Source organism: Hyalella azteca, unplaced genomic scaffold (genome assembly GCF_000764305.2).
Source record: "Hyalella azteca isolate HAZT.00-mixed unplaced genomic scaffold, Hazt_2.0.2 contig8429, whole genome shotgun sequence".
Classification (NCBI taxonomy): domain Eukaryota; kingdom Metazoa; phylum Arthropoda; class Malacostraca; order Amphipoda; family Hyalellidae; genus Hyalella; species Hyalella azteca.
This window is the reverse complement of record NW_025938523.1, coordinates 34159-282442: the sequence shown is the minus strand read 5'-3', so window position 1 is coordinate 282442 and position 248284 is coordinate 34159. Positions and strand designations below refer to the sequence as shown.

Below are 248284 nucleotides of genomic sequence, written 5' to 3'. Positions count from 1 at the left end.
GCTTTCAAACCTTAAATTTAGACAAGAATTAGCGCTTCCACAAATATTTATTCATTCTCGTTGTCGTGGCCCTTCCTGTTATAAGAGGGGATAAATTGCAACTCGCGGTGCGCTGAGACTCACACGATAACAGCGGTATCACCACCAAGCAATCACATACCGACGTCAGCATAAGCTACTGGGAATGATGCTCGACGCCCCACGTCTCAAGTGGGTCCTCCACCTCACTTATCTGCGTGTTGACGTGATGCAACGTATGGATTTGCTCAAACATATGGCTTCCCAAAACTGGGGTACAAGTTCACGTTTCTTGCATCTATTTTACTGTGCATTCATAAGGGCCAATATAGATTATGGTAGTATACTCTATGGAACAGCTTCTTCTGCCCAATTAAAGCGGCTAGAAATCCTGCAGAATGCCTGTCTACGACTTATACTTGGAGCTTGACGGACCACACCCATAATGTCTCTCCAAGTGGAGGCTCATATTCCCTCTTTGAGTTTGAGACGCCGATATCTGTCTGACAGTATGTACATTCGCCTTAAATATCGTCCAAATGGGGATAAGACTTCTGCAGTTGTGTTTGGTGCCACACCTTCAGCTCTTCAATATGGCCCAGAGGTATTGCATGATTTTGGTCTCCCACCTTGTCAAGGTCATTCCACTCCTGTGCTTGATCCAGTTCCACCTTGGTGCAGTCTGTCTGCTCTCATTTGTCTTGATTTCCAATCCAGTACTGAGGTCGCCACACCTTGTCTTTTTGCTGCTCATCTGGATGAGAAATATCGGAATTACAGGGCAATTTACTGTGATGGCTCAAAACTTGTTGATGGTACATCTACTTCATGTGGTCTCTACGTTCCATCTGTGAAACAAGCTGTTACTTAGAGGTTGAATCCCCATCACAGCGTGTTGTCTTCTGAACTGATTGCAATACTACAGGCCTTGAGGCTCATTGAAGCTGACTCTGTCCCTCAATGGGTCATCTGTTCTGACTCTCAAGTAGCTTTACAGCTTTTGATATCACCTACTAGCACTTGCTGTAATCTTATCTATGACATACGCAAGCAGCTCTTACGATTGAATGAATCAAAGTCAGTGCGTCTGCAATGGGTCAAGGCCCACAGTGGCATTGTAGGTAATGAACGTGCTGATGCTGTTGCCAAACTGGGACATCACTTACATCACTCTGCCTGGTTTCCTCTACCTTGTACAGACGCCCTAGCTGTGCTTCGGTCATGCTTCCTTAGTTTTTGGGAATTGGATTGGATTTCTACAGTGGCTACTGATGGAAGGGGCCATCATCTTTCTTCCATTCGATCAAGGTTGTCTCCAGTCCCATGGGTAGCATGTCATTCTTGCCGTATTACAGTGGTCTTAAATCGCCTTCGTCTAGGACATGTTGGGGTTCGATCTTACCTCCATCGATTTGGGATGACTGACACTCCAATGTGCCTGCATTGTGGGCTAGAAGAAACAATTGAACACTTCCTCCTGACATGTGCTCTATACAACCGTGAGAGATGGGTGATGGTATCAAGCATGAATGCCCTGGGAGTTCCTCAAATGTCCCTGCGCGTGCTTCTTGGTGGAGGCAATTTCCCTAGAAGAGTTCAGCACTCCATTTTGCGAGCAACTGCTACTTATCTTACCCAAACTGGCCGCCTAGCTACCTTATAGCTACTGAAGAGCACTGGATCTATCACCGATTTGCCTCACATCACTACACACCACGAGAGACTGCTGACAACGTGGAGAGTAAGCATCAGCAGAGAGAAGAGTGCAACTGAAAGTGAGAAGATGAAGTCTTTAATTTAATAATCATTGCTGAGTCCAGGTGTTACAAGTGGTCTGCGCTGGACTTCTTCGTCACCTACAACCTGTCATCATCATCATCATCGAACTTTCCTCAAGTGAGAAAAGAATTGATGACACAATACATGCATCTTTAGCTGGGTTTTCAATAAAATTGGGTAAATTTATACATGAAGTCTTCAAGATTAACCTGTTAAATGAAGGGTTCAAGGGGCAAAGGAGAGATCATTGCTCCTAATCAGCTTAGCTACTCAGAAATGCCTTTGGTTTGGATAGGAGGTTAGTGAGGTTCTGCAAAAGGAATGGCTTCCAGCCAGCCAGGTGGCTTCTGATCAAGAACTGCCCTTGCAAGGGATCTCTTCTAAAACTTCTGAATTGGGTGCACCACAGCTCAAAAAATCTGCTGGCTCTGAACTTTTGATAAGACTGGAAGTTCCTGTTGGGTCATCATCTGGGTGGTCAAACCAGGGCACGAGGTAAGGGGAAGAGTACGAGGAAACAATCCCAATGAGTTAAGTATTCAATAAAAGCACAGAAATTGTTCTGGCACCCCAGGAGAGAGTTAGGACTAGAAATAATTCAACTAAATTGTCATGGTCTGTTTGGAAAGCTCACAGAGTTTAAGCTGTACCTTTACAGAGAAAAACCAGATGTGGTGTGCCTTTGCGAGACTTGGGTCAGATCTCATGAGCCTTCCTTTGTTGGGTATTCTGTTTTCTGGTCTCATAGAAGGAATGCATTAAGGGGTGGCATGGCAATTTTGATTTGCAGAGACATCTAGAAACAGCCATTTGATGTATTCCACATTTTCCTGGGGCTGCAAATTTAGAATTTCTAGCAACTAAAATCAATACTGCACTTGGATGGATTGCAATAGCCAATTTTTATAACCCAGGCAGGAATGTGGGACATGATGAGGTGACTCATAGTCTCATTATATGACTCAGCTTGGAGACAGATTTGTGGCAGTTGGGGACTTTAATGCTCATTCTCCCTTGTGGGACAGCCATGGCAGATCTAATATGACTGGTTGCTCTTTGGAGGCAGCAATTGAGACCCTTCCCATTTGCATGTTGAATGATGCCTTGTACAGCAAGTGTCAACTGAAAATGTGATAATGCAGGCTGACCACTCTAATGTGACTGCAACTACGTAATCGTAAACTTGATGTTTACATTTTTTGGTGGGAACTCATCGGCCATCGCAACTGATTTCCAGACAAGCTTCACTGCATACTGATCAATCCAACATAGGTACCGGAAACCTTACTTTTTTTAAATAGTTGGCTGAAGACTGACAAATATATTAAATGAAAGAATTTCAATCTAAATGTGTTGGCAAGATCTTCTGAAGGCATAAATTTTGCTACTGAAGCATCGCCAAAGATCTTGCAATATTCATCCACTCTCTGCACAGTGGCCATCACTAAGTGCCGTGGGGCACGGTTTGGCCGTGTTTCACAGCTACGCCATGTCTTGTTCTCTTCAACGGATTGGCTCACTTTGCTGTCCATGCTTGATGCTATTCTTCACCATGTCTTCCATAATGTCATTAATGTGGAACCATTATTTCATCAACGCTGTAGTATTCACAACATATCTCATCTTTGACTAAAAATTTAAAAGCAAAGAAAAGTCCACAAAAATTCATATCTTTATACAAACGTTTCGGAGTCCAGCCAGCTCCATCGTCAGTTCGTAGAATCTAGAACATACATAGAAAGTCACAAGTTAATACAATTGAAAGCACAGAACACAATTAGAACCTAAATTTACAAGTAATAGGGCATAAAAACCTATCTATTCACAATTTCAAGGGGGATAGGAGTCCACANATGGATTATTGTAGCATAGGTTCTGTCTCTTATACACATCTAGATGTGTATAAGAGACCCCCCCCCTAGTGTAAAAAGAAACACGCCTAATAATGCATTGACAGTGTAGAACCTTCAACCTTGGTTAGCCTAATTCCCAGTTAACAAAAAATAAATAAATTAACAATAAATAATTTTGATTACATTTACTTTGCTTAGCAAAAAATTTTGGTTAACAAAAAATTAATGCACCATCAGAATATCAGACAATGCCACATTGGTCATCACAAAATTGTGCATAGAATGTCATCAATAAAAAAGTTAATGCATCATCAGATTATCAGGCAATGCCACATTGGTCATCACAAAATTGTGCATAGATTTCAGAGAATGTCATCAATAGAATATTGCACTGGGCAACATAGAATGAGAAGTAATTAACCTAAACTATGACTTATTTCTCCAAGAAATATGTTGGTTGGCACTGAAATATTCCTTTCTGTTACAACTTACAGGTATGATTTTTACAATCTTTTTTACTATAGTGAATTCACTTCACCCAATTGAAATGCTGCAAAATTACAAGCCGTCCTGTAAGCTTACAGATATAGAAAAAATGTTGTACAGCTGCTGATAAGAAGTTTGCAGTGGACAAGGTCATTGTCAATACTCAATGGCATGTCCATGGATACAGTAATATCACATCAGTAATGCAGTAATGTATAGATAAGGTAATTTAGCATATCAATAGAGGAGAAACAAGTAAAAATCACAGAAAATGTCATTTATTCTACATCTACATCATCTCAAAGGAAAAGGACGACTTCAGAGGTAGTAATGGATGAGTACACTGCATGAGTACAAAGTTTTAAAATTAAGTTTTATTTCATGTGTCCCATATTGCTCGGTTCCAAGCAGGGTTGGCGATTTTTTTGATTTTTTAAAAAAAATCAAAAAAATCAAAAATCAATGATTTTTTTGATTTTTTCATGGTTTTTTTTATTTATTTGATTTTTTCAGCTTTTTTGTCTTTTTTGAGGTGTTATTTTTTATGTTGCAATTAGCCTACTAACAATAACAGTATATGGATAATAATGGATGGCTTAAAAGGGCACTTATTGCTTTCAATAATGGCCAACAGGCCAAGGTGGTGTTTACCATTTTGGGATTTTTGGGTAAACAATTATTGATAAGTCTATTCATTAGCTTTGTAAAGTTTGTATGGAGCATGGTAATGAGCTAAATATTGACCATTTAACAGGCTTCAATATACAAAAACACTTCTGGAATGCAGATCTCATAAACATTGAAGAGTCACATAACAGATAGGTAGATGATTGCACAGTGCACAGCACTATCAATAGATCTACTAGTTTTATGTCCTATAAATATACCAGACTCTACCCTCTATACACACTGACTAGTAGTGACTGAGTGACTGACTGCACTGTTCCCATTTAATTCAGACCAATAAACCAATACTAAACAATTAAACATAAACTGAACGATAACCAAACAAACCTCATACGACTTGAAACTAGACTTTAGTTATGAGAAAAGCTAACACTGTTTGAAATAAACATGTGCACAATTCAAATATTTTATATCCATTCACTGCATTTAATTATTTTATATATAGTCTTATAATTGTAATTGTTTTGTTTCTAGTTTCAAATTCACATATTTAAAGATTGAAATTAAATATTTTAATTAGAATACTCATATTAGGGTGAAAAATCTTTCTAATTGCCTAAAAGGTCAATACAATCTCAACCTCTCAATATACAGGGTGGAGCAGAACCGATTGAGCAGTTTTGAGGTGTAACCATGACAGTGAATTCCGATTGCTATGCTGCAATGTTGCAAAATTTCTTGCAGCCCATGATGGAAAACATTGTTGAAATGAAGCATTGAGAGACGTGTGGTTCCAGCAAGATGGGGCTACAGCTCGAATGTCACTCAATGTTTTGAAACGCATGTTTCCTGTAGGTCTGGTGTCTCTGAGGGGTGATTTACAATGGCCTGCAAGGTCACCTGATTTGAGCATTTGCGATTTCTTTCTTTGGGGACATCTAAAAGAAAGGGGTTCAGAAGTTGCCCTCACACCCTACCACAGCTAAGGGAATGGATTATTGTAGCATAGGTTATGGCCATACCTCGCCATATGTGTGAACGTGCTGTAGGAAACTTCCGAGAACAACTCCAACAGTGTGATGCAGCTAACAAACGCCATCTTCCTGATATTGTTTTCAAAACATAAGTATTTTAAATGTTATGTTATGCTAATCATAAGAAAAATAGACTTTCTTCTTTATGTACCTCCATTACTCTTTTATTTTGCCTCAAAACTGTACAATCAGTTCTGCCTCACCCTGTATAAGCTAGCTAACACATTTAAATTGTATATTGTAATCAATATATAACAAATAGTCAAATAGTTAGACTACTTATAGCCTTATAAGAATTAGCTAAGCTGCTAGCTACATACAATGTATTGCACTCTTGATGCCTCTGTACCAAAAACATTCAATTTATTGGAACCTAATACACACTAAAGGGAACAAGTTTATATACCAATTTGTTATTCATAGTACATTTATACTAAACCATGAATAACAATACCTCAATATAAATTAAAGACTGCCACTCAATATTTTTAAATCTATGAAAAAATCAAAAAAATCATGATTTTTTATAAAAAAATCAAGTGAAATAATCACATGATTTAATCATTTTGATTTAATCATTGCCAACCCTGGTTCCAAGGGGTAATTTGGTAGGCTTTTATTTTGCATCCGGCACCTTATGAATAGCATATGGAATTATTTAAGAGATGCCATAAAATAGCCCTCACAAAGACCTTTAAAATGAGCCCAAACTCCTTTATGAAGTGTTTCATGGTGAGAAGTTGTTAACAAAAAACACTCAAAACTGTCCCTTATTGCCCCATTTGACAGTTATTGTTGCTTCTAAAGAAATGGAATCACAGCTTGCAAATCCCAAGGTGCAGAGTTTGCAAGCAGCATTGCCAAGATATGGATTTCAAGCCCAAAATATGGCCAGCCATATTCAAGATGTGTTGCCAGGTAATTTTTAATAAAAAAATGCTGCTCACAACTTTTATAATATGCACCTTACTGTCCAAGCACTGCAACACTTACACTCATTGCAACTGATATCCAGACAAACTTCAATGCACCCTGATCCATCCAACATGCCGGAAACCTTACTGTGTGCTCTTGCGGCCTTTTAGATTTTCAACTGTTTTCTAAATATGTTGTATACAATCAAATAATTATTTGAAAATTCTCAACATAATACTTCTTAATGAGTAATATTTACAAGCTACTGTTATTCATACCTCATAATTGAAATAATCAATTATTTTTATTGCTTTATTGTGATTATTATACCATAAATCAGTACTTCATCATTCTAATTACTGAGAGACAAATATTCAAATATTTTGATATTCTTACAAATTCTTATGAAAAAATATACTTTTAACAACAAAGCCATGACATTGTGCTGATGTATCTGTATAATGTGTCAGCAAGATCTTCTGAAGGCATTAATTTTGCTGCTTCCAATATTTACCCACTTTCTGCACTCTGATGCAAATCCATGAAATCATGGCTCAAAAATCCAGTCATGGTTCAGATAGTATAGGTTTTCTTCACTAGTTTACCATGTATTATATATGCCTTTTCTTCATACTTGAGTATTAAGGTATTATGGCTCTTCTGCTTTGTCAAGGTGTTATGGCTGTTCTGCCTACTCAGGATATTATGCCTGTCCTTCACTTTCAAGGGATTATGGTTGTTATTAACACTTATGGTATTATGGCTGTTCTTAACACTTATGGTATTATGGCTGCTCTGCACACTCAGGTTATTATGGCTGTTCTTCACTCTTAAGGTATTATGGCTGTTCATCACATTCAACATATTATATAGGGTTGTTCAGCATGCTCCAAGTATATTGGCTGTTTGGCCTGTTCTGAACACTCTAGCAATACCTTTGTCCAAATAGCCAAATATATCAAAATAATATAGGTACTTTGTTTCTATGGTTTATTCCCTGTATAAAACTTTATTTTTCTCAGGTCAAATTAGGGTGTTTTTTAACTAACTTGAAATGTTTACAATCATCAAAAAGTTACAGCAGTTGAATTTGTCTTGTTTCTGTTCCATTGCTACTCAGTATGGCTCTATCTCAAATAATAGTTCTTTACTAATAGCCAGTAACAAATTCTGGAACCATGTATGTAATTTACATGGAAATTCACAACAAAATATTGGTCTTAACTCACAGTTTCATGATAGACATTTTACTGTGTCTGAAAGTTTTGCAAGGAAGATGTCAACTGATGCAAAGCATGTGCTTTTTGAAGAGGTCAACAGCAAAGGCATTGTCGTCCTTAACAGACCTGAAGCACTCAATGCACTTACTAAGAATATGATTGAAATTATGTATCCTGTCTTGAAAAAGTGGGAAAATGAAAAGACTTTGGTGATTGTTAAAGGTAAGTAATAGCACTCATTTTTTATTCTATTGCTTTTTATTACACTTATATTATTTTTAAAAGTGTTATTGTTTCTAGTTATTATTATTATTTAATGTTGAAAATGTTCAACTTTGCAAATATTCTATTCATTTAATGTTCATAGGAATGGAATCATAGTGATAATGAGAACCCTTATCCACATTAATATTATCATTATTGCTCCTGAAGAATTACTGAATCACTCTGAAAACCTACAACTTTGCTGTTGGAAAATATTTATCAAAGAAAACTTAAAAATATGTAAACCAATTTCATGATAGTTAACTAGTGAGGTTTAAAAAATCAGGCTTTTGTACTCCTTAAATAGACTATGCACTGGACTGGTGGCAAACACCCTTAATGTTGTTAATTTTCCAGGGCAAGGAAGCAAATCCTTCTGTGCTGGTGGTGATGTGCTCTCCTTGACTGACCCAGAGAAGAGAGGAGACCCCACCATAACTAATTTCTTCAGGAGTGAATATATGCAGAACCACTTAATTGGATCCTATCAAATTCCATATGTTGCATTTATTACAGGTAACTTAGCAGTTCTAATTAGCTGCAAGTGTGAATAGATACATGGGGAGTTCCTGTTTAATCCCTGTATGGTACAGTATTACAAATTTATATGATACCTATGTTGGATATTCTGAGCAGAATGTTATAAAACAATTACTTTGCACTATACCCAATAACGATGTAGGTTCAAATTGATAAGGATTGCTCTGAATTGTAGATCTAAATTCTCCCAGAAGCCACAAGAGTTAGAAATCCTCATCAAAATGCCAGGGCTTTCAATATGTTAAAATATTTAATCAACAAGATTAGTTTGTGGATCAGGATACGGTATTCTTATTCATGACTTTCTTTGTACGTTATGGATTGGTCTGAGTTTCATGATTTTGTGCATAATATTGTTCATTAATTATTCACAATTTAGTTGGTCTAAGGACCAACCATCTTCAGTTCCAACAATGAAATAGGTAGTTTACAAAAAATCCCATTTTAATTTTACACTTTTATTGTTTTCATCTACCCAAATCAAATTGGCTACATATGGTAGTATGTTGTCATTATAAATGTTATGATTCTAAGTATTCTCATTTTGCAGGAATAGTTATGGGTGGAGGGGCAGGTATATCAGTGAATGGTCAATTCAGAGTTGCCAGTGACAAGTCTATGTTCGCCATGCCTGAGACAGCAATCGGACTTTTTCCCGACGTTGGAGGTTCTCATTTTCTGCCAAGACTCGGAGGAGGTCTTGGCATGTTCCTAGGACTAACAGGTTTGTTCTTTGTAACTTGATTAATTAAGCATAGGTAGCTTTTGGCTGTAACATATATGAGTATTTCAGTATAAGAGGTTTATTCATAGTAACTCAATTGAGTATGGTATATACAGCTTTCTGTTGGAATATGTATTGCAGACTCATGTAGTAGGTGTGCCAGTTACTCATAAATGATTTTTGCTGCATAATTGTAATGATGCTGTTATTTATTATTTGAAAATTCTAAAGAAAACTGACACATTAGACTTTGAACCTAATTTGGAGCATCCATGAAATCTTTTTTGGTTGACAACCACTTTTTATTTGTGTCACATCTTACATTTTCCTGTGCTGAAGTATTTGGTAAGATATTTTCTTTCTGGCAAAATTTTCACTTCTGATTATTGGTACAGTTCTAAATTTTCATGCCCTAGTAACTAACATTCTCCATGTATGTATTTCATTCAATTTCAAGTGATCACATGGTCTGCAATCTTGCGTTCTGTGAAGAAATTTGCACCCCAAACGAAAAATAGCAAATTGTGTTTCAAAAAGACGAGAGTTAGAGAAATAAACTGCTCCGCCATTATCTCGGTTCTTAAATATAACACCTTTATTTATATCAGGTCACAGGCTTCGTGGTCATGAATTGGTGAGCGCTGGATTGGCCACGCATTTCTGCCCTGCAAGCAAACTAGATGAGCTTCACAGCGCTCTGCTTGCACTGCCCAGCCACACAAAGGTTCCTTGAAATCAAGCATTCTAACTTCGATGAACTGATGTGATGAATGTCAGTATGGTATTGTCTTGAGTGAGAAGATAAGTGATATATTTTTATTGTATTGATAAATGCTTCAAGGATAAGTCATGTCAGATCGCATGAATCACCATATTATTATTTTCTGAGTATTCGGCCTACTCCAATAGCTCACACATACTCACTTCCTGCATTCATTTCATCGTAGAAAGCAACTCAAAATGAAAGCAAGCAAATCCTATAATGCCCGCCTTATAGGATCAAGCCCGCATTTAGTCTAAATCAAGCATACATATTTTCCCTTTGGTTAAATAATTAAAATTGTAATAAAAATGCGCTTAAAACAAAATCACGTCATTTTGCAGCCTGAGCACGTACGGGAGCTGCTAGACACGTTCCACGAGAGCCCGTCGGACTTCTCTCTCACACCACACCTGAAGACCATCAAAGAATGCTTCACTGCTCCCACTGTCCACCAGATCTTGCAGAGACTGGCTGAGGTAACTAGTAACCAAGGTAACAATCCCAGGCTTCTTTAGGATCTTCGTGTCTTCAACATTGGATTTTTAAAGAATTACCTCGCATATAATTTCTGATCGTTTTACTTTTTGAGCGAAGTTAATGGTCTGGAATTGTTACAAATTACCCATAGTTCCCTTGGGTGCGAACTTCATTTTGAATAACCGTTGTAAAAAGTTAACGACTTGTCAGTAAAAATATTTGTTCACGGCGCAGGTCATTAGACTGTGTAACTGGATATCACAGCTGCGACAACATTAGGTGGCTATACGTGATTTCGACTAATAATCTATCACGTTGATCCGTTTATCTGTAGACAAAAATTCAAATGATGTATTGATGTTTCTTCTTGGTTTACAGAGCGGAGACGAGCTGTGTCGCCAGCAGCTACCAGTGATCAGGAGCGCCTGCCCCACGAGCGTGGCTCTCACCCACGAGCTCCTCGTTAGAGGCGCAAAACTCGACCTCGCCCAGTGCCTGCAGATGGAGTTCCGGGTTGCGTGCAGGGTGCTGGAACACACTGACTTCCAAGAAGGTATGGTAGCTTGTTCGTGCAGCATGGAAATCGTGCTTGGAGACACGTGTTAGCATGGAAATTGTGACTCTTCACTTAGAACCAATCAACTTCTAGGAAGCCGTGGGAGCTTTACTTGCTAACGATACCTTGACTTAAAGGAAATGCGTGTTATCATTTTTCATTGTGTGAAACACGGTCTTCTAGGCAGACTTTTTACTTTTTGTCAGCTCTGTAGGGTCATGAATCAGCTGATGGTCACTTAACCTCCATATCTTACTGTCGTTGTCTGCATATTCTCTTGTCAAGTGGTTGACATGTTTGGAAACCGAGTCACTCGCTCCTGCGATTTAATTTCTTATTTAAATTACAGTGAAAGTTGAGTACTCTTTAACATGGTAATTTTTTTTGTGAAATAAGAGTCGGTTGTGCTACACAAACACCACTTGTATAGAGTATTGAATTTTAAATAGAAATGAACAGCTACTTCAATTATTTATGAGAAATTGTTATATCAAGTAACCATATTAATTTTCAATGGATTGTTATAAATAGTTAATCGATAACCATGTTTGTTGAAAACTAAATTGATTTCCTAACATAATTTGTGAACAAATTTCAAAGGGTATGTATATGTTCATGTTCAGTCGTGATGGGAAATATTTGCCAAAATACCTTTCAAAAGTGATTCGTTCCTGTGATTTAATCCAGAGGATCTATTGATAACAATGCATCTTGCTCCAGGCGTGCGAGCTCGGCTTCGAGACAAGGACAACAAGCCCCAATGGAAACCTGCTACTTTGGAAGAACTCGACATACCCAAGACGGTCGAAAAATACTTCGCTCCTCTCCCTCCTGAGTTGGAGCTGAAACTTTGAGCACTTGAGGGACTAATTCATTACATCTCACGTGTAACACTGTAAGCTAACGTACAAGCGACGCATGTTTGTGCCGACCTATTGTGTAATCAGTGCTTATAGTTGTGTGAAATATTTTCGTGCTTCTCGAAGAAACCAGTCTCGGCAAGCCTTTGAGCTCCAACAACTATTAACAACTGAGAACTGTTCATTTATGCTTTGCTTCACTTGAAGGCTTGTAACAAGCAAGTTCTACTACTAAAATAACATCAAATGAAGCAGAAATCTCAATCTGCAAAAAAAGAAATGATTTATTCGAATTTTATGTTGTGGTTTAGTATTCAAAGTATTATAGATAGACTGCCAAATGTTATGCTAATGCTCTACATACTTTTCCTGCGACTTCAGTTTCTACGACCCAAGCCTTTAATTAAATTAACTCTCAGTGCAGGTAGTTTTTACTCTCGTCCTAATTATAACTACGTCTTGCATCTCTTAAGTAAATTTTGTCTTTACTTTTTGAATTAATAAATAATTCAATAGTTTGTCTTCATCGCATTTTCTTTAACTGTGAAATAACTTGAGTGTAAATTTGAATATTGAGTAAATGTCAGGTCCGTCGTTCAGGACTCCTGTACGTATTCAGGAGTCGATTATTTGTAAAAAGTACTAGTCAATTTGGTGAATTTCTAAGTGCAATTGTTTCAGAGTGTCAATGAAGTTTTTTCCTTTTGAGGGGCAATAAAGTTGTCATAAATGTGTTTATCAAAGAGCATTAGTGATCTACTATTGGTTGAAAGGAAAGTGGTTAGCAGGTTTATAAATCATAAGTTTATTTACTAGTAGTACGTCATATCAACATCAAGAGGCAAAATATCCTTCTACTTCATGTATAACTTAGCTTTAAATTATATGAGACAAGGATACCTCAGCGTCCAATGTACGGTGCTCTCTCAGTGTCATCACGCCTTAAATCCAACTTGGAATGATATTCTCACTTGAAAGTTATTATTGAAACTTGTACAAGGGAAACTTGTTTTCTTAGCTCATCGACGCGGCTATATTTTTCTGCGTTCGTAACCATAATTCGTACATACTTCAATCAAGAGCACACATTAACTGCTAAGAATTATGGTACAAAACAAATGTATCTATTGCCTAGCTATGAAAAAACTAATTCTAACATTAAGACATGAATTATTGCCAAGTCGTATATACAAACGTGAACTGCCTGTTCTTCGTTGTTGCTTAGCGTGTGTTCACGACCCGTGATGCAACGAATATAAGACTCGTCGCAAAACGAGTTCCTCATCATCGCTTAGCAGTAAAAATTACTCCATAAAAAGCATCAGGAAAATGAAAGATTAAAATTAAGGTGACCCAGCGAACTTGCAAGTGAGATGTAATAAAAATATACATTAACGTAAGGGAGTATTGTGCTGACGAGAGACGCCTAACGATACGAAAGGGTATCGCCTCGGTCACGCGTGCTTCTTTAATAAGCCTAATTTCTATGCAGATCTTTTCAGTCGCAAAATTTGACAGTGGTATATTTGATCCTGATTGCGACACAAGTGTCAGTCCTGAGTCGTAAATAGTTACCTACTTTTTGTTATGTAATGTAAATTATTTTTGCCAAGTTGGTTAGTTTCCAAAATACATCTCTTTATGCTATTTTAATAACCACAATTTGCTTCAAATTAGAGCCGCCTGAGTTGAAAATAAGGATTAAAATTTAGCCTTCGGGCGTGGCAGTGAAAATTTTCAACCACTTGATAATTGTAGAAAAGAATAAGATTGATGAGGTGATGCAGCTGCCATCACTCCCAGGGTCTGCCGTACATGTGCTGGGGTCGAGGTGGGGGAGGGGGGAGGTAGCCTCTCTTGGGGGGAGGAAGGCGGCCGTAGAGGGGGGCGTAGACAGACTCGCCGTAATCTGAAGAATCTAACAAAATAATGCATTAAATTCCACTTCATGCTTTCCTGAAAAATCTCATGAATTTAAATAATTAATCAGAATATATTAGACTACTGATCTTTCTTGAAAAAATTAGATTCCTTCGTGATTGCTGCTGATACTTGATAAGATATTCCAAATTTTTCACCAGTGAAATTAATGGAGCTAACGCACATAATTCGAGGAGAATTTGTCTGGATATTAATGTCTGTTTTTCATTCTTTACTAATAGACAAACAAATATGATTTCAAACGAATTCGAACATATGGTCAACAGGAGATGAGCTATTGGCTAACGTCAGCCAGAATTTCGTTTAACATTTAATTTTGCCTCAAAAGATCGCACGATGTACCTGTTGGTATTATTCAGAATTCAATATTCCCATTGCAGTCCAATGCCGGCAGCTAAATGTCGAGCTTCTCAAATTAGCATTTCATCAAAACTTCGCACGATGCAAGTGAATAGCGACAATATATTTGAATAATAAAAGCAACATGCAAAATAAGTTAACATTTAAGGTTTGTAACACAATGTTCTATTACGTGGGTTTTTCATGCGTGGAAATCATGCTTGCAATAAATAAGGTTTTGGTAAGGTTAGAATTAGCGAGTCAATTAAGGGGAAGAAAATTCAATTAGTGGACGGGGAGAAGCCACAAGCAACATCGTTCAACTAATGTTACTATGTTAATATAATGATGAGTGCGAATTATTTACACAGAATAAACGAGTATATGGACGCATCAAACTTAAATAGAAAAACCCTAATCGTATTCTAGAAACATGTCTAAAGTTATCGGACAGGGTCTCCTAAGAATAATCGAAGCATAAAGCCAGGTGTCAAAGTAGCTGTTTAATGCTCTATCCCTGTTGCGTCTAGAGGAATTAATACGCTAACAGAATAACCAGCATGTGTTAATAAATTGAAACTCAATCAGAAAAACCAGCGCGTGTTAGGGGACGGACATTGGAGCAGAGCTAATGCAACGCAATGTCAGATGATTAGCATGCATCAATGATCAAAGCGGAATGGCTTCACGCGGTCTCTTCATTAGAATTTGCTCTAAACAAGCGTTAGCACCAGTCGTGGGCGGTTACGATTAAACTCAACCTTACATGGGCTCTACAGTCGTCTATGTTTCGTCACTAAATATGAAAGGACAGATCGCGTATCGAAGGACCAGCAAGAGTTCAACGCTGCGCCAATAAAATAAATCTGCATCCTGCTTACCAAAAACGTCGAGCTGCTCGCAAGCTTGCTGGGTCACCATGAGTTCTAAGCTTTGTTCTTTGCACTCAAGTGCCCCAGTAGTTTTCCCATTCAGTTTCTATGAGGGAACGGAACAAAAGCAGTCCATCAATAAAGCTGAATCTCCTACAACTCATTTGAATATAACTTTTTATAAGAGAAGCACCCTATGAAGGGTTCATTGTGAATAGTCAATAGGTGAACCCTTATGAAGGGTTCATTAGGAATAGCGCTGTCATTATGACAGCACTTCGTTTGCGTGGATAAAAATTCAACTAATATTTTGAATGCGACATTACTTTGAATGATAAGGTTTAGTTTTTATAGAACGAACACACGCTAAGTTAAGCGTTATTTTGCGCAATTGAATCTGGATCATCTCAATCCTTTGTGACATTTCGAAATTTTCAAAATGAATGACAAAGCTTCAGTTTGAAGTTCATTGATCAGGACATCGCAGGTGAGCGAATGAATGACGCATCTCATAACTGAACACTAATTTAACTAATAACCCAGCGATTTTCCCAACCACATTTATAGTGATGCTGTTAATAATTCAAAGAGTGCAGGCAAGGAAAGAAACCGAACTGACACGTCGATAAGCTGCTCTGCTCCACGATGCAAGATCAAGACAAACAAAATGAGCCCTAAGGAACGAAAGTCTTATAACGGAATTTCCTGAAGTATCGACGCTGGAAAACGAATCAGCGACAACTCCGAAATTTATCCGGATAATCATGTCATGTCGGCAAATTCAAGTTAAGATCGTGATTAATTCATAAACCGAATAGATAATATTTAACGTGCTGTAAAATCTAGATTTGGTAGACACTACGTGTGCAACTATCCAAGATCTAGAACTATGCAGCCAGTGATTGGTGGATGCTTCACACAAACTCTTCTTCACATAGGAAGGAAAAATCAATCAAAGCCGCTCTTACCGTAGTTTTGCTGATGGCTCGGAACCCAAGACATTGGGTTACGGTCTAATTTGTTCATCTTCGGCATGGGCTTCAGGGGCATGAAAGCTAGAAGAGAATAGTTGAAGACCATAAGAAACAAAATCGTCTGCTAACATCGAATGCTTAAACATCTTTCCGCAGTTAAACAATCCTTTAGTTTCATTTGCTAAGACGTCATCTTGTGCTATTGTCGGAGAAGAAAACCCAGTCTTTCATTTTCGTCGAAAAATGGAGCCTGGGATGGTCGATCGTTTTCCGTATGAAATAGTTGAGCGCCAGCTTTGTCGTCTTGGATGGTCGAGTGCTACGTCGTCTGGGATGGTAGAGTGCTACGTCGTCTGGGATGGTAGAGTGCTACGTCGTCCGGGATGGTAGAGTGATACATCGTCTGAGATGATGGTAGAGTGCTACGTCGTCTGGGATGGTAGAGTGCTACGTCGTCTTGGATGGTAGAGTGCTACGTCGTCTTGGATGGTAGAGTGCTACGTCGTCTGGGATGGTAGAGTGCTACGTCGTCTTGGATGGTAGAGTGATACGTCGTCTTGGATGGTAGAGTGCTATAAGTTGCCTGGGATGGTAGAGTGCTACGTCGCCTGGTGATTTTATTACGTAAACTTTTATTTATCTTTGTAGACAAATTTGAGCTTAATTTTGAACAGAGAACTACTAATTGGAAGCATTACTTTCTCCCGCACAAGTAGTTGTTTTTAAATATGTATCTTTTCAGTTATGAATTATTTGGCACACAAGTGCGTGATGCGTAGGCTATGAGGTCTCATTGAACGGATGTCACCGCCCAACAGAACGGTGGCTGATACTGCTAAACTAAGCCAAATATGAGCATTTGACAGTAAATGAGTCACAGAATAGAAATCAATCTGTTCATGCTTTCAGAAGCACGTCCCAACTGAAAGGTTCTGTGTGTTTCGTAAACCAAAAAGAGTATACCGTCACATCCCTAGTCCCTTTGTACCGTTAGAGCGTCTTGTACAAAATCATGCCGCACTTGATACTGATAACATCAATACTGTACATTTAAAACAAATCACATACCAGTTGATAGAAATGAAAACTCATCCCAAACCGCGTACCCCGTCACGAATGCTTGTCTATTTTGCGTCAGTCCCTACCGGCGCATTATCATGTCTTGAGAATTAGATGTGTAAATTAACATTATCATTAAAATTAGATGAGTAACACAACATTATTATTAGTATTCACAACAAATAAACATTCAGTATTTACACTTATCAATCTAGAAATAAAGCGAATAAATCGTTACTCGTAATAAATACATCATGTTTATCCAATCAAAACACGACCTACTATCAATGTGAATTTGAAATCAAGTTTATTTTCTGTAGATCCCTTCCATTATATAGAGGTGACTTTCATGGAGCTCATTAAGAGATTTCATTAATTGGCTATTTGATAATTTTTTAGTTCTATTTTATGTCAAATATTTTGGTGGTATAATTATTTATTTGTCAGCTCCACATTTTTGAGTGCAACGCGTTCGTAGCTAGTAGTTCGTAGCTAGGTTACCGCCAGTAGCTCTTCTTTCGAATCGAAATAGATTTTCACGATGGCAAAATTTAACATTAAAAGCGATGGTAATTAATTCCATGGTCAACTTTGGGGAGCTTGAATTGAGTGAAATAAAGGAAATAATCATTGTAAATCAGTTTTGTATCCTTGACGACCGACTAATTATTACGTTGAGATCCTTAGGAGTCAGATCAAGCGGAAGAGTTTAACTTGTTGCGAACACACCGGGATTGCGACCTGAGGTCGGGTAGATCCTGCATAGCAACATAAGATAACCTATTCTAGGAATGACGGTTCGCTAATAAAAATTTTGGCCTTAAGAACTCACGTTTTCCCATTGCGGACTCGTAGCTGCGCGCGTGGTACAGGCCTGGATGAGGATGTGCAGGCAGGATGGGTGCTTGCTGCTGTTGCTGCTGATGCTGTTGTTGGTAAGCCATATACTGGCCTCGCACCATGTCGGCTCGATCTTTGTCGCTACCTTTGAAGTTTGTGGTGCGAGCGCGCAGACCGCAGTAGTAAGGGTCGTCTGGTTTTAGAGAATAATTCGTTAACAAACCTATCAATAAACACTGGGGTATGAAATATTCAAGTACTACTATTGATTGATAATGTACATTAAAGAATACAAGAGAAGCTTATCACAAGTGCTTTAAAGTTTGGGAAACGAGTTCGAACTGAAAGTAAAAGATAGAATAGCGTATTTAACAAATTTGCAACCAGTATATACTTGGACGATAGTTTTCCAGCGCAAACCTGGAACATGACCGAAATATTTGAGTTAAAATTATGAAATCAAGGCTCAATTGTCGATTTAGTCAAGCCAAAGAAAAGATCTTATGATCCGAAAAGTCTTCCATCGATCCTATAAGCTCTAAGTTAGGACTTTTCAAACGATTCTATAGAGAAAAAAGCAGCTGTTAACACGGAGCAGCTAAATAGAATTAATGCAATCGCAAGCTCTGAACTATATTACCATTTTTAGGAGCAGCATCTTTGCTCCCGTTTTTCCTGGAAGATCGGAAGGGACGAAGAATGCTGTCTTCGATATAAACGTATTCGCCCTGAAGAAAAGGAAAATTTTATTGTTTCTCAAACACTTTCACCTCGATTAATCTCACTAATCTTAGATCACCGAGCAGGTATGAAGAACATGACGCAATGCACGAAACAGTTAACCATGACGTAGCCTGCTCAACAGTCCTTGAACAATAGGCAACTGCCATCTTAGATCTAATAAACCAGGCAGAATTATCAGAAAAGCAGCCACTGGATATTCCAGCTTGCAGTAATTAAAATTCCAAGAATATGTACCTATTACGCACCTTGGAGTTTGATTTACCGCCTTCCCTCGGTGGGAGTTTGGGAGGCTTGCCAGGCTTGCTGCCGTTGCTGCTGCTGGAGCCGGTCACGCTGTAGGGATCCTCTTCAGGCACCGGCAGTCGGGGGCGGTTGCGAATATTGGGCGGTGGGGCGCGAGCTGCAGACACGTTATATGCGTTCACAGAACAAATTGGAGATTATAAGAGAAGTTTGAATTAAAGATAAAGATATACGAAGATTAGGATTTTCAGCATTATATAGCATCACGGATGAGATGTAATGTTAAAATCAGTGACAAAATATACTTAATAACTTGAAACAGTTAACCTCTCAATAATTTACAATAGCACACACGTTGAAAGGGCACAATAAGAGATTAAAAATGTCAACTGAATTGCAACGAAAACGCGTAAGCTAAGTAAAAGAGATACTTGTTCAAAATTGCATTATTTTATCGCAACTATGATGACTTGTTCTGAATGTGTATACGATGCAATGAAAAGTACGTGGCCCAAGTGCTTGTTTAATTAATGTCTTGTCCTACCCAGATGGACGAATTTAGTTATAAAACTCATATCATGAAATTCGACATGTTCTTGAGAATGAGAGAATGTGGCAGCAATTGTAGTTTGTAGCAAGAAAATAGTAATGATTCATTTGTAAGAGATAATCAAATGAAAAAAAAAACACACCATTAGGCAGCTTGCTCTTGAGCATGTCGAGCGCGACGACATTGATGATCATGACCCAGGAGGGACACTGCAGAAGCTGAGGAGCGTTCTTTGAGAAGGCGATAGGAAGGATGCACTGCGCCTCCAGTTTAGAGCGGTTGGGGTAAATCTTGCGCATCTCCTTGTCTATGTTCGCTTCAAACTTGCGGATGTCGAAAGCCTGCGTACAAAATCAACGGTCAAGATTCGGTAAAGTTAACTTTATTACTCAGATTTATTGGCAGACAGAAGGTATTCTATGGTTTTTCTATATGTATAATCCAAAAAGAGAATAGCCACGTAATGTATTACATGAATTTTTCAGACAACTGTACTAATAATTTCGCTTCTACGGATTTTGATGCCAAAACGTATGTTCCACGAAACATATTTTGGATGGCAATGTACACTGACGACAAGTAGGTTTATATTACTAAACAGCAGATCATGCAGACAAAATTTAAATTTAATAATAAGAACTCATTTTTGGAAGGCCATGTAAACATATAAACCTGATAAAAGTAGTATGTACAATTAAAAATAACTTATATTTTTAAGAAATTACACTTATACCGGGAGTAGGAACAGGCATCGGCTTCTACATCATTTGAAAACTATGCACTCGGTACACAATCTTAGCTTGGCCCAATAAACTATTATTCAATTTGACCTGGTACACTCTATGTAATGACAACATGTGGATGGCAAGAGGCATATCACACGTCATCATCAAGATATCACAGATCATAACCAAGCTCGCCTATTGACTTTCTTGATAATAAAATAAGCAACAACTGAAGTTCTCACCTTGATCGGTTTACTGAGCTCCAGCGCCTGGTTAGGAAGGCGCAACACGTCGTTGCTGATGCTGTTCTCGTCGTCGACGGCCTTGACGTACACGTTCGAGTTCGAGATCCGCTTGACGAGAATGTTGCCATCCTCGTCCATGCGAAGCTTGCAGCCCTGAAGCACGAACGACAGTTTGTCGCATCAACGTCGTAAGTGTACAATGGTAGAAAGCGATGCTTGTTTTTTATCTATGCATTTTAAGTTACAGTAAATTTAAAATTATTAGCTTGAATTTGGTTGTTTTTCGGTATGTTCGTCATGATTTCATTTAAATTAAACTGAATTAATATCAAATTCATTTAAATACCATTTTAATTTCGATTTCGGTATAATTTTTAATTATTTTGAGTTCTATTTTTGTGTAATGACGTTTTCATGGTGGAAAATACACTGTTGGGCACTCCGAATTTTCTTATGTATACCTTCATTAGAATCTTGTGAATTGATATTTTAAACGATGACGTTTTGACTCAAGTACGCATGATTTCTGGCTGAGAATCAATACAGCAGCAGTGAACTAAACCTCTGCTTTTTTTAGATTTAAATGCTCAGGAGATATTCACAACTCTAAGGCCCGGTATTCGCAACAGATTTAAAATCAGCAGGGTATCCATTTTCTCTAGCACAGCCCTAAATTTCCAGGCCCAAATAATAATACGACTAATGCAAATTAAAGTAATTTCAAATTAACTCCCAATAGAAAATTGGGTTGGATTAATAGTAATTCATTCTACATAAATCAATATCGTAAATTTTGCATCCTCCTTGGACTTAATAACCACTTCACGTTCATACAACTTCACTTAATCAAAAAAATTGCAAGCCTCGCTCACCAGCCCAATTTGCCGAGAGATGACTTCTTCCGTCTTCGGTTCCCTCATGGGATTCTCGAAGCCAGCCAGTCCCAACCTGACGGGTTTTAAGCCTTCAATATTCATATTATATACATACAGAACCTGGTGTAAAAGCTGTTGAATTCAATAACAGGTCGGCTTTAGTTTGACAATAACATTTTGAACGTGACAAGTAAAAAAAGAAAAAACATGTGTCGGTAAACCCACTTATGATGTACCTTTTCTGTGCATATCAACATAAAAAATGCCAAACCTTACCCATCTCAACCTTCAAAAATTCCAACAAAAGCATTTCCAGCATAGCCAATGTTGCAGTACCCTAAACATCTCTGACTACTAGTTATACAGAAACTCAGTTTACTTGAAACGTTGCACAATTTTTCTACAGGTTCAAACTAAATTTATAATTCCAATCCTCCATCATATCGGTCACGTTAAATCTGAACCTGAAGCTTGAAACCCAATTTATTCTTCACAACCTCCGTTGAACCGTATTAGTCAAGTTAAAAGCTGAACTGAAACCTGAAAGCAAAATTACTCTCCACAACCTCCGTTTTAAATCATCGGTCAAGTTAAAAACGCACCTATTGCTTTAAACAAAATTTATGCTTCAAAAACTCCGATGTAACGTACATCAGTCAAGTTAAAAACGGGTCTGAAGCCTGAAACCAAATATATATACTTCCCAAACTCCTCTGCAAAGTATCCACCTTTTTGGTATCTAACCTGAAGCCATCAAATCCAATGTTGGTGCCGTTGACGGTAAGTACAGGTGATCTGAGGTAGGCCTTGGCCACGCGCCTGTTCTTCTCGAACACGATCACCTTGGACCAGATCTCATCGTCGATCTGCGACCACTTCAGGAACACTTCATGAATGTGCTCCTGTCAGACAAAGTCTAATTACTAACAATATTTTGTATATCACAATCCAAAATCGTTCACAATCATGCTTAAAATGACGAATCTGTCAACCGATAAATATTATGTCAACTTGTAAATATGAAACTGAAATTTAATAGCTGTTCATGAAATAAAATATGATCGACAACAAAATTTTTTTTCGAACAATTCGAGGTTTTAATGTGACTACGGAATGCAGGTTTACGGAGTCGATAGTCATTGAGCCTCGCAAAAAAAAATTCATATGGAGGCCGCGTTCTTTTAAAGGTTGCCAGTCTCTGACAATGCAAGTAGCAGCAGAAGCTAAAAAGTTGCAATTTCGTCGTTCATAGGCAAATCAGAAGAATAAACTGAAGGGCATTACATTATACCACGTTAAAAACTACTCGATATTTGAACGCCAAGGATGAGACAGTAGTTTTGATTGATGTGTTGGTTCTTATTTTTGATCTAACGAAGATATCACACGACAGTTTCCAAGTGCACAAAAGGTAAATATTGAAAGTCTTTTGTTAAAGCTGTTGCTCATTAATTTCGTGCGCGCGAGTCGTTTACTGAGAGTGAATTTTTTTTTGCAGTAAGTCACTGCATATATTATACAGCAGTAAGTATTATATTTGCAGTAAGTAAGGCACTGCAGTATATTATGCACTGCAGTTTTTTGCAGTGCATAATATACTTTACAACATTTATGGCGGTAATTTCAACATGCATTGTTCGACCGACCCTACGTAGGCAGATAATCTAAGGGTGTAGGACGAGCGCACGCAAATCATTCCAATAAATAAGTGAACAATAAGTAAATTGGTAATACTCATAGTATAATGGGAAAAATTGTTATTGAAGCAAGTAATTTGATGGTAGAAATGTGCAACATTTAACTATACAATAATGGCACTTATAGAGTAGTGCGATTTGAACGAAATATAACATCCGTGTAGTGAATTTAAAGTGGAATACAATAATGGACTTGTATATCTGTTGTATGCTGACCTCGAAGCAAGTCTCTGTGGTGTACCAGACGTTCTCCTCGTCCTCGACCTGAGGCTGCTCCAGGTTCAGATCGTCGCGGGATCGGGACAAAATTTTTCTGCGGGAGACCATCTTAGTTTGACCTCTTCTTCCACGTCCAGGCACTCATACAAACAATTGAGTAACTACCGCAGTTGATCAATGGTTTAATTACAGAGAAAAGTGACGGGTTTTGTTTGATTTGAACAAACTTAAACGCCGAGTTCAACCTCGAGGCGGTGTGGCTGGGTGCAAGTTAGGGTGCAACGGGACTGATGGACTTGGAGAACTCTGTAAGAAGGAACAATAATATTATGTTCTTATAGAAGAATAATAACATTTTCTATGCAGAATGTACATGAATATGATTATAGAATTTCACAGCATAAAAAGTTAAAAAATCAGTGCAGAACTAAATAGAAATCGTATTTATTTTAACAGAGGCATACAGTTTCTATTTGATAGTCAATCAGAGATAAAAAAAGTTGAATTAACTTATTGTTAAACAAAACTAGATAATTGTGGATGATATGAAAAAGCAGGCAAGAGTAATATATAAATTCGGTAGGTGTATACATTTTTATTTGGATAAATATTAGGTAGTGAAAACTTCGAATTAATAATGATGGAACACTTATGGCTTGAACGATTGAGAAAATGAATATATTTATTTGCACAGTACAAATTTACGGGACTGTAGAATACATCTATCGGCCAATTCTAAGAATCACCAATCAGCTATTCAATACAATCAAAAATTTATAACAAGAATTAAGCAGGTCTTGCGGCATCAGCTTTAGTGTCTCGGTAGACTTTGAATTCTTCTAATTTTAATTCTTCACTGCTAAGTTCCATTCAACCTTGAATCTTTATATGAAGAATTGGCAGCGCTTCTGTTTCGTTAACTGTCTCTTTACTATAATTTGAGGACAATGAAAGTAAATCGTTCGGGATAATTGATAGAAAGAAAGTCTAGTTTAGCCTAATGTAGGGAACAAATATTTAAAGGTAACCGGATACATATATTCTTTATTCTTTATTCACACAGGAGCATACAAAAAAAATTCATAACAAGAAAATGGCATAGACGATCAGGTCAAGGGTCTTTGCCTGCAAGAACATCATTCTAACAAAAGTTACACGCGTATATAACGTGGTTCTTTCTTCTAACTGGTTGCAACGATTATCATATTCATAGGAAACAAAATTGCTTATCCCTTCGTTAGCTGACGGTAATTCTGGATACCAGGACTCAAGATATGCATGGCTAGCATTGACGAAGGTTAATACATCAATATGTATATCAAGGGTAAATCTTCAGTTTGCAGAAGAAAACTCTAGGTTCCCTGGAATTCAGGTACGAACAATGACGATGCGAGATGCATCACTAGGCAAACTATTGGTATTGGATTAACTCGATCGCACAAAGAATCGTAATTAAGACACTAGAGTCGTGCAGGTTTCATTTGGTGTTTCAACACGCTTTTTGAGCCACCTCCAGCTGAGACACGTTGCCAACACCCAACCCCACCATCGATCTTTGGTTTAAGACTCATTACGCACATCTCGAGTTACATTAGACGAAGTAAAAATGCGGGTTGATTAGAGCGAGTAACAGCAGAAAAAAAAGTTCGTCATCATTGCATCTGTTATGGCTGTCGATGCTTCAAATACTTTTATCAGCACTTGACACATATCCACTATTTTTCAACAGGATCCCGAGCACCAGAGCAGTTTAGGAAAACGAGTACCTAATTGCATTTTGAGTATGCAGTTTAGTCTTGAAGCATCACCAGATTGCCGTGGTCCACCGCTGAGCGACGCTAAATTCTTATGAATTTTTCGCTAACAACCAGCGAAAAAACGTTGAAAGCAACACAACGTTCACGCAAGAGACGCTTGTGCGAGTTGTGACTTCACGCGTATTAGAAGCAAGTGACGTGCGTGAGTATACGAGATAGTAGCCGTTACGCTCGTAACGAGCGTGACATTACATGCATCGACGTGACATGCGCCACCCGGTGAGGCGATAGTGACAGCTTCCAACTGATCGAAGAATTACGTTTCTCCTACCATCAAAAGTGAATGTAAACCAACTCAGCACCGAGGCTGAATCTTGATAAGCTGCGTAAATTATAAATTTGCGGTAACAATTAGTCGATGTGTATTCAGCACTTCAAATATTTCCAACTTTAACATTGGTGTAGAAAACTTCACCCACAAAAAAATTTGATCATTAGATGGTGTTACATTGAACAATATATCGCTCCGTTTTTGTAATCAAAGTATTTAATTGGCGCGACGTATAAATTCATGCTTTACGTTACGACAAACATGGTTATTCGGTAACTAGCAGCTTGACCCGGCGTTACTAGGTGACAGAAAATTTTCAAGGTTTCAGCATCTCCATAAACTCGTTGCCTTAATAACGTTGCTAATTTTCAAACTAAAGCAGTGTTAATTTAAGAAAAAAAACATACAAACTAGTTTTGGAAGTGAGGAAACTTAAATTTCCAATTATAAATAGAATTTAGTCACAGAATGAATGAATATGAATGAAGCTATAAGTTTCAATTAACTTTCCGGCTTTAGTTTTAAATCACACCCAATTTCAATCACCCATCAAACACAATGACATGACTGGTGTTGTGGACACGCGCCCAAAAAGCCCCAATATTTACATGCAACGACAGGCTTCAAACAAATGCATGAACGTTCATAAATAAATCATAGATAATAGATACTGCTGTGAATAACCAGAGCTCTGTGTCCAATTTGCAGGCTTCCATGAAATTTAAATAATCGATCTGATGAGCAATAAGAAGAAGATGAATTATTTGAAAATTTAAACAGAAGATTAAAATCCGAGATTAAATTGGCTTGCCGTCGTTAACTTGAAGAAAACCATCAGCAGGTGGGGCAGTCGAAACACTACAAAAGATTCATCAGCAGCGACAATAGCAGCAGTTAGCTGTGGCAAACGAAAGTGAAAAGAGTTAAGCGCACTTTCTCTGGCGAGAGTTATAGGCTCTACTCCCACAGACGGCTGGATATTCGTGCTGTCCAGCTCTGCACGCTAGTGCCATCCAGCTCTGCACGCTAGTGCCATCCAGCTCTGCACGCTAGTGCCGTCCAGCTCTGCACGCTAGTGCCGTCCAGCTCTGCACGCTAGTGCCGTCCAGCTCTGCACGCTAGTGCCATTCAGCTCTGCACGCTAGTGCTGTACAGCTCTGCACGCTAGTGCTGTACAGCTCTGCACGCTAGTGCTGTACAGCTCTGCACGCTAGTGCTGTACAGCTCTGCACGCTAGCCGGCTAGCGTTATCCAGCTCTGCACGCTAGTGTCGTACAGCTCTGCACGCTAGTGTCGTACAGCTCTGCACGCTAGTGTCGTACAGCTCTGCACGCTAGTGTCGTACAGCTCTGCACGCTAGAGTCGTCCAGCTTTGCACATCTACTGTAGATGGCACTTCGATAGCGCAGTCCAACTCTACGCGCTAATGCCACCCCGCTATACATTCATTACATTTTATTAAACGTTTAAACATCCAGCAAATATAGTTTGGAAGGAAACATAATATCGATGGTATCATTCCTCTTTGAGATAATGCAGCATAAAATGCAAATGCACAGAATGCAAGATAAGATACCTAGGTGGTATCCATTAATAAATTGCGGGATCCGGAAGCAGAAGTGGCAGCGGAAACAGATCATCGTTTCGAGCAGCGGTGGGCGCAGGGCGCAAGAACTGCAATTGAGGCTGCCGAGCGCTGGCCGGAAGACTAGTGATCCAGGATGGAAAAAACGTGCGCTCAATGCCACCCCGCGCCGCGCCGCACTCAATTGCAGCTCCCTGCAAGCGAACGGCGGGAAAAATATTGTTTCGTGCATTTCGAGTTAGAGTGTTATGATACTAGCAAAAATTCTGTCGAGGCATTTGGCCGGGGAAGGAATGGAATGAATAATAAAAACGAATTGTAGTTAAAATTTTTGGGAATTCATCACTAAATTTGAATAATTCATCTGATGAAAGAAAATATAGGTAGGAGAATTTTTTTTTAACATTTCGACTACGTTGTTCTGGCTTCAACTTCGGCCACAATATAATTCTCAAGATGCCTGTTTATGAGTTAAAAAATGGAGCAGGGCCCTATCATGAATCAATGGTGGAAAATGTGAAAACAATTTCACGACAGGGCGGAGGGAAAAGTTTTGGCGGGTGTTAGGAATGCACAAGGCGAGACCCGGTGACCGTAGCAGTGAGCGTGACACTTAATTAGCGTCATCTGCCGAAGTTTTATTTTATACCCGAAGTCGCTATAAATTTTAAACACTGTTTAATTGAATATATAGGTCACGATTTTTCACTCCACTCTGCTTTTGTCACAGACTTCGGGAAAATGCGCAAACACTCATGTACACTACATGAGTGTACTTCGGGAAAATGCGCAAACACCTTTTCTAACCATGATTTCAAAATTTAATTGGATTTAATTGTACGACATAGCCCGACAAAACATTTAATTTAAAACGCCAGCAATTCATCTAACAAGGGTCAAGATGCAGTGATCTAACAGTGCGCACTGCGCCGAGTTTATTTATTGTTCGTGCGTTATTCAATTCTCAAAAGATTCTCTCTTTTCACATCATTCTCCCAACGACAACTTAATAGTAAAAAAAGTTCCACATGCTCTTCAATCACAAATTTCTTTGCTAGACAAGCTCAGCCTAGTCGATAAAGTCGTTAAAACCTCTTGGCTAGGCTCTGAAGTCTGAACGGTTGGAATCAACTCGATCAAGGCAGTTGAGCTCGATCGACAACCACGGCAAGCAAGTTATACCAGACCAAAGCAAGTTACTTGGTACGCAATGCGTACCTAGGATCGCGGATTACAACGAATTCACGTAAACGTCAAATGCGATTATTCAGGACAATAACTCCAATACATGCAGTTGAAAACACTTATAATTGTCGCAAACTTCAACAGGCAGGCAAACGTTGGGTATCATAATAATTCAAAAATAATTTGTAGTAATTCATATTTTCATTTGAAATTATTTCATTAAATTTTGAAAACTCGGCCTAAGAATCTTTTATATATTTAGAACGAACTGAAGTAGCAAGATATTTGGTCTTAATCTTTTTATATTAAAAATAACCTGGATAACGGTTCGAGGATGCCACAATCTTTCTAAGGTGCTCTTCGTGAATGAAAGTAATATTCAGACCGTGGAGAGTTAGTTAAGTTGTTCACCTCATCTTCGTTCGGTGAAACTGTAGTGGATCTCATTCACAATTCATGCCCCAGTTAACAATGGACCACAGCTTGCTTGTCATTACACTTAGTCATGTTCACAGGAAGCCTTAAAAAATCAATTTATTCAAGTCTTAGAAGAACCGAACAGAAAGAATTACGCCACATTGAAATTAACCAGCAGGAGATTTTAACTCGCCAAAACGTGAATGGATTCTTCAAAACGGTTTTGCACAACTGAAATTTCCCGAGCACCAGTTACTCGCTCTTGCATTCCATTTATTCAATACATGAAATGTATCTTATGACGCACAGATCCCAAACTTACTCGTCCACGAAGTATAAAGAAGCAAGCTGCAAAATACTCTTCAATTATTTCATTTGGTTTCAATTTACAAACAAACTGATTTGCAAAAAAATCTAACAAATTGAATCACCATTCACACAATATCCGTTGAAGGTTGGGTGGCAAAGAATTAACTCTGTTTAACACTCATTAAATCTATATTATACTCATGATTTGTTTTAGTTATATACTAATTGTTTGTCTTTCCTGATGGCGACTTTCTGCCATAAAGGCCTCTGCAGATCTGCACACGCCAAACCGTACTCCATTGCTTCTTCACTGCAGTCAAGTTTTAGTCGAATTACTCGTACCTACATCTAGAAGCTGTCGAACGTGGCCGGTGATTATCAGGCTCTGATCTTCAACATTGAAGCAGTACAAATACTTTACCACTAAGACCAACTTGAAACTTCAAATCAACTAAACTGGCAGGTTGTGAAAACTGCCTAAACTGATAATGATAGTAATTTAGAGCTACACCCTACACGTCTGACAAACCATTAGAACAAGTTGGACTTATTGGTAAATATAGAAATCAATGTTTGAGAGAACGCAGTTTTCTTATATTCAGCAGTAGACAACGTCCGAGACAGCCAGTTCCCCGGTATACATGTCATTCCTGATGCAAGATACCCACAAAGAAACCTCTGTGAAGAAGTACGTCAATTCTATATATAACGGTAGTTTTACAGCTAATTACTTCTGATATTCTTGCCACCAAAGATTTGCCTAAAATTTCTAAAGTCTATAATAGATTCGATTCGGCCTTGACACGATGTACGCTGGGAGTATTTATACGCATAAATTCCGCTCGTTTGGAAGTACATCATTTATTGGTAAAGGCAGCTAGTAAACATGAGAACGGAACAGGTATGCCATGACTTTTATGACGGTACTCTTGCTTCTTCCTGGGGAAGCAGCAGGCCGGATACCCGGAAGAAAGAACATGGCTGGTATAGGTATATATACATCTACGAAGGGCTTTGTCACAAAAAAATGGGGCTGAAAATCAGCGTATTCTGCGAATGTTAATCGCATTTATCATTTCAAATGACATGTAAAGGAATTTCTTTCAGGCGTGTTACAACGGTTTCAGGCGTGGTTACGAGTTCTGTAAGTTTGAACTCTAAAGGCTGTATGGGACTAAATAAGAAGTGTATACGCAGCCAAGACTGTCCACAATCAATGATACCGACATTTTATTTGTCACATAAGATTTCAGACGGAACTTTTTTAGATGAAAACCTCCATATTAAATAAAAGCACTTATTGCAATCACGCGCCACGAAATCGATTCTTTAAATAATCGAGAAAACCAATTGAAATTATTCTATCGACACTTTCTGCCACCTGTCGACTTAGAAGTTTACTCTTTCTGAGTCAACCGGCAATTTTTACACGTTTCGAAACATGCTGGCGTGTCAAAACTACCTTTAAACATGCTACAAATCACGGGCTTTAACTTACGATAAAGTGAGCACCATGATCAGGCGATTCTATATAGAGTCTCACGTTCCAGCCCTCGACGCTCACTCGCACTTCACCCACCACTGCCGCCTCAACAAAACTGACTGGGTCGGAGTCAGTCTCCGTGGGACAACCGCCGCTCAGCGACGCGCGTGCACAGTACTTCACCACCAACACCACCACCTGGCATCTATAGTTGTACACGGCTGCACACAACCACCACCACTCCAGCTATGGGAACGGCCGTACACAACCACCACTACACCAGGCATGGGAACGGCCGTACACAACCACCACTACACCAGGCATGAGAACGGCTGGACACAACCACCACTACACCAGGCATGGTAACGGCCGTACAATACTACCGCTACACCAGGCATGGAAACGGCCGTACACAACCACCACTACACCAGGCATGGGAACGGCTGGGCACAACCACCACTACACCAGGCATGGGAACGGCCGGACACAACCAACGCTACACCAGGCATGGGAACGGCTGGACACAACCACCACTACACCAGGCATGGGAACGGCTGGGCATCACCAGTCATGGGTCTGGCCGAGCGCCATCACATATTCGGACGGTGAAGGTAAAGGTTAATTTGGCAAACAAAAAGTCCACCTCCACATGCCAGGATCCAGACGCAAGGTGAAAGGAATGCGTTTTAATAACAGCGCCAGAATCCGAGCTCCTTCAAACCACATCACAATACAAATATAATCAAAAAATTGCTTCAGAGCGGTACTGTTGTCGCATGGTTCGCATTTCCAGTTGCAGACAATACTAACCATTAAATGGGTTTCCAACATTTCCATAAAATTCCAACTTGCTCAGAAGTATGATAACCATAATTCAACTGATAAGCAAAGATTTGAACGAAGCTATCTGTTTACATGAATTGCTGAAACGAGTGAGTGTTTAAAAAAAATTCTAAATTTTCGTGTGCCGATAAATTCTAAGCCTAGGTATGTCTGTTTCACGCGAAATGCTGTTCGATGCATGCCTGTATTCATGGCTGCGCGCATAGGTACGTGCCGGCGCTGGTGTGGGTGAAAGTAAACCAAAGTATAAATTCACGAAAGCGAAAGATCAGCCGCAAAATGGTTCCAGCTGTAATGCTAACTGACGAGCATCACTTCAACAATCGATTTTAGACTTAATGTTCAGAACAATGCATGTAAATGTTATAGATTTGCATGCTTCAACCGATAAAAAAAAACAAGTTACAGTCAGACATCAATTTCAGTCACAATAATGAATATAAGCCATTTTAAACAGTCCCTCCAACAACACAGTGATCACGATGCAGTCGCAAGCTCGAAGCAATCAATTTCTACGTTTATTTTAGAAGACACAGGGTCTATCGTGTCACTAAATTCAGCGGTTACCACGAGCTAAATCGTTCGTTCGCGTGATGTGTGCTGAAGAGCTAATGTCGACATGGACCACGTTGCATGCATATGCTCAGGTCTCCAGATCAACACCGTCACATAACCCTAATTGAAAAATATTGAGGGCAAAATGTCGGCCATTCAGCGGCCACCAAGACGACGACGATTTAATTAATAAAATTGAGAGAGTAGTGGTGCAAGACGAGATGTAGCAAGGTCGAGCAGGATGATCATACAATCATTGCCTGCACTGTCATCAGAGAATAATGACCCTGACCGGTTAAAAGTTACATCAAACATCCAGGTCTTTGCGACCGCGATTCTTTTTCCTTTACTGCAAAAAAATTACCTATTGAATCGCACAAGAACACAGAAAGAAATGAAGCAAAAACAAAAAGAGAGAGACAATTTACCACCTAAACTTCAGGGCCTAAATATAATTCATTTTAAACATACAAATAATTCATTTGAATTATTTTAAATTCTAGAATAAAATATGAGAATCTTGAAATTGTGATAACAATTGGACATACAAACAATGTCTGAATTCCAGTGAATCCAGGTCGCTTTTACCTTTTAGTGGATTTACGAAGCAACGCCTGAAATGCCAGCTAATACTAAAAGCAACTGAACACAGGACGAAGTGTTAACGCACGGTGAGGTCGTATCAACTAGCAACTCTATGTATCACAGTATTTTATTAAAATATACCATAACGTATACCAGGTACTGTTGCATATATTCACACTGAGAATACTCTTATTTATTTGTACTGCGCGTCTCATGCCTCACGTCGCACACGCGTCTGCGCTAGACGCGCTTGAGGTCACGCATGGTCTGCCCATCATGGCACCAGGATCATAGCTTCAATAATTAGTCAAGTTTTTTTCTGCGTCAGAATTAAGTTCGGTCAAGGTGTACCGGACCAGCGCGCGCCCAGGACCCCAGGTCCAGCAGGGCCAATGCTGGGCCTTGATTGCGGCAATGCTGGGCCATGATGGCGGCCAATGCTGGGCCTTGATTGCGGCAATGCTGGGCCATGATGGCGGCCAATGCTGGGCCTTGATTGCGGCCAATGCTGGGCCTTGATGGCGGCAATGCTGGGCCTTGATTGCGGCCAATGCTAGGCCTTGCTGGCGGCTAATGCTAGGCCTTGCTGGCGGCCAATGCTTGGCTCTGATGGCGGCAATGCTGGGCGCTGATGGCGGCCAATGCTGGGCTTTGATTACTGGACTGCTGAAAGATGATATTTAGCATTACTGGACTGCAAGAAAATGATACTGAGTACAAATTGATTGCTCAAAGATAATATTGAGTAGTAAAAGACAGTCACGCACAACTGGCCTGCCGCCGTGAAACGATTATAGCAACTTAAAGTTGTTTGGAACTGAGCGAAAAAAAAACTCAAGAACACGTGTGAACAATTAAATAAAAGGAAGAGGAAATGAACTCAGGCGCGTGGAGATGAGTTAGGGTCGCCGCAGTCGAGTCTGGCGAGGTCAGCTGAGGGAATTTGGTAACGAGTTCCCATGAGATGAGCAGAAAAGGAATGATGGCTAAAGATAGAGGAGCCAGGAGAGCGTCGACGGCGTGAGAAGGTTCATGCGACTGAAATTAAATTATTTATGGATTGTAATAATCAATTCAAATTTTTGGGATTGAGCGCTGTAGATAAGAAACCGTAGTGAACAGAGAAGAATAGAAATGAATCCGAATATAAAGGAAAATTTATGACATAAATTAGAATGACGTCATGTAGTAAATTGTGGATATATATCTGCAAGTAAGATAAACGCATTCAAATTTTATTAATAAGCGTGCGAAGCTACATAATTAAGTGAGAGGGTAATTAACTCGCTCGCGCAAGGCCGCAAAAAGCAAAAAGAAAATAATAAGCAGAAGAAGGAAGGAAATCTCCTTCAGTTAAATAAAGCAGGTCAAATTATTTACAGCTGGCATGCAAGGCTCTTCCGGAGGCCTCGGAAAATGTGCTGTAACAAGCCCAGCGGCGAACTAGTCGAGTGATCGCTGAAGTGACTCATGATTTTACGATCCTTGGTACGGTCGCAAAAGTATTTCAAAATCATGCAATAGGAAGAAATATTTGAGTATTTAACGTGCCCATTCCACGAGAAGGTGGATGGATGATGGTGCTTAAATTTTTTCAGAAAATTCGGCAAAACCATTGCAATTGTGCTTGAAGACTTGCAAACAAACTGTTGTAATGAAACATCGCCGTAACTTAATTTATTCTTTTTTAAATCAATCGCTTCCACCGATAAAAGATACCTCGAGAAAAATATTCATGGAATATGCGCGTTTTTTCCAAAAATTATATATTAGATTACAAGATTAGATAAATTAGATATTTCGAATTTTCATGCGAGAAAAATTGTATGAAACAAATGCCTACTCAGAATGAATCGATATTTAGCTAATGCACCTTGGTGAAAGGCGATTCCCTCGAGAATGTTCAATATTTCTAAGAATTCATGACACGCCACCGTTAACCTTCTTCCCGTTGCAGCCGACGCTAAAGAAATTCTTCAAGAAGGACGCCTGTCGACGACCAAGCCGGCCCAGCAGCAACAGGTAGCGTCGGTTGAAGGAGAACAACTCGGCAGCCTTGTGATCAAGGTGGTTACAATGCACCGAACGAAAAGAAACCAAATTCTGGACAGGAAATTAAGGACAAAGGAGTCAAGAAGAAAGGTGTCGGTGAAGCTATCGTGACTGTGGAGATTTTTTCTCGTTGGAAGCAGCAAGCGTGAAGCTGGCGAAAGAGAACCTTCAAGGCTCCGCAACTGCCACCAGTCACGCTTTTCGATCTCCGAGGTGCGCGAGCTTCTCAGTTCAGTTCCGTTCTCCTGATATTTACAATGAGGAAATAAGCTATATTGTTATTTACACTAATAAATATATTTTTGTGTTTATAACGAGGAAATATGTTCTATTGCCGTCACAATTCCATTGATGCTGTTTACAGTGAAAAAAATTTCCTGCTTATAGAAGATTAATGATAGCGGTGAACAGATTAAAACAATGTGGCCAACTTTGTCAAGAATCTGTTTTTCAGAATTTTTTGAAGCTTTGAATTTTTTTAAGCTCTGACGACTATTTTTTTGAATAGTCGTCATTTTTTCAACCAAGATTATCTCTTGCTCATCCACAATTGCTTTCATTGTTATTGAATTCAAATTACCTCTATAATTTCAAACTTGAACAATCCCTGTTAAATTACGCGCGTGTTATGAATAATTATCTGACACTTGCAGCTCTCTATTTTTCAGAAAACAATGCGCAGCGGTCGTAAGAATCGAAAACTGAACCGTGCAACTAACATAAGTCGATTGTTTGCCTGGCAGCTTTGAATACGATGGCACTAGTTACAATAATAAAAATTAGTTCATATATACCTATAAATTCTAGTGCTTATTTGTCCATGAAGTGACTTCCATCATAATCTGCAGAGAAGAAAAAGCCTCATCAGCAGCCCAACATGTGGAAAGTTCGGAATACCAAACCTATTTTATTCAATATAATCTGCAGGACGCTTGATCGGACTTACAGATGGCAGCGGGCGCCGAGATCTAATTGTTCACAAAAGAATTTTATCGTGCAAGAACGCAATTTTCACGATGAACGGTTCGCAAGCTTGGCGTGTTTGAGGTACCTCAATCATAACATAATGTTTAAAATTCTGATTGCGATTGCGTGTTCAAATTTAATGTCCATTTTTAAACTCAGCTTATTATCGCACGCACCACATAACATGCCGCTGATTTACGGTATTACCGACATTAGCCACGACTGGCTACGAGATAACCGATGCTTTGGCCACACGGCGCAGATAATCCGCCTAGATTACGTAAAGTAGCTGTTCAACAAAAACTATGCGCATGGGGGTCAGAGATGGCAAGGAAACAACGTAAAGTTTCCTAAATTAATCTATTCTTTATTATTCTAGTTTAATGCAAATTCAATAATGTATACGTGGGTGAAGCGCAATTGGGCTTCGAGAACGGACGGGTATTGGCCCGAGAAGCCCCCAACGATGCCAGTTCTGCGGCAGCCAATGAACCCCAGCAGTTTCGTTCAGTGCTGCCAAACAAATACACAAAATATAAATTAAAACCAATAATATCCACAATAGTAACAAGATATTACATTTAGATCTATTATCTTCACAAATTAGCATTACCTGTTTAATTTCTCAAGATATAATGAATATGTTTATCAATTATTAATTAAGGACCAAGCATAAAGTAGGTTCCGGTAATTATCACTTATTAGTAATATGGATGGCACAGCCCACCTATTAACTGAACATATATAGCATGCCATCTTGTAATAAATTATTGAAATTTATTATCCATTAAAAATTAATTTAAATTTATTATCTATTAAAAATAAATAGATATAGAGTATAAATAGATATAGAGTATAAGTTTCAACTTCATAACGTTTTTAGTTTTTTATTTATTAACAAATTAAAAGGGTTACTTAATTCTGAAACACCCTGTATATAAATTGAGTAGGGCAAAACCTTTATTCTAATTTGAGGTCTGAGGGCAGAGTATAGCTATGTCAGTCTCTGAAACTGTCAGTAACACACCCGCAAGCCTCAGTTGTACCGAGGACTTATGTTTCATAAAAGACTGAAGCTGGTGCAGTCTGCTGAAGAAGGTGTGAGGTTAGACTAGAGCTCCCGAGATCATGCGGACGTTAAGATCTTAGCACCTCAAGATTCCCATTTATGTGCGACGATGAAGCAGTACCCGAACTCCGGTCATAGCGTCTTAGGATACATTGACAACAAATCGACAGTCGCAGGAGAGCTGGTCACAGCTAGGGTGAGGTGTTGGAGAAGACTGAAAATTGTTAGCCGAGTGACTTGAAGTTCGGATCCTTTAAAGGAAATCCCGAAACCGCATTTCCCAAAATCGATAGAATGGGGCATCTCAATTTATGTAGTTAAAATGTAAAGAAGTACTGAAATTAACGATGGCACGAAAATAATCGTGTTAAGGCTATTTTTAGTTCAGACTATCAATATACTAAACGAAATCTTGGATTTAAATTTTAACGAAAACCTTAAAACTGTACTATTTTCGACAGTGTTAGTGATGAAAGTTGTGCCATAAAATTACTACCTACGAGATACTCGGGAAAAAACGGGTTCTGATAACTGAAGAACGGCAAATACACTTCAACATTCAACAGAGGAGTATAGTTACTCTGACCATCACACAGCACGCTACTCACTACACTCGCCGCCATACTGCATGCTACTCATTACACTCACCACCACACTGCACGCTACTCACTTCACACACAACCGTACACAACACTCATCATTACTATCCAGCTGATCAATTGTGAGCCGAACTAAGATATTTGCTCAGCAACGGGTGATGAATAATTGTGATATAACGCGAACATTTTGTGGCATGATGCGAGCATTACGTGGCATGACGATATAGGGCCGCAGCGGAACTGGCGCCGCGCTATGGCATGCAACCGGTAACCTTTGCCAGGCATGACTCATGACGGTCCCGACGTCTAGGAATGTGCCTTTCCTATTCCAAGCCCCGTTCCTGGCTGCATGTCTGAGCATCACAGCATCCACAGGAATAGCCTTCGTGCCTCGATTGTTTGAATGGTCTTGAGTCATCATAGCATGCATGGGTATAGGATATAGCAAACTTGCGGTTATTGGGTATTGCATACATTAAATAAAGGAAAACTTTACTATCGTCGAAATTAATGGTCGTAAAAAAATGTTAATCCATCGCAAATACAGCAGTCGCTATATTTTCTACCGCCGGCTAAGGTGGTAAGATTATCGTAAATATCACATCAATCACAATTAAATGAGTTGTCTCTGCCGACTGCTTTCGTAATCAAAGGTATACGCATGAAATTATGATCTAAACATTTAACGTTCACTGAACTCGAACTACTGAAATAACGGAAGAGTTTTACAGCCAGTCGGAAGCTCAGCAAGAGAAAGAAGGGTGAGCGAGGTCAGTTTTTGTTGGAATGCAAGAAGCTTGAGGATGATAAGTGAAATATTACCCTACAATGACGCGCTACATGAGCAAGATATCTCAAAGTCAAGAAACGTGCCGTATTTCTGCCATGACAACGATATTATGACAACCTGTTTCCGAAGCAAAATTGTATTGCAAGTTGTCTTTCCAGTGATAGATCAATCGTCCAGCAAATACTACTCAGGTCACAATCGTTATCGAACACCGAAAATTTTTTGCTAGAAATGATGCTACATCAAAATTTATCCTCAAAAAACGATTCCAGAGCAATTCATACTCGAGGATTGATGTACAATAATGATCAACGTTAGAATGGTGAGTTCATTCAAAATAAATGATACCATAACCAGAGTAATTTACCAGAATTGATAATGTTACGGCTAAGTTTGTGTATTGGAAATTATGGCATTGCCAGGTTATTCACAAGACGTTACGCCAATGATTGAAATTCTTGTATCAACCAAAAACTGAAGAGCTGGTTTGCAATATGGTATTTAAATAAAGCCTTTAAATATCACATTTAAAGGCTAATGCGCCGGCTGGCCTTTAGTGATTCATCCTCCTCAGTGTGATTGAAACTCCGATACAATTTGAGATGGGATTCAAAGACATCTGGGTTGATATGATTGATCATATGCGGTCGGTTGTATAGTTTTATACCGAGATGAGTGCATGGAAATAAAACGGAGTAATATCTAATGCGAGTTTACAATTGAAACATTACAGCAATTTTATGCAGACTGAGAATGAAAGGAAAGACGAAATGAAACGTAGCTAAGCTGAGGTGACCTCATGGATGACATTACATCCTATTAAGCAATGAGATCGGCACGAGCATGCGCAGTGGACCGCATCCAGAGTGCGTGAGCGAGCCAGCGTGCAACCGCCTTCACTAAACGGCCTTGTTCCACTTGGCCAATCGCCATTGCAGTCTACGCTTGTGAACCTGGAATGCGGTGATTCTCATTCTTCGGAATCGTGGTCAACAAGCATCAAAGATATTATTTATGAAACATAATTATAATAATGGTTAATAAGATGTTTTTTATTCAATAGTTGGCGATTGATTTCGTAATGACGCATGGGTACAATCAATAACCATCGCGTCTCCGATTATGTGATTGTAGAAACGTAAAAATACCATCGAAAATATAAAATTATGGCCACTGCCAGATACTTCTCTAGAACTCTGTTTTTCTTTAATTATCTCGCATGCTTCCAAAATGACAGGCTGCACCGATTGACAGCATACTGTACAGTAGTTAGACTAATTATCTTTAAAGCGAACTTTCAGGTTCGAGACTGAGGTTTGAACCATATATGAAAGAAAACGAGATATTAAAATTTAGATTTGGTAACTTCTATTTATCCTGTGTTTATTCCTTTTAACACTTCTGTTAATTTAACATCATACACTAATCCTTTTGCTCATATTTTTTAACATATTAGATATGTAACTTAGGTACTTGGTTATTTCAGATATACCTATGCTTTAGTAAATCTTGGCGGCAATGTCATGAATCCGATTAATCATTGGAACCATATATATAAACCCCTGCACGGACTGGACTGATCGTGAACGAAGCAATATTTTCCTCATATGTGACTTCGACGATCTACTCATTATTTTTTAAGTTAAATAACAACTTATTACTATAAGCCATATGAAACAATATCTATTATTGTTGTTATGAACATGATAAATATCTTATATAGATATAGATTATACCAATTATTACATTTATTAGCAATGTCACATTATATTTATTGGTTCACCCATTAAAGAATGAAACACTTTCCGCAATTCTCATTGTAAATAAAATGAGTCGTAGAGGTGGAACACTTGCAAAATAACAGCTTTCGATTTCATAGATTTACAAACGAACGAGAAAGTATAATATATAAATGTCTCAGTTTAGTTGATTTGAATTTCAAGGCGGCGATCTTCAAGTGAACCCAATGGGATTAACTGAGGAACAGTCTAGTAATTGATCGCGAGTGCTAAACGGAGCAGCCTTGCGACATTGCCTTGCCGACATAAAAATACAAGAAAAAACGTGGCCAGATTCACAATATATATGATTGCTTAACAGGCAGGTATTTTGCTGAGGAATATTCCAAATATTATGGCTGAACAGGCAGGATTTTAACCGTGAAACGACAGCATCATATACTCTTTACAAATTACACGACAAATTTTCAGCGCATGTTAGTGCTGAACACTGTCAAGAACATTTTGAATATATACTATAAATTAATACCGCAGTTATATAAAGTTTCGTTTTATATAAAGTTTTTCGATTTTAGCAATAGTAATTAATATCGGTTAAATATTTCTACCGATTGTGTTTTAACATTAATAGAATTACCGCAGTTTTTTTAGTAAACCTCCGCATTCTAACCGATTCATCATATTTCTTATTGTATTATTTTATACTTTCTGATTGATGACGATGAATTATTGAACGATTACAATACACAGATTTTAAGCAAAAGTATAAATTTTTCAATGAGGAAATCAGTTTCGTTTCCTTCTTTTGCATTACAATGAACGGAAACTTAGACCAACCTTGAGGCTGCTAAGCCAGCCTGGCCTTCTCAAATATGTATATCTGATGGCAAAGAAAATAAGATCAAATGCGCGTTCAAGTACAACTGACGTACAAAATCTTTTCTTTTATAATTAAGCAATCTTTAGACATGCCACACCTTATCACTGCTACACGTCACTCAATTACACACGCCAGGCAAAGGGTTAAACCCCACGTACGCTAGGCAAAGGGTTAAGCCACTCGGACTTCCCAGAGCTGCTCGAGCCATTCTGCCGAGATCGAGGTAGCAGATACCACAAAAGCTTATCCTCAAAATGCCTGAATAATGTATATTTTCCATTAACTAAATCTTACATAATTTCCATCATCTGAATTTCGGATAATTTCCACCATCTAAATCATGTTTAATATTCGTCATCTGAATTTCGTTTAATTTCCACCATCTAAGTTGCGTTTAATATTCACCATACGAATTTCGGCTAATTCCCATCATCTGAATCTTGTATAATATTCATCATATGAATCATGTATGATTCGTGCGCGATTTGAATAGCACAAGACCGGCTGTTCATCCTGCCCTGCACTTGGGAACAACAGTGTAATAAATTCGCCAAGAGCTGCTTCTTCCCGGCACATCTCAGCCTTACGCCATGTACGATGAATTAACAATTACAATATTCGTTGAATTGTGACATGAGATTCATTGTTACTTTTTAGCTGTCAAGAGGCAAGAATTCAATACATATAAATAGTTATGGCAGGCAGGAGGTTGACAGGCACAGCGTGCCAAGCGGGAAAACCATTCTTATATGGGAGCAAATTTTTATTTGTAGTCGAATTTTAAGCGTTCAAGACTAAATTTAGATAATTTTTATCTAGATAACATGAAGTATATCGACGATTTTCGCAGCCTCTGTTTGCGAAGATCACTGTGACCCATTCATTCGTGATGTTACATTTTAAGATCAAATCGTTATTAAGTTTGTTCAGTTATGTTGCCTCACATTTAACATATTAGAAGAGGAGGTATCATATACAACAGTTTATAACTGGCCCCGCATCTGGCGATTCATAAATTCGTATTTGATTTAGCACAGGAAAGAAGCAAGTCCTTATTCCGAATTATCACAAATCTCTTAGAATATCACGCAACTCCATGCAGGTCGTAATCACTGAAGCGGATAGAAATGTATTGTGAATCCCTGCTTGGTGATCCCGTCTGATCTCGATATCCTGGAAAGTTTTTGCAATAAAAATTATGATAGAAAATTAAACATTTAAAAGGCCAACAAATAACCCCATCCAAAAAGTGGAATAAATCTCAGAGAAACAGTATTAATGTTAATTAACTAGCCCGGATATGGACTTGACCGGATATTTGACTTGATCTGCCCTCAGACTCGATAAAATATCATATATGAGTCAATACAAAAAAAAAACACGAACGGTTTAGAAGCTTAATTGAGCCTTTCTGTGCGATTACAGAGTGCCAAGACCCAGAACACACTAACACGATACAATGATGGAAGCTTCACGCGAACACACCTCCACTCATCACTTGCTTTCAAGTTGAATGGAGATCTTCATTCCTGCTACGAAATACATGGTAGTCTTAAACGATTATGGATTAAAATTTCTTAATTCAAGTCCCATTCGGCAATGTGTCTTTGTAGCTATAGGATGTCATCCCACGATAAATACACCGATGTTATCATTGATAGGGCCTACCCAGAGAGTTACCTCAAACAAAACACAAATATGTATAAATGGATGTTGAAAACCAGGAAATCTCGAACGAATGTACTTCTAAAAGGTAAGAAGTATAAACGACGGTCAGAAAATTGGTTCGTTATACAAGCAAAAATCTCACCACAGGATTCATTATTTTGATTGCAACGCGTGAAATAGCATCAAGTTTCAATAAGTAGTCAGGCTAGTGTCATTGCAAGTGGCAGAGTTCAAATCGTATCATCAGCGTCATTTGAAGCTTTAATTTAATAGTCTAAATTTTTTTCTGATTCAAGCATACAATGTCATGTTTGATGAATTTTCAGTTTGGGTTTCCATGAAAACATCAATAAATATCAACGCAATATTTGTCGAATTTACAGTAAAAAATCTGGTAAGTCCGATATTTGGTCTATGTTCTTATACATGTTATATAATTTACGCAGGTTATAATCAAAAGATAGAAGGTGCCGTTCTGTTTGCAGTCATAATCAACTGAAACGGTTAAAACGATAGATTATTACATCGACAAGCACGATAATGTTTGACAACAACTATTAATACCATGATGTCAATGTACACAATAGATTATCAAGGAGGAGGATAAGATGACATATATAGAATGACGACTGCAAAGTTGACTCGATGATTATCGTCGACGTCGATAGAAAAACGTAACCCGTGGCAGCATGAGCCGTAAGTTATTATACGGCGGCAAGCGCATTCATGCATCGGCTACGTGGCTTCCGTTAAGGTGAGGATATGGCCGGACTGAAGCATTATTAAGAACCGTTAAGGTGAACAGCGAACCACGGGGTTAGTGACATCAACTCTAACTGACGAGCTGGACCTCAATTTGAACAGTGAAATGCTGGGATTTTCTGAATTCGTTTTGTCTTTTTCATGGAACTCAGAAGGTTTCCAGGAAAATATTTACATCAATAGTATGCTTATATCAGAGATGAACAAGGAATTTATCAACATTGAAAAATCAATTTTTCATCAGAAACTTTTCGGAGACCAGCACTTCCATCCGTTCAAATTTTCAGAAATTTTTAAATACGATCAATTCAAAGACCAAATTAAATCTCTTTTTAAGATGCTAGTCCCTCAGCGTAAATTTGTTTGTTCTACTGCTTATAATTAATAATTGAATTAAATTCTGCCCATTATTGGCTAGAAACAATAAAGTAAAAATGCAGCAATGGAAACTTGTGAAAAGTCTAAACAAATAATTGGAAATTTACAAAAGAAATTATAATCATTTCGAGGGAAAAATCTCACAGCACTACTGCGAATGCTTGACAATGTGTTGATCTATCATTATTCTATCTGGAGGTCAGTCGCATTGCCGACGCAGTTTGATATTTGCACCAGCAAAGAAATTGCCTTGTTCCGCTTCAGCGCACGGAAATTCATTCATTACTCTGCGGTTGGTAAAGCTTAGGAATTTATTTCATAACCCAATTTATCTGTACACAGTCGTACATTACTGAGAAAACTCATTTTGGTAAACAAGGGGTTGTTTTCTTTGGGGACTTTATTCCCTACGATGGTCTAAAAATGAAGCGCAGTTGCGAGTTCAAATAATTTGTCATAAACTGAGTTTTATCTAACTGGAGATATTAACAGAGGTATAGCGAAGAGACTTTCAACACAAAACAGCTATGGAGCATAAAAATCAATGTGATAGCGAGTCATACGTATGAATGTTCGATGTCGATGGTTGTACGAATAGATGAAGATTGACATCGTGATGCATGTTTGACTGTCTTACATTCTGAAGAGTTTATAATGTGACTGAGCTACTTTCTGTCAGTAACCCCACACACAGTTATACAAACAATGCAATATCTCTTCGAAGCTTTGAAAAGAAACCAAATTCAAAGTAACAATTGATGTAACTCGGCAACAAAATGATGAAATCGTCGCTGGTGACATGTTGTCGTAAGGTAACAGCCGCGTCGGAGATCAGAAGAAGGCAGATACCGCAGACGTCTATCATTATCCCAAAAGCTCTGATGACATAAAATCCCTAAAAAGACGCAGCCGCTCCTACGTTGGGTCTCGGTCCAAAGAAGGCTCCGAGCAGGCAGGGAAGCCGCTGTGACGGAATTTCCTGAGACTCAGCGTAGGTGCCTGTACAACGTCGATTAATCCGCTACAAGAGGATGAATATATGAATATACAGCGCGTCGAAATCCTGTGCGTTAGCGTCTGTACTGCTCAGATTAATCCACTAGATAAGGATGAATAGGAATACACAGGGAGTGGAAATCCTTTGCCTCATAGCCTTACTACTGCGCTGATTAATCCGTTAGGTGCTAATAGAGAATGGCTATAAATTTACCGGGAGGAGCGAAGACTAAATGATGCGTAAATGTGACAATCATTGTTTGTCTCTCTGAGTATTGGCTTTTGACTTGAATAGAAGAATTGGCAACAAATGCATGAAAATATTCGGGATGATGACCAAATAATGAGAGAAAATTTTACAAATTCCTTCCTCTGCTAATTCGAGAGAGAGAACAAGCGAACAAATATGAGGAATAATAACTTGAATGAACAACAAGACGAAAATGAACGGGACTGTCTAGTCTGATCTGCTAGCCATAAGAGAGCAACATGAATTAGGCAATTCAGAACAAAATAAAAAAAAGAAACGAGACAGAAAGCTATATAGGCAGAGGTGGGCAGTAGCGCGCTACATGTAGCGGTAGCGGCAGCGCCCGCTACATTTAGAGCATGTAGCGGTAGCGGCAGCGCTACATTTCAAAGTAGCGCTGCCCAGCTCTGCCTATAGGTTCTAATTACTTAAAGTTATCTAGCAAAATAGGTCTCGTAGAAATATCATGAGCACGCCAAAATCTATTAGTAATGGCGACAGCTACGCAGCTTAGAAAGTTATCTTACACCGACGACCCTTAATTTCTTTCATTTGTTAGCGTAATAAACCTCGTTAAAATTATATAAAACGAGAAATAATGAACAAACATATGGTTAAAGGCGTCATTGGAGCGGAATTTTTATTGCTTTTTCTTTGGTAGTCAGCTGATTCTTTTATTGTATTAAGAAGATTATTGTTTCATGTAAAAATAATCAAACAAATATTCCAATCCACGCTTGAATAACTTTAAAGAAGAGATTTAACATTCGACGACTCGGACGCTCTAACACTTTTCTTCGTTAAACATATTCGTCCTAGAAATTCATCAGAGATATCACGCATAGTCAGGACGGTTCGAATTTCTTCATTCTATATTAAATAACCACCGGAATCAAATCCGGTGGTTAAATCAAATCATTTCATGATAGAAATCATCAATGCACTCGTGTCAAGCTATTAAAGTTAATGTTCTGTGTCTGAGGTCATTGAGGTGCAATATTAAGTTGGTGTCAATATTTTGTGAACTGCTTTCTTCTTCAATCGTGCAGGACAATCACATGCCATTTTAATAAGAAATACATTTTAAACAATTACGGGGCAGTCAGTCATATCGACAACAAACAACAGTAAGTATGGTCTCCTGTTCGAATATAATAAGAAACGTTACGCTGAACAAATTTTCATGACCACAGAAACAATAAAAATGGAGAACAGTCTTGAACGCTGCGGTTTTTAGCGCACAAGAAAAGTCGCATGCACACGCACATCAGAAGTGTGTGTATGCGTGCGTGTGTATGTGTGCGTGTGAGTGTGTGTGTGTATGTGCGTGTATGAGTGTGTGTGTGCGTGTGTGTATACATGTGTAGGTCGGTGTGTGCAGGCACCTTGAGCATTGACCTCTCCTTTGAGCGTCCCTGAATGCTGTTGCTGTCACTGTTGTCGCTGTTGTATTCCAAGTGCTTCAGGGAAGTCGATCTTCTTTATTTTGCGCCTAAATTCTAGGTCCTAATCTTCGATTAATTTAACTGAAAAATTTTATTTCTGCGTTGATTTTTAATGGATGCTAACACAAATGCTTGTCGATGACGTTCATGGAATTGCCGACGAAATCGGCCAAAATATCGAATGCGAAGAGGTTATTAGCAGCAAGTGGCTTGCAGGCGTTTAATTGTTGTTAATAATTGAAAATTTGTTTAAAATTTCCTTAACCCGCCTCATGGAAAGATTTTTTTCATCGAATGATTGTTCGTTGAAAAATAACTTGAATCTTATCGTGGTGTCTGAAATGACAGACGAAACTGGAATTCCTGTGTTCACTTGCACTTCACTTGCTGCCATGACCGAGCAACGCAATTGTTGGCTGTTGTCTGCACTACCTTTTTATTGTGGTTAACTCTTCGATTGAAAATAGTGAAATGCTAACTACACATAAGAGCTGAATATTCGAATTCTCAGCTACATGTTGGAAAATACTGCGCTACTCAGGAATTATTTTCATTTTTTTTTTACTTTTAACAAGCGCCAATTTAAGCATCGCAAGAATCTCAATCCATCAATTCAGAAAAATTAAACTTCCCTCTCTTTTATATTTTTCAACGCTGTTTATTTATAATAGTGCTATTACTGCATCCATTTTAAACACATGCAATTATATTGGAATCTGCTCTATTCTGTTCTCCTCTATTTTTCACGGTACCTGAGCGGGATTCTGATATCTAGTTATTGTATGAGAGGTAATTAAATGCCTTTACCTTCTGGTAGTAAAGAAAACAAGAGTTGAAAATAAATGAAATATTTTGTTTTAGCTAACCCTATATAATATACAATGTAGTGGTTTCTATTAGTTGTTATTGTGAAACGGAAAAAGTGTGACGAGAATATAAGTGTATTTCACGAACCCCATTAGCTTTATATATTGTTGTAACGTTATGAAAAATAACATTTGTAACATCGTTTGTATCGTTCAAATGGTTGTGAGGAAATGTGACTGTCATGTGCAACTTATGTGCCACTTATGTGCAACTTATGTGCAACTTATGTGCAACTTATGTGCAACTTATGTGCAACTTATGTGCAACTTATGTGCAACTTATGTGCAACTTATGTGTGACTGTCAATGACAATTTGAGCTTCGGGATACTAGAGACGCTCTAGAACTTTCACAGCTGTGGGATGTTGCGAGGAAAGTCGGCCGCGGGACTGGCGATGGCTGTTAGCGTACAGGCGCGTAGACTCTTTCATGGACACGCTGGCGTATGTGTTGGCCTCTAACTCCGGTTATTATTACCTAGATGCATTCAGTAGCCTATAAATGGCTGACCACTGATAATATTTTGGTAATTTCCGACTGATGGGACAAGATAGAAGAGTTCAATTTAAAAAATTTTCGGTGGCAGAAGCGCCAGAGATTTTCAGTATTTAGACCTACTTGAATTCCAGGCAGTTGCTAAACATAGATCATCGAACCTATAGTGACTGAAAAACTTTTTCAACGAGCATCGAATTGAACATTCTGCAAAGTGTATGTAATACCTCTCACAAATGTTTCCGTAATTTCTTTGTTAAATAAATCAATTTAAAACACTCGTCAAATCATATTAATCGCAAATTACAAGATGTATACAAGAACTGTTTTTAGTGTGAAATTTGCACCCATATAGGAGCCACTAGTCTCAAATGTTGAAAATCTTTAGCCGGCAGAGGTTGGTGGCTAAAAATATTATATAAGTATATTACATAAGTTTATTCAATTTATCAGTTACTAAGGTTTGAATTTACGTAAATCAATAAGAAAGAATTCTTATACTGGGTTCAGCCATGGTATAGGATATTCACTCCTATCCTACACACGCACGAAATTAACACAAATTTAACCGACGTTATTATGAGTCTTTTGGTGTATCAATGAAAATTGTAGAAAATAATTTCATCGCAAAAACAAGTGGCAGCACTTTTTAAGCTAAAAAACTTCACACTAGCACAAGCAAGTTCCTCCTTTATATAGCAAATGTCCTCACATGGATGCTTATTAAACGAGTTCTATGTAACAATCCAAGACGGACGTAACCTCAGGAAAAGCATGCATAGTGCATGGTATTAATGCCCGCGAGTGATCATTGAGACTCGCATGAACAGTTTCAGGCTGCAGTCCCAACGGGTTTTAGTGAATTGATGAGTAGCTTTATTGCCTGTAATTACCGTTTGAAACATTTTTTAAACTTCATGAAGTAATTTATCGATGGACTGATGTCCAATCATTTAAGATTCATTTCCGAGCAGGAGCTCAAAAAATTGTTCCGAAACACTACTGGATGATCGAACTAGCTATAATGTGCATTAATTGAAGGCCTAAAAAGACCTTCAAGTCGAACTCGAATATTTACCTTGCAGCATAAAGCTTATATTCATTTTGAAGCCTTTTTTTCTTTACAAAAAATAGTCTCGGTGTTATTAGACGTTTATTAACGTTCTAAAATGCAATATACTTACCAGTGAATATCAACATCTCACTAACTCTATTGCCCGTTTCTGGAAAAAACATATGAATATCAGATAAAGAATTTAGGACAAAATTTAATATCACATCATCACAGACTACACAAAGCAATAGACAAATTATCAGCAAGAAAATGTGAATGAGAGATAAGAAGAAGTCATCGTATATAGCACGGATGTAATGCAGGAACAAGTGCACCTCCAGATAAGCAGAGCGACCGTCGGATGTTGTTCCACCGAAACATGATCGCTGAATGCCGTACGAAACGATGACCTTTTTTCATGAATCTCATTACTGAAAACGCGCTAACTTTCCCGAAAACAGTGGTTCCTAAATTTTTTCATTCTCTACTGCTACTCTTTTCACAAATATGTGGGACTCGGTAAGAAATCATATTCTTGAATTCTTTAACAGTGAGAGATTCCAATTGGGTAAAAAAATAGTATGATGGATATTATTAATGATCGTACCACATCCCGGTCAAAGCCGGGACATATCAGGTTGTATGCTTATATGTATATGCCTTTCACCCGAAAGCCGGACGTTTAATAGGTAAATTAAACAATTGGGAAAAATGATTAAATGCCAAGTAATTTCAGCGTCAGAATGTTTACCAACATTATGGGTTTAGCTCATAGGCCACGTAATGATGGTCTTCCAAAGGTAAATGCAGACATAATCAAAGAAATTTAACAGATGTATCAAGTTGATTGTTAAAAGATTACACAAAATGGTCGAGACGACGTCCACAACGCACATATTCTGTTCGATATCTCCCCATCGATGGCATTGATCATTTGTTACAAATTCTGCAAGGGCAATTCTGTGTAAAGATCGAATTTAAAAGGCAGCTTAAACTCTCTTAATCAATCAGTAAATCAGTGAGGTGCGTTAAATCATATACAAATTATTTTAAAATATAACGGCACATATTTTACGATTGTCCCTGAAAGCCGGAAAACAATTTTACCAGGCATGGTACTCCGAGGTTGTGGATCATATTGGGAAATTGTGAAAGATATAGAATAAATAAAGCCGAAGTAAAGCCCATTTTGACCCACTGTTAACAAATTGATAACTGCATGGCACGATACAAGATGAATTCAAGAATCAAATGGAAATGATTGCGAGCTCATTCTCTGTACACCGAAGTAAATTTGTCCCTGCAAAACAAGCAAAACTCGCATATCTGTTACGGCAAAGCTTGCGAGCGCAAGGTTCACTTAACTGTAATCAGACTATCAGAGTCGGCGTGGAGACACGTTGTGTTTTGCCTCAAATTATTGAATAGGCCTAAAAATGAGGCCATTATGTTCTTGTAGGTGACTCAACCTTGGGAATAACGCCTGCGTGCATCATACAAGTGAACCATTTGTAACAAGGTAAAAAGTAATGCTGCACCAGAAAGTGTTTGCATGTCTGGTTGTGGTTTTGTCGCTCACAGCAAAAGCTCCGCAAACAAAAGAGGAAAAGCACTAAGGTCAAATGCTGCCTTCACAACCTGCGCGGAAATCGCAGAAAATAATGCGACATGAAATTCATATCGCGTGCAAGATAGCGGTTTACTCGTTCGTTCATAATTATTGATAGGATTGCCGACACTGGTTCCATTCTGTAAATTTGTGATGAGGATAAACTGCGGCGCAACAGCATGATGAACTTTAATTGCCCTGAATTATCGTTTTATAATCATAAAATTTCATCTGCATGAGACATCTCAACAAAAAATTTTAGTGTATTATCATTTTAATTAATCGAGAATTGTAATTTACTATCACAAAATCAACGATGAACGTTGAGGAGTCTTATAATTGAGTGTTTTTTAATGAACATGAGATAGTTGTATCAAGAATTTTTATATTTTATTGAAGCTCCCAATATAATAACGATATCTTATTCCAATTTATTTACACATTGTGAAGAGGTAAGCTTCGCTTATCAAAGATCGGACCTCTGCCTAAAAGAGGTCATTTGTGGTGCTTTGCTAAGTAGTCTGCACCTTTTAAACAAGTGTCTCCTCTCTATACTGACAATTTGCGCAATGGTCGACGACAAAAATCGCTCCCGTAAGTGTATAGTAAAACAAAACTTTCTCACCTGTGAGTCGCTTTAGGTAAAGATTTGGGAACTAGGACAGAAATAATTTTTCAGAATGTTTTTTTTTAATCTGAGTTTTCAAAAATCCAGTCTGATCCCCTTCGCAATTGAAAGGCTTAAAGCTGTGTTCTTGATTTTAGAATTAATAACACTGCTATAGGAGCCTTTGTTGCGTTCTTCAGACCTCCATCCCGTGGCAAAATTGGAGAATTAAGCATTAATGCTTTGAATTCAAAGAACTGATAAGTTAAAGGGGAATAGTGCTGTATCATTATGATATCCTTCTGATTATCACAGTGCAACCGGCATTACAAGCACGAGTCCCTTTACATCACTAGAATGTCAAGTGGTGCGAGTACATTGGACACCCTGAGCACGATCGCAGACTTGCGCTATTAGGTGAAGCGGTCACGCGTCTCATGAACAAAGAATGTTTCCTAAAAGAATAAACAGCAAGACGATCCAGCCAAAGGTTATAGAGTTAAGAGGAACAAGTCCCGAATTGGGAAAACCCTATCCTTACAGTCCTTGTATAGTTTACGGACCCCCACAGCATGACAATAAATTTTTCATCAATTCTCAATGTTTTTACGGTTTTTGTAAGTTCTTACTTAACCGTTACCGCATGCTACAATACTGTAATTATACGATTTCGTTTCTGAAATGCACGGTTGTTGCTAAATATGTCGATAGGATTCTATCATTATTCATGAACGCAAATGGTATTGTAATTGCTTAGACTTAATGTTTATTTCTGAATGGGCAACGTACGTTGAAATTTCCGGAGGAAAATGACAATGAAAAACATACTTAGCGTTAAGGGTCCTAAATGATGGGGCGCTCGTGCATGAGTTCGGTTCGCGGCTCCTGTCGTTGACCGCAACGTCGACGCTGGACTGGTGGACGTACAATATTAACTAAATAAATTAAAAGGTTGACTGCATGTTACATGCATAGATAGAATTTCGATTCTCACTGGTACAGTCAATCACAGCGATTTAAAACTCTATAAATCAAGTTTTTCTTCAAACAGACACTAAGATCTCGCTCGTATAGGCAGACGACATAGCGCATGGCAGACGCCATCGCAAGATAAGTATTATTAGCAAGAACGATAGCAACATAATTTTAATTCTACTAAACACGATAGTGATAAAACTTTTGTCGAAAGATGAAATTTTTTATAATGGTGAGATATTCTAATCAATGTTTTGTTGCATGCACTCGTGAATGAATTTTCGTGGATTTAAAATGGATATTCAAGCCAAAATGACATGCGTTCTTTCTTGACTAGGTTTCTTCTTGCAAGCATCCGGCCAGAATCGCATTTCTTGCAGTAGATTTGGCACAGTGCGATCTAACTCTCAACCGTGTGTGGTCTATCTATCCAACCGCTCCATGAACGCCATTTAGCACCATCCAGCGCTAAGTGTTACAGCCATTCTCGACCCAAATCTCGTCCGAGCAAACATTTACCCCCACGCAGTGCTACAGAAAGGTGGCAATGATCCGTGGTCGCTTGAGGTCGGGGGGTTGCCGCCGCTCACGAGTATTTAACGGAACACAACTCGTGGGATGTGTGCGGTTGACCCAGTAAAAGCGGTGAGCTAGAACTAACCCTGTGCCCCCGACAAATTTACATAGGAACAGATTAATGACAATAAACTTATTTGTCGCCTCAAGTGATGAAATGTAATCTACATCTAAGTCTAATCCAACCATTTATACGGCTCAAACTGGAAGTTATTTTTCTTCAAGCTTCTTATGTCAGATGCAGAAATTGCATAGGTACGGAAAATAAAGTGCAATTTATATAGGAGGTGGTTGGCATGGTTTTTTATCGACGATGTGAACATCTCAGACCAACTGTGGCGTGACACAACCAACTCGATGCATGCCCGGCTAACCTTTATTGCCCTCCGTTATATCTCTAACGCACGTTATATCTTCAACACACGCTCGCTACACGAACATTTACGCATTTACGTCCGATAACATACGAACAATTGTGCACACCCCCAAACCGGCAATGGAAGTCAATAAGATACATCACTGCAATTAAATTTAAACGGAACTTCTTATGAACTTCTATAGTTTAATGACCTTACCAACGTCTGAAAAAGTCTATTTTAGTAATTGCTTCAATTCCTTTCCAAGCGACAGAGCAAATGATTGAAAAGATCAAAAGAATGAACCTTAAAAAAGCTTGTAATTAATTTTGGAGGTAAGATTTGTAACTAAAGTGCACGAACTATTTAACTGTTTAAATATACAATATAAACTTGACGAACAAGTAGTAAATGGCTCGTCAAATCACTCCATGCTTATTGGCGAGAAGTGCCACTGAATATTGATTTAACGTAAGAATCGCACTCAGATATCACATCATGTTGACGCAATAACTCATCGCTGTACGGGCAAGTAACAATATTGCTATTCTGCGCTAGCTAACCCACTCATAAAGTTCTAATAAATATGATGACTTGTCAATTAAATGTACAATTCAGCCCTTAGTTAAGACAAACGGTGAATAATCTGTGTATTATTATAAAGCACAACACTGGACGATTTGAAGGGTTCTGTAAGTTGAATCTGACTACTTGAGCTCACTAGAGGCTGTGCAGCAACTTTTTCCAAACGGACGGATGAAAAATGCATGATCGCGCTGTAAAAATTACTCGGGATGAGGTAGCGCGCTAGACCGAGATGTGGGAACAGTAAAAATTACACGGGATGAGGTAGCGCGGTAAACCGAGATGTGGGAACAGTAAAAATTACACGGGATGAGGTAGCGCGCTAAACCGAGATGTGGGAACTGTAAAAATTACACGGGATGAGGTAGCTCGCTAAACCGAGATGTGGGAAACGCCGACGAAGTGGCGCCAGCGCCCTGCACCATCTCAATGTGATGAACAGTTAGTGATCACCCACACCCTCCTCCCCGCTTTGGTAACCTGCCCCAGCGTGTTCTTAGCCTCACATGCAACCTTAAGCCCCTCCTGACCCCCTCTTCCATGTCGAGTTCTCAAACACACGATGAGCGTGCGGTTTGTCGAGTATTTTGTGAGGAGTAGCGATTGTGAGGCTGCGAGTAGCGCTCCAACTGCAGTTGTTTATTTGTAGTTGTTTTTAAAGGACAAAGTCGTTGTAGCATTTGCAGATGTCATTTTCCTGTGACATTCTTCAACCTTAAATGTTTGTTGCATATGCCAACATATTTATCAATCTTTTTGATAATTATGTTCTAATTTAAAAATGTCGGGAGGATTCGGGCAGAAATGAGAATATTACTACCTTAAAAACAAATCGACCCAAACATTATTTTTTATTAATTTTTAGATAGTTTACAATTAATAACACAAAAAATATCCAAATAGCCTACTGGCTGCTCTCTTTTCAGTAGAGACTTGAATGCCTATCAAGCAGTTATCTATATTAGAAATAACGGGAACAAGAGTCTACAAAAATTATACAAAATTGAAAGTTTCCATTTCACCTAATTCTTACTTCAGTGAAAATGTATGAAATCTTTAAACATTTTAAAAAGAAAAAGCTACAGCTCATTAATGATACTTCAATCTATAAAGGACACGGTTTCGTAAACTACATAATCAACTAAGTTCGATAATTCCTCAATATTTTAGTAAGTGCTTTATAAATCTATTTATGATCTCATTAATTCATTGTTTCGAAGTCTGGACAGTAAATTTACTTTTTCACACACTCATTCATTTAGCATCCATTCTTCAACAATTATAATGTACAATTAGATGTGAACGGATAGATTTATTAGATCAAATTCTAATTTGAAGATATATTTAACGTCATTTTGTTTATAGAGTTCATCGACTCCTCGCGGCCACTTCCCAATTGGGGCATTTTCCACGAAATGAATCGAACGGTACGAGAATAACAGTTCTCAGCCAGCATAAAATAGGAAGATATGAAATTGGTACAACATTTCCTGGAATTAAAATCAACAAGAGCGAGAAAAAGCGTTTTAGCTGCTTTATTCCATCTTCTGGTCTTGTACAATGCAAATTTCATCAGTTAGCCTTTCTACGAATCAGGCTCAACAGGTTATGAACTATAAACCTTATTTGCATCCTTTAAAAAAGAACTTAATGAACCCCGTGTTTTAAATTATAGGTGTAAAGTTAACAAGGGCCATCCATAACGGCTCTCAGCTGCAGGCATTTTAGAACACAAGGAAAAGAGAACGGATGCATGCAGTGTCATAAAAATTCGGCTGAAAAAAAAAACAATATATGCAGTGCACATACATGAGCGGCCAGAGCAAGATTCAAAATTACCATGAAAATTTATCAAAATTAGGGCAGTTTAAGTTATTAATTGGGTTCTGAGTTGAAATATCAACGCAGAAATAGTTCGATCGAGTGTTGCGTCTCGTAAGAATGCAGCCGATTGAGCGCTTCTCAGCGTGAGTTTTGTGGTTCTCCACCAAAAATAAAATTGAGCAGCTCCCAGGTCGACTAAATTAGATATCTGAAAGGAGATTTTGTCTCCTATCCGTTTTATTGCCATGATATATACTAGTAATCAAGCAGGATGTCTCTATCAAGGTCTTATAATTGAATAAACTTTAATATCTAGCGAATAATATCAAAATAAATATGAATTTCGTATAATTTCTTCAATAAAATGAAGTTAAACCACATCCAACATGATTTCTAGATGACTTTCTATTGCTCATAAGCATGCAAGTAGACAAAATAAACCTGCCTCGTATTCATGAGCACGGAAACCTATACTGCCGAAGTCAGTCAGTCAGGCGAAGGCTACCGAAAGTAAGCGAAGAGGTCGTGGGAAGAAGACGCGCTGTAGAAGAGCCTCTAAATTGTCTATAGGTTCAAGGGCAATGTGGCAAATGAGCGTTTCATGCTGTCGCTAAGACCGCTAACATTTTTACCGAATCTTACGACTGTAAAAATAATTCCCTGGGCTAGTCAGTAGGGATGACAGCAACGATAGGATGAATCGAGAATTCTGACTTTATACACCAGATAAAACTAATCAAAAAATTATTTCTAGATTCTAGAAAATACGTTTTACAAGAAGACAACATTACTAGCAAAAACGCACACAAACCATGGGCCGCAATATGGCAATATGAGCAGTCTACATCAGCTGATTGGCTACTTTAACAGTAATGTGTTGCGGTGAATGATTGCCGTGTAGTTTCTACGCTTCAGCAGCATTTAGACGTCATACGGTATCAAGCAAGGTAATTCTATGATCTTGAGTGTGTTCGACTACGCATTTGTATTCGATTTAATAGACATTCGCTCATTAAATCAGGGTGAAATGTAAAGCGCCTATTTTTCACTGAAAATTTTTAAGTAAAATTCGAAGCACCGAATTTCACACTCAGGCATGCCATTTATCCGCTTATTTCACTGTGTATAATAGACTTGCAATAGTATCCAAGAACTTTGGATTTCAACCCTACACACATAGGTACACATATTTGAAACTATAATTATAAATCATTTTACATAAGAAGAATGTCTAAGGCAAGATGATTACCAAGCAAGATCGTGAGCGATGAATACTCGAGGCCTAATCTTTGAGAATTAATGTCTCGGATTGACGCTTCGTCTCAATGGACCCACGAGGATTAGCTTTTCATCATTCACGGCGAGGAAGGCAGAGATTTCAGCTTAACTTTATAGCCTTTAGCGCCCGACTAATTCATAATTCAGGTAGGAATGGCATTATGAGCAATGGATGAATAGGTTCATTCAGGCAGTTAAGGGTTACCTGCCGGTGGAAGCATAACCCGAGTCGCACCTTGACACAGAAACATGGAGGAATTTGTACGACCCAAATCCGCGCTTAGCAAACTTATTCAATAAATTTTTATTTAAATGTGTGTTTTTAAACATTTACAAGAATAGAAAAAAACATGTGGAAAATTAGGGAAACCGCTGCTTTTTTTGATTAATTACCCACACTTTTTAGCCATTCGTAATTCATTCAAAACTTCAACCATGCAATATTTATCAAATGTAGTTGAATAATTAAATAATTGCTGAAAAGTTCTCTCGCTGCAATGAAGAGATTTGAAAGCTAATACTTAATTGAACACTACATATCGTTAAAGACTTATTTCTAAACAAAAAATCTTTAAACTGGAGAAAATTTATCTATTCGTTCGGTGAAAAAAACAATAAGTGTTGCCACTTACAGATTCAGATTCATCACTAATCGAATATTTAGCGTGCCGATACGAGATCGCCTTCTGCTCACTACTAAAATAGCAATCCTCGATGTGCTTGCGGCATTGATGAAACTATTCACACATATCCACCAAGGCTGGAAGGAAACTTTAATAGAAAAATGAAAAGGTACAATGTTAAATCTACTTGTTTTAACATTGGATGCAAACTTGTGTTTTTAATCCACGAAAAATATGTTATTTCCTACTCTAATCCCCATGATTTGAGGATTAGACCTGTCGCTTTAATAACTACCTACATAACTCTGAGCTTTGCAAGCATGCTAGGCTATAACGTAAGCGCTCCTCAAATTTCATGCGTAGATACGAAAAGAAACAACAATATTTTAGTCCGAACTTGGCTGCGGTATAAATATTGCACAGGCACACCGGCAACCACTATACGGACAGCACAGAAAAGTCGGAGAGAAATCGCGACATCGAAAGCCTGGCGAAGGTACGAGAAGAAGCGCATGACGGAGGGTACAGGATTCTCATAAATTTCCTGAAATGGTCGCTACTCATATGATGCTCGTTAGGTTGTGTTTTCTGAGCCATCTAAAATTTTGTATTATATTATTTTACATATATACACATGACTTCAACTCTAAGATTATTGTATTTTGCTAATGCGGGTAATGTTTAGTCGAAATCCTATATGTGCTACGTGTGGTTAAGTAGGCAGAAATGACGGCAAACGTCTGCCAAGGACTGGTCCAGCTTAAAAACAATATTCAGTCTCCCTTCATGAGTAACGATATTTTAAATAACTTTGAAGATCAACCTTGATGCCGTGAGTTGATTTCTTTTGGCGTATTTAAAAGAAGAATTGAATTATTGAGAAAGCAGTTGTTGGAATTATTCATGTTCACGAATATGAAGTGAGATGATCCAAACTTGACCCATTGTCTACTGAGAGTAACACTCGTTATCAAGCCTTCAGCTTCAAATAGCGTTAATGTATCCTTTGACAATCGGTTAATTGCCTCCACTGAACTAAAGGAACAGCTTCATAAATTCGATTGTCTCAATTCGGTCTTTAAATTAGAAGCCGGCGTTAAAATTGTGGCAATGAATTTGCCAAGTTGTCACCACACATAAAAGCTTTCTACTCGAATGCAACAAGTGTACAAAAACAATTAATGCGCGGTCGTGAAAATCTCAGAATGTTTTGAATGTTTTTGTTCGTTTTTTTCTAAATGACCTACAGAAACATGACATTTGCAAGTCTAGTCTGAAGTTCAATCGCTTTTGTGGAGCTCGGTGGCTTTCATGAGCAGCGAGTGCGCCAGACCGTGCTTGGTGGCCTTGCCGTCCATTGAAAGATGCAGCACCATTATCTTCAGTCGTTCAGCACCAGATTCATTAATTGTTCCGAAACTTACGTACAGAAAATTCTTAACAGTATAAAAATGAAGTAAATTGATAATAATATAAGTATCCTCTAGAATTAATTGTTTCGGAAATTAATTTTCAGAGATATTCTTTTGAGTGGAAAGTTTTTGGCTTATTTAAGGCTGATCTAATTTGCCAACAATCATAGCGGACGAAAAATCGCAGAGTCAGAGGAGCAAGCTCTCAGAATACGAGCATTCAACATCATCTGAGCAGTCTGCATCAATGTGTATTATGTATTAGGATTCATTAAACATTAATGTTGTTTCATAATCGCAGAGCTGAAAAGCGCTACAGGAGACTCGTAAATCAGAACTGAAAGCTAGCGCGCTGAGTGACGGGTACGCGGAGTGACGCAGAATATCTAGAAAACAACAACTAAGTTCATTTGAACTGCAGAATATTAACAAAATTTCCAAAAAGGAAGAAAATCTTTGAACATCCGGTCGATTCAAGTTAAGCAATAATTTTAAAACGATACATTACACAGCTCGTAGAGGTTTAAATCTTCATAAAAACTGAAACTTCAAGGCAATTTTTACACGGTATTAACACGGTTTCTTCGTTCTCATTGTCTCGAGTAACATTTTCTTAAAAATAATTGTAATATTCCGGTTAAATTTGTCCGCTATCGCATGTGCGGTAAAGATATGCTACCCACAGCTGATCGATAGAAGCCGCATTAAAATCATGCTTACACCACGCAAAATCATCACATAGCAGGTGAGCAGCGGCTTGACCGTCTTATTTCTCTTGCTTTTATTTGGCGATGCGATAGCGGAAAATTTTAACCGGAATATTACAATTATTTCTATGAAAATAATACTCGAGACCTGCGCATACAAATTCCTGGCTGCTGTCATCAAGTTTATAATAAATAAAGAAAGATTTTGTGCCTAATGAACAGCGTTTGTGTGTTTATGAAGTCTTGGCGCAAGAGGCCCAGGAGCACTAGACGATGTGTCATGCAGAAAAATAAATGAGTCATAGTGAAAAAATATAACTCAGTACTCACTGCAGTGAGTGACAGAGAGCGCATTTTCTCGTCGACGAAAACTTGAGGTCACGGACGAATAGACGGACAGACGGACATGGCGAGCACAATAGTGCATTTTTTCCATAAATGAGAAAATGCACTAAAAAATGCGTCGCTCTTTAGACAAAATCTCATTTATTCGGTGAATTTGGCAGTCTTTCATGATGAGACGCAGTCAATTTGACGACCGCGTGTGTCGTCACACACGCGGTCAAAATAAAAAATATTAATGTGTAGGACGAAATCATGTATTGTGTGGATGGCAAATTAAAAGATATTCCTGCGCAGGAAACTTTATGGAATCGAAAGCCATTTTTTTGAGTACCTGAAACTCCCAGCTTAATTTATAATAATTTATAATGATAAGTGAATGCAGAGTCCTCAGGTATCTGGATGCGTCGATTCCGCTCGCAACCAGCAGGTATATCTTGCACAACTTACACTCGAGTCAATGATCACGAAACTCACTCAGTCGTGAACCAACCACAACCGAGACACACTATCAAAATTTTCAGTGCCTGTAGTCAATAGTATAGAATCAATCAGAAGTATCGTTGAATTTGTTCATGGTGGAAGTTTATTTGGTTCCGGATGGAACAATAATGATCGTTTATGGCATCACATATTTAATTTATATCTTGAACGGTGGATGAAACATTGCTTCGAATTCATCTTGCGCAGTTGGCAGACACTCTTCAATGAACGATTGCGTACGATTGAGAACTGAATCAGCGCGGTTCAAGCTGCGAAACGAGTCTGCAAGGTTCACTGCATCTCGCCGAATGTGCAACAGAATACAAGCTTCGTCGGAAACTTACAGAAACTAAATTCTTCTTGCTTCTTCGTCAACATGAACAAGTATGCGAGAATCCTCAGGTATTAAAAAAATTCATGTCTCACCTTGGATGGACTGGAGTGGCTTTGTAAAACCTTCTGACTCAAAATTAGTGGATGAAGATAGAAGTTATCCTTGGCCGCAGGCAAGGAGAAACATTCACCACAGTTAGGCACACACTCACTCACACACGAATAGCTAGGCACATGTATGTCGGCACTAGCGTCACATGTCCCGCATCAACTAAAGCCCCTTGGCCTCTGAGGGAGGCAGTAAATGTCGAAAGAGAGAGTCGTGCAACGCACGCCTTCTTTTGATGACGTCAGCTGAGCTATTAGGTTCTAGCCAATCATATTGACAGAACCTGAGCTCAGTCTTCTGCAATGATGTCACCGAACAGACCACAACCACGAAAGCCAATCATAGTGACGGGATTCTTATAGCATATTCTTCTCTTATATATAAGAATACAAATACTCATCATAGATTTTCATTGTACAAATTTTCGATTAATTATACAGTTTATATGTGGAATTCAAGAAAATTTTAATTCGATTAATGAATAGTAATTCGCTTGCAACTATGAATTCGAAACCTAAATTAGAAAATATTACATTAGGCAGCAACAAAAATTAAATATTTTTTCACTCTAATTTTTATTGTAAAAATAGTCCATTCTCATTTTTTACATTTTTCACAAATACTTTAAAAGTGCCGTTATGGATAATTGTGCGTTATCCGCTACAGCAGAAGATCCATTTTATTCAAAACCAAATTTCGGAAACGGAGTGAAAATTGCATTACAATTATGACATTGCAAGCGAGTTCTGTTCTAACCGTTGAGGCAGGAGGTTGTTTGTGCTGAGCTCCCGTGACAGTAGTCGGCTTCGGCCGGCTGCTACGTCATCTTTCTGGAACTATCCTCCTCAAACTTTGAAAATGCCGTGCTGTCCCGCTCCGAGGCGTTGAGCCGGCGAATGGTACGACCAGCTTTTTTTTTTCAAGACACCCAATATTGTACCTTAAAACAAAATTCAGTCAAATTCCTTGAACTGTTCTGACGTGGGGCCGCATTGAACAAGTCTTCAGAGGCTCCCATAAATTCCAACTAAAGAAAGAAAAAAGACATTGCAAGCTGCAAGGTTTTGGAAATTGGTAACCCTTCATCACCTTCAAGCCGGCAACAACAACGTAAATTAAAACCAGGTAGCTGGTAGCATCAAGCCAAAGCACATTAAATTAGATTAGACTGTAAAAAATTAATAAAAACTACATAGGCCTAGGCTGCCTAGCCTATGCTAATAAAAATTCCCTCTGTAAGACTGGCTAAGACTCATGACGCTTGAAATGTCAAGTTGTCAACTAAACTTTATCAACTCCTGCAGCCTGCGCCCTGCAGGTATGCAGGCCGCAGGGTGCAGGCTGAGCGGCCTGAGCCTGCAGTCCTGCTGCTGCCAGGTCTCATAGTGTGACACAAGAGTCATAAAATTTATCTCAAAATCATCTGGTCGTTGAACAACTACAACCACATGGCGCATGCCATGATGCCAGTCGATGTTTAATAGGCATTAGCCATTAGGCTTTAGTATAGTATAGTATCTTTGGCATTGAAGAATAGGCCTGTTGCCAATTCTTGTACTTTTCTCGACTATACTGGCCTTTTGATCAAATCTTTTCAACAGACAGTAGAAATTCATAGTGGCAAAGCAGAGAGTTTTTTAGACTCTCCCTCAAGTTCATTTGTGAGTCCTATAAGTAGACCAGTAAAGTATCCTGGATACCAGCAGTATCATACATAAGAAATTGATTTAAATCTTGGGTAAATGAAGAAATTAAAAATGAACTGATTCTAAAAATTCTGTGGTTTGCTACTATGCAGTAGATTTAAAATTGCTTTTAGAATCTAGAGTAGATTTCATTTGTTCCATAGGAATGTGTAGGATATGAGGCTTTTCAAGACCATTCGTATGGTAAACGGCTAAACGCGGTATATTCCAACATCGTGGGTAATTCTGACACTTCTCGACTTTTTTCCTTTGTATTAAGCTTTTTCTTAGTTTCATGCATTCGTTGATGGTTGAAATAGTGACGTCATACACTTATACTTTTGTGCGCCATACTATTGCCAAAACACTAGGGTCTAGGTCTGGGCCGTCTGGCGGGAAAATGTTGAGATCTAAAGAGACAGTGCGTGTCAACCAGTGAGAACATCAAAAAATGTGTCAAAGACTCAAAGTTGATAGCCACACTCAGGAAGATGTATATAAACGGGGAAATTTCTCACGTAAATCAATCTAATTATATTTTTTTCGCGCAGACGTTCGTGCAAATCATGGTTATCGATTCCGCGCCGCATAGTGGCAAACCAGAGATTTTTTAGAATCAGTTCATTTTTATTTTGTCTTCTACTCAATATTTTAATCAATTTCTTATGTATGAAAATGCTGGTATCCAAGATACTTTTCCAGTCTACTTATAGGAGTCAGGACTCAAAAATGAACTTGATGAAGAGTAAAAAAAAACTGCTGCTTTGCCACTATGCCGCGCCGCGCAGCACTTGGCGCGGGCCGTGGAGTTGTCCGACACAGTTCTGATTTAGACACAGTTTTCATCTGAATGGAATGGCAACATCGTCTGTAGATGATTTCAAGTAACGCTGAACCAGCATTGCCAGATGGTATATTTCTATATCGTACCAGATTTCATAAATCTGGTATTTTCAAAAGGTGTCTGGTATGAATATTTTAGATCTGGTATATATGCCTAAATCTGGTATTTTTCTGATATTTTCTGACTTACTGCAAATTTACTGCATTTAGTTCCACCTCTGAAGTTTGAACTTCCTCCAGCGTAGGCGTGGATTATATTATTATTTATATGAATTGCCTTCAGAGCGGCGCGATTAGAGCTTTCCTGCCATTTTTGGAACCGCAAGTTTTCATGTCAACCGGAACTTGAACACCACAGCAGAGAGTATTTTATGCAGCTAATGAATTTCGCAAACTTTGTTGGAAGAGAGATTGTTGAATTTTAGAAAAAAGGCGGGATAATTCAATGAAGGCTGGTGTCAGAGCTGCAATCTTGATACTCTATTGTGATTCGTGCTATGATAACCTACATAACAATTTTCATGTGATAGTTATAATTTTTGCACATTCAAAGTACACATGACATAACATAACTCATTGTTATTAGGTATTGATCATGTCGATTTTGCCGGCCGGGAGGATGTCGGTGATGTAGTCCCAACATTGGCATGCAGGATCGTACTGTTGACGTACAGGTTCATACCCTACTTGCAGCAACCAGTCCAGTCATTCATTAGAAGGCACCAATGGCACATCTAAAGCCATGTTGCCTTCTTTAGTTCTGTAATTCATGTCTGATTGAATTGTGATCTATGAATGAATATTCATTACTGTGCTGACTCTTAGAACCTGAGTCCTGAGTTGACACGTTAGCAATCTAGTTAACTCGTATCCAACCACAACACAATGCGGATACACGTTTGTCAGTTTGTGTGTACGGTCAGTGTGATTACGTAATTTGCATTGCCGCGCGTCCATATTTAAACTATTATAGCTTTCTAAAAGTATGGTGCTGTCGGTGCACAGCGCATTTTTTTACCGGCATAGTACGGCGCACCGCGCAGGTCGTTAAAATGACAATATAAATTCCCGCGCACCTGGCACATCTTCCTGACCATGGGTTGATAGTTGACCTTGCTCTACAGTCTACCAAATAGTGATAAACTGTTTGTGTAGAAAGAATATTATGGCTTGAGACTTTTAAATACATCTGTGAATATATTAGGAATCCTTTAGGTATACTTGTCTTTGCTGATTTCAATTGTTAAAAAAATTAATAGATGATTAAGTTAAGAGATGGTTTTATACACATAAAAACTAATTCCGACACAGCTTGGAATTAGACACACACAGCTCGTTCCAAGCTAAGTGCAAAAATTAAAATTTTCTTATGTAAAAGCTTAATAGCTCTTAATTAAAAGCCTAATTAAGTAGTGTTCAATATTCAATAGTGTTCTAATTCCAAGCTGTGTTCAATTGTGTGGTATTCCAAGCTGTGACGTAAAGCAAACAAAACTTGAGTTGCACGTACAGTGTATTTTTTTATAGCCATTCATTTTTTGCTACATCCGTAAAGTGTTGGAATGTACCGCGTTTACCCTATGCTCCTGCATGGCCTTGTCTAGTCTGTTCTTGAACATGTTCATACATGGAGAATCAATATCTTCAGGGACAGGGAGGCTGTTCCACATGTTGGTGACTCTAAGCAAGAAGAAATGTTGTCGTATGGATAAGTTGCACTGCAGTTTTTTTAGTTTATAGCTGTGGCCCCTGGTGTTGGCAATGCTCATACTGCAAATTTAAGCATAAAACATGAAGCAAATAGGCCTAGCTATTCAACACAAACTTCATCATTTTGGTAATACTCTAGATTAAGTGCATCCAAAAAAAGGTGTTTTTTTATTATATGTTTTTGGGGTGTAGATAAAGAATCTGAAATCCGTTTTTTGCAGTCGGCACCGGAAAACCAATTTTTTCCCCAAGGCTCTAATTCGTCAAAAAAATCGGGCAAAAATTGGCAAAATTGGCAAAAAAAGCTAACCTAACCTAACCTAACCTAACCTAACCGTGGTTGCAATGTCGTGGTTGCCTGCAATGTCGTGGTTGCAAGAGTATATGGGTCACCGAGGCTAAGTTAAAAACGCCATAAACGCATCTTGGGGCCAAGATTTAACTTGCATTTTATCTTAGAAAATATATAATAATCAGCATATATAAAAATCGGTTTTCCGATGCCGACCGCCAAAAACGGATTTCAGATTCTTTATCTACACCCCAAAAAACATATGATTGAACAAAAAAACACCCTTTTTTTGGTTGCACTTAATCTAAAGTAATACCATCATTTCTCCCAAGTCCCAAATCTTATGCACATTAGTCACTGTTAACACACGTGCGATCGATGACCAGAGAATTCGTTGATTTCTATTATCAGTGAATGGAACTTTTCTTCAGTTGAACGGTAGATCAAAAGGCAAGTTTCAGGAAGTAATTCTTATTTATTAACGACGTTTTGAATGCAACAAACACTGATAATAGAAATCAACGAATTCTCTGGTCATCGATCACACGTGTGTTTAGTTCTCCAAGAGGCCGGTGTACTCTATAAATTTTACTTCAAAGAAGGTTGTAGACTTCTTCACGTTATGGATTACATTGGAGTTATTAGAGTGACAACTGCGACATTGAACTGCCGTTTCTCCTACCACCAGAGACAAGCTCTCTACCATACCAGGTCTCAAAGCAAGCAAGTTCATCTCAAAATCGTTGATGAATTCAACAGGCTATGTGACACTCTTGACAACAATGTCAAATTCCAGACTAAACGCAACAAAGACCCTTGCAAAAACGCGGGAGTTATCCGAGAGGCCGGTGTAGTCTATAAATTTTGCTTCAAAGAAGGTTGTAGACTTCTTCATGTTTTAGACAACATCGGACAGATTGGACTAACAATCAAGACACCGAGCCGCTGTCTCGTTAGCTACCTTCAGACTGGAGGGCAGGTGAACCACGCGAGACAAGCTCACAACCGGACCGTCATCCGCATTGTGCTGAACGTACTCGCCAGCATCGTGATCAAGCTGTGGCCCGATAACAAACGACCGGAGATAGCTGAACTCCTCATCTCTACAGATTGGATCCCAGCTATCTATATTCTGACTACCGGATTTGTCTGAACTCTGAAAGAATTTTCCGAGTAATTTTTGGTCCAAAATTTTACTGTTGTATCCTAGTTACTTATATTATGTACTTATTTCCACCAAAATTTCAATGTTTAATGCTTCTTTAACTTGAAAATGAGTGTTTGTTGCATTCGAAACGTCATTAATAAATAAGAATTACTTCCTGAAACTTGCCTTTTGATCTACTGTTCAACTGAAGAAAAGTTCCATTCACTGATAATAGAAATCAACGAATTCTCTGGTCATCGATCGCATGTGTGTTAACAAGTAAATCCTGCCATTTAAAATAAATTAGTCACTGTGTGTATGTAGAATAGATTATTCCTATATTTAAATATCATTAAATTTAGGATGACTGCATTCCACCTCCAAATGACCTGGGATTCCCATGTAAAACATTTTCCCAACAAAGCATCACCTGAATGCAGTGCATAGAGAAGGAGCAAGTTCAATTTACTTGAAGAATTTTCATTATGTTGATTTGCAATCTTTAAACTATTTACATATTGATCATTGGAAATGATTAATACTGTGTTTAAGTAATATTAAAAAATGTTCTAGGTTTTGATGATGATGAAATGTTCATATTGGGTCCATATTAAAAAATATTTCCTTTTCACCGTAGCATGGTGACTGTAGTTGCATTAAGGGTAGAGCAGTAGAGCACAGTAGCTGTAGAGTCAAGAATAAGATGAAACCTATCTTAGATAAGATAAGATTTAAATTCTGAATTATAACCATACTTTGCCATACTGATTTAGACAGGACAGAATAAGCGATACTGGTTTACAATTAAGTTAAAATGTTTTGGTTTCCTTTGGCAAAAGCTAGAAGCTAGAAAAGATGTTATGATTTAGCTGTCAAGACTGTCATACTACATTTATTGTCTTGTCTCAGGCAGATAACATTTAATGTTTGACACTGGACAGGGGTCTATGACAGTGATTCACATTCAGAGCATCTCATATTCTACATTAAGTATTAACATTTTATATTGATTGTGCCCAAAAATAATCAATAATTTTTTTACTGTCCTTCATTGTCAGGTTCTGCTTCAGAACAGTTTTGCCTTTGCTACTAGTAATGAAATTTTAAGTATTGTGTATTGTTATATATTTTGGTCAACTATTACATTTCTTTAATTATTATTAAAATGTTTCTAATCTATACAATGATTTTTGTATGCCTTCTTGTACACATTTCATTAAGATCTTTGCTATTCAATTTCTGTGCTGCACTGTTTATATTTCATCTGTAGTGCTACCTCATTAGCCAGTGACAGAATTCATTTTCTCAAGCATACTCTTAAATCATTCTCTACTTTAAATATTCTAAATTCCCTGACTTTGTTATTTTGCTTTCAGTTTGCACATGAGAGTACTGTGCAACATTCAAATTATATTTAGTAAAAAGTTGTTATATTATGTGTATAGCATTGGATAACCTGGTGAAGTAAGTATTTTGATGTCTAAATTTACGTTGAGGCTATTTCATTTCTGAAAAATGGTTATCAATGATAAGTTTGCTGTGATGTGTTTGGACTGACAAAACTGAGAATTGTTTCAAATGCCTAAAGAATTATTAAATACTGTTTAATAATTCAATATTTAAATATTAAATATACATATTGAATATATATGAATGATCCAATAATAGTAATTGAAAAAATACCATCCCAGGCGGCCAGCAAATCCAAGAACGTTGCTCAGGCAAGAGCTGCAGATGATATGAGTGATTCCAACGATTGTACAACTGTGAGTGGAAGACTCCGTGCAGCCAACAGCAAGAGTGCCTCATCCAGCAAGAGTAATTATAGTAGCAGTTCAGGAGCTATGGTCAAGCTGCCTGCTAAAGTAGAAGTTAGGAACACTACTGATGCTGACCAGAAACAGCGAGTTGGCTCGGCGAGCAGAGCAAAAGCACCGCTTGAGGCGACTAGCTCATCTGATGGATGGCGAGATGGCATGTCTGAAGAAGAAGACAAGCAGGAGAGAAACAGGGTGGTTGTTCAGCCTGCTGCAAGTCTTGATGAGCTTGAAGACAAGGATGGTGCCATTGCTGAACTGAGACGCCGTGCCCACGAAGTTACCGTCACACTCATCAAACAAGACGATCAGCTGGTGAAGATACCCCACATTCTTAGAGAGCATTTTTTTTCATGTTAAGTGACTCAAATATCATAGAATAAATTCTTTTTCAGCTTTGTCAAGTTAATTTTGGGTATATAATTTTGATATTTACTTGTTTGTTTTTGGTGCATACATTTGTTTTCTTAGTTATCATTATTGTTGCAGATGAAGCATCAGGTTCTCCAGTCTAGAGGCTGCTCTACCTTAACCAAGTCACAGGAGATGCAGCAACAGTTTCAGCAACTACAACAGCAGCAGCAGCCACATCAGCAGCGATTCAACAGCGGGTCATCACACCCTTTACACGCAGCTGCAGCACCACCCGCTTTCTCTGCATTTGCAGCTTTTTCCCGCTCTGGCACTAGCTCATTTATAACTTTTTCGAATAAAGGATGTTCCCTTCTGAAATTAGGTTGCGCGACGCCTCTTATTTTGTGTTATGCAGCTGTAGTTTCGTTTTTCGTTTTCTCTGAGCTTCGTTACATCTGGCCTTTGAGACAGGCAGTTGAATTGTAACTGTCTGAGATGTAATCATTCCGTATGTTTTTCTAACTGATAAAAAAATTATAAGGAATTTAAGTCTTATTGAATGAAGCGCCTCAATTGAATGTCTGTTTTGTCTGACTGTTAGAGCCTTAGAGTGGAAAATTGGACAGAAGCACCCATTTTCATGGCCATGCCTAAATTCTCTCTTAGAAAATAAGAAAATAGCATATTTTTGCTTGCAATTTCTGCAAAATTCTGCTTAATGTTCAAGATTTGCCCATGAATGAGGGAAATCACTGGTTCTCAAGATTTATGTCACCTGTTCCTGTGACACTTGACTAAATTTTTAGTGAAAATTCAGAAAAATTTGTATATCTTTACCTGAAATTTCTGGAAATTTCTACTTGAAATTACAGAGTGGTGTGCTGGAATATATCTATTCTAAAAAAAAATTAATTGAACAGTGCAACATCATATTATTCTGTAGCATTGCAATAGGCTCATGACTGCTTCCTATTCATTCAACCTAATCACTGCAGTATATGTATTTTGTATTAATTGTCATTTAAAAAATTGTGACTAATTTGCTTTATACAGCACTCTTACCTTCTACCTAGTTTCTACATTATTTATTTTAGAAATACATTATAATCAATTAGGATGTTGGTTTGTTCTGTTTTCTCAATTATAAATAAGACAAACATTTGCATCTTCTCATATCATTACAGTAGAAACTTTGCGTCAAAGTGATGTAGCAATATTTCAATTTTGGTGTTCCTTTGAGTTGCTATGTAGGCATTTGCCATCATTTTCATAAATTTCTACATTACAGTTAATGCAAGAAGGAAGTCACAACTACCAACTCCTGAATGCCATGGATAGATCTTAACCCCGATCGCCTCGGGTCATGGTCTGACGCTACAACGTCGTGGGCAATGATTTCTGCACTCCATTCTATTAAGTATTTTTTCATGCCTTCCATCTTACATACTTCGCGATTATTTTACCAGGCATTAATATAGATTGTTTCCAATCAAATGCCGTCGTCAAGTGCACAATTCTAAACTCGAAACAATTTTTAAAGATTATGAGAATGAAACGACCGAATTTCTGATCTCAAGCCAAGCCATTTCCGTGTATGACAATTCCGACCGCTCGATATTGTGGTGTTAAATTAATTAATTTTAAATGGTGGCCGTGTTTGGCCTTTTTGTGAGCTAAATTTGCCTTTTTCTTTTGGCTCCATCTGCCTACCCTGCTGAGAACATGTGCATCGTTATCACTGGATCATGAGCATCTTCGTCCCTGGTTTTTTTGAGTTTATTTGTTCCAATAGTTTTTTTTATGTCATTGTCTGTAAGTTCATTGTCTGCCATTGCAAAAACTACATGAAACTACGCAGCGGAATGCTCGAGTACCTCCCACTTTTGTAGCTCGTTGAACACAGATGTCGCGAGTTTGACTGTGACAGGAACGTTTGCTGCCGACATGCGGAGCACCTTACACGGTGGTAATAGGGGTGGATAGCTAGAGGTCAGCATAGCCCAAGTCCACAGTGCGATTCATATACCTTCACGGGCGTAACGCAGCCGGGCATCTTCACGGCTTTTGACACAAAGCGCCCACTACAACAGCGCCGTTCAGTCACAGGCCGGAGCGCAGCAGCTACTCCTAACGTAACCTAACCTAACCTGCGCCGCCTGTTGCGGCAGGGCCTGTTGCGCTCCGGCCAGTTGGGCTCCGGTGCTGTGAAGCAGTGGCTGTGTTGTGCAAAGCGGATTTACTGTTAGCCGGAGTTCCCCACAGCTCATTGGTCTGAGGCTATGGGTAGATATTGCATGCTGATGGTAGGCGTTAGGCCCAGGGCCTGTTTACGAGTCAATTTTGTTACCCACGGCTGCGATCCCGGTAATAGTTTATATATATAGTTGGCTAAATGACCTACCTAATTATGGATCCAAATAGCTAAAATGGGTATTGTTGATCCGACCCCTAGAATAGATCTCAGTCGAAGAGTATCTCGACAGACAAGGCTGTGAGATTCGTGGTAATTTTTTACGGAAGTTTTCCCGCCCACCCGTTGCGATTAGGGCTAACGCAATTTTTTCACTTAATGTTTCTCACAGTGCCCTTTGGAAAAAATATATTTATATCTCAACCACTAGTTTACACTTTTTTGCATGAAAACTTTGGTATCATTCCTGAGGATTTTCATCCTCAATAATCATAATTTCCTTCTATTGCCTTCATAAATACCGTATCATAACATCTTCCTCCATTTGTCCACTTTGTACAAGAGAAGAGTACAAAATTAGTAATAACTAACCAAAAATTGTCCATTGCTGCAGCAAAATGTTGATCACTTACTCATTTTGAACCGTCACAAAATTCATTCTTTATTAAACTGCGAAAATTTTTATATAGTTACAAAAGAATTTTATTCGTTTTATTTTGTCGATTTTACTTTCATTCATTTATCTCTAAAACTGATGGACGTTGTGAATATTTGATGGTTGTTTGTGACTCAATTTAGGTGCATTGATTTGGCATAAAATTCAAAGCCCATTACTGTAAAATTAAGTCTTTTTTTCCTTATGCTTCTTGTGCAATAGTATAGTGTGTTAGTAGTGTTTGGTTCGGCCTGTCGCAGATACTGGTTTTTGTGATTTGTTTATAGGACGTCGACCAACTGACATTTTAACCAGATCTCATCATAACTGACGTTTAATTGAGTATTGGTGGACTTTTACCAGGTCCGTGGGGTAATACTGATTATCACTTCAAGGTCTGCATAGCTTTGTTTAGCCTGTTCTCGAACGCGTTGATGCCCGAGGGTCAACGATGCTAGAAGGGAGTCTGTTCCACAAATCGGTGACTCGAAGTAACAAGCGTTATAGTATGTACAAGTTCCACCGTTTTTTTTAGCGTATAACCGTGACCCCTGGTGTTAGTTCTTGTTTCATCTTTATTATGTTATGACTTTTTCACATTAGTATGACCTAACCTAGTGAGAAACGCCCACTTAATCTCCGAGACAGAGTGGCACACCACTATACATGGTAGCAATGCAATTGCTACCTAGTGTAGAACTATTCATACTATCTGTGACACTGGCTAATGAAATGTTCATGGGTTTTTTGGCATTAGTCTCAGTAGTAGTTATGAATGAATAAAATTCCGTAGAATTAGCCTGTTAAATTACGCCTGTTACTACCCCCCCGCCTTTTAAATTAGGTTTGTTACAATTTAGCATACTTAGATATAACAGTAACACCTCGCCTGAAAACCAATCGCGAGTGTCACGTACTTAACCTCGGCTGCAATAGGTGAAATGCTCGATAGGGAATTGATCGACAGTACTCATTAGTTTATATTATAATTGTATAACGAGTTTTCACGGTTCAACGTTTTAATTGTTTGACAAGTGTTAACAAACCCGTTCTCACAATTGTACTCCCGATCGAGTTCCGCCGGCTGTTTGAACCTGCCGAATCCCGTCAAGATCCGCAAGGGATTTTCAATAATATTTATTGAAACACGGTGATGAAGTGAAGCCGCAATATGTATAGCGATACATTACTGTACTCTAGTTGAAAACCCGGTGTTGTCACTAGTAGTTCGCTCGCTCGTAAGTGAACATTTGAATTTGAGAATTTCTACGGTTGAATGTATATTTACATAAACATGAACTGGCACTGTAACATCATGTCTAATGTCTTCAATTACCCTTTACATTTAAGGCTAATCACAGCGTTTGTCACTCAGCTCCATTACTTGAAAAGTCGATAAATTTATATTTCATCCTCAGACGCAGTACTTAAGTGACTCATTTATCGTCTTAATGGACTAATCTCACCGAAACAAAACTAAAGATCCTGTGCAAAATCAAGTTGCGCTTTTACCCAATATGTTTGTGTGGCGATACTTGTACAGTAGCATGTGCCAAAACTGAATCTATCGTTACCCTGAAAATGGTTTGCATACAGACACCCATTGGTTATTCCCAGCATCTGCGACATTCGAAAATTGATGCGACCTCGAACGTACGGAATGTTACCTACAATACCAACATGCAGCACTTGCCATGCAGCTAGCTGGTCACGAAAGAGCACGGTAGTCTTGCAAACAAGACAAGTATTATGCTGAATATATGGTTTGAATAGAGAAGTTTTGGTGGTCGCCACCAGCGAACCCGCGTACATCTGAAAATCCCTATCACGGTATGTATGTATATGCAGGATTAGTTTTGCTTACGCCGCATATATAATATTCACCACGGCCCGATAATATAATCGCTGTCAAGCTTCAGCGATGCCTACCTAAAGAGCCGTCGCTGCCTTCACACTAGATCCAAATGTCCGTCCATAACCACTACTTCGAGGAAAAAACGAATATCATTTACCAGAATTTACAAGTCTTGAACTTATAATTAAAACTTTGTTACTTATTAAGTCTTGCAGAGTTAAAAACTATCCAGCATGGCGCTTGCAACTATTCAATTAGGTTATCGAAAAGATTGTTCTAACCACAGGAAAAATATTTTCTACATTAGTCCCAATTTCGAAAACGAATGTCCACAAAAATTTCATCTAGCTTTGATGAAACTAAAACATTCAGAGTAGTCGCAAGTTTCGTGGTACGTGTCTATAATAATAATAGCCGTTTCAGCGTTTATTAGGCCGTAGGTCTGTCACAGATTCCTAACATGGCAGAACATTCACAGCTTGTTGCGGTCTCTAACTCGCAACTCACTGCTACAATTCTGCTATGCTTAACCGCCCGGCCTTCTTGCCTATTCTGACCTTGCCGAATCGGTCCACGGGCGGACAGAGCTAGGATCGAACCCGCGCCTCCTCAAATCCCGATACTCTGACTTCAACCACTGGTCCACCCTGCCCAAGTTCTAAGTTCAGTTTTAAAAACTTGATCCGACATGTATAGTCACTAGGCAAAATACACATCCTGGCACACAAGTTTCCACGCGCCTCAATGCAGGGAACGTCATGCGTTTAAGAAATCCTTTAGGTGGTCGTCGATGTAAGACGTACGGAGCGTATACTCCTTTGCCCGATTAATCATATTCAGACTACTGTCTATAACAGGTTCGCCGTAAGGGTACGGCGCATCGTAACCATTAATTCGTGACGTGTGAGCGGTTCCGTATTTATTGCCCCTACAGGATTATTGCAATTTCCTTGCAGCAACTGGTTGTGCCACAAGGACGGACGTAGGATTCAATCTTTTTTCCAAAAATAATCAGGGTTAAGAATCAAACTTAACATACGCATGTACACCAAATCTTTCATTCCTTATGTGCGTAGTGCGGCCATGAGGCCATTGCTTATCGAAGAAAAATAAAACTAAAGAAATAGATCAACTTTTATCATATGAAAACTTCCAAATTGAATGTATGTACAGAAGCGATTTCCAAGTAAGCATCTCTCAAGAGAAAAAAAATTGATTAAATATTTTGACTTGCACCTGTAGAAAATAAATGAAGCTTATAACCCAATAGTAACGCTATAATGTAAACTGATAATTATCTTTTATTAATGGCTAAAACAATTTCGATCAGATACTCTCTAAAGTTCAATTCTACGTGAAAAAATTAATTCAACTCTCACTTAAATGTACGTTGTTGCAACACAGAACTTTCAGTGACAATTTGAACAAGATAAATTCCTGACTAATGCTACATAAAACTGTAGCAAATTGACTTCCTAGCGAAACTGTAGCGAATCCTAATTATACAAGTACAATATTGATCAGAGGAGAGCTAGCTTGACTCGAGAACGAGAGTCCTCGGTGGAAAGCACAAAGATATTAGGAGCACTGACCTGCAGTAGACAGAACGATATCAAGAAGAAACTTCAAATACTATGAATATATCAAGTGAATCATTGACAACCTGACGAGGCACTTTATTGGACCGATCGATTGACTGAGGACTTAAAATTCGTTCCCTGTCAATTTAGGAGAATCATTCTGCCTACCGGAACTCGATTGTCAGTAAACAGTGCTGGAGGCCCATGGACTGTTGTTGCAGAAAGGCAACATTGAGGTTTCGGTTTTAAGATAATCTCTCAAACCTTTAGTGCCACTGTTAGAATCAAGGGCACAGGCGATATCGGATAAATCAAACTTTGTACTAAAATTGCACTCTCCACCAGACAGACTAGAGTCATATGCGAACTTTTGCCTTTCGTCTTCACGGGGAGGAGTGAGGCACGAGTCTAGGAACGCTGATGTAGGAGAAATCGATAGGTGTTCAAGACGCAGATTAGTTTTTACAAAAGGATTATTGGAAGGAGAAATACTAGCGGCTGATTTTCTACAGGTGTCAGAATCTCCATTCAAAGATTTGGCTATTGTGCATGAATTCAGCGAAAAATCGAGAGGACAAGAAGAAAGATCAAGCGAATGTTCGAAAACTGTTAATGAAAGAGGAGGAGTTGTTGATTTTACCCTGGAAGTAGGGGGACTTTCATCGAAACTCTCCCAAGCATCACGGCTAGAAACTACATTCGACTCCTTAAACCCTTTACTTTTCATATCATCAGGCTCCTCGGCCTCCAGATACTTGCTATCACCAGTGACGTCCCTTATCGGAGCAAATATTTCAGCTGATCTACATTCACTAACAAGGTTAGAATTAAAAAATTTACACGTTTTCCTCGAAATTTGCAGCTTACTCTCTGAATCGGTTAAGACATTTGTCAAGTTAGTAAATTGGTTAGTAAGGTTTGTGGCAGACGGGTTAATAGTATTAGTACGAGTTTTGTGTGAAGGGTAGGAGTTACAAGATAGCGACTTTACCAAGTTATCAGTTGGCAGCAGCAAGGAGTTGCTGCTCCGAGTCTGACAGTGAATAACGGCTGCTACTGAAGTGTCCGTTGAACGAACACTTGCGCCCGGAGCGCAGAGAGATGAATGGTGGATTGCCTTTGATAACTTCGGGGCTACGCGAGCTGTCGCTAACACCACAGGCGTTGCCTCCGTCTGAGTATTCTCTACTGGGAGGCTGCCAGATGTTACGACTGCTGTGAGAGTTGCACATTTTGGGTCCCATTGGTAGCAGCTCGTCGCAGGACCCGAATTCAATCTGGAAAGTAGGCTCAAGTAAAATCTTCAACAAGTGTACAAAAATCAGAGCATTTCAAATCAATAATGTACTGCAGTAAAAAAAACTTGGCAATGAAAGGACCACAATTACTGACAAATGCTTTAAAAGAGCAAGAAGGCTGGATAGATTTAAAGCCATGCTTATTACTTCAAAAATGTACGGAGTATAAATGGTATTCAGCTACCAATTAAAACACATTTCCCCAAACCTTTCCTAATATTATCAGTTATAGCTTTGTTATCAAAACGGCTAATCTTACCGATGAAAATTCTCGGCTAGATCAGAGACGTCGTCGAAGGAAATCTGTTGGAGATATCATACGTGAATGATATCTTATCCCAGAAATGTTGACCGGGTAAGGAGACAGGCCATCTCATCAACTACTTTAGCCAGACATTAAAGAACCAAAACATGATAAAAATAACATGTCTAGAAGATGCAATGTAATCCTACACCACAAATTACATTGTCAATAGTTTTACATAGACATGCGAAATTAGCAGTGGCAAATCTGAGAAATCCTCAGTTTTCAAGAGAATAGTGAATGAGAGTTTCGCAGGTAAAAAGGTTGCAGCTAATCCAGGTAAGTAAAGTTTCTCAAGAGAATCTAAGAAGATCGCCACGTTTCGTCCACATGATTCAGAAGAAAGATTAAACCCAACAAATATAACTCTGCCAAACTCTAGGCATTGTTAAAATCTAGTCAATGCCTTGAGTGTTTTAAGCATCGCAAAAGATCAAAATTGCCCCCGCATTTACCGTAAATGCATACGGGAAGATGCAACGATGCGTCAAGAACTATATTAGAGGAAGCGACTTTACCCAGTGCTTCCGAGAACGCGCAACTTCAGCAGTTGGAGGTTGCTGCAAGGGAGGAGGGAGCGACAGCTCTAGTAGATCATCACAGCCATTTTCAGTGAAATCCAAATCGAGCAGCAACCCTCCCGTGTTGCTCGATTGATAGCCTGTAATTTTAATTATAAATCATTGGTAATTTTCAAACTTTTTCGCAAAAAAAGTTCGTGTACATCACATCCGCTGCCGGCTCAGCAAGAACATCATGTCCACCATTGGGCAACGTCTCGTCTAACCAGTGGCAGCCAGGTATACGTCTAACATCAATCTAGGTATACAATCATTTCACAGCACTCGAGTCTTATATTTGCATTCTTGCATCATGCCCAGAATTTCATGCTTATATGCCCAACGAGGTGACTTCCAAAAAATCTAATTGGGTATCTATTCAAATGTTGCTCTTTTTCAGAGTTGCGAAACGTGGTTTACTTTCTCATCAACATTGGACAAGACCTGATGTACTGGAGACCTCTGAGGGCGGTGACGAGTAGCCTGGAAAATGCTCTGGCGATGAGGCTCTGCTGCTGTGGTTGCCATTAGAGTTTTTCGGACCCTCGCTTCTAGATGGGGACTCTCCTCCTCGTCCTCCTTCGACCTGAAGGAGCATTATTTCCAGGTTATCGAATTAAACCTCGAAAATAGATACTAAGATCCAGAAATCTTTCAATCTTTCCGTCAAACTGGTTGTAGTAGAGAGATTAGCGATAAAAATTTTTTTTTGCCCATCCAGCGAAAATGATGCAAAGGACCAGTAATAAGGCGAGGCTAAAGACCTGCCGTTTGAACAAAGCTCAGTCAAAACGCAGGGCCTGTTATAACGGACTTCAAACCGTATCGTGCCCTTGAAACCAAGTTATGAGTAGATGGTATAAGACTTGGCAAAAGAGCATAACTTGGGGAGAGCAGAACTTTACCAGTGCAAAATTCTATATCTGAGAAAGTAGTGAAAGCTGATTTAATTTGCATAGATCACACAGTCAGCGTAGCAAAAATAGCCAGTCTTGGAAGCCTTCAGCGTGAATGCTCTAAAAAAAAAATACGACTGATAACGTAATCGTTCCGACCTCTCGAGACTTGCCTCATCCGAAGTGAAGGAATTATCGCCATCGTTTTTCTTGGCCTCGAGCGCCAGTTTCCAGCACTCGTAGGCCATTGTGAAGGCTTGCGCTATGGACACTGCAATGGCTTCCGCCTGCACACAACAGAATACGGAAAAATTTAGAGTGAACTTGCAAAGAATGCATCGTGGTGGTTACTCTTCAACAGAATACAGCGAAGCGCCGAGAAGCCCTAGTCAGTTTGAATGCCTATTTAAATATGCATGGCTTTCAGCGAGATGAGAAAGCCGAAGTTGGAGGCCGTTATAAAAAAAGAACGGTGACAATACATTCATACTTCCGAAGGTTACCTTGCATAACAAATCGTATAGACTAATTTCCATCATTAAACCACTAAGAGAAAGTTGGCCGGATTTTTTTTTTCAAACCTCAAGGACGAACCGAATAGTCTAACTCACCACTTTTCGTTTGGAGCAAAGAAAGGCGTGGCATTCGCAAGTGTCTCTGTCGTTACTGGCCACAAAAGCCAGAATTTGCTCGTACTGAGAATCCGCAGAACAGTAAGATATCCTGAAAGATTTGGAATTTTAATTACCAAGATGAGTTGAAGTTTTAAAATTCATAGATGCACAATAAGACGATAGTTACACTGGATACACAATTAAGAACTGATGACGCAAACCCCTTGCGTCATCAGTTTATAATGCATTCCAGTGACATAAGAAGCCTCGCAAGCTAAAAACTTTTTCCAAGACAAAAAACATGCATGAAGGATGATGTTACGGTAGAGTGAGACCTTGACAACACGCTCACTAAAAAGCTACTCTTACAGAAATTCATCTTCCATAGCGAGAAGAGACTTCAACAAATTAGAAAGTGGCACTTATAGCGAGATAGAACGATCATGTGCAAGTTGGTAAAAATCGCTGTGCTAAAAATACCTATAATCTTGCTTCTTTCGGGATTTTAACGTAGGGTATGGCCAGTCATCATTCCTAACCAGAATATACCAACTCCAACCAATCACAGCACACTTTAAATAAAGCTCACTTATATATTGAAGTATCCATTATAGTTTCTCCGGTTGTGGTGGAGTCGACCCTAACTCCTTCCATGGCGACCCTAAAGGCGACGCGCTCCGGACGCCGAGTGGCCGCCTTAGCGGCGTGAATTACGCGCTTCACGCCCGCCGCCGTACTCTGGGCGCACTTCGGACCGTCCACTAAACTCGAGCCCAGATAACGGACGAAAAAAGTAACTCCGTCTGCAACGGGCTCGCGGCTGTTCATCCATTCTTCACTCAATTCTGAAATTAAATGCATCTGATTAAGGAGAATCGGGGTATACATGTGCACAATTCTTTACACACTCCAATAAACCGTGAAAAGGCTCATTATTAATCCTTCAACCTAATCGAATAGGTTTAAAAATTAAAAATAATTCTAGTTTACGATACGACAAAAATTGTGAGCTAGCGGAATTTCAGTACAAATTAACAACTTCGAGATCCTATCCCAAATGCGGACGCCAGATAAAACTATCTGTAGCCGGGTAGAGAAACTCGGCAATTTTTGCACAAGTTTATTTCCATTAGAAACTTAACTGTGTCTGTACGGCAACAAAATAGAGCGACGGGTAAAACTGCATTCATGCATCTCTAAATTTCAACAAAAATTATTGGGGAAATAAAATTCCAGTCTTCTGTCAAGTTCCGCCAGAAACCAAATGCAGCCAGTGTTGCGGCTTCTATGCGAAGCACCAAAATTGGGAGCCTATTTCCTAAGCAATCTCCCCAAGATGGACCAGCATGAAGCAATCTTATTCAGATAAGAGGCGTTGGTCCATCACGAGGAGCATCTCGTCCAGCAGTGAGCTAACACAAGTGGGCCCTGCAGCGACAGCTGGCTTCATCGATCCAACGAGAGCTCGCGAATAAGTAGGCGAAAAAATGCCACATCTGACACTGTCGGAGTGCTTTGGTCTCGTTGAGCGCAAATGAAGAGCGGCGCAAACTTGCCGCTGCAACGCTAGAGCCTTGACTAGAGGGAGCACGTCGATATCCACCCAAACGCCTCCGGCAATCCACACAAAGAGCCTTTTATACTTGCCATAGCTAATAACTAGTAATTGACTTGTCATTTTGCTAAAGCTTTCTATCTAATTCTATTGGAATAAACGCGTCTTACGGCAATAAAATTGTCAACTGAGGCACTGACCATGGAACCTTGATACGCGTATTCGATTGATACAGATGCTAAGGACCTTGATCTGCGCAATGAGGTTCAAATGTTGGCATTCATTCTAGCTATTTAGAAGATTTAATTCCTTAATTTAGTGCCGTGAGTAGCTCTAGTACAGGGTGACAAAAAAAACAGAGCTCATAAAAAGTTGAATAATTTCCACAATACTCAAGTAATCCTGTTATTTGTTTCAGATTCATTAAGAAGACGGATTGATCTAAGAGTCTACCACGTGTGAGCTTCGAGATGCCTTGGACTACAGAGCAAAAGACATTTGCAGTTGAGACATATTTTTAGACCTGAACCCCCCAGACTTCTACCTGTGGGGTTACCTCAAGGACAGGGTGTATGAGCACAACCCCCAGACCATCCCTGACCTCAAAGCAGCCATCACAGCAGCCATCAGAGCCATCCCGAGAGAGGAGTGCAGGAGGGTCATTGAGAACTTTGCCAGGCGAATCCAAGTCTGCCTGCAGCGCCAGGGCGCGCATCTGGAACATATCTTTGAGCGGCTGTAGAACAAAGAGTTTTTGTGGTATAGAATTGAGATTTTGCAGATGTTGGCTACATAGGTTGTACATAATTCCATAGAATTTTTGTTTCAAACTGAATAAAATTTCAGGAGTTATAAGACTTTTAGTGAGCTCTGTTTTTTTTGTGTCACCCTGTAGCATAACGAGGACCTAAATTTCTTTTTACTGCCTGTCTCTAAGGGCACTTCAATGTTTGTGCAGACTGCAGACATTTCAATGTCGTTTCGTACAAGTTGATAACACTCGGCAAGATAGTAAATTAGATCATGTATTGTGGCAGTTTGTTCATCGATACTTATAAAAATGGCACAAGTTTAATCCATCAAGAGATTCTTCCTGGGCGACTCTTAAATTAAATCATTCTGATGAACGATGCAAGGGAAATTTTGATCCACACTTATCAAGATCACCCATACGCATAGACGTACAATACAATTCCGTATACATTATATAACGGTTAAATATTGTAGGCAAAGTTAAATAATCAAATCTCCTATCCTTAGTTATCTCGCAACCTAGTACCATCGGCATCAGGTTGAGATATAATAATTCGCGTACAAGGAAGAAATTTGAAGATTAACCCTGACATTCGCTTCATCATGACTATTTCCTCTCCTAGAAGACGATTCCGATCAGAGAAGCGTGGATTGAGTTAGGAAAATCAACCAGGCGAATGAAGTCAATTTAATCCCGGTGATAGCACTCACGAGAAAATCCGAGAACAAAGAATTTAAAGCCGCGGCATCAGCCGCTAAAATGAAGAAAGCCTTCTTCCAGAAGGCTGATGTAAGGAAGTCAACGGGGATAGAGAGTTAACAGAAACTCATGAAATTCGCCCTAGATAAGGTGCCAATGCGCCAGTCGTTAAATTCGGACTGGAAAATGAAAAAACTTTCGAAACCAAATTCAATCGGGCAAATAAAATACGGCGTAAAAGGGGTGAAAATTTCAAAAACTTGAATGGACAGGCTGGATTTTCATTAAAAAGATAAATTGAGCTTTGCGAGGAATACCGAGCTAAGCTAACTGAGAACTCTTCAGAGGTGATCGATGAGTATCCTTTTATACTTTATCGATAGACTTCGGCCGAAACAAGACGACGACAGAGCAGCTGGGTTAGGAAGACCTGAAAATAACTAATTTAAGCGCCCATTCAATTAGGCGATGCAATGATCAAGAACCGTCTCACGTGTGAAGAGGCTTATTAAGGGCACCAAGTATCCAATTTATTACTATCAATTCAACCTAATTGAAGTTGTCATTGACGGCAAGGCATAGAAAATTATTCAAAAGTAGCCGAAAGAATCAACTCCGTACTAGTAGAAAACAAACTTTCTGACGTTCATACGTATATCTCTAACACAAATGTTTAATTTAGTTTTATTTGCACCGTGGAACGCCCATAGAAAACTTATTCATTCAGGCTATTACAACGCTGTTCACTAGGTGATAGAGCATGGAATGTCAACCTTACAAAATTTTGTTTCCGGTCATCTCACCGGATTCTTTACTGCACGGAAGTCTGTGGTACCCAAAATTTAGACGAATTTCAACACTTTCAAAGAAACGATGTGAATAGATATCCAATTGGACTAACAGAACGGCCACAATCATGGGTCTGCGTCAATTACGTCTCCTGCCGTGTGACAGAAATCCAAGTTTCAGAGTCCTAAAATTCAAACAGAAAAAATCAACTGTCAGTGACCTGATAGGGTTTCATCAAGGGAAAAATAACCTAACTGGGCGCCTTATCTTCAGCTGAGCTGAAGGCATTGAGTATTGCTCAGAGCCTCAGAGTCTACAACAAGCGTTGTACGAGTAGTTTAACAAATATTCGTCAGGGATATTTCTGACAAGCAAGGACGAATTATCTCTGCCCTGCTTTGGGATCGAAAAGTATTATCAACATTGTAATTAAAGCTCACCGATACAACCACCGTTTTCAGTCAATTCCAGTAAAAATTTAGCTCCGCTGAAGTCTAACAAGATTACAATTACAGCGCGTTGACGGGCCCACCAATCAAAAAAACTCCGGGATTACACATTATCCATTTATAATTTAAATTTCTCACAAGATAATCAAAATTACAGTTCACCTATCATTTTTCAAACAAAGCAACGCTAGCGATGGAAGGAGCACTCTTGCACGAGTGTCCTCAAATGGATTCAAAACCTGACGGCAGAATGAGCACTTCACCAAACTGCGAGACACGGAATTTAATCAACACCAGAGATTCACGTCGGAACATCATCGCGCACCGTCACAGCAGAGCTCGAAGAGATGAGCTCTCCACCATCTCTGAAAAAATCTCTCAGAAGTAACAAAAATCTTATGCCTAATCTTAGCCGAACCGTATAAATTCGAAAAATCCAGTACAGTTAAGCGGTGCGCATGAAATTAATGCTCAACATTTACAAAATTTATGAAATTCGAAATTTCATCTACTTCAATTTTGTCACCATTCAATACCTAGATCGCTCAACTCGTTCGCGCAGTATTACGATTGGAAACTGCAGTGACCTCCGTGTCACAAAAAGCGTAGACCGAACGAAGTTCAAAATTGAATTTTTTGAGAACACAGCGGTGAAAATTGCTTAGAATTCAAGGTGCTGATCAGATGTTGCCTCCGAGAAACTATGCGCTATGGAGATTACTAAGCAGATTCTTGGGGTTCTACAATTTAACTATATACTCCGTCAAATGGAAGAATTTTGAATAGACGTTACTGTATTTCATGTCTTTCAAGTCGTGAAGATATTCAAATTTTGGGCATTACGAGACTTCTAAGCAGAAGTATTTCAAGCAGTTAAGCTTTTTCGGTGTAGCTGGTGAATGCAGTGATTCAGAGAGCTTTAATTCTCCCAGATTTCGTCCTGGATGTGGTGGGGAGGGGCATCCACAAAAGTTGAGACACAGGATTTTCGAACGCTCTTGCCGAAGCCCTCAATTCAACTGAATCGAAGTTTGAGATCTAGCGTTCCGAAGTTGCGAATGCTTCATTCAGTCGTCAGAATACCCAGCAGCACTGGCATGGAAGAGTGATCAAGTCGAAACCGACTGTTGAGCAAGGACATGTAATGAATCCCTAACACAGATCCCTTAAAAGGGCCTATACTCAACATGCAGCTTCTTCAGTTATTTATAAAAGGAGCATGAAACTCTTCAGTTATTAGATATGAAAAGACCCTCCTAGCACAGTACCACAAATATGAAAGAATTAACCCGATTATCTCTAATTCAATTGAAATTAAGGTCCAAGTAGGAATTCATAAGCCATTTTTTACAATTTAAATATTACACCAAAATAAATATCTTGTACACAACATGCCGCAAGAATGGTTACATCAAGGAATGACGAGACGGGATAGATTTATCGGGTTGTGCAAAGCATTTAAATCTGCATTAATTTGGGTACAAGTCAACTGCAAGGCACTCTTGTTAGCTTCTGAAGCTAGCCAGGTCTTTTCTATGCGAGGCCACTTGTTTTCTAATTAGTGGCCGTTTTTAATATCCGCATTTAGTGGCTCCCACAATTCGCCGTCGTAAACGCACCTCTAATCGGAAAACTGAAAATTCAAGTCAATATTCCTCGGTGGTTACCAGCTCATATATATAGAACCCGTCCCTGATAACAAGAAACGCAACGTGTCAAATTATTAATCAATATTTAAGCCGATCAGAACCTTGGTTCTTCAAGTAAATTCACATTGCGAAAGACAGAGCCGATGCAAAAATCTGCATATGCAAACAAACCTAGATCACAAGACCGCCCGCCAAAAAATTTGACATGTTTACCACTGATTTCAGATTGCTTCACAGCGCGGGTCAAGTTAATCATCATCTCTTTCAGTAAGTGCGCGGTACCAAAGACACTTGCTCGACATCAATCCTCACAATGGCGGGAAGTACAAGCTCAGCAAACAGGTACGCATGAGAGGGTGAGCGCATTACCGAACGGCACCTCTACTTTAAAACAGATTGCTGCCACCGCCAGCCGCCACGCCCTTCTCAAGCAACAGGGCTGAGTTGGCCTCTTGCAATGAAGGTTGCAAAATAATCGAGCTATTTGTGACGAGGAAATTGCAAAATTTCTAAGTCACTAATAAATGGATGAAAATTTTCATTTCTCTAGCCTGACGGGATTAGTCACTACGACAAAATTGTGAATCTGGCAAATAATGTTACCGAGTCAAACAAATCAAAAATTTTGCCTATGGCAGAATTCAACTCCACTGAGTGGTTTAAATTTGGGTTGTCAGAATGAGTTTTATATCAACTAGTCAAATATTCATTTCGGAGAGAATTTTGCCGGTAATAGGCATGCGCACACGCTGCACGGACGTCATTGCGATCGGGCTTGTGTTGTAAGGCAGCAAAAACATGGATGTACCTCCATTATTCCTGGGAGGAAAATTCGAGCAACAAGTTTTAGTGCGGTGACAGATTAACTCTAAATATAAAGAGAAGTCACCAGTATTCAAGGCAACGGTGATGACTGGAATTTTATGGAATATCACGGAATTAATACATGGCTTCAAAGAAACTATAGGTACTCAGATCTAGAAGAATGACCAGTTCTAATTCTCTTAATCGCTGCAAGTATAAGTGAAGAAAAACCAAACTAGGACTTCTAACCCTAAAAAATCGATGGTCCAGAGAAAATGCGCACATAAACGACCTAAGGATAGCATCGGGTGATTTATGAAAGGCTTAGTGCAACGCCATCAAAGGCCAGTAAAGAACGTCAGACGGGTCAAAGAAGCCAGGAGGCGAAGCCATGCGTCTTCATTTCAACGCTTCCCCGGCGCTTCTCTAAAAAAAAGATCAACGGACGAAGTTTAGCAGAATACTCTATTATAGGAACGTCAAATTTGAGAGCTAGTGAGAACGTTCTCGCAGCTTCATAAATGCTGAAGCAGTCATTACGATAAACCACTTAAATTCAAGTTCACAACCCAAAATGCCAATATATTTCTACTAGTTAATCGTCTATCAGTCAATTATGCAATTCGATCAAGCTGACTAAAAGCAAACTGAGAAAACGAGGATCCACAGAGCAAGAAAAACTCTGTCCGCAACGAAGCAACGCTACCGACGCCAATTCAAAGCTCGAATGGCATTCCCGGCTTTGCCAGATTTGCCATGAAAGCCCTCGGACCCTCTTATAGCGGGAAGGAAGACTTCGGGCCTTGCCTTTACCTTTATTACCTAGCAATAATTTCCTCACAGTAGCAGCTATCAGAAACCCAAAGAATTTCTAATTTCGTATAGAACCAAAAATTTAATTTGCTAATACCGTTACACGAATTCTGACGACTCAAATGCTCAACGCTCGGCATTCTCAAAAACGGCAAGAACGCTCGTCCCTGAAATGTGGTCTAAGAAAGGCAACTTATGACGCGGAGAACGTATAGGAAGTCCAAGACCAGCAAAACGTCTCTTCGTATCTAAAAAAATATATTCCAACTTTTACCGTAATCAACAGCACTTCTGTAACGTGATTAATCGATTGATGAAGATTCGTCTAACTTCAGGATTTGCAGCATACTAGGGAAATCAATTTTAACACAAGTAAAAAAAAATTATACAAACTGTTCAATATTACCAGGAGTTATTGTGAAGATTACGCCGCGCGCCCACAATATAACTTGTAGATGCAATAAGCGCTCCATTCGTTTCCTCAGAGAGCAGTATTTCATCCAATTCGCTTTTGTTGAGTATTGAGGGAGAAGCCAGCGAGACGCTAGGTACTCTTATTATTGAGCCTGCCACAAGCCGTGGCCGATATTCCAGCAATCGGGGAAGGATAAACTAGAACAGAGAAGTCTGTCATAAATTTACTAAGCTGACTATACGTTGAATCGTTTATTTGAATAAACTAATATTTGAGCCAATACAATTCTTGCAAGTTTAAAGACGGGATATAGTTATATAGTTGCCACAACACGGCCGCATGAGCCATGCATATGACGTCCAAGTCAACGGGGGTAGCAGAGAGCAGTTGCCAAAAATTTTTACTTCAGTGGGCGACGATCAATTCACTAGTGCTTTGTTACATAGTTCCCTAATTACAACGCAAGATTATGCAAACCTGCGCCATCGGATCAGAGCTATGCTCAAGCTCAAAGCACAAATAGCACTCGTTGCTACATTGTGTGACAAGGTCAAATATTCGCGCACAACAATATTCTGGAGACTCGAAAATCTTCTATCTATTAAAAATTCGGCACACTATTAATGTTCACTTGAGTTAACTTTATCACAGGAGTTGAAGAAATTCTCACGTTCAATTAGATCGTCTATATTTATACCCTTTACTCTCTGATAATGCTGTTTATTGCCTGAAAGTCAGCATCCCTAAAAATTAGAGTTGGATCAAATGTTCCCAAGTTAAAAATCATACAAAGCTACTACAAGCATTGCAGTTTTCATGTTTGAAGCGTGCGTCATATTAGAATTAGCATTCAAATCAGTTTGAATCCATAAGTAACGTCAAAGCTATTCCTCAAGGCCGACATCCAAATGGTCAAACTCAGTCTGCGGTGAAGGTTTTAAACATATACATTATTGGTTCCCAAAGTGCGCGATATCGCCCCTCTAGGGGCGGTGGAAAATTTTTGGGGGAAGAAGAGGGCGGTAGGGGGGCGATAAGGGGGGCGGTAGTCCAAAGTCAAAGTCAGAAGTTCCAACGCTTGTTTGACGATTTGTACTCAACACGAGCAGCACATGACTCCCAGCGTTTTTTTCACACCCAGATCTGTTTTAACCTCTCCTGGGTTTACGGCACGGACAAATCAACGGCTGGACTCGCGGCCGGTCTCACGGCCAATTTCTAAATCCAATGATCAAGGAATATCTCTCAAACTAATGAACTTAACTCTATGAAACTTAGTACGCGTATTCATTAGAACCTAACCATTGCCATTGTTTTATCGCAATACGGGCCGAAATTCACAGTGATCAAGTGGTTTCTTTCAAACTACTGAAGAGATTCTAACGAAATTTTGAATTTACAGTCCTATCTACCGAACGGTAATGTTTAGCTCGTGAAAACTTTTTCGATCGTGCCTTCGTTTGAGTTTTTTTCTTCTTTTCACCTTCATCCGTGATACAAGCAGCAATACGTGTTTAAATTCGCATCAATCAAGATATTTTTTTAAACTTCCGAATAGATTTGAACGAAACTTTGTATTTAAATACCTAACCGCAGCAACGGTGATGTTTACAATTTTTTCGATACGGCTATATAGGTACGTATAAGGCTCTTCGTTAAATCGGCCGGTAGAAAAGCCGGTCGTTCCTCCTATATCTGTATAACTCGCGAACGAAAGCAAAATAGAAAAATCGTCACCAGCTAAACATCACCGTTGAGAGGTTAGGCATTTATATTCAACGTTTCCTTTAAATCTCTTCTGTAGTTTAGAAGAAATTTCTGGATCGACGCGAATTCAAGTGACAAATTACCCGGCGATACGGGCCGAATATAAAGAAGTGTGAAATCAAGAATGACTGAAATGAAAAAAAAACTCGCAAACAAAGGTAAAATAAAAATTTATAAGCTAAAAAATCCCCGTTTGGAAGTTATGAATGTATGTTCAAAATTTCGTTCAAATCTGCTCAATAGTTTGGAAGAAATTCTTTGATCACTGCGAATTTCGGGCCGTTTCGCAATATGCGCGTTACTCACGAATGAAGGTAATATTAAAAAAAATTACGAGCTAGACATCACCGTTAGGTTCTGATAAATACGTGTTCCAAGTTTCATAGAGCTGCGTTCATTAGTTTGGGAGATAATACTTGATAATTGAATTTGGAGATTGGTCGTGAGACTGGCCACGAGTCCGGCCGTAAATTCGCCGGAGACGCACTAGGTTTCTATGTACTGCTGAAACTTTTAGAACAGCTGAAAAACATTGGTTTACTAAGTGGGGTTCTATTTGTGAAATATACATTTGTGTTTAACCATCTTTTAAAATTGCAGCGTACTAAATTTCAAGAAAGAGGCGTATGTCTGTGGGGGGCGCTAGAAATTCACAAGGGAGCCAAAGGGGGCGCCAGCCTGAAAAAGTTTGGGAACCACTGATCTACAATCTACATTGTAGGAAATTCTACGCAAGAGGCAAGCGTTCATTACAATCCTGGCTTCTCAAAATTAGAAAACGGTTCAACGAATCAAGGACGTTCTAAATGCATTATCAATGACGCTGTAACAGCGAGGTTTTCGTAGCTTGGAACAAAGACGTCAAGCTGCCAATTTAGTTCTATATTCTTCTCTAGAGCACAGGAAGAACAGGATGGTTTAGAGTCCGAGAATCGACCGTCATACTAGAAGAAACGATTGCCGTCTATTCTTGGTAACTAATGTCCAAGTATAGTCACTCTGGTCAAAATATATTCGTCATCATTGTAACGTAAATCAAGGATAGATCTCACCTTTTCCAATCCAATGAAAAGTAAGTGAGCATATAGTACTTTCAGGTGTGCTCTAACTAGTATAAGGTTGAATAAAGGTAAGTTTGAGGAATTCAAATTGTCAAGTGGCAAGTACAAAATTGCCAAGGTTAGTTCAACGTTATGGCACTTAGTATTATGGTTAAACATGAGTTAAGTCAAGAGCACGTTAACGGCAAGAATCAAACTTACTCCCGCCAATCAAAGTCGCTGGATTGTGATTACGAAAAGGGCTTAAGTAATGAACCTCAGCTTATGTTTAAATATCCATTCTAAAATAATATATGCTGCACCCACACAAAGTAGCAAGTAGCAATTCAAGTGCGCGGGCGTGCCACGCAGCTACAGAGTTCAGATATTAATCAAACAGGCAACCTGTAGGTAGTTTGAATTTTCCACTCAAATGCGAAATGGTGTGCACAACTGAGGAAAATTTTATAGAAACTAGGCAATCTGCGATCTGCGTTCGACGTAATCTATCCACATTCTAAGGCAAAACAGTAATTCGACATACAACTCAAGCACCTAGTTTCCATTAGACTAACTATTCAACCAAATTTTTCCATATAGCAAGATGTAGGTCGATTGATCGACACAGCGCTAGGCCGATGGCCACAGCAAACGGCAGGATTCAAATTCGATGTTCGTACCAGAATTTTACTCTAATTGCTTGGTAGTATGACTACATAGAAGCAGTCAACATTTAAAATCATGATTTAATTATTCTTTGAAAGTACCTAGCAATCATACATCCGTAGCTACTACCTGAATTCTGGAAGTAGGTATAGGCTACCAATTTATCAAAGCATTTCAATGCAGTCCATGACTTTGTACGAGGATACTCATCAAATGAGAATAAACAAGAGAAGTCGACAACGCCTGCATTATGGAAACTTATAACAAGTAATTACACATTTTCATCGTAATTTACTTACTTTTATGCTTGTTAGAAGATTGGAAGAAAGACTTCAATAAGGACGACATCGTACAGACATCCACATTCAACAAAGATAGACACTATTTCCACATTCGCACGGCAGTGCAATGTAGAAGAGCACGAGTAGCACGACCGGCCGTATCAACCTATGCTCTTACTCTGAGGCGCAGTCATCTCATCTCCGTGCCGAGAAATCTTGTGCCAGTGATCGTTACCAGATGCCGCCACGTGAAAACCCAATGTAACGCAAGACTGAAAAAAATATTGTTATATAAATTTTGGAACATGTTACCATTTATCCTGGAAAATATAAATTAGAACTCTTATATCAGTGCAAACAGTCTCTTTTTAAATGACGTTTTTGTTGCGATTAATGCACTCTGCACAATAACGTGAGTACGTGACTAATCTGTAATTCATCATTCCAGGACTGAACAACGCAGAACATTATACATTCATAATTAAAAATATACCACATATTGTAGATGTAAACATACCACCATCGATTTACTTCATATGAACTGTTAATTGACTGATAAGAAAGTAACATGTATATAATCGAGCATCCTCGGTGGGTCTGAAATGGGCAAGAACGCTACGATTGATATCGTGAGTTACAGATTCGAGCATCGGCTAGCTGTTAAAATTCTCATTCCAAGTCGGTGAGTTGGCCGGTTGGTTGAGAACAGTAATATTGAAATGCGACTATGAAACCCAGTAGTCTGTGAAATTTTTGAGAGGTTTAGAATCGTCGACAGGCTGTAAATGTTTTTGTTTCCTACACTTACACCATTATATTGAGATCTTTCATATTTCAAGTTGACCCAGCAATAGGTTTCAAACCAACACCCGACTCAATTGTGAAGTTTTCTTTCTGACTCGTAGTCTGAACGAAAATAACCGTAACCAAACCGAAAGTTTGATTTGAAACGTTCATGATTGATGGTCGTCCTTATTCAATTTTAAAAGAGGCTTTTTCCATTCATTAACATTTCAACACGAAGGAAACTAAAAGTCTTATTAGAAATATTCATTTATTCCAACGACAGGACTAGATATCCGTGGAGTGGGTGGCTCTAAGCTACCACAGAAACTACTTAACATTTTGACCAGATGTACATTTAGAGTTACTACAAACGATCACATAGAAGATATAGATACCATAATACATTCTTTACACGAAGGGTAGTAACAGGAATGGGGCGAGTCATTACGAATAGAATTTCTACACGAGTCCTCAAACAAACCTCTGCTATCGTGAGACATTCACCACCTACTTATAAATTAACAAGCGGTACACCGATGATACCGAACATACTGATTCTACCTATATAACCCATCATATGAAATCTCTTTTGTTATTAATGGAGTTCATCCTTGTTAGAACTTAGTGACAGTGAAATGAGTTTACTAGTTTGAACTATCTAGAATTTACGTTGCCAAAATCCACAGTAAACGATTACCAAACGAAAGCATTAAAATATTGTGAAGTATTCCTTACCAGCTGATTTTACAGGGACACTCAATCCCTACAAATTTAAAACTGCAAAAAATTAAAAATAACCCAAAGCCATTTTTTTATAGTTTTACAATATCCTGAAAGGGTTATCGCAATTAAACACGGCAGAAGGAAATGGAAAATAAACAATTATTTGATTGCACAAGTGACAATAACTTGCCAGCATTTCACTATCTAGGGATCATATTTCTAACACAGAAACGTCATAGAATATCCACCATATGTCTTTAGATCATCAAAAGAAGTCACACAAAAGTGGACTGAGTAATACCTGCTTGCATGTAAGGCTAACACCGCTCGCACGTGAGCACTGGTCTGAGCGGTCACTACATTTCTGGGGCCATACTTTCAAAACTAGCTAAGTGAACGTAAGTACTTACGCTCTATTTTCTTTTCTATGATTGGTGGATTTTGCTTGAAAGGCCGTCAATGATTGGATTATGAACTTACGATCTCTTAACTTTTTTTGAAAGTATTGGCCCTGGTTACTACGTTATGAAAGATCTGGATCAACGGAACTGCTCTCCCGTCATTACATGGTTCAAGGTAAATGTTATAAAATAATGAAATGAATGTGAAATGATTATTCATTGAAGTTCACGATTAGTGATATCACATGAGGCGAAAAAGAGAGACTACGTGACCAAGGACATGCAAGTGGTGTCGGTATCTCGACGCGCGATGTCCCAACATAGAACGATGGAACTGAGCTCACATTTAGGAACATGCACGTAATTGAAGAAATGAGGAGGTTCTCGATAGCAAATTTAGAACGAAAGCGTCAGATGGCAGTCTACAGCTTTCCTCTTTCACTTGAGACCAAGATGCTATTTTATGATACCCAGAAAATGTCATAGCTACGAAGAATACTGAGCAAGTGCCTTCATATTTCATAAAATAATTTAAGGTTTAGGGACAAATTTGGATATTGTCATTCAAATTATAAATGTACTTACATATAACAGAGTTGTACAACCGACTGAGGCTAATTCCGCAGATAAAAATAAGCAAATGACATAGCATAATGGTGCCAGTTTTTTAATAAAATGTATAAAAAAAATTTTTAAAGACCACGTTTTTCATGTGGACTCAAAAGTAGAAAATAATTTTTCGGCAGCTACTGATCTCTGTTTGCTTTCATTCTCTTGGTCTTTTGTATTTCAGTTAAAATATTTTACAACATCTAAAACGAAAAACGTTTAGATGTTGTAAAATATTTTAACTGAAATACAAAAGACCAAGAGAATGAAAGCAAACAGAGATCAGTAGCTGCCGAAAAATTATTTTCTACTTTTGAGTCCACATGAAAAACGTGGTCTTTAAAATTTTTTTTTTATACATTTTATTTTCTACTTTTTAGTTTTTTAAGTATTTTATTTTCTCATTTTTAGTCCGTTGCTACACATGAAACACGTTGTTGCGAGCCAATTTACTTGACTTGATGTACGTATTGATGATACGAAGCGTATCATCGATATACGCAGTCTAAACACGAATATCCTCTCGAGGATGACGTGCATTAAAGGCTCCCAACCCCTGCTTGTGAGTTCCTTTAGAGTTTATACGCCTTGAAACGTGCAACAAATTATTGATTATTGCATTGTTATCGGAAGCTGAGCTTCCCTAAAAGTTTCAGTGCGCTAGCCAATGGGAAAGTTGGTGAAATATCGATTGCAAGATTTGATCATCACAGACACGAAAGCGAGCTAAGAAAAACGTGGTAAAAACAGTTAATAATCGTTCATTTAGACTCAAGTACCGACGTGTTTTTTTTTTCAATGATCAATTCATCATAGGTGACATTCCTACGACGAACTACTTAATCTAACATCACTCCATCCTATTAAATTCACTATACAAAAATGGAACTGAAGTGTTCGCAGGAATATTGAGCTCCAACGATTTCGATGATCCAACATCTCGTCTAAACTCTAAAGTAATAGACTGCAAAATTGAAGGAACAATCACAATTCGGAAATACGAGATTATAATTAATAAAAAGAAGAGGAAGAATGAAGAAATATTGAAAGGAAATATTGTTTTAGTAGTCGGAAAGACTGAACGATTTAGTCTCTTTCTCACGCATAATAGGTTTATCTGTGGGCACGCTGGCATCAAGACGTACACGCCTATGCAAAAAGCCAAAACCTGAATTCGGACAAGTCCGAACTTCCGAAGGATGTGACATACTTTAAACAAGAGATAAGGATAAGCCAACAAGCAACAGCACGGGAACAACAAGAAGGAAAGGAGGCTAAACTAACATATCATTAGATGAATACAAACACATACGCCACTGCTCCCTGCAGCACAACTCAAGACTTGAATAACAACAATTCAAGTTTCATCTACACCCCATCAAGTCATTCAAACGGCCTTTGAAACACGTTTTTTATAACCTTGGACGTTGAAAAAACGTTTTTTTTTTTTCTATGATCGATAAGTTAAAACTTCAATGCGATGAAGGAAGATCGTTGACGCTCTGGAGCATTCCATTTAACGTATTCAATTCAAAATTAATTACAATGGTCTGTCATTCCACGAAATCGTGACCCTAATACAAAATCTTGAATAGGGCTATTTCGGGAAAAAACTTAGTATGGTCTTGAATCATTAGCTTAATCCAGCATGTGCTGACCAGTGTGAAGGAGGCTGGGGCATTGATGTGAATTGACCGTGGCAAGGGAATCTGTTCCAATAAACTTGGGAACAAATTTTTAGAGCAGTAAAATAATGATGGACTGAGCTTAAAGTTAGGCTCATGCACATTATGACACTATTACTCAAACAGATAATAAATTACAGAAAAGTTATTATGCAGTAGAATTCTGTAAATTTAATTCAGTGTATAATGGTAACTTATGCAAGAAGATCTTACTTCAGAATCAATTTAATGTTCAAGTTTGTATGACATTAAAAACACAAAATCTGTACATTTTCACCATAAAAACATGCAGTATAATAGCATATTTTAAATTCCTTGAATGAAACAAGATATGGAGAAAACTAGGATATCTTTGGCATCACAACTACTAACACATATTGCAATATTTACTCTGACGAAAATAACGCATCCGCTCAGAGATCAAACACATTTCTTCAAAATGGCAAGAAAAAAAATATGGCAGAAAAAGAAAAGACTTGTAAATACAATACAAAGAAACATCACTGTATTGATAAAGTAAGATGTTCGAGAAAATAGACAAATAATTTTATCTCAGTTACTTCGACCAAAAAAATTTTCACACACATCCACATTTGAATAATCAAGATCGACGTTTCACTATTCTTGATGACATGACACGACAATGTTTGAAGAACACACATTTTATTAGGAAAGAAAATGAAAACAATTATTAGATTTCGGGTGAACCAGTAACTTCAGAGATAATATCTCGAGCTTAAATAAACAACGAAATATTCATTCTTATGTCATCATTTTGAATGGGAGACTCCTCGCGTCGTGGTAGAATAAGGACGTGCACGGTCCATTTATCAAAAGATTCTCATTGCTTGGCAAATTTATAGTATTTGTCATCCATAGAGCTTATCAGAAATGACAATAGATACCCCAGTTCCTATAAGGTCACCATGAATATCCCAAGTGCGCAACGTGAAAAATATATAATCTAGTTTCAAAATCGAACGTAAATTTTCATTTTAAACGTGTCTCTACCTTCGACGTCTCCTAAGTAAGTCACAGGCTGCACTCCATTCAAATGAAGATTTTGCATTCAAATGAAGTCACTCACAATTCTCTTCATCGTGAAGTTATCCATAAAATCGTCAGACACAAGAAATTACCTGCAAGTTCATATGGCAAACACAAGGTCCTATGAGGTCTGCAGCAAAACATAAAGTTACCTAAGAATTCTGCTGGTGAATAAGGTTCTGCAGTTCTTCTGCAGATCGTAGCAAAAAAGCTGCGCTCTCCCTGTACCCTGTGATGAGTTGCCGCACCGCTGCCACTTCCACAGGACTCAGCGAAGGACGCGACTTGCCTGACGCAGGAGGAGCTGCTGCTGCTGAAGGTGCTACAGCAGGTGTGCTCGCTACGACGTTACTGTTGCTCATATTCATGGGGCACGGAGCACCAAAACTATTACTCGTGTGACTACCAGCAGCAGGATTATTGGTAACAACCACACCACCACTACCGATGCTGTTCACAACGGTAGCACTTGAAGCCATCGAAATGCCGTTATTAATGCTATTAACGCCGATCATGTTAGAATTAGAAGTAACGCCATTAACTGAATTATTGTTGTTCGTGATGATGTTGTTTCCAGTGGCTAGCGAAGGAGGTACAGATGATGGGGCGCTGGCACCCGATGACATCAAAGGGCCACCGATTGACGAGGTCGCGACGGCAGTGCGCATGCTCAGGTCTGTGGGACCTGCAACATCAGCATCGGCATCAGCGGATGAGTGACGACATGACCAAACAGAAGAATGATATCAACGTAAAAGTGGAATACATTAAAGAACAAGACAGTTATATCTACGAAAGAATGGACAGCTGGAACAGACAAGTGCATAAGTGCACGTGAAGACGAGATTAAAATGTAAATAACGAATGTACAAACATTTAAAGAAGCGTAAACCTAAAATATAGAAGGAGAAGTGCACACTTGAAGTTACAGGTGTATCTTTGAAAGAATGAACAGCTTCGAGGATTTTTATGGCTCTTCTAAACATTAACAGATCAAGTGGTCAATAATTTTTTAATACTTTAATTTCGTTAACTACATTCAAAAACAACCTTTAATATTATTAAAGCAGATAACGATCTCATAACGAAGAAGAAATTACTTGATCACTTACGAAGTAACCAAAATTAAACATCAGATGGTTACAACGATATAAATCAAGTTAAATTTGAAGAACTAACCATTGGTAACTTTTTGATATGCTTGTTGCAGCGACTGGTGATAAGCAGGGGCACACTGAGAGCTGGTGGAAGAAGGCAGGTTTGTGACAGCTGGCTGGAATACCGTCACTCCACCAGCTGTTACACCCACCATTCCACCGCCTGATGTGCCATTCACCATACGCCCCTCCACCACCTGCGGCTTAGCGGCTGAAAGAAAAATTAGTTGCGTTAGTGCCCTACGTAAGGGAATGGACAGTTAAATAACATAGTTGATCGAAAAAAATAGTCAATAGTGACGGAAAAAATACAGGGTAAATTCAGTGGAATGATGAGATAAGTTAACATAGTCCAAAAAATAAAGGAAAGAAATATTGACGGATTTAATGTTAGAAGTAATGAATAAAGAGTTTCGGTGAAGAAATACGGAAATATAATCACAAGAGATAAATAGCGAGCAAATAACTTGTAGCAGTTATACTCAGTAAAACTACTTGTAGCAGTTAAACATTTCGCTGTTGACTAATAAAATCTTGAGTTCTCAACAAAAAAAATAACAATGCCGTAATAAACACTAAGAAAAGTTACGGGATGCAATTTGTTCGTTCTAAGGTACAGATAAAATAATGGCTTTTCAAATGGGAACCATTGCATGACAAAATTATCACACTACACTAACTGGCACAATAGGCAATAATTAAAAGAAGGTGCGGTGCTTGGTATAGAGAATGGCCACTCGAGCTCGTTCTCAGTGCCTTAGTTTGATTTTGTTTGGTTTAAATGCAAGAGACTTGATCTTATTGCAGGTGAGTGAAAAGGCAATAGCAATGGCTAAGTGTAGACACTCACCAACTTCTGTTTTAGTAACGACTGTGGACACGTCCATGAATGTGACTCCTTTGTCGGTGCCAACCTGAAACAAAAAAATATTAACACTAAAAAATTATAATTAATTGATTTCAGTTCCTTCATTATTTCCTTATGCATTGGGTCTGACTCTAATAGCTCGTTAATATATAACTGATTAATATCAAGATAATAATGGATAAGCAGTCACCAGCAACTGCCAAAGAGTTAAATATCGTTACAGAATTGATCACGCGTAAAGTAAACCAGAACAAATGAATATTAAACTGAATTTAATTTGAGAAGCAATTCAATTGTGAAATATCGAAGAAAATTCCAGTATTAAATAAACATCTTATCAAAATTCAGTCTAAACCAAAATGTACTTCTGTTGCAGAACATTTCGGCAAAGCGGCAAAATATTGCATCAAAGTTTAACAACTCCGACACAAGTAATTTGCCTACCCTCAAGTTCCCACCGGAGCAAGAGCAGGTTATTACCACAGTTGTGTGCACTAGACAGCGATGCTAATACGCACGGCTTTGGTCCATGAGGCCAGTGTTCGATTCCCGGCAGGGAGGAATGATTCAAAAACACAGCACTAGCGTGGCCGTGGACGATATCGTCCTGGTTAGACCATACTATCAAAAATAGATAATACTCGTAACTCAACCAATCACTCATGGTTCTTTAAGCTTAACCCACCAATCACTCATGGTTCTTTAAGCTTAACCCACCAATCACTCATGGTTCTTTAAGCTTAACCCACCAATCACTCATGGCTCTTCAAGCTTAACCCACCAATCACTCATGGTTCTTTAAGCTTAACCCACCAATCACTCATGGCTCTTCAAGCTTAACCCATCACTCATGGCTCTTCAAGCTTAACCCACCAATCACTCATGGTTCTTCTAGCTTAACCCACCAATCACTCATGGCTCTTCAAGCTTAACCCACCACTTAAAGAAAATTCGGTAAGGGACTTAAGCAAGTTGCGATAGTGTGGCTCCTTAATTCATAAAAAGATGAAACATAGAAGAGGTCTCACCACGGCAATGGCAGGCTGCTGCTGCTGGTAGGGGTGAGGCTGCGCCACAGGGTCCAGACCAAGACGCATTCTCTTGGCGTTCTGAGCTTCGTTCTCGCACGCGGTTGCCAGCAGCTGCTCCGCCTGTAGGCTCGTCAGGTGCGGGGGTGTGGGTCGTCCACTCTGTTGACGGCAGAATAACTTGTTATGCTTGGCTTCTTAAGAAAGTGAAAAATTCACTGTGATTTTTATGCATACTAATATTGTGGGATAAATTTATAAAAGAACAGTTCACACACAGTATACAAGTATGCTCATGGTTTATACAAGGTCCCAGAAGGATTTCTAGAATTTAAAACAAGAACCAACACCAAAGGCCACAGCTCTAACTAAAAAAAACTGCGGTGCAACTCATTCATGCGACAACATTTCTTCTCGCTTCGAGTCACCGACATGTGGAACAGCCTCCCTAAAGATATTGTTGACGCTCCGAGTATGAACGCGTTCAAGAAGACTAGACAAGGCTGCGCAGGAGCATATGTTTAGTCTTAAAATGCCTCGTATCCTACGGAACAACTGAAATCTAGAAGCGATTCTAAACCTACCGTCCGTACAACGTTGAAAATATGTGATCAAAAAGCCTGTCTTGTCAAGAAAAGAACAAAAATCGGCGACAGGCCTATCCAGGTCTATTCTTCAATGCCGATGATACTAAACTATACTACCTATACTACTATACTATACTTACAAATGACTAAATTCCTAAGGAACCAATGGTGGCACCTGGCACAAGGACTGGTATACGCGTTATTCGTTTGAAATGAATCAAGATTGCAAAGTGACATCCCAAGACATTTAGGACGTTATGTTGACAATACTTTTCTTTCTCTTATGATGATGACCAAAGACCAAGAGAAGATGAGACCGACCACCCAGATGATGAGTTGTTAAGTAGGATGTGACATAACAGCAATCGAAGAAAGATGCAAAACTTTTGGATATCGCAGCTATATTTGAACTATAAATTATTTTTCGCTGGCTGCACGTTTAATTTTATCACGTATTATGTACATTAATGCTTTAATGAAGTAGCAACCAGACGCGAAAACGGGGCTCGTTCCCATATCCATGTTAACCAAATTACGATAACCTAGCTGAACTAACCGATAATTTTCTATCACGTTCTGTTCAACGAAATTAATTTCTACTCAAGCAGGCCTGCAACCAAACAAACTATCCATAAATAGGGCAAGAAGCTCGTTTTGCGGCAATTTCATTTTCTAACAAACCTATAATTCAAGGTAACGTCAAAACTGAATTTTACCCGTTCTATGCTCAATGAAGATAGAAGATCATTAAATGAATTAAATAAATAAATGAGAGGAAATTTGATGTATACCTTTTCTCACTTCGAATCTCTTATGCGTTTCAACTGCACAGATAGAGTTTAAATCGACTAGCAAATTTTTCCCATCGATTAATGCTAATATTTCAATAAAAATACAAAAATCTTCAATTGGCAAATAAAGCAAATCAACTTACTTCCCAGCCATTGGAGTCCCTGGTGCGCTTGTTACGACGGCAGCTCTTGAGGTAGGTCCTGATCCGTTTTCTGGTGCGTTCAGAAAACTCTGGAAACTGCCTGCCGCACGCGTCTATGATGGCCTGTATTTTGTCCTTAGGCTGCTTGCTGATCGGCACCATTCGGTCCAAGTTCTCGTCCACGAACAACCGCACAAACATCTGTGGGTAACCGAAGTAGTTTTAACAGTGAATAATTTTTATAAGCTACTTATATTTGTAAATCATGTGACACGTAATTCATCTTGAATGAGCGTCAAATAACGTCATCAAAGTGAAATTCATCATAATTTGATGATCAAATTTGTACGCACGGAAATATCGAATTCATCGAAAACCCTCATAACTTGAAAATTATTTGTCTTCAATATGAAGTCTTGAGCCTCATAGGGAGGCCTCAAGCCTCACGTTGGCAGGCACATAAAGCTTTTAGACTCACATTGAATGCCTTGAGTCTCTCAGGGTCGTGATGGGCGTCGACTTTGTCGTCGTCGGCGTCGTCCTCATCGTCATCTTCGTCTCGCCCGCCGCCCGTGGACGAGTCGTCAGCGATGCTGGCGGGAGGGTCGCTGAGGGACGGCGAGGGGCACGGCGACTGAGGGGCCAACGTATCGAAATCAGGCAAGGTGAGAAATGCGGCGACTGAGGGACCAACGACTTAAAATCAAGAGGCAAGCATTGAGATGGGCATGGTGAACAATTATAGGTAACCAAGGTTTTACTTCCGTGATTAAGAATCGCAACAAAATTTCGTGAAGAAAAAAGAATTTCGCGGTCTTTAAGTAAATATGGTGCTAATGATGGGGTAGGCATCAGGAAAGCTTGAAGCCTAAAAAGCGTAGTTAAGGCAATCAAAAGTAAATCTGTTAACTTACAAAAAATTACATATTTACGATTTCAAGAAACTTGCGTTCATTATTCTATACGGAATAACTGCATCCATTCGTAATTAGTGGGGCGCGAGTATCCCGGTTTAGATTGAAACTAGCAAACATTAGATAGCAATTACAGGATATTCCAGTAATAAAGTCAATCAAATTTAAAAATAAATATGAAATGACAGTTCAGGTGAATGTCCATTCAATAAAGTTACCCTAATCTTGAAACACAAGCTTGAAACTAGGAAACAACTCAGAATACCAACTTCTATAACCGTGGTAGTGTTCAAAATCTTGCATGAAAAACATGTGACGTGTTCATGGTAATTGGCAAAGCAATGTCTTACGTTTTTGGCGTTGGTTGCGGCATCAGTTTTGCTGGAAGCGTTCTGCTGCTGTCCCCACTCACTGCCTCTAGTCGCCTCTGTCTTCACTTCTGAAACGGGAATTATAATCCTTTAATTCTAAGCCTTTATAATTTCATGATATAGTCCGTGCAGTCATAAATGTATTAGGTAAATAACAAGAATTATTATGAAAATAAAATTAAGCAATGATTATTTTGCTTAATTATAACGATAATGATTGCACATAAGAGAGTAAAATTAGCATCATAAATAAAAATATTAGAATATATTAGCCTCGTCTAGGAGAAGAGACACTAATAATGCTTCAACATCTCTCATTTGAAATCGGTATAATACAATAAAACAAGTTGTGAAGAAATAGTCGAACAAATTTCCAGCCGGCAAATTTTTGGGGGGCTTGAGCAACATTTCCTGATGACATATATAAAACAATGTAATACTATGAATACCAGCTATTATAAAATAACTTTGAAATTGTAAAAATAAAGGTAACATAGATGAGATGACATTTAGTTGTTATGTTAGTATCTAACAAATTTCTGCGCATTTGAAGCAAATTTAAAAAATTCTGGGCTCAAAATTTCACCTTAAAATAAAGCGATAATTCTCGCAGACGGACGACTTTCAGAATCAGTGAGTGCAGTGATCTATTAATTTTCAGAGCAAATGGTAGATACCATACAAGTAGGATGCATTTCACAGAAAATATTCATCTATTCACTATTTCTAATAAAGTAAAATTCCTATCTTTATCTTTTGAAGATGACATATTATCTTTTGGCATATTATATTATCTTTTTAAATTGAAAATAGTTCTGGAATTGAAAGATGACAACTTCGAAGTTGTCGGAAAGAATTTACAGAAGCAGCTAGTAATAAGTTTATATCTAGCCTAATTTCGTTTTGCTAAAATTCCCCGTTCAAGTCAAAACCACATGTAAATAGTTCATTTTTCAGTCAGGCAAAACACGAAACATGTAACGGAAGGACGGAAAACTCAGGAAGCACCAGCTTGTAATTTTCCTCGCAACAATCTGCAGCAGTAATCGAGTCATTCATATCGTAAATTTTCTATCGTTTCGCAGGAAGTATCTGTCTTCATTATCTGGAGCCGTTACAACTGATTATGCTTATGCCACAGTGAAAACATATCGTATCATACCCAACTAATTATCACGCTAACAGTGGAAAGACTTGGGAAAAATTCCAGGACTACTTTCCGCTATGCTAGTGTTCTGAAAATTAAAATAAACCGAATGTCTGACGCGTAACCATGGCAACGCCAAGTCTCACATCAAGCAAGATGGCTCACTCGTTGCGCAGCATCAATCCATCACTGACGCCTGACCGCAGCAGCCAGTGCTTCAATTCACACACCTATTATTTCACAAGAATTCACTACATTGTTATTGGTGCGTGATTGTAACATGAAACACTGTACTTTAAAAATCTTAAATCATTCTTGCATGCACATCATTGTCGAAAGTACATCTTATCCACCCTAAGAAATGAGAAATCGCTAAAATTTGAAAAAAATCTTTACTTTCGACTCCAACAGCTGTATACTCAAAAATATTTGCTACATCGAAATTATAGAAGCCTATCACCACGCTTGATCGATAATTATCGAGTATTACATTCCAATAATTATTTCACAGTTTGTCGACGGAAGGTTTAGGCGGATGCGTTTCAGAGCAAACATCGCGATGCAGAAGGTAGCGCGCCAGGATGTCAGTTCCAGGCGCGCGGGAAGGCAAGAGTGTGGACCGTGGGGCTGGAGCGAGCGCGGCGCTGCAGAGCACCGGGTGCGGGGCGTGGGTGCGTGGGGGTGCAGGCGAGAAGGGGAAAGACTACACGAGGTGGCCGAGCCCCTCTCAGCACTCGTCCGTCCTCCCCGCACTACTCCCCACAACCTATTACATTCAGGCTATTATACATCCGACTGCCCGAGAACCTCAACAATGTATAGCTTGGCTGAGTCCTCTCTTTAGTAAAGTCGTTGCATCCTACATTTCTTTTTTTCCATGAAGACTTGCTGTTCAAATTGTCAGAGTTATCCATTACAACTTATATATTTAGAAGTTACTTAAAAGAAGCCAAAAATAAGGACCTTTTCTGTTTTGATCCAGGCTTATGATAGCATTTTACGTTCGCGTAAAATGAGTCGAACATGAAAAGGAAGTCCCCCAGAAAATTCATTAAATTGGAACAGGCGTAAAGCTGTTAGAAAAGCGAATTGTTATCGCCTAGTAACATGTTTATGATTTATATTTTTCTTAAACTACAGCGTCTTCTTAACTGTAGCTGAGACGGCTACTCATGTATCACCAAAACGACGGCACTTATAAATGGCTCTCGCAACTTATCCTGATTTTAGGGAAAACTTCTTTCATTAGTAATCAATTTAGTTTTCATTTAATACCGTTGGATGGATTTCAGAGATTGAATAAATTGCATATGCATATAGCGAAAAAACTTGTAGCAACCTTTTTTATGGTTTTTATGATGTTTTTTATGATAATAGAAAATAATACACGTTATTTCACCGTCAAAGTTCGGTGCATAAAATAAACGATACGAGTTCTTTTGGATTAAATGGGAGGCAACGTTAGCATGTAGGCATAGAGGATCATTCTTCACTGAACTATAGGGACACTAGTGTTAGCTTTGCAGAACCAAATAAACAAATAAATATCATCAATGGATGCAACGATAGAACTGAAGGTTATAATACTGACATTAATTATACTGGGACATATTCATTAATTATACTGGGATAGCCATATACTGGGACAAGTTCGATTTACGATTGAATCTGAGATTTTCGCGGGAAAAAATTAAAAAAAATTTAAGACTATTCAATTTAATTGAAGAAAATTCAACTTAATTTGGATGTTCGAAATTTGAAAACGATTTTCATTCGATTTTAGAAAACGGCTAAACATCGTGCGATAGTTCAGTAACAAGAATAGCGCCAAATGAACTCGTTTCTACTCCCAATTTTTATCCAAAATCTCACTCTACTCGTCACAATATTCATTATTTCCATTGCGCTCAAGTCCTACTAAGTATTGTGAGTGTTACCAAGCATCTAAACAACGAAAGGAATTTTGGAGCATATGAGTTATAAAAAAATATGGTGTGTTATTCAGAAAGAAAAACAAAATTATAAAATGAAATGGGCGTTAAAGAAGAAAAAGTAAAGAAGAAAATTACAAGAAGTGAGGCAGAAAGTAACACGGGGCCAAAAATAAAGATAGGGAAAATGTTAAGAAATTAGCTCGGGAAAGAAAATACAACTGCTTTCAAGAGATTAGGGGATAAAAAATGTTAGACGTAAGGAACAAAAATATCATGTGAGAAAATGGAACGAGTGAACGAGAAGAGCAGAGGGAGCGAGGTATGAGGTGCAAGGCGCGGCCAGGGAGAGCAAGGTGAGAGTGCGGCGGCACGAGTGAGAAGGAGCGAGAGGGGTCGTCGCTATTGATCAACTCTCCCAACACGACCACTCTCCCCGCCTCTCTCTCAATGGGACCCTTCGTACACGTGAGGGAGACTCCAGTCTGGCAACTAGCGAGAGGGAGCGAGAGAGCAAAAGCACCGAACAAACGCCACCAACGAATGCGGGATTAGGAAGTAAAGCCTGCCAGATATCTTAGAGCTCGAATGCTCGTAGACGGAGTGAGCGCAATCCAGAGGCTGTTGTTCCTAACATGCCTGCTATATGAGATGTAGGGACAACGCCTCAGTACCTACACATCAACTGAAAGACAAACTGGAAACAAAGATAAAGAGATCAAAATTCCTATGTATGTTAAACAATGCGCTGATATAAGAATAAGAGGAGTGGTAAATAACTGCCAAAAACAATAGCATCGAAATCAGGAAACCAATTGCCTGAACGCTTGAGAAACTATAATACATGAATATCTTTCAGTATAATGAATGACGTTAAAATAGTTACAAATGAATGAATGCAAATTACAAAAAGTCAAACTTAACAAATTAAAAGAGACTATTCCTAAACTCCTCCTTTTATTCCTAAGGTAATAGGAGCCCCCATTTAAAGGTTAAATGAGGTTTAAGGAACAAAGCTTCTGGGTCGTGCTACAGCGTGATTGAATTATGTATCGGAATTTCATGCGTGGTACACGTCAGGTACAAAGTACGTCACCGCGCAGCACAACGCACGCGTGTGAATAAAATTCACTTAATCATAGCAGTAAAACAGGAGTGTTCATATATACATAAAGATGGAAGTCTTGATCAATCGTTAATCTAAGGTAATGAGTAGAGGACAAGTTGGCAAAATAAAAATTGATGATAAAAATTTGATGGAGAAAACACCAAAAAAATTATGTAAAGCTGCTCCTTTGTTCTCAAACACGATAGAAAAAGGACTAAGCGAGTTGCTAAAATATTTAGGTAATTATTTCCAGTAAAAGAATTTTCGTTGATGAAATATTCGTGATGCATCATATAGCTTCTTCATGGACTTTTTGTGACATTTTATATTTTCCTAACTTTAAATTACCAGTAATAAATTCAAGCAGAATTTCGCGTCTATCAAAATATTACTAGCATCAAACGATTTCTTCCGCCGGATCAGAGAACTTCCGAACCATCATGATACAGTTGAATATAGTTAGATGAAGTTAGTAATTTTTGGCCGGTTAAGAGTTGGTTGAATCGTTGTTAAGGTTAAGAGTTGGTTGAATCCATATTGAATTTGACGTCTCAGAATTATCTCTGATGAATATGCTTGTTCTTTAATAATCTGATGATTATGCTTGTCCTTAATAATCTGATGATTATGCTGGTCCTAAATAAGATCACGTCACACATGTTACCAGATGTTCCATCATTTTCGAATTATAACATTTTTTATCTTTTATACAATTGTTCAAAGAAATCAGGGGTCAGGTGCTGAGTTAATTTCTTGTTAAATAGATACTATGTATCGAATCGCATATGGAAATTGACAGGCCATAAAGATCAGCAGCACCAAATCTGGCGCTCGCAAGGTTCAGAGAGTGAGTAAGGGTTTAGCGTGGTATGATGTGTAGGAGGCGGGCGAGGGGTAAGGTGAGGGTAGACAGAGATAGGAGGTAATATCGAGCTGCAGCGTCATGGATGTTCGTAAGGACTGGGCAAGGGGAACTGAATAGCCAGGGGCGGAGGGTCGACAGGGAAGGTGCGCGCGGTCTCTCAAGAGCACATGGAACGATGCTTGAAATTCCTTTGCAACCACGCAAAGGATCTGCAAGCAGAACATCGATGCAATGACCTCTACATAATGGATATATTTCGATCAAAACATTTGCCCAAGCCTATAATAGTTGAAAATCGTGCGGATCATAAATAACGGTAAGAAGTTATCGATAAATTTCCCGTTCTTCATTTAAAGAATGACGTATAAATGGAGCGAGTATATTCACCTGTCTTGGAGTCGTCCGTGGCGGTGGCAGCGTCGACGGCGGCGGACCCGCCTGCAGCTGCGACACCAGCTGAGGTGGCGTCGCCGTGGTTAGGGTTCAGCCCACCAGTGTCCTGCACATGAATATATGCCACAACATTCTAAGTATTGCCAGAACGTCAGCAGCATCTTGATAATTTAGAAAATGCTAAATACGTACTCAAGAACAATGTCACGAGACGAAAATCAATCAACTGCCAAAGTGATGGATGATCACTAATGATTTAAAAGCAACAAAAATAGTCTATATAAGGTGTGCACATAAACTTGAATCTTCTTTTCAAAGTAGAGAATTGTACATCGAACGTTCAGCCCCAATTCGAAAAATATGACAGCAGATAAAATTTTTCTTCTTTTGCAGTTAAATAACAGTGTTAATTCTACCGCTATGAAATGATGACTTGATTAGATCAATCATTTCTTTTTCAGCCTCTTGTCATGCAGGACGCTCGATTCGCGTTAGAATGGCACTCTTTGACAGAGGGAAAATATCGACAAATTTTTGAGGAGATCGTTGCTCAGAAAGAGTGACTTTGGTTAGGCAACTGTGGCATGATGCATGTAATTTTCATAAAAACTTATTTTGTTCATATTAGTTTTTGAATTCCCATAGCAAAGTTTATGACATAACGTAGAGGTGCAATCATATATATACGAGTACAATAATATTGAGCTTATAATTTTATGAAATACGCATCCATAGTTGATTCATTATTTGAATAATGAAACAGCAACACGGATGTAAACCTCTGATGGAACAGGTCACGCATAAACGTATTCCACGCGAATGTGCTGCGCGATTGCTCAATGCAAGTTAATGACTCCGTATAAACTGAATTCCTCCAGACTTCAAGCAACAGCGATAAAGAAAATTACACTTAATTTAGAACTCTACCAAATGAATTACATCTGAATGAGATTGTAAACTCGTTCGACGTTATCCTGGTCTCATGAATTGAGAAAAACGAACACGAACGTCAGCTGAAGGCCGAACTCCTGGCACATCAGATGTCCACAGGATGGTGTCCGACAGGAACTCCACGTGCAGGTAAAGTACAGCACTCATGACGTAAAAAAGTACCTACTTATTTCACATAGATTCCTAGATTAAAAATTGAAAATAGAAGAAACAAGTTACTGAATAAAACTATTTTTTATACAGAAAAACTGTTCGTGATAGTATTATGGTAATATCATTTAGGTCTTTAAAATTGTGAAGGGTGCTGAATTGACGTAAATAAAATGTACTAACAAAATATGATGACAAAAATAATTCATGGCTCAATATGTCGACAAAGTAAAATCTGCAACAGAAAACACACAACTAACAATTAATTTTTTTGCACGGGCAATAGATGTTGGTAAGAAACGAGAAATTTAAACATACCCAATAATGAATTTTAAGAAAAAAATCATTCGCTCGCAACAAACTTGTTCAAACTGAAGCTAAAGCTGACTCACTTGATCGTTTTTTAATTCACATTCACAAAGGTTTCAATCTGCACGGGAAGTTTTATCATATCACATGTTAAAAAAAAAACATAATTCCATCTTCAAGAAAAAAGTACCCGAATTATAAGCCAGGCTTAAGTAAATATCTTTTATTGGAACTAACACAAAAACAAAAGGTGGAAGAGACTATATCTCAGCAGTTTATGAATGATCAATATTAAATATTAGGAAGTGTAGACGATACGAGATCTGCAACAGCCAAGGCTCTGGACACACCCACCAACTATAAGGCAAGACATGATAATGTGCCAGCTGACCCACCAGGAATTCATCGAAGCAAGGCTGCGGTGGTATCACACCTCGACATTTCAATTTCAACATTTCAATACACGCCAGAAAATTAAACGTAGTATAAAGCATGCGTTCTGAGCCTCCGGGTCGTGCGCTAAATTAAATCTTAGTATTTCCTCCCGGCAAACATGTGCTAGTACGTACCACTCATGAATTGACCGGACCAGCTGCGAACTTCCGAGGTCATCCAAGCATGATATGAATTCATTTCACCATTTCACATAAGATTTTTCATGCATAGAAAACAACAAGAACAAATTTCAGAAATAATTTGCCTTCTTACAAGAAAATACAAAATTATCTGGCAATATTTTCTGTGTGGCAAATCAAGTCGTAATAAGTGCCCGGAAGTTGTCTGTCAAAGCGCCGTTTGGAATTATAATTTGAATGAATAGTTCGTCATTACTTCGCATATTTTCAGATTAAGTAAAATGTAGTTATCTTTCGGTATTTTGAAATCATAATAAAATCATAGTAAGAATTGTGTTCGAATACGCCAGCATGGAACACTATAACAATTTTAACGATAACCATCATTATATTCAGTGTAATATATTCAACAAAAACAATATTGTTTCAGCCTCATTTCAATTACGCACATGATTAAAGTGCAACCAAAATAACACGTCTTTTTCATGGTAGCTGAAATTTAATTAATTACAAAATGACATTTTCGTACATAATTTTACCAAAGAAGTAGGATATACATATAACAGAACCCATTTATCGCGTAGTCGTATTTCGTCCAAACGAGCCGTCATTTTTTGGCTTTCACGAGATAACCTGCCCAAATTTGTACAGAAAACGAAAGAGATTAGGAGTAATAAAACATAACATAATACTGAGTGAGTGTACTTTGGCTAATTCCCTTTGACTTGATGCTTTAATCGAGACCCAGAGAGCGAAGATATAGAATTATAGCAAACTTTGATTGACAGTTATGGAAAGGGAATAATGCATTGCCTTTTACCTGCTTACTTGAGAATCCTTGAACTAAATTTTCGGTATAATATATTTCAAAAATAAAGGATAAGTAGCGGTTTGAGTGAAATATCACCGACTACTTAAGTACTACCGAAATTTGATTAACCACGGTACACGAATGAACAACAGCGATGAGCGTATCCGTTGAATACGTAAGGAATACGGCGAGCATATCTTCAACACTACCAGACATTGAACGATAGTTTCTGAAAAGCAGTCATGAGAGTAGACATCAAGGTATTATAAATTTGATACTCGCGCAAATTGCGAGAGGGATTAATATTAATTAATCCCTCTTAAATTATAATAAATCCCTTTAAACAACAAAACTATATGAACTGCACTGTCGAACGGCAACAAAAACATCGTCACATTAGGATACTCTCGCAAGGAAATGACGCATATTATAATGTCCAGTGCAAATACAATAGCATTAACACATTCAGAACTGTTCTTTGAAGATGAATCCGAACAAAATGTACATAACACACAAGTATCTCAGAAACGCCTTTCACCATACAAATTAACAGGCGAATGCCTAGCGGTAACCGATAGAAAAAAATCGACAAACAGTGCATCGTTCAGCATTACTAATAGGTGTAGCCTATCTTCTCACCTAGGTTGCAAGGTGTTGCTAAGCCAAACAGTGCCAACCTAAATGTAACGTGTGAGCAAAATGCAGAGCAGCAGAAAATTTGATACGAGGCATCGAACGGAGCCACAGTCATATCCTGATTTACTAACTAACGTTCAGAACCGCAAGGCGTTGTGAATCGCTTCCTACGGCCTTACATTTTCATTAATCTTCGTGTGCCCACTCGATTACAATATGAAATTTTTACTTTGCAATTCATTGATTGTACCTAGTGTGCGTGGAATCGTCCTCTCTTTTAACCACTTTTTCATTCCTAGGATTAGGGAATTTGTAAATAATAATAATAGTAATAATAATGCTAATACTAATAGGAATGACATTAATAATAATAATAATAATAACGAATGCATTTCAAATTTTTACAACAACGGAAAAGACGTAATTTGCGAACATTCCAACAGTTATAACATAGTTCAAAATTCAATATATATTAGCTTACTATCTCGTAAGACGAGCCTCGGAACCTTGAATCGATGTTACACCAACCGAGGTAGTTACTATAGCATGCAGATGTTTCAATCGATAAATGTTGTTGCTTGCGAATGAGCCAAAATTTTCGCCCAGAAATAATTTTGAAGAAGAGAGTCGAAGCACGATTTTCCAGGTAGTAGGAAGTCCCTTGCAAGAAGCAGTAAAATATTATTCTTGACAGTAAAGTTATGAGGGCGATCTCTTCTGCGATGAATGCATCGCGGAGACTGTTTGCACACTGCAGAGTTGAGATGTCGCCTTTTTTGCGAGAAAAGAGCAAGGCATCAAAATTCCCAACCCAAACCAAAACGTGTTTTCTGGGGCTAAAATAATCAAGGTCTTGGAATTATTGGTAGACCTTTTACAAGCTACTCTTAGGAGTGGCTTGAACATATACAAAATTTGTGATGCTGTTTAAATTAATCTCATTAAGTCTCATCTGAAAAACTAGGCGATAGCTTTTTCTACCACCTAGCATTACTCTTTGCATTAATAACCAGCCAATTTGCAACAGAACGTTCAACTAATTAATAAAAAAACAGAATGGATCAAAAAATGCATCATTTATTGATCTAATTTAAAATGACGAAGTCAAGATAAAAAATTATTTTGCAATAATTAAATAAAACAGAGTAATCACATAAAACAGAGCTTGAATTAGTAATTTAAAAAATGAGACTTTGATCTCCGAGCAACTATAAATTATTACCATTAGCCAAAAATTTCAGAGACTACGACTCAATCACAGACAAAAATAAGTCTCCAACCAAGACGACCACGAATAAAAATTCTGAACAACAAATAGACAGACCAAAATTGATGCGTTCAAATAAAATGCGGCAATATCATCAACACTTATCAGTTACGCATAAAGATTCGTTCGTTTCCTATTTAGGTAATCCGTCAAGGACAACCCGCTACGTCTTCACACCCAGTGACATACACGTTTACCTTGCACGTCTGGGACTTCACAGAAACTAGGAAACTTGTTTATTTAACTACAACAAAATATAGTATAGTTAAGGTAATAGCACACATGGCATGAGAAATTCACCCAAGAAATCTTAGCATGATAAAATTCTTCTGTAACGAAAGCGTATATATGCTGGATATAAATGTAGCTACTTACTTCGACGCGAGACTTATCATGGTTCTAGATGAATGTAAAAATCTCAAAATCTTTGCGCAACAGTTTCATGAGTTCAAACAAAATTAAGAAAATTACTATAACTAGAGCATTTACGCTAAATTTTGATGTAAGTAACGCAGCATAAACGTTCTTGCAGAAATTGATTTTTTTACACGCAATCACATTCTCTAATTCATTATAATATGGAGTCAAACAAAAAATCCAGTTTTTTCGACGACATATTTATACTATATCAATTACGATAGCTAAAAACGAACATAATTTTGCTGAATTTGGAGAGAGTACAATGGATTTGCCGTTGACAAGCAACATATCAGATAATATGTGTCGTATTCAGCCCTGATATTCAGAGCATGGCTCTACAATAGCGTCGTCTAATGGGAGCATCCTTCCCTCGCAGAGCCTGAACTACCGTCACAAGCAATACCATTTCTCAGCAACATATAGGAGCGTACACCAGAACATTGATTTCTGCTTCAATTCCGTTCCTTTACGGCCTCTCCCATTTAGTCATTTTTAATATTATTAATTAAATCCACATAACATCACATGGGTCGATTTGTTCCAATATTGCCGAAACATAAATTACGAATACAACAAATAATTTGAATCCACAAGTCGGTTGGAAAAAGAAACATGTACTGACTGCGTTATACTTTTTTGCTTTTTAATCCATTTTAGCTCATTTAGTGGAGATCATTATATGGTAAGTTAGTGGCATTAACATGAATGATAATAATATTAAGTAACTTGTATCATTACTGCATCAACAAGAATTTGTTGCGGCTGCAAAGAAAGGCCAAAAAATTAATTATTCATGAAACGCGCAAATGAACTATTCTTTAAACTTTTTGGACAATCCTTTTCGTAACATGGCACAACTAATTGAATACTGTTTAAATGAATGTAAGACAATTGGATGTTTAAGGGATCACATCAAACTCTGAAAGGTGTTCGCTACATATCCTTAGTATTCACGAGCCGATGAGAATTAAAATTGTTCCGGCATAATGCAAAAGGTTTTAAGTATGAGCTCGGTTCGTCCTCAAAGTGTTAACAATCATTGTTAAGGCATTAATTATGACGAAATGCTGGCCAAGTGACAAGATTCTAGAGTACTTTTAAGATAGTTCAGTAATGATAAGAAAGAATTGTAAGCTAAATCAAATAGAATATCCCGATATTTACCTTAACGACCTGTGTAACTTTTCTGCGGTGAGCCATCACTTCTCAGATTGTCATCACAAACTCTGCTATGTATGATGCAGAAGTAGCGCGCCAATGGTTCCGATGTAAATGCAAAACAGCCACGCTTTTCAAAACAAATAAGACGCAATTACAATAATTCCTGGATGAATTGAAAACTCCAGCAATGAAAATTGATTAGCGCTCGAGAGCTAAGATATAAAGCAAAATTTCAGTAACTTTTATATTACAGCAGCGTAGGGTAAACTAAAGGGATTTTAGCAGTCAAGGTTCCTATCGGAGGTGCGCACTGACCAACTAGACTACCTCCCACCACCATCGCTCTCGTGACACTGCGGCCCCGCACCCCGTTGCCCCTGAAAGAGTAACTCAACTCGAGAGAGGAGAAGAACCAGCGGCACAATCTGCCCCTGTGCAACCAATGGGCTTCAAAGGTAACCATCCCCAATTCCTCTCACGAGCCGTGCCTAGTATTTCACGCATTAAATCAATACGATTACTTGACCACAGATAAAACAAGTACTATATAATACTTATAACCTTCACACATAACATAAACGAGTATAAAGCGCACATTTAAGGAACAAAATGATAAGAGGCTTCACGCAACACTGAGAGGAGTGTCAGCCCCCGCAGCACGCTCGCTCTAGGGGTGAGCCCCCTCTCAACACCGGACACCTTAAAACGACTACAGCTGATAGCGGTGCAGTAAGGGTGCAGATACCACCGTGCCTAGCATGATTCTAGACAGCATCGAGGTCACAGATCACAGTAGTGAGCTCAGTTTCTGCTCTCACACTAGTAAGCGCTATCATTTTAGCTTGAAGTCAGATTGCCCTATCTCAGATGCATTGGGATATCTATAGCAGCGCATCACATTACATAAAAATACATTTAAAATGTATTACATAAAATGTGTTTCACACAGTATGATCGTATACAAATGTTTGAAGACACAGACACAGGAATGATATCGTTCCAAGAATATCACTTACCACCACCTTACTGCTTGCCCTATATTTTTGCACGACTATGGAACTCAAAAAAAAAAATCCAAAACAAACTTAATCACTGTTTTCAGGTCAAATAACAAGTAACTTTGATCGAAACAAAACTGCTCGTCATTTAATTGACTTAATTAATTATAGTAATAGTGGCATTCTAATAGTCATCTACTCGTAATATTTAAATGACTTACCCTGTGAGTGAATCCATTGTAAAAATTGCAGCGGTTGTCTTCCTGGAAGCCAAGGTAGGATGAGAGCAGTAGCGCGTCCGGTTTTTCTTGGGCTTCGGTTTTGACGGTAATCGATTCCCCAGATAACACTGTAGCGTTTCCTTGGAGAAGATGCATTTGCAGGGCCATCAGCTGACGGGCTTTTATTTCTTGTTGCTGTTCTTGCAATAACTGCTGCTGTTGAAGCTGCAGATAAAGCTGGGCTTGATGCTCACGACGAATCATATCTTCGTTCCGTATTCGCTGTACTTCAATTGCGTCAAATTGAAGTTTTCTCTCTTCTTCCATTTCCATTAACCTCTCCTGCTCCTCGTACTTTTGTTGTTCAAAATCCCTCATATGTTTTAAATAAATAGTAGTAATCGGCATGGAATAGTTTATTGAAGAAGAAAAGTCGCTCAATTTCATATTGAACCCATGCCTGTCTTCTTTAGGAGAATATATTGAATAAGCGGGCTCTTTCGGTAGTACGGATAAAGTCTGGTCCACGTCGAACGCATCATTAATCACTGAGACTTGAACTGATGGTTTGACATTAATATTTTCTTCAATTACCGGAGTTGATTCTTTGTGCGAGGCACTTGTAAGGATACTCTTATTTTCTAATGAACTTGGTGAATTATTATTGTTGAATATTTGAGTGATATCTTCTTTGTTAATGGTTTCTCTATCGTTCAAATCAGTCGGGAATTGTGCCTCAGGTATGGAAGGCAGGAGAGAACGAGAAGAAGCAATATTAGAGGCAGGGGATGATTTGGGCGACGCACACAGAGTTAAAGAAGGAGTTTTAGAAGGCGAAACAATGACAGGAAGTGAATCGTTTTTTGGTGGCGAACGTTTACTAGAGACAGTAGAGCTCACTTTTGACCCAGGAGAACCCTTTTGTGCAGATACTTTAGTGCTACGTTTGGGAGACTTGACTTTACTTTTCGAAGGAGACTCAGTGTGTACGTGAGCAATTGGAGTTAAGGGTGGGGTCAGCTGACTGTGCAATAGATTTACAGGATGAGAAAGATGGTGAGAAAGGCTCAGAGGAGACTGCAAAAGAGGATTAGAGAGTTGGAAAGGACTTGCTAAAGAGAGTGGACAGGTCAGTAAACTAGAATGAGGGACGGAATTCAAAGAGGGAATCGAAGAGAGAGAATGCGAGCTTCCAGAGCCAATGGAGTTGATACAAGCGCGATTAACCACGTCAATTGGGTTGTAAGATTGGGAGGCAATAGCTGAGTGGCTGGTGTGGTCAGGCAACATTGAAGAAATTGAGTGCGAGGAAAGAGATGCAGGGGAAGGCGAAGGAAGGAAGGATATGATATTGTGAGGCGTAGGGTGTGTTGGAGTCATCGGCAAGAATGAATGGGAGTTCGACGAGAGGGGATGCGACTGGGTGAGAGGAGACGAAGGTGAAAGATGTGAGGAAGGAATGCCAGTGTATTTCTTGGCTCCGTTCGTTCCATTGCGACTGCTGCTATTAATGGGTTGGAACGCTGATCCGTTTTTTGACATTCGGACGGCATCGGAGTTTCTCTTTTCAGGTTTTGTGGGAGTGACAGATTCCTTGGCGTTGATGCCGTTCAAGCTCGTGTTCAAAGTATTATTATTATTCATGTGGAGGCCTTTGTCACCGATGAGATTGTTGTTGTTATTATTGATATTATTATTGTTGTTTAGGTTAGCGTTTATGCCTCCAGAAGCCCCAGAAGATCTGCGCGGACACTCGGTGCAAAGCACCAAGAATTTCGTGACTGCCTCCCGCGGGACAAATGCGTACCGTTCAGATACCTGATGGAAAACGATAAAAAAAAGGTCAACTTCTCGTGTTTCATTCCTTAATCGTTAAATATATGCATAGTAACCTAAGGTTGAATGAGGAACGAACGGAGAAAATTTTGAAGTGATAATAGTGAACAAGAAGATTAAAATTAGATTTTTTATTATTCCATCATTTTAACGTTCGCTACATAATCCCAATAGTGAGAAATATTATTTGCTGAGAGGTAAAAAGTAGGGAAATGTATTGCTTGTACTCGAATGAAGCAAAGGCATCGAATTGACGGTCTTGTTACGACTGTCGCTCTCATAGTGTCCGAATTCAACTGATCGGCCCAGAACTTTTGCGATTAGAGGGCGGACAAAAAATTCTGTCAAAGCTGCGCAACGCGTGATGGGGATTAAATATTGTGTTCTTGATTACATAGCAGTGGGTTCATAATTTAGAATTGTAAAATGTATGCTTAAATCACTTGAACCGCTAATTCCGAATCATCGACAGAAAGATGCGTCTTGTGCACAAAGAACTCGCACCGTGTGCTCCGGAATTTATTTATTGGAATTATAAACTATGGCCATATGGCCTAATCTACGCCTTAAATTTATTGAAAACGGGCCTGTTCACACAATATTCAAACAGGACCGCGGCTTGCGATGGTGATTTAAGATGAAAATTAAAATTTTGATGGTTCCTAAAAATTACACAATCCCATGTTACACAATTGACAACGGTATACATGAGCGGCAGACAGGTATTATAGACCGCAATGAAGCAAAAATTCCTTCATTAGTGATAGAAATATTTTTAAAAACGGCAACTCATAGAAAATGAGATGAAAAAGAATCACTTACCGCACGATATGTCCTCTTTTGACCCATATGCTTCTGTTCCTTGCCATCTTTGCAAACGTGCAGGTTATAAATAATATCGAAGAAGTCTTCAACGATGGCGACTTTCTTGTAGGAAATACGGTCGTTTCCCTCCGAATCCTGTAAAAAGAAAATACTAAAATTAAGGAAGAAAGTTTTCTGTAGGAACGACTGAACTAATCTGGAGGCAACTGCGAAATTCGCCGCTCAAGATTGATCTCTCATTTACATGGCATTATAATAATAGTCATTAAATAGAAAACATTTAATAAATTAGTTGCCGGAAATTTCAAGCACTGATTTTTCTCAGAAGTTTTCACCAGAAAACTCAACTATCAACTATTTGGTTATGGTTAACAACCCACGGTTTGAATCGCAAAACAAAAGTATTCATGTCTGTAGTGACAGTGAACTGTGACACCAATGAGAAGACCAATTCTTAAGTTTGGCGTCGTTTGAACAACACTTTACGACTAAAGCTGGAACAGAATTCGTCAATATCTGGCATGATTCTTATATTAAGTAATTGGTTTGAAAATTTTCGTCCAAACAGGCAACAGGGCGATGACACTTATAGTTGTACTCTTGAAATTTGGTAAAGCGTTTGCGCACTCCCATTCAATTCTCATGTGTTGCAGTCAGTGTATCACAGGCACAGTAAATGAGACGGAACAAATGTTACGAAAGGGCCCGGTGCAAACAAAATCAAGCAAACGATAAATAACAATAGGCCAAATGCCCCTTGTTTACAGCCGTTAGACCAGTTCATCTGAAGTGAATCACTTTGATGAATCACTTGGAATCACTTTGATATTGAACACATCAATTGTAAGATTGTTACTGCTAATCGACAAAAAAAGTTCGGCAGACAGAAAAGCAACAACCTAAAGGTGAAAAAATACCTAAACAATCAAACACAAATGTATTTAGTTTCCATTTAGCCAAATGCCTCAACTGAATAAACCGAAAAATCACGAAGAGCATTGAACATCCATCGACTGGCATTTACAAAAATTTCAGACATGAACTCGCAGAATCGAACGCAGGGTAGTTTTTTGTCAGGATCCTGGTGATCATCAGATAACATATACTGATAACACTATCTACTGCACACAATTTCCCCACTGTTGGTCACCCCACGCTATATACGGACACTCTTCATGTATCGCGCACTTCTTTGCGTAACAATGGCTGCGTACTTTTTGTTGCAATTGTGACCGAACAATGAACAAATCCGTGTTTCTAACGTAAGGATACGTTCCACAAGAGATGAAAGCCTCCTCTTATAATTTGTGTCAGCCATTAACATCACAAGGGGTCCAAAGTAAAGAAAGAGATAGCCAAGAATCGAAAAGCATGCGTCGCAGCCTTCTTCGATCCTCCACATCCAAATTAAGATTTCATTTCAAAATTGTGCGTGACGCATACATAATAAATAAACATAAAGAATGTATATAGCAAGGGAATATATTTCTGATTAAATAACTGTTGAAAGCGGGGAAAGTCCGATACAGCAGCGGCAGCAACAAAATCTCGGCGATAACGAGACATGACTCGTCTATCAAAAGCGTGAGCACACTCACTCCACCTGCCTTTACTGCTGCATCAATAAAAAGCCGCGCGAGCGAAACCCAAAGCCTCGTCGCAAACGAGGTGTATGATGCCCGTTGAACGCTAACTTTTGCACCTCTGTGACCTGCTGAGAAATAAGACCGAAGCAAAGTGAGAACGAGCGCTGCAGGTTTGGTGGCCTGGCGGGATCAGAGCAGAGCGGGAGCCCCTAGTGGTCGATAGCCTTCCTGTGCGCTGATCTACAAGTGGATGGATGGATCCTCGTCGCACGGTCGTCGCCCGTCAAGAGCCGCCACCACCTCGGGCTTCAATTCTTGTGCTGACGTTGCAGCGATGCTCAATATTAGTTGATCAAATATTCGACAACCAAACTGATCCCAAAAACACGTTCAAAGTGCAGGAACAGATTGTCATTCAACGTTAGACCATTTACCTTTACATGTTTTTCAATTTAACTGACTGCTCACGCGTATGAGGTCTTCACAAGGGAATAATGTCATCATTTCATGAATATCTAATGATTTAATTTCGAAATACAAGGACTTTACTAAGTAATAACGTCGTCATCACCTACATATCCGCGTCCTCTAACATTCCTGCTCGCTTGAATCGCAAGATTTTCCATCCTAGGCCGCTATTAAATTTCCTCGTTGATCGTTGGAGGCGGCAGTATGAAATGCCTTCCGGGGAGGGAGCGTACGAGGCAGTCAGGCCAGTCATTTGTTGCCGCCTCCGACGCCCTGATTCTTCCACGAAAGACGAGGCTCGTTCGCTCCCTCGTTTTGAGTAATTCATCGCGTTCACAAAAAGGCCCCGCAGAATCACTCGCGGTTTTGTGAATCACTCTCTTTGAAAATTAATGGGCAGCCTCGTCAAATATCACTTGCCAAATTGAGCGTTTCACGTTCCAGCATCATGGGGGCAAAAACGAGGTCAGCGCCCATATAAGAATCAATACTCTAGGGAGATTACGAGAAAGTCAACATTTGCGCAAATATAGTTTCAATGAAAACTAAAAAAAACGCTCAATTATTACAGCTTAAGAATTGTTAGCTACACTTCGGTAGGAACCGAACCAGAATTAGTCTAATATAAGCTATCCACATTAGTGCGTATTAGAACTGTCATAACTCGCATGAAAATTAAAACATAAAATGTTATCCTTTGAAAATAAATTCAAACATTAATAACTCGGATCTTGAGCGCGCATACAAAGATAATGGCTACAATATAGTCGCACTACAAAGGATTGGCAACCGAGACGACGCGGACGCCAACAAGTTTTACACAGACTTCACTATTTACGCTCACCGCCTTAAGTAAGACAGTGCATTAAGAACCTCCCTTTAACAAAGGGATTGAGCGCGCAGGAAATACTCCATGAAAAAGCAGCCACGACCACTAATGCCAGCTAAGGGCGTTTGGCTCCCTCGTCCGAGAGCAGGTCATTATCCCGAGCAGGCGTGAATCAATTAGCTCAGCGATACCGGTCTGGCTCGCTGCTCAAGAGCCAGCTGGAGTCTAAACCTTGCATGACATCGCCCAAACAATTTACACCCTCCGCACGCTCCAGCATTAGGGTCAAACCAGTCCCAGTCTGAGAAGGTCTTTCAAGACCAGTGTTTTTCTTTAGGATTTGAGTCATGAGAGGAGACAGCTTCATTTCAAATTGACCTGAAAAAGGGACTCTTAATTTATGAGAGAAAATAGACAATGACGAATTGTTCATAATTGAGGCAAAAGAGAAAGATCTTCTATCAGTAGATAGAAGATAAGGCAAAAAGGAAGAAAATCCACAAAATAACAGTAAGAAAGCCTTGAAAGCACATTGTGAGTCTCTGCAGCACCAGTCCCAGCTAAGAATCGTAGCCCCATGCTGTGTAATGCGTTAATCCCTGTCTTATGATAGGAGTACACATGGTCGTGTAGGGTTTACGCGGCGTTGTGGACAGAATTCTCTAAGCAGCAGCGCCAGATGTAAGCAATTTGGGAACTTGCGATCCTCGCCTTAAGGTCGAATTTAGAATGAGAATATCTATGAAAAGTGTCGCTGTAAAAGAGAAGCAGCTGAAGGCGGTACGGTTGCGCCTCTTGATGCCGCGGAAAGCTAAGTGTGAGATACCTCCTGCTCAATGCTCAAGCGTCACCTGCAATTATGGGTCTGTCACTGCTATAATATAAGCACGGAGGTTCATATGTTATTATGAAATCATAGAAAGACTAATACACTTGTCCATTTTCGAAGGCATCAAAATATAGAGATCAAAGCAGTTTAGCGATCATCTTTCCCCCGCTTAGAGCTTCTCACAAGTCTGTCGATGCTCCCGCCTTTCATGCAGGCATCCAGCTCCACCATTCCGCTACTAACGATGCGCACATTTCTCAGAGGGCCAGATGAGGTATGCATAGTGGTGCCATACAACGCTCACAACAGCACTCTATATTCCTTTCGTATGTCATGTGAATTTCGCTGTCGCTGCCACATTTGGAGCTCAAAAATGACATCGCAATTTCTTCATTATAGTGCGATATAAAGATAAGATATCAACACAAGCTGCAAGGCCATTAAATATTTGATGATCACGACCAGTGACAAATGATTGAGGTCATCATCAATCTTCAACTTAGTCATAACAGCACCAATTGACATTCGTACAACAAGAGGTTGTTCCATGCCTGTCACAGAATCTTCTTATCCGCATAGACTGCAGATCTTTTTCGCCACGGGCCTTCGTAATTGAGGTTCCAGCTAGCGTCGGTTTATCCAACGTCCCTCTGGAATCGCCAACGAGTGGATGTCTCTCTGGTGCTCTTGGAAGTTGCTGCCTTTACAGCTGCTCTCCGAATACTTTTAAACTCATTATATCATGATAAAGACCAGTGACCTCGAATAAGAATTGCGGTTACTACATAAAAAAATGTTTTGCTTGTTCGTTCCTGAACTGGAGTACGTTGTAAGCATTAAACCAAGATCCCTCCCAGACTTTCCTCACACTGCAAAAACCCGCCGAGTCTCGGCGTACTTGGCATGCTAAGTAGAAGGCTGTCTGGCTACTGACAGCTCGTCTGCCTTCTACCAGTACCTTCAATTCAGCTAAATTGTCCAAGGCGTTATGGCGTTCTTGATACAAAAGGAATAGTCGGAGAACGGAGATATATTCATCATATGTTGTCGAAAGCAACTACCGGTAGGTGGAACTCCATACAGTTACAGAACGACGCTACTCCTCTAAGACCTCAAACGAGAAGCTATACCGATAAAAAAACAGGCTCAGCACCGAGGAGTGAGCCAAATGGATGCAGAGCGGTAACAAGAGGCAGAGAGACCGAGTGCGGCGAGTAATGATGCGCTGCCGCAGCTTTTAGTGAGCTCATTGCATCTGGTTTGGAAGAGGGTCAATGCTGCGTGCCGAGGGTTCGGAAAAAGAACTCAGCCATGGAGGGATGGCGCGACGCTATAAACAACTAGGGCTAGAGGACGCAGATGGATGTGACACAAGTGCACCGCAGGGTCCAAAAACATCACTCTTTCAATCTGACAATATGAAATGAAAACGAGTCAGTAAATTAAAAATAGTAGGTTGATGCAAATTAATAAAAAATAAAGCGCACGGTTGTACATGCTAACTACCGTAACTTAATAATACCTGAGAAAAAGGCACAAATCTCAAGAAATATCACGTAGGTGCGCCCGATTCCCGTCATTTGACACTCGTGTAGATATAATACTTGTCACCATTGTGTCTACCTACGTCGTACGCTCCGGACGCAACTCCACAGATTGAAACCGCAATCCGCTGGAGACTGCCTTGATCACCAACTCGCTCGACTAGAGCGGCAGAAACCAGAAACGAAGACGTTCAACTTTGACTGCTTCTTTGTAAAGCCGCAATAATGATGTAATACTCTGGTATACTTGACGTTTTACTGAATTAAAGTCGCATGCACATTTTTCCATGCTTGATACAAATATTTTATATTATTATGGGAGTTAAATGAAACATATAATGAACGGACAGATCACTAATTACTCTGTCTCAGCAGAGATTAGCGCTGTAACTAACTTGGTACTTAATCAGAGTTAAAAATAACAAAACGTGGAATTTGTAACAGCTAATGCAAGTATGTAATTAACATTACATTATCTACATTATCTACCGTTCCAAAAAGGGTAATTTATTGTATTCAACACCATGCCGACTATATTGCTTGCATGAAAAAATTTCACCAATATAACGAATAACTGAAAAGTACTGCTATCGAAAGGGATTCTTCATTAGCCGCGCAAACCTGTGTATATGGTTCAAGTTTATCCTTTGCTCCTTCACTACCCCAGAAGACGAAAAAAAATGTAGGAGCTGACTGCGGATACCGCGTCAGGAAAAAGAAACATTTGCTTTGCAGCAAAGCGAGCGGTCGAGAAAAAATAACCTGCACTCAAAAACACAGTCAGGACGGCAGGTCTTTTTCTGACACCCCGGGACAGCGGACAGGATGAGAAAATAGTTATCGATAAATAATTACCAAAGAAGTGAGTGTGAATGTTTTTCGGAGAAAAGGGAAAATTAGAAAAGTAAGCCCATGAAAACGTCAGAAGATGTATGCTAATCGAAAAATGATGTTGATGCGAGGTCAAAGGTTTCAACCACACTATTCAGTTATAAATCATCAAAAAAATGGTTACTGTATGATTCGAGTTTACTAGTACGACCCTCGACGTTATGTACCTATGCTTGGATAAATTAAACGTGAAAAAGGAAAATAACGTACGCACAGTATATCGAGCTCTGTGTCTCTAAAAGTCGCTATATATATGCTGTGCAAATTATTTATTCACAGGAAGAAAACTTAGTTGGCATTCCCGGTAGATGCGTATGCATAACGAAACAATGAGCAATGCATAATTGCACATTTTAACTGTGAAAAACACGATACTACAGTAAAAGGATGTAATGTAGCATACATTAGGAAGCGTATACGTGGGCAATGCATCGATTGCACGAGGAGCCCGTATAGGATTGAGTGGCGCACGTTGTAAATGACAAACGCAGATGTAGCAGAATCTTGAACATTCTCATTAACTGGTGATGAGCTCGAGCACTCCATTGGCGGCAGATGTTAAAGACGACATCGTGGAGGTGCATGCATCATATAGACACGGGATCTGAAGGATAACCTCAGAGCTGCCTTTATGAGCCACGGCCCAAATACTGCAAACCGTTGAAGCCATTCATTCTAGACTAGAAAATTGTTTGCTTGTGTGCGCTTTACGGCGGTTGCATGAACATGAAATATAGGATAAGATTACAATAACTTATTCTTCAATAAAAATATCAGATGTCCAGTTCAGTACGTGATAGTTCAGTACGTTCAGTTTCCAATATCAATCACACACTTGGTGAGCATTGAGTTCTGTAAACTTGCCATTGAGTTGTGTAAAATTATCAAGAGCCGTAACAAGCTTGCTTTAATTGCTTTAATTCTATTGCGAATTTCTTGTGAAAGCGGGTGAAAATATGGTTTCTGTTCGGAGCTGGTATCATGATTTTTAGATAAAAAATTTGTTCCAAATTTTTCGGAAGGTATCATAAATTTTTTCAAATTAGAATTTGATATCGAGCTAAGATAAATCATAAACAGGATTAAAAATCTATTCTCTTCAACTGTATGTTATTTACAATTTATTAAAGTGAGACCATTCTCAACAATTGCCAGTGTACATCAACGATGAAATCAAAATTAACGTTTATTCAACTATAAAATGTGGAACGGGTCTAAAACAATAAACTGTACACAAGCAGAGAGGACGTGTGCAATAAACCAATAATATAAACATCTTGTCAGAGACATTCTAAAAATTTAGTGCAGAATTGCAATAAGAGAAGCACCAAATTTCTTGTTTTGCTTTAAATGACAACAAAACTACAATTAGGAGGGTGAAAGAATACTACGCTGAGAACATATCAAACAAATTAAAAAATATGAACATCCGCAACAAAGAGTCGAAACACATCAGAGTACATTATTCGTCTGCACCAAAAGCACCCTAATCAAGAGAAGATGCGACAGTTATTTCGAGGGAAGCAAGAGACCTCCATGCCACAGAGCGTAAGTCTAAGCAAGACAAACTACATGGATGCCAGCAGGGCGCGGCAAGCGAGCCACTGGGAGCCATCTGTTAAGCTTCAGACCAGCTTACAGGGGCAGCTGGTTCTAACCCCAACCAGCGAAGATGGACCGAAGGAAGAAGGGGAGGGAAGCGAGTGAGGGGTTGAGGGAGATGAATGTAGCAGGATGATGCACAGGATGTCACTGTTGTAAGGATTTGCGGAGCCCAAAAAGGAAACATCGAAGAATTTCTTGACAAGCGCTTACAGGCTGCGCGAAAAGCGGTATTATGCCAGCCTAAAGAGATGGTCTAAACTCAGTATTTCTTTGGCTATAATATCTAAAAAGAGACACAATAAAAACACTAAAATAAAATAATATTTAATTTAATGAAATAAGTAAAAATCTTAATTACTCGTGCTCTTTTTTTCTTTAGTAATGTAGGAGGAAGCGTAGAACGGTATTCGACATCAAGCTAAAAAAATCACTCTTGCTTTGAAGAGAGCAAGTCTTCATCATTAAGAGCCACGCCTTCTGCGAGTATGGAGTTCAGCGTCTCCAATTTTATGCAAGTTTAGCTGGAGTCGATCCCAGCGGCTAAACGGCCCCGTTGCGGGATCTAAAAAAAATAGGAGCGCAGCTTTGAGACTGAAGAAGCTCGGAAAGTAATGGATCCAGCCAAGATCTTGTGTCAGATGCTCCGAGTCGTACAAGAATATTTTTTTCTCCTCTAAACTAGAAAAGAAGAAACCCTCTTGTGTATTTGAGAGACTTCAATACACCTCCCATTCCACTGCAAAGAACTCATTGCGCAGAGTTACAGTGAGGAGTGCCGGCGATGTATATGGATGAAGCAACGCAGCATTGTGAGAAGTGCCGCAAACGAGCGAGTGCTCGGGCAGCTAAAGGATGCGTGTCAGGCAAACCCACGATACATTATGGAGACTGCTACCGCTGACCGATAAACAGTGGCATAAGCTGCTACTGGACTGCTTTGTCCAATACAATATGACAGATGCTGGTGAGCGAAAATATAGGACTCACAGACGAGGAGGGCGAGCGATAACATCGGACACGTGCGGGGGTCCTCGAAGAAAGTGAAGGACGGCAAAGCTTCATTAAAGGTCCCGAATTTTAAAAGCAGGAGAGCTAGGAGCGCAACGGTAGAGTATCCATAATCCAAGGGCATATGTGGATATATGACATATATATTGTAATAAAATCTGTTAGATGCTCACGTAGTTCATCTTTACCTCGAAAGGCAATAAGTGATACTGAATCAATTCTTATACGACTAAACAAGTAAATAAGATCCGTAAACCTACATTTGTTTTGTATACCCCTTCAAAGCAAACAATTAATATAAGAGAATAAGCCATTTATTCAAAATCCGTTTCTACCAACTAGACTGTCATAATCGCTTACGAGAATAAAATCGGGACGCCAGATAACACAAAACTGCAAGCTGCGGCGGAAGCTCCCTTAGGCTGAACGATGTTCAAAGAAGAACTCTCGCAACGGGACACCACGAAGATCTGAGGCACACTCGTCCGAAAATTTCTGACACGACCAAGGCAGTCTCGCTGCAGGAGGTCTCGCGTGTTCCCACAGGCATATCCAACAGTGCTTCTGCCAGGCCACTGGCCCATCTCCCCCCTCACGCCAGAAGGCGCCCCATCTCTCCCCTCCTCTTACTCCCTCGGCACCAGTCATCACTCGGTACCCTTTGCCGTCACTTGGTTGCTCCCAGAGCGGTCCACCTTATCAACGCCTAAACATTCTTTGCGGAGAGAAAACCAACTCAGTTATTTGACGATCTTACGACTTACTACAGAGGCAACGATAAGTCACTCCATATAACGTCCCTCGTGATAACAGAAATTTCGAAAGACCATGAGACACTCGGCTTCATTAGTCACAAAATTATGCAAGCCAGCCGTAGGAGAAAGCAAGAGGCGTGAAGCTCTAAGCGGTGGCTGGAGCAAACAGCTCGAGTATTGGCCATGAGATTACACAGAAGGGTGTGATGCAGCAACAGTCCTGCTGCAGTAATGGACTCCACTGCTGCGAGACAGTTACTGCAACGCGCTACGGACAATGGAGGTCGTGTGTGTGCGCGCAAGCAGAAGCTCGTGATATTTGAGCACAGTGGAAGCCACAAAGACTGAAGGAATACAATGGCTAGAGCAACTCTTCATTGCCTTTCCATAATGGAGGCAGACTCCGTATTATCAGGTTGGAAAAAAAAATTGGACGAGAAGAATATAAGAGCACTCAAGGTTCACTGAGCGCGCAAATAGCAGCAGAAAGCTTTCCAATCAACTTCTTTTTCAGCTCGTATGTATAATTGCATCGAAATCCACAGAGGCAGTAATTTTAATAAAATGATCAATACTTTTCGTTTTTAATAAGCATAAAGCGTACTTATCTCTGTTCCGTTTTTTCGAGCGTCCTGCTCACTTCCTTAAAGCTATGGAAGATCATTGAGGACGGTCTGGGAATAAAGTAAATACGAACATCCTTTCAACGCGATAAGTCAGATGAAGCATTTATAGTTATAGACGTTTTTTATTGAAGTGATGTACGCTGCGACACAGATCAGATATGCCAGCTTCGACCCCAATGTCATTTATGCAGGTAGGCGGGACAGCCGTGACTGCTTCTTCCATAAGTTAGGGTCGGTGCTGCGCAGTAGCGGACTGTGAAGCAAATTCAATAATGGACACCGCCAGAAGACCAAATTGGTCAAAGGAAAGGCGCTGTATCTCCCTCCGAGGTTACAACTCGCACACGGACGGAGGGAATCGCAACTTTCAGCCAGGAAGCTCAAGCTACAATAGAGTAGACTAACTTGTTCCCCTCTATTAGCACACTACAAGCATCTAGATATTATCCAATATTTAGATAATATGTAATGATATTTCTATGATTTCGCGGTCATAACAAAGTTACGTAAAATATATGTCAACTAAAATAATGCTCTTGATGCGTCTTAATATCGTTGCAACAAAGTTCAATTAAAAACATTAATAATTTCATTCGTCCATTAACTTTAGCTCATTCAATAAATAATTAATGAAAATAATTCATTCATATAATGTATTAACATTATTAATCATATAAAAAAATGTTCCTTCCAAAATGAACAATCCTAACATGTTTCCCATAAAATCACAGAGGAAAGTTCTTTAGATAATATTTTGGGGTCAATGACAATAAACTGATAGGGGTTGATGGGATTAAATATATAGGCAAAGCAGTCCTCCAAAAAAAATAAAGATCACTAATGAAAGATCAATTAATGTATTTTTGAACTCTCGAATTTCACCTCTACTATACATTGAATAACCAAGACGTTCATAGCCAAGCTGAACTTGCTAGACATAAGTGGAGCTACAAGGTCGTACTGAGCACTTGGAGCAACACTATCGCACAAACTTCCGTCGAGGCGTGAGTCCAGTAAGCCAGGCGTATGGCTCTCCAAACCGCCTAACTAACCTATTGAACGACCGACCAACGTTCCGGCAAACCCAAGCACTGCCGATAATAAACCAGAAAACGGCTGTGTGACGACGAACGCAGCATTCTGACACCTCGCCAGAGCGAAACTCTTCGGGAATGTTGAGAGCATGTGTGTGCGTGTGTGTGTGCAGCAGAACAACAAAACTCCCGAGGACACGTCAGGATAGCGAGGCAAGTTGTGAGAGGAGCAATCGGGAGAGTGAGGGAACCCCAACCCCAACCGCACGCTGAAAAATGAAGTGAGCTTCGTTCCAAAGTGCGGCAAAGTGAACATCATACAATCCAGTAGATTTTAATTTGAAAAAGGCATGCCAATATGTAATAGAAATCCCTAATCAGTAAACGCCTTGTAAGTGGTGATAAAATTTCTGAAGCCTCTCCGTGAACGAAACTGTAAGGTACGATTACTCAACAAGTTCATTGCTAGACAACGAGGGAAGGCAAATACTGCCAGACAACTGCCCCAAATAGTAGGGACATAAGTACGACCGCAATGCTGTGTTGGACAAAAAGAGAGGTCTTCGTGACAAGAGCAAGTAGTGCTCCGCACTCGGCTCCGAAGAAAGAGCCCCTACTTGAACAAGGAAAGCGTTTCTTTTTATTTCGCTTTTATTTTGCTCTTGTTTGCGGCAGAGCTATAAGTGCGGCCATATAGCGGCTGCTGTGAGCCATCTCGTGAGACACAAGCCGAGCGAACTTGTCTGGCTTTCGGTTGCTTTGCCAGCATTCATCGTTCACAGCCATCTCATGAAACAGCAACTCGAGCGAAGAGATCTGGTTGCTAGCTTGCTTCACTGACACTCACTGATCGACCACCGCCAGTCCGGCAAGCAACGCCCATCCCTACTAGACTGGTAGGAATAGCGTTACATGCTCTTGGTGTGAAATTTTTGCGGTATTTATTGGTGCCATTTGACCGGGTTTTGCTGCTCGCTGCTGCGTCGGGGGAAGATAAAAGCGGTCCTGGCCTGAGTGCGTGATAGATAGGGAGGTACGAGGATAAGGGGCAGAGGGAGAGAGCAAGTGGCGGGGCCGACAAGACTAACTGCTGCTGTCGTTGCTAGTGCCGGCGATCACGGCAGGGAGACGACAGAAGGTCATCAGCGAGCGCACGCCAGGAAGTGTGTTGATACAGTAGGGAGGGACGCGACTCCAATTAGCCGCTTGGTCGGCGGATGCAAGGCGGCTGCTGAGCTCTGAGCAACCAGTCGTAGGCGCTAGATGAGTCGATAAGAACGAAGGTTGAGTTGATGGAGCACTATGAAGAAACTTTTCTCTACTTGGCCCACAGATGCTCTGTGTAAACACGCGCGTAACAAAGACTGCATGAGAATAACGCATTCTGTTTAGAAAAATATTTCTAAACACAACGCAATTCAACCATTATTTTTTTAAATATAATTCTAAAATAATCAAGTTTTCTAGCCGACGTATTTTATTGCTTACAGAAACAGTAAGTTTGTCCGAGTCGGATAATATTTGAGCCTTATGTACGTAAAAGACTTCAAAACAATTATAATCTCGAAGATAATGTGAAATTTTAATGTGAAACACACTATTATAAAAAAAACTATGGCTTCAAAAGACAGCTGTTTAAAGGGAAACAAACCCCCCAAAAATTGCTGAAAATCTAAATGCGGTCGTCATGGTTGACTTGAGGTGAAAAAAGTTATTTTCTGCATTTTACCCGCATAGAACGTCTGAAATTTTTCGCCAGGTAGAATTGCGCCTGGACAATCATAAGGCAAAAATAGTCCAAATGTGCAATAGAGTGATAAGCTAAGTGGCCTAAGGATGGAAATAACCATCAGAATCATAAGAATTATATCACTTGCTTGAAGTTCCGGCAACCTAGCAACCACTAACTATTGCGAGCAGCCGAAACCAATCGATGAAGAGGCAGCCAACCGGGATAGGTTTACTTGTCACACCGCCCTAATGAGATCTCCTTTGGCAAGCTCGCACATTAAGACAACGCCGATCAATGGCAGTTCGCGGTACATCATGTCAGGCCTCGATTGCTTCGCCGGCTCAATTAATTCATCAAACGAAATTTTGTTACAACAATTTTTGACCTCATCAATATCGCACGGTTGAAGTCGTGCAAGTAGTAGAAAGATTTAATATATTGTTCCGTAACCCGCTCGAATTCTGATCACTGCAACAGGAGTGGCTACAAAATTATTCATACATGTGTGCGCGGAAATGCAAAGTCTTCATGAGAAATATTTAGTTGTTTGGAATCCAACGATGGGTTGAGCGTTGGCTAGCACTAGAATTTCTTTCGATTTAAAATACAGTATTAGTAAAACTATCAGTAGTACGAAAAAATAACCCATTATAAAATAAGCTATACAAATAGAAGGATTACAATAAAATGCTGACAGTAAAATGTATATTCATATACATTCATCTCTAGAATCCAGCATTCCAACCCTGTACAGGCCAAGTCAAGGGATGTCGAACGCAGTGAAGCGTGCAGGCTGAAACAGAGGCGTTTGCTCGTTGGCTCCCTCTGCTGCTCTGGTTAATATCGGCGCGAGATCATCAAAGCGAACACGACGGCCCGCGCCAGCAGCAGAAGCGTGAGGAACGACCGGCACAGAAGTGAGGCAACAAAGGCCTTATTGAGGACAGCGCCGGGCCCAAATCGGCATGCGAATTTGGCCTTTTTTTTGCTGTGATCGTAACAACCATGATCTAATTTTTTTTACTTTACTCAAATGTCGACATCATGTTCAAAAGTTCTCGAACAACGAGTGAACATGAACTATCACAATGAATTAATTCCTTGAATAGTTGCAGGTATACATGACAAGAGAAAATGAGACGGTCACGTCGCATTGACGCAGAGCTGAAAGTTTGAACCTCGCCGACAGAGGGGAAATGGTCGATCCCTTGTCTGCAGTTACAGAGGCGTCACATGCACGCCATAGCGATCAGCTGCCAGGGGATGGAGCTGGGGAGAAACAAAGGAACGCGGCTCATGAATAGTTTTTTAGGTTCACTTATGAGGGCGTCCCTATTCCCTCGCTTCTACCGAATGCTTCAGCCACAATTGAAAGGGATCATTAAACGAGCTGTGCATTAAAGTATTCAAAGCTAGGAATTAGCTCAGCTTTGTGAGTTGTTGTGAATAGAAAATGAAAGTAAACGTACCTTAAATGAATAGATGGAAACCTGTAGGAAGGAAACCTGCATTTGAATTCATCATATTGCTAATTTCATCAGGAGGCAGTACGACGATCCATTCTCATTAGTTGCGCAATTTAGCGAGAACAAATTCAACAAATTCGTAGCATGAGAAAGTTCAACCAAAAAGCACAACGTTGTCGTCGTAGCTCATACACAAAACGCGAAATTATTTTACATCGGCTGCATGGACTAATGGAAATGTTCTTTATAACAGCGAATTTACCCATGCACAGGCGCGTAAAAATTTACATTCCATTCTGTTTAAATGTTTTGAAAAATATAATCTAACGGAGATTACCTTATTCTGCAATGAATTGCTGTGACAAGTGGGAACATTATATTCGCATTTCCTCTTCAATGAGCTGTGAGGTCCAGATGACCTCACAGAGTACTCCAGGGAGTGTCACAAGAAGTTACACAAATGAAAGTCACTTATAATTCCATCGCAGATATAAACCTCCCCTGTCAAGTGTGGCCGATGTTTTTTTTGCAAGATTTGCCTACTGAGAATATAAGAGCAGAATATCTGAGAGCATCACATATGTATTCAGCGAGAACGCAAATGGAGAAATACAGAGCAACATCCAACACATTTCCACGACACCACAGGGACATGCCGAGCAACACGCCCATCCCCTACGCCGATGCTACATTTCGACCAAGCAAGCAACCACTCAGCGCATCTGCATCTCCTGCGCCACTGAATTATTCATGTTGTCGTGCCGACATCGGCTAACCTTTTATCATTGACAAGGCGACAGAGGCGACAAGCACGCCATATCTGCCGGCTATATTCGTCGATCCGGTCCTCGTAGGATTAGCCCATGTGAAGCATCCTCGCTTTGAGGATTGATCCTAAACGAGAGCTGCTATACTCGCATTGCGAGACTGTGAGTGGACCGACGCGTCCCACTCTCGCACTAACACGTAATGGACAGAACACGACTCACAAAACGGAAAGAATAGTAAAGTGTCATTACTCCATAGGACGAACTTAACTCGGTGCATGGAAACTGGAGGCACCAAGTATTTAATTCAGTTTATGTGCTTGTAAGTGAACAAAATTTTTGTGCAAAAAAATAAAAATAAAGAAAAGAGTCGTATGCCAAACTTCAAGTTCAAAGTATTCACCCAACGCCGTCAACTCGGGTTTTATTGCATTCAAACATTGGTGAGCATTGATGACGTCGAGCGAACAGCTTCTTACTTCGTCACGAGTGAACGAGATCTGTGATTCAGGCGCAATCACTGTTCGACAGTATCCTAGTGAGGCATTCGACAGCGCACATAATTTCTTGTCCAGGGCTCACTAGGGTGAATTGCTCGTTCCGCTAATTAACTTCTTTCTGAGCCCAGCGAACTGCATACTCAAGAAGCCGAGCAGCAGTTCGAAACAATCTGCTCGTAGACACGTATCTGGGAATCCGCTCTAATTGATGAGACCACAGAAGAAATATCTGCGTGCTGATGCACTTAGTATGACGAGACCGTCGTACGGTTCATTGAGTGTTGTTTTAGAAATCAATTTAGCGTTCCATTTTTATCATACGAGCAACGTCAATAATAACAAACTCTTCTCGTCCAACACCAATAGCGATTTAGCATTGAAATGTTATCCGATTGCATACCGTACGTCGTAATTAACTCTTCCTTATATCGGAAATAATCCGTGAAAGCAGCAGTGGTTTGGAATATGTTCGGAGCTGACCGTCCATAACAGCTTTTGATGGATCACTGCCGTGAATTCAGTTAATTGACTCCATAAATAGTAAACAAAAACAAATGAAGAAAAGTTTAGCATTAGTATCACTGACTAGTACAGTGATTAAAATCGTCCTACTTAGTCAATGCATTTCAGATAGACTTTCGAGCAGATTTGGGCAGATCCGAAAAAATTAATGGACATGATACAATTCTAACTGGGTAAAATGGTCAAGATTCTCTAAGTTGGTAATGACAAAATATTACGTTAAATGCCAACTTCAAATTGTGATTACTGAATTTTTTCGTTGCAGCAAGAAAGATGCATGAATGAGGCAGAGCGGTCAGCTTGACTTCCCAAGATCAATACTTGACAGCGAAAACTGTGATGCATACAACTTGATGGTTGTATTAGTAGCGGCAAGCCTACATATACGTACGTAATCTGTCACCGGGATGACACGCTCTGTCGCTGCTTAGTCAAGTGACAGCGTATGCATCCTAATCACTAGGCAGTCCCGTCGTCCTTATCTGCCTCTCTCATCTGCCTCTGTGACCCCCTAATACTGGCTGCCGAGTGCCAGCAATGCCATTACCCCGCAGGTCTTTTGCGATGGCTCCGATATCGGCAGGTCCATTGTTCAATAAGCTCCATCGGCAGCAACGAGCAGCTGCTATTCTGTTTACTAAGGACCATGCGCTCTTAAGACTAAACTCATGGATCTTTCTTGATATCAAAGATGCAACTCATGACCATGGTAGATAAAACAAGACAGACCAAACTTATAAGAAATGCATTTCACGTTCAGAAGCTAATTACAGCAGCAGTAGATATAACAGATGTGAGCTACAACTTGAATAAAACACACTCAAATAAAAAAAAAAAAGAGGAAATATTCCCATGTTACCCAAGTGAAAAATGGAACGCGTGGGGAGAAAATAATTCTACTTTAAAAATTATAAAAGGAAAATATCATGAAAGTGAACGAATATCATAACAAATGTACAAGTTTTACGATACATAAACTTTGCATACACCGAGCACGAGCAGAAATGAAATCAATAAATGAAATTTTCCAAATTAGCTAAATAAATGCCCTAATTTCTTCAAGCAATGTTTAATGCGTGAAAATTTTGACGCTTTTTAAACTACAACTCTCCATAAGAAGAAGTAACTATCTACGATCAAGCGAGAGAGAGAGAGAGAGATGCGACACAGATCAGTTTTCGGAACAGCAGAGAGCGCCGCAAGACTCATATTGATATCACTCCCAATATTGGAACCTGAAACACAGGCCAGGGAGCTAGGCACTGGCATCAGCTCCGTGATCGGGCCCGCGATACGGCGACCGCCGACACACGTTGTCGCTGCCTGCCGCTCTTGATTCTCTTCCCTACGGCGAGCGAACGAGAACAGCAAGTTCTGAAAATGAACATCGAGCATGCGCTTGGCAGTGAGATGATAGATTTTCCAACTGAAAGTCTACTGATGAAAAGAATATCATTACTTAATTAATATATCAAATTTTGAGATAGAGCAGCAATATTTTCTATCAATAAAGATATGTATATGTTTTTAATTCATGATATTTTATTACCCAATGTTTCCGAAGTATAATCAAGACTTTCCAATCATGCTAGAAATCGTGTACTGTTGGGAAAATTATGCTTTTGTGTGTAGCAAGAAACAGTTCGTTCACGTATTGGATTTTCCTGAGGAAGGCATGCAGTGTGATGACCGCAATATCGCTATCAACGCTCGCGGCAGACCTGATCACACGAAGCTTTCAGTGTCCCAGCATCGATCGCACGAAGGGAGGCCAGCAAACAGTCGTCCTGCGGTATGCGCATCACTGACCCTGGTTGACGCAACAGAATTAAACGCAACACGTCTAGGCTTCGCAGTGACAGCATTCAGAGTATGCGAAAGACTGGTTTAAGTTAGCCCTAGAGTGATCAATACAAATTTATAACGAGGTCGAGAATTCTGTAGTATTTCCTATCAGGCTAACTAACATTTATAACTTCTAAAAAAGAAATTGTAAATATCTATCAAACGTTTTTATTCAAACCGAGCAGTAAAGAAAGTCATACATAATACCAAAGTTCAACGACATCTCAAGCATTCAGAAGCTGCTAAAGATATCGCACAACTAAACAACTAGACTGGCAATCCCTGAGATCGTACAAGCCTCGTGAAGTAGTGAAAGTTTCAACGAGTCGAAAGAGCTCCAGGGCAGCCCGACATCAGTGACACAAGTGAACGAGGGAACGCACTTGAAATTCTTCGAAAAATTCACGGTGGCAAATAGCTTCAAGGGAAACCAAAGGCTCGGCGAGTTAGACTGGAAGTCTTGATTGGCCTCAAGACTCCAAAGTGGACGGATAAACGATCGTCAGTAAGCAGGCGGTGGCGAACGGGCGATCTGCAAAGATGCAAGTGGGCCGTTGAGGGCAGCTGGGTTGCGGGCAAGAAAGGGAGGGAAGGCGTGCACGGACTTAATGATGACCAGCGACATCGTAGGCCGAGGGGAAATTAAGGGCGGAGGCTTCAGTGAGGGATCACCGAAAAAAATACAACCTCGCATTCTGAAAATTGACAAGTCCGGAACAAGGGAAATTTTCATAACCAATACCACCTAATATCTATTGGTATTGAAGTTGTACATAATTTCAAGACACAAGTATGAAATTAAATCGATAATCGATTATGAAAAATAGAATACCATTCTGCAAAAAAAAATAAGCACGATTTTATGGCAAATTGATAGGACCGGAACAAATTTCTAACAAGTAGTTGAAAGGAAAACTGCTAAACACTGAGATAAAATTAAATTTTCAAGGTCGCAAAAATCTTTAGTCAGACCTTCGACCGAATTCTCAATTATAATAGGCTGAATCTAATGCAAGAACATTGCCTAAGTTTTCACGTGAATGGTGTAACGGAACGACAGGCCAGGCGGCATAACCACAGCTGTATATATTGCTGAGCCGCCAGATCCTACAACAAGGAGCGGCGGCAGCCATGGTGGTATACCAGAAGCGATGGGGCCTCCTAAATTGCAAACTTTCCTTTCTGAACCTATTAGGCCGTGAAAAGGTCTCCTTCGGCGCCACCTTTCTTCGCCCCCTCCTCCACTTCAGGCGGCAGCTGGAAGAAGCTCGGAACTCCCAACGCTCGACTAAGTTGTACAAATGCAAGAGAATGCACCAGCGTTGATCTTTGGTTCCAAGGCGTAAACAGTTCAAAAATGCAGAAAATTGGGGTTCTTCCCTCGTTGGGAGGCCTAGTAGAAATCTTCACGGTAGGTTAGAGGAAATGAATGGTTCTGGGAACGAAGGGAAGACGCGCATATTCCATATCTCGAGAGGTCATAAAGGGGGGATCAGCTGGACCCTTGACACTCACAGATCTGCTCTTGACGTGCAAGAAACTATTGCAGCGTTATGGGGTTAGCATACAGGCAAATCATGGAAATAAACTTCAAGCATGTGCATGTGCACGAGATGTTTATAACAGTCCATGCAAAAAGTAAATGTTGGTTTTACGACCAATAATTGAAAACGACAAATTTACTCATTTTTCTATTTTATCAAACTATCAAAGATGCACTCAAGTTGACAAAGGATTAAAAGTATTCATTGAAAATTTTTTTGCATGAACATAAAAAAGTTCAAAAACATGTCTATAGCTGTTTCAGAGAGAGGAGGTAGAGGAAAAAACTTTTTTCCCAGCTTTCGTTTGGAGTCGTTGCTGTTATTAAATATATGGAACATAGCTAGAAGTTCAGTGTTTTGCTTTCAAATACATTTTAATATATCCAACCCATCATCTAACCAAAGCCTTGAAAAATCAAGAAGAGAAATATTTCAGCTATGCATTCGGGGATTGTGCATGAGCCTCCCACAGAGAGCACAGAAAGAGGGATAAGGTGTGCAATTTAAAACGATCCCCTCAGACGGGACACATGGCCTCGACTTACGACTAGTTATGACTCATCATCGGGTGACATGACCCTCGGCGTACTCCCTGCGTCTCCTTGTTACAGCCGTCGTAAAACCAACCTTACTCCGAACGAAGATGTGGCCCACGGCCTCCGAACCGCATCAAACACACCACACCTGACACCTCGTCGGTAGCAGTAACCTCGCATGTGCCCGAAATTTCACAGATATTATTCTTGGGCCGTACGTACTGTATGTTCATAATGATCATTATAAGGACCGCCGGTAATACATCTTCGCATGATTTTTCATGGGATTTTTTCTTTGAACTGACGTATTCGTGTTAATTCTTCAAGCGAGAACCCAATACGCGCGTCTCGTTACCAAAATTCACTAGGCAAATCCACTCTTAACATCTGACACAACAGATATATAACTTGAAATATATACACGGAAATTTTCAGACATCGTGGGATAATAACGCAAATAATGATAATAAATGAGGTAAACCACGACAGCCTATTGGGCTAGCATGATGCGATTTTCCTTTCAATGGCATAGCATTATTAGCGTACCAATAATTAATCTATCCCCTCGAACGCTCTCTGAGAAACAAGCCGATCAAGAGCAAACCTCAGCATGATCCCTTTGACTGGAACATAAGGCATGGGGGAACGCTCCATCCTCCAGCTCGGTGAGGAGCTTTATCGCGGCTACCAATCTAGATCTCCATAGAGCAGCAAGTCGATCGAGCACCGCGGGGCTCAGTTTGAAACACGAAATATTTTCCTATGATCTTGTAGTCGGGAAGGAAGCTTTAAAAATATACCTTGACTGAGCCTACTAACACATCTATAAATTCATTGTAGAACGTTGACTGCATAATTATCAATGCTCAAAAAATCAAGACCAGAGCATAAATATTACCTTTCTACAGGAAAAAGTCAGGTAGAGAACAATCACAGTAAGAACGTGTGCTACGATTGCAGTGCTTAACCACAGTGAAACAGATTTTTATTATGGGTCAGTTTCGACAAAGTTTTTGAAGTACAGTTAGAGATTCAGGAATATTTTTTTTTCGCCGAAAGGAAGAACATCTCATATCACCGAAAGAAAGACATTGATGATTCATCAATGTAACTTGTGCCTTGCGTACATTTTCGTTTGTGAGTTATTCAGCAGAGTAGGAAGATATAATTACTTTCTAAAGTAGAGATACGTTTTGTCCGCTCGATATGTTCGATTGCAACGAAATAGTTGACGTTTGATTCAGCAGGACAGCAGCAGCATCGTGAGAACGCATCGCTACTCAGTGAGTTATTAAGCAAATACAAACTCCTGATTGCTAGGCAAGCCCGTGAGTAATGACAGCGGCTGCGAGCAGCCCATACTGACGGTGCTTGATGCACACTGATGTGCGCGAATAAGCGTGTAGGCAGTCGGGCCGCACATGACGACGTTACGCGTGTGAGCGCGGCACGCAAGCTTTACCCTGTGTGCACTCGTGACTAAAGCGAGTTGCATACACGACACCGACGCCCTCACAAGAGTAGAGCGGCGGGACAGCAAAGCTTCTGAGGCTGTCGCTAATTTCCGGAGGGTGTCGCATCTTTTCGGTCAGGTTGACGCAGCGTCCTTTCCAAAAACTTTCGGTCGACGTCTCCAAACTCGTCGCTTCCGAGCGCAAAGTGATGATTTTCTCCGTAAGTTTCGCTCGACCTCTGTGTTGTTGCAGTAGTGTCGTCGGTGGCTAAAAAAAAAATAACTGATAGAGAGAGCAAGAGGCTCGCTCACACAGAAGCACTTCGCCACTCGCGTGTCTTAGCTGCCGTGTAAATAATGGAGCAATGCTCCACGTACGTCTCTCTTCAGCAGCAAGAAAACGCAACTAAACGGCGAGACTACACAATGAACAGAGCTGAAATACCATTGCTCTACTGAACTACGCATTTAAGACAACTTTCGAACATTAAGTTTTGTTTAAAATTGTATTGTAAAAATAAGCAGCCTTAATGTGAGTACTATAGCCATAGGTAGCCAATGATTAAAATTCGTTGGTTTTTATAAGGGGCGCGCTTTCGAGGTAGTGTCGAGTCAAATGATCATGTGTCAAGGCGCAACGCCTGAGAGAAGACATGCACAGCAGGCGAGCGCGCGTGCTTCAGTAGCCTTGCTCTTTTTGCTACTACCTCACAGGGAGCGTCAGGCACCAGCCAAGGCGTGAGCAATCAGTGTCTGCCAGCGCAGCTGCTGCTCTCACGTTGCCGCGGCTGCGACATTCGAGCCTTGCATCATTGAGACGAGTTTTACCTCTCGGCTGGCAGGAGAATGTCAGACGAGATCTGCACCGACAAGCTCTGAGGCGCTCGTCAAATAGCGCGCACAAACGAAGAGGAGAAGAGTAAGTATAACCGAAGTAAACCGTATGCCATCAACATAACAAAAATATATTTTTCAGAATCTAAAAAAATTAAGTTATAAAAAAATTTTGATTGAAGTTATTTTAATTTAATGCTCAAAGAATGAGTGGAGTAACAAAATAGTCCCTAAATAATCTCCTAACATTGATTGATATACGTACAAAACAATCATTGATAAGCAACTTGCAGGATAATATTTTATCACGGGAATATCAATGACCACACAGAAAGCGGCGACTATTTTGTAGCGCTCGTGCTCATCTTTAATTACATGAGAAATCTGCTTCAATAAATCTGAAACATCGCAGCGCTCAAATTGACGTACATAATATCGGTCTTGTCATTTGTTATTTACCCCTGGTAGTAGAGGGCATAACAACGCTTGAGAGAATGACAATATTGAAGCAGTTGCTTCAGTAAACGCATCTGTTTCAAGGGCCTAGTTTACTAAATACTTTTTAAGAATTTTTCTCACCTTGATGTTCTAAAATATTTTATTTATAAAAAAACGAAAAAATTCATGCTCCAAAGTTTTCTATGGATCTAAAGAAACTAAATCAACATCAAGCATGGTTATGCATTCAATGCCTAATGAAAACATTCTCAGCCAGTGCGAAATAATCCTATGATCCCGCATATTTTACGCCAACCACTGGCTACACCAGCATTTTTCTGGAAGCTTCTTTGGTAGGCAATCTCGGTGTTTACCCTCATGAACCAGTCTCCCCCCGAACCCTTGCCTCCGACTTCTCAGAGGACTTGCAGAGTCGGATCATTACGGCTATCCCACAGCAAAGCCAGAGAGGCTTTTAGCAGGGCGTTTGGACGACCTGCTGCTGCTTCGAAAGCAAAAATTGGTTTGCTGGTTGCATTGCCACTCCCAAGTTAAAACAAACTGAGTAACAAAAAAAAAAAAAGCACCTTTGTGAAATAGAAGTAAATGGTCTAAAACGCTTACGATCTTAAAAGGTCACCAGAAAATTGAGGTTCATTTTACTGACGATGCTAATGATCCTCTTTTTGCCGCTACTTCTTGGAATAAGCTCGAGAGAAAAACAATCAATTAATTAGATTCAAAATTTGTATTTGTCCATTGAAAAAAAGTGTTGGAATGGCAGTTATTTGATAGAGATTTGAATAGATCCTGGTGAGTTCATAAGGCGATTGACCCACAATTTGAGCCTTGCCTGCAGTTCCCAGTAAGTTCTAACCGAGCAATTGGCGAGCCTCTCTAATCTGAGGGGCCCCTTACGGCAGAGCCATGGCAAGGCAACAACTTGGATCACAGGCCATAGGGGATCAAAGGGAAAAGAGACGTTCTCAAAGAGGTCCAGAATTCAAAGATGGGTGCTTCGCTCGCTCCTGCTGCAAATAATACAGGAGCGCTGGTGGATTCAGCAGAGGGGGATTTTGAGGTCGGCACGAGATTTTTAGAAAAGCCTAAGTTATAAATTAACCCTAGTCAGACTGCATAATTTTGCAACGTTACAATCTTACCAAGTTTAGGTATATTTGTACCAATGCAGTACGATACGAGATAGAAATCAAGTAACTACCATTATTTTTTTCTCACTACTGACCGGCTTTGCTTGATAGGAAACGGTAAACTGTGAGTATGACAGAAAGAATGGAATGATTTGGACAATAATTGTCCAAAAATTAGCTACAATAGATTCGTAATTTTTAATTTGTAGCCTAAGCTGCTGTTTTATTTTAACGATGATCATACTGAATGGATTATAAACAAAAATTTTATAAATAAGCGAACATTCAAATAAAAGAACATTTAATAATTTCCGAAATAGTTTTTTATTGATCGTTGAAGACTGGTAAAAAATTAATTATCCCCATTTAGACGTAGAATGAATACATAAAAATAATAAAATTGACATTAATGTTTCCTAAACCTGTTATATGTATCCTTCAAACCGTTATCTGTAAAAGCTTTACATATTTTCTGAAATAGCGTTCTAATTTACTGCATGCAAGGATTGGGATTCTAATACTGTAATTGAAGATCGCAAATTTGACTATTCGATGTTTCATCATTAAAATCTATTCCCGTATAATCAAGATAAAGAACAACTTTGTTAGCTTATATAATTTACACGTTTCAAAAAGCTCATTGATTGCTTCACTTTTTTCTCTGACGCGTGCATTTGCAGCATTGTGCAAGCGAGAAGGGCCTAGACTTGACATGCCACTTCAGCTCGGCTGTAAAGAACAATGCTCTGACTGGAGAACAAAGTCTTGTTAGCTCCAAAGAGCACGAATAGAGAGCAGTCACATCCACAACTGACAGCTGCTTCTTCTCTCCTTCTGCTACAGAGCACCCAAATAGCGAGCTCCAGACCATAACACACCACGGCGTCGACGCATCATTCTCCCTCCGCCTTCGGTATTTATTATCTCCTTTCCCCTTGGCGGCCTGGCCTGCTGCTCAATAAGCTGCTCACCACTCTAACATCCCACCTAAACTCTCAGCAGTCCTTACCCCCACTCACCCCCATCCATCTTCCCCACTTTCCCACTGCCCATCACACTTTCACCCCCTCAGTGCGTTCCCACCCTTTTCTCCCTTGCTGGTCTAAGGATGTGGCCTCTCAGATTAACCGGACGGTGGGTGGCAAACCGTTAGGTAGCGCTCACACACTACTTAGTAGAATTACTTCGAGTTCTCGGCTCAATCCCCTCCCCCAAAAATACTCTGCAACATTATCCGAGATTTGCGATCCAAACGAGCAAAATTTTCAGTTTACGCAGCCTAAGAATGGTCAGCCAATAAACACACATCATCCGAGAAAGGATCCAAATAACCTGGTTTAACCTTTCCACGTGGAATGAAGAGAGAACCACAGATCCCAGCTCAGCTTGTCCGAAAAACCACTGAAAGCGTCCGAAGCTTTGTGGAGCATGAGAAGCGACTCGTCTCGCACACGCCTACTTTAGTGCGAGCAACAATGGCACGCTGCAGATGACAGGGACTCGCGTTCACAACGCCACTTCAATGACTCGATACTGTCGTATTGGACTTAGCATTTGATTTCGAGACAAACGCTCGCAAATTTTGATTGCTGCAATTTAAATGGTCCCAAAATAAGAGGTTGAATTTTGATAATTAATCGGTCATGCCTAGAGCCAGTTAAAAACCCTTGAGGAGAAATGAACGCAGCATGGGGTATAACTTTGTTGGGTCGGCCTTTTAGCTCAGACCGCTCTGTGTAACCAACAACCCTGCCGCTCATTAAGGTCCCGCTGACACGTTCGTGGAAACATGCAACACAATACCAATTAAGCAATTTGAACAGTAGTGGCGTTTAAATGATATGGATCCAGAGCGCAGTGTAGTAACGGCCTAACGGTTAAATACAAACAGTGATGGAAATAAAATTATATTAGAGAGAATATCAGCGGCACACTAATCGCGACTTCACTGTAGAGAAGTATACAGGGAAGGGAAACATTACATTTACGACTGGCTGCCATGAGCGTACCCACTGCAGATCATTAAAAATTGAAGTTGCAATTATACTATCATATACAGAAAAAATAACCATCAACGGCAGTCTTTACTAAAAATAATTACATTATTGCTTTTTCTTGATTTCAAAATAAAATTATCAAAGTTGTAGGATTAATATGGTGCCATTATTGGGGCCAAGAGTATGGCAGCTTGAGTCGTTAGCTGTTCATAACTATCCACATCTACGAAGTCAGGCAGGTCGTCTTTACCACTCAAGCCTCGGCTCAGGCAATATGAAGCCTTTCGGTTCCAGGCCTTCTGAGTTATGACCGAGAGCTTGCCTTTTTTTACCGTGGCTCGTCGACCAACTTGAGAGGAAGGCGACATGTCTAGATGGAAGGAGAGCATCTCGAAATGACGGCTCAGCAAGGCCCCAGAACGAGACAATCGCAAGCAGGGTTGGACATTTGATAGCTCTCTCTCAGCACTTCTTTCCTATGAAAGTCGGCCAAGAGCTGAGAGTAAATACAAATCACTTTAATTCAATTCGCCAAGTAAATGAATGAATTTTGGCAACGTTATTGAATGAATGTTCGCCATTGAGCAAGAAATAATCTTTTACAGAATTGTTCTTAAATTAAATAAAACATTACTGCTTTTGTTTTAGTTGATTAATTAAAAGCAGAGTAAACAATCAATTACAGAAAAATTGTGAACTGTGAGCAAGGCAATTTTGCAGGTAGTGTTTTCTTTTGTTTCTGGCATACCTCACAGCGCAGTAGTTACAAGTCGCACCGGCCAGTCGCATCTGCTTTTGCCGTGTCTGCTTTAGGGCGCTTCCATTAGTGAAACTCGAGGAACACACGCAGCCTTAGGAAAACGAGCCAGATAGAGCAGAAGCATTACCGTCTAACGCCAAAAAAATAGCACAAGCTAACGCAAAATACTATAAATTTTCTAATGTTTATTAAAAGAAGGATACACGACGCCGATGATGCAGGGATAAATTTAGTATTTGATGTCACAAGCAATTCATAATTCTTATCTCAAAATATGTTCGTTTCGCAAAGATCAATTTTCTGCCTCGCGTTTTTGTTTATCATATGGAGGCCCACTGACTTTATATATTTTGAACCTCAGAGTCAGAAAAGACTTATCTTGAGTGCGACACATTTTGAATGAGTGCAGTTACCAACTGAACAGCCAGGCGTGTCTCATTTAATTAAGGGTGGGGCTAAATCTCACGTATACACCTTTTTACGAGTCAACGGATTTTAAACAAACAAAATATCGAGAGAAGATGAAATTGTTAATAAATTGCATTATTTTCATAGCAAAACCAATAAATTTTTATTGAACTAAATGAAAAAAATTTTCACTGTGCGAAAATTTCTTACTAATGAGGATAATAGCGTGCTTCTGATTTTTAAAGTAAAATATTAGTATACAGCGCGATTCAATCTAGTGACATCTGCGATTAAAGCAATCTAGTGACTTTTTTACTAGTATACAGTTCGAACACAGATTTTCTCGTGCGAAAAACTGTAGGTCATTTTTCGACATGACATACAGATGTTACTCAAGCAAATATAAAATCACATAAATACAAGGTATCTAACATCTCAAATCTGAGGCGGACACACAGTTGAAAGATCGTACGTTCTTCCAAGAGTGATTTAAGTTACTCTTAGAACAGCTTAGTTGCACTTTAAGTTAATTTTCTAGATTGTTTTCGATGCAAGTTATTTTTCATAATGTGACGCTGGGAAATGAATGATAATCAATAATCACACGATGCAATTCTCTGATTACAATCCGATTGAAACATGTTAGAATGCTTCAGCTAAATTCGCAACAATTTAAAAAGTAGACTCGTGTAATTAATTGAGTCAGCATCACTAATGAACTCGGACACCTATAACAAGTCTATTTATAGCATACCTTACTAGCAGGAGAAAGATAGAGTTCGGGATAAATAATCCATGGAATTTGTGAATCACGACATCTCTATATAATCTAATTTAGAACTACAATATCTCCAATGTTATGTAAAACCAAGCCGTGATCATTAAAGATCGACAAGTTCATTGTTCAAATCTAATGTTCAACATAGAACTCCATTCAACCATTCAACTAAAATATAGGTGAAATCCCGATTCGATAGATATTGTTGGATACCAGCTCGAAAAACAATCGTGTTTTCATAGTGTCCGGTTAATTTCACACGTTGCCGCTTACTAATATGAATAGAATCGTATCTGGCAGGGAAGCCAGCTCTTTAAAAAAATAGAACTCATGTACTCACTGCACTGAGTGACAGAGAGCGCATTTTCTCGTAGACAAAAACGTGATGTCACGGACGGACGGACGGACAGACAGACGGACGGACATGACGAGCACAATAGTGCATTTTTCCATAAATGAGAAAATGCGCTAAAAATTAAAACTTCTGCTATTAAATTGACATGTCAATAAAAAAATTTAACTATCAATATTTTTAAAGGTCTGATCAATCTACATGCATACGTATTCGTCCAAACTCTAACTCTTATCGAAATGTGGGGTTTGCTACCTCAAGAGAAAATTCTCTCATTAGGATTCTGGACTGTCACTTCAACACATATAGGCTAAAATAAAATTTGCCGCTGAAGATGAACGATGATATTTTTAAGATTTTGAGATGAAAAAAACTCAATTCTTCAATGTTGAATCAAACATAATAAAGAAAGAGCTATAAATTAATTATTCTAGTGTTGAATTTAGCCTTTAATTGCGGTGATTAAGAAAATTGAAATCCTCGTTTTTTCAATCAATGGTGTTTGGCATATTGGTTTGTCGAATCGAAGGACTGATGCTTGGCTGCTTGTTCACTGCTCAATAATGTAATCACGAACAAAGCCCAGGCCAATCGTGCAGGAAATTAATTTTAAGATCGTAGTGAAAATTTTTTAAAATGCGTATGATAACATAGCTAAATAACGAGTTCACTGGCTAATCACACTGCAGCGGATCAATTGCGCAATAAATTTCACAGTTTAAAAAATTTGACATTTCTGAAAACAGTTTCCTATTATAATTTTGATCTGCCTCACAAAAATGCAAGAGGAGACATGACATACACTCATCCTAAAAATGTGCAAAACATTAAATGAGCGCTGCGGAGCCAGAGAGGTGTTTTCGTTACCTTTCCCAATTCATCCCCAAGACTAAAGTAATCAGAGGAAGGGATGATCTCAATTAAAATCAGGGCAACGCTGCGACCCACGTGGTTGAAGGTTTCACTCTAGCGTTTATATAAGCTACAAGTACTATCAAACTGGATTGCAGTAAATTCTCCGCCAATTTGCTGCTTATACATTTCATTCAGAGATTGTTCGAAAGTGGAAAAAGTTATGTCATTCAAAGAGAAATATTGTAAGTAATTATCTGATATTGTGTTACGTTATCCAATAAAACTTTTTGTGTTGGAAATAAATCTTACCTTGACGGTGCCCGTCTGAACAAAGATGTCCGGCCGTGGGTCCTTATCAGGGCTGTAATCAACACCAGTCTGCCCTCCAACCACGGAGGGCAAACCTCCCATCACTTCACCGCCTTCGACACCATGTACGTAACCGGGCGGGACCCCTATTCGAAAGCCTCGGCCTTTCACCCACAACTTGAATTTGGAGGTCTCATTGTCAATATAATCACCTCTAAGGATTTGTAGAATTCGCTGATACTTATTTTTGGTAATTGTTTTCGTTTTGGCTGAATCGCCGTACGTTTGAAGTACCCATGGCTGATACGTATCGTGCATTCCAATGCGAGGTAGCTTTGGAGGTGGAGATGATAAGTCCCTGATTTGCTGAGCGTCTTTGGACAGTGCGATTGGAGAAGTTGAGACTGAACCCAGAGGTATGTGGTCACTTGACGAGGTGACGCTGGCAGCTGCCTCGTACGACAGACCGGCCGTCTTCCTGTCCCGTTTACGGGACTGTGTCCTGTCATGCTGGTGATGCATAGCTTTCTGGATTTGAGACGCGCTATCTAGTACCATTCTTCACATAGGTGATAGCTAGAATTAAAACCAAAAAATACTTAACGTTTCCTTCATCCACAAGAAGTGCAGGATTAAATGACGAACACTTATCTCTTCATATAAAACGTCACGAGTGTGTCTTCAAAAAACGGAAGAGTGAAACTCATCAATACTTATCCAATTGAGGAGATCGCTGTGTTGACGGAAACCACATCAAAAGTGACCAACACCGAGTCCCCGAGCAGCGCAACTATGATGTCCAAAACACTCGCACTCAATTTACGTTAAGTGGAGCTATCGATTGCAAGGTGGCGTGTCACTGGAGTTTTTTCATCAACGCCGCCCTCAAATTAGGTGGCAGTGGCCCCGAAAACATCCGCGGGAGCTCTTCAGCTGTCAGCAGGTAATGGGACAGATACAGACCTCACTTCACACCAATTAATTGCCTTACTCCAATTTCTACAGGTGTAAAAGTTAGTGTATAAATTTAATCACTCACACAATACTTCAACAAAAGATGCAGTTTTCTATAAAGACCACTAGCATATAAGTTTTTCACAATAAAATAAACTGGGCTACAGCAGCAATTTTTTGCAACTGAGTGAAGCGTGGCTTCGACTACTGGGACACACACTATCACAAACCACCTCGCACGCCGGCCACTGCGCGGCATCTGTGAAGAAGTCAGTGAGTGAGTGTCCGGGCCATCAGCAACTCTGAGGCAGGCGGGCGGGCCGACCGCCGACTTGCACACGCACACCACATCCCATAATACATTAGCACCGGCAAGGCAGCGACGCACCACACACATGGACGGCTCTGCTCATACATTACATACTTTACGCCCCAACATTACCGGGCCATTAGACGCGCCAATGCGCTTGCTTGGCTGCCTGCCAGATTCTCATTTATGAACCTTGCTGGTAACTGTCATGTTCTTCTTTGGTCCATTGAGAGGTGATATCATTTGTCATGGTCTTTCAAATACCACATCCAGCACTAATCAATGTTGACCATAATATTTGGTTTGTAGTTGTCATTTGATGTTTTTTCGTCGTTAGATTTCCGTTAACCGGTACCAAACATGATCTTGACACCCTCGAGAATCAATGTGGTTGGTACTTTTTCGTTTTGCCGCGAAGGAATTCATGAAAAAGACGGCTGACGCGACCAATGAAGTGCAAAAAGCAGAAACTTCGCCTTCGCTAGATGGCTCGTTAATCGCTAGAGTAACATCAACACACGACTCAAACAACGAGGCGGTCGACTACCGCAAGTCACACAAAGCCGCACTCAAAGGTTGCCATAGCAAGCATTGACTGTGTCAGATATGATAAGCTGTAACTTCCCATAACTAGATAGAAACTGTCTTACCTAACTGAGATTTAAGACACAATTTGAAATTTGAATTCCTAATTATAAATATATTTCCAGTTGCGTTTTTACATATGCAATTTTTTGTGAAAATGTTTGACGATGTTAATATATATTTATTTGTACATATTTATATTAATATATAAATAAAAAATTGACGTGTAAAAATTACATGACGATTGACGAAATTAGAGCCAATATCATCTGTTTCTTGAAAAAGAATGAAATTTAAACGAAATGTTGTCATTTGCTTCAAAATAATATGGGCGTAAAAATTACTTTTTAACACCTCTAGAGAATCCAGTATCTCCGATGCTACACATGTGCAATGAATTTCTAATTTTATTATCAAATATTTAACAAATTAATTTTTAAATTCTATTTTTAAACAAAAATATAGATTTTTTTCAAAATTATTTATTCAGTCAATTGGTACATGCATTGTCTACGACTTCACGCAATTGTGCAACATTTCAGATCGAGTGGACAGGTAGAAATGTGTTAAATATCGATTATAAGTTATATAACAGTAATTTTTTTTTCATTTTTTAATTTGAGAAATAAAATTTTTTACATTTTCAAAATTATTACTATAAAGGATAGCTCTGAGAAATTATTACTATAAAGGTCAGCTCTGAGAAAAATTTATGTTGAAAGACACCATGCTTTCATCATTTCGTAATTTATCAAATGAGCAATAGGCTAAACTTATTTAATAATGAAATTTTACAACACTTCTCTTTAACTTCACTTCTTGTTGTCTGTCTGCTACAAATCTTATGATCGATATTTAACACACTTCTACATTTCCAATCGATCTGAAATTTTGCACACTTGCGTTAAGTCGGAGGCAATGCATGAATCAATTGACAGAATAAATAATTTTTTTTAATTTAAAATGAAATTTAAAATTTTATTTTTTTCAATATTTGATAATATAATTTAAAAAAATATACATTTAAAAATTACTTTTTAAAGACAACACTTCCAAAGAATCCAGTACGGTATCTCCAATCTTACAGATGTACAATGAATTTCTCATCTAATTTTCGAAAATTAAAAAAATTATCTTTTCAATTTTTTAAATACTATATATAAAATTTTTTTAATATATAAATTTCTTCAAAATTATTTATTCTGTTAATTGATTCGTGCATTGCCTCTGATTTCACACCAGTGTGCAAAATTTCAGATCAATTAGACAGGTAAAAGTGTGCCAGATATCAGTTATAAGATTTGTAGCTGACAAAATTATTTTTTCAATTTTTTTAATATTGAAAAAATATATATATTTTTTTAATTTCTAAAATCATTTATTTTGACATTTGATTCATGCATTGTCTCCAACTTTACACAAGTGGGCAAAATTTCAGATCGATAGGATAAGTAGAAGTGTATTAAATTTCGATTACAAGATTTGTACAGACAGACAAGAAGTGAAGTTAAAGAGAAGTGTTGTAAAATTCATTGTGCATGCGTAACATCGGAGACACTGGATTCTTTAGAAGAGTTGTCTTTAAAAAATAATTTTTAAACGCATATTGTTTCGTTTGATCTGTATTCAGATGTTGTTCATGAATTACTTTATGACACAAATTACCAGTTTATGCCAAGCTTGGAAATTATTGATAATTTACTTATCTAAGATGTAAGCAAGATCTTAATATCTTTAATTAGTATATCAAGTTTTTATCATTAATTAGAGTATAACGCCTTGCATTGGGCAGTGATCAATGGCCAATTATCCTGACTTTCTAATTGTAAAGTTTTGAAGGAATAAACTATAAAAATTAGACCCGTTACAATGTAATGATAGTTAACTCCCGTCAGCACTGCAGTCTAATCTCTGTCATAATGCATTTCAAGATATTTTCTAGAATTGCACGAACGTTTGTTTAGGTACAATTTTACATTGAGGGATACATAAAAGTGGTTTCGCTAGTCTCCCGTCGAGAATAGTTGTGCGAGAAAATGAGAAAGTAGTTTTAAGGCACACTATTTAAAAATACTTCGCGAGTGGAATGGGAAAAGATGTCTCTTCAATATTGATACAGAAATTAAATGTTGCAATGAAGTCAGGAAAGGAGATAATTTCAGCACCAAATTCAACAATTCTTAAGAAAGTTATCTCTTCTTCAACGTACTCGTGGATTCACTTCCCAGCAGAGGACTAATCACACATACATACATGCAACGTAAGGTGCTACTGCAGTGAATAATTTAGGAACAGTCAGAAGTTGTCGCCGATTTGTCATGAGTTAATACGCTTCACGAGCTATTTCACGCACCAGCTTTGTGTAGGAAATTTTTAGATCAGCTTATCATATTATAATATTGTTGCAGTAAAAGCGTTAACGACGTATCACTTGTGTAAAAAAATGAAAATCGAATGCTCTTTCTCGGTCCTTCGTCTACAACGAACCCTTTGATTAGGAGGATACAGAGACGTTCACTCTCTCTTTCTGACTGCCAATTAAATTGCAGCTTCGAGGACCATTAAGAACTTTGAACCACAGTGGCTACTGAACGAATTTTGTAGATACTTAATATATCAAGGGTAGGTGTCTACGTAATATCATCACAATTCTTCTCTATGATTGGCTACTATGACGATTAATGATGGGTGATCTGTGTCGACAGTGCCTGGCTTGAATGTTGGTTGATGCGATCTTTCAATAGCAAGTTGCAAGTAAATTTTCTCGTTTTAATATTCTCCCAAGTAGTATTCAACAAACAACAGAACTAAGGGTTTCACAAATAACTTGATCTTGAGGACAAAATTGCAGTGTCATCGTTAAATTGTTGGTTCAATGATTGCTATCTGCTACTTTTAATAGATAATTGCTGTCTGCAACGGGCTGCGCAATGAACGTACACCTATTTTATTGATTTTTCATTTCACAGGAGTACTTATACTGTCGCTGTGAATGTAAATATTTCGCGCATTGCCAGCGGTTACGTCGTCTCAGGTCCGAATGTCGAGCGCGATTAGCTCCAGATTTAATTGCCTGCTAAATTCTTCTATTCCTCAATCGCGTCTTGTTATGTTGCGTATGTAGGAAAGACCAGTCTTGTTCTTAACGTCCCTGGTATAAAATGCGCGTAAATCCTAAAATTCAAGTCCCCAAACTAAATTTTGAGACAAAATTCCTGTCGTCATGTCTTCTATTAATACTAGCCCTACATTAGCAGTTTTTGGAAAATTAAACCATTCCGTAAATGCAAATACCACGTTCTCAAATTCGATTAGCGGGTCAAATTGAGTATATGCATATGCTAAATAATTCCTATACTTATACTGTCCCCACGGGTCATATATAATCATACTATGTCTGGTGTGTGTGGCCTTGAAGCTCAGTTAGGATACGCGTTGGTCGTCTGTTGGCTAACAGACGTCAGGTGACATGAGCCTGCCTGGCTTCACTTCGCAGCCCGGGGCCCGGCTGTAGTGGTTTGCAGAAGTGATCGAGACGTGAGCACTGTGAGACATGCTGAACTGAGCAGCGAATGCTTCGATTGTAGATCGCTATTCTGAGTGTCGAACACACCCTGTACTTTATTCTCTTTCGACAGTTTTTGAATCGGCTCTTATACAATTGCCAATGAATTGGCTTCAGTGCAATTTCTCCAACAGCAGACGATGCTTGTTTAACCTAAAATACTAGTAGTTTACATAATTTACCGGTAAGAAGGTAGCACTTTGATTGTGCCTTGATTTTGCTACTGAATTTAATGGCTTGTGTGCTAAACTTGAAAATATTGTGCAAGAAATGGCACAGCAAATGAAATTAATGCAAACGATTTCAAATGTAGTTGTGGGAGTAAAAGTTCGTTAATAATATTCCAAGTGTGACACAAGTGCGTATCTTGCCAGTCCTCCTGTTTTTAGGCACAATATTTTGGACTTGTAGCTACTGCAAAATTTTTACTCATCCTGAGGAGAAAGTTGTCTACAATACTAAATCGTTAACCTTATGAGCTAAGTCCGATTTTTTCATCCTTCCTGGTCATTTCGATTAAAATTATTTCATTGCTTTCAATTATTTCATTGGGCCTTCACGTGTCATTGGAGAACCTACTGCGTGTTTACTTGGGTGATTAATGGAATAATCATAGCAATAATTGTATCAAATAGTAGTTCAAAGACCAGTGCTCCTTGACTTTGGATCACTTTGAAGGGCTTGATTGCGGGTATCTTTGATAAGGCATTTCTCCCCTAGCCCTAACTTCCAACGTCCACAAGTAGAATGGCCTACGCTTTGGGGGTAGAACCTGTTTCATTTGCGTTTTTTTAAAAAGTGTCGAGTTATCGTTCATGAGTGTAGTTTGTAAACATCCCAGAAAGGTGAATATGTGAATATTCGACACTAGAATTAAATAGGTATTTCTGATCTGTTCTCGGTGGCACCAATAAATTCTCTTATCGAAACAACTTTCCCTGCCAATCATCAGTCCCGTGAAACGACTACTTTCATTTCAACAACCGTAATTATCGATATTTTGTAATTTGTTTCAAACCTTAAATTTTGCCGAGTAAGGAATGGACGGATTTACTGTAGATAGCTGCGGGCGGAAATTATTGCGGCATGTAGGTTAGTTGTTGGAAGCCTTATTTATTCAAATTTTCGAGTAGCAAAGGTATCGAAGGAATTTTTATCACCTGCCATTACTTGACACAACTCGCATCCCACTATCGACATGTTCAAGCTGTGCTGATTAACGAAGTTACTAATTTACGTACACAAAGGATAAAAATTCAACCTTGACCACATGTAAAAGAGAGAATAAAATTAATCCCTAATACTTCCATGTAACAATTAAGTGGGGTGTATTTAAAAGAAAGTTTCTTTTCTTGTTTTAGTCACGTGGCTTAGCGATTCATCAATCTATAAATTGATAATCTAGAAAAGTTTGTTTTGAAATTCAAAGTATTTAGTGTCTATTTACAGAATACAATAAGCTGAAAGTAACCATGCATCTATCATTCAGAGTTTTCTTCTCGTGCTTCGTGTTCCTTCTCTTCTCAGGTGAGCTTTAGTTAAGTGTTTTCTCTTGCCCGTTTCTAAATGGCACGATTTCTCTGGGCTAATTTGCACTTAGTTTGGCACTGTTATTCGATGAAAGCTTTTATTCTCTTTCCTTTTGCACATTAGGATTCATTTTATAATTGTAATTGACGTTGCGTCGTGTGCTTGTTTTTTTTCAATGTTTACTTCCCCTTGATTATGACACTGACCGCAAATATTGCTACCGTGTACCTTCTGTACTGAATGAACTACTAAGCTATAGCTCTTCTCAGCCCAGTATAATTTGCTCATGGCCTCTGTCATTCGAGAGTTTTTGATTCAATGCAAATGAATTTAAATTTCTATTATATACAGCTGTACATATTTTCAGTTTCGATTACCTATGTATTTTATTTTTGACGTGGACAACTTTATTTCTTACTTTATAAGAAGTTCGAATTATTTACATTACCTAGTAATTAAAATTGTTTAAATTTAACTTCTGTTCAACCTGTCGAGAAAATACTGAAATTTGTGGGTTGTTCGGTCTTGACACATGCAAAATACTTTGTTTTCAATGAGTATTGCTTGAATTTAACAAACTACTAACACTTGCTATTTTATCATCTTACCCAGGAACTCTCTGCTCCCAGGCTCCCACAGGTAAGAATAAGTAGGTGAAGACGCGAAACTAATTGGACGCACATAACATGGATAGCAAAGTCATTTATGTACTCGTATGATGACGAAAAGATATTTGGAAGAAACCTGACTCAATGGAAGACTTCTAAATGACTCCTTGTTTGTTAAGAGATTTATATACTCCGAAATGTCCTAACCTAACATCGTCCAAAATAGCACGATATAAAATGAATTCCAACGCCAAACGAATAAAAAACGCCGAATTCGTTAATGTGTACCTCATCGTCGAACATTGGTGAGTTTATCAGATACAAGTCGTTGAAAAAATGCTTGCATGCGCACAATTCTCAAGAGACTAGCTGTTCACTTGTTTGATACGGCAATCGTGATGTGATTGACTGATAATAATCAGAAATATCGTTTACGGGGATTAGAGTGGCATTATTAATTTGCATGCAAATATTTACATACTAGTCGCAAGCTTAAGAAAGTTGGTTACTAAATGAGCGAGTTGTGGAGTTCATTTATTAATAACTGTCCTAAAGTATAGCAGATTAAATTTAGAAATGATATCCTACAAATCGATAATGACTACTTTCAGAGTTCACCGCCTTGATTTTGAGGAAATTCGGCTTAGTAATGAAATCTCTGTAAGCTGGGAAAATAAAACTCTAGTTAACTTCACAATTAGAAAATTAATTACAACATTGTTATCGGTGAAGATGCGGATGGATAGTAAAATTTATGAGCCAGACCCTGCTGAATATAAACTCGTTAAGGAATTAGACTCCCAAGTTACATGGGGAGCAAGCCAGCCGTCCAGCGGCAGTAAGTCGATGAAAAAAGCAGTTGTTGATATGCAATTCAGAGAACTACTGTACGGCCAACTTCAGTGTTTTTCAACTTTGGCTGTAAGGGTTCAACTATATGCAAGGTTAAATTTGATTTATAGTGGTAACTGTGTGTCTCCTCCTGTTCACTCCCGTGTTTTCAACAATGGTTATTGCAGGATATATTTTTTGTCGTGGAGAGCAAGTTTATTTTACCGGCACGACAGGTAGAGCGAACAGGTATGGCGAAGGACTCGGATCAACCGCGGTACAGTTAGTGGAGGTTGCGACGTGGTGCTGTGTGGTTGTGTACTTCCTTTCTCTTGCCTTACTCTTGACTGAAACTTCTGCAAGTTTCACGAATTTTAGCCGTATACTAGAAATCCTATAATCCTACGAGCAATGCTAATATAAAATGTTTAATTTGGTCCAAAGTCTATCTTCGGATGAGTTCATGTAGAGCATTGAGGTCGCCACGTGGACACGAAAGTAATTTATGACCGAGTTCACTAAACTTCAATTCGTAACATTCATATCACCAAAATATGGAAGTGAATGAAGATGTATCGTTCTTAGAGAAGAAATGTACGATTACGACGAAAGTTTATAAAATGCTAAAGCAAATACATTTTTCAAGTGTATCTAAGTTCCACTGTGTGAGGGTGACCTACTTCCCATAATTGTAGTTCTTCGGTAATATTGGGCCTGCTTTTTCACTTGTTATTCGCCTCCCTCGAACAGTTCGTAACCATTGAAAAATACACTCTTCACTTGATAGAATTATAGATACTTTACAACTCTAATTCACTCCTCTATGAATATGCCGCCTCCCGAGTAAACATTTATAAATCGTTCCACTCTTTTTCTACTAGGCTAACTCCTTGTGGGAAAAATATAGTGAACTTGCTTTTTCCAATGTAAACCCTTATTTTAACATTATTTAAGTTGTAAATGCTCAAACTCTTCAACGTGCTTTAATACCTGCACGAGTTTGTGAAGAATTACATTGAGGTGTGCCTAATTTACGATTTTTGATCAACCCGAGAATTTTACATTTGCTTTCATTCAACATTCGCACATCTTTCCTAATTTCGTCTCTGTGAATAGTAATCGTGAATTTATATACTTTCAGTTCTTGCTGGAAAAGCATAAGATAACAAACATGGCCTGCCTATAACTGTGAACCCCAAAAGTGAATCATGGCACACCGCTAACGTCGGAATACAATAATTATGTTCATTTCTCTTTATAGCCGGAAAATTCGGACACGACGCCTGTTTTTAATTTTGTGCGGCCCTTATTCATTAAATAGCGAATGCGGCTTATAATCTCTTGGAAGTTTGTATGCTTGGTGTGAGCTTATTCCGTGAGTGTCGAACTTGAACGACGATAATTAGAGGAATATTTCTTTCACCTGTTTGCTTATTTTTCACTGTAATTATACTTGAATTTGTTACACTGAATATTCTCGCTAATCACGCTGCGCAACAGCTGTGACTTCGGGCTGCAAGCCTGAGATACTAAAGGATAGGATGCGCTTTCCAGTCTCAATGTTTCCGATTTTTTATGCATCGCGTTCGACTCGGTTTGAGCAAGATTGCTGGGCTTGAGCATTTCTTTTTTATTTAGTATTTCCTCTTTTTTGCCTATCAGCTCTGTGAAATCTAAAACGACTTCAAATTATAACTACTTTTTCGTCTTTTAATGATGAAAAAGTGTGTTAGGGATTCATTTCCAGCTTTCGTTCCCCTGACATTCCCCGTGCAAAACGCGATACTACGTACTAACCAGCCCCCATGGAACGTTATGTACGAAAGTCATTGACGATGATCAATGTATCGGACTTGACCCTTAGCCTAATGACGGTAACTCTCATACCCAGGACTTTAGACACTAATATCATTGACGACCGATAATGAATCCGTCGCTAAGAGATTGATTAATCCACCATTTAAACACGCGGACTTGGAATGCCCATGCAGGTTCCTGGACCGATCGAGTTCCGAGAAACCTCCTAACATTGCAGCAGGTTCGTCATTGCTTTCTTTTCCAACGAGGATGCGTGCGGTCTTGGCACTGCTGTGTCGAGCGAATGATACTCTCTCTTGGAATAGTTTATTCAAAAGACTCAATTTGCCGATTAATTTGCTTGCATTACGAATTAAATAAAGCGACATTTTCCCCGAATTTGGCATGTTCTCTCTCTGACAACTGTTACGAAGTTTTAATGGAGATGTGTTAGCGTTTACCAACATGAATTTAGAGATTAAACCGGTTTTCTTATCCGTAGTTGATTTAAAGTAAGCGAGTAATAAAGATGTTTACAATTTTTTATCTCAGAAAAAATTATGAGCTGATTTTGAAAATTCTACTTTGATACTCAATGATTGTATCGTGATCGCCTTTTCACTTAGATATTAATTAAACTGCTTAACAATCGCTTTAGAAGAGTCTTTGAGTAGAAAAGTCGTAAAAAATGTATACAGTAAGTGGCGTGTCTGTGGTATTGCGTCATTGTTCTTGATCTATTTTCGTCAATTCAATTTCGCCAACCATAGCACGGTATCTGCTGCAAGTACAAAATACAATAAATATATTATATACAAAAACCTTTCATGTTAATTTCTCACGTAATTAGTCTATCAGCAGCCGCGCGTCGATTAATTTTCCGTAAGAATGACGCGAAAGACTCTGTATTAAGGTGCCCCTTGCTGTGCTCTTCTCTTTCAAACGACGGAGCAAGACGTGGCCCAAGAATGAGGCCACGACAACTGTAAGCTTACCTCCACCCGCTCCCCCTTCCTCAGCAGTCCAGCTGAAGCCTCATTGCATGTTTGTTCTTGTGCGTCTCTACCTCCTTGGCGTGTGCTCTTTCTAGTTCAGGAGTTATACAGTAACATTCATAGCCATCTGAATTCAGATTGGTTATTAAGGTTATATTTGTATTATCTTTCAACAACATTATTTATTTCCTGTGTTATAAAGTTTTAGATATATTATGTTTAAATTTATGGGCCCTTTTCATCTGGTCTACCGAGTACGTTGTCATTAACCACTGAGCTTGTCTCGTAAACATCTATTCTTGTATCGGTTGATCTATCAATGGTACTTGATTGTGATAAGATATTGCCGAAAAGATCGAAAACACATTAATATTGAAACTGAACGCTCATCGTGGATTGTCAGACAGATACGTTCAAGCTCAATTAATTGGCTGAGAACACGAAGTATTTTATAAGAAACATTTTGCATCTTTTTGTTTGAAAATCATCTCGTTCATCTTAACATTTCTGATTGTTTGACAATGTTCGATAATGAGTTCCTTGCTGGAGTATTCTGCAAGATTTCGTAGAAGATGGTTTAACACGAAAATATACTGAACGCAAATTTAAATCTGAGGAATCTTTCGTAAGAATGCCAGAAATTTGCATGAACCAAATTAGTTGTAGTTCGGCTTTTCGTGTACAATCCATTTTGTTCCGTTAGTGTATCAAAATTCCAATTATGAAGGAACAATTTGAAGTGTATTTATCTTTGCATTTATTACAGTTACATTTGCTTCTCACATGGACACACGCTTATGGCATCCAGTGAATTGGTTGAATTTTGGACGAGTACAGAATCATTTTTACTCGCAGTGATAAAATAAATTGATAATTTCAAGGAATACTCAATGGAATTGAGTATAAATGAAATTTTGTCAGTTCGGATTCTAATCTAATTTAGTGACAAGCTATGGCTGGCGTAATTTGAACGCGGTAGAGTTTTGTTGCATAGGAGCATTCGTGGTTTGAAACTAGCTAGTGTGTTAATGTGTCCGATTTTAATATGTGGCGGAACAATTCTCACTGAGAATTAATCTAGATTACAGTAAAAAGTGTATTCTATAGTTTTATGAAGGCAAAGTTGGATATCCGGGATTTGAATTTGTGCGATGCGGATTTGAAAGAGAGCATCCATCTTCCAAGTTCTGATATCAAAATCCTGTGGGATCGGGTCGCAGCCCATTTCAGATCATGAAATGTCGCTCGTTGCTCGATGAATCCTTTATTAGTGTATCAGTGATGTGTTTTAGACGCTACCTGTAGCTTGAAATGGCGCAGAAAGAGTTTATAAAAAGAATGCTAGGCCGAACTTTAGCTTTTTGCGTGTTGTGTTTGAGTTCACTCCTACATACTCTAGCACCTGCTCAAGCCTTCGTTTTATTATCTTCGTATCCTGGTAAGTGTCGCCGTTTCTGTGTGAATAAAACCTTGTTTATTGCACTCTTTAATGGCTTTCACTAATTAACTTCAATATTGATAACTGTTTTCATAAGGTAATACCCGCAGTAATTAAACATTTTCACTGTGTATGATATGCTCGAGTGTGCGAAATACAATCCAGCGGCCTTCGCATAACATTCCTGGGTACAGTTGGAAGAGTTGGTCAAGGCCAAACAAAGGACGCTCGATAGAAGAAAGCTCCAAATCCACACGCTTCTCTTCTGCATTGAAGCTCGTCGTCTGATACTTGACCGAGTGCAGCCGAGCCGTTCCACTAGGGCCGGGGAAAGCGTTCTCTCTCTCTGTGTAACGGCACAGGATCAGAACGACCGATTGCCTTGCTGCCTTGCCGAGCCATGAAACCCTGTGATGACACACAACCGCCTCCTACCTACAGCCCTGCCCTCCTCCCCTCGCTTCTACAGAATTACAGGGAAAGCGACTGGTTATAGGAGAAACAAGGATGTTACTTATCCTGCTTCAACACAATTATCGTCTTCACTTTTACTGATAGACTGGAGAGTAATTTATTTGTTTATTTCTTAATCACGTTTTCGTCCAACTTCTTTCATTTGTAATTCAAATTGAGGTAATATTTTTCAGTGACAAAAAATTACTGTTTAAAGACAACACTTCTGAACAATCCAGTGTCTTGGATGTTACACATGTACAATGAATTTCTAATTTCATTTTCAGATACTGAAAAAAAAAATTATTCTTCAAATTTGTTTAAAAATTAAAATTTTTGTAAATTCTAAAAATTATTTGTTCTGTCAATTGATTCATGCATTGTCTCTGACTTTATGCAATTGTGCAAAATTTCAGATCAATTGGACAGGTCAAATTATGTCATATATAGATTATAAGATTTGTAGGAGACGAAATTATTTTTTTATATTTTTTTAATACTGAAAAAAATTATATATTTTTTTTAATTTATAAATTTTAGATTCTGTCAATTGATTCATGCATTGTCTCCAACTTTACGCAAGTGTGCAAAATTTCAAATCGATTGGACAGGTAGAAGTGTGTTAAATATCGATTATAAGATTTGTAGCAGACAGACAGACAGACAGACAGACAGACAGACAGACAGACAAACAAGAAGTGAAGTTAAAGAGAAGTGTTGTAAAAAAGGAGCGCACTTCGTAAAATACTTCACGTAGCTTCAATACTACATGGTGAACAATTCGATCTCCATGTTAATGACTTTAAATTTTTTTTAATAATATTGCGATCGTACTCTGGAAGTAGCCATACTCTCAACTTCCAACAAAGAGTTCTTTTTTCTTATGGAAAGCTACAAAATAAAATACATGCGTGCTAATGAATCCGGTAAGATAAACTGGTGATTTTTATGAAAACTTGTTTCACATACTGTATTAATCAGAAAGCACTGGTGGACCCGATTTGACACTAGTCAATCAAAATCATGGATTATTTTGAGTGTTAATTATAGGCATTTTTTGAGCGTGTTGCACAAACAAAATACGCTTAGTTTTCTAGTAAATTTTCAAACATCGGACGTAAAATTTTTCATAACTTACGGCAAACAGTAACTTTTTGCTGGACTCGGCTTCTTTTTTTATTAGCTCGATAGTTCACTAGTGTTCCGAAGATAATAAGTTCCCAAATCACTGTCATTTCAGTTTTTGTTCTACTTGAACCATAGTTATTGAAGGCCCACTATTTAGACGTACACATTTTGTTGCAGCTTTGAGTCGTCAGTATGAGGTTGGTACGGCGTACGAGTACAGCTACGAGACGTCGGTGCTTCTCAACGAACCTCAACCCAAGCCCGTCTCTTCAGCCAAAGACGTTGGCTTTAAACTGAGAGGGAAAGTTCAAGTAACTCCCGTATGGCAGCACTCGAACAATCCTCACGAACAATTACTTCGGATAACGGTAAGTGAGAACCCTGATCGACACTTGCTTAAATTCGCTTTATGTGTATATTCTTCTGACTCGTTTAGTTCATATATGTGATCGACTTCAGTGTCTATGTTGTTTTGGACAAGAAAAATTACCAGTCTGGTGATTGTAATATGGATGTTGTTTAGTGCAATATAAAGATGCATTGTTTGAATCCTATATTTTTATAAGGGAAGAATTTTCGCGAAGATAGTCGGATTTACATATTTTAACAGCATGTTTTATGTAAAAATTTCTTCTCGTCATTTCAATCTTAGATTGTTTGCTTCAAATGCCGTGGTTCTTTCTAAAGGAGTGTATAAAAACGCGAGCTTTTGAGTCAACTTTTTTATTTAATAAATTTTACTATTGATAATTGGAGTCTACGTTGCGTGGGTATTATTAGGTCTTCTCAAAAGAAATTAAACTCTCGAAAAGATAATTTATTGTCTGCTTAATAATATTTCATTGATTGAAAATATATTATTCAAATTCAATTTGCTATGAATAATTCCATACGATGGTCATGCAGGTGGAGTCCTCGAAGCTGTCGGTCAAGGCCCGGCAAGGTCCGACGCCCGAAGGTTTCGTGGACAAATCCTCGCGGGTCGATGCCTTCAGGAACGATCCCATCTTCGTCTGGTGGAGCTCAGGGAGGATCAACAAAATTTTTTCTGTGAAAGGGGAAGACATTTCAAGCGTCAATATGAAGAAGGGTATTGCCAGTATTTTGCAGGTACGTTTAGTTTGACGTTCGTATCAGGGTTTAAAATTTTCGCAGTAATTTTCTGTAAGTTCGTACCAAGTACTTTCCCAAAAATTTTTTCTTAACATCAGGGATTCGCAGTGCTAGCCGTTGTCATCTTTAACGAACACTTATACTATATTTTTTGTGATGCACGTTTTATTCTGCTATTGTTTCCCTCATGGGCTCCTGATTAATATTGAAGCTGGTTGATTTTCTGCATTTATGCCTCACTTCGCCTTCGATTTACGATTTGAATGCAAATCATAACAATAATTGTGTCATGCAGACTCGGATTAATAGAATAGAAGTGTCGGCACTAAAGAAATAGGCCCATGGCTTATTGCCGATTCATGCAAGCCTCATTCACGCCAAATGATTAGTACAAAATACATGAAAGTTCTGATGCCGTCTAAAGGCAGAATACCATATTGCTCTAAAATATTTCTGCTCAGATATTATCGAACATCAAAACTTTTCAGGTGCAGACGAGTGTAGTAGAGAGAGAAGAAGTCGACGCTTCGGGTCGTTGTCACGTTCACTACGTGACGGGAGACCCTGGCAAAATAGTCAAGCTCAAAAGCAACTGCATTCCTCTTAATTTACCGATTTTCTATAACCACACCAACGAGGTAACCTGCATATGAGCTTATTTACTTGTATTGTTTCATGGACATGTAGAAATAAGTTTTGATTAAGCTGTCGTTTCTATTACTTGAATGTTAAAGAGATTTTAGGGGATAATTGCGTGTAAGTTTATGCCAAGTCTCTTTGCTAGCCCCGTATCCCCAATGGCAATGCGACTCTGTGCTCTGCATTGGTATCGCCAAAGTTAGCATAGTTAATTATTAATCTGTGTGGTTTATTTTAAGGTCCTCGGGGCTGAAATTCGCAGCACTGCTAGTGTGAGCTACGAATTGCGACCAGCGGACGGAGTTATCATGCAGGCCACTGGTCTCGAAACCCATTTTCTGCGGGTGGTGGCTCGCAAAACTTCGGCCTCGGAAGTAATAAGCAGAATAACGCTCCAATTTACCGGTCAGTTCCAAGAGAAATTATTCGTAGTTAGTTAGTCTGCAGAAATCATTTAGAGACTAGAGCGTTGTTCAAATATTTTGCAACTAGTACTAAATAATTTTTCTACTCGCGATACCTTTCGCTGCTGAATATATTTGAATTCATTTCGATTCAACAGGCACATATCATGATTTTTTACTGCCTATTTGTACGAATTAGAGATTTTTTAAATCTCAATTGAATTGCATACTTCTTTCTTAGGAGAGAAAAAAACGAGCGTGAGTTCCCCCGTTGGTGCCACCGAATCAGAAGTAATTCGAGATCTTTCCAAAAAGACTAAGTTGGACCTGGAGGCCGGAGATTTGACTTCTAGGGAAGACGTCCGGGATTGCATCGCCTGTAAATCGGTAATTCGATTTTGAATGTTATATAGAGAGTCTTTGTTTCAGTTTTAATCTGAATAGCTCGAATATTTCCAAAGATTCGGAAAGTTGCACGAAGTCTCAAAAACATCTTCTGAGTACCCGTAACCTCGAGAAAAAGAGATGTGGTATAGTTAGCTTCGATACGTAAGTTTCTGGGATGTAAATTAATCGGTTATTCCTGAAGTGTTGAGTGCTTTTCATTGGTGAAAAAACAGAGCGGTCGGAAGTGGTTTGGAAAATACTTAAAATGTATTTTTTATGATTTCTAGTTGGAACCAGTAGTGGTAGAGCCACTGCCAAAGTTCTCGCCGTGCTCCCCGACTAAATCAGTAACTTGTTCAATATGAGACTCGATCAATTAACATTTATGAAGCACATCTCTAAATGTGCATATTCGGCAGCGGGCGCCATTTTAATTAACGGGAATTATAGTCGATTGAGATTTCATTACCAAAAAGTGTCATTGATGAATATTTCAAGATTTTTTGAGGGTTACTCTCATTCTAGTTTATCCGATTAACTAACGGTTGGATTGTTCCTGAAAAACTTAGTTATTTTCATTTTGAAGCTAACATGTTAATTTTCAGCTCGCGGATCTCGTGGCGAACTTTAGAAGTGCGCTTAATGCCAATAACCTCGGATCACAAAGTTCTGCGTTGGCTTTCATAAGACTATTGAGGAAAATGAGGGAGAGTTCAGAGGCCACCATCAAAGCGATCTTGACTTCGAAGAAGAACAATAAAATTCTGTGAGTCATAAATGAGTTTTAAGCATTTTTTGAGCGTAATTCATTTTTCAAGATGAGTAATTCATTATTGATATTTCGGATATCATACATTGATCATATGAAGGTAATATTAGTTAAGTTTGAAAATAGAATTCGAACCTACTATTGATGAGTAGTGATGGAAATGTAATTCTTTCCATTTTAGGCAAAAAAAAAAAATTCTTGTCATCCTAAAAAGGAAATTAAGATCGAACTGTCATCAGCACCTTAAATATTCTTAAATTTTTATTTAAATGGCTTCTCCCCAGATATGTTCATTTAATGTGGGTCTATTATTAAGATTCCGCGCTCCGCCTTTTTTTCATTAGAGACGTCATGTCAGAATCAGACTGCACTTATTGCCATAATTTTCTTGTTGCAGGCTGCAACTCTTGGACATCGTCGCCAGCACCCAGACGTCGGCAAGTCACAAAGCTGCCATGGGTTTTCTTAACTTCCAAGAAGAACGTAAAATTCTCCTGCCCGAGCGATACCTCCTGACTGCGTCGCTGGCTACACACCCGTCAGCCGAGTCCATCAACGGTACGCAATGCCCGGGCCACCCGTCCGGTTAATTGGTTAATTGGCCAACGTGTTTGCTTATGATTGGCCTGCGTAAATGTCTGTCGTGACTGACCTGCGTAAATGTCTGTTGTGATTGCCGTATGTAAATGCCTGTGATGGGCCAACGTGCAAGGTTGATTAGACGATTATGATTATTATTATTATCAATTATTAGACGGATTATTTATTATGATTAGACGGATATGATTATTATGGCCGACATACATGGCGACGTCAATGATTGTCATGGTCGGCAATGGACTCGATATGCAGATGTTATTGGTTGTGATTCCTTCATTCGATAATTATTTTACGACTGACGTTGAACATGAAATTTTTTACGCCCAATTAATTTCTTATTATTTCCAAATGGCATGGTCTCTCTCTCTATCCCTCTCTGATGGAAGACGACTAAAATTCAATTCTCTACCGAAAAAATTTTAATCACATGAAAGAACTATTATCACTGTCAATTGTTGTATACATTACTGAGTGGTCAGTTATGCTATTTTTCCCATGCTAGATTCGTTACTCTTCACTCAGTATTTTCGGTACTATAAAATTTCCCCCATCGATATTCCTCGTAACTGAAATTCACTAGTCTGTTGGTCTGATGCCTTTTCCTCATTTCGCCAAAGATTTCTTTAACCTCGTCAAGAGAGGAGTGAGCAACAAGCATTTGTACGAGACGCTTGTTTACACCGTGGCTTCACTTGTGAAGACCTATTCCAGGATGCCGGATAACGCTGACAAGCCGGTTAGTATTCATCAATATCAGCTAGCACAACTTGATTTGCCTCAATTATTTGATTAATAGAGACATAAACGAATATTACTTTACAACATTATAGGTCCCTGTACAAAGCATTACAATATTATAGGTACCATGCCAGGCAAAGTTTTCAAACATTAATGTTCGTCCGTGCAGTTAATCGCTGAAGCTTCCTCGTATTTCCAAGAGAAATTGGGCAATTGCGACGGCACTCCGTGCACTATGCTGTACGTGTCCGCCTTGAAGACTCTGCAGCAGAAGCAGTCGATCCCTCTGCTCTTGGACGTCGTGCGCAAGGCCCCGAAGAAGGCTGCTATAAGTGCTATGCGCGCCATTCAAACAATGCCCAGCAACTTTATAGATGATCGAGTGAGCTCAAATGATGCCTTTTATATGTTGATTAAATTGACAAACATTATCAAAGGAGAAAGCTCAATTTCAACAAGTCAGTAATTATTTATAGATTCGGATTCGCAGAGATGGATTCTTTTAAATTGTTGATGTTCAGATTTCAAAGAATCTATATGCGAGTCATTGTGACTTGCAAATAGTTACAGCATTCATTATTAACATTTAACTAAATTGATAACATTCATATGTATATGTTCAGATAATCAAGCAACTGGAGAAAATTTTCTTTGGACTTGATAGACGGCATGACTCTTCGGTAAAAATCATCGCCGCTGATATGCTCCTGCAACACACGCCTTCGGAAGAGTTCTTAAAAATGCTCCTGTTGCAAATCCGAGATCAGAAAAACAAAGAAGTTAATACAGTCCTTCTATCGAAGATACGTGACATGATGGATAAAGGAAACCAGGAAGTTTCTGAGGTATTGTCTGTTTCTTCGCTTCTAGTTTCGACTAGAAAGGGTACTTCAGTACTTTCTTGGATGCTTAAATATTGTTGCAATTAATATTATTATTGCTCTGAAAACGATACATTGTTTTTTTGACAAGTTGCCGTACGTGTAACAATTTTTCCTTCCAGATTTAGAGAAAATTTATTTATATTTAGCATTACTATTAAATTACTAACTGAATTATTGGACGCTACAGGTATTCAGGAAAGTTATCAGATCGCCAGAAGTTGGCAACTACCACGTGCTAGGCCAGAACGGCCTGTCGTCAGCCTTCTCCCGCCCTTTCACAGCCGGCTCCCTCAACGCCGCAAATGCTTCTTTTTCCAACGTTCTTGAGATCAACGGAGGCCTTTTGAAGCGCTCAACTGTCGATGTTTTCGTCCGCAACCACAACGAAAGCATGCGACTGCTCTCGGTAAGCCTTAATGCATTCTATACTGAGATTTATTTTATATTCAATTATTACAACCAAATACTGTGAATCAAATAATAACAGTAATAGTAAATGTTATTTGGTAACAGTTCGGCATGTTTGCTGGTGGTCTGGACATGTTCGGTGGAGGATCAGAAGACGACGACGTCACTGAAGAAGACCAACAGGAAGTCGAGGATGCCAATGCTGGCATCGAAATAACTCTCATGGATACTCAATTACGACCGTACGTCTTCTTCACCAGCAAAAGTGAACTCATGGGTCATGTTTGGTCTGGAACTGCTTCAGAACGAACTACTGCACTCCAGGTGAGACAGAGACACATCAAATCTTGTTTATTTCACTTGTTTTGAAAAATCCTAAGCAAACAAGATTCCTAACAACAAATTAATGTACTGTTTTTAATTTCGAAGACATAAAAAAATAAACTTGTGCGCGATTTCTCTGCATGAAAGTAACCCTTTCCCTGACACGTATTTTATGTTTTTTTCATATAACTTAATTTCGTCTGAAGTGTTATTTCATATTTCATTATTCCAGGGTTCTGCTCTTCTCCATGATCACCTCCAGCGTGTGCCGCTACAGAATGGATTTACTATCGAGATGCTCCTTACAGGCTCAATATCTTACGACTTTGCCGGCCAAGTTCAAATTTCCCTATGGAACCAAAACGCTCATAGTCTCGTTGAAATTGGGTAAGCGACCTGTCCTTTTATTTAACTTCCTGTTGACTTGACTAAGAGGACTTTTTATCATTCAATGTCGTGAAAAAACCAGATACATATAATTGAAGTTTGCACGTTTAGTTTATTTAGTATTATGTATCATGCGTGTTTGATAAAAAGTTAAATTTGTAATTCCCTCCTTGACAGCGCTGGTATGATCATACAAGGACAAGCTCGAGTGGACACGAGCTTTGTTCAAACCATGATCGAGTTCAATACGGGTGTACAAACCAGGCTGGATTTCGTCTCGGATCTGGAGTTCGGCAGCGGAGTGGCCATGTGCATGCAAATGGTAAAATACTTTAGAGAACAAAAATATCATTAACTTTAAAGGGTAATTTGATGATTTCTACTTGCTATTTAAAATATATGAAAAATGTTGAATTGAGACAGCATTTTTCAAAAATGTAATTCTTAGAAGAGGCCATTATTTCTCAAATAATTGGTGCTCGTCAAAGCTGATGAATTTTTAAGTGAAGATTTCATGCAAAATTCGCAATGACCACCACGGTCAAGCCCACAGTGATTTTTCAACATTCCAACATCCAAATTTCTGCAATAAAACGAAACTTCGATAATTTCACGTACACTTATTTTTTTGCAGAGTCAGCCAAACTACGAGATAATCGAGAACGTACGCAAGCTGGAACGTATACCTGGCAGCAATTATGTGCTGCGCAAGTACAAAAAACGAACAATACCAGGGCCGGGAAAAACTTATGTAATGAACAAGAAGAATAGCCTTTTATGCAATAAAATGTTTGGTAGCGAAGAACGTTGAGATTTTTTAAGTAAACCAGTAATATACCCCACATATATGTTCTGTTGTACATTGATTGCATGTGTGAATAGATAAGAATGGCATTATCTATTGTGTGTATAAAGCTCTCCGTATTGTACGTTAAAACATTTCCTGTCATTATATTCTCATTATTATATTAATTTCATGGTAAAAGTTTAGTCCTGAGGACCATTTTTTTATATATGACAATTTTTTCTGCTGTCGCATGTTAGGATAGGCTGCAGGCTAGCTGAGAAACTCAGCGGGACGCTTTCGCCTAGTGTGTTGTTTCAAGAATTGAATGTTATGAATTTCAGTGCAATGCCATGCTAAAATTTTTTCATTAATGTTCAGCGTTTTCGAAATGAAATGTTCAGTGTTTTTGAAATGAATTGTTCAGTGTTTTATGTTGTTCGAGTGTTTTTGACTCTGGCTTGATGTTGTTGGAGTGTTTTTTTTTTTTTACTCTGGCTTGATGTTGTTGGAGTGTTTTTGTCTCGGGCTTGAGGTTGTCGATGAATTTATCTTGAAAATTAATAGCTGGCTCTCTCTGTCCTAGCGTAAAAAAATGAGGGAAGAGACAAAACTTATTCGTACCCATGTTCAAAAAAATAAGTGAAGTGCTCGCAATTTAATATGCATTGCAATGATAATTGGCAAGTAACATCACGGTTTAGTGGCCGTCAAGTTCAGTTGATATTTTTTTAAGATCGTTTGTGATATTCCATGACATTTATGATTGTTTTGAGTTGCCTTCTGAGTTGCTTCGTTTGATCACTTACATTTTCGTGTCATGTGCTGCTTCCATATCCTCTGATTCATTCCTAAAAAATTGTAATATTCTTCATTTTAAAGAATACGAGTGTCGTTAAAGCCGCCAAGACGAGCAAACAGGTCAAAATGTTCCGCAATTCGGGTGTATATATGCATTTTAATTCGCAAGTTATTATAACCATCAAGTTATTCCACGTTGTAGAACTTTTCAATAATTGTGATATGAAATAAAGTGAATGCTCAATGATATATCTTTTGTTTTACCTACGTTACTTTTACCTCAGCTCAGCTGAGGCTCAGCTGTTCCGCCAGTCCAAATTTTCGAGGGAACTTTTCTATACTCAACTCAACTCAGTTTGGAAGTTTTCTCCGTTCAAAAGGTTTAGTTCGTACATTTTACAATGGCTGGACAGAAAATAAAAAAAGATAGTCGAAAAGCCCTCTACGGTCTCCAGTAAAAAAAGTAACAATCTGCCCAGCTAGAGACAAAAGTTTGCAAACACTGCAAAGTGATCTATCTGAGCAAAGTCCAGAAAGAATTAGCAACCGTCCTGGTCGGCCCATTGACAGTATTCTTTCAAAAAACCTTGAACGAAGGAACTCTGCCGTCCGACTGGAAAGAAGCTCAAGTTACACCATTGTTCAAAAAAGGTGACAAAAGCAGCCCCGGCAACTATCGCCCTGTCAGTCTGACAAGTGTTGTTTGTAAGCTAATGGAATCTGCTGTGAGGGATAGGATTATCGATCACTTGACTGCTCACCATCTCCTATCAGATTGTCAACATGATTTTATTGCCGGTAGATCCTACACCACTAACTTATCATCTACGTTGAACGATTGGACTCGCCTGCTGGAGGAAAGGGAGCCAGTGGATGCATTGTACCTCGATTTTTGCCAAAGCATTTGACAGTGTTCCGCATGAGCGGCTGTTGCGTAAAGTGAAGCCTTTGGTAATTGAAGAAAATGTACTCCAATGGATCAGAGATTTTCTAGTAGGTAGACGACAACGTGTCAGTATTAACGGAACCATGTCAGATTGTGCATCAGTGCGCAGTGGCGTGCCACAAGGAAGCCGTTCTTGGGCCTATTTTGTTCGTTGCTTTTATAAACGATCTGCCAGAAGCAGTGTCCAGCGTGTGTTCCATGTATGTCGACGACACAAAAGTTTATAATATAGTGAAGGATGCGTCAAATACAGCGAAATTGCAAGATGATCTCGACAGTTTAGTCAACTGGGGTGATACGTGGCAGCTGCGGTTTAATGCTATGCTGACAAGTGTAAAGTACTTCACCTCGGGAAGAACAATGAACAGCAAGATTACAGTATGAGAAGACATGGTTACAACGAGAGAGTAATGATTGAAAAGTCTAATGTGGAATAAGATTTCGGTGTTTATGTCGACAAGAAGCAGAAATTTTCTAAGCATGTTGCAACGCAAGCTAACACATCTAACACACTTCTTATACTAATCCGACGCTCATACGAGTTCCTAGATGCTGAAGCGAGGAAGCAGTTGTTTGATGCAGTCGTGCGCCCGAATCTAGAGTTTGGAAACGTTGTGTGGTCATCCAGATTTGAAAAGGACAAAAATTTAATAGAAAATGTTTAAAGACTTGCAACAAGGATAGTTCCAGGCTTGAAGGGCAAGTCCTATGAAGAAAGATTAAAGGTTATGAAGCTTCCAAGCCTCAAATATCGACGTCTGCGTGGGGACCTCATTGAAGTATACAAGATCCCCGAAGGATTACTAGAATTTGAAACAAGAACCAACACCAGGGGCCACGGCTATAAACTAAAAAAAACTGCGCTGCAACATCTTCACGCGACAACATTTCTTCTCGACATGTGGAACAGCCTCATCGTTGGCGCTCCAAGTATGAACGCGTTCAAGAACAGACTAGATAAAGCTATGGAAATATATATGTTCAGACTGAAATGCCTAGCACCATATCGAACCCGGTGGAAGTCTAGTGACTATTTCAAACTATCGTCAGTCATGAAAAGATCCAACAATAGTTCCGAAAAAGTCATGAAAATATCCGAAAATGACACGATTTTAGATCTTTTGTGAACAAGGCATGAAAAGGAAAAGAATCGGCGACAGACCACATCAGGCCTACACTTCAGCGCTGACATCACTATATATGTTATGTTATGTTACGAATCAGAAATGCGATAGATTTCAAAATGTTGAGGGCAGTTCAACTTCAATTTTCTTGTTACTCGTTCCTTAGATAAGTGTGAGAATAAGGACGCTAATCTAATTATGGTGTGCTTACAAGCGTTCAAGGTGAAATAAATTTTATCTTTACTAGGGGATTAAGATAATAGCTGGTTCCAGTTACGTATTTGCTTGGTTTATTCGTGATGGCATATTTTTTCCGCTACTGGAGTCGAGAAATCGAATATGAATAAGTTACAGGGGAATTCCTGAAAACTCCAATAACAAATATATTCAATCACTGATAACTAATTAGTTAATTAAATTGTCGCTAAAATCTAAATAGCTTTCAGTTGATACTCTGTTTCATTTACTCATTTTACAATAATTTCATTTCTTTTTCGGTGGATTGAATCATAGGACATGAGCATCACGTCGTAGAAATTGCTTTGTGGCGCTCGATGTCCATTACGATGAATCACAATCGAGTCGACCCGCTTCGTAACCATAAAAAATGCATTCCATAAAAAAATGAGTTGCAAATGAAAACAGTAATTTAGTTTAATTGACTCTTGTATCGTTATAGAGAAATACTGTAAATCCACCCACGATATTATATCCTGGCCTGTTCATATTATGCGCACAACAGACTCGAGAGGTTGATTAAATATTATCATCATGCAACTTTGGATTATGAGAAAAATTTTGAACATCATTAAACCTGGATTCTTATTTGGACTCAAGATCAATTTGAAATTTTCCATCATGGGACCGAAGATCGCATTGGCACTTGTTGGCAAAGAGAACACTTAATATCAATGCCTGCATGCATATGAAAAATATAACTCAGTACTCACTGCAGTGAGTGACAGCGAGCGTATTTTCTCGTCGACGAAAACGTGAAGTCGCGGACGGACAGACAGACGGGCATAGCGAGCACAATAGTGTACTTTTTTCATAAATGAGAAAATGCGCTAAAAAGTGCGATCAACTAAAGAATCGTGATCACGGCTAGAAAATTCGTCAGAATCCTACAAGAGAAGAAATCAACGCAGGATGCGGCAGGCACTCCCAATAAGGACCTTGACGAAGCGGTCGCAGCGAAGGACACCGACCGAATGACGACCACACCCGACAGTGCTGGACTCTCTGGTCCACCTTCGAGGAGTCGAAACTAGAATAGAACTAAAAATTTGCCGTTAAATCCATGTATTTGACGTCGAGTACAGACTTTAGAAGGATACAAACTTGATGCAGTTGCACTTTCAAGTGCCCTTCAGATATAGCATAAAAACTTTTTTCATGAGAATCTGATTGCAACATCATTGTGATGCTTTACAACTTATATAAAAACTTAGTCTTCAAGTTTTTTGTGAATGAGGTTGATATTCAGCGAGAGAAGATTGTTATCAGTATCAATAACAATCAACTCATCAAGCGTTCCTATTGCTTGTTTCCGAATAAAAATCAATATTATACTTCATTACCTCGTATAGCCAATTAAACAGAGGTGAGGTATTATACTTTCAATAATTTTTTTAATTTACCTACACATTTATTTCAGCAAAGAGGAATAGTCTAAAATTAATGACCTTGTATTCTCCGGCATAGAAAAAATGAAGTTATCCTTGTATTCTATATTGTGTATACTGTTTCAAGTTGAATATGGAAGACTCACAGTTTAAGAAACACAGAGCAAAGCGGATGCAGGGATAGCAACCACTCCCCACAGAGGTGGAGATGCTACCCTAGGGGCCACACCCTCCCCAGGGGCATCAGCATCGGCGACCTTGGGACTCAGCAATAGAGCTAAACCGCATCTCTGGCCCTAGCGCCTGGCAGCGTATATTAGTCTGGTGTAAAATTTTATTCCCACAGTTCAGTTGAATTAAATGCTGTTATTGGCGTGATATCTTATAAAAAATGAGAGCCAGATATTGGATAGTTAAATATTATGTGATCAAAATGTTTAGATGACCCTAACCTTAAGATTGATTGACTTTTCTGTCAGAACGCATTTGTGCATTAGGGTTTCCATTGATTACGTCTATGATCAATGAACCTTTTTGCAATAGCTCATTGGAATAGACGAGATGTTTTTAGTGCTGATAATATTGGCTGCAATATCCTCAATAGCATACTATTACACAGTTGTCATATTTCCTCACTTTTGTAGCGATTGATCACGTTAATGTCTCTTTTTAAGTGCGCAATAACCAAAATAAAATTCTACAAGTAAATAAATGAGAATTATTTCAAATATTTTCAGCTAACGATTCTCGCTGCTTTTCCTGCAATCGATTGCATGCAAATGATTAAGTTATTTCAATGCCGATCGTCGTTCTACAACGTATGTTGTTTATGTTTTCGTTTAATCGGCACGACTTTACGGACCAACTTAACTTTGTATGTACGTCCCTAATTCATTAAGCAACCTAATCAGTTATATTAATAGAAATTAGTTATCAATTGAACAAATTTTTAGCAAATTACAAACTCGTCAGGACAGAATGCTCATGTTATTCAGTCGAAACATTCCAGCATGCATCAAGCAGCCTTGATGGTCCACTGCAGCAATTTAGGTTTGTGGAAGCACAGGCTCGACTCCTCGCCTCGCCCACAGCTCATATATAAAGGCACCCGCCACCTGCAGGCCATCACTTGTGCTCACGACGTGGCGACATGAGGGTCTTGGTAAGTAGGTACTTTGGCGTGAAACAAAATGAGAACAATGGTTTAATTAAGCGAAATTTTGAAGAGAAAAAGTATGATTCAGCAAAAAGTGGAACAGGAAATGAAACTTAAAGTTGATTATGCCATGAGCAATGACCGTTTAAAATCGACAAAAGTTGCTTCATATATGATGACAAAATTTTTTTATTTAACTCAATGGACAGTTTATTCAATTAGTCACAGTTCATTTAATAAGGGCGCCATTTATGAATCATTATGTTATTGCGAGAAATGTTTACAGAAATTTATGGATAATTTGTACAGACTAAAAACAAAAAAGTTGGCAAAGGTGATGAGATTTCCTTGAGATCATTAGAACAATTTATCAGAATTATTTACATATTTACAATTAACGATGAAATTTAGAATTTATGATGGCTTTTACAAATACTTTCATTGGGAGAATTAACCCTACGCAATCATTTTAACGATCATTCTGAATTGGCACTCGTTTTAATTTTAAACAGTTCATGATTGAGAGAAAGAAGATAGCAAAGTTATTACAAGAATTATACAAAATTAGATTTATGCAATTTATTTCTTTGGGCAGGTTCTATCTTGCCTTTTGGCTGCCAGTTTGGCAGCTCCTGCCGCACAACCCGAAAAGGATGACGATAATTTGGCAGTAGAGGCTGGCCCTGGCGTGGTCCACGTTGTAGGTGCGCCAGTCGGGTACGAGGCCAAAGTAATTACCGGAACTTCAGTTGCTGATCGCCGACAAGCCGTAGCGTACGCAACTCCTGTTTTATCCAACACTGGAACGCCAGTATTTGCTGGCTTTGCACCTTCAGTCAGTACTTACGCAGCTTCTGTGCCAGTGCTACATAAATTCAGAGAAATTGATGATGATGATGTCAAAGTCATCTCTCATGGATACAACGCTGTTGCTAATATTCCTTCAGGAGTTAATGTGGTAGTTTCGTCACCTGTAGCAACAGAACACACAGGACAAATCAAAGTGGAAACTCCGGTTGTCACTGCTTATCATGCCACGAATAATGTTGCCTACAAAGTCGGACAGGCTGGTGCTGTTCCAGCTGCCGCCACTTACCACCAGGTGGGGCACTCAATTTCTACTCCTGCTGTGGCTTCCTACGCTGTTGCGACCCCAGTGCAGTATAAAGCAGCTGCTGTTGATGTCGCTCCGGCCGTAGCAACTGTTCAACACCAGGCAGTCGTTCACGAAGTCAAACCAGTGTCTGTTGCAGTTCCAACTACCTATACTTTTGAATCTGCTCAAACAGTTGAGCTCGCTCCCAAGGAAGTTCATGTACCGGTACACCATCAGACAGTCCATGTGCCAGTTGAGAAACGAGTTCAATACGGAACAAAGAACTTTGTGGTTGGATCCACAACAACGGTGCACAAGCCACAACTTTCTGCACCCGCCATCAGCGCCCCAAATGTTCTCGTTGCCAAGACCAACCTTGCTGCTCCGGAAGTCACTGTCCATCAGTCTGAAGTAACCGTCGAGAAAAAGAGTCCAAACTACGTAGCAGCTCCTTACGATGCCGGAGTTATTGTTGAGAAAGCTAATCCCGAATTTAAGCAAATCGATGTCCCTACACCAGTTGAAGTCCCGCAACCAATTCCTGTGCCAACCCCATATGCTGTGCCTGTAGCTCAGCCTGTTAAGGTTAAAAGTTCCATCAATCCAGTTGTACACACCGACGTGCATACTGTACGGACAGAAAATGTGGTGACACCCATTGAGTACTCCGCTCACCATCACGTCGCTGCATCCCCCGTTGTTGCGTCTGCTCCGGCTGTTCAAACCTCGGCGGTGCAAGGAGCACCTGTAGCACTGTCTTATGGGGCTCCTACCGCTACAGGAATTGCCCAGGCAGTTGCGTTACAAGGAGTGCCCAGTCAAAGTTTTGCGGTTCAAGGAGTGCCCAGTCACGGTTATGCCATTCAAGGAGTGCCCAGTCAAAGTTTTGCGGTTCAAGGAGTGCCTAATCAAGGTTTTGCCGTTCAAGGTGTGTCATCACAAGGCTTTGTCTCAGGAGGTCAAGCCATTGGATACTCCGGTTTTCCAGCAGGGTACAACGCAGTCGTTGCAGCTTCTCCCACTTATGTCGCTGGGGGCTACCAGAAAATTGACGCCATTCCTTCAACAGCCTTCACTGGACAGAAAGTAGGAGAAGCTGTTTTTCAGTCGGCAGTCATAGGAGACGTCCAAACTGGTGCAGCTAATAAAGTTATTACTTACACAGCGGGTGCTGGGACCGTCGGGCAACAGGTTGTACAAGGCAATCCTACTTTACACTTCGTCGCCGCTCCCGCAGCTCAAGTTACACTGAGTGGCCACGTTGAGAAGAAAAATTGATTGTTGTACTTCACAGGAGTCGTGTTAATATCAAAGAGTAAATGTTAATGACGCCGTAGAAGCTCGGAGACACAGTAGTAGGACTTTAAAGCGTTGCACATGCGCAGCAAGCCAATGGATGTACGTAGTATTTTCAAGCTCCAACAAAGGAAATTGCCAGTTTTCGCTACGCTCACCTTAAGTTTGAAATATAAGAACCGAAAAAGACTAACGCCGCTCGCATGATTTTCCTCAGTTTAAAATACTTAATAATACGCTCTATGTAAATCATCACTCACATAATAACGAATAATTATAAGTTAAATTTCACGACATTATAGTGTTATGGAAAAAATTTCATCATACACAAGCGGTGCACCTAAATTAGATCAAATTTGTAGTTTCTCATTTCATGCGCGTGGATATCAACGAATGCTCTCTATAATAAAAAAAACACCAAAATTTATCTTAGCTTAGAAGCCACATTAAAAAATTTTAAAATAATCACAAATTATTCCATTACATTATCAACATTCATCGATTTTTATTTGAAATTTAACTCAGGACCGCATCCTCTCCAGGAAGAGGTATTAAAGAGTAAAATAATATTAATTTTATTGCAATCAACCACCCGAAGCCCATAACTTAATTTTTTAAACAGCTATTGCGTTTATTAAAAAATGCGCGAATCTCTTTCATTTCGTTAAGTCTCGTGTCATCTAATCGATTATTGCCGCCATTGATACGAACCTAACTATTTTCGATGCGGAAGCGCGGACAGACTCACTACTCAACTCCACATTGGCATTATATATGTAACGTTTACGCGACATATCAGATTAGCTGTGTCATGCAAAACAGCTTATTTAAAAAAAGGTTCCATGTGGTTGGGTCCTAGCTTTCGAAAACAACAAGAAGTAGTTGGAAAATTTTTTGAGATTCCCTAGCGGTGTTCCATGACCGAGTTACCAAATGGGCCTTTTTCGACCTAATTCGACGATTCGGCCTTTTCCTAATTGCGTTTTTGCCGACAAAAGTCCACAAAAACCTCGAATTTATTATATTTCATTCATAAATTCCAATTTGATTATTTTTGCTACACATAAAATTGAGTTCTGGCATTGTAAATAACAAATCCACTGATGTATATTGAATTAGAGGCTCTCGTGGGTCTCTATCCCACGTGCGCTGTTCCCAGATATGAACAATTGTAAAGGCTTTAACTTCATGGATCATATACTTCTCAACGTAAAAGGATCGTATACTTCTCGACAAAGCGTTTTAGACCGTAGTTAGGAGCAATCAACTTACTACCTCTTGACTAACTATTTACTGAATGCAGGCTTTTCCGCTATGATGCTACTGGTGGCTTTGGATGATATCAAGTGAAAAAAAAAAAAAAAAAAAACAGTGGCTGCCAACATCGTCTCTAGAGTAGCTAACATTATGAAACGTGAATCGCAATGCCGCTTTCTGACATTTTGAGTGTCTGAAAAAAATGAGTATTGATGGGGAAAATGTAAACAAGTATTCGATATATTTCATTCTATATGGCAAATAATAATGAGCGCATTAATACAGCGCTCTGACACAGAAAACACGGGAATAGACGATCAAAAACACAGCAAAACTCAACAATACTTCGTCTTCAATTAGAACCTTAATACATATCATGAATATGTATTGCCACAAAATGATCGAGGCTAATTGATCATCTTCCAACGATTGTGTAACCATCACGCTCGACCCGAAATTAATATAGGCAAAGCAGCATTATTTACCTCAAAAATAAGTTCGTGTAAATGCGGCTCTGCCATCACATTTCATAGACACTATAAAGTCGAAACTCAAACGACGTGAAAATTTTTAGACAACATACCTCGTCACAAACTGATCGCTTCCAGCTCGTCCGGGTTATCTTCATCATAATTAGTGAGTCATTCGATTAGTTCTTATTGAAATGAAAATTTCCGAGTACACATCGATTCATTACTTTTTTTAGAAGAATATATCACGGGCTACACGAATCAATCACGATAGGCAGATTTTTAGATCCGCACACGACTTACCCTTGGCACAAAATTTCGTCCTAGTCGGCAACCCACATTAAAAATTGCATATAAAAGCTTTCTATAAAAATGCATAGAAAAGGTCACAACATTGAGCCACTAAACTCTACGGAATAATAAAAATATTACCATTAAATGTACAGATTTCTTGGCTATTAGTTTACGCAATACACACGAAAAATGCTATTTACAAGCAGAAATAACTGTTAATTATGATTGAAAATATAGATCAAAACAAATAGAAATACACATATATAAATGACAAGTTAATCTAATTAAACAAAACGAATACAATCCTTGACTTTTCGTAGACAAAATTCTATTCCTGTTGGAGCAAGCTCTGTGAATTGTTCAAACATCAAACATGAAAATTTGTTATCCTGTAACAACTAAATACAGCAGCTCAAATAACCAGGCACTTAGGCAAGAATAGCCTAGCAATGTAACAAAAGGTCATAAATCCAGAGTTGTTTACTGACAACTTTCTTATCAAAATTTCAGAAACGAATATCATCAACGATTAAATATTATGTAAACTAAATGATGAAAACATGGCAACCTTGCCGAAGAGTTACGCTTTAACTAGTCGGTCCGATAATATTAAATAACGGCAAGAACGTATATTTTCTGCTAAAGAAAAATTATAAATAATTTAATTATGAACACAGCACAACTGACCTAGCCGAAGGCTAATTCAGTAAATTAAATATGATTTCAGAAAATCATGTTAACGTAACAGGAGTCTAAAGATTCCGAAATGAATTTGGAATGTACATGGAAATGATGGAAACAGAAGTTCAATGGTGCGCTTGAGTTATGTTCACTGGAATGAGCCCTGTTTTGACTGTATGAGCTCTCTTGCATCTAGGTTAAAGTTGCATTCACGAAAGAAGAGTACTGTGAAGCGCAGTGTGATGTTCAATTTCGAATAATTTCTTTGAATTAGTAAGCACGAAATCTAAGGCAGGTACAACTATGTGGAATAATCCAAATTATGAATTTGGATTAATATTTTTATTTGCATAAGAGGAAAATTGTTTAAAAATAACATACAGAGCCTGAATCAAAATAATTTAAGCAAAGTCCTTCTGTAATGTTTCCAGAGTAAAGTTTACTTGAAACAATAAACAAAACCCTCGTATTTGAAGTAAAAACGTAAAATCCACATCAAGTTAGTCCTTCATAGAGCAATAATTCTAATCGGATGAGAAAACATTTGTAAGCAAATTTTTTTCAGCCACAGGCACTTGATAAAGGTCACATTTCAATTAACTCGTTAACGGGCGAAGCTCGACATCCCTGCGTGTTTCACGTCGCGGTGAAGTCTGGTCTAATTGGTGAATAATTCAGACGTAAAAACGACAGCACCATTGGGAAAAATTGAGTTGCGATCCCAAGGAACGATACTATTTTGTAGATTTATGAAGCGGCAGAAAGAAGTTGAGATACTTTTTAACGGCCGTGTATCACACAGGAATATTTCTTTTGTTATGAAAAAGCGAAATTTCCAAGAGAAATTTCAATGACCGTTGCGATGCAGGCTGCTACTGTTATTGGGGCCGTTAAAGTGCACTGGCGGGATGGGGGGAGCCATCCTTGTTCCGCTCGTGCCGTTGCTGTGTCGCTGGTTGCCGTTGACAGAAGCCGTCTTGGTGACGGGTGCCGGCAGGTCTTTGTTGAAGGATGACGGCCAGCAATAGATTAGGTCGCTGCTCTTCTTGCCTTTCCTGTGATACAATTCAGTGCGTTAGCAACCAGTCGCTTCATTGCGAAATGATACAGGCTATATCGCAATATTTGACAGGTGCAGACACATCATACCAAATAGCTGACAATTGAAGGCACACCACGCCACAGAGATTACACTAAGACACATCACTTCCCGTAGATAACACTAATGCACAACAGGCAACAAATAAGACTAAGACTCATAATAGCACACATTAAACAGAAGAAGAATCGAGAATAAATAAATATGCGGCTGTAGATTGCGATGCAGCCAGCAAGGAGCACACAAATGATGCAGCTTAAAGAGTCCCAAGCTCTTATAACAAAAGACTTACGGATTAATTCATCCTTATTGGATGATTATGATAGACATCAAAGCATGATTATATGGTCATTTGATCAAATTACATAATTATAATACATATATATAGACCCATTTTTTTTATTGGATGCCCAATCAAAATATTCAGAGACGAATACCAAATTAGAATGGCATTCCAATGTTAAATGAAATATTTCTTCGTTCAAACAAAAAAACCATTCATTATGAACAGGCCAAACAGAACGAGAGAAATAACAACTTACTTGAAGGCAGCAAAAGAAGCGATATCGTTGACCTCAACGGTGATCATTTTAGTCTTGTTGCCCAGCATTGTCTGTACGACTTTGTTGACGCTCACCCTGAGCTCCTGGCCGCTGATTTTCTGATAATGCAGCCTGAGCACAGCGACGAGCTCCCCGATGCGGTTAGTGTGACTGCTGGATATCAGTGAGACGAGGAGGTCGTTACCGCCCCTCAGGTGAATGGCTGCCAACTGTTCTTGTCCATCAGTGACAGTAACGCCAGTTACATCGTGAAACTCAATGGGCGTTCGCAAAGGTTTGAAGGTTTTGCTGTGTAGTTTGTAGAGGTGCTTATCCGTGATTACCAAAGCTCGTTCACACATCTTGTTATTTCTGTTGTACTTGAGAACGAGAGTCGAGAAGACAACGTCTTTGAAGCCGTCTTTGTTGCGCATGTTACGCACGGCGTCGACAAATACGGCCGCGGCAGGGTTCTCACTGTGCTGGGATAAGTAATTTCCTTCCCATTTTTGTTGTACTCCCCAGTCACTTCTTTTTCCAGCGAGAACTTCGCCAGCAGTGACTTTTAGTTGAAGTTGCGGCCATTCATCCCGAGGAACTTTGGAGAGGATCATGTGAGCACGCCAGCGCGAGTGGATTTTCTTGATGTCGTTGACGACATGACTTAATAGCCCCGGAGGCTTGGGCCACCGGACGCTCTTGCCGTAGTCTCGCATTTGTTTGACGCCACGGAAAGCGTTCTGGAGATCCACAACATATGAACGCATTTTGTACTTTCGATAATGACGAAGGATGACCAGAGCTGCCTTCATCTTTTCATACTGCATCCTGCAGATGGCACCACGCCAAAGCTTTTGCAGGAAAATCACAATTCCAGGCAACAAGCGGGCTCGACCTTCCTCCAGGGCGAACAGAGTTTGTGGGGAGCGAATGAAGACTTTGGTTTTGCCATACATGACGTCGTTACTGAAGTTCTGCTCTTCCAGCAAGATTTTGGTGCCCTGCATGTCACTTCCACCGTGAAAGTTAGGCCACGTATACTGTGAAATCATCTTGTAGCGGCGCAAGAAGCGATCATATGGCTGACGGTGAGCAAATCCAGCTCTCCTAACGCGGACATTTTCAACGAGGCCAAGGTAATTGACTTGGTGTGTCACGCGTTCAGCGTCGAAGATCACCGGACTCTTTTGTTCGTTCGGTTTAATACAACGGACATAATACGGCTCTTTGCTGGCCAGTGTTTTAACTAAGGAGATCATGGAGTTCTTGAAGAGTGTTCCAGCCGTGAGAGGCCGCTTTGTTGTCGCAGTGATGGACGTGGCGCCTTCAGGCCACATGCCACTGATCACGGGATCCTTGGAAGAATACATAAGGCGTTTGAAGTCCTGGAAAAGCGTGTCTTTATTCTTCTCCAAGAAGCCCTTGATGCTGTAGATGACATCGCCAGCGTAATGCTTAATCCGGAACTCTTCGACGTGTTTCAGTTCCTTGTCCGACGGAGACAGTTTTCGGGTGGTGAAGTGATTGTGCCCTTTCAGTTTGTTTTCCATGGCCTCCAGGCACATTTCGTCTGTCACTTTACCCACATTGAGGCAGCCTTCGTCGAGGATGGCGATGATGCCTTGGTGATTCTGCTCCACGAGATCGCAGATAATTTGGTTGTTGAAGTACTCGATCCTCTGCCACTCGATGCCCTCGCGTTGATACTCTTCCTGTTCCTGCTTCAGGACCAGTTCTGAAAACGATCATTTAAATTGAGAAGCAACATTCAGAAGAAAAAAAACAACGTTATTTAATCTCGAAATAAAAATGAATAGCCACTGGCTGGAGAAAGTCAAGGAGAAAACCATTTTTTGCTTGAATATATTATGTTTTGCTCATATCAATAGGAAGGAAGTAAGGGTACTGTCACCATTGGAAATCACAATTCAGCCTGAAATGTTACCGATGAAGAGCTGCTGGAGTTTCTCATTGCAGTAGTTGATGCAGAACTGCTCGAAGCTGTTACGGTCGAATACTTCGAAGCCGTAGATATCGAGGACTCCGATTACGGTCATGTAGCGGTACCGTGACGACTGCTCTTCTTCCTTCACTTGGATGGCTGTGTTGACGTTAGACACAATCGTGCTGAACAGACGTTCGTAAATTGCCTGAAATAAAACAATATTTTCAACCCTTGCTGCAATACCCTATTCTTATTTGTTAGTCTCTACAATGAATGCATTGCTAGCAGTGTTCAATTAAGAACGTAAAATGATAAGAGAGCAATCTTTCAATTTTTTTCACGATAAAAGTAGACAGGTTTTGTAGCAATTGAGTGCAGAATCAACTTTTTGGACGTATTAATTCATCATCCTTTCCTCTGATATTTATTCATATTCGATACCATTACTCACATTCAGAATAAAAAAATATATTCAAGATATCAAGTGTAGCGATGGTGTTACTTTCAAGTTTACACAAGCACAACTTGTATACTTGCAGCCGTAAGAAAAACAGTCAATATAGATTGGTGCTACCTGCGAGAAATACTTTGAATACTTTTTCAAAATTCTAAAAAAAAATTTCTTTACTAAAAATAGAAACATGGTACCTCAGTCAGTACTTCGCAAACAGAACACGTGAGGATAGAAACCTCAGGACGCACCTTGGCAAAAGCATCCCTGGCGTACTCCGCCTCGGTCTGGGTGTGGTTCTTCTCCATGACCTCCCCCCTGGCGGCGATCACACGGCCCACCAGGGACTTCACCAGCTGCTCCTCTGCTCACGAATCATACGTAAATCAGGATTTCCATCCAGCGTATTTTATGATTTTTTCATCCCGCGTATACAGTATTTTTACCGGACAGCGGATAACCTATCAACTTTCGGATAATTGTGGTTTCTTCGTCTATATATATAATGGAGTTTAAAATGTTTAACATCTTTTAAAAACTCTACTATAAGAAATAAATACAGAGACACGTTTTCTCACAGAGACCCATTTACAGAGATAAATACAGAGACAAGTTTTCTTACAGAGACCCATTTACAGAGACACGTTTTCTTACAGAGACAAATACAGAGACTCAACAAGGAGCTGATTCGCTTCGAGTCTTGGTCATTAAAAGGGGACGGAAGTTCAGGGACGCGACCCGCTATGTCTAGAGACACAAGAGATTGAGAGACTAATGGCCGAAAATCGTTAGAAAACTTGTTGCGTTTCAAAGGAATCAAATAAATGTTTTGTTCATTCAACTATGATCAAGTTAGTTTTATATTTTTCGTTACTAAATCTATTGGTTAGTGTCGTAGTTCGCCACGCTGCAGCTCGATGAATTAGAGGTGTAGAGGGGATTATTAGCGCTCTGTATTAGTCACAAATCTCCTCACTTTTTATTTGATTCGAATTCCGTACCCAGGACTGCGAGGTGAACAATGTAATTTTAAGCGACAACAAGTGAAAATTTGATCCACTCGTTATCAACAGAACAGTCTGTAAACTATGCAACAAAATGAAGAATAAAATATTTGCCAAGATTTTTAGTAGAGGAAATTTTTGTGGTAGACAGATAATTCAAGGGGTTTCCAGACAACTTGACTAATAAAAAAATCTAGTCATGTGCCTGCTGCATAAGAATATTAATAATATTACAAAGGGGAACTGTCCAGGAAAGTTAACTGTTCGATTGTTGTGGATTGGCCATGTGAATGTGATATATTAAAAAATAAAAAACTAGGATATTTTGTCATAATTAGTACTGAATGCCAACACATGCAAAATACAGCACGGAAGCTTGGCAGAGTCAAATATACGGGTATCAATGCCCAAACAGACGAAGAATCTGAGAAGTTTTTAACTTCGTCATATGCGTTAATAGAAGTGAATATCGGTGCAGAGCTCACCTTCTACACGCAGCAACTCAGCAATATTTCGAATTGCGTCTTTGTTTTTGATGCTCGTCGACTCGCCGTCATGCTTGAACTCGACGTTTCCCTGCAACAAATCGCTGTGTTTATTCTCAGCAATTAATAACACTAAAATATTCGACGGTACTGGTATATCAATTTTGTGAGTCGCCCAAGAAGATGAAGGAATTGCAATTCCTAGTTTTAACGAAATCCGAAAATAAAAAATAAGTAAGCTGTAATCATCCCATACCGAGCAGTATGATCAACCATATCTGCATCTAAGGTAGAGCTGTTAGCAACACATCACATGACAGCAGAAAGTTTTATTGTGACAACGCTAGAAGATAGGATTTTCTAATTGGTTGTTATTTGCCGTCTCAGTTGTCTGTAACTCTAAACAGATCAGCATTATCGACACAATTCTTGAAATCTGAAGCCGGCTGCTATTTTTGCCACACATCCTATACATAGTATACACCATAGAAATAATGCGCTGTCAATTTATACCATATTTTAGTCGTGACGTGAAGATCGAGAATTAAAACATTCAAGAGCCACAAGAAGGAAGCTAGCCTGAAACTGCGATATTGCACCAAGCATTTGAACACTCCATTGGCACAAAAACAAAGCTAACCTGAATTTGCTATATTGCCTGCACAATTTACGTACGAGATGTAGAATGGCAGCGACCGTGCGCCAGATCGCGTCGATAGTGTCGGTGCTGAAGCCCTGGACTTTGAAGGCTGACGAGACGGTGCGGTAGTCGGACTTGTCACTGATGCTGTCCACGCGCGGGCTGCCGCCCTGGTTGATGAAGTGATACTTGGACACATCGCGCTTCAGCTTCAGCTTGGACAGCTCGCTGTCACTCGCACCAGCCAGCAACTGTAAATACACAATCATGAATAAAAACAGTTTTAATTCCTATGAAAAAGAGTTATAAAAATTATTAATTAACTTTTCATTATGAAACTAGTTTTATGCTTGTTACCATGCGTTATATAGCAAAAAAAGGTTTATCTACGTGCAAAAAATATTTTTTTTACAGTTTATAAAATAAACTTTCGAAAAGATCAATTTTAAATTTTAATTGAATAAAAAAGGCAACAAGGAACTGGTATGTTCATGACGAGGTATTACAGACTCTTAAGAAAGAATAATGAATATTCAAGTGCTCGGTGTGTTTTTTATCATTCAAGACACGATATGAACACACAGTTGTCATTAAAAGCGTATATCTAGCATAAATTCGTCGTATAAATAAACTTTGCCACGCAACCAAATCTCCTAAACAAAACAAAGCCCATCTCTCCAGAATAAATCTTGTCGCGCACTACCAAAAGCAAACGAGTCACGCATATTTCAAGTCCCATATTAATATCAACCATGCTAGCCTGCGTAATTTTACAACGTTATAATCGTATGTACTACCGAATCTTTCGGACCTGGTAGAATGAATGGAAATTCCTCTCGCCCTTCTGCTGCAGCACGACCCTGCTCTTCTCCAGCAGGTAGTTCTCGATGTGGCCGCCGATGGGGTCGCCTTTGAAGTCAAAATTAATGTCCATGTACTTGCCGAAGCGGGACGAGTTGTCATTGCGGTTTGTCTTGGCGTTGCCGAAGGCTTCCAAAACGGCGTTGGATTGCAGGAGCACATCCTTCACGCTGCAAAGTAATTCATTATCTTGTTTATTTATTTTAAGAACAGATTAACATTATGTCTGGTACAAAACTTCAAAGGCAAGTTGCGAAAGTTGCGAACAATCTTTCTTATATGAGTTACGTTACCAATAATTGAGAACGCTTTTCACAAAGAGCGCATTTCTCATTTATGGAAAAAATGCACTATTGTGCTCGCCATGTCCGTTCGTCCGTCTGTCTGTCTGTCCGTCTATCCGTGACCTCAAGTTTTCGTCGACGAGAAATTGCGCTCTCTGTCACTCACTGCAGTGAGTACTGAGTTATATTTTTTCAAAATTATTATGAAGTAACAAAATTTTTTAGTTTTTACCAACAGTTGGCAAATAGCAAGGAAATATCCTTAAAGAGCATCAGGATATTATTATTATTAGAATTATTAGAGCATATTAATCTAAGAGGAGTAATCTAGAGCTTACAAATATCTTCTTAATTAATTCATGCAAATCATGAGTTACGGCGCTGGACACTCACTGGTATTGTATCCAATTTATCAGTTGTCATCAACATATGATAATGGATCGATAAAATTAAAACACAAATACCATTTTAAATCGATCAATTCAAAAGCCCTTCAAATTACCACCTTGATTATAATAATTACTGGCCCATAGAGAGTTTAAATCTGAATTTCTTGAATAAAAAACAAAACGATAGAACTATATACCGCTCAATCTCGGACTGGCCGGCGACGTTGGTGACCGCAGCGATGTATCTCATGATGATCTTCGAGGCCTCGGTTTTGCCGGAGCCAGACTCTCCTGAAAAACAGCACATCGATAAATCAATCAAATGACGCGAGAAATTCGCAGCAACGGAAATTATACGAGCTCCGTCAATTAAATAAGATGGTCGCAGTGCTTATATATGTCGACGTTTGTGACTTGGTCTAAAATTCTGTATTCAAGACCGGAGTGAAACAGTAGCTGACCATGAGTAGGTAAAAAAGTTTACCTGATATGACGATGCAACTGTCGCGTCCGCGTCTTTTCATTGCTTTGTAAGATGCATCCGCAATTGCAAAAATGTGTGGAGGCCTCTCGAAGATCTCGCGGCCTGTAACACAATAAGCATTTAATCAAGAAATAAACTTTGGGAGCAAGTGACAGTGTAATTTAGTCAAACGTGTAAACAAGCAAATTCAATTAAAACGCACACAATAAACGTAATTGAATCAATAACTCGAACTTAATTTATTCAGATGTTCATAATATACCTCTCAGGCACTGTCTAAAAAGCTTTCAGACTCCTTATGCAGTCGTAGTTTTGAAACATATTGATCTGGTGATAAGGTTACGGTCTATGTATAGATGGCCTCAGCTGATAGTGTGCGAACGTATATGAAAATATGTGACACGGCCTCACATGGTCACGCTAAGCGTCACAAGAGTGCTGCGAGCATGAAGCATTAGCACAAAGCAAGTGAATGTAAATGGCTTGCACACTTGCGAAGCCAATACGTTAAAGGCAGCAGCGGTGAGCGCATTAGCAGTGCTGAACAATTGCCTTCCTGTAACGCGCAGCAGTCTGATTAATAGCGGTCAGTAATGTGACTACGGGCATAAGTGACGTCACGGAGACTCGTATCCGTATCGTGACAGCGCTGGCACGTTAGCACCTGGTATCTTTATTACCAAACATCACAATTCGCAGCAGGAAGCAGCGAGATGCGTATTGTAAGAGGCTTATAATGATACACGGAACTTCCATGGCCCAGGGCATGAAATTTGATGTCACATAAAGCATATGCTATGATATAGCGAAAAAAGAAAAATCTGTAAAAAAAGCTTATACGTACTAGTTTATCATAATTCTCTGAGGAACGAATAATGAATGTTCGAACAAGAAGTTATCGGTATTAAGAATAAATTTCAGGCTAAATTAAATAATTACCTTTTTCATTCAATAATTGCTGGTTCAGTTTTTTTAATATGTTTCTTAACACGTTGACACCGATGTGGTACATATGCGTACCACAAAAAGTATTTTTCCATGACGTAGTGGTACATAATTCATGTGGCCTAAAATCGGCCAAATCCGAGAACAAAAAAGGCCGATAACTCAATATATACTAGTTAATTTGTAGGTTCCGCTATAAAAATTCCATTTATTTTCTTTTTGCAGTATTTAAAATTTAATTAGAAAGTACTTCTATCATAAATTTTAGCCGGCCAACGCAATTGAGAAAAATTTAATCACGGAATTTGTCCGGAAAAAATGACCGTCTGGCAACCCTGTTTAAAAACAGTACAAAAATGAAATAATAGTACAAGATGAAGCAATCGGAGTCAACGTGTTAATATTAGAAATGCCTCATATCGTAAATTGCAATTATCTAAACAAACGCCGTTTTCAAGATGACAAGTAAGAGCGTGCTAGAAAAGTACGATCCCCCAAGAAAAGTTAAAAAAATTAAACATTTAAACATTATATAACAGGAGTAATTATATCTGCACTTTACATTTATTATTACTTATAATGATTCTCGAGGTAATAATGTGCATGCTACTAACCCTAATATTTCGGAAGCTGACTCTCAGTCCATTCTTGGAATTTAAACATACCATGTTTTAGTATAGCGACTCGTATTAACTGCTGGCTTCTTGTATATAGTTGCCAAAGCTGTACTTTGATCACGTCAAATAATAAATTGCTAAAATTTAGAGAGCGCTAAAATAGAGTCCATGTATTGAACGGTATTCTTATAACTGACAATGCACCGAGTGTTACGTTACGATATATGAAGATATGCATGATAACACTACCTTTGTACTGCTGTACGTAGTTAGGATATATGAAGGTATGCATGATCACACTATACCTTTGTATTGTTGTACGTAGTCGTTGCCGTAGAGTTTGACTGTCGTGTAGGGGTTGACGGACACGCACACTTCACCGATGTAGGTGTAAATACGGCCATTGTTGAACCTGGAAAATTGTTAAATAGTTCATTTTAGGTATTTTAAATACGATTTACGTAGTTATAGTAGTATAATAGTAGTTAGAATACTAATAAAGAGTGTTCTAGTAGTTTGAGTAAGAACGCGTGATCAAACTCTAGTAAAAATACACAATTGAGACGAAAGTACACATCTGAGGTAGGTATAGAAGAGCGAGTGGCAAACCAATGCGAGAGAACAAAATAAAAGAAAACAAACACTGATAAAAATGAACCTTAGTGATTGAGGCACATTGGAATAAAAATTCCAAGAAATTGCTTAATCGCAGCAAGCGACTTCCGGTGACGTTAAAGCTTAATGTAGCTTATATGTTGTTTGCTTGGTGACGAGAGCGTGCGGAGACGATAGAGCTGTGCAGGATGTTGACAGACTTACGTACCACATCCTGTACTTATATGTCAGTATAGTCTTTAATGCTCACAGTATTTATTACAGACATTATATGGTTTACATTAATTTAGAAAGAGATAATTGTGAATTTCTGTCAAACTCATTATTTCACGCGTCATTTAAAGCTGTTCTTAATAAAGCAACATCAGCTTTCAAATAACGTAAAAAAAAACATTTTTAGCACAAAAATACAAATATAGAACTGTTCTAAGCTCAATCTAAAAAAATCGTGTAGTACTTTCAACTACCAGAATTTCTGTTTTCATGTTCATTTCATTTTTATCTATTCAACATGAAAATCATTTTTATTCAAAATCACTTTTATTTATTCAGCAGGTACAATGTGTGTTCAAAGTCAACGGTACTGTTGTGGTTTTAAATAACGGGATGGATTCTGGAGCAATTTATGTGATAAATGAGTCTTATTGCCTCCATAATGAGATAACTTCATCATGGAGGTTTACAAGTGTACATTATACTGACCATAAGTGCATAATTAGATGGAGGCCTTTTTAAATAGATCGACGAACGATTTTGTGGTGATGCTATAATGTGCAGAGCTAATCATATAAAAAAGTGCAATTGCACTTGCTGGTCTTGAATACCGTTGTGGGAAGGAGTAAATTCATCAATGGATTATATAATACAAAAGAAAGCTCAACATACGCGTGCAAAAACTGTGGTAAATACGCATTTAAAACAAAATTGAGATCATACTAACAATTTCGATTAAACTATGTACTTTCCCAACACTAAATAAATCAACCAACCAATGAAAATAAATGAAGATTGTTTGAAATAATGAAATCGCTAAAACTATTGATCTTTCGCACATTAATTAGCACCATGACTTGAAAGGAACAGGTATTTCTTTCATTGAAATGACTTAAGACTGCACTCAACATAATCATCACAAGACAACACGTAATGCATTGGCTCCCAAATTTTCCATCGCGTTACGTGAATGTAACCTTTGAACAGACGAATTTCTTTCAACGAACAAACAAATCTCCTATAAATTAAGGCCATGGAATTCATCTCCAGAGTGCTAGTAAATAGGATAAATAACAATAGCCTCCAGCATGCATGATTAGAGGCTAGTAAAGAGGGTACGTACATAACATTCGTCTCCAGCATGCATGACCAGAGGCTAGTAGAGAGGCTATAAACATGAGCAACATTGAGTGTTGTGAGCAGGAAATGTGAGCTGGTGCACAGCGACGTCATACGTAACCCTGTAGCTGCGTGCGATAACAAGCACGTTTTCCGTCTAAACGGTCACGAGATAATTACAGGCATTTAAAATGTGTCAACTGAAATTGACGAGGTAATGACCATACATATCGCTGGACATGTCAAGGCCGCGTTTTCTATTGTACATACAGCGACCAAATTTGGTCCCAAATGAACAATAAATAGTAAATACGGACGACGCATGCGCAGAACGTTGAATACGTTGCATTGAGAGAAAATCAAGTGATTTGTTTTACAAACAACCTCACACGTATATCAATAGTTTAAATTTTTGGTGAAGACATAATAGATACCGTACTAGGTTGAGTGGGAAGGCAGACCTACATGAAGCTGCAGTATAAATGATGTGGAGCCAGACACATGCCAGAGCACGAGCCATGTGGCTCATGCCACGCACATCATAAACAGACCGCTGGTATTTAGGCTACAGCCTTCAGGTCACTGCCACACATATAACAGAGGTGACAGAGCGGCGGTGATGCTTGGGATTTAACCGAAATGGCTTGAAATTGAGAGTGGATATAGAAGCTGTTCATCTAAGCGAAAATAGTTTCATGTTGCGGCTTGTAATTGACTTCAATGGGTCTGAAAACAAGGGACCGCGACAACTGATAAGTGTACTGCATGCACAATTGCACACTGGTTTCACGGATGAATCGTTCCTTGGATAATGAAAATTCAAGTCGAAATATGATGCTCAAACACATTTTTATAAAATCAGCACATAGCAATTGCATCGTCATATACAAATAAGCGGAAAATTTTTTCTTTAAACTTTTAGTTATGACAATGAGCCAGATAATAAATGAGCCCTTCTTTGCGCATTCACGATATTTACAGCGTCAGCCCGAATAATTTTAAATTTCTCAGTGGGTACACAACATCTCAGTTCCAGCAAAACGAACTACACTGCCAACAATAGAGCATATAACTCCCATTTTCGTATTCATTATTCAAAGATATTCTGAATGTTCCCAAATTGAGTCCGAAGAAGCAGCCGGCAGCAGCCAGGTGTGTAGCACGGAAGGTGCGTCACGATAACCTTATCCGGCCACACTCAAGGCCCCGAGCAACCAACCCCTCACCAGCCCCAGGGGCTCGGAAAATATCCTTGTTGTTGTGCGAGACGTTGTCGTGAGTGCGGCCGTGAAAAATCTGGGAGAAAACAAGCGCTGTTGTCGAGTCACTTAAACTTATGTTTCGTGCAGCTTGTTATCGATATGATTTTAAAAGGTGACCACATATTCGTGGAGCTGTCGTAAATTACAGCGTCGTGGGAAATTGTAGAAAAACTTTGTAATAACATCGAAAAACGAAAGTTAAAACTAATAGTGATAAAAAAACAAGTAGATGTAAAAAGCTGCACACGCAGCTCAATTCTACAATTTCTATAAGCTCATAGAAAACATCAAGATTGATTACTTCGAATCATTCGCAAATCTATCGAGTACGTAATACTGAAGTTCTTCATATTGGCCGTAAGAAAGTAAGTAGCGGAAATCGCAGCAATAGTGATCATTTTCCGTACCCAACAATGTGCATTTTTATGTGCATACGCTGCGTTCGAAGTCGCAACGATTCTATAGCGCCCGCGCTGGTTTCACCAGCTATGACCTCAAGACACCGATGCCGCCCGGTCAAGTCCAAGTTAAGTGGCAGGCTCATGCTGAAGCCAGGTTTCTGGTGAGTGAACAACCATCGCTGCCAGCGTATATGCGGGTAGTGACGTCATGTCGCCACAACTGGCCACTGCACAAAGGCATTTGACACGATGTGGAATTGCTGACGCCAATCGATAAGCCATTGATGATATTTAAAGTTGAAATCGTACAAAATTTTATCAATAGATTTCCTATTAAGCGTATGTGTTATTGAATTGATGAAAACATCATGGAAAAAATTCTTGTTTGGAGTTTGTCACGGAAATCTGAAATTTACTTTCTTCTCTGAGAATAGCACGTTACAAGTCATAAAGAGGAAAAAATCAAAGGTTGTGCATCATTTCCACAGACGAGAACAACATAACAAATGCTGTTGATGGCGGAGAAGAAATTTAGGGTACCAGTGGGGAAACAAAAAAAAAGCGGGAACCTGGCGAGGGCGCACACGCGTGTTGCGCGGAAGAGCAGACACGCAAACCGGTTTTGGGGCACCGAATTAGGTCTTAGGGAGCGCCGGTGCTCGCTGTCCAGTCAAACTGCATAGGTCTACATCCAAACACCACGAAAATTCGGCTTATCTGTCTGTGCTGAAGATCGAAAGAGGAAAAACGGATTAAATGAGGATTAGCTGTAGGCCACAGCCAAACAGACGTAAGAACTTAAATTAGCCATTTTCTATGACAATGATAAAATTTTAAACCTCAAATGATGTCTTAAATCTGTACAATGACCATAGGTTTACATATGATTTTTTTACGAGTGGATATTGACGGAAATCAATAAAAACAAAGTTAAGGAAGTAGTTTCATTAGAGTATCGGTGACACGCTTTTGATGTTTACTAATTGCAATCAAATTGCAATGCAGCGGTAGACAGACGAGCTCGCGACACGGTACACCGAGCGTCATTTTGCACGCCGTCTTTTTACAGGCGCGTTGCATCACAAGCAAGGCTGACCCGCATGACGCGGTCACGGCACGCACCGACCACGCCCTTCACGAGTGACGGGTAGCGTAATCGTGTCCACAATACGAGAAATGAGTCAGTGAGACTTTGTCCGAATAACGATACGCTTTTTACCCTTTGGGGGGTCATCCTGACCTAGTTGGGCCCGTTCACAGGGCGTATCAGTGCTACATGTACAAAGTGTATCATTATTTGTACAATATAACCCATTCATTTTTTATGAGTGTACATTGAACATTCTTGCTTCAAGTCTCATTTAATTGTTCGAACGATGCAAATGAAAGGGAAAAATTACTATACATACGTAGGAGGCGTATGAGCGTAGCTGTGAACGGGCTATTATTGAAGGCTCTTATTTTCATCATATAACAAACAATACGCGAGTGTGGATCACTTCAAGTCGGTGGACATTTATCGCTGTTGCCACAGAATGTTGATTGTGTGTCCAGACGCAGCTTCCCACGATATTGCTCTACCTGCCACATATTATACTACCTCTTTAACAGCAAACGTGAAGTAGCATATGAAAACCTTCAATACCGGTACTGTTGCAACGAAGATCATTCATAATATAATTTAGACTGGTTCACATGTTTCAAAAGGATTGCGTACAACATAGAAAGGAGATTCCTTTCACGAGGGATTCTTCAACGCACTATCGATAGCTTTGTTACTTGTCTATTTTCAATGCGTTTTAAAATATTGACTTAAGCTGCTTAGTTCCGCCAAACGCAATAAATTAGCTACAACAGGCAGATTCGATCATGCGACAGTTCAGATCCCCGCATATTCAGAATCTACTAACTTTATTTACATACTAGCAGCTAAACTCGGCGCTGCTCCGAAATGATAATCATGTCATTCCGATTACTGTCATCCTGAATTCCATAATGCAGGATCCCGGTGCTAATGTGCCAATTGAAGCAATGTTAATAAGAGAAGTAGTCGTCCAAAGGCAAATTAAACATGCACTTCTCATTCCCCTCCCCCACTCGTTCCGAAGTTTGAAGGGAATTCTAAATTTTTGCTTGTCGAACAGAAATTGAATTTACTAAATGAAAACAGAAATGAGCATTTCGATTTTAGCCCACATTCCTTTTTTCTCTGTAATGCCTCTTGATTGAAACAATTAAATTAGATTCCCCGACACGGAAGATGTTGAAGATTTTCGCTCAAATATCCCATAAATATTTCCGAATTTCCAACGGCACACTTTCACAAATAGGCATTAGATTTAGCTAGTCAAACCTCTTATCAAGACGCAATGTGCGACTCAACACAGAGAAGCGCTGTGCCTGCAGGGATCGTACCAGACCTCGTACGAATAAGTAGAGGCAGTAAAATATGTAGTAACCTTCATGGCAGCGATACAGTCGGATAAAATAACCAACACATGTCGCTAAAAGCCGGCAGCTCCAGGTGATAAGTCACGGTTTAAAGTTTTACCATTCGTGCTAACTAAAATGTCGCCATGCTTGTCAGATAAATTTAGAGAGAGTAAATGCTCGAGTCGAGCACGCAACACGCTCGCAAACTCGCAGTCACCAATAACTCAACTGTAACAAAATAGCATAAATTGTGTGATTAATATTATAGAAACCCTTACTCTGTTAGGGTTTCCTGGACTTTCTAATTCCTCTGTGTTTTTAGAATACAGATGAGTTAGACTTGGTATTCGAAAATATTGAACCTGAAGAATTATTGAATTGAAAAAAAAATATAAGAATTACTTGGAACTATTTAAAGCAAACGGAACCTTTAATGGTACAATTTTATTTTTCGTTATGTAAAGGAAAAGTATGGTTATTAATTTCAGTGGTCCATCATACGAAGTTCAAAAATTTCGAGCCACAAAAACAATATTAAACACACAGAATACACGGATCTGTTTAATTACCCAGGTTATTGATGAGAAATTTCGCAGAATGCAGAATCTACACCGGGAGAAACAGCGGATTCCTGAAAAAAATCTCGCGCTTAAATTGCGACTAAATCAAAATTAAGAACATGCACAAAAATTCTTTCACGAATGGCCTCGAAAGTCGTGGAAAATCGAATTCGTGGTCTTGTATAAAACTAAAAGCATAATTAAGTAAGCTTGAACTCAACGAATGAGAATATCGAAGAGAAGGTTTCAGATAAGACCTGATGTGAGCAGCCAAAGAAAAGTATAGTTTGCCACCAAGGCGCTATCTTCAGGCACTTCAGAATTGCAGGCTAAAACTTGCGACATTCCAACGTTTACAGTAAAAATCTTTAATATAAGATAATCATAACCTCGCCTGTACACCTCTCCCGTAAAAAATACTGGGCATTCACGGGGAAAGTTCGGAAATTCCATGAGACGCCGGGGATAGCGAAGAATCTAGGGTCACGCGGCCGCCGTACCCACAGAGAGTGCGAGAGAGAAGGAGAGATAGAGACATGACCTCACGCGGTAGTTTCTCCGCGCGCCAGGCAGGTCAGACAGGCCAACTCAAGTGAGGTCAGTGACCGCAAGCAATCGTGCGTGCACGTTGAAGGTGAAAAATAGGAGACGTGCAGCTGTTCGTTTTCCGAATCATTCACATACAAATCACGATAAAGATACACACGGGTGTTAAACTTACTAGAATTTTACGTTACATTACTTGGAATCGAGAAGAAACACTAACGATTATACAATTATCAGCAGTTGGTGAATCCAAATGACAAAAAATACTTATTCTTAACATTTCACGAATTGTTAAGAGCACATTATCCATGTACAGCAAAATAAATTCGCACCAACGTACGTTGCACGTATGAACTTTAGCTAGATTGACTGTGAGATATTTAAAAAATGAAGATTTTTTAATGCAAACCACCGGCACTGTCACAACAAGTTTATTCGTTAACGAAAAGGATAACATTTTAAGAATTTCACAACATTCTTTGCAAATGATAGAAAAGTTTGTTCCTTTTTATCAATCCCTCAAATTCACACAGATGAAATTCTTTTCTTGGGGAACCCAAATCTGATCTAATGTGCACTAGCCCTTTGGCAACTCAACGGAATAAAACGGTAGAATTCTCGCCGACAGAGAAAGGTTCGAGCCGATGGCTGATGATATCACTGAGTGGCATAGAGGGATCAGAAGCGGCGACCACACCCTTATGATGAGCTCGTCATGATGCATTTATGCCACCTCGAGCACTGTGGTGCCATTTGCAAGGGAATAATGCGAGATGACCAGTTTACCCGCTATTCTTAGCCGATGCCATTCAGTACGGAGAAGTTATCACGTAAAATCCGTCAGAGTAGGAGGTTACTAGTGTAAACCTTACTGTTTCACGATTTATAGTTGAAATGACAAATAAGAAACGAATCATGATTTTAATATATTCCTGCAAGCTGTTTCATCGTAAGATTGTCAACTTCTTGCTCTGGCAGTTGTAATAAGAACTATCAATCAAAATTAATATAAATTTATGAAAGTAAATTGTGGCCCTGAACACATTATAAACACAATTTTATCGTAATTAGAGGCATAATTGCGATGGAAAACTTTCGTTTTCACTGCGAATCACATAATGACATCAAGCGAGAGAACAATCCGAAACTTAATGTCGGTCCTTGACATCTACGCCCCACAAGCAGCGAGGTGTGGAGAATGTAATAAAGATGGGAGGCTAAAGAGAGATGCGTAAGAGCACCACACGGAGGTAAACTGAAGCTCTTTAGTAAACAATAGCTCTCTGTGGGGTCAAAACACAGGTGTCATGCATTTAGTTGGGAACTTTGGCGATTCTGTTAAGGAAAGTAAAATCTTGATCGACCATAAGTTAAATGCAACAGTGAATGTTCTGCAAAGTCACTGCTTCAGTATAACCTTACTTCTCAAAAAATTCTTACCTAGCTAGAGCTATTCATCACAAAGACTTCCTGATGAAAAATATAGATAATGATTGAAATTGTTCCCAGGATTCGTGGAAAATTCCATGAATACATCAGAAATTTAACTGCAAAAATTGTACAAAATTGATGTTCCTAATTATTAGCGATCTAAAGCACAGAAAATTATGCAACAACAGATTGTGAATAAATGAAAACAAAACCATTACAAACTCAAACTCAACGCGCTTCGACGAAGATAGATTAAATTCATCACATAAACAACGCTCATAAATCTAACCTAGTACTGAATGCCGTTCTCTGTGATAACCAGTAACGAATTATAAAATGATATCTCAATAGGAACTAACTATAAATACCAATCAATGTAGAAGATTTATAAGAACATTACGGATGCTCTTTCGGTAAAGCTCTTGCCCCAAAGTATAGGTACACTCCAATTGAAGCGATGCTCTCGTTAATTACAGCACAATTCGAGCTGTGAAGTTCGTGGCGTCAGAAGCCTCTCACAGTGTCAAGTCATTGCAGCACTGAAGGATGTGCTTATATAGCGCCATCGCTAATAATAAGACAGCAAGGATATGTTTCGGCAGTAAGCAAGTTCGAAGGATGCGAGGACGACATTTGTAATCATATTATCAGCTAATGCAAGTATGAACTGCTAGAAGGAACATATAAATTATAGAGGCTCTTAGAAAGCTGACTGGCTAAGTTGCTTTTTGCTACAGTGACGATTCTCTATAGGTCCATATTTTTAAGTGTCCTCGTCGATGAAATTAATATAAAAAAATCAAGCAATCTTATAGGGCTGAGCCAATGAAGAACATAGAGAACTGCAGACGACAATGATCTAAAGATATTAAGCAGATTTTTATTTTACATCTAAACAAAAATTGTCATGTTTTATAAACTCATCTTTCAAGTATTGAGATCGCTCAATTGTTTAAATCACAAATTAATTAACAATAATAATTTATAAGTGTGACACTCCCTAAAATTCATATTTCATTCGTGTAACATAGATTTCATGAATGAAACAATTCATTAATACATATATGGTGCATTCATCTTTAGTACATCACGTTTCTTCTTTCGCGGTTTATTCATGTAAGAGTATCTATTAAAATGTAGGTAATTAATTGGCATGTCTAAATGAAATGAAGACTTGCAAGAATGATTAATAGACTGATACTGAACACCCTGATACTTGTAGGGCTACACTAACATAAAATCTAATGATGAAACTGAGCGAACCCACTAGACAATGCAAAGCAGTTCAGATTTGGCCTCCAGCTGCGAATGATATGTGATGGCAATCACACGTATATATTGCGTTTATCTTACATGGACAAAATTGGAGCGAGATTCCTAACACAAACTACATAATGGAGTCTGACACAACCCAGAAGTTGCAGGCTCTACAGACAGCGCTTGAGAGGACGAGTGCCCACTTACATTGATCAAACAAAGATCGGCTCTGAAATATCGATTCGTAGCAAAGATGATAGATTTATACCCTTTCATGAATTATAAAGAGGCACTTGGATTATAGTCAAAATGGAAAAAATAAAGAGGACCCAAATTTCATACTTTTACAGAATTTTTTTTTACTAAAAAAAGCAGGCAAAGCCTCGAAATCAAACTAAGGGATCGAATAAAAAAGTTAAATGAATAATAAGAATTACTGCCTATAATTACTCATCGACTGCGATTTTAACTGAGCAAAGCATTCTTCGATAAAAACAAACCAAAAAAAGTTTTCTCGACGTGAAGAGGAACAGTCTATTTTTGTCAGCAAAAAGTGAAAACAAGCACTTCCTCGTGAGCAAACACTCGACAATTCGTCGCTCGTCATCGCTCAACCCTGACAATGGAAACTCAGACCAATGTCATGCAGTGGACCACCTTCCAAGTTCAGCGACTACTTCAAGATTACCTACCAGCATTAATGGAGCGCACGCTGCTCACAGCACGTACACCCTCTATACAGAGGTTACTATCTGACCGTGCATCTCATAGGTCATCATGCACAAAAACGTACGATTTCGAGGCAACGCGTCGCGATGGACATAACATATGTGATGCAGGAAGCGAGTATATTTTAGATGCGAACTGCTCAGGATGATTAATACGAGGAAATGTGCTGCGACGACACCACCGGTTCATCACCGGACTTTTTAGAATGATATAGTGGAATTTAATAGCTCCATTTAAGCTGTTAACTGCCGGTACACTGGGTTATGCCACGATTCTACAGATTTTATGACTGTATACAATGGCTAGTTATACTGATGACATTTTCGTTTTAGAATGGTAGCTTCGAATGTAAGGATTCCATTTAGCTGAAGTAAAGACGATAACAATAGATGCAGAAATTAACGCAGCCGTGATGCACCCAAGCTTAAATTTTCTCACTCAAGCTCGCTCACTTAATAGGGCTATCGTGATATAAATGCATAGTAACATAGTCTCCAAATTACATTTCGGTATCTAATCTCTCGTATAGATACCACGGCACTGCAGGAGTAAAAACCCTCGTTCGATGTGTGGTTTCGTTAGTTGGATGGAACAAGCAAGAAATAGCATAAAATTTAATTAACTGACTGGACAATCTTATGATAAAAAATTATATCCGTCAACTAATAAAATATCATATGAGCATTCGCAAAGTAGGTGCACGTTATTTCAAAGAATCTAACTTTTCATCGCAACTCATTGGCGCATACCTTTGTCAGCACCAAAAATATTAACCAGGAACAAATTTACGTTTCGAACGATCTTCATCGCACGATAAAGATTGAACTTTTGACCATTTTGGTGAGGTCCTGAAGAGAACAGGATAGCTATTTTAGAATGATAGCTGCAAAGTAGGATTCAATTGAAGATAGAATGGGAAAAAGCCAAGGCATGCGCAATGATAGACATATCTGTGAATGAAATCAATCCTAAGCTTAAATCGAACTATACTTGGTAGAGATGATACTCTCAATTGTTAAACTTTTCACAGATGGCTTCTGAAAATTCTTCATAGATTCAAAAATCTCATCAGCTGATTCTGGGAAGGACAAACACTAATAAAGGTGCAATTATTACAAAAAACACAATGGCAATACTGAAGGATATTATTCTAGTTGCAATAGCTTAGAAGGTCATTATAACAACGCGACTTGGCTGAATGATAGAATCTAATTCAGCTAGGACAAACACCAGAATTAGGGCACATTCCGAAGTTAAAAATATGATGAAATAGTTTTTTTAGCAGGTATCTGCATTAGTGCTTGCAGAATGTACAACATAATAACTCATAACATGACAATCTATCCTTAGGGAAAAACTGTATCAGTAACATATTATATATAATTTTTAACGGCAACTAAGATCGTTTACAGGCGCGCAGTTAAATCCATCCAGGCAGACCATGAGAGTCTTGACATCCTTGAGTCGGTCGGAACGAAATAGAGCGGCCAGCGGGGGTGACCTGCATATTTGAATGGCGTGAATGTCGCCACATAAGGTCACGAGGAACGGATTAGGAATGGGCGGGCTATATGAGTGACTCAGGAGAATCTTACAATAACAGATCATGGATGGCGGCGACCCATAGGCTAATTCTTGGTATTTCTATAACTTAAAACATCTTGCCAAGTTTTTATACTGGTAAGAGATTACTATGTATATGTTCCACTTTTCCTGATAGTCCACGACACATTTTCGTGGTGCACAGATTCGCAAATAATCGTGAATTGATGTTTTATAGCGTCAACGACCAATCGATATAAGTGGAACTACGCCTTCAAACTAGAACTGTCACGACACATATGTGTGCGACATGGCATGAATGTGAATCTATTCTTTTTCGAAAGTAACCTACAAATAAGGAAGAAATAACATTATTATGAACGTTGGATACACCTGCTAGCTCTGGCAACCAGAGTTTAGATTCGACCGAACAATTCTTATTTCTATTTGAATCATGTTCGAATCGACTCTATTTGTGTTGACGGTATTACAATTATTGAACTCTAGACACCTCGTTATGCTTTGTACTAACGAAGCTGCACCTATGATGTATTTTATAACAGATTTTCGAAAAATCCTGCCTAAGGTTAGCGAGACCAACAATACCGGCAACAGCAGCGAGTGGCAGCGATCGCGTCACGCATCACCTTCTCGTGCAGCGGCTACACGAGACTCTCGTGTCCCGGGGCCGTAAGGGACGTCGCCGCTGTCCGGGGTCGTATGGGGCGAATTGTTAAGTTCGTTACCTATTACTCAATAATGTCGATTTGAAAAATTACTCAAATAATTAAGTGATAACAGACCCCTAAAAACGTGTAAACTCGGTTAACTAAATAACGAGCCAAGCGTCTTCTCGCCTTCTTTATATTTCTTTTCACACTTTTCACACTATCTACTGACCTGTCTGTGCCACCCCTTGCTCTGTCACACATTTCCTGGTGTCACCGTCACCACCATGCCCTTGTTAAATTGGTCGGGAGGATAATGTCGCGTCATTAAAATAAACAAAATAATAATGAAAATGTTATAGTGTCCTTGAAAATTACCTAAATCTACATTTCTCCAGAACAAAGAAGTCTTCATCTGACGATAGACTATGGATAGAATTTCATACTATAGACTATAGATAGAATTTTAAGATACTATAGGAATATGGACTACAACAATAACAGAGAACACATGCCATACTGCTGACATAGTACGAGCTCCGGAGAACTTGCCTGTCATCCGGATACGCTTGGCTGCTGATATACCACTGAGTTACGCGCTACATGACGCGGCCCATACAACGGCCTCCCCATGTTACACTTGCAGAAAGTCTTCACATGAGCTAGTAGCATATTAAAAAAATGAAAAATTAATTACACATAGAAGAAAGATTGTTTCTTGAAGTCGAATAAAACATGTGAGAACGAGGCAAAGAAACGCAGATATCTCGTTGGAATGAGAAAATATCTAAACGGGAAGTTCACGATCGCAAGCGATTGTCATGAAAAAATAACGAAACTTTCCAAGAGTTCTGGTACTATTATGGACGAATAAACGGCCATCCATAAGAAACGGCAAAAACTTCTCACAGAACGGAAGCAATTTCAGGGATAATGTCGAGAGGTAAGGAGCAGCGAATAGCCCCATTGTTACAGAATCCCCGTAACGAACCAGGCTGAGTATAACAAGCCTCGCTCACCAACATCTTTGATTGGTGGTCTAGTGATAAGAAGCATTTCCAAGTGAGACAAGTTTGAGGAAAATGAATCTAATGATGAACATTATTACACTCTCTTAAGGCCACACCTTACTCAATGCATATTTGATGCGTGACATGGTTGGCAACTATATATGGCATTAGTGTGTGTAACATTAAGGTATGACATTAGTGCTTTAGTTTAACAAGGTCAACCAACCAATAACAACTTTGATTTAAATGAACAAAAATCCTTAAAATCTGAAAAAATTTTAGAACATGAATAGATGAAATTTTGAGCTCATTCCCTACATCGTAGTACAAAGGTCGTTACAATAAATACAAATAATTTATAAATAATATATATAAGTATATAGAGATTGATTAAAATCAAGGTAAATATAAAATATATCTTAACATAATGGAGGCTTGTAATTGTACTGGTAATAATGGTATGAAATATGAAATATTTTATTAATTAATATCAACCTTCAGGTCTATCGATGTGAAATTTATTAATCAAGGCTTCAATGTATCTAAAAAAATGTTAATTGAGATGAAGTACTCTAGTCTAGAATATCGCCTTCAACTTACAACGCTTCCAGTCTTAAGTGATCTTCAAGACTTAAGTGATCTTCAAGAGAAAACAATAAGACTTCCAGTCTTATTATTTTCAAGCGTTCAGTGCTCGGATGCTCTATTGTAGCGCAGTAAACACAATGATGCTTCGCACAATTATTATACTTTGCAATGCTTTGTCTACGGGGACATGAACCATAACCAATGCTCTTCCTACATAAATGCCTGGAAAAGGATATTACCGTCAGTAGACAAAAGTTAAGCGATTTCCATCCCTCAGTCTGTGTCGATTTCGATCCATCAGTCTTTATTTTTTTCTGCAACCTTAACTGTCGTTCTAAAATTAGGACGATCGAGATTAAACATTTTGTTATGCAAAATGTTAAGAAAAAACGGCACCGGCACATGACGTTTGTGAGGCCGAACGACGCGGGCTCAAGCGGCGTGCAAAGAACTGCGAGGAACGCGACGATGAGCGACAGCGCGTGTTGCGTCTGGCGCTGTCAGGCCACTCAGGCGTGGTGAGCGAGACGTCATATAGGCAGGATATGGCACACGCGGTTATTTGAGTCCCTTGACTATTATACATCTTCATCGATATTCAATTCACAATGACAATAAAATAGATGAAAATACTATGATAGTTACAGATATTCTTCAGTCTCTTACGGCACCAAAGAACGCAAGCATTCTTCTTCAAATTCATCATAGTTACATTTATTGACCAATTATTCATACATTAGAAAATTTTGCACTGCTCGAGGAATTCGATGTGCAGGTCTAGCTCGTGCAACTCAGATAGAAAATACACTTTAACGATCAAATCAAAGTATTTCCGAGCAAATACAGCAGCTTCAAAGATATGATGTCACATTAATGAAGGATTGAAAACATCTTCTTAAAAGAGTGCATTTTAATGAAATGAAATAGGATTTGAAGGGTAAAAAACATTTTGTAATGTCTAAGTTTAATCAACATCTAAGAGTTCTACTGATTTCTCTTCGATACAGTTAGGATTCTAAATAAATTGCAGCGAAGTATATATATAAAGAAATAAAAAAGACATTACGCAACCTTGAACGGGAAGTGAAGAAATAACTAGAGTAAATGAGAGTAAATACCAAGAAGACGCGTAAAAAGCAGCAAGGTGAACTAAGCAAATGTCAGCTGAACATTATTTAACAGCACCAAGCATTTGCATCTCAAGCGTTATAGTGCTTTCGTTGAAAAATATTCAGTGTTTTTTTTGTGATCATGCAATGGATTCTTAAATTTTACAAGAAGACAGTTAAAACTTCAAACTCGCTTAACAATACGCGGATTTAACTCCATCGGCCCAATCTCTCATGTAACACATTGAGTATTATTTTGTTAAAATTCAAAGATGTTCTGAAACTGTTCCGTATTTGAGCAATCTTGTGGTATAAGAAATCAACGATGATTGTTTGTGAGCACTGTCAATTAATCACTTGAACAATATTAATATTTAACAATAATAACTTGAATTGATCACTTAAACACAAACAATAATTAACAATACCAAAATGAAATAAGGTACAAACCATACACGACAGTGGAAGTTTAGGTCACGGTATTGCTTGAAGAAAATAGAGCTAAAGAAATTCAATACCTTGGTTTGTTTGGACTCACTGTGAGCACAAACAAGCTTTATAATCTTGTACGCGTTACAAAAGGTTGTAAAAGAACATGTAAAATAAACGTTATTCTAGAGAAGACTTTCTAGAGCTTTGACACATGCCGTAAAATGCGATAAGGTTTAGCTGCGTAAAATCATAAACCAATTGCAGTTGAACAGCTGCTATAAGCATAGAGGAACCCGCGTAATATATTTACTTTAAAAATATATGCAAAATGCTAAACGAAGGCGTAGAAATCAAAACTGAATGATGTTATCAATATTCAAAATGCTAAACGAAGGCGTAGAAATCAATGATGTTATCAATCAGTTATCAAAGCAATTCTGAATGAGTAAAATATAATGTCGAGTGTTTGCTAAAATAGTAAAAAGGTTATTATGCCAATAAAAGCAGAGCTGGTGACGATGAAAATGCATCGTAACCTGAAGCCCAGATGGGGTCTGAACTGCCTGCCTGTGAGAACGTGATGGAGCTCGCTATGTTCTTGGTTCTTCTTACGCAACATAGGCTACAAATAAAATACCTTTCAACACACACTTTCATTTTCCTCGGGTAAACATATAGAGCTATTCACGTAAACAGAACTTGTCATCGGGGCTATTTCTTTGCACCTGTTAAAATAATACACGATTGTACATTTAACAATTATATAAAATTGTAGAAATATGGTTCGTCGTCTACAATTAGAAACTCTGCAATACAGATTTTTAAACGACGTTGCTAAAGTAGACACCAGAGTCATCAATTGCGAACATGTACATGTCTATGAAGAGAATAGATATGTACAATTTTCTTCTAATCAAGAGCCAACAGTACCTCAACCGTTTCAGTTAATCAAAATAGCAATCACGTAAAGTAGACATCAATATGACTGCAAAGAAAACATTCAGGAATAATTGAACGAAGAAAATAACGAAAACTCGCTCCACGTCAGTATACAATATTCTAACCTCTTTTAAATCAATGAAATTTTATATCGCTCTTGACAAAACATATCAAGGAAAAACATCGAACGGAAATCGAATATTAAACCACCAGAGGGCAAATAAAACAGAACGTGTGATCGCTACACTATAACGTTCGCAAACTAGCTTGCAGTTAATAGCGATCGCTTGTGAAGGCAGAAGTGAAAGTGTACGTGAGTCGATAGAGTAACACTGCAGAGGTAGTCAGGCATATACAGTCGTCAGTGATGAGTATTGCGACGATGTTTTAACATCGCTGATGAGATCATACTTGAGATGATCACCGTCTATGTATAAGGTAGGAGATCGCCATCACAGATGTCTCATGGTCAGCAATGAATTGGTTGAATTAACCAAGAGTTGTCGTTGTTCCGTAGTCGCATCATTAAACTTCACGAAATGAGCATAATTAGCTGTAAGACAGCAAAAAAAATGAATCAAACAAGCAATAACACGGAAAATTTGACAAAAGAGCGTATTTCAAATCAACGTGGTAGAAGGTGTTCATATGTTTCTTTCAAGGCATTGCTACAGGTTGAACCTTTGAGTTGAGCTAATCAAGTATTTTTAACGGATGCTCGCGATAACAAACGATACTGATACGGCGGACTGGCGCAGTTCACCCCTCAAGACACAATTTGTCCGGCTGCAGCCGTAAAATTATATCAAATAACAAATGCTGCGGTTTGCATTTTATTACCTACGTCACTGGCCGACTTGATTGATCTTTCATTATTCTCATTTTTTCTTTATTTAGAATACGATGTCACAGATGGTCTTTCATGAAGTCTTCACAAAACTCATGTCAAGACTCCATCGCGAACTACAAGGTCTTTTGTCCTTCACACGGCAGTTGTAACCAGGAACTTGAATCACTGTACTAAAGCGCGGAGCTTCACTCACGAAGGCGCGGCAGGCCGCGGCTCGCAGTGACTCAGGCCGATGACATCACTCCTGGAGACGCGCGGTGGTCGATATTCCTGCCTCTGATTCACGTGTCTCCAGGTCACCAGTCGAGGGTATGGAAAATTGTACACCCTTCAATTTTCGGTTCAGGTGCAAATATGGCTGCGAAAACCCGCCACATTAAAGTCAAGCCAAAGCATCATTTACAAATGCCTAATCAAGCTAAAGCTAGTAGGTATGACAATAAAATAAATAAACTTGAAACGAAAATATTTTTAACTGAAATAATCAAAGTTTAGAGCGAATAAGCCTTCCATATTAAAATTATTTGCCTTGGCAAATAAAATAATAGCTTTTGCTGTAGCGATTACGAATGAGTCACACGGAGGGAACACTTGCAACGCTGGACCGCTTGGAATGGCATATTTCACACGTATGCCGCGCGACATAAGATAAAAACGAACTTTCAATCAAGAAAGAATAGGCACACGATGTTCATCGCGTACCCCTGACAAATTAATACGAGACAGTTGAAAATGTGAGGATCCGTTTCGTTGAGTGTTACAGCCTTATTTGCCAAAACCTTCTATCCAATCATTGGTCTCATGACATTACTTTTCATGTATGTAGGCGAATTTCCATACAATCAGCCTAGTACTTTCCCTTATAATAGAGATGCGTAGAATGTATGAGGAACATGGCACTTCCATTATTTGGCACGATTATAAGCAAGCACTGACGGCTTCTATTCATTGCCGTACGAGATGCCCATTTCCGCTATCATCCAGAGTCATGACAGTTGCTAAGACTCGGTCACCAGTTCGGGGAATTTGAAAGCTTTTGGTCGGTATTTATAACTATTATTGTTATTCTAGGAAGCAGTTATCGTGGAGTCTGGTTCAAACGAACTTCGAGGGCACGTTACACATAAGTTTAATAGCAAACCAAAAATAAATAAATAGACACGAGAAAGAATGAGAAGGGATAAATATGACTAAGCACTTGATTCATAGGCTATAAGAAACAGTTCCATCTTATGGGTCGACGAAACACCTGCAACTAAAGTGAAATATAATGCATGCGTTCAGTTCAGTTGCGTTCTGATTCAGTTTACCCATGAATGATGAGTAAATACTGTCCACGCGATGAAAACCGGAGCTTAAATGTGGATTTTAAAAATAACCGTCGAATTTACAAGGCGAGCTGATTAATACTTGATAACTCAAGAATGTTAAAAGATGTTGAATAAGGGATAGAAGGTTGAAAGAAGGACATGCTGTGTTAATGCGTAGGAATGAAACGATGAGTAAGAGAAGGCACAGAGCACGCAGGTGCAAGTAACACCTGAGTAATATGAGTTCAGCACCTGTCTGATTCTGCCATGACCAGCTGCACGTAATGAAGCACGTGACTCATATTATCTGCGCACATGTTATTATGAAAAATTAATACCCATTTAGTTTTTTAAGTCAATATGCATATCAGAAGGCCGGCTTCACGAACGTGCTTGAGCGCGCAATCATCGCACCAAGTTTCGTGCAAATAAGTACCACTGTACCATGGAGGGCCACCCAAAATAGAAGAGGTTGATTAAGCTATGTAGTTACCTCGCACGCTTTTTCACACGAAGCAAAGCTTTAGGTGAAGACGTGGAAACTCTCGTAGAACTGCCTTAAGTCAAATAGGATATTAATAATTATGTCGACGATTGTGAAGAGAACAGCGCTAATGAACATTTTTTTGTTTTTAATTAATTTTTTCCGAATAACAGATAAACAATATTGCACGGAAATATTTTCCAGGGACACAACCCATATAAATATGGTAAGAACACTTGGCGCTTCCCATCGTTTTCAACAGACAACCAAAGCGCCGAAATCACAAGAAGTATCACAAAAAGCATGGTTCATTGCGAATGACGAAAATCACAACGAATTCTTTGTTCAGTCATCATAACAGGTATAACTAACAAGAAAAATCAGCATGATAAATAATTTTTAAAGATGTTATTTTATAACTAGCCTTATTCCAAGAATAGAATCATATACCGAGCGTACTGTTGCAGGCTGCATGCATCTAGGATCTTGCTAGCAACAGGACCAAGCTAGAGTGTGTCAAGGAGACCATTGAATTATAACAGCGGCTCATAGAGCAACAGTATACAAGCCCACGCCACAAAAAGACCAAGCAAATACACCAGACAAGCAGGCATGCATTCAGTTCGTACAAAGACAGACGCTTCTGTGATAGTGAGACTTTTATTCCGTCTGATTCATTCATAATTGAAGTATGAATAGCATCTAAAATTTTACGAACTATTTATTTTAAGTGAAAATGGGCATCAAGTTTCGTACCCTGAAACAATCAACCACGTCAGGAAGTCTGAATGGAAAGTAAATCGCTTTCACCACTTTTAGAAGAAACAAATAATAAAATAACCAAAGAACGATAGAACCAAAGAACGGTATCTGAATGAAATGTAGCAAAAGTTCGGTGCATTTAATGCGAGCATACTTTTCATCTACAATGAGCAGAGAGGTCTTCGTTCAATGAGAAGATAGCACGAGAGTGCAATAGTTGTGCTGGCAGATAAGAGAGTCTTATCAAGAGAGTGTTGGATCAGAGGTCTGAGCCGGGCCATCTCTCAAAACAACCACTTTCCAAGCCATCCAATATGCAGTCTCATTTTCTCCTGAATTGTCCTAACAGGCGAAAAATACGTTCGAAAAATATCAACGCACAGAAACTAAAATGTCGCTTTTGAAAACTGGGAAAATCTTTTGTGGAAATCAAGCATTGATCAAAATAAAGCAGGAGGTCGCATACCTTGGCCTAAATAGAAGAATACCCTTTGTTTGTGCTAGATTTTATAAGAGCACAAGATTTTAACCAAGTACAACTAAAATCGAGGTAATTTTCAGGACATTGCTGCGATATTTATCATATACTGCAGTATTTTGAATAGTACGTCATGTCTAGATAAATTTTTCGTCACAGTGTTATTTGCCCAAACGTTTCGCAGATTTTCATCTGTGACGTTCATTTTCAAGTCCTCGAAACGGTAAAAACCGAACTTTCTATCACAAATTCATCAAGCGGATACAGAAAACGGATTACAACTGACGATATTTCACCCAGGGCAAGGTCTTCAATCAAGCCTGTTTAGTCCTTATAGGCGATAATACTTCATTTTTCAGTATATCAGCCTCATTCTAGCCTCAAAGTCACGCACTGGATTGGTAAACTTGAAATTGCTTTCGTGAGCGTATTGCTTGCTAGAATGACGATCACATTGAATGCGGTTGATAAAGTAGACTAAGTCAAGATGGACTAAGTTTCAACTGCCCCTAAAAGAGCAGTTCCTCAGCGTCATTCAGCGATCTCAAGCAAACTTATGCTTAGTGAGGGCAGGATATCAAGGAAGTAATTTTTAAAATATTTTTTTTTATAACGAAAGTTGGATAAAATCATCAAGAGCGTTCGTGGGTTGGTGACTTGGTGTTTGCAGTCAAGGTCACAGGCAGTCTCTGGGTCGCAGTTCTTGCGTGAAGAAAAAGAAATTAAGAAAATGCACTTCCTGTACAGCACCATAGCATGTAAATTTTTTAAATCTGAATTTAGTGACTGAAATAAATTAGCTTAAGCATTAAAATTTGAAATCCTCGTCCCCGGAGGCGGAGGAAACTTTACGAATATTCTCGTGTGCTATTATTATAGCACTGAAAATCCGCTATGTGGCATTATTTAAATTCAAGATAAGATTAATGAATTACGATTGAATATTAATAACTAAGCATAGGTATAAATCTAAAAACTTTGAAGATAATAATGTAGGAAGGAGTGATAGGATATGAAGGAAGAAACGCCGTCAAATGTCAATTCATCAATTGGTCATTCGGTGACATAGGTATTTCGACTTCTCTGCCAACAAACAACTTAGGAACCCAGGACAGGAGCCACACCACGCTTGTCAGCGACGTGCTGACATTCCAGGTCATATTATGTCTTCCAAGCAAAATGACAGTTTGGAGAAGTGTGATGGATAATTAAATAATCAGAATGGAATTGCATTTCAATGTTTCGACCGCTAAGACAATCTTGTAGATTGTATAGCGCACACGGCGGTCACTCTTATAATCTTATTCATAATACGTAATTAAACAATGATTCTACAAGCTTTAATCGTTTTTTATCAACAAATTAGAATAAAAAGTTACGTCAATTCACCACCCCATGTACGTAATGTTCAAGTTGTTAGCAAGGAGTGCGGCGGTTATCTCAAGTCAAGGCAGGTGCCCACAAAACGAGTTAACTAACTCGTCAAAATAACACTGATTTTAAAACTTTACCTTATTCTTATGTTTTCCACGAAGGCAGGCGTTGAAATTTCATTAAGTAGTACGGAATCACCAACTCCAACCTCGTCGTAACTTGCCATGGTTCTGGCACTTCTGCTAACAACCTCACCTCACAACGTTCAACACCTCACTGTTGGTGCTTGAGCACGAGCAGTTGAGCAGCTTGAGCTGAGTCTCATTCCGCGGTATTCGCCGTCCGCGTCCGAGTAATTCCTCTGGCAATTGTCCGCATTGGCCGTGTGTAATTATCAGCATTCGTGTGATTTGCAATGAAACGTCAACATGTGGAATTCTATAATAACTTGAAGTTCTCTGGTAACTGGCATTCACATGTGCAATAAACACATCCATTACAACAAATTTCGTAACAGTGATGACTTTATGAGCATGTCAATCCGGGTTGCCAGATGGATATAATAATATACGTTAAAAAATTACTTTTTAAAGTAAACTCTTCTGAAGAATACAGTGTCTTGGATATTACACATGTACAATGAATTTCTAATCTCATTTTCATATATTAAAAAAATTATTTTCAAAATTTTTTATGATATCAAAATTTTGTAAATTATCAAAATTATTTATTCTGTCAACTGACTGATTCATGCATTATCTCCGACTTTATGCGATTGTGCAAAATTTTAGGTCGATTGGACAGGTCAACTTGTTTCATATATGGATTATAAGATTTGTAAGAGACGAAATTATTTTTAAATTTTCTTAATAATAAAAACATTTTAATTTATAATATTATTTAATCTGTCAATTGATTCATGCATTGTCTCCAACTTTACGCAAGTGTGCAAAATTTCAGATCGATTGGATTGGTAGAAGTGTGTCAAATATCGATAATAAGATTTGTAGCAGACAGACAGACAAACAAACAAAAAGAAGTGAAGTTAAAGAGAAGTGTTGTAAAAACGGACAAGTTCACGAACAAAAAGAAGGCCCATAACTCAATAAATTCAAAATTCAACAGGTTCGGGTGCAAAAATTCCATTCTTCTTTTTACGCACTTAAAGTTAACAAGGAAAAATAGTCATCATATATATAAACAACTGGATAATAAAACTAAATTGCGGGATTAGTCCGGAAAAAGGCCATCTGGCATCCCTGATGTCAATGTGTGAGGAAATTTGTGTATTCTAGATTAATTCATATATACACTGGATGTGCTTTATAAGTGTGCATGCATGCTGTGTGTAATTACTGTCCCTAATGTAGTAACACAAGCACATACTCTCAGAAAAATTTATGATTAATTTTGTCCCATTAAGTAGTCTTTGCGGCCACATATGAGGGATTAAAGACAAAAAAACTTTGGCAGTGACATTCAGGTTATGGAAATATCTTTCGACGATTTTCATCGCGTTAAATTGCATTTTAAATAACTCACGATTGTAATCCTGCATCACTGAATCTATGCATTAAAACATTTGATAATTATTGTTGGCATGACTCCCTGTCTATGGCAAAGGGATTCTAATGTTTTTCTGATTTTTGCGTCGCCACTTCAATTATTTTTAACTTCGGACTTATATCAAGGCCATCTTCTATTCAAAGGAGAAGTAAACCTATCACTTTAACAAAAATTTTATCAGAGTGTCTGGAGTGTTAGCAACCTTCTCCTTTGCTTCTTGTGACAGAAGTGACAGTAATGTTGACTGGATTACACCATGATTAACATGCTCTGTCCCAGAGATTGCTGGTCAACATTCTGTCCCAGAGCTTGCTCTGTGACGATTAAGAAGCAGCGTCAAATATTATAAATTGTTACAGAATAAGCCACCTTTCCTCAAGTTTTCATGTCTTCACTGCTGTGTTGCAAGAAGTAAGGTTAAGGCAGCCACGGCCTACTGTGTCTGGAAGTGCCACCGTCTGGAGCCGCGGAAGGAAAAAAGGCGTGGCGGTGTAAACTCGCTCCTGCGTGTGGCACCAGGAACTTTTGATGGTTGCTTCTAGTGCAGCGGGTTGAAGCCCGCCAGGTTGGTCGTTCTTGTACATAAGCTTCTATATGATTTTGTGGTTAATGCAGACTCTTATCGCTGCTCTTTCTGCACGAGGGGTTTTAGGTCTGGTTTAACCACCATCGATGAAACGACTTTGGTCTGAAGTTCCAATGATACGTCATAAGGGTTTGCGCTAGACTGCTTCCAGCGCGAATACAAGGCACTGTTGGTGCCGGTCCTTTACACATGATGCGTTTTCTTAGGGCCAGTCAGACCATGCCCCTATATTAGTGGAGTATCCCTTCAGATTTCGATGGGTGAAGGTACCTGTCCTTGAGGCCTCCGCTGCAATGGACCGCACATTATTCCCTTCAGTGGAGGTTGTCCCGATGGTAACACCAACCCAGTTCGAAATTCTCGCAGTCATTGCGGCCGTTCGCCGCAGAGACGTTCGCAAACGCGCAAATCTAGGCCGTTGTTGCCGACTTTACCTTATTTTTAGACGGAAAGTATAAATAGCGACGAGCAACATATAGCGTTCATTTCAATGGGTAGATATTCATTATAACACTTGCGTATATTTTAATCATTTATTCATTCTCACTCTGTATACATACAGTATACTGGTACTGGTAATATGATTTGTGAAAAGCGCATCCTGGAATTTCAGGGTCTAAGATAATAATTCGTTGTATTAAATACGTGACCAATCATGTGGGTTCACCGGCATCTAATGTAAATTATCCATATTTGTTTGTCAATACTCAAATTTCAAAGCATTTAAAAATGAAAATAATTGCAAATCCATCAAGATATGATGATATTTGCAAATACATTCACAACCAATAGGCAGAGAATGCTTACGGAAAATGAACGAATCACAGAGCTTTTTGTTCAAACCAATGAACGCCCGTAACGTCATCAAAATCAACCAATGAAAACGTCAAGATTCAAGACGTCACTCTAAGCGTTTCTCTCCCATTCTCTTCATTCTGTTATCATCGTCTGCTGTTACTAGTGAATTCAAAGCGACCAAAATCGTTGTACCATATTGTAGCAAAGGTGAGAAATATTGTGCTAGGTAAATGGTAGGTAATCGATAATAATATTCTATATGATATTCCTGGCTATTATATGCATTCAATTTCGTGATTATAATCGAAAAAAACGAATACTATTGTATAGAGTGCTTGCGTCACGGTTCTAACACGTTTCCCGCGCAGCTTGTGAAGTTGTGAACAACAAGCGTTTCCTCATTTTAAAACTTCATAAGCCTGACCTAGTCGATATTGACTATTGAGATACGATAATATATAGGTATATATTAATAATGGAAATGTCATTTGTATCCTTTTAGACAAGATTTGAGTACATTATAACGATTAGCCTAAGACTTGGTGAAGTAAGTAGCCTAGCTACCTAGCCTACTAAGAATTTGCTCCGCCAGTAGAAATTGAGTCCTAAAGCTAAAGGCAAGTTAGGTAAGTGGTTGTGGTTAACCCATTAATGACGAGAATTATTTTCTGAATTTTTTTTCGGTTCCTTGTGAGAATATTATCATTTGTGATGGTAATAAGCAAAAAGTATGTTCATATATTTATTTTTCGTTGTATGTGAAAAATTATAGCTTGGTTCCATATGGAACCGCTCGGCATTTAACAATCGTATAGTGTTCAACGTACCTACTTCCAAATATTTCAACTTTCGGGATATATGTTCCTAACAGCTCTAAAGATAATGGTTCACTAATAAATAACGTAAAAACTTAGATCTAAGATCTAAATAAATAATTTCTAAGTACAAACAAGTTTTTGAAATACAATGCGTAACTATATCACATAGTAATCTACTGGGAAAATGAGATGACCGGAATGCTTACACTACTGCCGAGCGGTTCCATTTGGAACCAGACAGAATATTTCATGATCTAAAAGACTTTAGAAACATTATATCACGTGATGCCATATACATGATTAAAAGTACTCTCTTTATCGATAAAATTCTGCATCTAACTTATAAATAATATATTTTTAGAACGAACTACTTACCTTTCTCTGCAATGATGTCAAGCCCTTCTGTCAGACACCCGATACTTACAATCTTTTAGTGTTAACTGAGCAGGGAGTAGTCGGAGCAGCAGAACCAAACGTTGCCAGAACATGGACAAGATGTGTATCAAACCTACGCATCCACTAGTATATTGATTTGACCATACAATTTTATTATGAATCCATTTTTTCCTGCTGGTTCCAAATGGAACCGCTCGGCATTAATGGGTTAAGTGATGAATTTTTTAGTCGAAATGTCGAGCATTGTTTAATACGATTATTATGTAACTATTAGGGCTGGATGTTATTGACTTAGGCTACAACGCATAGGCCTAGGTACGTTCTGTACATTATACATATGATACTTTCCTTGAGTTATGGCAGTATACAGAAATCCAGCATTAGCCTATCATTATGGATATATGGTCATTGGTCAACATAGGGCCTATGCTACTGCCGCTACTCAAAAACTCCACATTCTTCCTAATCCTACTCTTAGTGGAATTCTAGGATGACTGGATGTATGGTGGCAAAGCAGAGAGTCTTTCATACTCTCCCTCAAGTTCATTTTTGAGTCCTATAAGTAGACCAGCAAAGTATCATGGATACCAGCATTATCATACATAATTTGTCTACATTTTGAGTAGGTAAATGAGAAAATTAAAAATGAACTGATTCTAAAAAATCCCTAGTTTGTCACTATGACTGGATGAGAGGTCCTTGTGTCTCAGGGCTAGAGAGTAGAGTTTTGAGAAGTCCTATTTTTTTTCTGAAATGTTGTGGCTCTGATATCGTTTAGGGAGCTAATTTCAGTAGGTACCACACTCAGGATGATGTATGTTTTCGGTGAATTTTCCCGCGCATTTTCACTTTTTTTAAGCTATTGCTGTGCACAGTTTGTGCAATGTAATGAAAATTGATTATCTTTGCGCACATGTTTGCGCAATCCCGGCCATGTTTATTTTAGAAGAAATTTTCTCCAAAGTCATATGGCAACACTGAACACCGTCTGTTTACATTTTGTATGTATAACAGCCGCAGTTTAAGATTACCGTACGTTCCATATCCGACAAGGCGGACAACCGGAAGAGTCAGAAGTAACCCGGACATGTCTCTCATTTTATTATTGTCAGTTCGACTCGCGTAGTAAATATACTCGCGTATATTGTCGACTAAAATAGAACTATTTTAGCTTCCTAAAGTACAGCGCACAGCGCATTTTTTACCAACGTAGTACGGCGCACCGCGCAGGTTGTTAAAATGACAAAATAAATTCCCGCGCACCTGGCACATCTTCCTGACCATGGAGTAGGTAGGGTAAACGCGGTAGCTATATTCCGACACTTTGAGGACGTAGCAAAAAATGAATGGTTATAAAAAATACACCGTACGCGCAACTAGAGTTCTGTTTGCTTTACGTCACTCTCAAAACACCGCACTATGTGCCAGTAACAATGAAACATCACAAAATGTTGCCATATTTATTTCAAAGCCTTTAGAATGCAAACCTACCAAATTCATATATTCTGACCAAATTCATATATTCTGACACTGTGTGTGACTAAATTCCTAAATGCGGCATTTTGTGAGACTAATTCCGGCCGCGCTTTAAACTCTACTAATTCATAATGCCGACACCAGGATGGAATTCTAATTTTGAAGGTTCATATATTACTTCGATCCACCAAGACCACTTTTTCTACCCAACATCATTATTTGAAGCAAAAAATGAACTTATTAAAGGCTTGAAACATGTACGCTAACTTGCTCAGTTTCTATAAAGTACCTACCTAATCACTTGGAAGTTGTATGCCTGTACCTTTCACTCAACAATTAAAATTAGACTTATTAAAAGTATTAGTTAGTTAAAATATTGTCCCTTAAGTTGACTGCAATGAACTAAACTTCATTGAGTAATTATAACTATGCTGCAAAGCAGTTTTCCATCATGCACACTAAACACGCAATTCAGAGTTCAGACAAGCGGAACTACATATCACGTGCACGGGCTAACGTGCAACTGAATTAAATACCTAGCTTCTTTCCCACATCCCGCTCCCGGTGCATAATCTAGCGGGATGATCAATGCGGACGGTAACCAAGTCCAACTAATCATTCGTATACTTAATGCAAGAGAATGAATAATTGTCGTTTCTGATCAAACGAAAACTTTTTCTGTTTCTGATCAAATGAACGAAAACTTCTGATGAAACAAACAAAAACAAACTTTTTGACGATAATTCTGAAATTGTAACGTCTATTGAATTCTAATACTGTTAGTAATACAGATAGTTAATTTTAGAATCGTATTTCCAAAAATCACGTATTGCATTCATAATGATGAATGATGATCTTGCTCGTATAGCTAAAAATTTTAAATTGAACAATTTTGTCATTTCAAAGACTCCATTGATTACAGAGATTTAGTTTTTGGAAGTGTATTCAAGAGAAGATTCTGAAATAGTAGGAACATTTCCATTATCATTCTGAAATAGAAGCGTCATTTCTGTTCTTATATATAAACAGGATTAATAAAATACCTATCAAGTCCATCCAATGTCATTCAATTTGTGTCTTGTGATGTATGAATGACAGTTTTACTTTCATTCCTAAGATGCTCGTTTTTACTGGTTGAAGCTGTAGAATTAAATTAAATTAAAAAATTAATCAAAATTAAATTTTACTAAATCAAATTTCATTATTTAATACACTAGATGGTACATGCTGTATAATTAAATTCTATTAAAAGAATGTTGAATTAAAAATCTGAGTATATTTTTTAAACTAAAAATTAATTATTATTAAATTAAATTGTATTATTAATGCACTATATGGTACGTGCTCTATGTTTTATATAATGAAATAGTTTCCAATTTTAAACAATGAACATTTTATGAAAGACACAAAATGTTCGAAAATGCGCGATGGCAGACGAAATCATTCAGAATTTGACAAAATGTTCAAAGATGCGCGATGGCAGATGAAATCATTCAGAATTTGAAGTGAATTTATTAAGATAAATTCAACATAATAAGGCAAAAAATGCGCGATGGCAGACAAAATCATTCAGAATTTGAAGTGAATTTATTAAGATAAATTCAACATAATAAGGCAAAAAATAAAAAAATTCAAATCTGGAACGTATAAATGGGTTTTTATAATTTAAAAATACTCAATCATGTAAATCTCAGAATGGAATGTGAATCAAATCTATTTATTGTGAAAATAAACTAGACACAACCAAAACATGAGCGTGTGTGACACCGTCTTGTAATACGTAAACACGGAAAGCACAATGTGAACATATGCAGTGAAATAGTAGCAGTGTATCTCATAATTTTGTGCGATATCAAAAACTTTGTTGGTGTTGTCCAATCGTGCAAATTTTTTATGAATGTGGATGTGTTTTCTTTTATTTTAGAACGTATTCATTGCAAAAAATGTGCCCACTAGCCTACAGATAAATGACTAGTTAACTTGATTAGGCATTTTCAACATGGGAAAGGATTTCAAACCACGCACGATTTCGGAAGCGCGGCAGTTTCTAATGAGCTCTGTTTATCAATTTTCATTGCAGTGGAAGGTGGTGTACTGCAGTGGTAGGGTTGATTTTTTTTGATACGTTTTCTTATATTGACATGAGAATATATTACCTATACAGAATTCCACACTGGCCGACACTCTTGTGTTTGAATTCCGATTGCTGTGTGAGCTGTATTGGCTTTTAATTAAGAGCTATTAAGCTTTTAATTAAAAAAATTGTAATTTTTGCACACATCTTGGAATGAGCTGTGTGTGTATAATTCCAAGCTGTGTTGGAATTAGTTTTTGTGTCTAAAACCATCTTGTAACTTAATCATCTAATAATTTTTTTACCACTTGAAATCAGCAAATCCAAGTATACTTAAAGGATTCCTAATATATTCACAGACATATTTAAAAGTCTCAAACCATAATATTTTTTCTACACAAAGTTTATCGCTAGTTGGTAGAGCAAGGTCACCCATCAACTTTAGACACATTTTTTGATGTTCTCACTGAGTGACGCGCACTGTCTCTCTTTGGATCTCATTTTCCCGCCAGATGGCCCAAACCTAGTGTTTTGGCAATAGTACGGTGCACAAAAGTATGACCTCACTATTTCAACCATCAACAAATGCATGGAACTAAGAAAAAGCATAATATAATTCAATTTGGGGGCAGATGCCCCCCTTGAACAAAGACTTGACTTACAATAAGGTAACTTAACTGAACTACAATGCAATGAGCCATAGTAACAATGGCATTTAAAATGGAATTCTTTACTCGCTATTCACTCTGATAAATTATATGCCCCTTTCACAAATAGGGAGGGTTATAAGCGTAGCAGAACCTTTTGTGCGAGTGGAGATAGCAAGTGTAAGAGTGGCTCATTTGTGAGTGGAGATGGCAAGCACAAGAGAACCTCTTTTGTGAGTGATAATGACAATGGTATAAAAACTTGCGTGTGAGTTGAAGATTGCAAGGAGACAATTGGGCATAGAGGATGACCAGAGTGGCCTTTCTGGCCCATGGTTGGTTTTCCCATACCATACAAGAGAATGCTTTTTTTGCTGACTCAGTGGTTTGTTTGCCACATTTTGCATAGATCCCTTCCTGTCACTACTCAGTGTGGTACCACACTCAAACTAGCTTCCCTGACTTACCATAATACCATATTAATAACTAATATTTTCATCAAGATATGTAACCCATGCATTGCATATAGTAATACCAGCTCCAATTGCAAGATGTACATTGCAGCTCGAGGTAATTCAACTTCAAGCAGCAATGCAGCAGTAATGTCTATCTAACTCTTGCATCACTTTGATCCAATATACCTATTTCTGGTCTGTCATGGATGAAATAATCTATCATTGAACATAAAAATTAATAGTATGATATTTACAATAATTTTGCTAGGAGCAAATAAATAATTTATTATACTTCCAAGTAGATTAATTTCTTTTCAGGAATAGATGCTTCAAACATTTGCCATATTTTAATTTAAAGTAAAATTTGAGTATCTATTTGAAAAGTGTAAATGTATTTTAGACTATTGGAAATATTTAAATTATAACGTATTTAGATTGGTTGATGTGGAATTTTATCTATGATTTTAGAAGATTGTTCAGATACAACCAAACATTTGCATTTCTCATGGTTGATGCAAGAAAAAAATGTGAGATATATTAAACTGCTGAGAATACTGAGAAACCAAGAAATTTACAATTAGCTTGATGAATTAATCCTTGGTTCCAATGCAGAAACATTTGAAAACTGAAATCAAGTTTTGATGACTCTGATGCACAACAGTGCTGCATTGTTCCATGTCAGGCTTGAGCCTTAGAGCAAAACCCAATTTCCCAACACATTCCTATTTAATAAAAAAAGCACCTTTGAACAAACAAATTATTTACTTGTAAAGGAATGTCTTATTGTTGATTATGCACCCTCTCATATTCGGTGAGCCAGGGCTCTGTGGCAAGTATTAACAGATTGCGTTGACATCATTTGTTTCTTGAGCGATATGATGGTCGACAAGCATGAATGTTGCTCCTGGTACAGTAGCTGCTGTTCTTTTGTGCATCTGTCATTCCTCTGACAAATTTTCCTGGCTCCATGCTTTGAAATCCATGCAAATTGAATTTTTGATTGTGTTGCAGAATTAGATTTTAACTCATTATTTATTTTGTGCATCCTGCAGAATTAGTGGCAGTTTTGTGCAGCCTATGCCATCTGTAGAGTTCATTAACAGGTGCACAAATCTGTCTGGAGATGCGTTATTTCCACTTGGGGTGTATTGTTTATTCTGTGCATTTGATCCTGCAGAATTAGTGGCAGTTTTTTGCAGCCTATGCCATCTGTAGAGTTCATTAACAGGTGCACAAATCTGTCTGAAGATGCATTATTTCCATATTTGGGGCGTCAGACAACAGGTTGTGTCACACTTGAAAGCTGATGGCACTAAAGTGCAGAACACATGGCAACAATGGAATGATCGAGTGCGGCGGAGAATGGGTGATTCCAAAATTTTAGAAGCTGATGCTGTAATAGAATATTATCACTATGTATCACTGGTGTTAAGAGAACAACACCCTTTCATATAATATTGATTCTAGAAACTTGAACCATAGCATTTGAGACATCTACCATGCATTATACCTGTTGTTTGCTTTAACATGTTCAACAATCTTATCTCCTGTCATTTCTAGTGAAACCTGACAATTGCTGCAGGTTCCACAGTTTCAACACTTGTATCTCAACAAATATTTAATCTTTAAAGTGCCGAGTGATGAAATAAGGAAATCAAGCACTTATTAAATGTAAATCACCACTTCACACTCTGCAATAGCATTTAGCAATTGTTAATATATGAATACTGATCATGAGTTGGGAAATTCTTATCCAAGGTCATGTAGTCACAAGAGTTGAGAGATATGGTAATAAGATGCATCATCTACATTGATATGGGATTGCAAACAGATATTGTGGCGGTTTATGAAATCGCAGCTTGCAACAATATGTTTCTGATACTTTTAATTGAACTCTAATTCTATTTATATTGAATAAAAGAAGGGCACTTTATAACAGTGATGGAAAGCAATTTTCCTGGCATTATTTGTGTTACATAAACACTGCCAAAAAATCACGGTGGGAATATTTTATCTTGTTTCAGTTGCCAGGTTATGATTGTTTTCACAACTTGAACAAAGAATGAACCGAGTTGTTTAGCTTCGTGGGTTCAAACATTTATGGGGGCTCAGCAAGTAAAGTTGTCTGTAGAACACCTTTTTTTCCTTACTACAACTACACAGCTTCTTCAATGTTGCTGCAAAGTTGTGGTTCAGCTTTTATGCCCAAATATATATATATAGTTACTTTTGAAGAGGCTGGCAGCCAGTAAACTTCAAGAGGAATTTACTGGCTGCCAGCCCCTTCCTTCTCACTATTGCATTTCATTTTTACTATTGCCTTTTTTTTATCTTTTTTTAATTCAAAATTACTGGCCATAAATTTGAAAACGTGTGCATTGTGGAATTCTAGAGTGGGTTTTAAGTGACCAAAAACACTTGGCATGTTGGTAGGCCATTGCATAACCAATCAGTCTGGTGAGGATGAAATTGCAATCCCATCAACCAAATACAGTTTAAAGAGGATAACATCTCAACCAATCACAGCTGGAAAGAGACATGTATCTGCCCAAAAACAAAAGTAACTTTGTGCGCTATCGTAGAATTCCAGTCTGAACTCAGTCAAACAACAGAACCATGGTGGTCTTTATCCTGACTGTAAAGCATGGGACAATAATAGTTGAAAATGCCTAATTCATTACATCTGAGATGTCTAAGTATGATTTAGGTGAGTACTGAGTAGTGGTTACAAAGTATGCTTCTCCATAGGTAATGGTTTAAGATTACTATGGCACGGGATCAACACGGACATTCTTGTAACAATTAGTGCAAGATGATTTGTATGATTCAATCCAAATTGGTGGTGGTTTGTGATCAGATAAGGAAGCTAATTGAAGGTCAAAATGGCTTGTTTGAGAGCCTGAAAAGATGACGATATCTCAATCCAAAATGTCCTACTTCACAGTCTGGACCATTATTGGCCTATGATTTTCCCAGGTACATAAATGTTGAAATATCTTACCATTCACTCCAATGATTGGAATTGAAATTGAAGATTGTGAAGGCATCTAGTCAGACCCTTGTGTCAGCCAGCCCCTATTCTTTAGTTACACATTCCTCAACTAAGTATGCACACTCATAGGAGAGTAGAATATTATCAGTTAAAAACAAATATTTGCATCTTCAGTGAAAAAAATATTAATAAGGTGCTTTCCTCGGATCAAGTAGCCACAAGTCAGTAATATTACAATTAGCTGGATTTACCCTTAGTGCTCTGCTAGATGGACATGGTTACTTCAATAGTTGTGGATCATGAGAAGATCAACTCGAGCTGAAAAAATTCTAATTCCTAACAGTTGATCCAGAGAGAAGGGTTATAAAGGAATATATATAGAGTAATATGTTCATCTTTCTAGCACAAGTTCAATGTTATTTTTGAAATGCCGATCAAGAATTCTTTTCAGTTTATTCTGGAGAATCTTTCTTCCCCAAATTCAATGCTTAATTATACTGTTCAATTGATTTTTTCTGATAGATTATTTAAAAAATACTTGAGTAACTTCAGCAAAAGGGATAATACTTTATTGCATATTCAACTTGCTCTAATCGTTTAGGCAATTAAATACAATGATAAATGTAAGTAGTAAAATTTAATTTATGAGTTATTTTACATGTTATTAAAATTGTAAAATGTATTTTTATTTTTCAGACTGAACTTCGAAAATGGCTCGTACAAAGCAGACTGCCCGCAAGTCCACCGGTGGTAAGGCCCCCAGGAAGCAGCTGGCCACTAAGGCAGCTCGCAAGTCAGCGCCCTCCACCGGAGGTGTGAAGAAGCCCCACAGGTACAGGCCTGGTACTGTTGCCCTCAGGGAGATCCGTCGCTACCAGAAGTCTACTGAGCTGCTCATCCGCAAGCTGCCCTTCCAGCGCCTCGTGCGTGAAATTGCACAGGACTTCAAGACTGACCTGCGCTTCCAGAGCGCTGCCATTGGTGCTCTCCAGGTTTGTTATGGCCATGATGTTAAAACTCCAATATATATTAGTAAACTTCAACACATTCTAGTGGTTAGTATCAGCAAATTTATTGATATTTCAAGTTCATTTTCATCTTGAATATATTTTTTTGATTATTGAAATTAATGAATTGGTGAATGCATGTTTGAGCAGACCGTGATCTCCTGTACGAGATTTTATGTGCAGTACGAGTATACATTCAACTGTCGTTTTGTTTGCATTTGTCTCATTCTGGCATAATAATTTGAAAGTATAAGGAGGATCTAGGTTATTCTATTGTAGAGGTTAGTTATTTACTTCATTTTGTGTATGTTACATAGATGGTGTTAGGTTGTTACTATTAATGGAAAAAATCAATAAAGGAATGCAAGAGAAGTGGAAGACGAAGAAAATTTTCGTTTGACACTTGAGTACTCGTCTTAACCTGTGAAGTAAATGTTGGCGCATTTTCACTCCAGAAAACGAGTTCATTCTTTAAAAACTAAATATCTTAAAAAAACGCTTGGAGCTAAGTTGATACGTTTCAATTAACTATTACTATTGTAATCTATCACCAGCTGCAGCGGTACCAAAGGTCACACGCCATCACTTTTTATAAATTTATTATAGCGTAACGCTGACATTCATTCTCTTGACTAATTATGGTCTGAATAGATTTTCTTCTGTCAGCAACTTGTTGACAAAAAATTGTTTGGAATTCGATTTAGGATCCTTGATATGAAGTAAATAACATGCAGCACGAATATGATGCGTCTAATGCATTTCTCATATGTTCATGATGCTTTGAGATGACGCAAATGACGTTTTTGCACGTGCAGGAAGCATCAGAGGCCTACTTGGTTGGTCTGTTCGAAGACACCAACTTGTGCGCCATCCACGCCAAGCGCGTCACCATCATGCCTAAGGACATCCAACTGGCACGACGCATCCGTGGCGAGAGAGCTTAAGCTGCTCAGCGCCACGTCTTAGTTTTAAGTCATCTACTGCCAGCTGAAATGTAGCATCGTACGGTACTTACGGACTTTCTTTTTTTATCATTGTGCGCCTCCATGTTTGTGTTGGCTTAATTTTACTGGATGAGAAAGTACTTCAGTACGCTTTCTCACTTTATTTATTCAACTTCGCACCCTTCAGTTTCATACCATTCCAGAATAGTACCTCGTCGACGTTATTTCTCTTCAGAGCATTGCAGATCTCACGCGGAATTCGTGTCATTCATCATTTCAACTTGTCGCGTAGCGTAAGGTAGTATTATAACTATACATTAAGGCTCTCCCTTCCTTTGTATTGGCTTCTAGTACAAAATTATCACCCTCTTCGGCCTTCAATTTACCCTTTCGAGGCGTGATTGTATAATGTATTTTTGGAGAGGTCAGAGTACTTTTCAGAACGTAGGATGACTTTTTTCGTCCTACTTTTTTAGCATATGAAACTTCTGCAGGCATCCATATCTTGAATCGACTTGTTCTAATTTGAGGTTTGATCGTCAGGTTTTTTTTTGGGGGGGGGAGTGCATGCATGTGAAACGACGAAGATTGCGCGATCGATTCATCCCTATGGCATTAGAATAAAATGCTATATTTGAAGGAAGAAATAAAGACTAGAAATCGCACGAAATTGAATTTTATGCCTAATCTATCGTCTACAAATTTGACATGGATTCTTGCACAGAACACATGTTAACTGCAATCGGTACCCATCCGGCGTTCAATCAAATTTAACGTCTTAAGACTATGTACACGAGTTAGTTACGTTCAAGGAGCTTCTTTCGGTGTTCCAGTTAAAGCTAACAATCGTTCTTCAATTTCAAAGGTGTCCGCCCCGGCCAGTCGGCATTTCTCCAAGGAAGCTTTCAGCATTTGTATTTCATAATTTCGTAGTTGTGCTTCGACGGATTGGCTTCCCAACCTTCCATCAATATCATTTTCCTCGCGCAAAATGAAGAAATATGCCATGAAAACCGCCATTGAAGCGAGGACTATGTAAGGCTGAAACCAAGGCCGGTCCGTAGGAAGTGCTGCTGCATAAGATTGCTCAGGCCTGAATTTGAAAGCCGGGCTTTTGGAAAACTGGACAGGCTTCGATAAATCTTCTTTCAGCAGATCGGCAGGCTTTGTGGATTTCTTTCTACTTTGGGACTGGGCCTCCATAGCTTCATGTAACCATGTTGGAGAGATGCATGCCAAGGACCTGAAACACACAATAGAGAACAATTAGTTTTCCCATCATCTATTTAAAATAATTTCCTAAATGCTATATTGTCCGACGTGCGTGGAGCTCAATACTATCGTGGATACTGTTGTAACCATTTTTTTTTATTACAAGAAAAAACACCATCAAAATTTATTGACAACTTGTATATTGAATGAAGCATCTATTTCCCATTCATTTCCAATTGTATCATTATTGTCCATTTATTTAGTAGTTAATATAAAAAAGCGTTCTTACTGAGCGTATCCACAATACCTACCCCAGCAAAATGGTGATAAATAATTGAAAAAAAAAGATGCAGCACAAGAATGTGCACTTAAGCTAGACATAAGTGGGAGAAAAAAGTTGTAAGAAATGAATAAAAATTTTTAATGCATTATTTTTGTAGGAAATTTTTGTCTCCTGCATGCAATATTGCGAGGAATCTCACAGTAGAATGAAAATAATCGAATCTATTTCAGCATAGAAGGTTCACCTGGCCTACGTAGAGATGATTTCAAAAAGGAATTCTTAACTAGCAGTTGGTTAGAAATTGTTTAATGAGCCTAATAGCCAGCATACATCGGGCAGATTCTAAATGGTACTTAGCATGAACAGAATCTACATAATGATAATTATGCAATAACTTTTAATTCAAAATTAGATTTCACAATGAGGCATTCCATAAGCAGATCACAGTAGCTAATCCTACACTCACCTGCAGAAAAGAGTTTTATGAAGATATGATTTGACTAGGAGCATTTTCAATTAAAGTATTTGATATCTTCAAATACACCTAGCACATGAATCTGCAAAAAGAAAGTTGTTAAAAATGCTTAAAACATGTATTTAGAAAACAATTTTGATACTCAAAGTTAACAAGCATTGCATGTCTCTAGATTAGTCAATTTCAGTGATTGAAATATGTATGAAACCTCTATTTGTTCTAGGCCAAGAACAACATGGCAATGATGGCATATGATGATCTATCCTAATATCTAAGTATTAGGTGTCCAAATATTTCTGCCTAAGTGTCCAAATATTTGCTTTGCTATGTAATAATAGCATATGATAAGTGTTTCTGACCAAAAGTTTTAACCTTTCTATAAATTTGCTATAGTAGATGATTAATTATTTCAGTACACCCAAGTCTTTGGTATGAAAATATTTATACATGCTAAAGAATGAATGGGCTAGGAGTGACCATGTTGCCTCATCTGCATTAGAAAATTCAGCAGAAATTTGAAAATGTTTGAGTGTGTGGATAGGAACCTACAAAAAATCTATTATAGGTACCTATCTCACAAAAATACATTATTTATTAGCATCTTATGGCTTCCAAGGGGCCAAGAATAACATAATAGTTTCTGCTCAATATCTTAGTTTGCAATAGATCTCACAGCTAGGGGAATCACTTTTTGAGTCAAATGTAGCTTGGAAAAAGAATCATTGATTTTCCACAATTGGGTATTGGTTCATTGTTCATAATAAAAACAAAATTAAACAACATGAATAAATTCACCTCAGAGTCTTACAAGAAGTTTAGATATTGAAATTATACAAAAATTCTTATAACCTTCTTCATTTTAGCACAATATAAAAATGTTATGGTATATCTCATTAATAGGAACAAAATTGGAGAAAATCTACATTTTTGTCTACAGTTTAATTTTAATAGTATAAAGTTTTAAGAAACCCCCTGCTCTTTTGAAAACAATTCTTGACTTATGATTGGTAGGTAGGTAAATATTTTGATGGAAAGTTAGAGCATGGTGGTGGTAGAATTAAGAATTCTAGAAATAGTGGTCCTTATATTTAGGACCAAGGAGCATAATGGCAAACAACTGAAACAAGAAACATATTTGTTGACCCTTAAGTTTAACCCTTTTGAGGTTCTCAGACTCAGAGGCCCAGCCCCCTAGTAATTTCTCCCATATGCATATGATGTGGACAAAATTTTGAACTAGATGAGCTAATTTGAACTAAACAGCATCTAAAAATCCCTTATTTCACATTTGTCACTAGGTATCATGACCATGCAAATGATGTAATCAAGATTCAAGGAGTCAAGGACTCAAGACCAGTGACCAATCTCTACGGAGTCTACTCTCTAGCTAGGTAGTTTATCACTTATTAGTAACAAAATATCAGAGTTAAAATGGAAAATTAAGTTAAGGCTTTCTGATCCAATATTTCATATGTGATGTCATGTGATGTGCACTTGTTAGTTGTTCATATATTATAATTTTGCCTCTTGAATTTGACCCTGTAAGCTGTAACATCCTCTGATCCTCATTCAGCCTATAAGAAAGATCTTAAGCTTGGTTTCTACTATACAAAGTACAAACACATGTTCTAAACTAACTAGCAACTATGACATGGCAACAGGCTACATCAGGCCCATTCTTCAGCACCAACATCACTATGATATGATATGATTATGATGCAGTGATGCACCAGATGTGGTAGTTTTACTGGCAAACTAACCAACTAACATACAGTAATCTTTATTGTTTTTTTCAAACTCAGTCTCTCAGAGACACTGAGACAGGGTGGAAAGTTGGCAACTGACAAGCAGCCTACTGTAAACTGTAGCAGTAGCCGGCATAAACGTGAAATATTTCTACATTTTTGAGCTGCAAGTTTGCAACTACTGTCAAGTGTCAATGAATTAAAAGTTACCATTCAGCATTCAGTAGATACAGCACTTACTTCGCTGCTCGGCAAGAAAAACTATAATACTACTCAGAAGCTCAGAACTAGGTATGATTTGTTTGAAGAAGGCCGCATAATAAAATTAATGAAGGGTTGGAAGTTGGAACGTTGGGTTAGGCTAGCTGTTAGGCTGTTACTGTTAGTGCTGTTACCACATATTTAGTTTTAGTACGATTTATGTTTACGGAGCTATTCTGATTTTGCTAGAAAGTAAGTTTTTTTTTTTATAAAATAGATTATTTCTATTGAAGGCTTCGAACAGGGGCAGAAAAGTGCTGTGGCGACGTTATTCTTATTGGCATTGACGGCGGTCACCCTTACGGCTTGCGTTAGTTAATATATAGTTTACGTTACCGTTACGTAACAAACATCAAACATGTACAGTGGATGCCTGGATCATGGATGGGATTGGTATTTGGTGTCAACTAGCATATAAGGTTGACCCATGACCCAGTTTCTTATCATTTACTTTTTAGCGACTTGGTAGTAAATAACTATTTATGGACATTAACTTTTTTAGTCCACATAATTGACATTTCGATTGATTTGATGCCGGGCTGAAGGTAACTGTTATTTCAACGGAGCAAACGCGGTGTTGCGGACCTGCGGATGCGTAATTAACTGAAGTTCGGACCATCATGATTCCTGCCTTCCGGAACGTAGCCTTCAACACTTCAAGCCGTCCGTATCTAGGCCGTGGGTCGAACCAGCCCTCGGTCGAACGGCCACTTGTCGAAGGACGATAAATTTTGTAACAGAACTATGCTATCTGAAATCTAACCTCAGTTGCGGTGAACGAAAAATTACGTAATTTAACGATGCCCGGAAGTCAGATTCGATCCGCGGCCTGGTGGTGCACGGCAGGTGGTGGTCAAGGCCGGAGGAGGACAAAGCAGGGTGGCCTAGTGGTAACAGTTCAGAGTACCAAGATTGGCGCAGATAGGCGCGGGTTCGATCCCAGCTCTGTGCGTCAGTTTCTGGTCAGAATCGGCAAGGAGGCCGGGCGGTTAAGCACAGCAGAATTGTAGTAGTGAGCTGCGAGTTCGAGACCGCAAAATGCTGTGAATGTTCTGCGATGTTGAGAATCGGCGACAGGCCTACGGCCTACTAAACGCTGAAACCGCTATATTATTATTATCAAAGCCGAGTGGTGCACGGCTGATTGGTGTAGGTCCGGAGAGATTCAAGGCGTTCGATTCAGGGCTTAATGGTTCACAAAATTGGTGGTGCACGGCTGCGCTCCCATATCTATCTACTCATAATTATCCCTTTAACGACCAGGTGTACCATACGGTCGCCTCTCAAACATGCTCTGTAATATTATTGCATGATAAGGAATTGGCGCTAGCTGTTTTGAACGTGTTCGGTAAGCGTCCCTGCTTCGTTTCGGTGGTGCAACTCTACTCTTTGCCGCCAACGGGGCGTATGCCGGAGGCCAGCTTTGCCATACGTCACACTTAGTGCATATTTCTTTCCATAGGTAAGAGCGCTAGAGTGCATAACGACCTATGAAGTCAAGTACTCAAAGCCATAGCGCCGGATGTCCACAGCCACAAATTAAGCTTGCCAAAGGTAAACATGGTCAAACTGCATCTGACCAGCATAGCATAGCATAGCGATCTCGGCATCAGATGTTAGGCTTCAACAGTCTGTTGCCGATTCTGTTGTGCCTAGTACTCGTTACTGACTGCTGATCCTTTGATCAGCTCTAATAAAGGAGGGAAGCTCGTCTACACTGTAGACAAGGTCCCGCATAACACTGTCCAGTCTGTTCTTAAACGCATCGACGCTGGGAGCCTCCACCACCTGTGCTGGCAGTCTGTTCCACCTCTCCACCACACGCTGGGTTAAAAACCTTTGACGAAGGCTCGTACTGCAACGCTGCTTCTCCAGTTTGTAATGGTGACCTCTGGTGTTTGTATTCTTTTCCAGTTTTAGACTTTTAGTATACTGTTGTCCAGCTTATAAACATTGTGTGTGTACTTGTAACACTCGATCATATCACCTCTCATTCTTCTGTACGTCATACTCGGTATTTTCATCCGCTCACGTCTTCTTTCATACTCAATATTTTTTGACCCTGGTATTACTTTGGTTGCTCTACGTAACACACTCTCAATGAGCTTTTTGTCTCTTTCGCAAGAACGGCGACCACGCTACATTTCCAAATTCTAAGTGCGGATGAACAATTGCTATAAAAAGCATCTTCATAGGCTGAGTGTCCAGGTACACAAATGATCTCCTGATGAGACCTAACAGTCTGTTGGCCTTGTTCACCTGAATTTCGACGTGCTGAGAAAACTTCAAACTTGTGTCGACATTCACACCCAAGTCCTTTTCATGTTCCGTCGCTTTTAATTCAATGCGCTCCGTACTCCCGTGCTTTCGCATATTATACTTATAGTGTCTATTTTGCCTTCCAAATGTAGCACTTTGCATTTGTCAGCATTGAAATTAAGCTGCCAAGTGTCTGCTCAGTCAACCAGATTATCTAAATCACTCTGAAGCCTTTGTTGCTTGGCGTCCGTTTCCACGCTGTTATTCCTTCTTGGTGTCGTCCGCGTACATGGAGCACAAACATTCTACGGCATCTGGCAAATTGTTAATGAACACTACAAAAAGTATAGGCCCCATGACACTTCCTTGAGGCACTCCGCTTGTTACAGCCGTCCAGTCTGACAGACTGCCATTAACGCAGACTCGTTGACGTCTATTGCTCAAAAATGCCCTGATCCATCCTAACGCCTGACCATCCACACCAAGTGCTTTTAGCTTGACGAGTAATCTCTCGAGAGGGGATGAGTCAAAAGCCTTCGAAAAATCTAAGTATACTGCATCGACGGGATCCTGATCCATCCTAACGCCTGACCATCCACACCAAGTGCTTTTAGCTTGACGAGTAATCTCTCGAGAGGGGATGAGTCAAAAGCCTTCGAAAAATCTAAGTATACTGCATCGATGGGAGCACCCCTGTCTAATATCTCAGTCCAGTCCTCAAGGGTGGTGAGGAAGTTGGTAGTACACGATCATCCTGCCACAAAGCCATGCTGGCAACCAGTCAATAAACTGTTGTCACTCAAATGCTGGAGAACCTTATTCCTAACCATTCCCTCCATAACCTTGCAGATTATACTAGTGAGACTGACTGGCCTATAAATACCAGGATTTGCTTTATCTCTTTTCTTAAACAAGGGTGTGTCCTGAGCGTCCCTCCAATCATCTGGAATAACTCCCTCTTGTAGCGACTTTTCAAAAGTCATAGATAACGGAGCCGAAAGTTCTTGTACCAAACCTGCTCTGGCCTAACCTCTACGAGCCGCAACCTTTCTCCACCCAAAACAAACCTGAGCGGACCTAACCTAACCTCATTGGCTGCAAGAAGTTAGAAAGGCGGTCCAAGTGTGCTGGTAGAGCCAGTCATTGGATGCAAGGAGGTTGTGAGCCAGGACAGTGTGAATAGGTTAGGCCAGAAGAGGTTAGGCCGGAGTAGGTACAGCCGGATGGGGAACTGCCTGTTAATGAGCGAGCATGCTTAAGCAGTGGCTGAAGACCTACGGCGCTATTATCTTTCGGCAGTGTGTCGCTTGTCTGGATTGCGGAGTTCAAGCGTAGTCTGTGGCTTCTAGTTATGAGGCAGGCTGAGTAAAGTTAATGCATGGTGAACCTAGGCGTTGACTCCAGGGCTTATTTAAGAGTAAAATTTGTGGCCTACGGCTGCGCCCTTCCAACCCCCCCCCCCCCCCCGCCAACTACGAAGTATAGCGCTGTCTTGTTGGGAATCCGTGGTGCCATTTACTTTTTCAACTTTCCCAATCTTTATTGGACTATGGTGGGAAAATCAGAAAAGTTACAGCATTGAAAAAATTCTACATTGTTTGTAGTACAATAGTGAAGGCACATGCAAAATAAGAACATAAAATAAAAATTACATGCATTTATCAAATTGTGTTTCTAAAGGCGACCGTTCAGTAAAGTTGGACTTGCAACTGCATTGATTGAAACGCGATCGTTGAGTCATATTGGTCCTACGACCATGCAAGTAGGGAATTAAGATTAAATCAATTGTGTTTTCATTACTATTCTATAATTTAGTGCCATTCTACAATATTTTTCTCACTACTAGTCAGAAACACTTATCCAGATTACCTATTTTATGTCTCCAGACACTGGCCAAATGGTCGAATTATTGATGTGTACTTATAATATTTTTTGCCTTTCAGAATCCTCTAAGGGTTTTAGCATATAAACTTTTTCTTCTCCAAGAAAACGTCCCAGTCTATGTGAATAGCATCTTGCTACTTCATTCTCTTGTGAATCTAAGGAAGACTATGGATCAAGAGGACAAATTGGATACGATATTGGTTTCAATACGCCTAAAACCAGTTCTGATAGCAAATTTGAAGAAGAAAATGAATCAATCATGATTGAAATTAACGGAATGGATGGTGGGAACATGGCCTCTCAACCTGGATTCTGACTTCTAAACCTGGACTCTGCATAGCCTCTAAACCTGGACCGCGGCCTCTCAACCTGGACCCTGGCCTCTCAATCTCCACCCTGGCCTCTCAACCTGGACTCTGGCCTCTCAGTTTGGACCCTGGTCTTCAACCTGGACCCTGACCTCTCAACATGGACCTTGGCCTCTTAATCCCGACCCTGGCTGGCCTCTCAGTCTGGGCCCTGGCCTCCCAACCTGGACCGCGGCATCTCAACCTGGACCTTGGCCGCTCAATCTCGACCCTGGCCTCGCATTCTCGACCATAGTCTCTCAAGCTGAACTTTGGTCTCTCAGTCTCCACCCTAGCTTCTCAAAATGTACCCCGGCCTTTCAGACTGGAGCCTGACCTCTAAACCTGGACTCGGGCCTCTCATCCTTTAACCCTGACCTCTCAACCTAGACCCTGGCCTCTCCGCCAGGACATTGGCCCCTCACAACCTTGGCCCTGGCGTCTTAGGCCCAACATCCGTGATATTTTCCCAACATCAAGGATGTTGGAAAAACATGAAATTTATTTGAAAAATATAATCTTGAATAGGGCTAAAATACTGGAGTTTCTTGCAAGTTTCTCAGATTTCTTATTGTTGTTAGCAAAACTAGTGTATAAAATGATAATTAAATATGCTAGCTATATAATATCATCCATATTTTGCGCTCAAAAGACTAAATGGATCGTATGGTCGCGTTTAATGTTGGGGTCTCGTAAAACCTAGTGGACCGAAATGTCGTCTTAAAATTTTTTCAATATACGTACAATTTCAATTTGCCATGCTCATCGATATACTACTTAGAGACCGTAATTGCATAGTAATTATAAGAATTTTTTTTTCGTGCTTTAAAAAATGTGGTCGTTAAAGGGATAACGTTCACAATTTTACATCAATATTCCTCAATGTTTGAATCCCAAATTTCTTAACCCTTTCAGAGTGAGTGCAATTACCAAACGATGAAACTACGTCCATTAGTATAATGAGCCCTGCACACATACCCCTTATAATTTTGCACACATACTCCTTTTAACACATACTCCTCTTTTTACTGGGGCTACTACCTGATTTAGGGAGCTCATTACGAACTTCTTAAGGGGACCGGGCTGCCCCCGGAGAAACTTCTACAGTTATTATCCGATCATCATGAAACTTCACATACATACTTAAAATGTAAAAAGAAAAACATTTTGCTCGTATGAATTTTTCGAAAAAATTGATAGAAAACGTGAAATTCATAGAAAACGGCTAAAAAGGGTTAAAAACTGCCCTTCTTTGGGAAGCTGTCACGAAATCATTTTTCGACGTAGAGGGATGATTCTGGCACAGTTGGATGCGTCAAAAAGTAAGCTTTAAGATGAGCCCAAAAAGTGGAAAACGCCAAAATTGAAAATTTTAGCCAGGTCGGTCCCCTTAAATAGTCTAAAGCTCTAAACTATCCGATGACGCCATAGATTATTGGTCAGCTATGGCATTAAACTTTCCCCACATATATGAAGACGGACTCTAAGTCATTAAAATTTGAGGAAATCATTAATAACTTCCCTATCATCAACTGGGATTATCCTTAAATAGAAATATATACCAAAGTTTTTGAATAATTTCACGCTACTACTAAGATAATTTAGTAAAATGGTTTCAGTCGTGTGTAATTAGGCAAAGCAAATTAACAACAGAACTTACAACCTCCACATAACTTACGGCAGGCTTCTACAAAACTCACTGCCACCACAGAACTTACGGCCCCCACAGAACTTACGGCCCCCACAGAACTTATAGAACTTACGGCCTCCACAGAACTTTCGGCCTCCACAGAACTTGCGGCCTCCACAGAACTTACGGCCACCGCAGAACTTTCGGCCTCCACAGAACTTACGGCCACCACAGAACTTTCGGCCTCCACAGAACTTTCGGCCTCCACAGAACTTACGGCCTCCAAAGAACTTACGGTCTCCTCAGAACTTACGGCCTCCATAGAACTGTCGACCTCCACAGAACTTTCAGCCTCCAAAGAACTTGCGGCCTCCACAGAACTTACGGCCACCACAGAACTTACGGCCTCCACATAACTTTCGTTCTCTACAGAACTTTCGGCCTCCACAGAACTTTCGGCCTCTACAGAACTTTCAGCCTCTAACAGGACTTTCGGCCTCCACAAAACACACGGCCTCCATAGAACTATCGGCCTTTTCAGAATTTTCGGTCTACAAAGAACTTTCGTCCTCCCCAGAAGTTTCGGTCTCCCAGAACTTTCGGCCTCCGCAGAACTTTGGCCTCCACAGAACTGTGAAGTAATTAAGCAACATCACAAAAATACAATGACGAAATTATTGCTCCTTGAATAAACAAAAATTGCCGGAGTAGAAATGTATGTCTGTCGTTTTAAATATACAAGTACAGGGAGTTTCGAGTACAGCTTTCTATTCATTAAGCATTACGATTAATTGCTCGAGTTCCAGTTTTGTGTCGGCGTTGGTGAGCTTCAGAGAGCAGTTCATCGTTTTATTTCCAGTCGAGGCTGAGCCTTCTCACGTTTGGCTGCCGGCGCTGGCAGACGTGCTGGAGGTGGCTCAGTACGTGTCTAGCGGCAGTCGTGGGGTTAGTGTTTCAACTTCATAAGGCTTCGTTTCCCTCTAAGGGGCAGTCTTGGAGTTACTGCGCTTCAATTTTGAAAACGTGCATATTAACTTCACTGACTTTTTTGGAGATTGTCAAAAACAAAACCATTTATGTGCATTCAAAGTGAACCATATATCAGTGAAATTTAAAATTTCTAACCAATATTGCGATTTATACGAGTAACAAGGCAGTTTAGCTCAAAGTTATTTACATCTGACTTATCCTTGAGCCAATAAATTAAGAATTGTTTTCAGCGTTCATTCTCGTGCTGCGTGGCAGCAATACACAGTGAATGCATATGAAGCATTTCGGTATGTGGTCATTGTTCATCACAATGATTTGGTGTCGACGCGAGGCTCGACGAGCTGTGATCAGACCACACGGAGAACTGTCCCTCTGAAATACCGTATACGTCTATAAGTTTCTTCCCACTGGGACCTGACGTTAATCAAATAGATTAATTGAACTATAAACGTGGAATTTACGTCTATTATACGTCATTTCAACGTTATTTGTGCTGAGGGTCTGTCCTCAGCGGACAACAGACACTATGGCCAGACGGGAGATCAACATCCGTATTCCCCTGCCTGTGTGTCCTCCTCCGCTGTGTGGCGGAGAAGACAGCGGTGAGTTTATCTACATCGCTGTTGTCCAATTAACTGTATTTTCGCTTACGTGAACTAATTTTTCAAAATGCTCGTGCACTCAGATTGCGCATTTTTTCATGGTCACGGGCAGTGATTAGATAAATTGTGAGTTACTCTACAATACCAGTCATTATATTCGAGCAACAGTCAAGTGGTTGGTTAAATATTTGTAGCTACGTAATTTTTATGTACTCCAAAATTATTTTTGAAAATTCATTTACTGTTGCATGATTAATCACTATATATGTTTTATTTCAATCAAAATTTGAGAAGCTTGTTCGTGATTTGTGTTCAGAATAATTGTTCTGTAGTTAGACATTTCAACGTAAATTGTATGTCAATTTTCCGATGAAGAAAGGATGTTGTGTAAATTGCGCTACATCGCATATGAAATTAGACGTTTCGGCGATGTAAATACCAAATCGCACCGCTACGTTGTTACTCTTTCAATTTCAGTGCATGGAAGATATTTCATATTTCAGTCCGGTTAATCCCCACGGACAGCAAGCATGCACACAACACAAAGGCCCTCACGCGCCAGAAGCCATACAGAGACTATATGTGTGATCTGAAGCCAAGGCACGCGAGCTCCGCATTTACAACAATGTAGTTTTTGCAATCCTTGTTTCATCCTACGGAGGTGTGATTATGGTTATGGTTAATTTAATTATGGTTATCAAATTTAATGAGTGAATATGATTGAATTCACAACTGAATTGAATTATACATTGGAATCAATTGTTTAAATACGCCTGCAATATACTCGATGAATCGAAAAGCAATTAGACTTGACAGCAGATTAGTGGAACTAATTTGGCCGGAGTCTTCAAAACAGTCATGAGGAGCTGATAATTGTTCAGTAAGGGTAAATCAGGAACTTTGGCTATTTAGCTAAGCTCCTTAGACTTAAAATCGAACTGTAACTACTGACTTAACACATTTTTTTTGATCGCATTGCATCTCATAGACATAGAGAGCTAACAGAAATTCACATCCTCGACCCGTTATCGAATGGAACGGTAAAAGGGAACTTCTATTCCGTATCCACGCTTCATCGGTATTATTTAGCCGTAAAATTTTCTGCAAACAGAAATAATTGAATAAATGTTTATGTAGTTCCGTGTATTGATTCTAATCCCAAACTGCTGTATTTATGAGTTAGAATTGGAATTAGGTGCGTGCTGACCTCCGGTCACGATCTTTAAATCTGTCATTCACGCTGCATAGCTCCTTTACTAACGTCAAAAAATTTAAAGTTCAAGTTACACTCGGAAGGTAACAAAAAGTCCATTTAAAACGTATTCACAAGTCACAACAATCATAAATCGAACTAAACCTAATGTACCATTGAGTAACCCAGAACCCACAACAAAATCTGAACATACTAACTACTCTGGCGATTCTATTGCATTTAATGGTTAATTAAAATGATGGCGACTTTAGTTGAAAAGTGCTATTACTTAATAAAGAAAGATCAAATTAAATCCACATGCAGGTTAGTATTTAAATTAATGCTTTCAGACCTTGGACGCGTCTAACGCAATTCGATATAACATGAATGACATTATATCCTGAACTGTGAATCATGATCGTTGGTGACCTTTTAACAATTATTTTCAATTAGTAATGCGTTGCAGAATTCTCTTGTTTGTAGACTGGAAGTCTACTAACTTTGTTTAAATTGAATGTTATTATTCGTAAATTTGGCTGTGAGCGTTAAGTGTCATTTTATAACATCATATTTCAAATTTAGGTCCCGAAAGTCAAAATATTTCAAAGTCGCTTATTACTTTTGATTAGTGCTTAAATGATTTTCGCGACGTATATATAAAGAATTTTCGCCGTTCTAGTTAGGTTCGACTAATAAACGGGTTTATTTTATTATTCAAAGAATTACTGCACAGTCACATGCATGATTGTTATAGTTAAAAAAATAGATATTCCAAACAAAATTACATTTCAAATAGTAAACTAGGAATCAATTAATCTGTAATTATATAAAAATCTACACTTAAAATTTCCTGTATGGTGACGTCAGGCATTCCTATGCTATTACTGAGCTTCTTTAAGGTGGGGCAGGCAGAGTTGCAGCCATATTTGATTCGAATTTCTTTATATTACCTCCGATTGACAAGGTAATGAGAAGTCTGCGTTCTACACTGTAACGAATGAATATTTTATACTATTGATGGACTGTGAATGGATAATTTATTCTTACATATGTCACTTTATATATAGTTTTCAACTGTCGTCGTTTAGATGCAACGGCCTCTATCGGTTGTCGGTTATTCGTATCAAATGATTGCTGCAGTGCTGCACCATCAATATCGCGATGTGCAAGGAGTCCTGCAATTTCTGCAAACTTCAGAAAATAATTTGGCTGTTAAATTTATATTTTTGCCGTTAATTTATTGTGCCTTCTGTGATTATGTTAAGCACTTCTGATTTAGATGTAGTATGCGGTGTGCCCAGCCCCATAATGCCAACGATACGTATTCTTTTCACCATTAATATTCGTATTTTACTTTGTCATCCTTCGACTCTCATTTTTTAGACCTAAAAATGAACAGTTACCACTAATTACCTTGAAAATTAAAACCACTGAACATCAGTAGGCCTAAACATACTAAATCATGGAAATGAATTGCCATTTGCTTCAAAGGCTAGGCTAGGCTGGCTAGCTAGGTATATAGTAAATATACTATAGGTACCTATAGTACAGGCTACATATAGGCTACCTACCTATTGAGTACCTAATGACTAATTCAAGAGAAACAATTTCATTAAATTTTCACTGTTCCTTGTAACGGAAAATTCATTACTGAAAATTATTGCACTTTTTTTATTAAAAGAAAGGTAGAGTGTTCTAAGGCCAAAGCTGTGTTGTTCATTTTACATATACCTAGGCGTATAGCTATGTAGTATAAAAGGCTAACCGAAAGTTAGTGCATGATTGAATTCCGTCAGCCTGAGCCTGAGGCCAGAGGCAGCCTGGCACTAGGCAAGTTGGCAGGTGATGTAGCCTACCTAGGGTAAATGCGGTATATTCCGTCACATTTGGGATGCACCGAGAAATGAAAAACTATAAAAAAATAACCCTATGTGTTACTCAAGTTCTGTTTGCTTTATGTGACTCTCAAAACACCTCACTGTGCATCAGCAACGATGAAATGTCACAAAATGTTGCCATATTTATTTAAAAATTTAAAGCCTATAGAATCCAAACCTACCAAATCCCTATATTCCGTCACTGTGTGTGGCTATATTTGGCATGTGGTGAGGCGTATTCCGTCCACGCTTCAAATTCTACTGATACGTAATGCCGTCATCCACGTGTTCGAATTCTGTTCGCTGTGTGAGCTGTATTGGAATACAACACGGCTTTGAATTATAACACTAATGAATTTTAAACACTGCTTAATTACGCTTTTAATTAACAACTATTAAGCTTTTAATTAAGCAAATTGTAATTTTTGTACACAGCTTGGAACGATCTGTGTGTGTCCCAATTCAAGTTGTGACGGAATTAGTTTTCACGTGTCTCAATCCATTTCTCAACTTAATCATCTATTAATTTATTTACCACTTGAAATCAGCGAATACAAGTATACTTAAAGGATTCCTTATATATTCACAGATGTATTTAAAAGTCTCAAACCATAATATTCTTCCTATACAAACAGTTATTCACTATTTGGTAGAGCAAGGTCAACTGTCAAATTTGACACATTTTTTGATGATCTCACTGGGTAGCGTGCATTGTCTCTCTTTGGATCTCAATATTTTCCTGCTAGATGGCCAAGACCTAGTGTTTTGGCAGTAGTTTGATGTGCAAATGTATGACGTCACCATTTCAACCATCAATGAATGCATGGAACTGAAACAAAGCTTAATATAAAGGAAAAACTAGAGAGGTGACGGAATTACCCACGATGTCGGAATATACCGCGTTTACCCTATGAGGCTATGAACAAGTGCACATGCCACATAACTTATCCAAATGGGATGTCACTCAGAATTGAATATTAAACATTCACAAAAACTATCATTAATGGTGATTTTTAGAAATTTAAGTGGTTTTTCTTATTTTTTTTATGGATAAAAGCAAGGGTCATAACTCATAAAGCAGGTGAAATTGACTGATAGCATGGGTGTTTTTTTATATCATTCATAATGGTCATCTGCCCAATTTTCTTGAATGGTATCAAAAATAGGTGGTTCATCTTTTCTTCTAAAGAAATTAGGGAGAGGCCATTGGAATGAGTAAAATTTTCTACTTAGGCTGTGTAGCTTGTGCACATACTAGGCCAGAAAAAGCCCCCATTTCATCTTATAGTAAGGTACTAAGTAGGTTCTGTAAAAAAAATTTAGAGTTTATACCACTTCAACAACAATGCAAAATTTAATTTAAATCTGTATATGTGTGAAAAAATGTATATGGAATAAATAGAATAACAATAATTGTTATCTCAAAGTTAGATTGAAAAGTAGACATGTGCTCAACAGTTTCCTGTTAATGTTGCTCAAGAATGTAAACCAAGATTAGGCAATTCCAGTACCACAATTGAAAAGGTGTGCCAGGTGCATGGGATTTTATATAAAATTATTATCCATGCCTGCAGTGTACCAAATGTGTTGAGAGAAAGAATGTGCGAGGTGTCAAAAATAGTTAATACATGGATGCACTATTGCTCACAAATTATATGTGCATTGCACAGCTATCCACTACATGCATTGGTGACCTAACAAATGTTCAATGCCTGCAGCTGCCAACTGCAATGATGGCTGTGGTTTTGTGATGACTCTGTTGTATACATGGTTATTAGGGAATATACTTATGTTCAATGCTGGCAAATACTGCCTACTCTGTAACTTTCTGTGCTAATAGATCAGGTTGACAGTCCTGAAAGAACTGCACAGTCCAATGGCTTGAGAAAGCTCATTTTGCATGGAAAAATTTCCCAAAAAACATATATACATCTTAAGAGTGATTGCAGTGGCTCATAGCTGTCTTGTATTCCCATTAAAACAATGGGTTTACATGTGTGAAGACAAGCAAGTGCACAAATTGCAATCAAACAATGGGCAAAACTGTATTCCTGTGACAGTTTAAAAATCATTTTGATTGGTGATTAAACAAAATTTGCTTAATTAGATTCTAATCTACAAATTGGTTCAACTTGTTAGTTGATGCAAAACACAGCTTTGCATGTAATTTTTTGCATTTTTGTAGATACTTGTTGCCTCTTTGTAGAGTTCTGAAATTAGTAGAAAATACACAGGAAAATATTGTCAAATTAATATAAGTTTTGATACTGACTGTGGATGAAATAATTAACTTTTTTTCATGCACTTTATGAAAATGTGTGAATTGCAACAAAGCAAATAAACAAAAGATACTTTTCAATCAATAAGAAGGCATGGTTAAAAATAAGATTTCTCTGTTTTCAAACAAAAGTTCAGCTAATTTCCCTCATAATTGGAAATTTACTATTGTCAACTGGGATGACTTTGGCCACTCTTACAACAGAAACAAATGGCAGCAAAACAAAATAATAAATGTTGGCCAAAGTGACAGGGGTGACTTTGGCTATTTGTAATTTGTTTCGCTGCCATTTGTTTCTGTTGTAGGTGTGGCCAAAGTCAGCCCAGTTAACGGTAGCTTTTAGATTCCTTTTACAACATACTAATAATACTGCTATTGACAGCACACTTATTATTTCATCATCATTCATTGTACTCCTCACTTTTTTTTCAATGGAAGTTGTAGGCAGTATTTGAGATTATCAAGGTTCATGTATTTATATAAAAATTTTGTGTATTCATGTTATTTTTGTGATTTTGTATCGGAATATATTTTAACATTTCTGCCAGCTATAACCTTGCTGCAAACCCATTTGTTATTAGTGCTTCCATGATAGACATTAGTCTTAACTGGATGGAAACAGGAGTCATAAACTTTGATGTCAGGTTTGGTGTGCTAGGTATGAAATCAAGCAGTCATGTCAAACATTCAAGAAACTGACTAACACCTACTTTAAAATTGTTGTCCAATGGGCAGGCTGATTAGGGACTTGTCTAATTTTCCCATATCTAACATTGCATTGTTTTACTGTGCATAAAGTATTTGTCCAAATTGGCAATGGTAACAGTTTGAATTTTTTTTGCAGATTTGATGGCTGCCATTCGCAAAAAGCTTGTCATTGTGGGAGATGGTGCATGTGGCAAGACATGCTTGCTCATTGTCTTCTCCAAAGATCAGTTCCCTGAAGTATATGTCCCCACTGTGTTCGAGAACTATGTTGCTGACATCGAAGTTGATGGCAAACAGGTGAGGGTTTTGAACTCCTTGCAACTTGGCTATCTGCACCCAAACATCTGCCCCCAACCATCTGCCATGTACCTGCACATCCAGAAAGAGGCATTTGCTCAACTAATTACCAGGAGACCCAATACCTATTACTGGTTCAGAACCTTTTTTTGTTCTTGGTTTGCACAAGCTATGATGAATCTTTTGTTCTGGTCACTAGATGATTTAACTGAGGCCTGGGTTCCTCTGATAACCTGTAAGGTACCCATAAATATGTTCATCGAGATGCTTTACATAACGCTTGAGACTGAAAGTTCTAATCTGTAGATTGGGTTGAAAATCTATACCTACATTTTGTAATCTATTTGAAAAAATTTAGGCCTCATCAGAAAAATTATAGATATATTACTCCTTAGTCTTGCCAATTTGAAGCCATTGCAATTAATCCTGATCTTATCTTGTGCCAGTTCCATTTTTGTTTCCTATGCATTGATATCCATGCATTAGTATATATCCTCTACACTGATTACGGTAAGCTATTACCAGATATAATAGCTGAATATCCATTCAATCATTTGTTTCTATCAGGTGGAGTTAGCCTTGTGGGACACAGCTGGCCAGGAAGATTATGACAGACTGCGTCCTCTCTCCTACCCCGACACCGACGTCATTTTAATGTGCTTTTCAATAGATTCCCCTGACTCTCTTGAGAATATACCTGAAAAATGGACTCCAGAAGTGAAGCACTTCTGCCCCAATGTTCCTATTATCCTCGTAGGAAACAAAAAGGTTCGTTTGTAGTATTAGGGCTTTTGTTGCTGTATATCATTACTCTTGCATGGTTCTATAAACATTATTTCCTTAGGATGTGTTCAAGTTGCTTATTCGGGCCATTTGTATTTAATAATCTTCTTTATTTGAGTAGTATATGAAGAATGTGATTATTTTTAGCACATTTTCTCATTTATGAAAAAATGCACTATTGTTTTTGCTATGGCAAATCTTTTAAGAGCAATGATGGTTTAAATTTCTCAGTAGATAAGAATGACAATTAATAAGGTAGTGTCTAACCCCAAATTAGTACCACGTCCGAGTTTGGTATATTTATTTCCTATTAATACCTTACTCTTTTTGAGCAATGCTTCATTTGATTATAATATTAATATAGTAATATATTTTTAAAATGCCTTGATAAAGCTTTTCATACTAGAGTATTTAATCGTTTCTCATACAAAAGGAACTCATTGACCGTTTCCCTTGCCACACTTGTAGGATCTACGCAGCGACTCAAACACCATCAAAGAGTTGCAGAAGATGAAGCAGGAGCCTGTGAAGCCTGAGGAAGGTCGAGCAATGGCCGAAAAAATCAATGCCTTTGCTTACCTCGAGTGTTCAGCTAAGACCAAAGAAGGAGTGAGGGATGTCTTCGAGACCGCCACAAAAGCCGCCCTTGCTGTTAAGAAGAAGAAGAAGCCCAAGTGTGTCATTTTCTAGGTCTTCAATCAAAGAAGGTAAAAAGAATTGTTTAGTTTGAAATTTATTGCTGTAAACTTGAAGACCGTTTTGTCAATAAAGTTCATTTGATTACTCTAGAGCACCACCATGTAATGTTCTAGGTTGATCCCAGTCCTTACATTCGTGATATAAGTATTAAGATCACTTGATTGCTTAAATCGCTAATTTACCCGGAATTTAATGGCAAAAAAACATCCAAAAAGTTCACCATTTCTTATAAGAGAAAACGTTTCGGAGTGCAACTGCATCGTCAGTTCAAAACCTAGAACACAGGTACAAATAATTAGTAACCTAAAATTCACATTCAAACAATTCAGCTAAACTTCAGGACATTAGAACCAAAATCGAAAATCAAACGAATATAAATGAAATAAATAGGAGCTGAATAAACATTCGTTATAACATAGTTTTCATGATATATATATACATGGGTTTCTGTTGCACGTCTGTCGAGCGCTTTGATAACAATTTTATCCGTTTTAAGAATGGTGTTATTTCAGCAATACTTCAGAATAAGTTAGCAAATAGTTTTTCAGGTACTTTTACAATAGAATGATGTTTTGGTCATTTTAAAATAGTTTCGGAATAATTTGCTACTGTATTTTTCATTAAATTTAATTTTTCATCTAATTCAATTGGCTATTAATTTTTTTAGTGGGTCATCATTTCTATTCCTATAGATGAAAAACGTGATCTATCTCTCAATTACGTAACAAGGTTCAAGCTCAAATATGCTTTTCTCGCTGTTTTTAGAACATTTTCTCATTTATGGAAAAAAGGCGCTATTGTGCTTGCCATGTCCGTCCGTCTGTCTGTCCGTCCGTGACTTCACGTTTTCGTCGACGAGAAAATGAGATGAATGCGTTTTCGTCGACTGTCACTCACTGCAGTGAGTACTGAGTTATATTTTTTAAAGATCTTGTTATTCTTTATCTCAGCTTGTGATAAACTGGAATGACCTCACAGTAATTTCTCACCGACACAGGTATGCTAGAGACTCGTCTTCCAACACCTCGAGAAGACGATCAAGAGCAAAAATGACCTACAGTCTGGAAGATAATGCTACTATATAGACATATGCCTTCCACCTTTTTGCTACGAATGCTTGTACTAGCACGTTCGACTCGAAATATCTTATTTTAGTGATACTCTTTTGACACGAAGCGCGAGTTGTGTTGAGAAATCTATTGAGAGGTCGGTGGATCGCGTCATCGGTTATTTGTATGATTGTGTGGGTATTAGGTGCTTTCATTATTTTCGTCCAATACCCTAACTGTATACTACGCTCCCTCTTTACGTGATCTCTTGGGTTTCTTACTCTTCGATTCTGATCTCAAGACTCACTTCTAATGCTCTTGGTGCTCATTGCCTTATTTTTGGTCGCAAGGCTTGTCTCGATTCCTTGTATTTGATCATCTGAGGAGCAATCGAGGCTTCGCTGGCTTCCATTAGCAACCATTGCAGTGTTGTTCTCTAGTATGCTTCCTCTCCTGCAAATATGTTATTTTACTGCGCTTTTCTCCTAGTTCCAGACCCTTAGTCGACAAAAATTGTTTGAAAAATACCTATTTAATTTGATGTTTGAAGGGAGAACATTTAGTTATTGAATTACCTATGTTATGAAGGATCATAATGGATTGTTGTTTGGGATTTCATTGAAGGCATGGCGCTCAGTACAAGCGGTCATGTGGCTGCTTTGCCTGCGTCTCTGGTTGCTGCTCCAGAAGTTGACTCTTAACTTGCAGTTGCCTGCATTTGCACGAGGCTGTAACTTATTGTAATTTATGCTTTTGTTAACTAGAGCGATCCTAGTTATCGAATGTGTGAGAATACGGCATTATATCATTTTCCTATTGATGACTAAGTGACAGAAAAGTGAAACTTTTTACAATCGCTTTGATTCTGTCTTGACTTGATGTCCTCGGTTGATTTTTTGCAATGGTCCCGCAGAAGTTTTGTGTTGGTAGATTGTGAAATGACTGTATTGACTAACATTTTTCTGGGCGTATTTCAACGCTTAAAAATGGAAATTTGTCTCGCTGGTATAACTTGGCCTGCCTTTGAAGTTTTAACGCTAATATAACTTTAAGTTGTTGCCCCTCTTTCTGTCCGCTTGTTCCTAGGCTGACAATCTAGAATCGTTCTCAGCCAACGTTTTGTCCATATTTTTCGTGAGGCTTAATTTTCTCTGTGTCAGTGTTGAAGAGGCGGTCTGGCCCTGAACATTCGGAACGAATACATATAATTAAAAGGAAAATTAACATTTCAAATATCATTGAGTGTTACGGTGACACTAGCAATTTCAATGAGTCTTTGGTGCATTAATTTCGAAGGATATGTTACAACTTGAACATAGAAGCAAGAAAAATTCGTTGTCTGTGTTCAGAGACTTGCCGTTTTCTTTTATGTGTGCAGTCGTCGTCTTGGTAGGTTATTGCCCTGGCGTTTATCAAGCGTCATTTCGAATGTCGTTTCCCCTGCTATGTATTGTACAAGAAGAAAAGTTGTCCGTAAGAATTTATCTGCCATAAATGATTTCTTTCACAAAGAACAGAAGCGTGACACTCCAGGTGCTTGACGTCGATTAACGCAATCAACGATTTGAAGCGTCTTGATTTGTGCTAGTTGGCCCGGTTTAGTTAAAAACTATGACTCGCAGCTAAGGATTTATCTTTTGAGGTCAACATCGTGACTGTTCTATTGCATTTGTAAGTATTGCGAGTTTTATGGACATGATTTGTAACTATCAATGAATGTAGCAACTTCCAATTTCTGTCTAAAAGTAAGTGAATGGTGCTCTTGATCAGATCCAATTATTCACCGTACGGAGTACTGTTGCTACACATGTCACTTAGAGCTCGTTTGAGGAGACTGGGATGCAGTTGAACTCGATTATAAATCATGCGTGCCCTGTTAATCGTACATTACACTGCCTAATCATATTATTCTTACTTATTATAGTTACCCATACATTACTTTCGCTCACTTGCTTAGTTCTACAATTGGTTTAGAGAAAAATTTTAAATTGTGGTGTCAAAAACTATTGTAAAATATTGATGCCATAGTTGCTGCATTACAGAAGTGCTAAATTGTTCGGTTTATCCTTTTGTAATAAACATATATATGTATCATATATTTGTATTTCACTCTCGCGTAAGATTTGTTCCACATTTTGGCCGCGTATTTTCAAATTTTTTCGCGAATGATTATCAATTCGGTACAATAAATAGCTTAGGTCAGCGTACGTTGAAGGCTAAAGGGATTTGTTGTTATTTTATTCACAAAATGCTGTAATTTCAACTTGCATCACTCTAATATAAATTAAATGTGTAAACGATATCTGTAGATACGGATTTTTTTTGGAGCTTCATAGCGATCATCTTTCACAACAATGTGACATTATCAGCATCAAAGATAGGTTTTATAAGACCGCTGACTTCGAAAATATGTAGGCTTGGCATTTCGGTTAAAACACGAAAATGCAGCGATGAACAGAGACAAATGCACGTAGAAATCAAATGTTTTCACGGTACTGTGGCCACTTGCTCAGCTACGTATCTGAAGAGGTGATGGCGATGAATCTTCCCTTCAAAGCAATTTGACCCCACAACTGAGGTTCTACGTAAGATACGATGAACTCGGTGGCCAAACGACAACAATGATAATTAAAGGCTTTTCACAAAGACTCTTTCGTTAAACATCTGTGTCTCGAGTAGAAATGGTATTTGATTGGTCACTATATATACAAATTTCTGCAACCTTGTTGTGATATCATCGCTAAACTTGGGATAACAAGAACGCGTTTCTCAATTTTTATCTACGGAGAAGCTTTCAGTGCTGCTTGATGCTCGCAAGCAACCGTGCTCTCCTTCATTGACGGTTTTGAGAGAAATCGTGATCTGTGACTCTGATGGCAGATGCGGTAGTATTCCTTTCGATACTTGAAAGTTGAAACGAGTCATTAGACTCTCAAATTGTTTGCTGAAAATATTGACTCAAGAAGAATAGGGACCAGCGAAATAAGTGACGAAAGTAAAGAATACTACAAAAAAATTTATATGAAGAAATAAAGTGATGGAGCATATTCACTTAATGCTGGAGACTGGTGCCATTTACGCTGGATGTTGAGCCACTCTCTTCGGAAAAGATTTCAATGTATAGTGAAGAGTATAAGTTTTGTAAGCGAAGTCTCGGGTAATACTAATAAGTTGCAGATGCCGAAAACGCTGAAGCGGCGAACGAATGGTCAACGGAATGCCGCGACTGAACGAATTCCGCAAATTAAGTAAGGGGTAAAGTAACAGTTTTGATTATCCCATGTTGAAAATTAGGCACTGCAACTACGCATATCTCCTCTCTGAGGCTCAACGCTTATATCTCAAAAATTATTTAGCCCACAGATGGTGCGGAGTGATGAAATAAAGAGAATCCCGTTTTAGGCATTTTTCATTTATTAATTGGAATAATTTTTTGTAGAACGTAGAGAGGAGATATGTGTAGTTTCATTGCTTAATTTGTCAACACAGGATAATCCAAACCGTTACTTTACTCCTTGCTAAATTCGCGGAATTCGTTCAGCCGCAACATTCCATTGATCATTCGTTCGCCACTCCAGCGACTTCAGCTTCATCGCCCATCGGCGGAGAAAGTCAGTTGCGTTCGTTGTGTAAGCACGTGTGCCATTTTGCGCTCTCTGATTGATTTACTGATAAAAGTTCTCTTAGAGTTAATTTTTGAAGGATTTTCTAGACCAAAGTCATTAAGTAAGTAGTAACACGACTGGCTTTCTCCCACAAGGGTTTGTCAGTCATTCGTTTTTTT

The 248284-nt window shown here is 38.8% G+C and overlaps 10 protein-coding genes across 19 annotated transcripts; 6 read left to right on the top strand and 4 right to left on the bottom strand.

Moving 5' to 3' along the window:
• Positions 1-7697: 7697 nt before the first annotated feature.
• On the top strand, positions 7698-12805 carry LOC108675830 (3-hydroxyisobutyryl-CoA hydrolase, mitochondrial). Its single transcript, XM_018163865.2, has 7 exons — positions 7698-8154; positions 8554-8712; positions 9287-9460; positions 10069-10184; positions 10565-10699; positions 11079-11253; positions 11977-12805. The coding sequence occupies exons 1-7, from the start codon at positions 7767-7769 to the stop codon at positions 12108-12110; spliced, it is 1281 nt and encodes a 426-aa protein (XP_018019354.1). The 5' UTR covers positions 7698-7766; the 3' UTR covers positions 12111-12805.
• A 95-nt stretch (positions 12806-12900) lies between these two features.
• Positions 12901-60488, bottom strand: LOC108675829. Of its 7 annotated transcripts, none has more exons than XR_001931142.2 (12): positions 60302-60488; positions 23437-23745; positions 22268-22425; positions 21521-21596; positions 20646-20801; positions 19821-20019; positions 19131-19285; positions 18782-18869; positions 18134-18334; positions 16237-16323; positions 15278-15374; positions 13963-14025 (listed from the first exon to the last, which is right to left on the bottom strand). XR_001931142.2 is itself a non-coding variant. In XM_018163859.2 (11 exons), the coding sequence occupies exons 2-11, from the start codon at positions 23545-23547 to the stop codon at positions 13910-13912; spliced, it is 1356 nt and encodes a 451-aa protein (XP_018019348.1). In that variant the 5' UTR covers positions 23548-23745; positions 60302-60488; the 3' UTR covers positions 12901-13909. The 7 variants fall into 7 exon arrangements, 5 of the variants coding, with proteins under 5 accessions (XP_018019348.1, XP_018019351.1, XP_018019350.1 ...); XR_001931141.2 differs by having other exon boundaries at positions 13969-14034; XM_018163859.2 differs by lacking the exon at positions 15278-15374 and having other exon boundaries at positions 12901-14034.
• Positions 60489-67385: 6897 nt separating this feature from the next.
• Positions 67386-70148, top strand: LOC108675825. The gene is made up of 4 exons (XM_047881638.1): positions 67386-67458; positions 67686-68126; positions 68301-68493; positions 70069-70148. Exons 2-4 carry the CDS (start codon positions 67734-67736, stop codon positions 70146-70148), a joined length of 666 nt encoding a protein of 221 aa, XP_047737594.1. The 5' UTR covers positions 67386-67458; positions 67686-67733.
• Positions 70149-73988: 3840 nt separating this feature from the next.
• Positions 73989-90007, bottom strand: LOC108675838 (low density lipoprotein receptor adapter protein 1). The gene is made up of 7 exons (XM_018163878.2): positions 89818-90007; positions 78708-78963; positions 78116-78227; positions 77678-77791; positions 77053-77194; positions 76567-76709; positions 73989-75723 (listed from the first exon to the last, which is right to left on the bottom strand). Exons 1-7 carry the CDS (start codon positions 89864-89866, stop codon positions 75445-75447), a joined length of 1095 nt encoding a protein of 364 aa, XP_018019367.1. The 5' UTR covers positions 89867-90007; the 3' UTR covers positions 73989-75444.
• Positions 90008-93059: 3052 nt separating this feature from the next.
• On the bottom strand, positions 93060-147138 carry LOC108675835. Its single transcript, XM_018163870.2, has 11 exons — positions 145936-147138; positions 116511-116648; positions 113853-115670; positions 106348-106459; positions 100889-100977; positions 100103-100258; positions 99625-99825; positions 98104-98265; positions 97058-97121; positions 96230-96418; positions 93060-95735 (listed from the first exon to the last, which is right to left on the bottom strand). Exons 1-11 carry the CDS (start codon positions 146491-146493, stop codon positions 95203-95205), a joined length of 4020 nt encoding a protein of 1339 aa, XP_018019359.1. The 5' UTR covers positions 146494-147138; the 3' UTR covers positions 93060-95202.
• A 5554-nt stretch (positions 147139-152692) lies between these two features.
• Positions 152693-168612, top strand: LOC108675837 (microsomal triacylglycerol transfer protein). Of its 3 annotated transcripts, XM_018163874.2 has the most exons (17): positions 152693-152876; positions 153492-153518; positions 160307-160497; positions 161036-161239; positions 161731-161880; positions 162121-162286; positions 162527-162672; positions 163278-163438; positions 163839-163999; positions 164659-164777; positions 164949-165161; positions 165403-165624; positions 165851-166069; positions 166177-166395; positions 166628-166782; positions 166960-167104; positions 167417-168612. In XM_018163874.2, the coding sequence occupies exons 1-17, from the start codon at positions 152822-152824 to the stop codon at positions 167591-167593; spliced, it is 2730 nt and encodes a 909-aa protein (XP_018019363.1). In that variant the 5' UTR covers positions 152693-152821; the 3' UTR covers positions 167594-168612. The 3 variants fall into 3 exon arrangements, with proteins under 3 accessions (XP_018019363.1, XP_018019364.1, XP_018019362.1); XM_018163875.2 differs by lacking the exon at positions 153492-153518; XM_018163873.2 differs by lacking the exons at positions 152693-152876; positions 153492-153518 and adding an exon at positions 157853-158548.
• A 4543-nt stretch (positions 168613-173155) lies between these two features.
• On the top strand, positions 173156-175804 carry LOC108675836. The gene is made up of 2 exons (XM_018163871.2): positions 173156-173224; positions 173814-175804. The coding sequence occupies exons 1-2, from the start codon at positions 173213-173215 to the stop codon at positions 175590-175592; spliced, it is 1791 nt and encodes a 596-aa protein (XP_018019360.1). The 5' UTR covers positions 173156-173212; the 3' UTR covers positions 175593-175804.
• Positions 175805-177101: 1297 nt separating this feature from the next.
• Positions 177102-210434, bottom strand: LOC108675831 (unconventional myosin ID). Its single transcript, XM_018163866.1, has 11 exons — positions 210308-210434; positions 188364-188470; positions 186497-186598; positions 186210-186303; positions 185290-185509; positions 184514-184729; positions 183839-183929; positions 182601-182713; positions 181899-182103; positions 179954-181688; positions 177102-179367 (listed from the first exon to the last, which is right to left on the bottom strand). Exons 1-11 carry the CDS (start codon positions 210394-210396, stop codon positions 179160-179162), a joined length of 3180 nt encoding a protein of 1059 aa, XP_018019355.1. The 5' UTR covers positions 210397-210434; the 3' UTR covers positions 177102-179159.
• Positions 210435-213244: 2810 nt separating this feature from the next.
• Positions 213245-224298, top strand: LOC108675834 (histone H3.3A). Its single transcript, XM_018163869.2, has 3 exons — positions 213245-213327; positions 222675-222970; positions 223801-224298. The coding sequence occupies exons 2-3, from the start codon at positions 222689-222691 to the stop codon at positions 223927-223929; spliced, it is 411 nt and encodes a 136-aa protein (XP_018019358.1). The 5' UTR covers positions 213245-213327; positions 222675-222688; the 3' UTR covers positions 223930-224298.
• Positions 224299-237528: 13230 nt separating this feature from the next.
• On the top strand, positions 237529-246596 carry LOC108675832 (ras-like GTP-binding protein Rho1). Of its 2 annotated transcripts, none has more exons than XM_018163868.2 (5): positions 237529-237708; positions 241809-241969; positions 242537-242737; positions 243221-243459; positions 244449-246596. In XM_018163868.2, exons 2-4 carry the CDS (start codon positions 241814-241816, stop codon positions 243440-243442), a joined length of 579 nt encoding a protein of 192 aa, XP_018019357.1. In that variant the 5' UTR covers positions 237529-237708; positions 241809-241813; the 3' UTR covers positions 243443-243459; positions 244449-246596. The 2 variants fall into 2 exon arrangements, with proteins under 2 accessions (XP_018019357.1, XP_018019356.1); XM_018163867.2 differs by having other exon boundaries at positions 237531-237773.
• The last annotated feature ends 1688 nt before the right edge of the window (positions 246597-248284 follow it).

Excerpts from the sequence above, each read along its gene's own strand:
- LOC108675837 (XM_018163873.2), top strand. The coding sequence starts at position 158,422 with ATGGCGCAGAAAGAGTTTATAAAAAGAATGCTAGGCCGAACTTTAGCT. Across the intron at positions 162,673-163,277 it reads ATTGCATCGCCTGTAAATCG|CTCGCGGATCTCGTGGCGAA; the intron begins GTAATTCGATTT and ends GTTAATTTTCAG. Across the intron at positions 167,105-167,416 it reads TGGCCATGTGCATGCAAATG|AGTCAGCCAAACTACGAGAT; the intron begins GTAAAATACTTT and ends ATTTTTTTGCAG.
- LOC108675835 (XM_018163870.2), bottom strand. The coding sequence starts at position 146,493 with ATGGTACTAGATAGCGCGTCTCAAATCCAGAAAGCTATGCATCACCAG. Across the intron at positions 106,460-113,852 it reads ACAATGGATTCACTCACAGG|GACACTGGTGGGCTGAACCC; the intron begins GTAAGTCATTTA and ends ATTCATGTGCAG. Across the intron at positions 97,122-98,103 it reads AGCAGCCTGCCATTGCCGTG|GTTGGCACCGACAAAGGAGT; the intron begins GTGAGACCTCTT and ends TTTTTGTTTCAG.
- LOC108675825 (XM_047881638.1), top strand. The coding sequence starts at position 67,734 with ATGAGTGATTCCAACGATTGTACAACTGTGAGTGGAAGACTCCGTGCA. Across the intron at positions 68,127-68,300 it reads TCAAACAAGACGATCAGCTG|ATGAAGCATCAGGTTCTCCA; the intron begins GTGAAGATACCC and ends TTATTGTTGCAG. Across the intron at positions 68,494-70,068 it reads TGCAGCTTTTTCCCGCTCTG|ATGTCGCGAGTTTGACTGTG; the intron begins GCACTAGCTCAT and ends CGTTGAACACAG.
- LOC108675834 (XM_018163869.2), top strand. The coding sequence starts at position 222,689 with ATGGCTCGTACAAAGCAGACTGCCCGCAAGTCCACCGGTGGTAAGGCC. Across the intron at positions 222,971-223,800 it reads CTGCCATTGGTGCTCTCCAG|GAAGCATCAGAGGCCTACTT; the intron begins GTTTGTTATGGC and ends TTGCACGTGCAG.
- LOC108675832 (XM_018163868.2), top strand. The coding sequence starts at position 241,814 with ATGGCTGCCATTCGCAAAAAGCTTGTCATTGTGGGAGATGGTGCATGT. Across the intron at positions 241,970-242,536 it reads TCGAAGTTGATGGCAAACAG|GTGGAGTTAGCCTTGTGGGA; the intron begins GTGAGGGTTTTG and ends TGTTTCTATCAG. Across the intron at positions 242,738-243,220 it reads TCCTCGTAGGAAACAAAAAG|GATCTACGCAGCGACTCAAA; the intron begins GTTCGTTTGTAG and ends CCACACTTGTAG.
- LOC108675838 (XM_018163878.2), bottom strand. The coding sequence starts at position 89,866 with ATGTCGTCCTTATTGAAGTCTTTCTTCCAATCTTCTAACAAGCATAAA. Across the intron at positions 77,792-78,115 it reads TTTGCTCCAAACGAAAAGTG|GCGGAAGCCATTGCAGTGTC; the intron begins GTGAGTTAGACT and ends TGTTGTGTGCAG. Across the intron at positions 75,724-76,566 it reads CGCGTTCTCGGAAGCACTGG|ATTGAATTCGGGTCCTGCGA; the intron begins GTAAAGTCGCTT and ends CCTACTTTCCAG.
- LOC108675831 (XM_018163866.1), bottom strand. The coding sequence starts at position 210,396 with ATGGCAAGTTACGACGAGGTTGGAGTTGGTGATTCCGTACTACTTAAT. Across the intron at positions 183,930-184,513 it reads TCGCTGCCATTCTACATCTC|GGAAACGTCGAGTTCAAGCA; the intron begins GTACGTAAATTG and ends GATTTGTTGCAG. Across the intron at positions 181,689-181,898 it reads ACTCCAGCAGCTCTTCATCG|AACTGGTCCTGAAGCAGGAA; the intron begins GTAACATTTCAG and ends GATCGTTTTCAG.
- LOC108675829 (XM_018163859.2), bottom strand. The coding sequence starts at position 23,547 with ATGGTCTCCCGCAGAAAAATTTTGTCCCGATCCCGCGACGATCTGAAC. Across the intron at positions 20,802-21,520 it reads TCTCTCGGCAAATTGGGCTG|GGCTGCAAGCTTCGCATGGA; the intron begins GTGAGCGAGGCT and ends TTCGTGCTTCAG. Across the intron at positions 14,035-16,236 it reads GAGCCATCAGCAAAACTACG|ATTCTTCAGATTACGGCGAG; the intron begins GTAAGAGCGGCT and ends TTATTTTGTTAG.
- LOC108675830 (XM_018163865.2), top strand. The coding sequence starts at position 7,767 with ATGTTTACAATCATCAAAAAGTTACAGCAGTTGAATTTGTCTTGTTTC. Across the intron at positions 9,461-10,068 it reads CATGTTCCTAGGACTAACAG|GTCACAGGCTTCGTGGTCAT; the intron begins GTTTGTTCTTTG and ends TATTTATATCAG. Across the intron at positions 10,185-10,564 it reads CACTGCCCAGCCACACAAAG|CCTGAGCACGTACGGGAGCT; the intron begins GTTCCTTGAAAT and ends GTCATTTTGCAG.